Source organism: Oryzias latipes, chromosome 8 (assembly GCF_002234675.1).
Source record: "Oryzias latipes chromosome 8, ASM223467v1".
NCBI classification, from domain to species: Eukaryota; Metazoa; Chordata; class Actinopteri; order Beloniformes; family Adrianichthyidae; genus Oryzias; species Oryzias latipes.
In genome coordinates, this window is record NC_019866.2 from 15752895 (window position 1) to 15960358 (window position 207464).

At 39.5% G+C, this 207464-nt stretch overlaps 9 protein-coding genes, 3 long non-coding RNA genes and 1 other non-coding gene across 21 annotated transcripts; 6 read left to right on the forward strand and 7 right to left on the reverse strand.

The window, feature by feature from the left end:
- Positions 1-4691: 4691 nt before the first annotated feature.
- On the forward strand, positions 4692-7959 carry LOC101159827. Its single transcript, XR_909183.3, has 3 exons — positions 4692-5019; positions 6276-6596; positions 6679-7959. It is a non-coding gene; the product is annotated as an uncharacterized LOC101159827 (long non-coding RNA).
- Positions 7960-28904: 20945 nt separating this feature from the next.
- On the forward strand, positions 28905-30182 carry LOC101163576 (ras-related protein Rap-2a). Its single transcript, XM_004071542.4, has one exon. It carries the CDS (start codon positions 29126-29128, stop codon positions 29750-29752), a length of 627 nt encoding a protein of 208 aa, XP_004071590.1. The 5' UTR covers positions 28905-29125; the 3' UTR covers positions 29753-30182.
- A 1884-nt stretch (positions 30183-32066) lies between these two features.
- LOC101163819 (phosphoribosyl pyrophosphate synthase-associated protein 1) lies at positions 32067-41901 on the reverse strand. 2 transcript variants are annotated; one of them, XM_011478356.3, is made up of 11 exons: positions 41491-41901; positions 41166-41218; positions 40149-40215; positions 39889-40061; positions 39675-39790; positions 39540-39595; positions 39311-39456; positions 38276-38317; positions 35315-35385; positions 33615-33761; positions 32067-33183 (listed from the first exon to the last, which is right to left on the reverse strand). In XM_011478356.3, exons 1-11 carry the CDS (start codon positions 41571-41573, stop codon positions 33025-33027), a joined length of 1113 nt encoding a protein of 370 aa, XP_011476658.1. In that variant the 5' UTR covers positions 41574-41901; the 3' UTR covers positions 32067-33024. The 2 variants fall into 2 exon arrangements, with proteins under 2 accessions (XP_011476658.1, XP_004071591.1); XM_004071543.4 differs by lacking the exon at positions 38276-38317 and having other exon boundaries at positions 41491-41900.
- Positions 41902-51891: 9990 nt separating this feature from the next.
- Positions 51892-61748, forward strand: cygb1 (cytoglobin-1). 2 transcript variants are annotated; one of them, XM_011477869.3, is made up of 4 exons: positions 51892-52028; positions 52118-52254; positions 56441-56672; positions 61079-61748. In XM_011477869.3, exons 2-4 carry the CDS (start codon positions 52118-52120, stop codon positions 61241-61243), a joined length of 534 nt encoding a protein of 177 aa, XP_011476171.1. In that variant the 5' UTR covers positions 51892-52028; the 3' UTR covers positions 61244-61748.
- A 621-nt stretch (positions 61749-62369) lies between these two features.
- On the forward strand, positions 62370-69171 carry LOC105354594. 2 transcript variants are annotated; one of them, XR_002290704.2, is made up of 4 exons: positions 62370-62954; positions 63035-63069; positions 63589-63662; positions 67074-69171. It is a non-coding gene; the product is annotated as an uncharacterized LOC105354594 (long non-coding RNA). The 2 variants fall into 2 exon arrangements; XR_909184.3 differs by lacking the exon at positions 63035-63069 and having other exon boundaries at positions 62376-62954.
- A 336-nt stretch (positions 69172-69507) lies between these two features.
- On the forward strand, positions 69508-84136 carry fbf1 (Fas binding factor 1). Of its 4 annotated transcripts, none has more exons than XM_020705411.2 (30): positions 69508-69767; positions 69845-69969; positions 70626-70673; positions 71347-71392; positions 71473-71506; positions 72602-72652; positions 72730-72823; positions 72939-73010; positions 73103-73234; positions 73323-73446; positions 75508-75653; positions 75731-75812; positions 75885-76310; positions 76388-76450; positions 76523-76569; positions 77854-77903; positions 77974-78009; positions 78084-78197; positions 78283-78383; positions 78467-78673; positions 79377-79484; positions 79775-79914; positions 79991-80109; positions 82530-82652; positions 82882-83058; positions 83161-83337; positions 83409-83546; positions 83612-83693; positions 83775-83890; positions 84006-84136. In XM_020705411.2, the coding sequence occupies exons 2-30, from the start codon at positions 69936-69938 to the stop codon at positions 84081-84083; spliced, it is 3165 nt and encodes a 1054-aa protein (XP_020561070.1). In that variant the 5' UTR covers positions 69508-69767; positions 69845-69935; the 3' UTR covers positions 84084-84136. The 4 variants fall into 4 exon arrangements, with proteins under 4 accessions (XP_020561070.1, XP_020561072.1, XP_011476662.1 ...); XM_020705413.2 differs by having other exon boundaries at positions 69508-69762; XM_011478360.3 differs by lacking the exon at positions 69508-69767 and adding an exon at positions 70144-70192 and having other exon boundaries at positions 69782-69969.
- Positions 83902-85582, reverse strand: LOC105354595. Its single transcript, XR_002290706.2, has 5 exons — positions 85402-85582; positions 84818-84853; positions 84592-84639; positions 84365-84421; positions 83902-84192 (listed from the first exon to the last, which is right to left on the reverse strand). It is a non-coding gene; the product is annotated as an uncharacterized LOC105354595 (long non-coding RNA).
- LOC111947853 lies at positions 84262-84331 on the reverse strand. The gene has a single exon (XR_002873803.1). It is a non-coding gene; the product is annotated as a small nucleolar RNA R38 (small nucleolar RNA).
- Positions 85583-86082: 500 nt separating the features above from the next.
- LOC101160322 (sphingosine kinase 1-like) lies at positions 86083-119787 on the forward strand. Its single transcript, XM_004071742.4, has 5 exons — positions 86083-86658; positions 105640-105789; positions 113626-113720; positions 115150-115265; positions 118308-119787. Exons 1-5 carry the CDS (start codon positions 86232-86234, stop codon positions 119200-119202), a joined length of 1683 nt encoding a protein of 560 aa, XP_004071790.3. The 5' UTR covers positions 86083-86231; the 3' UTR covers positions 119203-119787.
- Positions 119788-135597: 15810 nt separating this feature from the next.
- Positions 135598-142398, reverse strand: LOC101160560. 2 transcript variants are annotated; one of them, XM_023957681.1, is made up of 3 exons: positions 139736-142398; positions 139239-139345; positions 135598-136758 (listed from the first exon to the last, which is right to left on the reverse strand). In XM_023957681.1, the coding sequence occupies exons 1-3, from the start codon at positions 142143-142145 to the stop codon at positions 136126-136128; spliced, it is 3150 nt and encodes a 1049-aa protein (XP_023813449.1). In that variant the 5' UTR covers positions 142146-142398; the 3' UTR covers positions 135598-136125. The 2 variants fall into 2 exon arrangements, with proteins under 2 accessions (XP_023813449.1, XP_023813448.1); XM_023957680.1 differs by having other exon boundaries at positions 139239-142398.
- Positions 142399-143639: 1241 nt separating this feature from the next.
- On the reverse strand, positions 143640-151440 carry LOC111947803 (protein FAM83G). Its single transcript, XM_023957943.1, has 2 exons — positions 150962-151440; positions 143640-143807 (listed from the first exon to the last, which is right to left on the reverse strand). Exons 1-2 carry the CDS (start codon positions 151112-151114, stop codon positions 143640-143642), a joined length of 321 nt encoding a protein of 106 aa, XP_023813711.1. The 5' UTR covers positions 151115-151440.
- A 1645-nt stretch (positions 151441-153085) lies between these two features.
- On the reverse strand, positions 153086-154008 carry LOC111947774 (protein FAM83G-like). Its single transcript, XM_023957682.1, has one exon. It carries the CDS (start codon positions 153602-153604, stop codon positions 153134-153136), a length of 471 nt encoding a protein of 156 aa, XP_023813450.1. The 5' UTR covers positions 153605-154008; the 3' UTR covers positions 153086-153133.
- A 7028-nt stretch (positions 154009-161036) lies between these two features.
- Positions 161037-199572, reverse strand: LOC101160815 (GRB2-related adapter protein). Of its 2 annotated transcripts, none has more exons than XM_004071744.3 (5): positions 199177-199562; positions 191216-191313; positions 189052-189171; positions 171878-172046; positions 161037-162223 (listed from the first exon to the last, which is right to left on the reverse strand). In XM_004071744.3, the coding sequence occupies exons 1-5, from the start codon at positions 199252-199254 to the stop codon at positions 162035-162037; spliced, it is 654 nt and encodes a 217-aa protein (XP_004071792.1). In that variant the 5' UTR covers positions 199255-199562; the 3' UTR covers positions 161037-162034. The 2 variants fall into 2 exon arrangements, with proteins under 2 accessions (XP_004071792.1, XP_020561073.1); XM_020705414.2 differs by lacking the exon at positions 161037-162223 and adding an exon at positions 170727-170987 and having other exon boundaries at positions 199177-199572.
- Between the last annotated feature and the right edge of the window lie 7892 nt (positions 199573-207464).

Below are 207464 nucleotides of genomic sequence, written 5' to 3' on the forward strand. Positions count from 1 at the left end.
TTCTTGTGCAACTGATGCAGGTTTCCATGTTTGAACAGAGATTTTGCATTGAAATGAATGCTCTAACATCCATTAGTGTGACTGATTTTGCAATCTTAGAGCTCCAACATTGTTGTTGATACCCTCCTAATTAAGCTGATATATCCAGCCTTACTAAAAATGATTGTGCAAGTTACACAGTATAAAGCATTTTTTATCTTGTAATTAAACATGGAGGTCTATATGCATGAATCATGGCTTGAGTGTTTCTTTTCCTAGTTTGTGTTGTGTAAATCCGTTGGCTGGAGCAAGAAATAAAATCCTTTCTTTTGTGCACAATGGACTTTTTTAAGACCTTGTATCATCCAGGGTTTTTTCAGCTTTGTTTTGTGTTTTTCTTTTTTAGTATGGAGGATTACTGGTGCAGTTGGGTCCATTTCAATGTGGAAGGCTCCTGCTTGTGTTTTACCACATCTAACCTTCACTTCTCTCCGCAGTCATTCAAATTTACCCACTTAACCTGTCATTGTTTGGAGAACATATAACTCTTACAATTTACAGTCTGATTTTAAAAGTCTTCCCAGTGGTCTTTTAACTATCATTATGCTGTTTAACCAAAACTTTAATACAATTTGGGACATAGTTTATGCAGAGCAGCAGTAGTATTTTAGAAATTCATCTCTGAGTTGTGGGTGGTACTGTTGCTGTAGAGTAAGCCCATCCCCACATCCTGTCACTCATCTGTTTACACACTCTCCTGCTAGCTGACAGCCCCAACTTTGCAGTACCGGTGAAGCAAAAATGTCAAGCCATACAGTTTTGAACCTGATGCCAGCTCAGACGAGGAAAACGAAGATGAACATGGGTCTAGTCGACTACAAATGGATACACGGAGCTTGTGACCAACTGTATTTTCTATGCCACCTCTACGTTTTTCTTTTCATACTGCATTTTTTTGTCTGCTCCTGATTCACAGCGAACAAAGAAATGCAATTTTGGGCTTACTTTTTTTTATACGTGTCCTCCATCATCAGAAAAATGCCTCAAGAACATGTTAAAAACACAATTTTCATTGGCGTGTGTGGTTAAGGATTCAACAATCTTTTTACTTAACTTGCACCAAATTTCTGTCATAAGTGACAAAAGTCCACCAAATGACCCCTAAGATAAAATGTAAATAACCAACATTCATTAACCCTATTTGGGTATTATTTTCTTCCATGTTCTAATTTTAATCTTGTTTTAGTAAAAGCACTGTACTGCTCTGTGATAAAGTTAACACAAATATAGACAGATTAAAAGTTGAAAAAAATCACTTACAGAGAAAAAGGCCCAACATGGAGTCTCCACAAGAAAGCACAGGCAAAAGCAAAAGGCATGTTGTGTGTTGCACCATGGTTTTACACATCAAAGAAAAATGTGATTTATGTTAGGAAAAGCTGATGCCAGTATAAATAAAAGGATCTGCTTCAGCAGGGGCGAGGTGGAATCACCTGGTGGAGGGACATGTGAGTAAGTGGTTTGAATAAATGCCAAAGGAAACCACAAAAAAAAACATGGAAGAAGATAGGAAAAATTGTGAAGTTGTTGGAAACATTACAGAGCTGATATTGATATTCTACAAGTGGCAAGTTACAACCCAGTCAGGGTGTTTTTGTGTAAAAAGGTTTGCGCTCTCGGCTTAGAGCAAGAAAGCCTTTCAGCGTCGAGTTGGCATGCTCTCTTTGTGCATATATGGGTCTTCTCTGGGCACATCTGCAAACTTTTCCAATGGCATTTTTTCATCTGCTCCTGATTAACAACAATTTGAATACAGAAATACTCAGAACTGCAGTTTCAAGCTTTTCTTTAAGTACATCCTCTGTTGTCAGAAAAATGCTACAAGAACATGTTAAAAAAACCAGAAACATAATTTTTTATTGAAGTGGGTCTTTAAGTTCTAACAGACATCACATCTGAGCGTAGTGAAAGTTTTGAGCATAAGGGGGGAGGGACGGAACTGGGCCACGGAAAGTCATTGTCATTCAGCCCCCAAGGCGAGACAAAGCTAGTTTATTGTGAAACACAATTCTTACATCATATGGTTGAAAGTGTTTTGCTGTAAAAATAAAAATAAAAAAAGAAGAAAAAAAACAATTAGATCTTTGGAATCTTTTGTTCTACTGCTCTCTGGTAGCCAGCCTCTGGTTGTCCTCACGTTGTCCCAAATGTTCTTCTTCTACTTGTTTGTGCCTTCTAAGTTCCACTTTTTGAGGGCTTAAGTCCGACTCCAATTAACTTCTCAGCTAAACTGCGTCTGCTCCTGATTCACAACGATTTGAATAAAGAAATACTCAGAGATGCAATTTGAGCTTCATTTTTTTCATATATGTCTTCCATCATCAGTAAAGTGCCACAAATATTAAAAACACCAAAAACACAGTTTTCCTCAGAGTGGGTCATTAGGTTTTCTAAACGACTGACCTCTGTTGTTAAGGAAAATCTGTCTTATACAGAAAGCATCTCACTTTTCTTGCCCATGCTGCTGATGGGACAAAGAAAATGTTGGAAATGTGCTCTTTTAGTTTGACTTTAACTTCTTTTCTTGTTAAAAAAAACAGTTTCTGTGCTTTGTGATTGGAATAATATTTTATTAGCTTCTGTTGTTCTGCTGCTATAGTGAATTTGCATTGCTGCTGTGTAATAAAAACATTGCAACATTTTCTTTTGACATACATGATGTTTTTTTCTGTTCTAACATGTACAAATATCAAGAAAAGAAAAGAATAATATCACCAAAACCGTCTTACAATCCTTGAGTACATCTGTGCATTAGTACACGTCTCTCAGACCTATTTGTCTTGATGGGACTCGCACAAATGCTGACTTGAGAATTTTCTTTAGTAGTCTTCCAGAGCATGTACGGGTTTGTTTTTTGGCAAAAATACCAAGTCAAGTTCAAACATCTTATCAACCATCAGACACATTAAAATAAAAGTTTGACCTCTTTCCTAAAGATTTCACAGATCATGCAGGACATGAATCCCTGAACAAGTTCCAACGGATCTCCTTTAATTGCTGCTGAGCTGAAGTTGCTGTTGACTTTGTCCCTGAATGGGATTTGTATTTGATAACATTCACTGTGATGAAGGATTTAGAGTTTCTGTGAGAAAATCTTTGGTTATTTGGCCTTTAATTTAGTTATAAATTGCTTATTTAAAAGATATTAAATTACAAATTAAAAAATGAGCTTTTAATTAAAATTAGGAAGGAACAAGAGGTTTTATTTAACAACTGACTGTTGTTTCCAATCCATGTTTCCCTTTCCAGTATTTATCTGAATCTTTGTGGTTTTCTTCGTACTGTGTGTTGACCTTTCAGATAAGATTACTTTTAAGACCCACTCTGATGAAAATTGTGTTTTTTAACATGTTCTAGTGGCCTTTTTCTCATGGTGGAGAACATATAGAAGGAAAATTTAGCATAAAAATTGCATTTTTGATTACTTCTTATGGAAATCATTGTGAAGCAGGAGCAGACAAAAAAAATGCAGTTTTAAAAAAGATCGTTTTCGCGTATTCAGATGTATTCACTTGTGGACGACTTGATCCAAATACGTCTTTGTTTTCCCGATGAAGTTTACACAAAAACCGTACAGCTGGATTCCTCTGAAATTGCTCGCCATTTTCGTTTCCCCGGTAATGTTAGGTTGGGGTTGTGAAGGGCTGTAAACTAGCGGGAGAGCTTGTAAGCAGATGGATGACGGGTTGCAGTGATGGGCTTACACTGCGCCAACAGTCTCGCCCACACTCAGAGGTGAAATTCTAATGAACTTCTGTTGCTCTGCAGAAACGATCTTCTAGAAAACAACACAAGTTTTTTTGAGTTTAACTAAGCATAATCATAATAGAAAGACCACTGGGAACGCTTTTACAAAAGCACAAAAGACCAAAATATTTTAAAACACAAGGCAACTACAACATTTTTCTAAGAAATGAAACTTGATTTATTGAAACTTGTGAATTAGCACTCCACATATGGTGTTAGCGTTCATGACAGTGTTTGGTTTACAGAGCCATTAAGTTTGAGGCAGTGAAACGTCTCATTGCATTGGTATTTCTCATACATGTATTTATAAATACCTATAACCAGGATACTGACGCCATTTGTTTAATGCTAATTCACAAGTAATCATTTACCATTTTTGTTATTTTAGCCGATAAAAAAGAGCAATTAAGTTTTATCTTAGTGTCAGTTCCTAAAATACATTTCTAGAGTTGATCTGTTTTTGTGACTAAGGGCAGTGCAAACTTTTACTCTGTTGGTTTTCTCTTCCTCACAATCTTTAACAAGTCTTCTCATGTTCAAGTGCAATCAACTCAACGCCTTAAGGCTTCTTTATGAAGAGAACAAAATACTGACACCCAGCAGGTTGACTATCAAGCATCTCCAACCCAGGTAATATTTTCACTGTTCAGTTAATCCATATATTTGTTAAAACTGCAATTATTGACATATGACAAAAAAGATTATCCTGAATTTTACATTTAGTGCTACAATAGCAAAAAAGTGATGATTTTTAAAGGACGATCAGACATGAAACAAATCCTAAAAATGGATACAAAGTGAAACAGTTTTGTCAAAATGAGTTGATGTTTCTCTAAGATTGAGACTGAGCCATTATTCGCTTGCCTTCAATTTCACATTCCTAAACAAGTCTGCTCATGTTCGTGTTGGGGTCTTTTGTGCAGAGTATGAAGTGCAAGTCCTTCATTCACTCACAGAGTTTTGTGAGAATCAAACCGTGTTAGAGAAAGTTTACACGAGTGCAGCCTGAGGAAGATTTCTTTAAATTTATTTTTTTGTGTGGGAGAAAACACTATTGTGAGTCCATACAAACATCCTGTTGTTTGTGTGCAACGAATCTCGTGCTCATATTTTTTGGGGGCTTTTTTGAAGTACGTCTTTTTCATTCAGGGGAAAACAGTGTCATGGGATTTCCAAAGAGAAACTTTGGCGGCGGCACAATCTTCTGTTTCATCTTCATGGTCGGTGTTGTTGGTAAGTATTTTCGCATGATTATGAAAACATGGGTTCAGACTGTTAAAAAGCAAAATGGGATTTTATGCATTTTTATAACATTATTTTCCAAATCTCAACAATGTGTTGGTAGAATTTCATTTAGATGGTAAAAAATTGAAATATAACGTTATTTTGTGAAAATGAAGTACAGGATGCTGATTTGTAACTATCTAGTAGGTGGTCTTTTGTTACTATTGTGATTCTCTAGAGACAAATGTCCAGACAAAAAAAAACGTATAAACTTTATGATGTATGATAAAATGTTTTCTTTTTTTTTTCTTACTCGTCCTAGAACTTATCTTAACAGATAAGAGCTTAAGCCTCTTGTGTTGGTCATCTTTTGCTGTTACAATAGGGGGTTATTGATCCCCAGACAGGCAGCCCACCACCCTGATCCCAGGCACTTAAGTCCCACCTCACTCCCTAGGCAGCCACCCACCCAACCAACGGGATGTTCAGTGGAGAGCAAGGCAGGGGCCACTCCCCTTCACCCAAGGGGAGGACGCCTAAGAAAAGTGGGGGTGCAAGCTCCCCCTTTATGGTATTTTTTAGAGGCCCAGCACTCAGAGGCAAGGAACCAGAATCAGCACCACAGGGATACACACACCCCTAAGACTCAGATATGAGGTGATCCCTGGCTCATGGCCTAGCCAGAGGACCGATGGAGACAGTAATGTCCAAGCACCCACCCACCAAGGGTTCCTACATGTCTAAGGTCGCAGTTAGGCCCAAAGTCTAACTGCTACCTTGGCCCTTTGGGGCCAAAATATGGGCCCCAAAGGGACCGAAGTCTCCCCGGGGACCACATTGCAAGGAGAGCCGACCCGTAAACCCCACCCTACCCACACAAAAAGTGAAGAGCCAAGAGGGAACCCACCCAGGGGTGAGCCCATGCCAACCACCCCAAAACCCCACCCCAGTGAGAGCTCTGGTCTGAGGCAGTTTACCAGTTAGAGCTGCCTATGATTGCCTTACTGACCACCCCAACCTGCCAAACATTTCGGGTTCTGTAATAAAAGTTTTCAATTTTCAAATGAAAAAAACAGTGATGTCAGAATTTGTATTAAAACAGGTTTTCAAGTTTTTTCTTTACAATTACATTAATTTAGCTTGACTTTTTTGGTTTATTGGTTTAAACATTTGTAAAAAAAAAAAAAAAGTCTTACAATATAACAAAAGAACAAAATTGTCTAATATGGAATACTGAAATTGTCATATTTTTTCCCCCTTTGCAGTCAGTGAATTACGACTACTGACCAATTCTTGGGTTCAAGCAGAATGTGGACAAACCTTGAATTTAACGTGTGAAGTCAATTCCACAAACCCGGCGGGCTTAATTATCAAAACCTTGGAATGGGTGCATAGAAAAGCAACTTGTGATTACAGCCCTGCAAAAACTGACCACGGACTTTACTGCCATCTCCAAAATGAAACTTCGCCAATCTTACTACTTGGAACGCTCACCAATATAACGCCAGATGACGGAGGAGAATACATCTGCAAGATGCATTCAAACCAAGGAATAGTGAATGAGAAAACTCTTGTTAAAGTAAACTGTAAGTTGGAGCTCAACCAAATATTCACATTCTGGTTTGATATGTACCTTTTCATTAATGCAAACTAATCTGATCTTTGCAGGCTGCCCTGGAAGTGGTAACATCAGGCGGAATGGGTCTCTCCTCACATGTCAGTTTGAAGGAGTTTACCCGAGCGCCAACATTCACTGGCTCCAAGGACAAAATAACTTAACAAATGCCAGCAATACAACGGAGATAAAGAATGAGAATGGCTTTTATGGTTACATAAGTACCATATCAATTGAGAAAGAAAACCAGGACCAAAATTATAGCTGCGTACTGTCTAGGCTTCCTCTGTGTGACAATATCTTAGAAATGAAAAGTGTGTCCAACAGAGGCACAGTCAAAGTCCAGCAGAATACTTTTGTGATAGAAATTGTGTTGATGATGATGACGATGACTTTTATGTGGTAAAGAGACAGACATTATGACTAATTTATTACTGTAAAAAGAAAAAAAAATGTTTAAAAACTTTTGGACATAATTCTCCATTTATTTCAGTGATCAAATGTGCCTTTTCTGATCAAGTCCAATCAGTCTAATTAAACAGAGTTGGACTTCAACAAAGAAGTACAACTATCTCGATGTGTATTACAATATGTTGTTTAATACTATGAAAATGGGCCACCCAGCTTACATTATTGAGAAATAAAATGAACATTTTTTTTGGCAAATGGCTACAATAAAGTAAAGATTTAATTTTAAAAAGTTGTAATTACTTTTACATTGCTTTAACTTTTTAAGTGCTGTTATTTTATTGTTTCGAAATTGTATGTAAAGAATGTAAAGTGGTACTTTCCGTACCTTCTGTTGTATCTATGCATAAAAAAACCACTGTTCTCCACTAGATGGCAGCAGATTTTTTTCCATTTTAGGAGAAACAACACCTAAAAGCTTGGAAGAGCCAGATTGTGTTTTCCACCAGCTGAACTTTTATTATGTCTCAATTTTTTCTGATGTTTTTTGACTTTTGTGTGATTTACTTGCAGTGTTGCAGTTGATAGGTAAGTCTCATCCTGTACCTGTTGTGCCTGTCCTCGAATCAGAACAGAAGGAAGCAGATCCAAAACCAATGAGGAAAATAAAGACTGGCTTCAGTTTTATTACAAAGCTGTGTAATGTTGTTATTTTTTTGCTAAATCAGAACAAATTCTCGAGATGATTTTGTGTTTTTGTATCAAGAGATCTTGTTGCTTTCTCTCTATTTAAAAATGGTTATTTTGTGCCTATTCTGTAATCTTGCGGAATGCATAAACATCCTCATGTCTGATACACGTCCTGTTTCTGTTTCTCAGTTATTGCATGTTTTACTGTTGTGAAATATATGGTTTGTTTTACAAGCTTAGTGGACTGTGGACTGTGTTTTTTTATACTTCCTAAGCAAAGTTTTACATGGAATAGGTGGAGCTCAGGTAAGATGAGACAAGATCAACAGTGGGATGAGTCAAGATAGTAAGAACACGTGCAGACATTAAGTAGCAGCAGTACAGACTGTTCTTCCAAGTGAGATGATCAAACAAATGGGAGAAGTGATTCCAGACTATGAGTAATGAACTGTTCATGCTGCATGTGCCACAAATGTCATTGAAATGGGACCCAGATGAGCTCAGATTCAAAAAGACGGTATCAATAATTTAATAAAAACAAAAACAGAGGCTGTAAGGTATGGACATGAAGATGGTTTACCCGGTAAAGCCCACTACATCAAAGAATTCAGAGAAACTTCTTTTTTTAATGTAATTATTTAAATATTTCTTAAATCCCTTTGATGAAATCCACAAAATCATTTTTTGCAATCTAATTTTTTTTAATATAAATTGGGTGATCTGGTAAGAGTTTGCTCACAACAATGTTAGCTTAAGATGCAAAAATATTGACATGAGTGTTCAGGAAATCTTCCTTGGCCGCCGGCTCAAATTTCAATCAACAAATTTTGTATTCTTTCGATACAACAAGTAGTTATCTTTTGTTTTTTTTTTAATAAGAGATTAGTCAGTCTCACCATAAAGCTTTGAAATGGGGGGGGGGGGGGTAATCCCTCTACTGCCCCCTAGTGTAAAGAGTATGAACTACATGGCAGAAATGTACAGTAAAACATTAAAAAAAACTCTAATAGTAGTAATGGTAGATAAATGTGTTATTAAATAGCATATGGTATATAATTCTATACTGATTGCCTTAGTTAAGGTCCAGGGCGCTCTACAGTCACATTCCCATTTACCCATCCACACACTGTTTATAATAGTGCTGGCATCCTGTGACCACCAGGACCAAAGTGGGGTTCACTTTGACACATGGGCAGGCAAGACAGGAACCAATCATGCAACTCTCTCATCATAGGTTGATCACTCTACCACTGCACAACAGCTGCCGTCATTTTTAAAATGTCTTCAACATTTTATTTCAGCACTAAACTAACACTCATGCATGCATTTTTTAGATGCTGTCTTAGAGGGGTAATTGATGATTTCCCATGCCCTGAAATTGTAGGATCTTTAGATTACTCAGCTCAAACTAATAATGTCATTCTTTATGAATTAATGTAGACATTTTTATTACGTGTCTTTATTTTCCATATAAATGTATTTTTTTTACTTTTTTTTTTTTTTCTTTTTTTTTTCTTCTCTTTTTTAACTTGTCCTTTCCAACAGCTGGGCAGACAGACGAGAGCTGAGGGCCTCTTGTGTTGGACATATTTTGCTTTAACAAGAGGGGTTATTAATCTTCTGACAAACCAAAGGTATGTCTGAATAAACCCCTTTTGTAATTGAGGCCAAACTTTATTAATTTCAATCATGTCTGAAAATCTTTGGTGTTGGACCGGACGGAAAAGGAAAGAGGGGAAGAAGAGAGAGGGACGCTAGAGAGAGGGGGGGGTAGGGGGTGATAATAGGAGGGGAAGGGGGATAAGACCATGAAGCAGCATAAAGCAACAAGTTTACTGGTTGTTAATCATTATGGTAAGGTTCAAATGCAGTACAAAAAGGGCGGGGCCCGTCCACACACACACTCAAATGTTATAAACACACCTGCTAGCTGCAAAAATGTCCACCTGTCGACATGTACACAAAACAGATAGTGTTCACACACGCATACTTATGCCTTAAAACCAACTAGTGTGAAACATTTCAGTCATTCAGTCATGCAAGCTATTAGTGCAAAGGTGAGCTAACACCTGTGCTCAGGTGAGCTTTTATGTTCTTCTAAAATGGATGGTGGAACGTGAAAAGAAGGAGGGAGAGTGCCCAGCCATCCCCACCCCAAGACCCCCACCGCAGCAGCAGCGGCAGCCGGAATCCCCCCAACGCCACACGGGAACCGGCAGGGAACAACCGCCGCCCGGGCGACCAAGCCCGCCACCCAGGCCAGGGCCAGCAGGGCCGCCGCAAGGCCCCCAGAGCCAGAGGCCAGGGAAGCACGGAGGGAAAGAGAGCGCCGCCCCAGCCCAACCAGGAGAGCAGCCCCCCCGCCGCGCCGGGAGAACCCAACGCAGAGCCCCACCGGAGAAGGACGCCCACAGCCCCAAACGAGCACCCCACCACCACCCAGGAGTTCCGGGCATCCCCCCGCCCCAACCCCAGGTACGAGCCAGGACCCCCCAAGGGAGACCCGCTCCGCACTCCAGGCAGCCATCCGCCCTGCCCACGGTTGGTCCAGGGAGGAGCGAGGCAGGGGGCCCGCCGCCCCCGCCCAGGAGGGGGGAACCCCGGGGAAAAAAAAAGAGGGCCCACAAGGGGTGTTATAAATATGGCCCGACCAGGCTCGGCCACAGTTGGAAATTTGGCGGGGCCCAGCACTCAGGAGCAAGGACCAGAACCCACCCCCCAGGGACCAGACACCCCCGGCTCAGATGTAATGTGAACTCCCCCACCGCGCGGAGATTTTTTTTACTTTTGCCTGTCCTCTAGTTGGTGTTAGCAACCTATTTGACATTAAGACAGCAGGTAATGCAGGCAGTAAACCAGCTGCATGCACTTTTTGAGATCATAAATAAATAATAGATAATTTCTTAATGAAAGCATTGAGGTTTTTGGAGGATTTTCACTTTTGGTGTTGCACAAAATTAGGAAAATTCTAAATATTCTTAGAGTAATACCAGTGATGAGTTGTATCGTTTAGTTTTTAATGTTTTATAAGACTTAAAAAAAAATCAAATCCCTCTGATACGTTTCACAAAGACACACACAGGAGATCACACACCAAGCATAAATGAGCTTATTGCTAAAAATTATGCCAGGAGTCCAGCTCTAACAAAATGGACAAAAGGGCAAAGAAAACGGAATGAATTGATTTTTTATTTCTTAATATTAATATATCCAGGCTTTCTTTGTTTTGTTCTGCAGTGTGTTTATATTTGTATAATTTTGACAGAATGTATTTTTATGGAGGGCAAAATATTATACGTTATTTAAGGTTTAACTTGATTTATTATGGATTAATATTCCTGTCTGTTTTCATTCATATTTATGTCCAAAATGTTAAGTTTTAAAGGTTTAAATGTTTTTAAAAGGTTTAAAAGTTTAGCTTTAGCGTGTTCAGTAAATGTTTATGTTGTTTGGCCCACAACCTAAAGCTTGTTTTGGATTTAGATCCACTAAGTTTGACACCCCTGCTATACGAGTTCATAAAATTCATGCATTTTTGTGTAAAATGGCCAAATAAAGATAGGGAACACAAGAAGATATCATCAAATTTGTATGTGTGCGGGGGGGTGGGGGGGGTGGGGGGTTACTCGCCCGAAGAGTAAGTTTAATTAGTGTAGAACCACCAGTGAATGGGAAGAACACAAAATCACAGGAGGGTGCCTGCCGCACACAATAAAAGATACAAAATGGAGTCAGGAGCTGCTGTGTGTGCATGTGTGCACAATAGTACTTGTGGCTGCGAAGCAGTCATTTATCAAGGTAGAAAACCAATATAAATAAATGCTATTCATCAGTACTGTGGCCAAATCATGCTTTTAACTGCTGCTTGGAGATTTTCACCTTTACACTTTGTTTGCTGTTAATTTAGAGGTGTATAATTTAACCCAATTGTGTTATTGCAGTACAAAACTTCCCAGACAATAGATTTTCAAGGTCATTGGAGATTAAGACAGAATTTTTTATTTTACTTGATTTTATTTAAAACTATATAAAAAAAATTGCAGAATACCTAATGAAAAAAAATCTAAAGTCCTTTTTGTTTTATGATCATTTTAAATCAAACTTTTACAAACCTCGTCTCTGATAGTCTCAATGGCAGATGTAACACTGTTACTATGGTGATTTAAAGATGTAAAAGGTGAGCAAAAAATGTGGAAAATTTGTTTTTTAAGTTGAACCCTGTAAAGGACATGAAAAAAAAGGATTTTTAAAACTTTCAAGGTACTTGAATGTATCATACAACATACAACCATATAAATCCTTGGAGTTTTGACCTAAGCTGAGTGTCATCCTCTAATAATTGCAGCTGTGTGGTTTAAGAGCTGGATTTCATACCTGCCAAAAAAAGAGCTTGCATGTTTATAACAGAATGTTGGTCTATTTAGATTCAGTCCCCCAAAAAGCTTTTCTGCAGTTTTTTTAACCACTGGACCGAATCTTCAAACATTAGTTTTTACTTTTTCACAGAAAGTAAGTAATTTTTCGCCAAAATGTTTTATTTTTATGTATATTCCAAGTAGTTAGGGGTATGTTTAACTATCAGGGGAAAAAAAGAAAATTTAATCTCAGGCATTAGTTTTCCTTTATTTTTTATCCTTATTTCCAGATGTGGTTACAGAAGGTTTTCAAAGCTGTTACATATTTTATAGAAGCGCTCTGAACATTATTTAATCATTTGTTTAAAATAATTTCAATGTTTTCACATTAATCTGATGTCCTCAGTTCTAATCAAATTATCTGTTGCTTTCTGGAGTCTATCTCAAAAACTAAGGGAAAAAAGGGTTGCAGTATGGCAAGAAAAAAAATTTTTTTTTTAAAAGCTTCAACGAAGGAAAAAAACTGTTTTTAAGAATTAAAAATATTCTATTCTTTGGTGAAAAGTCAGGGTAAAAATGTGTTAAAGTAAATGTAATTTATTAAAGACCCGCTCCCATGAAAATGATGTTTTTGGTGTTTTTAACATGTTCTCGTGGCATTTTTCTCATGATGAAAGAAATTTATCAAGAAAAAGCTTGAAGTTGCATTTCTGAGTATTTCTAGTTTCAAATTGTTGTGAATAAGGAGCAGACAAAACAGTGGTGTTTGAAAAAGCTTGTAGGTGTGACAGAGAAGCTATGATTGTCAACAAGGCTGGAAAATGACCAAAATGTATGCATAAAAGTTTTAAATAAGATTGGCTGAAAATGAAAAAACACATGGATTGGCAGCAGCACATAACGCAGGTCCTTGACGTTACTGAGAGGACAACTAAAACAAAAAGTGTGGGGGGGGGTCCTCCTCACTTAGTAACACCCTGGAAAAAGCCAGATGCTCCATTGTAGTCCATTTATCCTGTGATTCTAGGTTAGTTGGTCCAGCAGTTGCTGGTCACATTATTATCCATTATCTCGCTGCATTAGACAGTCAAACACAATTTCCTATCATGTGCCCTGCAACCCAAACAGACTGTAGCTTCTCAATGGCCTTCAGGATACTTGGAAGTTTTCACACTTTTTTTAGAGCAGACTGCAGTGTGAGTGTGTATGCATCTTAATATAAAGAAGCATTACAGACCCACTCCAATCATTTTTTGATCTATTGTAAAAGTATTCCCAGCTGTTTTTCATTTATAATTATGTAGTTTTTAGCCAAAATAAAAAACATGTGTCGTTTTCTTGGACATAGTTTCTGCAGAGTAACAAGAGCTTGCCTCTGAGGTGTGGGTGGGACTGTTGGCGAGTGTTTTGTGGCAGGGAGCTAATTCTTGAGCTGCAGTTTAAAGAAAAAAATATTTTTTCCTTTTCTTGTCGTTGCAAACAAATTTTTGACAAACTATTTATGCTTTTGATCTGTGTAAACCAGCTCAGTCGGATTTGAGCATCTCAAAATGATGTAGCACAATAACTTTTTAAAATTATGTGTTATATTCCATTCTTTGTGCTGATTTGATGCATATTAATATAAATAAATATGCAAGTCTGGTGAAATGTAACAAAATCTATGTTGTTTAAATGTTAAATGTTTAAATACCGGTGTAGATACAAATAAAAAGACAAGAAGATGAAAAACTGCAAATATTGTGATTTTTTGATGTTTAATAGAAGTATTATAATGATCTAATTATTATAATAGTTAATTGAGTACATATCTGATAGCTAAATCTTATCATTCCGTTATTTTTTATTTATACTTAATTTAAGTGATTTTTTTATTATTTTCATTGTTAATTAATTTATTATTGGAAGTAGTGTTTTATTTCTTTTCCCTTATCTTATTGTTATTATTTGTATCGATGTTCTTTTCTTTTTTGGGGACAGGCTAAGCCAAGCTTCTGCCTGCTCCATTTCAAACATGTTTTGCAATATTGTTACACTTTTGATGTTGTAGTTATTATTATTGTTATCATATTTAAGTTTGCATCACATTGATTGAATTATAATTTTTAAACCTGTTCGAAACAAATTAAAAGTAATAAATTAAAATTAAAATGGACCAAAAAAATAAATCAAAAGACAGTAGTGCTAAATAGCCTCACATTGCTCATTGTCATGTTTAGTGATCATGTAAATGCAGAATAGTTCTAAGTATGAAGCACTGGTTGTTTCAAAGACATTCACTTGGCCTTCTTTTTGCACCCTCTCTTACACTTAAATATTTTTTCCACGATGTGTCGATTTTCTAAAATTCATTCTAAAATACGGACCCTTCCTTCCTTCAATTGCGTTTGGCAACCAGCTAGCATTAGGACCGGTCCTCTGCAGCTGAGCTCAATGACTAAGTAAACATGTAATAAGAGATTACACAATGTCTTCAACAACAATACAAATATACAAGGCCAATGACTGGTATTAGCATAGCCTTCTTTCATGTCAATTTTACCAATACAAACTTTACCAAGGCTGCAAAGGACCTGCAGCTTTCTACAGCACTTGAAAATGGAGTTTACCTTGAGTGTGGATTTTTGGGGCCTTCAAAGCAACAGATGCTTTTCTAGCTTGGGGTGGAATGTGCTCAAAAACAGCAAACATGCACTCAGGCAGTTAGGCAGTAATTCAGGATGGACCGCCCATGAGACGTATTAGTCAACAGCTTGCAGCGTATGACAATGTACGGGTCATTCGTGTCACTTTATACGGGTAAGCACTGGGTTTGATAACAGCGTTAGTATTACACATAAAAAAAGCAGTAATGTGATTACTAAGATTGGATAACAAATCAGATATTACTGATCAGAGTAAAATCCAGAGGATCTAGTTTCTCAAGCTTTTAAAGACCCACTCCAATGAAAACTCTTGTAGCATTTTTCTCATGATGACCTAAATTAATTTTGTTTTGTCTCCTTTATCTGTTTCTGTTAAGATCAAAAATGAAACTGCATTCCGCTTTAGTGCCTCACATGTTCAAGAAGGATATTGTTGCATGTTGCAGTTCAGTCAGATGAAAAGTTGGCTCCTTTGCCACTTATGAAATACATCTTTAAAAAGAGATTTAAAAAAAAAAAAAAACAGATCGTCACTAAAATAAGACCCAGGTCATGGTGTAAATGTTTTTATACAAGATGGCATAGAGGAACGATATTTCAAGCTTTTCAATAGTTCTCCTGAGTCAGGCCACACTGCATGAGTGAATGGCGAGTGATGGACTGTGGTCCGAAGCCTCCTCTGGATCGCAAAGTGTAACAAAGCACCCTCCTATGCCCACGAACACGAAGCTATGACTGCAGCTGCTCTGCTCAGAGAAATGGTTCGCTCGCGTGGAGCAGCCAGCCGGTCCTGTTCACGCTCCGAAGCCTTCTCTGGGGCGCCACACTGTCTACGTCTGACGTAAAAGCCAGCGCAGTTCGGTATAAACTGTTTGCATGCACCACGATTGGATCAACAATCGGCATAACCTACCTATCTCAATTGGAAGGAAAATTTTGATCCGAATTAGTCTGATCGGGCAGAGTATTCTGAACGGTGTGTTTTCATGACGCATTTTTATTCTGATCAGGCATTTATACCGATTAGCTTTGTCCATGTTACCGCAGCTACTAATAAATGTGTTTGTGATATTGTAGCACACCAGTGAGCTGGCATCTCGACCTATCCAATATATTTTTTTGAATTTTGAATAAGGTTCGTAGTAAAAAACATGTAAAGATTGTTTTGAGTTTATAGATAAAGCATAAGAAAAGTTAAAAAGAAATGGTATGGGGAAATAAACCCTGCAATTTAATGATTAAAATTTTGAATTTTCTGATAAAACAATTGTACTATTTGTTCTTTGTTGGATTTGAGTATTTGAATTCCAGATTAAAAATCAATATTTCTGCCAATGGCAACAAACTGATTTATTCTGTCTGAGAAAGACTTTAGAGCTTTTAGTTTTTTATGACAGTCAATATTTGGGAATGTTTGCGACTTAATAAGGCTTCAATTATATTAAGGCATATCATGTTAAATTGACAATAGTGCAATTAAAAATATGCTCAGTGTAAAAACCAATATTGAATGAGACTTGTAATCCACAGCTGATGGTGCTAATGAACTTCACCACTGTTTGCTGAACTCGTACAAATCAGGAACCCAAACAAACCTCTTAATTAAACGAGCTTCCTCATCGCTGCATACTTAGCCACACACTAAACACATATTTATGATGATTAAAAAGTCAGACATACTTTAGACAATGCGCACAACATTCACATAAAACAACTTTAATTTCCTGTTTTAAATTATTGAGGCTGGGATCTGCTTTTACTGGAAAAGCAGCTCACATGCCTTTGCTGTTTCCCTCCAGGGCAGTAAGGTTCCAGGTGCTTACACGGCATTGTATCTTCTTTAGTGACACGTTTTGTTTTGTTTTCTTTATGAGGGAAAATTTGTCATGCTCCAGTATTTCTTGACTACCAATTACATCTCAGGTGTGTTCGCACCTTAAGGCGCATTCAGCAAGACAAAAGAGTCGGACATAGGTCAGTCAGTCAGACTTAATTAACTGCATTCACAGTAACTCCAGTTTGCTTGTAACACGCTAAATATTAGCCATGTTGGAGTAGTCACAATGCCTGTGACTCCCAACCTTGTTTGCAATATGTAAAAAAAAAAGACTGGTACCCTTAAAACAAACAGTACTGTGACTATGTTAACTTCCAACCTTGTTAGTCCATCCATCCATCCATCCATCCATCCATCCATCCATCCATCCATCCATCCATCCATCCATCCATCTTCCTCCGCTTATCCGGAACCGGGTCGCGGGGGCAGCAGTCTAAGCAGAGATGCCCAGACTTCCCTCGCCCCAGCCACTTCCTCCAGCTCCTCTGGGGGAACCCCGAGGCGTTCCCAGGCCAGCCGAGAGACGTAGTCTCTCCAGCGTGTCCTGGGTCTTCCCCGGGGCCTCCGTCCAGTGGGACATGCCCGGAACACCTCTCCAGGGAGGCGTCCAGGAGGCATCCGGACTAGATGCCCGAGCCACCTCAACTTGCTCCTTTCGATGTGATACTAACCTTGTTAGTAACACGAAGAAAAAAACCACACAGTTGACACTGCTACATATTAGCAGCGAGTATTCACAAATACATCTAACCCCCATTTTTGTTTGCACTACAAAAAAACAGACTGATACAGCTAAAACATATATTACTGTGAACTTCCAACCTTGTTAGAAAAAGAAAGAATAGTTCGACAACGCATGTCCCACATCACTACATGTTAACTGTGTTAGTGTAATCACAATGACACCCAACAAACATTTTTACAGAGCACCATGTGTGTCTCAAAATCACTTCAACAGCAGTAAGCGCAACCAGAATGTACCCGTCCCCGCAACTGTTGGGCGATTTGGTATATATGAATGAGACGGGCTCCAAATCGCGCTGCTGCCAGACCTTTGCGCTGCACCCATCGTTGAAATCGTGCCACAAGACCTCAGATCGTGTCTGATAAATTGACTTAACTGGCCGCCTCTGCCGCACAAATCCCCTTTGGTGTGAAAGCAGTTTAACCCTAATCCGTTATCCTAAACTTAAACCCCCCTCTGAGTCCATTGCGTATTTCGAAATTTACGTGCGAAACGTCACTTTCTTAGTGGCATTTCATTTTATTTGCTGTGCAAATGAGTACAACAATCTGCATGTGCTTGTATCAAATCAGTTCTGAGCTACAGCCAGTGCTACTTACAGTACATGGGGGAAATATTGCCTAAATTATAATGTCATTCAAAGCATTTTTCACGGGTCTATCAAAGTTCTTTTTCATGTGTAATCTTATTAACTAGCAGGGTCTGGTACACACATTTATTTTGTCATTGTTGAAAAAGTGTGGATTTGGAACCTAAAAGATGTCACTTTTTACAGTTTCTTTATGGCTGAAGATAAACTTTTGAGAATAGAGACTGTCAGTCCTCCCCCCATCATGGGGGGACTTTAAGACAGTGGCTGACTAAATGGGCTTTATAAGGTTGATGAACATTATTAATAAAGCAGCAAACATCTTTGGAGTCCCAGAAACAGTGTGACGGGGAGGGTTTTTTTTTTTACAGCCATCTTTGTTTTTTCTTTCGGCTGAGATCCTGTGACCTTTTTTGCCCAACTCATGAACTTCATACATAGTTGGGACACTGCCATCAATACATTTTTAAACTGTAAATTTAGATTTACACATATATGATGGCGCACACACACAAATAGTTGACAGACATTTGCAGTGAAACCACACACACACACACACACACACACACGAGTGGTTTTGGATGTTTTCTAAACGGTTAGATTGTGTGAAAATGTTTGAAAATTGTTCATGCAGCTTTAGATTATACTCAGAAAGATCAGGAGCAGAGAATCTAAAGTTAAATGGGAATTGCTAGCCTTAACTTTAGGGGGTTGTCTTGTTTTCTGAACAAATGAACAAATCCCTGCTGGCTCTTCTGAATTCAATAGCAATGCAGCATTGTTAAACACCAATGGACAGATGTCAACCCTTTTTTATTTAATCTATAAATTATATGACAGAAATAAAAGTGAACTAGCTAATAAACTGAATACGTCTGTAAAAAGGAATGTATACAAAACAGGTGTTCCCTGTTTGCAGACCTGAGGTGTGATTGGTTAAAGTCATGAGCATGTGAGGGCAGCATGAAGTCAACAAAGCTTTAGAAATATCTCACAATCCTGTAGGGAGAATTCACTTTCATCATTTGAGTGACAGCTACCCTTAAATTTAGGTAAAGACTGTTCCCGCTTACAGCCATTTAAATAAAAAAAATGTTTTTAATCTTTTGTATTCATGTCCTTTTGCTGAGTTGTAAAAGTTATAGTTAAATTATAACTATGGTTTTACTAAAAGCCTAAGAATTATAGTTATGTTTTTTCAATGATTTTTTTATTTTTATTTTATGTTATACAATGATTGACCTTTCAGAACAAATAAAGACAAATTAAGCAGCCAACAGAGCTTGGCTGCCCTCTTTGGGCTCTGTGCATGGGGGTTTAGGGTCTACACCTTCACCTCTAGTTTCCTTAACATTACATTCTGGTCAGCACACATTTACCTGAACACATCTGGCTGCTCACCTCAGCTAAACGCATGAATGTTTGTATGAACCGAATATAGAAAACATGTACAGTACAGACCAAAAGTTTGGACACACCTTCTCATTCATTTGAATGAAAAGGTGTGTCCAAACATTTGATCTGTACTGTATGTATGTGTGTTTGTGTGCATATATATATATGTTTGTGAGAGTTAGTTTTGTAGTACAGTATAAACAGCTTAGTTACACATCAAATTACAAACTAAGAGATATGCCGCATGTATGGAGTTATGACTTGGTCAGAACTGCCCTTAAGGGTGGATACAGGCTGTCTGCAAGTGAAAAATTGGCAAACCTGTTCGGGGCACACAGGTTGCCCACACAAAATATCAAGATCACAGACCGCTCTGTGAAACCATTGAATTAAATACATTTAATGGAAAAGAAATTTTACAAGCAGTTTGCGAATGAAAGGTTGTATCGAACACTTGTACAATGGGTAAGAAAGGGTGAAATGTCGTGTCATACAGATTTTGCTTTACTTTCACCCCTTCCAAAACATACAAACTGTACACGGAACCTGTTGGTGCTGTTCAAGTGAAAGTGATTGTTAGAAGTAAGGAAATGAAACGATCTGAGCATAGTTTGTGTGGACATCCAATGGCCATCCTACAGGCACTTACCTGCATGCCCCATGAGTGCAGCATTTGCATGGAGACAGTAATACATGCACAATATGCACACCTTACTAATGACTAGACTAGTGTAGCGTAAGGACACCGTACGACAGCATCAACAGTATGTCATAAGTTTGTGCAACTTACATTATCCTTACAAATATTACACAATACGCTTACCGGGCTCAACAATTCCATTTTCACTACGCCCGTTGAGGTGGCCGCACAAGCCTACAACCCTCCAAAGGCAGAGACAACCTAGAAACCCATGCGTGTCCACCCCTGTACAGGTGCATGTAACCTAGGCTTTAGGTTGTGTCTTCTAGTGTTCTGAAATCATTCATCTGAAGAGTTTGGCCCATGTAAGTCAGTGTATTTGGTGCCATGTGAGTGGTGGGTAAACCTGGATGAAGTTGTTTAGCCCTTGTGCTATCTTGTGGGGTCCCGATGACCCCACCCTTACATTGACGTGTTATCCCTACCATGACAAAGGTGGATAAAGGTGGAGAGGACTTCATGTAATCCATGGACGCCAGTGAAGATCACAAATCATTGAAAAAAAAAGGTTCAACGCACTGTCTTGTGGGGTCATCTGGACCCCACAAGGGTTAGGTATGTCAGTAAGTAATATCAATGATTTTAACTAGCAAGGAGCGACTGAAAGTAAATGTATACATGTAGAATTATGTCACAATTGTAGTTTAAGAAGATTATGAATAAAACCACAAAAAGTTTTATTGAGTTTTGTTTTGTTTGCTTTCTATCCTTTTAGACATGGACTTACTTTGATTCTGTTCTGTTAGAGATGCTCATGGAATTTTTTAGTCCATCCATTTTTGCCAACGTATCGTCTAAAAACTAATGTTTGCTGACTTTATCTGCTTTCTGGTGACTAATGGCTGCAATGACTGTTTTTTTTTCTCAAAGGATCTTGTGTGTATCTGTCAACTTCTTCTTACCTCACTGTTGAAGTTACGAACCTGCTTGTTCATCAACAGATGTTTCAGTTTTCCTTTCTACCGATATTTTTCTCTGTTCTGTCATTTCAGATCCCATTTATTTAAAAAAAATAACTTAAATTGAAATAAAAATGAAAAGAAAATCACAAGTTGGACTTAAAATGTCTTCAAGCCTTCCACCATCCCTTTTCCTCATTATGAAAGATGTATATGTGCTCATCAATTTTTAGGTGATAACAAGTTCAGTTTCTTTGACATTGTTTTTGTCCTTTTTGGAATTTATCAATAAATACATTTATTTTACTCTAATTTTACTGCAATAAACATTAATATTTAATCAGAGCTCTTAAAGTTGCAACTGTTTTCCTCTTCTCAGATCATAATCTCTGTAAAACGTTTTGTTTTAAACTCAGCGTTGCTTCATATGTAACATTGCAAGGTTTTCTTTTATTTTGCTTATTGCCCAATATGTTGTAAGTGATTTATGTTTTTATTACAGCATTTTGGATCAATCAATAAGTGTTTTTAAATAAACTATATCAAAATTAATATCATAATGAAGAAGAGCTTTCTGGTGCAGTGAGATGTACCACAAGACCCCTTTTATCCTCTTATTCCTCCATTTCTTTCAGTTTCAGTACACGCTGTTCCAGATGAGCGGTTGCCAGTTGTGGTGTCCTATCCCCTCTTTTGAAAGAGGGGGAAGAGACACCACACCATGCTGAGGTGCATCAAAATAAAAGCCCTGAATGAAAAGAGTGGATTAGGGGAATTAATGAAAATTTAGGAGGGTGGTGAGAGCAGGCTTGAATGTCTGTCTTTTGGTCAGTACATCTTGATGAAGATGATGACACTAATGAGCAAGAACATGTTGGTATAGTTTATCATCACATTTTTAATCAAAGAATCAACATGTTTGCGAAAAAAGAAGAAATTATGGGAAAAGAAATTAGCATTCTTGTATTCGTGTGGATAGGACCTTTTAACCCTTAGTAGTAGTTTTTTTTTGTTCTTCACAATTTGCTCTGTTAATTTATCTTTAAAACGCTTTTTTTGACAGTTGTCGACATCCGTCTTTTTGGAACTACCCCAGCTTCTGCCTTTTTTTAATTTTATTGCAGAATAATTCCATAGTAAACCTGAAACTGTCCGAAAAACTGGTCAGAGTAGAACATTTTGTCTGTTTTAACTGCAAAAAAAAAAAAATCATAAAAATTGAAGTTGTCAAGCATTCAGAGATAAAATGAAAATTTATACATCCATAAACAAAGTAAAGACAAAGTTTTGAAAAAAAATCTGAAAGGGTTTAATTTAAGGAGCATCAAAATTGTATGAAAAAAAAAATTTGATTCCTCCTTGCTGCTAAAATGTCATAAAACTTTGTGCCTACACCTGACAGATTTTACTAACAATTTTTTTTCCTTTTCATTTGTATGTATTTATTCACATTGTCAGTTGTTATCGCCATGACTTTATTAGAGAATCCATCCAAACCCATATTTAGGTCAATTGTTCGTGTGGGAGTGTCATTTTTGGCGCGACAGATGCAAAGACAGGCACCCGTGCTACATTTCTGTCCTAGAATGTCACGCTTTGTTTTTCATGAAACAGAAAGTAATAAAAGCATCCATCAATGTCAAGAGAAAATCTTTTTAAAAATTTAAAATTGGGAGTAATCCAGTATCTGTTTGTGCAATCCAACCAGATTAGGATAAATAAAATAAAAAATAAATAAATAAAGAGGAATAGGCTAATGATAAACGCAGTCATCGTTCGTTGCTGCTGAACAGGATTAAGAGCCAGGTGGTTAATCCGTGAGCAAACAAAGTTTTTTTAGATCCTGCATCTCTTCAGAGTTCATTATTTTCTGTTTAATCTGTCTTCAGCTGTCCCCTTTACAGTACGACAAGGGGTCTCAGGGTCAATTTACAGTTTCTTTTTTCGCATTCATTCTTCTTAGGCTAAATAACAACTAGGGAACCTACATTTTTGTTTAATTAAACTTCTGGTATCTATCCGTGATCAAGGTGCCAACCGTCGACAGCACACATTGAAATTTGACTGGGTCACATTTTTCGTCTTACCTACTCATCAGGTTCAGTGAAACGTGACGGGTCACGCTGAAGGGCAGAACAACACGCCCTGCTGAGTAAACAAGCGCAGCATCAGTCTACTGCATGCAGCCTTGTTATGCTTCATGTTAATATTAGCACTTCAACAACTAAATAAACAACCGCACCAGCCTAATTAAGCTTCAGTTCAACGACAGCAGGGCCGTCCGCCATCCTGCATCAGACGTTGATGACCTGGACAAATCAACTTTTATTTTTTTATTGCTGTCCTTTAAAAAAAAGACTCCAGAAAAGTCATTATCTCTCGGTGCACCTAACCCAGAGATTGCATATAAATCCCTGCATGATCAAATGAAAGACAAGTGGACTCAAAGAACAGCTTGTGCCTCCTCCACTCAGATCAACATTAATACTTGCATCACAGGCCCGGATAGAAGCGGCTACCGCAGACAGCTGGCCCCATATCTCTGCCTTTGCAGTGCAATAAAGAAGACAAACATACCATAAGATCAAAATTCCTCTGAATCATATGTGAGGTAGGTCTCTGCAAGAAAGAGAACAAATGTTCAAAAAAGTGGAAGGAAAAAAAAAAAGACATGATTATGGTTGGGTTTTATCACCCAAGGACATGCTGGTGAGTCAATATTTTTATGTAACAGCGAATCTTCACACTCAAAAAAAGGAGAAAAAAACATAGTTATTAAACTTTTTTTTTTATAAAATAAAGGTTCAAGTTTTCTTATTTTGTCATCTTTCTGTGGATTTTTATGAGATATATGTGCTTTAGACATGTTTAAAAATGTCTAATTATTACATTCCCACTATCTGTTCAGACTGATTTTAATGCCTGACTGTGTGGACAGAAACATGGACCGTCTATGTACCAGTAAGCATTTTATGAAAGCATTTACAGTAGGCTGTAGATTGTTACACTGAAAACAAAACTATAATTCTGAGCGTGTGTCAGTAGATCTGTGGAATTCATCTCTGCAACGTTTAAAAAGTCTAAAGTTAGGTTACCACCAGGCCTGTGACGCGCGTTCAAGAAGAATTTAGCCCATGGTGTTCACACTGGACTGTCGCCACTCGATACTAGCGCAAATCTCATGAAATGTTTCTGAACGTACCTTAAAATATAGTGGCAGCATTGTTCTGTAACATGTTAAAAATAATTAATCAAATAAGTCTACTAATAAAAGATAAAACGTTATATTTACCTGCTCTTTGGTTTGAGACACCCACAAAGGATTGATGCTACGTGTGTGGGTACTAAATGACAAGCAATCGATCAGGTTAAGGCCAAAAACAAAATTGTAATTCCCACTCCGATCATCTTTTGATCTACCGTAGCGTTTCAACTGGTCTTTTAATTATGATTATGCCATTTTTAGCCAAAGTCATTATCTAGGTCATAGTTTCTGCAGAGCGGCAGTAGTTCATTAGAAATTCACCACTGAGTGGTAGGGGAAGACTGCTGGCGTGGAGCAACCCCACCCCCTTTCCTGCTTTGAGCTCTTACAGCATTTCTCCCTGTGCCCCTTGATTTACGCAATTTAAATAAGGTGGCAGAGGCTCAGCCGACTGAGCAGGTCGTCCAATAATCGAAGGGTCAGCGGTTTGACCCCCCAGTCAACTGTCGTTGTGTCCTTGGGCAAGACATTTCACCCTCCCTGCCTGGCTCCACTGGTGTGTGAATGTGTCTGAAGGTACCAGTGATGGTCAGAGGGGCCGTCAGCGCGTACTAGCAGCGTACTAGCAGCGTACTAGCAGCCACACCTCTGTCAGTCTGCCTCAGGGCAGCTGTGGCTGCATCAGTAGCTTACCATCACCAAGAATGAATGAAGAGTTAACCAATATTGGACATGCATTGTGCTTTGAGCATCTGGAAAAGTGCAGATAAATCTAATCCATTATTGTATTTATTATTAATTAAAGAAATACTCAGAAATAACGTTTTAATCTTAATTTTTTTTTAGAAATGCTACCAGAACATGTTAAAAACACCCAAAACACAACTTTAATCTAAGTGGATATTTACGCTCCAGGGAAAATTTAATTCCAAATTACTAAAAGCAAAGTTTTTGTTGAAAATAAATAGATAAATAAAAGCAGGGTTCTTGTGAAAAGGTCTGCAGTGTGATTTCCAAAACGAATCCGATTCTGACAATAAACTTGATCATAAGTGAAAGATCTAAATCTACGGTTGAAACCAGAAGTTTAACTACATCCCATAAAAACACAGATATGCTTTTTTTTGTCCCCGTCAGATATGAAATAAAAATAAACTTTTCTTGTTTTAGGTCAATTACAATTAACAACATTATTTCAGTTTGCTAAATGTCAGAATAATAAGAATAGGGTTATTTTTATGACTTTTATCAAAGTCAAAAATTTACATCGCTAAGATCCCTATGCCTTTAAACAATTTGGGAAACCCCAGATGATGAGTCATAGGCATTTGAGTTCATTAGAAACACACCTGTGGATATATTAGGGCACATTTGAAACATCCTTGCTTGTTTGTAAAAAAAAATCATGGGACAGTCTAAAGAAATCAGTCAAGAGATTAAGAAGACAATTGTGGATTTACACAATTCTGGTTCATCTCTGGGTGCAATTTCCACATGCCTGAAGGTGCCACGTTCATCTGTTCAGACAATCGTACGCAAGTATAAACATAAAGGGAACGTCCAGCCATCGTATCGCTCAAGAAGGAGACAGGTTCAGTGTCCAAGAGATGAACGTACTTTGGCTAATAGGAAGGCAATAGATGTTGTGAAGATGCTGGCTGAAGATAGTAATAATGTGTCATTATTAACAGGGAAACAAGTACTGAACAGACATGGGCCAGGAAGAAGCCATTACTCCAAAAGAAATACAGAAAAGCCTGATTAAAGTGTGCTAACGCACACAAGGATAAAGACTTTCATTTTTGGAGACATGTCCTGTGGTCTAAAATTGAACTGTTTGGCCACAATGACAATCCTTATGTTTGGAGGAAAAAGGAGGAAGCCTGCAGGTCTCGGAACACCATCCCAACTGTAAAACATAGGGGTGGTAGCATCATGATGTGGGGTTGTTTTGCTGCTGGAGGGACTGGTGCACTTCACAAAGTAGGTGCCATCATGAGGAAGGAACAGTATGTGGAAAGATTGAAGTAACATCTGAAGACGTCAGCCAAAAGGTTGAAGCTTGGGCGCAAATGGATCTTCCAAATGGACAATGACCCAAGTCTACTGCCAAACTGGTTACAAAGTGGTTTAACCCTTGTGCTATCTTAGATGAACCCACCCTTACATTGACGTGTTCTCCCTACCATGATAAAAGTGGATAAAGGTGGAAAGATTTCATGTAATCATGGACATCAGTGAAGATCACAAATCATTGAAGAAAAAAGGTTCAGAGCACTGTCTAGTGGGTCTAGACGACCCAACTCCCAACGTTAAAGTGCCTAGGATAGCACAAGGGTTATGGATAATAAAGTCAATGTTTTGGAGTGGCCATCACAGAGCTCTATTGAATTATAGTCAGAGCCGAAAAGGTGTGTACATGCAAGGCAACCTACAAACTTGGCTCAGTAAAACCAGTTCTGTCAGGAGAAATGTTAAAACCGGCAGGACTATTAATGAGCCACATTAACTTTACTGATTCTGCTTCCTTCAACCACAGGCTATTGGCCTTTGTACCAGTAAGAACGTTATCCCTGCAGGATTTTCACTGACCGCCGACTGGGAGAAAAACATGATATATGGGGGAAACAGACAGGAACTAACTCGCTATTAGGTTTAGTCGGGTGAACACTTGGACACACAGACTGAGATGAATTGTGTGGGGACCTTGAGCTTTAGGAGTTTTCAACACAAGTTTTATCTTACAGGACGGGCTCAAAGCAGAGGTCAAAAAGTTGAGATTTAGGAGCCTTTATAAAAATAGTCACTGCCAGAAAATACGTTGCAGATCGACTGAAGCAGACGTTTATTATGAAAGATGTGACTACTACGCCAACACAATGAGGTTTTGTGATTTACACAGAGTTTTAACAGGAAAAACAACAGCGCACACACACATATATGTAAATGTGTCAACAGTTGTTATCCATTCAAAGATGAAGAGGCCAAGATATGAAAGTATGTTGTATCCAATAAAAAAAGTTGGTTTTTTTGCTCTAGTTTTTGTGTGTTTTCCAATCAAATTATTTTTTGTGCTAATTTTTTTAAAAACTATAAAAGCAGAGAACTGCAAACAGGCTGGGAACTAACCTCATCTGCACATGAAAACTACAAGATGACCTACAATTAAAGTTGAAAAGCCACAATGCGTCAATTTCACAGACATGATCCGGTAAATGTATTAACATTACACACCAAAATGTTGGGGAAACATTACATACTGACCAGTGTGAACTGTGTGAGTCAATCCTGACAACAACATTGGGCACAAAGCAGTGAAGTCTGTGGGTGACAAGAATGCTCAAGTTGTGGGTGTGGCCAACTTTGTGGCAACCAGTCTGTTTTTCACATTATTTTTCACGTAATTTTTATATAATTTCTTTGTTTTTCAAACTTTTTTTCTTATTTTTTGATCTTTAATTATAATTTTATTTCTTTCATGAAATTCTTAAAGTAAGAAGAAACAAAATTTTAGAACAAAGATCACCTGTTGGTTTTATTATTGAATGCAATACGCTTTCATGTTTTATGTAGGTAGTGCTACATTTCTCTCTAACATTTTTTACATGTTAAGAGTAGTCAGAAACTGCTTGTCTGAAATTTTATTTATTATTCATTTTACTTATATATTTAGTTGTTAGGTTTTTACTTTTTGATTTATTTTAACATATCTGAAAATGTTGTGACATTTCTTTAAAGTTTGCAGTTCTCTGACAACCCACTTTCTTACTCTTTTCTTTATATGCAGGAGCTTTTATTTGTTTCCGGTAAAGTGTGACTGATGTGATCTGCAGACATCTATAACAGTCTACTTTAGGCAACACCCAAGACACATTGTGGGAATTCAGTAGTAAAAAAATAAAATAAAGACTTCAGATAGGCAGCATATAGGCGTCAGTCATCACAGGTTCACATGCCAGCATTTCTGTTTTTTAGAAGATGTCCTCTGTCAAAAATAGTCATGTTTTATTTTGAAACTCCATGACCTGTTTAATTTAATATAACTGTTCACAGCATGTAGTAATTTGCATATAAATTTTAGGTATTCATGCACGATTAAAGAATGAAAATTTAAAATGATACTTTAAATAAAAAACATTATGAAAATGTGGGGGCTCAAATCTATTATAAATACTAATATGTTGAAATCTAAACTTACATTTTAGATATTTATGTTAAGTCTAGGGTTTATTTAAAAAATGTCCACAGACTTTGTCATCTTGATCCTCTGTGCGGCTCTGACACCTCACCATAGATTTTGTTCTTCTTTTGGAAACGGTTAACAACCCATACCTGCAGTACTGAGAGTACATATTTGACAATACTGCAAATATTTGGACATTAGGAAGCACATGTTCAATGGCTTTTGAAAATATAATTAAAAGGAGGATTTTGGTGCCAAAACTGATTTTGTTTTCTTCTAATCAATAAAACAAGGCTGATTTCTGATTTGTCTTATTTTATATTCCTTCCTCTTGATCATCTTGTTTTTGTAGCTATTTTTTACTTTTTTTGTTATCATTGTTGACGATCTGTAAACGGTCGTTGAGTTTTCTAAATGTTCTATAGGGAACAGGAAATTCAAGTTATCATGACCGGTTTTACAAACGTGACAGTATTAAATTAAGTTTTGGAAAATATAAATTTAAAGAATTTTTTTTGCTTAAACGTACTGAACATTAAGCATTTAAAAAAAAAAAGTTGGGTTGAATGATTTTTGTCTGCGCTGCAACACTTCAGAGCTTCTCTCTTACACACACTCCACTGTTTGGATTGCATGTGTCCTATTGGCTGCAGCATATTCAAGCTGGAATTGCAGCTCTCACCTGATTGGCTGAGGCAGCAGGTGATGCTAAATCTAGAGAGCAGCCTGATAAGCACACACTCACGTGCATCTGCTATCATCCTCCTCCAGCACTTCCAGCTCCATCAGTACTGCTGAGACTCTTCCAGGATTAGCAGCGACCCAAGTTTCAGGAGAAAGAACGGCAGCATGTCCATCGCGGTGAAGGAGAAGACAGATGTGCGCCTGGTGTTTCTAGGAGCAGGTGGAGTGGGTAAGACAGCCCTCATACACCGCTTCCTCCAAGACACCTTTGATCCAAAACATCGGCGGACGGTGGAGGAGATCCACAGGAAGGAATATGAGGTAGGAGACGTCAAAGTCACCATCAACATCATCGACACCAGCGGCAGCTACTCCTTCCCCGCCATGCGCAAGCTCTCCATCCAGACCGGCGACGCCTTTGCCCTGGTCTACTCCGTGGATGACCCTGATTCCCTGGAGACGGTCAAGAGGCTGCGAGATGAGATCATAGAGCTCAAAGAGGACAAGCACGCACCCATCGTGGTGATCGGAAACAAGATCGACCGCCACAATGAACGGTTGGTGTCCAGCAGGGACGTGCTGGCCATGGTGGAGCTGGACTGGGACCACATCTTTGTGGAATCCTCGGCTAAGGACAACATCAACGTTCTGGAGGCTTTCATGGAGCTGCTTCAGCAGACCGACCTCCCCAGTCAGCTGCGGCCAGCTCTGTGCCGGAGGCGGGAAACCCTCCCCGAGAAGGGCAGCAAACACCCTCCGATGAACAAGACCAACAGCTGCCTCATCTCATAGAGACTCAGAGACAAGAGAAGCAGCTGGAAAAAAAACAGAAAGGTGTTTTTCTGGCTGACACACACCCACAAAAAAAAAAAAAGAAACTTGGAAGGTGAGGATGGCAGTTGACCCAGAATGTAAACCAGGAAAATAAAAATTCAATGAAAGTAGGAATATTGACAGTCTAGATAATTTGTCACTGACAACCTGCATTTTAATGTTCAGTAGCTTACAAAAACGCAAAACTACACTAAGGAAGAAGTGAAGACGAACTTTTACAGTTGTCAAATGAAATAGTTGGAACTAACATCCAACAGTGAGATTGTGATCAAATGAAGTTGTTTAAAGACTTGTGCATCTCTGTATCTGTTACATACCCGCACTGTTTCCCTGTTACTCTCCTCTTAAAAACCCAGTTTGTCTTGAAATAAACCATAAATCATTTGTACTTTTTGCATGACGTAGTGCTTTTTTACTTCATTCCTTTCCAGAAAATATGCTAATAAAAAAAAACACTATTACAATTCTATTAAGAAAAAAAAAAAAACAATGCAAAAAGTAGGCATTTACTTTATTAATAATATTGACAGGGTTTTATTTGTTGAGCACAGTACTTGTCTAACTAGATGAGTAAGTTTATATTAGACCTGTAGCATCACCTCAGGAACTTGTGTCAAGTTTAAAAAGCCATGCTGGTTCTAATGTGCACACTCAGGTGGTTATTGTTTTGGCACACAAGCACCTCCATATTATCTGTTCAGCACTGCCCTCTGGTGGTGAGCCAGAATACATCTTTTTTAGCATTTTATTTCTCTAAACAATACCGTTTTAGATTGTTCCGGATTTTGACTCGTATAGTTGAAATACATTTTTGTTTTTGTCCTGAATTTTAGCAAATCTCACAACCATTTAAATGATAAGTCAGGGGTGTCAACGTCTATTGCACAGAAGGGCCTAAACCCAAAACACACTTGAGGTTGCTGGTCAAATGACAAACATTTATTGAACACACAAACTAAACTTTTAAAACTTAACTTTTTTTGAATGCATCTATGAATAAAATAGACAGGGATATTGTTCTGGAATAAATCTTATAAATCTTAAATAACCAAATAAAAACATATCCTGTCAAAATGATCCACATTTAAAATATGAACATGCTGCATAACAAATCAAAAACAGAACCTGGAAATATAAACGTTGTACTTTTTAGGAATAATGAATCAAATCATTCCATTTTCTTTGCTCTTGTGTCATTTAATACTAATTATAGTACTAATACATATTTTAGTACTTTTTTTTTTAGCAAACATAACAACAGAAGCTAAAACAACATAACTAGAAATTAAAAGTTTGTTCCAATGCAGGATTATTGACATTTCTACTTCCATTTACGAGCTTTCAGTGTGGAAGAGTTTTATGAGTTTCATTTTCTGCTTCAACCCTTGAGAGGGGGCATTAGTAATGGCCCAAAATGGCTCAGAGATATCCCAAAAATGACTTGAATTTAGGTCAGGATAGCAATGATTGCCCATCTCTGTCTCTGCTTGGCAGCATCAGGGTAGTTAGAGGTTTGTAAGGTGAGATCAGGAGGGAAATTGCCGCTGACATTTGAATCTTCTCTAAAAAGCCAGAAAAGGTGGCTTGTCCACTCGGAAGGCCCCTTCTGCTTCTCTTCCCTTTTGAAAACCACGAGTAAAAGGTGCATTGTTTCTAAAGGCAGACGAGGAAGCGATCTGTAACTATCAAATATTTGGTTCCTCTTTGTGCTATTAAAACACAGAAAGCAGTTGCAGCGATTCAATCGTGGTTCGCAGCATGGGACGGCGACAGAGGCAGGCCCCGCTCAGGTACAAGCTCAACTCATCCAGCAGGTTCTTAAAATCCAACCTTTGGCAAAGGATGCAGAAATGGAGGTCAAACTGACAGATTTCTGGAATCGTCTCTGCTCCTGGACTTGGTCCAAGCTCCTCAGTGATGTTTCCACACCTGAGAGGTTTAGAACAAGTACAGGATCTCTGACTTAAAACAACATTAAGATTTTTTAGTCGATGTTTGGAGGCAGTTTAAAGACCTTGTAAATATTTTTAGGAGCTTTTAAAAATCATTACAGAACGCTCTAATATGTTTTTTAGGCCTACCATGAGTAAATTTACGTAAGATAGTAAAATAACCTCTTAAAATGTTTTAAATTCAAATTTTCATTTTATAAATCAGGAATCATTTTTCTATTTCTTTGTCACAAACAAGCCTTTAATGTTAATAATTTAAAAAAAGCTGTGGTATAAGAATCAAATAATAACGATCATTTAGAGCAATATAGTCATTCTGATAGAGCTCAACAAGAGGAAAGTGTTTTTATTTGAATTCACACTGACAAACGGCTCAAACAGTCATGGAAACAGGGAAACGGGGGGGGGAATAAATAGACCAAACAAGTCAAATGCATCTTAGACAAATACTGATCTGAGCTGATGAAGAAGCGGCATCGGAGCATTTGCAGCTTTTAGACACGGACAAAGTTGCATTTCACACGAATCCAGGGCTCAGCGTGTGTTGCAGTGTTTTTGCACGGAAGACATTTGCAACGATTTCTCCCTGAGCAAAAGACTAAAGAAACTAGGTTTTCAAACAGAGAGTTAAGTCCAACATCTAAGCAAATCTTTCAAATTGACCAAGTTTTACAGTAACAGTGCGAAAATAAGACCCAAAAGAAACGCTTGGAAGAGGTTATGAACAGTTCAGGAAACGATGCAAAAAGAAAAGCTAAATAAAGATTTTGAGAAGCAAAGTTGGTCCGTTTTGTGGTCTGTGATGTGAAGCGGCGTGCCAGAGGATATGCGAAAGACGGAGCTTTAGTGTAAGAGTTGCTAAAGCATGTTTACGTTTAAAGAGGAATAAACACTATTCTTGAATTTGAGTGTTGTGTGCTTGTTTGCAGCCAAAATGCATTCCCCTTCAGCGTAAGAGTTTGTCCCAAGTCTTCTATTCCCCACACTTTGATAAATAACATTTACGTAGCAGGCCACACTCAAAAAACATGCCTGTTTATTGTAAATATGTTACGTGCTGAGATCTCTGCACGCCGTCCCTTCCTTCTGCTTCCTTTCAGCAGCTCAAGTCAGCGGGGAGGAGTCAACCTTTTTTTTTTTGGGGGGAATATTTTGTATGTTTTCTGTAAATTATTTGCGGCAAACCGAAGAATTTCTTTGAAACCGTCAAGGACACATGTGCGCCAAACAAGTAATCCTGGCATAAACTAAACCTTAGCCTTCCCTCTGGCGCTCTCTTTAGTCGTCCACTGTGATGTTGCGGAACAAGTAAGCCATGGATTCTCCGTTGTGGATGCGGCGGATCGCCTCGGCTAGGATCATGCTGACGTCAACCGTCTTGATTTTGGGACACTGGAGCTTCTGTACTTCATGGGGAACGGTGTTGGTCACAACCACCTAAAGAACAAAAAGAATGTAACTGATGAAACAGCTCCTGCTACAGAAAAAGAAAAACTGTTATTGCTTTCTACTGAGCATGCTCAGACTTTACAGTTCAAAAGAAAATAAAAAATAAAAAGCTTTATGGGGAAATGTGAAATATAAACTTCTCCTTAAAAAAAATGGCGTTTAGTCTGAAACCAAACTGTAAAAGCGGTTTTCCCAGCATCACATGGTTAGAAGGAACTGAAAAAGTGACACAGATGCATATTTTAAGTTTTTAATTAGCGCACAACAATGACATGTTAAACTAGGAGGAGGAACTGCTGTGTTCACTGGGTTCCTGCAGAACCCAGTGCAGATTTGCATTTTTATTTATATCAAAACAAAGTATTTTTAATTCAGAAATGTACGGCTGATATATATGATCGAGAGGAAGGCGCTCTCACCTCATCGATGGCCGACTCCTCTATGAGACGTGGAGCGTCTGCAGACAACAGACCATGCGTGGCCATGATATAAATCTTATAGGCCCCCCGCTCTTTCAAGATCTCTGCAGCCGCCACGAAGTCTCCCACATCATCTATAATATCATCCTGAAGGAGGACATCATTTCCATTAATGATATATTTTGGCTTAGAAACACATAAAATACTAAAAAAAATTGTCAAAGATTTGAGAGAATTAAACGTGTTACAGCCTCTTTATCAGATGAAAAAGTAGGTCTTTTTTCTTTTATTCAGGACATTTTCCTGCATAAAACTGCAGATGATAAATCCCCTTTTTTAATACTGCCGGTGCTCTTCTGCCCCCTGTCGGTCAGTCCACAAATCTGCACTAAGCCCTGCGCTTTGACTCACAGGTGTTTCTGTAGACTTCCTGATTTGCTGCCTTATCAAATGCATTAAATACAAATTAGTATTTTTTTTTTGTAAATCTTGCAGCTGTTGAGGTTTCTGAACAACATTATATAAGTACCAATAATTTACTTTTATTTTGAAATCAGTACCAATAATTTACTTTTATTTTGAAAACAAATACGGTACTTTAAGTATTTTTGAAAACGAAGCTGTCTGCTAAATTTGGATGTGTTGTAGGAGATGGACATAAAAATTAATTCTCACATCGCAGTGCCAATAGTGAGAACTTGTGAACAAATGTGCCACAGATGCTTGTAAAACACAGGTAGTTCATCCGACTTCCTCTATGAATCAGTTTTTTAACCTTTTATGAGCTAGCGTATACTTTTTCCTTGAAAAAAGAAAAATAATAATAACATTTTTAAAAATCACAAAGCAGACAAGCAACCGAAAACGTAAAAAGAAGAGAAACTGCAGCCTGCGTAGATGATGTAGCAGTCCCTACAGAGGGACTAAATTATTAATAATTTATTTTTATTTAAAAAGAAATAAAAATAATGGTCAACTAAAGGCTGTGGGGTCAAATTTAAAGCTTTTTTTTTCCCTCCAGCTTATTGAAATGCAATTGTATGTAACCTCACATAAACCCAAATAAAAACCATAATGACATTCATTTTTAACTATTGATCTGCTTTAAAATATTTTTTCATGTTCGCGCAACAGCAACTTTCAGTTCTGAAGAATTTCTTAAGCGAAGTATTTATCTTCTGAACACGATGGATTCAAACAGTCTTCGTGAAATATTTATTTATTAAGATTCTACTAAGTGAGGTCACTAAATAGTGTTTTAGTTGTTGGGAGGGATTTCGGACAGAGCCTGAGCGACTTTCTGAGCCATGACGGCATAAGGAAGTGAGGGCGTTAACCCTGTCAGGTTGGACAGACATATGATTAACCCTCCAAGAATGATTGGTGGAAACTGTTTAGGGGTGGAACTTTCCAAAATGAGAGCTGCAAAATCGCATTACAGTCATTCTTATCGAAGACAAATTAACACAAAGAAAAAAGTATTTTATGATCTTTCATGTTCTTAACTCTTCAGTGTGAAACCTGGTTCTGCTTGGATGAATCTAGAGATGTTGTCTTGGTAATGATAAATATTTTTTGACCAATTAGGTAAATTTGATGAATTTCCCACGGCACACTGATTGAAAAACACTACTGTAAACATCAGGAGAAGCACGTTCAAAGGAAACTCGGAAACAGAAAGGATTCCTCAAGCATCTCACCACGATGATGGCGATTCTTCCGCCCACGTCTCCAACCACCGTGATTGGAGGTTTCTCCTTGGCCATCATTACTGAAAAGCAAAGCACACCCCACTGTTGAAGTCCCTTTTCGACAAGACATTCACAGGATTTAATCAAAAGAAAATCTCAGCAGATGGGTAAAATGGTCCAAGAAAAAAAGATTTGACAATGTAAACAATCAGTGCTCCAAATTACTGCTTTTTCTTTTCTTTTAAAGACCCACTCTGAACATCTTCTGATCCATTTTAAAAGCATTCCCATTGGTCTCTTAATAATCATTATGACGTTTTCTAGGACATAGTCTCTGCAGAGCGGCGGTAGTTCATTAGAAATTTACCTCTGTGTTGTGGGAGCATCGTTGATGAGAGCTCTCTATTTACACTCTCTCACATTAGCTTACAGCCCGTCACACCCTCATCATTACCGGTGCAACATAAATGGCGAGCGATATTGGAGTTTTAAGCCAGACATCAGCTGAGATGAGGAAAATGAAGACATTCATGGATCTATTTGTCTGCAACTGTCTGGATGCATCAGAATGAAGCAGATGAGGGGGATTGTGACCCACCCAGTGTATCCTCTATGTAACAAATTATCAAACAGTTTTTTTTTTTATTATCTGCTCATGATTCACAACAATTTGAACAAAAAAATACTCAGAAATGGAACCGGCAAGGAGACGTTGGGTATGAAGGTTCACTGCCAAGTATTTATGACATATAGATTGAGGAGAAAAGAGTGAGAAACAATGTGGATCACGTTAAAAGTTGTTTCAACAAACTCTGGTTGACTTAAAGCCAACCAAACGTCTGAATACACCCTTAAAGTGAATTAAACACATTTGCTTTTTGTTTGTTCATTTAAGGAAGCAGCAATTAACAGCAGCCAAAAACCAAAAAAATAAAAAAATAGAAAAAACAAATTCAATTTGAAAAAAGATAGAAAAAAAATAAAAAGGGCCAAATTTGATCACCCAGGTTACATGTGTCCTCCATCATCAGAAAAATGTCACATGTTAAAAACATCAGAGTGGGTCTTTCAAAGCAGATGATTTGTGAGATTTAGAGACAACTAGTAGTACTTTTCCCTTTCATTCTACCCCTCTTTCATCTTCTTAAGGAGATGAATCATATTGGCTAAAACCTAATGCAAAGCATGCCATGCAAAAAAGCACATTATGCAAGAAGAAAGGAAGGGGGGGTGGGGGGTCCTTAGCTTGAGAAACCTGATAGAGGATGGACACACTGCCTGGACAGTCAGCAGTAGACCCAGACATCTGCACATGAACCCACTGTGCACTGAACACTAGAAATCACACAACAGTGGCAAGCACCCATGAGTTCTGTCATACATACTTGCCAATGTTCTGGGATCCAAACCTCAGTGGAATCTGGGCAATCAGCTGCCTGTACATGCACACCTAACTCAATCCCATGATGCCGTGCTTTGGGGGAGAATTTATTTTGACCAAATTCCCCAGTTTTGACTGAAAAATTAAACTTTTTTTCCCAACGTAATCCAAACTCTTGGTGTCTAATTACGTCTGACAAAGTTTTGACGGTGTGCGTGTAAAAGCAGCTGACAAAACACCCGGAAAAAAGACAATCAGCCGGCCACGCCGATTGCGAGGGGAACTGAGGAAGGAGGAGCATGCCTTGCAAAAGGCCACAGAGATCGTCTTTTATTGCTAATCTGCAACACCCACTGCCCTCTGTAGCGCGGACGCTTCTTGCTGGTGCTCAAACCTCGTGAAGCTGATGAAGGTGCGTTTAGCCCGGAGAAGAAATCTCCCCCCATGGAACCCGTAATCAAACTTACTACACTGATCCGTGTCAGCACTGAGGCAGCACAATGCTTGAATCCATTACTCTTGAGGTACGTTCACACCGCCCTTGGCAATGCGCGTTCAAGCGACCACTTCCACTGAAAACGCACATAAACACTCCTTTCAGGCTACCGGGTTCAAAACCCTCGCATGCTGCGACCAATTTTGAACTCTACGTACAAAATGCATCCTCATTGAATGCATGTTAAAAGAGAAACCAGATTGAACTTTAATCAGTCAGATACTCAGCTTTGGTAGTGAAGTATGGATGGCGTCCATTTAACTCACAGAAGTGAAGAATTGCGGTTTGTGCCTGACCGAAGTTCAAGGACACCCAGTCTTTCATATATCGGAATAGAGCTGAAAAAGATTCACTGGATTTGCACCGCCTTAACATTTTGCACCAAGCCTCTCCCAACTGTAGGTGGCGGACAGGTGCTAGTAAACAGAATAGAAGAAGAAGAAGAAGCCCCTCCCTGCTTATCCAATGTGAAAGGTATGGGCTATATGTGCACCCATGTTTAGCGTGTTCTCTAATGCACGTCACATGCCCGGTGTGAACGTAGCTGTACTCCAGATGCTAGGTCCTACGGCATGCTCCATTGGTTTCATCACATGCAATCATGGGTAAAAGTTAATCACGCTTTAAAGGATCAGTTTAAGATGGTTGCAACATGTGTTGATTGGCACCATGAGTCTAAATATTCAAAAAAAAAGAAGAAAAGAAAAAAAAAACAAATCTGACATGGTTCGGATTTGATTCATGGACTTCAAACTGCAGATCAGAGCATGACAAAACAAACAGGGTTTGGAACATCTTGTGGAACCAGCTGTCTGGAATCAAAGAAAGGTCAGAGCCGTTTGAGTCAAACACGCCGTCAGGCATGGAAATACTACGGCCAATTATCCGGGAACAACGTTTTCCTCGCTCAAGAAGCTAATGATGCTGATTTCCCACAATTCCTCCCCTCCGTTTTGAGTCCAGACCGTTTTTTTTTCTTTTCTTCTCACAAGATGCACACGCAAACCCCCTTTTTTTTCTCTACACATGCAGAAATCTAGGAACCATTTGAAGAGGAATCATTTCATAAAGGTGAATTAGTTTTAGGTCATACTTGGTAGCTCTATGCCAGGGAATGGAGCTTGTTGTTTGCCTGCTATTGTCAACAAATAAACACCACATTAACACAAATAAAAGACATTGTAAATACATAAAGCTAAACCTTAGGAAAACACTCCTCCTTAGGTTATGGTTACAAATATGAAATAATAAAAAAAGAAATGTGAGCAAAAGAGAAAAATAAATACGAGTCATTTGCCAAATAAAGACTAAAATTGTCCCCAAGGGAGTCGTGGATCATATTGTTCGCTCAATTCTTTCTTTCATTTTCCGAGCACTGGCAGCTACTCGCTTATGTGGGTGAGCGGCGGCGTGACGCACGAAGTAAAGGACGCTATTTTTCTATACCTGGAGGGCTAAATGGTGGGGTAGGGAGAAGCTGTAGGGGTAGCAGAAGAATTCGGATTAAGCCTAAGAGTGGCACTTTTCCTCCGTCGCATTTGTTCTTCCTTAAAGAAGCATTCACGTCAGTACAACTTTATGAGTTTGTCGTGTTTCACTTCACGGAAGTTAGGAAGTAAATGGTAAATGTGTTGAAAGTGCGTCTACAGCCAAATCATGCAGTAACGTCTGCTGAAAGAATGGCATGAAGAACACACAGAAGAGTCTTCAGCTCAAGAACAAAGTTGGAACAGAGAGAAAGAAATGGCGTGTGTGTGTGGGTGTGTGTGTGTGTGGGTGTGTGTGTGTGTGTAAGTGTATGAAAGTACTGCACAAAAGTGCTGCTTCTGCAGAGGTCAGGACGCTGAACACATCATTTGGGATTTCTGCCCAGCAGGCGCTGTTCTTTCTCCGACATGCACAAAACATTAGCTGTAAAAAGGATTAGCTCAATTCCAAAAACTCAACAGTTAATATATTTAAAAACTCATTATTGAACATGTTCAACTGCTTTGAACGAATTTGGGACAAAAATAGTTCAATCGAACCACAAAAAAACAACCACCACATAAACAGGAATGAAGCATTGGACTTTCACGCATGCTGAACCCAGAGAAACACTGTGTTAAACCAACATGGGCGTTCTTACAGGGCAGTTCCAGCCCCGTGTGGCCGGTGGTGTTGCGCACACAGGGCGGGGAGTGTCTCCCGTCAGCCATGTCTGACTCCGCACACTGCGCCTCGCCGTGAATTACCGCCAGGCCCAGGCGGAGCCGTTCTGCATAGGACTGAGCCCTGAGGAGACAGGAGAAGTGAGCTGGGGAAAGTCACCTCCAGGACTCCTATGACCCTGACCGTAGACTTCATTCATCACTTACCTTTTAGCTGCAGCAGGAGACTTTGCCACAATGATGGCATTTCTGTAATCAGGAATCTGCAAAAAGAAACAAAAACAGCTCTGTCAGGATAATTTAATCAACTTTTGAACATTTTTCAAAAACAGGGGTAAGCACCTCCTCTTGAATATACTGAATTAGGAATGGAGAGGCACGTAGGTTATCCACCGGAAAGCTGAAAAAGCCCTGGATCTCTTTTTGATGCAAATCCATGGTAATGATGTGCGTTAGTCCTTCAAAGGAAAACACAAACAGCAATGGAACTTCAATTAAGAAATTCAAAATAAAAAAACGATTTAGTTTGCTTTTATTTCTTTTGTTTGCTGTTTACCTGCTTTAGCCAACATCGACGCTAACAACTTGCACACTATTGAGCCCCTCTTCCTCATTTTGCACTGTTTGCTGTAGGGAAAGTAAGGGATGACTCCGATGATGTTCTTTGCACAGGACGTTTTGAGGGCATAAGCCATGATAAGAAGCTCCATGATGGCTGTGTTGACATCTCTGAAAGCCAAAATCAGTCAAGTAAATCATCAAAACCAATGTGCTCTGTGTTATTTTCACGAGCTCTGACAAAAAGAGCAAACTCACCTTGGTATAGTTTGGATAATAAAGATAGTCTGCCCTCGAACAGATTCTTTTACATCCACTCTTGTCTCTGGATTAAAAAAAAATGAAGTTAGGAGTGAAAAATGCCATTTGTAAAACAGTTCATTTAGCATCACGTTTTTCTGAGTTTTTAACAAGTTCTTGTAGCATTTTTAACATGATGGAGGACAAATGTGAAGAAAATTAAGCTCAAAATTGCATTTTGGAATGTAATTTATATTGTTGTGAACCAGGCAGCTGGTCTGGCACATGGGAAACCAGGGTTTGTTTCCCAGTTGGGGTCCTGGGCAAGACCACACTACTGCCTAACTATGTAGCCACAAGGGGACCCAGACTTGGGCCCCCTGTGCCGACTGGGGACCGGTTGTGCGTCAGGATGGGCATCCAGAGTCAGCCAAACCACTTGTGCGCAAAACAGTAAAGGGGTGGGTCTTTAAATTGGATTTTTATGTGCAATTTTGCATTATATGACCCCAAGAAAACGTTTTCCCTATTAAGAAAAAGTAAACATGAGTTAGCTGGTCACTAATGACATTCTATATATCTGTGTAGATCGTCAGTGATCCAGGTCCAGATTCTAGACTTGAAAAGATATAATCAGCGTTTCTCCGCTCATCCATTAAACTTCTAAGCTCAGAAGAACAGAATCATGCTATGTTTGCAGGTAAACAGAAAACAGTTAGATAATTTAGCTAAAATAATCCAAAACAAAGATCATAATACTTATATGCAAAGAATAAAACGTATGTTTAAATATGTTTTGTTTTATTGCACATGTGAGACAGGGAGTGTGTTTCAAGACTAAACAATGAACCGTGTCTTTGTTCAAGGTCCACATCTTATCAACACCTGCCATCCAAAGCTGTGTGTGGATCACACAATCGCACACATTTGGATGACTAAACCATAGTGCACCCACACTAGTAGTCTCAAAAATCCTGCTGTGGTGGCAGAAATGATGGAGATCTTTAACTTTACAGCAGCCTTATGTGACTATACCTCTGTTTGGCTCCTGAAAGACCACAGACTTTCCCAGTTCGACTCCCAGCCGCCTGTGAAACACAGAAACGCGTGGTTTCACTCACTGTAATCCCACGACTGACACGAGGCATCAGTCACGCTGCTCATTCATTCATTCATTAAGCCACGCACAACCTGATCCACATAATATGACATAAGGGCCACAAAACAGTGTAAACGTAAAAAATAAAAATCGCTGCAACTGGTTCCCAAACATGGTTCAACTCAGCCGTTACAAAGAGACATTTCCTCATTAGTAAAAAGTAAACATGAGTTAGCTGGTCACTAATGACGTAGTACTTACTCTGTTATCTTCTTGGCTAATTCTGTGCACGCTGCCGTGGAGTTAGCAGAAAAAACACGGTAGCCACTTTTGGCGACATTCATTCTAGAGCTGTGTCTTCTTGCGGCTAATAAACCCCGTCACACTTGCAGTTTCCCAACAAAACGACCACGCCAACTGAAGTGTTTTATGGCGCTAGGTAGCTAACGGCTGCCCCACTGCCTGCGCCGTCGCTTTAACTCAATGGCCGAATGATCGTGGCGAAAAATTATTTTTGTTTCAAAAATTATTTTACCTAAGTAATAGGTTTTAATTCGAATTTATGTAGACTTATATTATTTTATATGATAAATAATACAGTTGTTCGTAAAAGTGGAGAAAAAAACGACTACTACTTTCAGGGTAACTGAAGAGCTATGCTCCAAACTACGGCAAGCTTTTAGAGACAATCTTTTCGACTTTGCTTTGCTAAGTAGAAAACCGATTTTGCTTACCATAAGGGATCATTTTTGTGATAATACTTAAATTTTTAATTGGGAAAAAATCGGTGTTGTATTATAAGACTTTCTAAAGAAAAATTAAATGAATTAGTAGCATTGAAAAACCATTTTGAAAACCATTTTACACATCTTTTCTCTGGTCTTTCAGCAAAACTTTTCTTCAATTAAATCTTTTTTTAGGGTCAGACAACTGTAAGCGATACAAATATTCCACATTTTGGAGAGAAAATTTCTAAATAGGAAAAAAAACACTTTTTTAAAGTTGCAAATATTTTCTTGCATTCAGTGAACATTCCATGCAAATCACAACCTATAATGATTATCAAAAGTCCCTATAGGCTATACATTTTTAAACTGAGGTCAATCCTGTGAGTGCTAAAGTAATAAATTCAAAGAATATGTTGCAGAAATGATCATTAGAAAATGACTGACAAAGTCACATCTACAGTACAGTATGTGCAGTTATGTCAAGAAGTCAGTTTTCCCAATGAGTTATATCACTAGAGGAGACACCACGTGGTTCCCCATGGGAGGAGAGCACCGCCATCTTGGTGAGGTCAAGTTACTACTGCAGTACATGCATGTTAACACATTTCTTGCATAATGCCAGTTCATTGTGCGGGTTTCAACTGCCAAAATCAGATAAATGAGTCCATGAAGGAGGTAGGTGTATCATTTCACAGGTAAGTATTTTAATTTTTTTCTTTTAATGCTGCAGGGGCTTCATGAATAGAACACATGTTGACATGCATGATGCTGCAGGGCTGTTATCAACATGCTGCATGATGTACATTTATTTTGCTGTCAATATAAATGTACATTTTATTTTGCTAAACCTGTATACAGCATACTAGGCTATTATAGTAATACAGATTTATACATTTCTGACTCAGTGACTGAACTTTTCTTGCAGGTATCCAATGGATTCAGACTTAGGGAAAAAGTGGGCCTTAGCCATCAAAAGAGTTAACCCAGATGGATCACCGAGGTACCAACTAGTAATACAGTCTGGCTGTTTTGTGGAAACAGATTTTGATAAGAGGCCAGACTGTTTTTTTAGGGTAAATCTATTGTTCACTTTTGGACTTATTTTGAATATTATTATTATTATTAATAATAATAATAATAATAATAATAATAATAATAATAATAATAATAATAATAATAATAATAATAATAATAATAATTATTATTATTATCATTATTATTATTATTATTATTATTATTATTATTATTATTATTATTATATAATTATTTTTATTATTATTTATTGACTTATTATTTATTTATTGTTATTTATTGTTTGTATTGACTTACCATTGATTTATTATCATTATTATTATTATTATTATTATTACTATTGACGTAGTGTTGGGTTTTTCTAAATAATTTAAATAACATGTCAAAGAGGTCTAAAACTTCTAAATTTTTAGAAATTAATTTTAAAAATTCTTTCTAATAATTTTTTCATTTGTAAGAAGTCCTGCAACAATGCATTTTCATTCAAGTTTGAGCTTTTAAGGCTGACTGTTTATCTTCTTTAACAACAACAAATGATGTATATATATATATATATATATATATATATATATATATATACATAAAACATAATATATTTATATAAATGTATAAATATATTTAAATCTAAAAATATATACAGTTTATAAAAGCTACTTAGACACCACTAAAATCAATAGAAATCAATGTCATGTGGGCGTCGTCGACCTCACCAAGATGGCGTCGCGCTCCGCCTCCGTCGGCCAGGCTTCTAAAGCGGGCGTGTCTCCTCTAGTGATATAACTCATTGAGTTTTCCTTCTGATCCACAATATTCCATAGGGTGGCGCCAGAGAACTACTTACTACTACTTACTATTTACTACTACTAATGAAGAAGCAATGGCCTTTGAGCTCCATCCTTACCAAAACGTTGATGTGTTACGTTTTTTTTATCGTGCAGTATGCAGCACAATTGATACTTTTTTACAACTATCCCTCATCATATACATGTCGTGTTTTTAGTATATTCCTATTCCATTTATTCCTATAATGATAATAAACATGAAGATCCTTAAAAGTTCTCGTGTTCTGAGATGAGTGTGTTATCTTGGTTCCTCCATGACTTTTTGCAGTACAACTATAGAGATGAAAGACCACCGACAAACATGTTGCGGCTTTTGGTGAAGCTGACTTTATTGTCCCTGATGCAATTCGAACAGGACGGTTCAAATTTCCAAATGCCATCAAAAATACAAATAAAAAGGGTGCATGCTTTATATTTCTGTAACTCAGACAGAAACCGGTTAGTCCTGACATCCTTCAAAGAAATTTGAAACGTGTGATGCTGAAAACAAGACACTTCACCCTCCTTACCTCCAGTGTGGCTCCACTGGTGTGTGAATGCGTATGAATGTCCTGGTGATGGTCAGAGGGGTCGTAGGCTAGGTATACATGAGGAGTGAATGAATAATGGACACATTATTATTATTATTAAAGTGCATGCTCAAAGAATCATGTTTGCTTTTAACACTTGAAACTATTTTTCTAGAAGCAAATCCAGCCAGAAACACATGAAGACATAATCCAACTGTGAAGTTAGTGGGGAAATTTCTGATGAAACAAAGGAGTAAAAGCTTAAAAGTTGTGGGGAATCATTCTGCAGGTTTTAGAATAAATACATATTGTTAAAAGTATTTTTTTCTGAATCTAGAATGTGGAAAAATGTCTAACAAATGCTAGTCTATTCTATGCTAAATCAGTTTAGATCATTTTGGTGCAAAAATAAACCTGTTATAACTTTGTTTTTGCATTGAAACCAAGTCTTCTGGGACATTGTATTTTTTTTCTTTTGTGCAAAATATTCAAAAATAATGAAAATAATGTTTAATATTGGCAAAACAGATGATTGTAGATGAAACATTCCAACCACTTCTGACATGTATTGAAATATTTCACACCTCATTAGATTTACAAGTTTTGTTTTTAGCAGCTCTTAGGATGTGTTAGGAAGTGTAAACTGTAGTTGAAAGTATTTACAATTTTAGAGGCCTACATGCATCTCTCAAAGTTTATCTCAATTTTTTAATCCTATTCTCTAATGTGTTTTCTTGAGAAATGTTGCAACTGTAGTAGCTGTGCATTGCTGTATCTAGCATCACTTTTATTTGGGAAAATACTTTAAAACAATTCTTCTATACAGATGTGTTACCAGCCTAACAACTAGTTACATGGTTCTTCTCATGTTGATTTCATTAAAAAAATAATGTCAAACAATTTTTCACCAACTATTTTGTTTCTGCAAGTCTTATAACTCCCTCTCGGATCATCTTTTTATCTGTTGTAAAAGTGTTCAGTGGTTTCAATTATGATTATGCCATTTTTAGCCTAAGTCAAAATATTTGTGTTGTTTTAGGACATACTGCAGAGCTGCAGTAGATCATTAGAAATTCACCTACTTGTTGGTGGCTCTGTGGGTGCACAGCATCTCCGCCCCCCTTCCCATCACACATAACTGAGAACTCTCTGTTTACACTACATAAATGGCGAGCAATTTTGAAGCCATCCAGCCGTAGAGTTTGGAGTCAGATGCCCGTCTGGATGAGGAAAACAAGGACGTACATGGAGCTTGTGGCCCACCAAGCATCTTTTCTACATCACAAATACACTGTTTTTTCAAAAGGCATCTTTAAAATAATGATCAAAAAAAATTCTGAAAGCAATTTTAAGCTTAATTTTATTTTTAGAAAAAGTACACAAGCATTTTAATAATTCGCAATTTTCACATTTTTTAAGGAAACATTTTATTAATGTTACTACTTTCCCTTTTGCAGCCAATACTTCTGCTTCCTCCAGTTTCAGTTACTGATACATGACCAAATAATAAATCAAGTCTTGATTAATTTCTCGTTTTGTTATAAACACTTTCTGCAGCCATCAATTAACTGATGGCTTATTTGGACAACCTTAAGCGCTGCCCCTGCTTTATACTTTCCTCAATGTTCCCTGATTGCATAATAAGCCTTTTCCTATTTGAATGGAGTCCGTGTGAGTTACAGTAAAGGGAGTGCCTCCACACCCCTAATACCAAACAGCTGGCGATGTGTTTCTGTCAAAACTGTTAAGAAAGTTCATCTGGGTGATTTCACTGCCTTTGCTTATATGTAAAACATAACAAACTGATGACCTTCCAGCGTTCCTCTGACCTTTCAGACCTGCGTTTTACTCACAAAAATATTGTTTCAAGATACCTATGTTGTATTTATCAAGTTTTTATGAGTTTTTTATTGTATATTGATGTAATTTTTGTCTTTGAAAAAGTGGATGATAAAAAAAACAAAAAACTCTTTTCTGAGTAACTTCCAGCACCATTTAAAAGTCACAGTTACAAACATTTCTGGTTGTGTAAATAAACACAAACTAGTCACAGACATAAATCCATGAAATGTCCTGTGTTTGAACTAGTGTGTTTCACAAAAGTTGCAGTTTGTGTTTTTCAGGGATCATGAAAAAGCTTTTCTGAGAGAACCTGGTTTAGTTGTGATGCTCAAATAGATTTACTTTCATCTGAATGCACTGAACTCAACCAAATCCAAAAAATTGCAATTTATGAAAAAGAGTGTATAGTTTTACACAAATCACTAATTATGCGTCTTTTAGATTCCCAAAAAATGATTAGGATGACCCAAATGTATTTGTTTTTATCCATTTTCAAAAGCAAAAGCATGAGAATGTGTGGGAACAATAAGGTTATTTTGTGTTTTATGGTTTGGCTGCAGCTTCAAACGATTGCAAAAAAAGCGTTTTTTCATTCAGTCATAAGATCCAGACCCTCAGGCTGAACAAGTTCTTTGTTTCTAGAATAAAAGCACTCTTGATCAGAAAAATATTTTTTTATGATGTTTTTGTCATATGTCTTAAATATTTCCAATAAGTCAGCTTTTAGCTTCTTCTGTTGACACTGCAAGTGGAGAAAGATTCCCTTCTGTTTTCACAGCAGGGAAACACCATTGGACGTAAAGGTATGTCATAACAATGAAAGGAATTCCTCCCAAAAGGAAAATATTGACATTTTTGTTTTTTTTAATGTTTAATTATTAAATAATTGGTAACAAATTAACTTGAAAACAACTAATCACTTTAACTGAAAATATAAATTAGCAATTTACCAAAAAAAATTGGATCAATTGTCAATAAAATTGCCTATCTGTTGGCACGCTGTTAAAACACTTGGCAAAGTACTTCAATCCAATTATTGGATATTTATGTTGGAATATATTTTTTCTTTACTTATATACATGTCCCTCACAAGTTTCAGCGTTACTATTTTTTACAGACTTGTTTTCCCAATTTTTTGATAAAAAGACAGCTGACTCAACTTTGTAATCTGATTGTTGTATTAAACAAATAAAAAAACAAAATAAAATAAAGCAAGAAATAATTCATTTTTTAATTAAATGTATTGTGTTAAGACATGTTTTTGATCATTCAAGTGATTTTTTTTTTATTCATTCCAGAGGAATCTGGAACCTGTGTTGCATCATACAAATGTCAAAAAGGTATGTATGGGTATCTGGGATATGCAAGTTTGGTGTTTCTGAGTTTTTTTGGAATAATCAAGACTCTGGAAGAAATGCAAAAAAAGTGTTTATTAATCTCCAGCCTCCACAGGAATGATCAAGTAACATTCTTTGTGTCTCACCAAAGGTGCATGACTTTCTTCTAAAAACATTTGATTTGAATCATGAAGGCCCCACTGGAATTTTGTGCTAACCAAAACTTGTAAAAAGAAAAAAAGACCTCAGGAGCTGCATGCTTTATTGAGCGGAAAGCTCTGCAGCCCCACCTTGAGGTGTTTGAACATCCAGTTAAAGATTAGCCTTTTTCTTTTTTCACTTTTGCATTAAAGCTTTAGAGATCTGTCTGTTTAACCCTTGTGCTATCCTAGGCATTTTAACATTGGGAGTTGGGTCATCTAGACCCACTACACAGTGCTCTGAACCTTTTTTCTTCAACGATTTGTGAACCTCACTGGTGTCCATGGATTACATGAAATCTTTCCACCTTTATCCACCTTTGTCATGGTAGGGGGAACACGTCAATGTAAGGGTGGGGTCATCTAAGATAGCACAAGGGTTAAGCATTTCAGTGAAACATAAGAAAACATCAAACACCAATAAAGTGAATTATGCCAGCACAATAAACAATAATAGTTTTTTAAACTGCTGCAGTGAGATGGAAATTGTGTTTTTGGTTGTTTTGCTATTTGATCATGTATTGCAAGTTATAACGTCATAGCAATCTTAATCACTAATATCGCAAATCGCAACTTTTCCTCATATCGTGCAGCCCTAAAGTGATTTCGATGCAGGTTTTTGGTGTCTTTGCTAAAAAAAAAAAATTGGATAATCTGTTCAAATATAAACAGGAAAACCCAGAAAGATTTGCATTTAATTAACGATCACGTCATCACAAAACAACGAGCCTGATCTCATGAGCAAAACCAGGGGCCTCAATCTGAGGCTCCAGAGCCATATATTACTCTTTATTCCTCTGTTGTGGCTCTTTGGCTTTGAAGCACAATGCTGATGCTTTGAATAAATGATGTTATTGAAGTTTTTTTAGTTATGATTAGATTTTTAAATGGAGGTGATCTTAAATTATCTTTTTTTTTTTTTGCCACGGCTAACATTGCTCTAAAATCTAGAGGTCTTGAGTGCTTTACAGCTCCTCATGAATTCAAAGGTGTCAAATAAGTGAGCAAAAAGTTTGATCTATTGTCAGAGCTGCTCATAATTAGGAAAAAATTCAAGCAAATAATATCTTCTGCTGAACAACAGTGTCTAATTGATGTTCATAGGAAAGTTCTTAAGGTATTCAAATGCAAGTTTTTTTTAAATGGATTCTATATTACTGTCTTAATGTTTATATTCAATAGTAAAAGTAAAAAAAGGATGATGAAGCACCAAAGTCATAATGATGGAACGTTTGACTTTTATGCCTTTTTAATTCAAGAAAATCCCCTGCAACAGGAAGTTCTTATTTTGTCACATTTTATTTTGAAAGAAACTTATATGCACTCCCGTCTAAAGTAAAAAAAATCAATCTGTTTTATACAGTAAAGTATAAGACTGTTACAATTCGATCATTGTTAATATTTAATTGTTAAATTTTATTAATATATTAAATAAATGGTCACAAAACGCGAAATCAAGATTAAGTGGGATTTTGCAGCTCTGACTGGTCAGTAAAGAAAATGGTCTAAATGCCTCTTTTGGGGTTAAACTCAGTCAGCAACACCAAGTGGTTTAAAAGTGGGCAGAAAATGTGGTGTTTCTGTGATGGCCCCTTCTGTGTTTGCCCACGTTGGCTTGAGCCAGCCACCCAGTCGACTGCGTAGCTAGCTCTGCTGGCCAGGCTCATCTGCTCTGCTGGACCAGGTGGCTGGTTTTTGTAGTGAGCCATCCTACTGAGTGCCCACTTGTGCCGTCAATCCATCCATCCATCCATCCATCTATCCATCCATCCATCCATCCATCCATCTTCCTCCACTTATCCGGGACCGGGTCGCGGGGGCAGCAGTCAAAGCAGACATGCCCAGATTTCCCTCGCCCCAGCCATTTCCTCCAGCTCCTCTGGGGGGACCCCGAGGCGTTCCCAGGCCAGCCGACAGACATAGTCTCTCCAATGTGTCCTGGGTCTTTCCCTGGGCCTCGGCCCAGTGGGACATGCCCGGAACACCTCTCTAGGGAGGCGTCCAGGAGGCATCTGGACTAGATGCCTTTCGATGTGGTGGAGAAGCGGTTCTCCGCGGTGACCGAGCTTCTCACCCTGTCTCTAAGGGAGCGCCCAGCCACCCTACGGAGGAAGCTCATTTCAGCTCCTTTACAGCTCCCCTGTAAACCGCCATCCTTAACGTGGTGGGGGAGTTTGAGAGCTCGGGTGATCCCAGGAGCTAAGCTGTCTGGGGCTTAATCTGTCTGGGGCTTAAACCCCTGGTAGGGTCTCCCATGGTAGACAGGTCCTGGGTGACGAGCCAAAGAAAGAGTGGTTCAGAAGCCTCTGATGAAAAGAAAGATCAAGGACCCAATGATGTCACCCAGATTGGCGTCACCAGGGCCCCACTCTGGAGCCAGACCTGGGGTTGGGGCTCACAGGCGAGCGCCTGGTGACCGGGGCTCTTCCTTTCTGGCTCAACCCGAAGGAGCGACGTGGGACCACTCTCCCATGGACCCACCACCCGCTGGAGAACTCAAAAAGGGCCGTTGCATTGTGGTTTGGGTGGCAGTCGAAGGCGGGTGCCTTGGCGGCCCAAACCCCAGTCATGGAATTTGGCTTTTGGGACATGGAACGTCACCCAATTTAGCCAATGTGGGCAAACACAGGTGGGGCCACCATGGAAACTGCTGACAAACCCATTCGTGGCCCACATTTTCTGCCCACTTTTAAACCATATGGGGCTCACTTGGCCTTGATGGCTTGACCTCTGAGCTAATCATAGATAATCTGATTTAATAAAAATGTCAATGGGCTTTAATGACAATCGTCTCACTAAAATAGCTCTCTTATGTGAGAGGTGATTAGCTTTTTAAATGTCATGTTGCTAAGTTAGGTGAGATACAATGACATGGCAAAAACCTGATGGCCAGTTTTTGCCGCCAGTTTAATATGGCACGCTATCAGTAACTGTGTCAATGTTTAACACCACCCTGTTCGGTGCACCCACCCATGCAACGCTGTTAATATGTAAGTTCTTTGCACTTCTGATAACGTGTTTGCACCATTTGGGCTGTAAAACTCTGGAATTCTAGGTTGAGGAGTCCCTTTTCAGCTCAGACTATGATAAATATGGAGCATCTTTACAATTTCTTTTTGAATCTGTGACAGCAGAAGTGAGATATGCTTTCCCACTGATAACAACAAAGCAGGGAACTGTATGTATGTGTGGGTGTGTTGACAGTATGTGCATAGAATGTAAAACGGACTAAAATCAAGCTGTCACTTTCTGGTTCTTTGAAGACCCACTCCAATGAAAATCATGTTTTGGGTGTTTTTAACATGTTATTGTGGCTTTTTTCATGATGGAGGACATGTATAAGGATAGTTGAGTTTAAAACTGCATTTATGAGTATTTCTTTATTCAAATTGTTGTGAATCAGTAGCAGACAAAAACACATGTATGAAAAAGGATATAGCTGTGAGGTAAAAGCTAATCAGTTGGCCACAGACTCCCTGCCCACTGTTTTTGTTGCACCAGCAATGTTAGGTTGGAGTTGTGAGGGGCTGTAAGCTAGTGGTGAAAGTGCAAACAAATGGATGATGGGAAATCAGGGTAGGCTTACTCCCCATCAACAGTCCCGCCCAAAACTCAGTGGTGAATTTCTTATGAACTCCTGCCGCTCTGCAAAGACTATGTCCTAGAAAATGACACACGTTTTTGGATTTTGGCTAAAAATAGCATAATCATTATTAAAAGATCACTTGGAACGCTTTTAAAACTGATCAAAGGATGACTGGAATGGGCATTTACAAAAAAACATCAAAACAAAACTCAAATAGGTGTCTTTTTTAATGGGAATGTCATCCCCTTTTCCTTTTATCTCACTCTTTTATCTCGCTCTATCTTTATTTACCTATTTTCCCAAAGATTGATATAATTTATGTTACCAATTATAGGCCTTTGTGAAAAAATATAATGTAATCTGTAGGTTTTGGATTGCTCTCTAGGAAAAAAAACTTGTTTCAATAACACTATGATTTTACACTTTAGCTAGAAGCACACAACGCTTGGATTTGTCGATGATCTCATTACGTTTTCATCAAATTCAAATCCTCCTTACCTCCAAAAGGTAAGGTGGACCGAGTGAGAAGCAGGGAGGTGGGAGGGAGGGTGTAAAAACAGAGCGTCCGGAGGCTCCTCCTCATTTTCTGTGTGTGTTTCTTGTGATTTCTCAGCCAGCTCCTCATTCCCGCTCAGAGGTAGACAGCAGGGACCCTCACTGGCCAGGGAAGAAGCAATATTCTGCCCTGTTTTCAACAAGTAGAAGGTGCAAACGAGGAAAAAGGTAGGAATTGTGTTTACTCTGGGGGAGGGGTGGTGTCAACAGCCCCTGCCTGCTGCATGTGCTCATCTCGCTCCACACTGGGTTTCCAGATGGAGAGGAAGCAGGGAGAGGTGGACCACCTGGAGCGATCGAGACCCCTGACAGACAAGGAGAGGGTGATGATCCAGGACTCGTGGGCAAAAGTCTACCAGAACTGTGACGATGCTGGAGTTGCCATACTTGTGAGGTATTCCGTTATTATTTACTTCATTTGTAGCTTAAAAACTGGGATTTATTTTAAAAATCCACCATATTTGTGTTGACTTTTATATGAAATCATAAAGGTTTTGCATCCCACTAAAATGCTGCGCTTCCTTCTAACCTGCAACTAAATAAGCATCTTAACCGGGTCAGAGTCCAGATTGAAGGAATTCGACTCATTGAAATGAAGAAAAAGATGTATTTTTTGTTGTCTCACCTGTTCCTGTTTCCCTAATCTAGTTCATCAAATAGTAACACCAAACGATAAACGTAATCCATCACTCAGACATCTTTGGCGCTTGGAGGATTCCTCCCTGTGGAGCAAGTCATGTTTTGAATGCCTGTAAGAAGGACCAGGCAACCTCCAGCAGGCAGTGTGCCTCCATCACCGCCAGAAAGACCTTTAAAAGTCTTTTTCTCCCCCTCTGAAGACAAGGCTGCTTTTTCCGTTGCTGTTGGGGGATTTGTTTGCATATATCATTGTCTATTTCAGAAGCCTTGACGTTGGGATTTGGGGGAAGAAACTGTGGAAGAAGTCAAACATCTGCAGGGATGAATGAAGCCTTTGAGGGTTTTTAGTACGTGACGAGATTCCCTGCATGGCACGGCATGCCTTTGTAATCCATACTGATTGCTTGTGAAAAGGAGTGACGTATCATTAACAGTGAAAAAAGTGTTGTGTTTTTTGATGAGTTGAAGAAAAGAATTGTAGCATATTCAGAATAATTTGTTCCCTACTGATTGTCCTGTAAACATAGTCTAATTCTGCTGCCCGAATACCCAGACATTTTTCTACCTACAGTATATTCCATTGCTAATACCCTGTAGCCCTCTGGAATTTGAGGAATGAGGACTGATCGGAAAATGCGACTCTAGGCATTTAATTTAGCTTTTTCTCTGGCTGTGAGAATGAATCCTGCTGTTCATCTGAACTTCAATGTTGATCCTGCAACCCTCTAGGAAACCTATAATATCTACAAAAGCTGGGGGGGCAGACAGTTGAAATTGGAAGCTGCCTCTACCTTCAGTCTCTAAAACTGTTTTTGAAAAAATATAAGCAGGATTAGAAGTCTACTGACCATGAAAAATTCTAATTAGGCCATTTATATGCAAGCAAAGATCATGCAATTATAGGACAGGGAGATTAAACACGGTGGCTCCTCATTAGTTTGCAGTGAAACTAGGAATACACCAGTCCAGCACTTTCAGACACCATCTGCCTCGCAGAGCAACTCCAACTAGTTCTGTTCCTTTTTTGCACGCAAAGCTCAGATTGAACAGAAAGAGCCCGGAGTGATCCTGATTTGATAAGCAGCAAAGCAGATGCTTTGGCCATCTTCCCGGCATGTTGAAGGGGAGGAAGTGTGAGGGTCCCCCTTTGATCATTTACAGTGACCCTTCCGAGCTGGGCCAAAGTCAAAGTACACATCTTTGAAGAAGCCGTCTCATCTTCGAAAGATCCCTGCTTGAATTGAGTTCGACAAAAGGATCAAAATGTTCAGTTGAAAAAGGAACAAGATGCATTTTCCATGCAGGAGTTACGAAATGTAGTTCCAGGAATACAAGAAAGAATCCGTTCACAGTAGCTCCAACAAGCAGTGACAGTTTTTTGCTGTCAAGATTAACATAGTCCCATAAACCCTGACCCAACCCACTTTTCTTAGAAGCAGCAGAAGTTGAAAATCAATTGAGAAGTGCAGTTTAGAACAGCTGTAAGCAGTGGTTACTTTATGCCTTAGTCACATCTGCCCTGACAGGTGGATACAGCCTTTTGGCAGGTGAAAAATGGGCAAACCTGTACACTGGTGGCCCGCATACAATTTTAAGGTCGTATACCTCTCAGTGAACCCGTAGAGCAGGGATGCTCATTACGTCGCGATCGACCGGTTGATCTTCAAGGACATGAGGATAGACCGCAGGCCAAGAAAGATAAATAACCAAAAAAATAAAAATGTACCTCTAAAAAATCCATCAGCGAATCAAAATCCTCGCAGAGAGGTACAGGACTTGATTGATTATATATATATACACACACACACACAGGTAGATCTTCAAGATGTTGTCGTCTCAAAAGTAGCTCACATGCCAAAAAAGTATGAGCGCCCCTACCGTAGAGCAAAAGTGTTCATGCACGTTTTTCTATGGGCATGTCGTGGGGCGACAGGTTGAGATGCAGCAGCGGTGTATGGATTTTTCTTTTTTTCTACCCCTCCAAAAGCTGTGTACTGTGTAAGCAACCCGTTACTGCTGTTCACATTACATGTGCTCTGTGCATGCAGCCTGACTGTTACAAATGAGGTAATCACAGATTCAGATTGTAGTTTGTATGAGCACTTCCTACAGCCACTTACCATATTTTTCAAACTACAAGTTGCAGCAGCCAAAAAATGCACAATAAAGAATAAAAAAACATTTATAAGTCACATGTCTGGGAGAAAAGTGTAACACTTCTGAACAAATTCACTAAGACCGGCGTAATGCTGCTTCCACACTGAATGCAAATCATGTCTCTTTGTCAACATACGCCAAATTCGATGCTCAATGTTTGACCAAAAAGGTGTTGATAAACTAGATGCGCCTGTCGAGTGTGGGAGGAGCTTCAGTCAAGTTTTTAGCCTCATCGCTACATGGTAGCATTGACTGGATTTCTTGTTTACAATGCATAGAAGACACTGATAATTTTGAGAAATCACATTTATTTATTTTGAAGAGCTCTGCAAAAGCATTGCTAAACACGTCTCCATTTCTGGGTCCATGAGATCATTCAGTCTGTTTTTTTACGGCAATCACTGTAGAAAGAGCAGCATTTCCGTGAGATCAGAAAGGAGCCTGTACTTGCACCTTGCTAATGACTATTACGCTCAGGAGTGAATTTGCCTCAGGGTGAGCGTGACACTGACAACGACAACGAAGGAGAGACTGAGAGAGTGTGGCGAAGAATGTCTGGCGCTATTCCAATCCGACACTGAGGAGGAAGACTTCCATAGTTTCAGTGGACAGGAGGAAGATGAAGAAAGCTCTCAGTGACTTTTACGTTCATGTTTTTTAAACCAACCCTGTTAGTGCTGTGTTACGGTGTGTCACTGTTGTGGAAGAAGACTTCTGGCGCACGCAGAGGCGCATGCTGTTCGGACCGTCAGAGCCTCCAGAGTGGGTTTATAAAGAATCATTCATCATTCTTCTGGGGGAAACCTTCTTGTATCACCGTTGTCTTTCACTCTGTATAACAAACATAAACTCACACCCCCAACACACTTTCGCTGCTCTTGCTCTCACTCCATCTTGCGCTGCACGCATGCTCTCCCCTCCTTCCACTGTAGCTCCCTGCTCCTTCTTACACACGCCTGCGGTTTCATCACATACACATCCTCAATCTACAACACAGTCTGGCAACCTGGGGGTTAGCCCCGCCTTCAGTCCCTAAGACTAATGGGAGGTGGGGAATCGTGGGTGTAAAGTTCCTCACCATGAATGAGAGGGCTATAAGCAGAAGTAGCGTCCATGCTGTTTTGCTGATTGTAGGTATGTTCAACTAAATAGGCTTATAAGTTGGAGAGGAGATGTAAGCTGGGTCTTTGCTTGCTCCTCATCTGAAACTGATCGGAGTCGTGCAGTAAGCTACTGCGACATAACAGCTGGATTGTTATAAATAGTTTCAATGTGGACACATACTGCTCATGGATGAGTGCAGCTTGTGTATGTACAAAATGGTTAATCCTTAAAAATATAATGGGTGCGCCTTGTAATCAGGTGCTCTCTATAGCCCGGAACGTACGGTACATTATATTTACAGATACTTCATGATACAATACCACACGCACAAAAATGGTACTTTTCAGCTTCATGACGTCCCTTAGGATGGTTGTACAAGCCTCAAGGTAACTGCAAAACACACCTACACTCCCTTTAAGATGCAGCCGCTCCACACACCCAGACAACCCAAAAACCCACAGCATCCGTAAAGGTGCATGTGACCAAGGCATTAAATGGTTTTCAGTTCAGACATGAGAGGTAGTCTTTACTCTTTTTCCAGCTTAAAAAATGTTAATGAGTTTGCTAAATCAAGCTGGACCTCAGTAAAGACTGATCCTGTGAAACAAGAGTAGCTTTCCTCGAAATACCCACCCCTCTGTATGTCTGTTATTAACCTCTAAATGTCTTATTCCACACAGGCTTTTTGTGAATTTCCCCTCATCCAAGCAGTACTTCAGCCAGTTCAAGCACATCGAGGATGCAGAGGAGCTGGAAAAAAGTTCCCAGCTCAGGAAACACGCCCGCAGAGTAATGAACGCCATCAATACGCTGGTGGAGAGCCTGGACAACTCAGACAAGGTCTCCTCAGTGCTGAATGCAGTGGGTAAGGCTCACGCAATCAGACACAAGGTGGACCCAGTATACTTTAAGGTAAGAGACTTTCAGACACAACAAGAGTCCTTGTTTAAAAATAATACAACCTTTGGAAAATTGAAGGAATATGGAACTTGACATTTTAATTGGTAATATCAAAAGGTTTTGATGATCTTTCTCACAAAAAAATCATATTTTTGATTATATTTTTTAAGCAAACTTTAATTAAAGTGAGGTGTGTATGAATTTGTTTTTCTACAAGAGAAATAGTGCAATAAAGAGAGGAAGTACGTGCAGGTGAAACAAAGATTTCAAGTAAGCAACAGAAAAACAGCTCACAGTGCAATTTATGAAAATGATGGAAATGTATCTTTTGTTAAATGTGTTGTAAAGATCTGAAGGATATTATCATTACTTATATAGGATCAATTTTACACAAAATCTGTTTTTCGATTTGTTCCTTTTTTCTGTTCATGCCACCCTAATGAACACATGTTGCTACTGTATGGCAGGCATGTATTAAGTCCGGCCTATGGGCCAAATGTGGCTTCTTTCATAAAATTAATAATATGCAGCCTCTGGCATTTTCTAGAAACTAAGTGTTTGATTTCTTGATTGTGGTTAGCTAACCTCATTCATTATCTTCTAAACCCATTGTTGTCCCTTTTGGGGCTGACTGAGGGCTGCAGGGGCCTATGCTACACTTGTGGATGGAGGCAGGGGACATCCTGGACAGGTTGCCATATTGTTGCAGGGACACAAACCACACACCCTTGCACACTCACTTTCACAAGGGACAGTTTAGACAATTTAGGGACAATTTAGAGTAACCAATTGACCTATGACCCCCATTGATGATCTGTTTCTGGTCCCCAAGCTGGGACTTAAACAGTGGGCCTTCTTGTTGAGAGGCAAGAGCGCTAACCACTGTTTCACTATACAGCCTCTGGCTAACATTAAGCCATTGTAAACCTGTGGCAACACTGTAGTGGGACAGTGTTGCCGCTGTCTGTGACACTTTCTTGCTCATTTCTAAGATGTCAATTGTTGACAGTGAGTGCCGCTGCTTTAAGGACAAGTGGAAACTGCTTTATATTTTCAGTAATTTTTTCAAACAACTCTGTCAGCATATGTCAAGAGTCTGCTGTTTTTATGAAGTTCAATATGAAAAGTTCCTACCAGACGAGACACGCTAACTACGACAAGAAAGCTGGGAGTTAAAGTTGCTAAAAATTGATGAATTGACAGTACTTTTGGTAAAAAAAAATTTGGACATATTTGCTTTCTACAGTGGCGGACCATGCAAAACACACCTGGGCCTTCAGTAGTGCTATGTCTGAATCACTCAACCCCTCATTAACCATTTTACGATGCAGAAACGAGCTTTTCATTGCTTATTGAAAATTCCTGTAGCCACAATAAATGCCTTTAAATAAACTGAATAAACAAAATAGTTAACAAATCTCGTTTTGCAACTGAAGACAAAATCCATCCTCCTCTCTTTCCTTAAAAATAGTTTGATCACCCCGTCATGTAGGTTATCACGCTTTAGTTCCATCAAGAAGTCTTTTTCTATTGTCACCAGGGCCAGTGCTGAGAGCCGAGTCTGTCCAGTTGTGTTTTTGCGAAAGTTTTAATTCACTTGTGAGCCGAAAATGTCCGCTCGACAGACGCAGTGGACACGGGGATGGTCAGCGCCAAACACACAAATCTGTCGTGATCTCACTCAGATTTTTCTGATGAATGATGTCAAGGACATCAGCGGGAGATTTTCCTGCAAAATCGTCCATGCAGTACATTACAGTCAGCTCTGTTTTTAGCTCAGTTAAAAAAGTGCTTCGTCAAAATACTGTGATGTTGCCTGAGCCTGCTAGAAGGCCCTGCTGACACCAACTCAAAATCTGATTGGTTGAAAGAAATGAATGACTGACATTGATTTTGCAATACGGGATCTTCGGAATGTATAATGAAGGCCTCTTTAGCCTCAACCCTGCATGGCAACAAAGGACAGCGGAAATGCGATTGAATGAATGTCAGGGAAAATGGTTGTAACTCCAACATTTCCAACCAAATCTGGCTGTTTTTGCTAAAAGTTTAGATCCCTGCTGTACAAACCCATGCGGTACAGCATTTGCAGGAGATTTGGTCCAATCTTGAAAGTGCAGTGTGAAAAAGAAATCAAGCCAATCAAAAGCATGCAATGCAGTGTTGGGATCATTGACTGTAAATGAGAACAGAACTGAGTAACCCGTCCCTCCTCGCTTTCCAAATAGAAAGTACCCGCCGGTCCAAAAAAGCCATTATCCCATAGACTTCTATTGAGAAAAAAAACAGCTATTACATAGACATTCTATTTGTCAAAATAATCCTTTTTGCTCTGCTACCTTTTTTCTAACATGTTCTTGCTAATTCTATTTTTTTTAGGATTTTTGTCCTGTAGTGGAAATTATTTAAGTTATAAACGTTCAAAATGTTTGGTTGACAGATCTCGGACCAGCCAGTCACTGGTTCTGATGTTGTCTGGCTCCAATATGGCGACGTCCAACATTGTGAAAAAATAGCGACTGAATTAACTACAACCTCCCTCGGCCTACTTTTCATACAGTCCATGGGTGGAATGCTCCGTCCAATCAAGTTGGGTTTGCCAGACTACCCCAATGTGAACAATCTAAAGATATGCTACTCCAAGTTCTTAGATGATATATCGGAAAAATTTTTAAATACTCTGTTTGAGAACTGGAGCGTGACATCACCTATAGAAAATGGCTCACTTCAGGCTCCAACACAAATAAGTCAACTCAGTTACCACTTTTTTCAGGAGTGAGGCTGTTGGAAGTCTACATTCCAACCACTTTAAAGTGGGCAACAGGAAATCTGTCAATCAAACGCTCAATGTGAGACCACATACTTTTTTTGAGGCAACTCATTGGCCAGTTTATAACTTGAATAATTTCTATAGGATAAGGAATCTGTCAATATTCACAAAGACAAAGTTGTGCACAAATTAATAATTTTCACACATGGGTATTAAAGTTTATTTATTAAACTGACATAAAATAGAAATTTTAATGTTTGTATGTTATTGATCCCATAACAGGGAAATTATTATTTGTGCGCAACTTTGTCTTTATGAATACATTTATTATTGACAGTTTACTCACCCAGTAAATTTCCATTACAAAAGAAATATGAAAATATGAAACAAAAAATATTAGATTAGCAAGACAAATTAAAAAATGGTAGCAAAGTGAGAAGTGTAAATCTGAATGACTCAGCACTGGTAATAATGATGGTTACTCTATTTATCCCACTATGGGGAGATTGTCCTCTGTGTTTGGCCCATCCCCTGGGGGTGTTGGGGTGATTGCCCCAATGCCATTGCTTGCTTGCTTGTTCCCCCTGGGAATTGAACCCTTGTTTCCTGCATGGAAACCAGGACGGGTTGAAGGACGGGTTACTCAGTCAGACAAATGCTCAGGGTCTTGCTCTAGGACACTTAAACCCATGAAACAAACCGGCAATTCTCTAAACAGGGGCCAACCACTATACCTCTGCTCCACGGCTGCCCCGCTCCTGAATAATGACACATCAGTTTTGTTCTACTCACTACTGAGTGCTCTATATAGGGCGTTTACCATTTTGTCTGGGTATCTAAATCTATAATTCCAATTTCCAATTTCCAGTGCCATAGAAATTTCCCACAAGTCACTGTGAAAAAACAACGAGCATCGATGCTCACTAGATAGGCAAATAAAGACCACAATGGGTTTAAAAAAAGGTGAAAAAATATTCAAAAAAATTCGGATTTTCAAAAATTTATTTTACTTTACTTTCTCTAAACCATCTAAGTTTTCATCATCAGAGTTGTGAGAATGTTGTCCGAAATGCTTTTTAAAGGCCATCGCACTGCATAGTACCGTCCTATGTCTATATAGCTTTTATCCTCCATTAGCCTCTTAAATAAAGGTATGTAACTAAAGGCATCGCCCTCCACTGATGAGGGGTTAAAACCCAATTTTTAAAATTGTACTCTTATTTAAACTGGGCCCAATCACCACTCCTTTTTGCATGCTTGATTAGTTTAATTAAAAGTTGCTTTACCATTCCCTAATCTTTTATTAGCCAAGGCCGAGTCATACCAAAGACTTTAAAATTGGGACCCAATGCCTCCCTGCTTGACATTCAGCATTAAGGGGTTGGATTGGGGGGGGTTAAACCACCAAATGGTTCCCGAGCGCAGCTGTGTCTGCAGCTCACCACTCCCCCAGGGTATGGGTCAAAAGCGGAGAACAAATTTCGCACACCTAGGTGTGTGACAGATAGTGGGACTTTTTCTTATTCATACTTATACTAACTTTTCTTATTCATTTTTTGAAGATTAAAAATATGAGAGTGGAGAGAAAATCTGCATTATGGGATCCTTAGTAAATCCTCAGTAAATTCACGTTTGCATGTGTGTTCAGATTCTGAGCGGTGTAATTCTGGAAGTCCTGGGAGAAGCATATCCACAGGTGATGACGGCAGAAGTGGCTTCAGCATGGACCAACCTACTGGCTATACTTTGCTGCAGCATCAAGGCTGTCTATGAGGAACTGGGCTGGCCGCACCTCTCCAACTCAACCAGCTGAGGCATTTTTCAGGAAGCTTTTCAAAACTCCCTGTAAACTAGTCAGGAATCGACTGACTCTAATCTGGGAATCCAGTACAGTATAATCTATGATAATCATGGAAAAGTACACAGTATAGTCAACAGTAAGAACAAATACTGTGCCATTTTTAAGGCTAGCAGTGTGTTCATGAGGAGGGATCTTTAAATTTATACTGTTATAAATGCCTGACACTTTTAAAGGATTGAACAAAGAACATGCATGGACCCGATCATTTTTGAGAAGTCACATTTGACCTGAGTGTGCCTTCCACTGAATGTTTATATGTGGAGAAGAAAATGTAAACAGCTTTCTTTCTAAATATTCAAAAGTTTTTCAGGTGTACTTTGCCCATCCGTTCGAATTCACTCGTATCCAAACAATCAAACATTTATACCGTTTTTTTGTATCTGTTGTTTTTTTTTTGCATTTGTATTTACAATCAAGTATAGATTGGAATAAACGGGTAAAAATAACCCTGGATTTTGATGTACTTTTCTGTGTTTCTTCACACAATTACACCTTTCTTTTTCTCTTCGTTGGCCCACTGCTCTGTTATTTCAAAAGAGTCAGGAGTGCTAAGAATAAGTGGCTTAACTGCTGACATTCCTCCTGAGTCCCCATTTAGCACAATGATCTCGCTTTTAATCCTGTAAAGCCCACTACATCAAAAATTGACCGAAAATTTTATAAACTCTTTGATGAGATCTACAAAAAATATTTTCAATATCATTTTTCATGAGACATAGATGGTATCAATTGGGTGGTTTTGTAAGTGTTTGCTCCAAACAATGTTACTTTAAAAGGCAAAAACATTAACATGAGTCACGGGGCTGCAGGACGGGCGAAGGCAAGGGACACCTCGGACAGGGAGCCAGTATGTCACAGGGCCACAATCACACACCCATACAAACTCACATTCACACCTATGGACAATTTAGAGTAACCAATTAACCTGTGAAGCATGTTTTTGGACATACAAACTCCACACAGAAAGGTCCCCCCATTGATGTTCTGTTACAGGTCAGGCCCTTCTACTGCCCCTAGTGGAATGATGATGAAGTACAGAGCAGAAAACATGGGCCTGGTTTTTAAGGAAAGTATAAACAATGCTAATGAGACAGGGATCTCAGAAATGTGTATATCAAATTTTGACATGTCGTAAACAGAATTAAAAGAGTTTGTTGGAACCCTGTACAGAAAATCACAATTACAAAGTAGGGATGAGACCTTCCTGAACAGGACTTAAAAAGCCCACAGCAAATCTCAGATGTACCTTACCCAGTAATACTGTGATAAATAATCCTAAAATGTTGGGGGGAAATTATTTTGAAAGCTAATATAGATTTTAAACTAATGTGCTGACATCATGATGGCCTGAATTGATTTTCGAATAGCAAAGCAGTGTGCTCTGTTTACCTCCACCAGTAAAAATCCAACCTGGTCCTTGATCCTACCTAATCCTTTATGTTAATCTCTTCTATTATGTGAAAGCGCCGTGGCAGACTAGTCTGACTGTTACACCACGAATTTTGCCTTATGTCACCCTGGCCTTTCAATAGTGTTTGAGTTTTTGGATTAGTAGCAGTCTGAAAGCTGAAGATCCTCGGACTAGAACCATGTGCACAACTATGATGGTTCTCACCACAATCGCTCTTATCCTGAGGCAGATGTTCTCCAATAAAATCAAACCGTAAGTACCTACCACGAGCATCTTTCAGTATCAGTACAAGTATGTGAGGTGTTTTTACTATTATATTTTTTTTTCAAAAGCTCCCCCTTTTTGGATAAGACACCTTAGAGAAAAGGTAAACACATTACATAAATTATATAAAATGCTTCTATCCAAATCCATTCTGAGAACAATACACACATTCACCATGAAAAACAGAAAGGAAAACTACATTTCATGTGTGGGAGAGAGTGTGAGAGAAAAGAAAAGGACTTATCTGTATCAATAATTTGAAATATAATGAGCACTGTGTGGATTAAGTGGCTGGCTAACTAACAACCGTGAATTCCTGCACTTTCTAAAGGAGAAATGAATGGGGGAGAAAATAAATCAGCGCTCTTGAGTTCAGAACTACTAAGTGCCTCAAAGTGCAATCTCTTCGACCCTCTGGACCTACTCTCACTGCAATAGAACACAGTGACACGAGGGCATCGCGCTGTGGAGCGTGGCCACATCTGGCTGTTGTGATTAATTGCTGTTAAAGTGCAAAATGTTCATTTATAAAGTCCTCCATCATGCATTCAGCTCAGTGCTGAACATATTGGATCTAATAGAGAGTTTAGGTTTTACATGGAGTTTGTTTTTTCTTGTCCAGGCAAAAAGAGGATGACGATACAGGAATGCCGTACATGAAAAGTAATGGAGCGGTACACTGTGAAAAATGACAAGGTAAGAACGTTTAATATGGAGGGGCGGGAGGGGGCAAAAGACTTTGGATGGGTGGTTTTTGTTTAATTGTATAATTAATCTAAATTAAAAATACAGATGCAACAATGCAAGATACAATACAAGATTTCTTGAGGAAAACAACAACAAAAACAAATCATGGCACACACACTTTACAGAAGGATAAATCCCAGCTTTTTAGCCCTGTCCCTTCCGTTGGTTGATATGCCGGGTTAGGGCTAAAACGCCGTCTTGATTACTTTGTGTGGCCCGCAATCCTGGACTGCGAGGACCATTTTGTTTTCGTAGGTATTCTGTGCCTTGGAGCAAAACATTTCGCCCCTTAAAAAAACCCCAAAACTGACAAAACCTTGTGACAAAAATTTTGACATAGTAAACAACCCTCCAAGAAAAAAGCAAACTGGGCAAGGGTGAGGCAGAGTGAAGTCAAAACAGGCAACGGTCAAACTACACGAAGGTATAAACAGAAAGGTAACGCTCAGACTGTCAGCAAATGCAAAACAAGACTTCGCATAAAGCAAATCCAGGTGCCTGGTTAATGCAGAACAGCTGGCGTAAGGTCCAGGAACAGTCGGCTGGGGCTGATGGGAAATGTAGTAAAGATGTGAAACCAAGTTCAGGATATTGCTCTCTCTGGTGGTCGGAAAGGGGAGAAATAAGCTTGAGCCCTGACACATGGATATCCAAAGGAAGTTTTGAAATGATTATGGGATAGCCAAAGCACCAATGATTTACCGGTCATTTTGTGGCAAAATTTGATGATTTTCACATCTACCCACAATATAGGAAAAGGAAACTTTAGTTTGAGATACCTTCACAAAATGTCACGCATTCCACCAGCTTTATTTAACAACCACAATGACCATGAAATATTCGCCACCCCCAGGCAACTTTTCGATTGTAAAAGGAAGGCAAAAAACTCAACAATACACCTTCATTTGGTCTGGTTTGCTTTCACTCCACTGACCAAATCCCTGCAAAGTCTCCTAAGGAGAAATATCAATTGTTTTCTGAGTTTGGAGGAACTTTCACACTGTCCGGAGAATCCAATGAAATAGCTTCTGCTGAGGAGCAAACAGTAAAAGAGCTCTTTACACGGGGGTTTGCGTATGAAGAATTTCCTACTGTTCACTAAGAATTGTTTAAAAAGAAAGAAAACTATTATTTTATGTCACTTTAAGACAGACATTTTAAGTTTGATGGGTTTTAAAAAAACAAACATTTTTTGAAGACTATAAAATCTATCAATGATGACCTTATTGCCACTTTGTACACACTAAGACTGTGTAAATTCACCCTCCCAGCGTATTTTCTACATCACAAAAAGGCTTTTTTCTAGCATTTTTTCAACTGTTTTTAATTCACAATGATTTGAATAAAGAAATACACCGAAATGCAGTTTTAAGCTTAATTTTCTTTATATACCATATGTCGTCCATCATCAGAAAAATGGCACAAGAACTTGTTAAAAACACCAAAAACATACTTTTTATCAGGATGGGTAATTAAGACATAAGGGGAAAAGGTTAAGGAAAAGGATTAAAGTTAAGGGATGGAACTGAGATTCAGCATCAGTCTTTTGAAATTTAAACTGAGGGAGGTTTGCGTGTGCAAAAGTGGAGCAGTGAAGGGCTGCAGAAGCACAGATGCATGAAGAGCGAAGATGCCTGTCCCACATTTGCTTTTTAAGTTCCGCTCGCACTAAATGATTCAGAGGCAGAACAACAATCCCTCATTTCTTTGTGGGGTTAATGATGAACGCATTACCTTTTTTCTTGGTTTTTAGCCACACACAGGAGTGAGATATGATAGTAAAATATTTAGGTGTGTGTGTGTGTGTGTGTGGTCCACTGAGCTCAAAGATGTTCAATATGTTGCTCTTGACGGCTCAAATGGCTGAGTCACAGCAATTAGTCGTTGTTGGACTTGTATTTTTCCTAAAATAGCAACGCACTGCACTTAGAATGTTGCTGTCTGTCTAAAAAAGTGCAAATTTATGTTCAGGAGATTAAAAAAAACAACCCTTTTTTTTCAAAGTAGCTGGCATTTCATTCTTTTTTTTGGCAGAAAACAAAAGACGATTCAAAATGTCACTAAATGCTGAAAAGTACAAACGCAAAAGGATATATTTTTGTCCGTTAAATGTGGGTTTGCTGTTAAATGGTTTGCTGATAGCTGTTGATTTGGCTTCACCATTAACAATCTCTAAATATGTAAAGAGACGGGTTGTTTTGACACATTTTTGGAAAATTTCACCTCATCTGAAGAAAGATGGATGCACTCAAAAAATGTTAGGATTTTTAGAATAACAGGAACTTACAAATGAAATGTACGCCCACCCGCAGGGAAGTAGTTATAATGCAACAGATCTGTCGAAATGATTTATATTTTAAAAAAGCAGAGAAAGCAAACATCCATCCCCAATGATGCATAAATTCAACACCAGGAATCAAAATATTTGCGCTAATGTCTTAATGCCAGATGTTGAAACAGATTCTCCTTTTGTACCGCATGGTGATGGAGTCAGTAAAGGTCAGTTATTGAAAAAATTATCAGATTTATAACTTTTTGAAAGGATACAAAGTGTGGAAATGTTTGCCCCACATTTTGAGTATTCAGTGCTGCTCCAGTGCAAAATGATAAATGATTCAGAAGCAGAACAACAACTCCTCAACGCTTTCGAGGGTTGTTTTGAATACATTTCATCCTTGCAGCCACACTACACAGTAAAGAATCGCTACAGTTCTGTGCAGCCAAACAGACTGGGTTCCTATATTTTATTGTTAATCTTTGATTTGTTATCTGAAGCTTTTTGCAAAGTGTGTTAATGTCTGTGAAGACGCTCATTCATCCAGGTTGATTCCATCGCATTAGTAGGTTTAAAAATTGTCATCTGGACTTGGTTTTTTGTGTGTTGATGCTTTTTAGCCTGTTTTTTAGTCATTTTTCATGTGAATTTGTGCTCTGCTTTCTGAACAAATCCCCTTTTGTGCATCTTTAAACTCCTCTTAAGGATTTCGACCTATCCTCACCTAACTCCTTGAGCATTATTGGGAAGCTACTTGGGAAAAAATGTAGGTTTTAAAGATTGTCGATTTTTAACAGCATTAGCGTGGCGCGCTCACAAAAGTGGAATTTTTTCCGTATTGCATGCATATTTTTCCACTGGAATATTGTGAAAATTTAAAACATGAATCCTCGACTAAAGCTGAAGAAAATGATACAACATACGATATGAATATATTCGGAATATGAGAATGTTTAACAAAAAAACTAAACCAAAACTATGAATTTCAACCATTTTTCTGTGTTGCTCCTTTTACATTTTATACATTATATAATACTTTAAGAATGTTTTAAAAATTTTTTTACTTTTTCATTTGATCTTCACAGCACACCACCATCCAGAGGAAAAAGGTGACCCACAGGAAAACAAGAGGGCCTGTGCTGATCAGTTCTTTGCTGCATCTGCCTCATAACTCTGTCATGACTGGAGCAGGAAGCTGCAGCTGAGTCAGCGGGTCAAGCCAGCAGCACCTGACAAATTTTGAATTTATGACATTGCTGTAAGTTTCAGAAATGAATTGTGACTTACTTAAGGGGGGTTGACTTAAGGTCACAGACTAAATAGGATGCTTTATTACACTGATGTTGTCATTGATGGAAAGCAGCTCACACAAAGTTATTCTCCCACAAAAGCCCTTTCTTCTGCCCTGCCTGAAAGGCTTTGTTTGCTGGATTTACACACGCAACATCAAAGAAAAGTAAAAGCTTTTAATTTTTTTAAACATTGCATTTGAGCTTGCTTCTTCTTCTCCTGTGGGACTGAGAGTTTGTGTTCAAATCTGACCAAACAATGCAGAAAAATTAAAGAAAAAAAATGAATCCAGGAGATTAGATCCATGATATAGGTGTAGTTTAAAACCAGGGATACTCTCAGGTAAAAAAAATTTGACCTTTTGTCTACAATCTTTTTATGCAAAGTCATGCTGGCAGAGCTTGAAGCTGCTTTATGAACCTTTGACCGACATTCTGTCTTTGCTTGGTGTCTTTTTTTCCACACATGTTGCAACAACAGGCACCAAACAGTCTTTCCCAGCCCGATAGAAGGAATTAAAATGTAAACACACATTAAGTGGTCTCTTATAAGTGACAGAAATGTGCCTCAACATGTAAATTATTTTCTAGAAATCTTTGTTTTTTTTTACTCCAGTGATAAATATTTTCATGTTATTTAATTGGAATCCTCTTAGGAAATCCCAAGTGCCGAGATTTAACATAGTAGACATTTTAAAGTATTTGTTCTCTAACAGCGATGGAATTTCCTTCTTCTTCCTAGAGAGAATGTCAACATATGCACCAAAAATTATCAGCTGACATTGGTTTTAATAAATTCCAGAAGAATTTGATTACAAACCAACGTCAAAATACAAAATATGATCCCTAGGACATTTATTCTGGCAATACAATCAAATGATCTTATTTGTATAATCATAATTGTGGATAATTGAATTAACTGAAACTGAAATGCAATTTTCTTAAACTAGTAGTGACAGCCTAATCAACAACTGTTTAGGACTTTTTTATTTAATTTTTTTTGCTTAGAGCACAAATACTTGTTTTGCCACCAAAAGAAATCATCAACAGGAATATTTTCATGTTGGACTCCTTTGTGGGTTAATTCCAAATACTGAAAAAGTTTGTTTTGTCTTTGTTTTGATGCAGGGTGTTGTAGAGAATGTGTGACAGAAACATTCATTTGTCAAGTGGCCCTCGTGCATTTTTTTCAGTGACTTCATAGCCTGATTTCAGCCACAAGCCACATGGATGTGACTGAATTACATCTCCCTAGCAACACTACTCACAGAGGATGTTTATTCAGCTGTTTTATTTGTACCGGGGGTGGAAAAAACTACCAAAAAAGCTCCCAGCTAATTCATTTACCATCTTAATGATATGTCTTTGAACATGTAAATATTAAAAATAACATTATATCAATTATAAAAAAAATACATTTATCAAATGTATCAAAGCCAAACTCACCTTGAGTCCATAGTTTATAAGGCCAGTGTTTGCTGATTAAGATAATTTAGGAGAGTTTACCTTAAGGTCAAAGGACAAAAACTAACAGCTGCATTCCATTTTTTCACTTCAATGAACACAGTTTAGTTGCGGGGTTTTGCAGTGTAAAAATGTATTCCTTCTTGTTATCATTTAATTGCAGCATTCGTGTCATTTAATGTGTTTTTTTCATATTTTTTTGAAGGTTCGGCAGAACTGTTGCCATTTTATTTTGAAAAGCAAATGTACTGAACAATTCTCCCTGTTTTGCTTCAGTAAAGTTATATAAACATTGTAATGGAATAGAATAGAACAGGATAGAAATAGAAATAGAAAAAGAAATAGAAATAGAACAGAATTAGAATAGAATTGTATTATTCCCACAAAGGGGAAATTACTGCTTACTTATAAAATAAAACTTATAAACGAACCAACTCAGATGACCCTTTATTGAAACTTGACATCACCTTTTTTCTTTTCTTTTTTTTAATTTTATTATTTTAAGGTTCATACAAGGTTTAAATGTTTACTGGGTCTCTACGTGTTGATCCACCGGTAATCTGAGCTCTGATGCCACCTGGTGGTGAGTTGTTCCAGAAGCTTTTAGAAGAATTTGGTTTTTTATACCTCACGGTTATTTTTTCAATAACAAAGTGATTTGAAAAAAATATATATTTCAAACAAATAAAGTAATAAACATATTTTAATACTGATATTTTTGTGGAAATAACTACATTTCCCACAGTGCCTCTCGATTAGTAAACAGGAAGTTTTTTTTTTTTTTGCCGGTTCGTACGATGAGGTCCTGTTGTCTGTGTGAATGAACCAGGCGTTGTTAAACGCCCTGGCTTTCTCTCGTTGGATACTTTTTGAAAAATATAGTTTTTTAAAAAAAAGTAACTTGAACCAGAAGGTGCAATTAGAGTTTTCTAATACAGGAACCTGGTTCGTGTTTTTAACGTGTTACGTCGTGCTAGCCAAATTTAAATCCATCGAAAAACGTGAAATGCTAACCCTTAAGTTAAGGAAAGTTTGTCTGTTTAAATTTATATTTGTCATTTATAACTTTGGACAGTCGTTGCATTGTATTATTATAAAAACAGGTGCCAACTAAGGTCGGTAATGGTTACCAGGGGAGACGAGAGACGCCCTCTTATCTGTCGGTCACGAGCTAGCTAAGAAGCTAGCTAAAATATGGCTGCTACAAAAAAACTAAATAAACGAAATGGTAAGTAAGAAACGCTAAATTTTGTATTTACTTATTTATTTATTTATTTTACTTTTAGATGGAAACGTGTATTTTTTAACTAATATTTATTTGTTAAAACATATACTTTCTTTTAGGGTTATTACACGAAAGATTTCGTGTGTAATTAATGCTCATGCTGTTTTTAACAACTAGGCACACGTTTTGTTGCAAGCAACAAAAACGAAGAGTAAGGCATCTGAAAGTAAGTGTATAAGTCTTAGTCATATTATTCCAATATAGGAGACACACTTTGACTTTAAAACTCATTTTATTTTATAAATATAAACCAACAATGTTGTTTTAGTGATAAATTTAACTTTTATTAGGCAACTAAACTGTTGCAGCAATAATAATTTCCTAAATAGAAAATAGAAAATACTTACAGTAAATTAATATCATTATATTTTATGTTATATTTTATCTATATGAATAAATCTCAGCAGCTGTTTGGTAGGAGAAACATTTCTCACAAAAATGCAAATTTACCAAAAGGTATTCTGGGTAAGATGATAAACTGTCTTTTTTGTTTTCTCTTATTTTGTTTGTTCTATTTTTTTTCCCATAACTTCTGAAAATTGAACCAACTTATACCTTTGTGTTGGAAGCTGTTGGTTGATGTTTCCTGCTGCTTTCAGGTCTATTTGGAGATGAGGATTTGTTTGACAGCCTCTTCAAAGATATAAGTAAGTCCAGATCTTGAGCATTGTTTTTTTTTTCTGATGTTAGGATTTTGATTTGAAATGGTTTATTTAAAGCAATAAAGGACTAATGCACAAAGCAATACAATAATAATTCATGCATTCATTCAAAGACATATCAAACTTAGGATAATTAGACTTTAAATCAAAGATTACTGAAAGGGAGTGGAAGGAAGCAAATTTATATAATCCCACCCCTGTTCAACCGTAACCATTTTTATTACATGATTATCATTATCCGGTTCATAACTTTTTATCTGATATCAATGCCTTACCAACACAGTTTCAGGTCATTACTTATGCTTAAGTATCAATAAATCACATGACAATGATGAATTACTTCATACTTATTTTATAACTAGTTTGTTTAATAACATACCACATACAGATCAGTTATCTAAATATATTCAGATTTTTTTTTATTACAAAAATCATGTTAATGATTAAAAATAACACTATCAGAAAATAAACATAAAAAATCCTGACTTTTTGAAGAAAGTAATATAATTAGAAATCAATCATTTTAACCATCTTCAATAATTGATTAAGCATTTTTTTTATGACAAACTCATTTTATAATCACAAATTCAAACACATTATGATGGGGAAAGTGTTTGTAGTTTTTTGTGACTTTTATTTTTAACATTTTACTTATCAGAACAGCCAATCAGGACCAGAGGAGGTCTCAGTGAACCAGCAAACAAGTAGGTTGGAAGAATTCAGGATTTAAACTCCTTTTAAATTCTTAATTACTGGAGTTGAACTATTGTTTTTTGTTTTTCAGGTCACCATCTACAAAAGATGGTTTGGACTTTGAGGTATGAAGAAAAAAAAAACATCCCAAAGATGTCTCTTTCTGTAGCACCAGTTCTATTGACTCTTCATTATTCTGACCTACAGCCGTCCTGGACTCACAACTCTTCTTTCTTACTGTGCTTCTGAGCGTAGATTTTGCCCAGGCCACACGCTCAAAGACAAACAGAATTTGCATACACCCGGTACTTTGTCAAAAGGAATTTTGAGCATAGTGAACGACCCCGCCCCCAAAATAATGACATCACAGCAGGAGAAAATATTTAAAAAAAATCTCCAATCCACTTACAATTCACTAACAAAACCAAAACACTTGTGTGGAGATATGCAAAAGAAGTTTTAAAATTATTATGGGATGGCCACAGGACCCACAGCTTGGGGGTACTTTGTGCCTAAGTGTAAAATTTGTCATTTTCTCATTTACCCACAATATGGGAAATGAAAACGTGTTTTGAACGATCTTCGTGAAATTTCAGACATGCCACAGGGTTAACCCTACAAAGTTTTGTTGACCTTTGACCTTGGGAAGAGGCCTCCATATTGAATGAAAAAAAACACACATTTTGTACCAGCAACAATTTTAAACTCCTAGGGATGTCAATCTATGGCCTCCTTACTCCTCAACCATCATTGGGAAACTCCTTGTTGGTTCTTAACAGCATTAGCATGACCAGCTTGCATAAATGGCTTGCCCAGTTGCTCACACATTGTGTACTGAAGTTTTGTGAAAATAAAATACATGACTCGTTGGCTCCAGCTGAACAAAATGGTTTAACATACGATATGAACATATTAAGAATGTGGATGGGGTGTAAAAAAACCTCCTTTGCCAAGGAAATCCCAAAATGTACTTTTGCCAAGTCTTCTAAAAATGTCACAGACCTGTTCGTCACCCCCAGGCGACCAAAATGAAATGGTTGCTATGGATATAAAACCAACAGAAAAGGTCCATTTTGAAAAAAGAGTTTGTTTTTTCATGAATCTTTCGTGGAGCAGAAGCAGAGGGTAAAGTGCATGGAGCAGCCGCTCAGCCAGTGACTACATGACTACTACATGACGCTCGTGGCTTTAATATCATTAGAACTGTTATCTCTGTTTAGGATTCTGACGTCTCAGCAGCCGATCCCAACGACATCTTGAAGAACATGGAGGTAAAAAAGATTAACTTTGCAATATTGGACACAGCTAATGTTGTCACTTCATGGAGGTGAACATTTTCGGATCCCAGGAAAAACCCAGTGCCGTAAAAACAAAGCAGGCTGAAAATGAGAGTTTGAAGAAAGCCTCTGCTGTGTTAGACGGAGATGGAAACCATGGCACAGGTAATGGAGCCCTGAAAACCATCCCACTCAACAAGTATAATGGTTTTCTTTTCTAACTTGATATTATTAACTTCTTTGAATTAAAAAAAAAAACTGTGCCCCTTTTTTCACTAAGATAAATCCCCTGGTGGCGTAAAGAAGCCCACACCTTCATCCCCTCCTGTCTTGAAGAAGACCACGTTTTCTGGTAAGGAAACATCACCAGGGGGATAAATATTTGCACTGAAATAAATCTTCTTCTTCTTCTTCTTCAAAATAGTCATCTACTGTTCCCTGCAGATTTGGACGACTCCCTGTCCGATCCACTTGATAACCTTCTTCCAGATGAAACGAAGCCCAAAGCGAAGCCGAGGCAGGCCAAACCGGACAAGTCTTCTCCTTCTGCTTCTCCAAAGATGGAAGTTCAAACAAGTAACATGCTAATCCTCCAGAAATTGTGCTTTCGCTTTTAACCGCCACAGACTGAGTTTTTTAATCTTTTTAATCTTTTTTTTTATAGCAAGGACATCAAAAAAGGACTTGTTTCTTTTTGAGAATGATGACCTCACGGATTTACTTGGACTTGACAATGAGAAAAAAAATCCCCCCAAAAAAGAAAGTCCACTTTGGTCGGCCAAGGAGAGGTAGCAGCTTTGTTCTGGCTTTATTTGCTGTCCTTTCATAAAAGTGTAATCAATAATTAATCACAGTGTTTTGGCCCCTTTCAGCAGCTTTAATTACATACTGCCTTTGTTCCTTAAAGACTCACTCTGATAATCTTTTGATCTGTTATAAAAGCGTTCCCAGTGGTCTTTTAATTTTTAGCCAAAAACCTGCAGAAACTATGGGTGTATCAAACTGGGAAAACCGTTTGGTCCTGACCCGGTCTGTTTAATTTAGTCCGGATCAAGTCCTGAACCTCACGTTTGGTTTGTATTCACACTGCTGTTAAGGGGACTTTCCTGTTACAGAGTGAAGCTTGTAAACTAAATCATGTGACTAAAGATCTCTTCACTCATTGGTCAGGAATTACGAGGATGGAGCAATGCAACTATTGGCGGAAATAATGGAAGTCCTGCACTTTTAGTTCATTCAAACTTTATAACTTACTGGTCAATTTAAACGCATGCATCAACGTCAGGCTCAACACTTTTTACTAGCTATTTTGGTCCGGTGGAGGCACGCTGCAGGGCGTGATAAGACAGATAAATGTTTATGTCAAATAGATTGTGGGGAAAACAAAGAGAAGCAATGTGGATCACGTTAAAAGGTGTTTTGATGAGTCTGAATTGAATTCTGAATTGAATTCACATTTCAATGAGTTGCTGTGTCTCATCGTTGTGGTATTGTGGCATTATTTTGAGAGAATTCGTAAGGAACTACAGCGTAGCTTTTAGGATGACGTCACAGCAGGCACATGCCACGTAACGGGACATAGAAATACATGTAAGAAGCTTTTTTAGCTATGTCAAAATTAAAGTTCTAAAAAATAAACAGTTGGACCCTTTGTACTATTTGATAACACGACAACCGTTGCTTTGCATTCGTCCGCGGCTCATCTGTTGCTACATTCCTACTCTGTTTACATCGGCTACGGTGGGCTTTTGGTTCAGGATTGTATTCAGACTGAGGAATCTCAGAGCGAACCGAAGCTCAGTCTGTTTGGAAAAGGACCAAGACCATCTCGAAAGATGGGTCCGGAAGCGTTTCCTGGTCCCGGACCAGGGTCTGCTTGGGTGTATTCAAACTAGAAATGTGTTCCGGATTATCAGGGGAAACAAACTCTGGTTCACTTTAAGCAAACCAAATGTGTCCAGTCTGAATACACCCCAAGTCATTTTCTAGGACATAGTTTCTGCAGAGCGGCAGGAGTTCATCTGAAATTCAACTCTGAAGCTATGTACAAACCAGGCATAGGCAGAATGTGCTAAACATGTTCTTGATTATGCGTATAGCCCATGGTGTTCACACTGGACAGGCAGGGAGGGGCTTTTTCTTTTACCTGATCTACTGTTAACTAGCACACCTTTACCACCTATAGTTGGAAGAGTTTCATTGTGAAATGCAGACAAATCTAGCTCCAGTTCTTTCACAGCTCTGTTCTAATATATGAAAGACTTGGTGCCATTTTATTCCAGCCGGGCACAAGCCGCAATTATTCATTTTTCGTTTATGATCACTTTTTGAACGTTAGAATTCCCATGAAGTAGAAGGGACGTCATTCATACATCACTACCATATCCGAGTCCCTGATTGGTCAAAGTTCAACTTTGTTTAACCAGCAACGTGCATTCAATAGACGCACATTGAATTTGTAGATCTAAAAACGCATTTACACAGACCTTTCCTTTGAAGTAGCCACTTAAACGTGTGCATGGAGGCTGGTGTAGCCCGAGTTGTAGGTGAAACTTTTAGCATGGAGCAACCCCGCCCCCCTTCCCGTCCATGAGAGCTCGGAGAAAGGGGCTTGTGGCCCTCCTAGCTTTTTTTGGATGTCACAAATAAGCTCCTTTTGAAACAGTATTTTTTCATATTTACTATATTTTGAATAAAGAAATACTTAGGAATGCAGTTTTGAACTTCATTTTCTTAATATATGTACTCCATCTTCAGAAAAATTTCAAACAGCCAGTACAATTTTGATTGGGTCTTTAATTGCGTGCCTGTTTTTGTCTTTCTGTACCTCTTTTCATTGCTCCTTTCAGGTGGAACTCCCCTCAGAGGCCACACACAAAGATTGATGATATTCTAGAAGGTGTAACTTCACAGCGTCTTCCAGAGCGACCACCCACAGGCGAGAAGAAGGAGCAACTTCCGTCCTACGAAAAGCCGAAAACCTCCATTGTTAGGGGTAAGAACAAAGCCACAACTCTGTCCTTTGGAAAATGCTGTTTCAACCGTTACTCGTTTTGCTTTTCATCTTTTCAGAGGAAGATCTGACTTTTGGATCCTATCAGCCCACCTTAGGGTCCACTCCGGAAGGACGCCAATCCCGCAGACAGTCTGTCAGGTGTGTCCATCTTCCTGTTAGTGATTCAGAAATCAGAAATTTCTCTTTTTTGACTCTTCTCATACTCATTAGGTTTTCTACTGAGGATGTCAGCGCCTCGACTCCTGAGAGGAGACCTAAACCCTCTTCCAGTCGACATCGCAACTCGCTCGACTGGCTCGGCTTCGCGGCAAACGAGGAGCAGAATAACCTAGAAGATGACTCCAAAGAGACGAGGGTCTCAGCGGAATCCCAAAAGGCCTCCTCCTTGCCGTTTTTGGAGAGAAAATCCCCCTCGACTGGAATTCAAAACACATCTGTCACAAAAAGAACAGACACACAAAGTGATGCCAAACCTGAAGTTTCTAGAGACCAGAAGAAAAAGGAGGAGGAGGAGGAGGACTGGTTGACACAGAGGAAGAAGACGACTCCGTCAGCGTCCAATGAAGCTGCAAAACCTTCTAAGCAGGAGGACTTGTCAGGCTTTCAGGAAAGAGTAGACCTTGACTGGGATTTTAGGTAATCGAACTAGAAAAGAAGATAAAGAGAGAAAAATATGATTCCCAGTAAAAGAAAAAAGATTGTTTTGTTTTCAGCCTGGAAACATTGAAAACACCCAGAGGCATCAAAGACACAATTCCATCTGTCAGAGAAACTAGGTGAGATCTTTGTTTTGTCCAATCTTACATGTTTTGTTGAAGTTTTGCACACTAAGACTTTTCTTAACGCAGCCCTGCGGCTCATTCCACTCGACTCGAAGAGGAGAGGCCAAAGCAAGGTATTTGCTTCTGTCATACACCAGCTAATCAGTTCAATTAAGCAACAAAGTTAAGCTGGGATGCAGAAGTCCCGCCCTCATCACATCAGATCCAAATCTGTCCCCACTCCCTGTAGATTCCATTCGATCTTGCTCTCCAAGTTCAATGCATCTTCCTTATACTCAGTTTGCTCCCAGCAATACTTCCTCTCCACCCCACAAACTTTGCCTCTTAAAACCCAACTATATTCAAAGTAAGCGGTGTTTAAACCCACTTGGGTTTTTAGCCCCTTAGTCTCTTTATCTGGCAGTGGTCACCTACAGGGCAGGGCAGACCACTACAGCTTTCCATGCACCCATGGAACAGCCTGCCATAATGACACGGAGGTACCGGTAACCATAGAGAGTGACTTACATGGTGCACAAACAAGTAAAAGAAGTATTTGATCCCTTGCTGATTTTGTAGGTTTGTCCGCTTAAAAAAGAAATTGAAAGTCTGTCAACCTAATAGTAGGTTCAATTTAACCCTGAGACAGAAAATCACAAAGAGAATCAAGAAATCAACTTTAAAGAATTTATATACATTTATTTGCATTTCATTAAGGGAAATAAGTATTTGATCCCCTTTTAACCATTAAGAGTTCTGGTTCACACAGACCAGTTCGACTCTCTTAATCAACCTGTCACCTGAGCTGAAGACACCTGTTTGAACTAATCATGTGTAGAAAAGAAACCTGCCACAGAATCAGTCAGTCTCCATCTTGGGAAAGACTAAAGAGCTTTCTGTGGATTTAAGGGAGACAATCGTAGACCTGGACAAGAGCGGAATGAACTACAAAACCATCAGCAAGAAGCTGGAGGTTAAGGTGACAACTGTTGGTGCAATTGTCCTAAAATCCAAGAACATGACCATCGATCCACCTGTAGGTCTGGGGTTTCCATGACCATGAGAACAGTGAGAAATAGGCCTGAAACAGCTGAGACTCCAGCCATCAAGAAAAGCATTGGTAATACTTTGCACCACAATAGTTTATCTTGCAGAGCTCACAAAGTAGCCCTGCTTTAAGAAGACACGTGTGCAGCAGCCTCCACCAGGAGGCTAAAAAAGGGTCATGGATGGTTCTTCCAACAGGATAATGACCCTAAACCTAAAGCATATCAAGGTCCTGGAGTGACCCAGCCAGTCTCTGAACCTCAATCCGATAGAAAACCGATAGAGAGCTGATGCTGAGAGTTGCCAAGCAACAGCCACCAAATCTGCAGCAAATTATGATTATTACTTTTCCCTTTTTTTCTCCTTTTTAGTTTTTCCACAAAGCCAAATGCAGAGCACACCGGTTTCTGTCCAACAACAGGTATTATTGTAGTTTTAGAAATGTCAATTTCAGATTTACCGATCATGACGTGGCTTTTTGAACCCTCCAGGTGTTTTCTTCAGCAGGAACTCCGCAGCAGCAGCAGGTAACCTCCTCCTCCCCTCTGTGACTGTCAAAGTCTATCTATGCTTCTACCAGAACAATTTCTCATGGTTTCAGACACGATTGCGCAGCTTAGGTGTTGTTGATGGCGAGGCCCCACAGACGCTCAAAGACAAACAAGCTGGCGATTATCAGAGTCTAAAGGCCCGCATCACTGAGCTGGAAGGACAGGTTTGGCGTGCTAATGATTTAAAGAGTAACTTTGAGGTATTTTTGTACATTCTGCTGCTTCACTGCAGTGCTTTTTATAATGAAGCTCAAGATCCTGCAGTTGGAGCGAGGCCAAACCCAGATGATGTTAGAGAGCATCCAGCTGCGACACGCACAAGATGTGGAGTTCATGGAGAACGCACACAGGTGAAAAAATAACGCACACAAACTGTGCGGAGTCCTGTGTTCTGCTGGTGTCTTAGCAGGTTTGGGTTTTTGCACGTTCGCAGGGCCCGTGTGAAGCTGCTGGAGGAGGCAGCCGCTCAGAGGGAAACGCGATCGCGGCTCGAGTGTGAAGATCTGATAGAGCGGATGGCGGCGTTAACGCGAGCTGTGGAGCAGGAACGCTCGGAACTGCAGGCGCAGTACCACCGGAAGGTGGCCCAGGTGCAGCAGGACAGAGACCGGGAGGTGGAGAGGCTCCGAGATCTTCAGAGGTAAACCACAGTGGAGCGTATGAAGGCAAATGAGGATCAGCTGAAAGTCAATGGAAAACTAGACAAGACAGATGAAAAATCCACATTTCAAACTTGAAAGAAATATTAAACATTTTTAAAAATGTATGAATTTGAAACTTTAATTAAAAAAACTGTAAACATAAAACTTTTACCAAATGAGATCATTTTTATTCATAAAAGCTTCTGTTTTATCCTGTTTTTTTTTTGGTTGTTTCTCTTACTCTTCACTTTCATTCGTTTAGTTTCAATTCAGAATTTTGCTTTTGGTCGTGACCATTGACTGTATACGAGAACTGGACTGAGTGACCCCCCCCCCTCATGTTTCAAACAGGAAATACCCGCTGGCTCCAAGAAGGCAAAATAGACTTCCATTGACAAATAAACAACTCTCACTCAGTCATTCTATTTGTCAGAATAACCATTCTTGCCTTGCTACTTTTTTAAAACATGTTCTTTGCTAATTCTTTTTTTTTGACAAAATTATTTTTGTAATTGTAATATTTCTTTCAATTTAATTTTTCCTTTTATTTTGTAATATTCAATATTTCCTTTAAGTTTACAACCTGCACTTTTGATTAAAACACATCTTTCACATCTTCAATTCCAAATGTTTTTTTTTGTTTGTCCATTGGTTTAAAATTGCATTAAATCTATTTCAGATTTGTCTCTTTTTGCCTTCCAGACAGTCTATCCTAGAGATGAAAAAAGACCACGAGGATCAAATCCAGAGATTGAAGAGACTAAAGGAGGAAGAGATTGATGCCGTGACAAGCGCAACGTCTCAGACGAGGCAAGTCGGAACCACAGGATGAAAAACACCAAATGTTTTAAGCACAGATCTGTATATTTACCACCAGGCTTCAATTGGAATTTCCTTTTTTTCTTTCAAAAACACAAATAATTTCAAATTAAATCTTACAAAGTGCAACGTTTTTTTTACCAGAAACCTCTCAGTTTTAATTTAGTTTTGCTTTTCTGATTACATGTCTGCAAAGTTACTGGTATCTTTCTACTTATAAATACATTTTCAAAATGAGCAATGTTCCCACCCCTCCTTGTGAATCCGCCGTCTTCGTCCAGGTCTCTGACGGGGGTGATTGAGCAGATGGAGCAGTTCTCCTCTCGGCTTGAAGAGCTCTCCTCTCGGGTGGAGAGTGCACACGAGCAAAGCGCTCACGGCCTGGAACGGGGAGCGCGGCACAGAGAGGAGCAGCTCCGAGGTACTCCAGGTCCCACGCTTTGGACCAGTAGGTCTAAAAACAAATTGGGATCTCTCATCCCAATGTTGCTCCTCAGTTTTGGAGGACCGTCTGAGCCAGCAGCAGAAAGCCACGGCAGAGGAGCGGAGTTACTTAAAGGAGATCATTTCGAGGATGGATGCTCAGATAAATGAGCAGCAGAGGCAGCTTGAGAAGGTGAGAAGTTGTAACAATATACTCATCAGAAATGTTTGAAACCATAGAAGTTTGCAGATGAAATCAGGGCTACATGGGAGGCTACAGCAGTTCAAATATGACAGAAAAACTGTTTTTGGAACTTATAAATGTCACATCCTGATGATTTCTTTGTTTTTGCTTAAACAAATCAAATTGTGAGCTTGGTGCACCCGTCTTTAGCGTCCAGCAGTCATACATGTTTGTTTACATGGAAGACATATTGAAACACCATACCATTGGCCATACTACAGATAGGACAGTTAAGCAGTTTGTTCAGGTTTGTATAGCTCTTTGCTAAAGTCTCAATTAAACAAAGTCCTTTTTAGCGATGAAACCAAACAAAACGATCAAAGCGGCAGCGGCCACCCGCCATCCTCACTCACTGAGCAGCTGCGACACGCCTTTCACTCTCCCCTTCTGCCAACCTAGTCACAGTTTAATGTGGCAAACTTAAAACATACCCTTTTTTCAAAACAGCGGCTTTTCTATCGGCTTTATTTCTGTAGCAACCAAATCATTTTTTAGGTTGCCTGGGAGTGACGAACAGGTCTATGAAGTTAAAGTAAATTTTTGGATTTCCTTGGCAACTGAGGTGTTTTGTTAAGAACGCCTTACTTAGAAATGTGCCAGCAACAGGGGAACGCCACTTTTGTGAGCTTGCTACCCAAACGCCATTAAAAATCCACAAAATTCTATAACCAACATTTTTTCCCAAGTAGCTTCGCACTGATGCTCGAGGAGTTACGAGGAAATTAGACAAAATCCCTTTGGAGGAGTTTAAATTGTAGCTGGTACTAAACCTCTTTCTGAGGTCAAAGGTTAATGAAACTTTGGTTGTGAAAAATGTAAAATAAATGAATAATCTTTTTGTTGTCGTTGCTTTTCCCTTCAGGTGTCACCACAGCGAATCAGCTTCCTCCATCTAACCCTGTTTTTCCTCAGTGCATCTGTCTCCAGGCAGAACAACATGGCTGGTCTCGCCACCGTTTTCTGCACCTTTCCTTTCATTTGAGCTGAAACGCTTCTATCACACATCCCACTTTTCTCCACCCATCCCAACCTGCTTGCACTCGCTTCTCTTCCACACTCTCCATTACTCTGGACTGTTGTAACCTCACTCTTCCACTTGGGTCCCTCCCTTTACATACATGTACTCTGCCTCGCTGCAGCTAACCTTCCTTCCCCTCCTTTTTATGGCACCTGTTCCTGCTACAAATGACAATACATGTCCTGCACTTCTCTAACATGCTTCTCTGTCCTTCCAGACTTCCTCATATAATACTGCAGTTCCTCTCTGGGAACCCCGTCATAAGCTTTCTCCAGATCGACAAAGACAGTGTAGCTCTCTCTCTGACCTTCTCTATCAACATCCTCACAGCAAAGATGGCATCTGTAGTTCTCTTTCTTAGCATGAAACCATACTGCTGCTCACAAATGTTAACTTCTCCTCTTAGTCTCGGGTCAGCTACTCTTTCCCAGAACTTCATTGTCTGGCTCATCAGATTTATTCCTCTGTAGTTTCCACAGCTAAGGTCTTGTGGCCACCATAAACATTTCAAAACTTTCCTTGGATAAAGTTAGTTTGACATTTTTATTTATTGTTCATTTTGAGTAGTAAGCAATTAACAGCAGCCAAAAAAAGAAGAAAAAAAACCTATTTGACCCTTTGGGTTCTCCAGGGTTAAAAAAGTGTTTTCCTTGTAGCATAGTTGGGTCTTTGCATGTCTTTATGGGAAGTGTTCCAGAGTTTTAGCCTCTGAGAAGAAGCGGTCACCATCATTGAATCACCAATAGATTCTAATCAATAGAGCTCTGCTAGATTGCTTTGTGGTTTATAGTTCCATTACGTAAGAGGGTCCAAGACCATTGGTTGCAATGGAAAACCATTAAACACACTGGAAGCAAGTAAGGAGAATGCAGAAAAGGGATGTAGGAATTTCTCACTGTTGGTAACCCAGCAGCAGGATTCTGGATAGAAAGATTCTAAAGACAGATTGCGACAAATTCTTTACTTGGTAGTTAAAGACCCGTTCCGATGAAAATGGTTTTTAAAATGTTCTTGTAGCTTTTTTCCGATGGAGTACAAGTTTAAAGAAAATTCATCTTAGAATTGCGTTTTTGAGTGTTTCTTTATTCAAATTGTTGTAAATCATCAAAAATACTTTTTTCAAAAGAGCTCATTTGTGACAAAGAAAATAACCTGGGAGGGCCACAAGCTTCCTGCTTTTAGCAACGGGAAGGGGGGCGGGGTTGCTCCATGCCAACAGTTCTAACGAATCATAAATAAAAGGCCACTGCTTTTAAAATATTTTGAAAGGTGATCGGAGGGGGATCTGAATGAAAACTGTTTTTCCAAATGGAATTCAATCCACCACACTCGTTTTCTCGACTGACTTCAGGAACGCTGGAAGGTGGCATCAGAGCAAGCCAAGGTGGAGTCGCTCCAGAGGAGCCTGGAGGAAGAGCGTCGTGTCCTCAATATGCAGACCAGCATGGAGAGGGAGGAGTTGGAGAGAGCTAAGGTGAGGCTGGCAAACACCAATCTCCTCTAGGGTCAGCTGTGGTGCTGAGGTAGAGCGGGTGACCTCTCTTGCCCGTGTGTTGAAGTGTCCTGTCCAAGGACACCAAACCCCACATTGCTCCTGGTGGTCTGATGACAGCAGAGATTGGTGGCTGCAAAGTGATTTGGGCTTTGATAATGGTAGAAAAGTATAAGTATGCATCATTTATTGAGCTCCATGTCTCCTCCAGAGTGTGCTGCTGGAGGAGCAGAAGTCGGTGATGCAGCACTGTGCAGAAGAAAGGAGGAAGCTGGCAGCCGAGTGGGCCCACTTTCACGATCAGGATAAAAGGAGGCACGAGAGAGCTGAGCGGGAAGTTAGCAGCCTCTTGGATAAAAGAGAAGGCTCCATCATAACTCTGGCACAGGTACGACTCAGAATCAGTCACGGTGAAACCAATTCTCAAGGCAAACTGGTTTGTGGTTGTTTATCACAAAAGACAGTGTTGGATTTGTTGTTCCTTTTGCAGGAACAAGCTGACTTGAAGCTTCGCACAGCAGAGCTGAAACAGAAAGAGATGGCTGCAGCACAAGAGCGAGAGACTCTGGAAAGGCTAAGAGAAGAGCTAGAAAGAGAGAAAGAGAAAATAAGTAGTGCAGCCCTGAGGCTGGAAACTCGGGCTCTGGAGGTCGAGTCCTTCAGCAAGGTGATCTAGGATCAAACAGAACCTCGAAAGTCTGTTCAAATGAATCCTAACATAAAAAAAATTCTCTGCAGCTCGCCGCTAATAAGTATGAAGAGGGCGAAGAGGCGCTGAGGGAAGCGAAGCGTGTGGAGGCGGAGCACGAGGCCCGCCTAAAGAGCATTCACTCACAAATGGAAAGTCTGAGGATGCAGGAAAATCGCATTCTAAAGGTCTGCAGTTCTCAGAATTCCTCAGAAGATATTTTTATACTTAATTAACTGCTTTTATTTTTTAGGAGCGCACAAAGCTAAACTATCTGCAGGACAAAGCACAGCAAACACAAACCTCAAGCTTTAAAGCCCCACCTGTTTTACCAGGTAGTTGGAATCTGTTTCAAATATTTTGTGGCCAAACAGTAAGGATGGATTTTAGTTTGTTTTCCTTTTCTTTCACTTTAGTTTCAGTGTTACCCACTCCTGAGCTGACTGCAGACTTTATTCCCAACTTGTCTGCAAATCATCAGTCAATAGCTCGAGAAGCGTGCCTGGCCCTTTGGAAATACACTGCAGAAAAGGTAACTCTTGATGGTTTTCACTCGATCTTTATTTTAAATGTGGCTTTAGAATTGAAAAGTAATGTACAAGTATGAATTCATATTTCCATTAAAAAAACCATTTTCCTTCCCACAGGAGACTGAATTCCTCCAGGAGGAGCAGATTTATCTGGACAATTTGAGAAAAAAATCCTACAGATTAAACACAACCTGACAATGTTTTTTTTTCCCAAAACTATTTTTAATCTTAATAAAACAATGTTTAAGTTTAAATGGTTGTCTTTAATCCCACTGGAACTCTGTCTGCAGCTGCAGCTGCTAATCTGTAACAGAGAGAGAAGACAAATGTAATCCAAGTATTTTAGTTACTTCAGGATGTCATGTCTGCTCATTCAAGCCTCAGGTTACCGTGACTCCACAGCTAAATTCAGACAGGGATAACTTGTATCATCTTCGGCTTAACTTCCTCTTCCATGCAATTCTGGGAACACTTACTTTTTGTAATATCTTCAAGATCTGTACATCTTGTAGTCCAGCTTTACATCAACACATCTGTAACGCAGAAGAAGACAAACATTAGAAGAACTCCAACTATTCTTAACAGCAACAAGTGCTGCATGTCAATCTCATAACAGCTTTTTAGTTTTCGCATCAGGCAGCACTTCCTATGCAGTAATTTTCACTGAGACGTGTAACAAGAGTAAAAACTTAACACAACTCACCTTTGATGACTGTCCTCTCCTAAGCAGCTGAAGCGTTCCCTTTATGACCTGCAAGAAAACAATCCATCAGTAGCAGTTGGAGTTCTAGTAACATGTAACAGTACACAAATCTACAGCAGGTCAGATACCATTGATTTCCACATGTTTAATGTCAGACAGGGATAACAAACTCATCATATGCACTGCAGGAGGAAAATATAACTATTACAGATGTCTGAAAATGTACCTTTGGATAAGTTATCCTGAAAGATCCATTTGATGCCTGAAAGAAAAAAAAAGACTTATTATAGAAATATAACCACATTTAAAACTATACCATCAGTTTCAGACGCTCCAACAAAGTTTTAATCATTTATTTGGGGAAACACCACTAATACTAGCTCCACGTGGTTTTCATCCACGTGTTCGCTAGCTAAAAGAAAGCTAACGGCTAACACGTTAACTCCCCAATATACCTTTAAATTAGGCTTCTGTTTTTGTCAACTGATGTCCCTCGTTTCTTTTTCCTTTTTAAATCTTGTCATTGTTTTTACTTACTTATTTTTCTTACTTTATTATTTAGATTCTGACGTGTGCTGCTTGGTCTTTGTTTCAGTTTTGTGCTTTTTAGAGTTAGATTTGTAGTTTGTGATCTCTGACTATCTCTGTTCTGTTACCTTGGATTTCTGAATAAAGGATAAGAGGAAATAAATCTTTCAAACAATTAAAGAAAGCTAACACCAAAAAAAACCGTGTTATTAGCTAAAGCTTAAGCTAACAAGCTAAATGAAACCTAACAGACTAAACAAACCCAGCTCGTTTATTACGCACCTGTTCATGGTAAATTCGCTGCTGATAACTTTGAAAATAAACGCAGCTCCAATGCGAAAAACTTCATGTAAAAAGTCAGCATGTTCCAGACCTGTTCGGCTCAGCACAGCACAGCAGTAAGAAGAGCAAGCACAAGCTCTAACCCGGATGTCCCATCTGAAGCGCGCAGACGTAACAGGACACGTGTTTGGGTCTGGGCGTGGTTACCGTAAAAGCCTCCCTTTGCAAAAGGCATTGCTACCTTTTTAGATTTGAACTTTCAGTGAATTATAACTAAAACACTTTAAGATTAAGACTATTTTTAAATTATTGCGGGTGGCTTTTATAGCTATTTCCCTTAGTTTGATTGAAATTCTTGGTTTGATCACGTGATCATGCTCATAAGACCTAAACCTGTGTTTTATTTTGAAAAATCACTTAAAACTACTTACAAAAACTACATTCCTTTCTGATTTCTTTTGTAAATATTTGCTGAAAATTTTACCACTTGGAATAAAAAATAGAAAACAAAGTGGTATATAATTTAAATATATATATATACTTCATACGTTTAAGATCAATAGATGTTTGTATTGTTATATTTAAAGGTTGTTTTTGTGCGCCTTCATAGACTTGTCGGTTTTAGGTGGAGCGAAAGCACTTCGTCGTCCCTGAAGTGTGACACGGGGCAGGCGGCTGCTCCCTCCTTCTGCTCCATCACTGCCGTTCCTCTTCCAGTCACTAGGGAGAGACGGTGAATTGGGCGAGCCTCGCGCGCGCTTAAAGGGTCCCGTCGCAGGCTGCTCGGTTCAGAGTCTGCAGAGCACCGCCATCCACCACACCGGCCTGGGATGGAGAAAGCCGCCTCAGACGCGGACCCATCCCGACAGCGGAACGGGTTCGTGGGCGCGCTGTACGGAGAGTTCACGGACACGCTCGACGACAGGGTCCGATACTCTGTGAGCCTGACGGAGAGCGCGCTCACCATCCAGAAGATCTCGGCGCTACCTGGACAGACTAAGGTGGTGTTCAACTTGAGCGACTGTGTGGGCTGTCGCGCGCGCAGTGGGCCGGACAGCGCGGACGTCGGCGCCTACTTCACTGCTTATTTTTACCCGTTCAAGAGGCGCTGGATGAGCGCCGGGCTGACCCGCCAGAGAGTGGAGCAGTGCTTTCGGGTCGCGCTGGTCCAGGACCCGCTGGTCAACCTGCAGGAGGCTGAGAGGTGGGCTCGTGCCATCAGAGATGCTTCAGCGCTGCAAGCTCCACGGAGAGATGGTGAGCAGATTATATGGTAAAGTTTTTGGAATAAACTTAATGGAAAGCCACATTTCATTTTTTGCTAATTACTTATTTTGTGATAAAAGTTATGCACATTTTCCAGTTATACAACAAAACTCAATGAAATTGATTGCATCTTAATCTATAGTCACTGAAACAGGTTTGGCAGTAGGGAAACACATTCCATCCAGTGTCTGAACCTGTCTCACCTGCTGCGAAAGGTACAAGGTGAGGTTTACGTGCAAGCAGCCGTTAAACTGCTGCTTTTTAGTCATGGAGGCATGCAGATCATCTCATACACATGATCTTCATGGGAAATCACAGACACACAAATGGCCTTTCACATGAAAAAATGACCCTCTCTGAGGGAAATCATATGTTTCTTGTGTTTTTAACATGTTGATGTGGCATTTTTCTCATGATGGAGTACATATGTAAAGACAATTAATCTAAAAACGGCATTTCTGAGTATTTATTTATTCAAATTGTTGTGAAATAGAAATAAAAAATACAATTGGTGCGTTATACAAGCTCTTTGTTCAGCTCCATTCTGAATATATGTTCACATCACCTTCTGCAACTCATTCAAGCGCCGCTTCCACTAAAAGGTCAATGTAAATGCACGTAAAAGCACATTTTGAGCTTCCGTGTTCAAAACTTTTTCATCCATTTGTAGCTACGTAGGTTTCTGCAATCATTCTTGGACTTTACATGCAAAATGCCTGGCAAATGAACGTGCATCGAAAGTTAAACCAGGTAGAACTTTGACCAATCAGGGACCTCAATTTGGCATGTGTGGATGACGTCCCCTTAACCCTTGTGCTATCTTAGATGACCCCACCCTTACATTGACGTGTTCTCCTTACCATGACAGAGGTGGATAAAGGTGGAAAGATTTCATGTAATCCATGGACACCAGTGAGGTTTACAAATCATTGAAGAAAACAGGTTCAGCGCACTGACTAATGGGTCTAGATGACCCAACTCCCAATGTTAAAGTGCCTAGGATAGCACAAGGGTTAAATTGACTGAACTGTTTGAAAATTGATCACGAAGGAGAAATTCATAATTGCGGTTAGTTTCCGGACGAAATCATTTGACACATTCTACGTCTTTCATATATTGGAATAGAGCTATGAAAGAAAAAAACCTGAAGCAAGATTTATCAACATTTCATGCCAAGCCTCTTCCAACTGCAGATGGCGGACATGCGCTAGTTAACAGAGGGTGGAAGAAGAAGCCCCTCCATTCTTGTCCAGTGTGAACACCATGAGCTAAACGTGCATTCAAAAGCACACGTTCAGCGTGTTCTTGAACTTGTGTCAAATGCCCGGTGATTACGTAGCTTGATGCATAGACGACTAGATCCATGTAAATCTTCGTTTTCCTCGTCTGACCTTGTATCTGACTCAAAACTGTACATCTGGATAGCTCCAATATTGCTCGCCATTTTTGTTGCACCAGTAATATAGCTTGGGTTGTGAGAGGCTTTAAGCTAGAGAGACAGCGCGTAAACAGACGGATGATGGGAAGTAGGGGTGGGCTTACCTGGCACCAACAGTCCCTCCTACAAATCAGAAGCAAATTTATAATGAACTACTCCAGCTCTGCAGAAACTATGTCCTAGAAAAGCACACATGTTTTTTGATTTTGTCTAAAAACAGCATAATCATAATAAAAGACCACTGGGAACGGTTTGAAAATAACTCAAAAGATGATCGGAGTGGAACTTGAAGCAGTTGGAGTTTTAACCAAGCATTGCACAGGCGTCATTATTTCTGTCGGGCTAAATCCCCAATGAGAATTACCAGTTGATGGGTGGAAAGAAAATCATCAAAACAACTTTTGTTGTTGCTTGCTTTATTTTCTTCTCTTCCTTCTTTGCCTAATTAGGTGTCAAGTCTAGCCCCAGACTGTCCTGACGATCCTTTCTACCTCTTCATCTCATGCATTGGAGGCATAATTAGGACACAAGTTTACCCTACTAATTGCCCCCTCTTGGTTGTTTTTATCAACATTTATAGTGTAAATCCATATCTGCATGCTTTCTAAGCCATAAAGCTCAAATGTGAAGGCAGGCGAAATGAAGGTTGTAGGGAAGGAATGAGGTCGGCCCCCCTCCTCCCGCAGCCTCCAGGTGTGAACTGCAAACATACAGAGTGTGTGATGAGGAACATCCAGCCTCCCTCTTGTCTGCAGCCAGCAGGAGGTCGGGTCCAGGCCGGTGTGCCAGGACGGGCAGGCAGGCAGATGGTAACCTGAGAGGTAACTGGCCGCCCCTCCGTCGCTGGACTCATCAAAGAGAACCGCCTTGCAAGACTTTCAATCATGCATACTAATGTTTCAGTCTTCAACCGTCTCTTATTCCACCCTCTTCTGCCTCTTTGCATCCCAGCGATGATGCGCTCATATTATTAATTTATAGGCTTAATCTAGCTTTGCAGATCCAGGCTAGCCAATAATAAGAGTTTTTAATGTAAAGATTTCTGCTAATAGACACTGCAGAATTACCCCATTTACTTGTCAAAGAGGGGGACAGGAAGTTGGAGTGATTCACTAATCCTTCCCAGCGTTATTTATCCCCCTGGTTAATTGCATGTCATCCCATCAGGGATTGAAGATTGAAAGGTTGGACCATAAGTGCCACCGCCACACAAGACTGGTTTTTAGGCACAGTGTCTTTCACAGTAATGCGAATTTACAATTTTTTTTTATATATATAGTGATAATACGAAGCATTTATGTTCTGCTGCTGCTTGTAGAGAGCGCTTGTTACTCTGGCATTTCAGTGCTTGTGGAAAATGTATTCGGCAGGCGCTTGGAATTGTAGTCTTGCTGCCTCTGGAGTGAAAGACCTGTAAATAATGAAGTGCATATATTATGATACAGCCCCTTTACTACTCCAGCCTTTATGCAACTGCAGGCAAAGCAATTTGGTGACTATAGACTTGAAATTTTTCCACAAGAGAAAAGTTTTGTCCTGAAAATTTTCTGCAATAGGATCAGCAATCATTATCTTTGTATTAAATTTGGTGTGGATTTGTGTGCATAATTGGTATTGATCACTATCAAGATGTGTTTTTAAAGTACCACTCATCTTTTGAGCCACCGTATTTTTCGGAGTATAAGAGCATGTCTGAATTCCCACCCTAACCCCTACATAGTGCACTACATACAGTAGTGTGTTCGCCATTTTGTAGTGCTGTCCGAATCTACAATTCCCAAATCCAGTGCCCTGGAAATTCCCCAGAAGTTTCTGCGAAAAACCAGTGTGCATTGATGCTCAACAGATTAGCAAATGTAGCCCACATGCGCTGCGTCGAAACATTTTTTACCAAAAAAAATGTATTTAAATTTATTTTTTTGATAAACCATCAACGTTTTTATCTTCAGAAGATAGTGGACTCGTAAATTATCGTTGAAAAATGTTCATTTGAATTAGATTTTAACTTAGTGAAATCGATGACGTCATATCTACCGAAAAGAAGAAAAAAAATAGTGACCATGGTGTCCTTATTGCTTTTAAAATTTCCGGTACTACATAGTGCCGCACTATATAGTTTTTTAGTAGTTAGAGGTTAGCGTGGGAATTCGGAGACAACCTAAGTCAGATTTTTTTGCATAGTTTGGCCGGGGGTGCGATTCATATTCAGATACGGCTTTTATATGTAATTTAAGCAGATTGACAGAAAAAGTTATTTTTTCCTAATTCTGCCTCCAGTTGATTCATTTTTACATGAAATCATAAAATAAACAGCCTAAAAACATGATAATTCTTGCTATTGACAGTAAAGATACAGTGCTCTCATGAGGGCGGGGCTTTTTCAGCTCAACGCCAGCTCTGTAATGTTACAAAAGCACTTCTAAAAAAGTTCCATACAAAGTACCTCTTATTAGATTTATAAAATACAGTTTTTATAAATGTTCTATGAATTAATTTTGTTGTATTTATCCGCCACTTCTTAAAGTCCACTCCATGAAAATATAGTCTGACTTTCAACTGGATTTTTTGTTTGTTTTAAAATTTGTTTTACTTGCAGGCGGTACATGGAGCAGCTCATTACCATTTAGCATGATAACATTGTAGCATTTAGCATGATAGCATTATCATAGCATTAGTATCTAACAACACAGCTGTCTCCAAATCAACGCTTATAATTAAACTTTTTGTTGTCCAACAGGTTTGTCCTCCAGTTCTGTTTAGAACCCGGCGAAAATCGTCATGTTCCGCTGCTTCATCTGCTTTAACAAAAAGCTACACGTAGGCAACCAGCAATAGTTATTTGGGGGTGCTTCTCGCGGCGCGTGCATTAGTGTCATTTTTTCAGCCTCATTCTCTTCCGCATCTTTGCTTGCTTCTGTTCTCATATCTGTGTTTTGTGAGAGACTGGCAGAGTTACTTTACTCCGAACAACGGAAGTGCAAGAAACCAGAGAGCTGGGAAAATAAAATCTCGATTTTCCAAACAAGAAATCTACAACGGAGTTTTAGGTCCAGTTTACAAAAAAAAGAAAAAAATTTTAATCATGACTTTTAAGTCGTAAATTTACGAGAAAGAAAGTCATTACTGTTAAATTACGAGATTTTAAGTCGTAAATTTACAAGAAAAAAATCTCGTAAATTTACGAGAAAAAAACTCGTAAATTTAGGAATTAACTAATAAAATTAGGAAGAAACACAGAAGTTTTCCATTTATTGGAGCCTAGCTTGAAGATGAAATATGTGGATCATTTTGTGAAGCTTTATTTCCGGATAGGTTTAAAAAATAAAAAGATTCGGAACCTTTTGTCAACTCAAAATCAGATTATTTTCAGTGGAGCCGGCTTTCCGGGGTTCGGTGTCAGTAAAGCGGAGTTTCATGTGTAAAATAAGGAGCTCAGAGACACGTTTTGGTGTAGAGGACCGCTGTGTTCAATACACTGTTTACTTTCCTCCAGATGAAACGTTCCGTTTCAACATGAGGAATGAAAATAGTCTGTTCTAATAGCATTAGAAAGTTGAAAAAAACACCAAAAAATGCGCCTCCTCAGACGCAAGCGTCACACAAACGTAGAGATCTCGTCTTTAATGGAGGAAGAAAGGATTCAAGTGGACAGCAGCAGGGAAACCGATGGCTTCATCAACGGCTGCAGAGATCCTGCAAAACACCCATCATAAATAAAATACATTAATGAATCGTAAATCAAACATTTGGAACTTTATCAATAAACATTCAGCGTACCTGTAACATTGACTTTAGTCGGTCTGCTCTGCTGCTCTGCTACGTGCTGCGCGGCGTTCACTTGCTGCTTGGTATGCTCACTTCGACTTTAATCTCGTAAAATTACAAGTTTGCTTCTCATAAATCTTCAAGTTTTTTTCTCGTAAATCTACGACTTAAAATCTCATAATTTTCCTTTTTTTGAATTAATCAATTAATCGCCCAGCCCAAGCATCAATATTTGCTATAATTTTTTACTGTGCTCCTGAGTCACAGTGATTTGAATGAAAAAAAACACAAAGTAATGCAAGCTTTATTTTCTTTATATATGTCCTCCATCATCAGAAAAATGCCACAAGAACACATTGAAAACACAAAAAACACAATTTTAATCAGAGTCGGTTTTTATAGTGGAATCAGTTATTAAAATAATTGTGCTTTTTGTGGTACAAGCAGCGAATTTGGCATGGATTTACCTTAATTACCCTCTTTTAGAAAAAGTATGTTAGCCACGAGAAAATTCCAAGATTTGAAGATATTGTAACGATCCTGCATCCCTCTCTTTGTTGCTGGACCACAGCGTATGTGGGGCGGGGTCGACCTGTATGTGTGTGTGTGTGTGTGTGTGTGTGTGTGTGTGTGTGCATCAGGTAAATGTTCTTGCCCTGCTCAATAAAAGAGCTTGCCGCGCCATTCTGCTTGTGCTGTACCTGTCTACCAGTCTAATAAATAGCTGTTTGACTACCGCCCGACTGAGGAGCCTCTTTGTGGCCATTACAATAAATATATAATACATATAATAGTATTCTCTTGGTGCCCCTCATGTTTAAAGACTGCACTTTGTGCATGAAAAGCCCATATTGTGGAGACTGGGGCAAAAGACTTTGAATATATTTGTAACAATTGAGTGTATGATTACCATCTTTACAAATGGCAGCCATTTTGGATTTGTCTGTGGTTAACATGCTTTTTATGAAAGAAGTTACATCCATACTAAACTTGCTGCTTGTATTAGCAATTATTTAATTTGTGATTCTAACAGTTTTTAACCCTTGTGCTATCTTGTGGGGTCCAGATGACCACACTCCCAACGTAAACGTGCCTCCCTGGACCCCACAAGATAGCACAAGGGTTAAAATGATTACTTTGGGTAAGTGAGTTTTGATTTAAAAAAAGGAAATGAAAGAAAAACATTGTCAGTTCTTCTAAAAGTAAGTGTTTTCATCCGCCTTGGGGTCAGGTGTGCCTGTCACCGAGTGATCCCCCTAAGGGTACTCGCTGAAGCTGTTGCAGCTCCCCCCGGTGAAGGAGTCCGGCTTTAAATTCGTCACCAGACAACCTCTCACCCTGACCAGCGTCTAGATCCCTCCGGGCCTTTCGTCTCCTGCTTGGTGACACATGGATGTGATGGCCTGTCAGATTCCCCACCCGCCACATCCCCTCCTCTTTCTTTCCCCATGCCTTATGCTGCCTCAGTGGGCAGCGGTGTTTATACAAACGTCCTCCCTTCTTTCCAGCAAACGCTCACCCAACCTTGGAATGCGGCTTGTTTGCAGTCTGAATATAGTCCAGCTACCGAAGAAGAACGCTTTCATTGAATTTTTCTTTTTTTATCTCCAACAGTTTTCTTTTCTAAATAAACCTCATCTTTGGAGTTTTGTGGTCAATTTATATAATATCCATTTCCATAGGAGCACTCAGCGATGACACATTAGCCTCTCTATCTACCCACAGACCTTGTTGATACTGTCATATTGCATGTCAATAAGTTGTCATCCTATGGCGTGCATGTGTGTTTACCTGCTCGTAGCTGTGAAATACACACACTGCAGCTGAAAGCTGGCTCACCAGCGTGACAGGCAGGGATGCGCCCACGGGTATCTGATTTCCTGTCTGTCAGATTTCCCATCCTTAGACAAATTCTGCATCTTTTCCTGTTTAGTTACTGCAAGCACACATGAAACGACAGAGGGAGGGAGATGTTTGTCAGCCACAGTTTGGCTTCTGTGTGGCTTGATACAAGAAAGATCTGTTTGAATTTTTAAATAGGACAAGATGCTGCACAGAATCTATCCAGCTGAACAGTTCCTGGTTCCTAACTTTCTGCTGTTCAAAGTTTGTATGTTCAAACACACTTTAAAATCGTAGAAAACCATCTCAGAAAGGCAGACCTAAACATCTGTACTCCACCTTACACATAGTTTTAATATTTTAATTTTATTGTATATTTATAAGCTTGGTTATCCAGTAAAAGCCATGTAATTCCATCATTTACACACCAGTCACTTTTGTACTTAAAAACCCACTCAGAGGAAAGTGGGGTTATTAGTGTTTTAAGCAAGTCCTTGAGGTATTTTTCAGAGGTTTGAGGACATCTATAAAGAATATGGAGTTCCAATTTGCATTTCTAAGTATTTCTTTATTTAAATCCTTCTGAATCCAGAGTAGACGAAAAAATGCTGTTTGAAAAATACCTTATTTGTGGCTTCGTGATCCACTCCTCTCTGCAATTGGGAGGGGCGGGGTCGCTCACACTTACAGTCCAACTCACAGCTCAGAGATGAAATCCTATGGAACTACTACTGATCTTAGAAAACAACACAGGTTTTTTTCATATTTTCTGCACTATAGGGTGCACCATAATATGAGGCAATCCATCAATGAATGATCTATCTTCAAACTTATGTCATATATAAGGCACACTGAAAGATAAGGCACGTTAAGTAAGACCAAGGAATCAAATATAAGTCTGTCAGTCAGTCAGACTTTAACTGCGTTCACAGTAACACTTAACTTGTTTGTAGCACTCTACATGCTAGCCAAGTTAACATATTCACAATACTTGACTGATACCGCTTAAACAAATGTTACTGTGAGTACACTAACTCCCAACCTTGTTAGTAAAATATTAAAAAACAAAGCCTGACACCGCTAGGCATTAGCCGCTTTGGCGTATTCACGTGACCCGACAAAACCTCCAGATTATAAGAGGCACTGTCGTTTTTTGAAGAAAAAAAAAAGCTTTTGAATACGCCTTGTAGTGCAGAAAATATGGTGTTCTTAATTATGAGACCCCTGGGAAGACTTCAAAAATAGATTAACAATGATTGGAGTTTGTCTTTATACACCCACAGAGTCGTTCATGTGTGGTGATGGAAGGGGCTTAAAGGTCACAATAGGTGCTACACAAGTGTGATGAAGAAGGAGATCATGCGAAGTTCATGAGCCCAGCATTTAGATTTCACTATAGTGTTGTTTTTGTAATTCTAAAATGTTCTTTATTGGTTTCATTTAGCCACATAGAGGAGAGACAGCGTGGTGATAAAATGTATTTGCGCTGCTATGTTTCTCAAAAGGGCTTTACACACAAACACATGGAGTTTGTATTAACAGAAGGAATTATAAATAGCGATTTGGAAGTCCCCTGATCCCTGCGCAGCATTCAGGCTAGCATTTAGAGTGTTCTGGATGACCCTCTTTAACTGTTTTGAACACATTTCTCGTCAATTCTGGACAAATCTGAAGTACATCTTATTTAATCGCACACTATGCCCATTTCAACTGTAAAATTAATCTTGTTCTTTGATGCTTGAGGGTTGAATAATATTCTATAGGAAGTTTCTTGAGGGAATTGGGCGTCTCCAAACAAGGATTGTTGACTTCAAAGATGCTTATCTTTCTGAAGGTTTCTGAGATCATGTCTGACCTCGAGGCTTGTAGTGACAGTGGTATCAGGATTTAATTACTTCACCGTGTTCTCTTAATGAGCCAGTTTAGCTCGTGCTGGTTTGCAGCGCCTTCCGTCCGTGAAACCCGGGTTCGACTCCAGGCTGCTCCCTGTTCCCTTCTCTACCTCTGCCGGTTCCAAGCCCGGTTTGAGAAGGTTGCGTCAGGAAGGGCATCCGGCGTAAAACATTGCCAAAATTTACCATGCGACTTGTTCGCTGTGGCGACCCCTGATGGGAGAAGCCGAAAGTGGAAGAAGACCGTGTTCTCTTAATCTTCCAGTCCTGTGTGGGTGCTACAAAGCTAAGGAAAGTGGCTTTGGGTGCAGTCAATGTTAGTTTCTCTTGGGGTTTTTCTTTTTTTTAGCGTGTTGTTCTGCTCATCTCAGCCAGTGTTCCTCTGTCTCAGAAGTCGAGCCCCGCTCGTGGAAACCTGCTGTTCTTCTTGTAGTGATTGATCGTGGAGATCAAGCTCTCGTAGATCAAAAGTGTTGGGTTAATCCAGTTGGGTGTTGTTGTAACATCTGAGCCTTATAATGGGGATCACTCTTCACCCACAGCTAGGAAGCCTTCACCTTTAGTTGGATAGAAACTCTGTGTGGAAATTACGTAACCTTTTCATGGATTTTCTTTGAAGCACCAGCAGTCTTTGATACTAGAGCACTACAAAGGGTAAAAAAAATAGTTTTCATTGACGACCTTACCCTTTCTCTTAGAACTGATACTTGTAGATCTACACAACTTATGCAAATAGGTACACTTTTGTCACACATACTTTTCTCTTCTACTATCAGCAGGTGGTTTGTAACAGATAAGACTTGTTTCCTCGTAGATTGTTCTTTGAGATACCATCCATCGATTGGTGTTGATTCTTCAGATTTTTATCTTTATTTCCCATCTGTCACCAATTTAGTCTCCCAATCTCCACCGAGCCCCCTACCTTCTGTTTTACAAAGACCAAGTAGAATTTCTTTTTATGAACCAGAAATAAATTTTTTGTTTCAAAGGTTTAATGAGCATGTTTTTATGATACTTTGGAAACCACCTAACCCTCCATCAATCCATTTTCCAGACCTCCTTTTTCAGGGTCACGGGGTTGCTAGAGCCTGCCCAGCAACACCCTGGTAGGTTAGCAAGTCCGTTTTAGGGCCACACACCCTCATACCTAAGGGAGAATGTAGAATCATCAATTAATCTATGAATCATATTTTTTAGCTGTGGGACAAAGGAGAGGAAACCCACACGTGCACTGGGAGAACCAGCCAGTATTCGAGCCTCACCAAAAGTTGTCACAGCTTATCGCTTATGACTGCCTAAATGTGGGCCAGGATGAATTTATCTCATGTCTTTCGTTTGGATGCTCAAAGCTCCCTGCCTTACCAGCCACATAAATTCAACCTGCTCTAAGGTAGTGCCCTCCCTTGGATAGCCTTCAAAGTGATTTTTAGCTTTGTACACTTCAGTGCAAAACCTTCTCTGTTAAATCCTTGTTTCCACTCCATTCTTAAAGTGTATGTGTCTAAAAAGGCACATTGTGCTAGGACGTCGTAGGAAACAATAGTAACCCTGTGTTTGCGTGAATGGAGGCAGAGTTCTGACACATGGCTGTGTGTTTTTGCACTCTCACCTTAGACTTCCTGGTGCGTCTTTCTTTCCCTCAGATATTTTTGTAACCCCGCTGCGTTCTGTCATCGCAAGCTTAATGAAGTAGACGCCAGCCTCTGCTTATTACAGGAGGAGAGACCGAAACTGAGAAACGGCAAGGGGAAAACTAAGATCAGAGAGGTGTCAGCGAGACACAGTTTCGCATTCGTTGTAATAAAAAATGCATTTGTAGCTCAAACGACTTGATAAGTATGATTACATTTAAGGATTTCAGTGATGTGTCTGTTTGACTCCAAAGTCTGCATCATTTTTAGTCACCATTCAATGGTGGAAGCAGATACTGCTGGGTTTTAGTTTTGTTTTTTTTGCTCCCCAGGCCCTAGATATATTTTGTCGTTTCTGGCTCACTTGATACAGTCTCTGGTGAGTCTTTGTCTGCTGCTATGGTCAAGGGCATTTGCTGCAAAGTCAAACCTCGCCTTTTTTTCAAATGTACAAGGAAACAGCAACTCCCTTCATTTAGAACTGTTGTCTATGATTTTATTATCTTCCTTTAAGAAAATTAGTACCCAGATTTACCCTAAAAAATATTAATTTTTTTAGTCAAAGACATTTACAGGTTTAGGTCTGACATTAAGAGATAAGACAGTGATTTTATGTTCTCAGTTTTTTTTTTGGTAAAAATACATTTCATTCTTCTGTATTTATCTATTTACTTGTCCTGACCTGAACATTCAGATAAAAGCTGTAGGCCTCTTGTGTTGGACATTTTTAACTGTTACAACAGGGGGGTTATGAATCTTGAAAACAATGAATGAATATAATGTGCTCATTGTATTAAAAATAGAACAGATAGAAGCTCGTAACCATGAGAGCCTATCTTTCAAAAGTAATAATGAAGCATGTTGGAGTGATTTTATTCAAAAAAGCTGTGTCTAAGGGAAGAGAACAACCTACAATAAAAGTTTTTAAAATATTGATCACTTACCTGTAGGCCTGCACAATATACCGCAAATTTATCGTTATCGCAGTACCCAGCTCTGCAATATGCATATCGCGAAAGACGGTGAATATCGCAATAAATCGTAAACCCAAAATGTGTTAAAACAATCTTATGGCAGTTTGAAGCATTTAACGCATCAAATAAATCCCTTTATGCTTTGACCAATCAGATGGTTGCCTACCCATTGTTTACAAATCAGATGAAGGCCTATTATGTTAGACGATTGTCACCTATGTCGATGAGGGTCATTTGGAGTATAATTTTTAAACTGTTGCAAGGAAATGGGAATTATGTTTTTGGTTATTTTTCTATTTGTTTATATACCGCAAATTATATCGTTATCGCCATATTGATCACTTATATCGCATATCGCAAGTTTTCCTCATATCGTGCAGCCCTACTTACCTGTAACCTAAGACAAGATAAAAATCCTAACATTAAGCAGTTCAGCCTGCTAACCAGCAGTTATTAAGCTGTTTCGCTAGCTAGCGACATAAAGACTCACTCTGATGAAAATTGTGTTTTTGGTGTTTATAATATGTTCTTGTAGCATTTTTCTCATGATGGAAAACATATATAAAGAAGTTTTGAGCTTTTAAGTGTATTATAATGGTCATTCCTCACAAAAAAAAACAACTCCAAAGCAGCATGTTGCTCCATTCACTCATTTCTGAGTATTCCTTTAAAAACCTGCGTTCTAAGCACCAGACCTTCCCAATCCATAAAAGCGCGCAGGTTCTCACATTGTGATGTAGATAAGTGAGAACAGCCCCTTCCAGGAAGACTCTGAGCTGCCAGCACCGCCCCCAGGCTAACGCACACACCCACTTTTTCTGCTGAGCTAGCGGTGATCGTCAAAATGCTTTTATTTTATATGCACAACATGGACATCCATCTTTGCAAAATTTCAAATGTTTTTGTTTTCATGGGCCAGGTAGGAAACAATATGAACTGCAAAATAACTCATATTTCATAAAAAAAATATTTACCATGCTAAAGGTAATATATTATCATATATAGATATAGTTTACTCTGGAAGGCTGAAGAAATGCATGATATAAGCCCTTTGAGCTCAAAATTGCATTTTTGAGTATTTCTTTATTTAAATTAGTGTGAGTTAGTAGCAGACGAAACAAAAACGCCTTGGAAAAATCTTGTAGGTGTGACATAGTACTTACAACAGAAAGTCACAAGCTCCCTGCTGTGCCGCATTCTGAAGCAGGTTGGGGTTGTGAGGAGCTGTAAGCTAACGGGAGAAAGTGTAAATAAAAGGATGATGGGAAATGGGGGTAGGCTTACTCTGCGCCAAATGTGCCGCCCACAACCCAGAGGTGAATATCTAATGCATTGTTTTTCAACCTTTTTTGGGACAAGGTACAATTTCTCTGACAGAAATCCTGTGGCACACTAGCAAACAAAAATGGAAAAAAAGAGAAACTCGATAGTCTGTATTGATCTACGGTCTTTCCAAGATCTCACGTGGATTTTTCGTAATAATTGAGGAAGAAAAAATAGAAGTTGCAGCAAGTTTTCAATAACAACTTTCAACAAAATTAGTTAAAAAATTGCCCATGTAGTTTTTTCCCTCCAGTTTATCAAAATGCAATTTCATGTAAACCTCACAAAAACCACATAAAATGAAATACTTTCCAAACTTATTTATTTTGAAATATTTTTTTTGAACAAATATATAATCACAGCATGTTTGATGAATATCAGTCAAAAAAGACCAACATTATAGTCATGTTTATAAGTTCAGTTGTAACTAAACAAAATGTGAACATGCTGACGTTTTGTTAATTTTACTTTTGTCTAAATCAAAAATGTATCTTTAACAAAAATATTTAATTTTTTTTGGGTGATCAAATTGTTTCATTTTTGTTAAATGTGTTTGTTGGCCACTTCACCTTAATGCTGGCTCTTTCATTTTGCTATTAGTTATATTTAAACTTTACTTCAAGTTTCTCAAAAGTGTCTGAAATAGAATTTGCCCGTCAAACAGACGTTATTATAAACCAGGTTTTTTTTTTATAAAGCTGTCCTGGACCAAACACTGGAATCTCACAAACTGTATCACTAGCCTGAATAGATGTGTGCGGCGGAATGCTCTCCCCTCTCCACACGCTTCATTTAAATCAATTATCCAATCGCATTGAACATGATTTGTTTTTCAAACTCCTGTCCGGCTCCTTTGTTTTAAGATTATTTGTTTCCCCGTATTCGCTGGGGTTAGGGACCAGAGACACCTGCAAATATACGCGAATATGGAGAACCACCCCGAACTCCTCCTCCTTACTCATCAAAAACCCATTGGAAACATTTCTGATGCTTTGTAAAGTATTTATTAAAGAATGTTGGAATATTGCTAAACATAAACTTTTTTGTTTTGTTTTTGTTTTTTTCAGAGCAGCTGACTGTACCGTAGCATACTTTATAACAGACATTGGGAGTGTCATTCTGTCTTTCTTTGCCTTTAAACTAGAAGCCTGTGCTTCCTCCTTCATCAGCTTAGTGTGAGAGGGTTTCATTCTTTTTAAACACCTGCTCCGGATGATAATTATTCTGCACGATTATATTTTTCAGCGTATCAGGATTTTTTCCGACTGCCTCTGAGTCAGCTGATGTCATTTCACCATGCAGGGGGCACAAACTTTTGTTATAGTGATTCAGGTGCTGGTGGAAATAGCTGGTAAATATTCTTTAGGGAAGTCTGGGCATCTCTGCTTAGACTGCTGCCCCTGCGACCTGGTCCCGGATAAGCGGAGGAAGATGGATGGATGGATATTCTTTAGCAGCTCTTCATCTCTGCTCCCCTCCTCCCCCGCAGCACAGCCTTCAGATAGAAAAAGTGTCATACAAGCCTCTTGAGCTGAGTTTTTGCGATGAACCAGAAGAGCCACATGACTGGAAAAAAAATCTGCGAATACATAAAAACCGGGAAAAGTGAAACGCGAATATGTGGAGAACACTGTATTTATACTGAAGAGCTCCACAAAGCTGTTGGCAAATTACTCCGTGTGAAATCTGCGCCTATTTTGATGATGCTGATATTCTAATGACCATAAATCATCAGATCAGTGAAAATGAGGGATAACGTGCTGCTTACCTGACCATCTCTCATGGCATACTGGTTGAAAAACAGTGTTTTAATGAATCATTACCACTCTGGTTTTTTAGATAATGCCTAAAAACAGCGTACTCCTAATTAAAAGACCACATGGAATGCTATTAGAATAGATCAAAAGATGATCGGAGTGGGACTTTAAACCAAGGCACAATTATCAGGGCTTAAAAGGCTAGAAAATATATTTCAGAACTTTTAAGTGATCATATTTTTACATGTTTAGCTAAAATTGAACAGATGTGCTAAGCTGGTAAGCTGTCTCTAAAACTGAACCCACATCATAGAATGTTTTTCATTCCTTAGCAAAAAGTAGAACACTTGAAGTTTATTTTATCAAGTATACTTGAGTAGAAGTATTGCAAGTATACTATAGATTAGGCCTGCACAATATACCGCAAATTTATCGTTCTCGCGACATTAAGCTGTGCAATATGCATATCGCAAAAGACGGCAAAAATCGCAATAAATGATTACCTTAAATGTGCTAAAACAAACTCATGGCAGCTTGAAATATTGAACAAATGAAATAAATCCCTTTATGCATTTAACCAATCAAATCTAGCCACAGGGGTTGCAAGCCAGTAACTTCTGTGCCGGTCCCAAGCCCGGATAAATAGAGAGGGTTGCGTCAGGAAGGGCATCCGGCGTAAAAATGGCCAAAATAACCATGCGAATCATCCACGAGAAAGATTTAGACATACCGGATCGGTCGAGGCCCGGGTTAACAACGACCGCCACCGATGCTGTTAACCTACAGGGTGTCGGTGGAAATTTGACTACTGTTGGTGGAAGAAAGAGGGGAGGCAGAAGGGTCCGTGGCCAGAGAGAGAAGGGAAAAGGCAGGAACATAGGTTTGAGAATAGGGACTCTTAACGTTGGCACAATGACAGGGAAAGGCAGAGAGCTGGCAGACATGATGGAGAGAAGGAAGGTAGATGTACTGTGTGTGCAGGAGACAAGGTGGAAGGGCAGCAAGGCACGTAGTATTGGAGGAGGATACAAACTGTTCTATCATGGTGTTGATAGGAAGAGAAACGGGGTAGGAGTGATTCTGAAGGGGGAGTTTGTAAATAGTGTTCTAGAGGTGAAAAGAGTCTCAGACAGGATGATGAGCCTAAAGTTAGAAATTGAAGGGGTGATGGTGAATGTAGTCAGTGGGTATGCGCCACAGGTTGGCTGTGAGTTAGAAGTGAAGGAGAGATTCTGGAGTGAGTTAGATGAGGTCATAGAGAGTATCCCCAGAGGAGAGAGAGTTGTTATTGGAGCAGACTTTAATGGGCATGTTGGTGAGGGCAATAGAGGTGATGAGGAGGTGATGGGCAGGTTTGGTGTGAAGGAAAGGAATCTGGAGGGACAGATGGTGGTGGACTTTGCGAAGAGGATGGAAATGGCTGTAGTCAACACTTACTTCCAGAAGAGAGAGGAACATAGAGTGACATACAGAAGTGGAGGTAGGAGTACTCAGGTGGACTACATCCTATGCAGACGAGGTCATTTGAGAGAGGTTAATGACTGCAAAGTGGTGGTAGGAGAGAGTGTAGCCAGACAGCACCGCATGGTGGTGTGTAAGATGACTCTGGAGGTCAGGAAGAAGAAGAGAGGGAAAACAGAAAAGAAGACCTAGTGGTGGAAGCTACAGAATGAAGAAACTTGTGAGGAATTTAGGCAGAAGTTGAGGCAGGTCCTGGGTGGTCAGGATGAGCTTCCAGAGGACTGGGAAACCACAGCAGAGATTATCAGGGAAACAGGTAGGAAGGTGCTAGGTGTGTCATCTGGAAAGAGGAAAGACGGTAAAGAGACTTGGTGGTGGAATGAGGAAGTACAGGAATGCGTCCAGAGGAAGAGGTTGGCTAAAAGGAAGTGGGATGTAGAAAGGACTGAGGAAGGTTGACAGGAGTACAAGGAAGCGCAGCGTAGAGTGAAGAGAGAGGTGGCAAAGGCTAAACAGAAAGCTTACGATGAGCTATATGACAGGTTAGACACAAAGGAAGGAGAGAAGGACTTGTACAGGCTAGCCAGACAGAGAGACAGAGATGGGAAGGACGTGCAACAGATAAGGGTGATTAAGGACAGAGATGGAAAGGTGCTAACAACCCAGGAGAGTGTACAGAAAAGATGGAAGGAGTATTTTGAGGAGCTGATGAACGAGGAAAATGACAGGGAAAGAAGGGAGGAAGATGTGGTTGTTGTGGAGCAGGAAGTAGCAGAGATTGGAAAGGATGAGGTTAGGAAGGCTCTGAAAAGGATGAAGAGCGGAAAGGCCGTTGGTCCTGATGACGTACCTGTGGAGGTATGGAAGTGCCTAGGAGAGACAGCAGTGGAATTTCTAACAAGGTTGTTCAATAGGATTTTAGAGAGTGAGAAGATGCCTGAGGAATGGAGGAGAAGCGTTCTGGTCCCGATCTTTAAGAACAAGGGTGACACGCAGAACTGCAGCAACTATAGAGGAATAAAGTTGATGAGCCACACAATGAAGCTGTGGGAAAGAGTAGTGGAAGCCAGGCTTAGGAAGAAGGTGGAGATTTGTGAGCAGCAGTATGGTTTCATGCCCCGTAAGAGCACCACTGATGCCATTTTTGCTTTGAGAATGTTGATGGAAAAGTACAGAGAAGGTCAGAAGGAGCTGCATTGTGTGTTCGTAGATTTAGAGAAGGCGTATGACAGGGTGCCAAGGGAGGAGCTGTGGTACTGTATGAGGTCGTCTGGAGTGGCAGAGAAGTATGTCAGAGTAGTTCAGGACATGTATGAGAGAAGTATGACGGTGGTGAGATGTGCTGTAGGTCAGACAGAGGAGTTCAAGGTGGAGGTGGGACTACACCAAGGATCAGCTTTGAGTCCTTTTTTGTTTGCTATGATGATGGACAGGCTGACAGACGAGGTAAGACAGGAATCTCCCTGGACAATGATGTTTGCGGATGACATTGTAATTTGCAGTGAGAGTAGAGAGCAGGTGGAGGAACAGCTAGAGAGGTGGAGGTTTGCTCTGGAAAGAAGAGGCATGAAGGTCAGTCGTAGTAAGACAGAATACATGTGTCTGAACGAGAGGGATCAAGGTAGAAGCGTTAGGTTACAGGGGACTGAGGTGAAGAAGGTGCAGGAGTTTAAGTACTTGGGGTCAACAGTTCAGTGTGATGGGGATTGTGGAAAAGAGGTGAAGAGGCGAGTGCAGGCAGGTTGGAGCGGTTGGAGGAAAGTGTCAGGAGTGTTGTGTGACAGAAGAGTGCCAGCAAGACTCAAAGGAAAGGTGTACAAGACAGTGGTGAGACCAGCTCTGCTCTATGGGTTAGAGACGGTAGGAGTGAGACAGAGACAAGAGGCTGAGATGGAGGTAGCGGAGATGAAGATGTTGAGGTTCTCCTTAGGAGTGACCAGGTTAGACAGGATAAGGAACGAGTACATCAGAGGGACGGCTCATGTTGCCTGTGTTAGCGACAAAGTCAGAGAAGCCAGACTGAGATGGTTTGGACATGTTCAGAGGAGGGATAGTGGATATATTGGTAGAAGGATGTTGGAGATGGAGCTGCCTGGCAGGAGGGCAAGAGGACGGCCAAAGAGGAGATACATGGATGTCTTAACAGAGGACATGAAGTTGGCTAACGTTAGGGTAGAAGATGTTCATGATAGAGTGAGGTGGAAAAGGATGATTCGCTGTGGCGACCCCTGATGGGAAAAGCCGAAAGAGAAAGAAGATGCATTTAACCAATCAGAAGGACCCGTTTACGTTTTTGATCAATCAGATGAGCCCTTTTATGTTTGATGTTTGCCTCCTACATCGACAAGGGTCAGTTGGAGTACAATTTTTAAACTGTTGCAGTGAAATGGAAATGATGTTTTTGTTTTTTTTGCTATTTGTTTATATACCGCAATTTATATCGTTATCGCAACATTAATTACCAATATGGCATATCGCGAGTTTTCCTCATATCGTGCAGCCCTACTATAGATCATGTATGAGTAGTATAGAAAGTAAAATAACTGAATACTAGACTACTTTTTGCTAAGGGATTCCATCAAACTGTTTTATCTATAATGACAAAAACAACTCTAGTGCTTTTCTCTTAACAAGATGTGAACATTTTCCATTATTCTTGGCAATATTTCAACATAAATGATCAGTGGCGTTACAAAAAACTCTTGTCAGCTTGAATATTCTTGAATTTTGGTTGTTTTTCTTGTTTCTTGTTTGTGTTTTTGATGCTGCACTTCAGTGCCACACAGAAACCCCCAAAGGAAAAGGGCTTATACATGTTTTTAAATAGTCCTCTGATGTTCCTGTGCCATCCCGGATTCTCTCTATTCAACCGGTCTTTGTGTGTCTCAGGTGTGGTCTACACGGAGCTGCAAAGGCCTTGCAGAACCATGATCCTGGTGAACCCCCACAGCGGGCGGGGACAGGCGCTGCAGCTCTTCACTGGTCACGTACAGGGCATGCTCACAGAGGCATCTGTTCCCTACACACTTGTCATCACAGGTCAGTCAGAAATGTCTTTTCTACTTGCATTCATCTGGCACGCCTCCTCCGAGGGTCAACTTCATGTGAAGCAGGGGATTAAAACCTCAGACCATTTCACGATGGACATCCGCCGTAAAACTGGGTTATTTTGCTGCACATGAGCTGCACAAACTTTTAATCTCTACAGGAATTATGCATTGTGTGTTTTTTTTTTTTTTGTAATATTCACGAGCCACATGTTCACAGCACACGTGTGCACGCACAGCACCGGCACTCGCATGCGGCTGAGCACATGTACGCTGCTGCTCATTAAATTCTCATTTCAGACATGCAAGCTGCTCCACATTTGGGATGAGATGCTTGTGGCTTTTTGTGACCTTAAATAGTGTTGGTTGTTATGATGGGAGGCTGCATTAATCTGTGAGCTCTGTCTGAGTGCAAAGAAGCAGCAACAGCACCAAATGAAAAAAAAAATTGTATTTGATATTGCTTCAATTCATTTATATTATGCAGATATCAAGACTTGAATGGGTTTCTTTCTGTCTCCTCTTTTTCATCACTATGCCCTAACTAGCAAAGACAGGCAGTTCCTGTTTCTGATTTTGGTTCTGCAGGAGGTCTCTTGGCAGGAGGTTCCTCTGCTTCTCTGTTGTCTGCCACCATGCATGTTGAGGATGTGAGCCTAATGTTGCATTCACACAGCCCTTTTACTCAAGAATGTGCTACACGCGTGTTCTTGGACCCATGGTGTTCACACTGGGGTTTTTTTTTTTCTTTTTCTTTTGTTAACTACCGCATGTTGCAAATTTCACAGATCTTACTCCAGGCTTTTTCTTTCACAGCTCTATGACAGACTTGATGTCAGTTGTGAAGTTGTGAAGAACTACTGTAGTTATTATACAGAGGACGAATACAACAGAAATACACAAACTCCCATTCATACATTGTAACAGCAGAAGCTTATATGCATATCGCTAAGTTATTAAAGAATACTTGCACCAATTCAACAAAGCTTTCAAAATAATTGCAATATCAGAAACCTGGCTAAAACCAGAAAAGGCCTAACAGTTCCAGCTTGAGAACTATGCTTTTCACTATGTGAACAGGAAAAAGGCGGGGAGGCAGCTCTTTACATACACAGCAGTATTAAACACAAGGTTGTGGAGACAATGTCTGGCTGTATTGATGATGTCATGGAATACATATCTATAGAAACTAGTATGGAGAAACAGAGTAAGAGAAACAGTTCTCACATACACACACACTTACACACACTAGTAAATGGAATGCACACAACTATTTACAGGTTTGAAGTATATTCATACATAGAAGATGTATCACATAGGGCGCACCAACTGAAATTAACTCATGCACACAGACAGGTACATACAAGATTTGCATAGCCAACATTTTTGGAGAAGCCTAGATTTGTATAACAGGGAATAAACAGGTGAGCAGCAGAGACCGTCCGCCTGACGGGGGAGGGGGACACCAAGGGGACGGTGAGCCGGAGGATCAGGCTCCAGTTGCTGTGTGCAACAATAGATAAAATTGGGGTGCCCCAGTGTGCCCAGGTAAGGGGCCCTACCTGCTTCTCGTGGGGTACAGCCCCCCCAGCTCAGATGTTGTGATGTTGAAGACTCCCTCACCGCATGGAAAAGAGTGCAAGGTCAGGGGCGCAGGAACCCCCGGACGCCACCGATGCCCTGGCAGTAGCTGCCGACCTGCCCCACACAGTCTGAGGGGCGGGAGACTGAGAACAACATGACCATCCCTTTCCCGCTCTGTGTGTGTGTAGTAAAGGGGAGCAATTAAAATTGGTGGATCAGGGCAATAAAGACTCATCTGTTCTCCAACAGCAGAATGTGATCACCCAAACATGTCCACCACAGTACTTGATTGAGTTTTGTTTTTTTATCGTATGTATAGCCTTGGGTTCTAAAAAAGTTGGGAAACAAATACAATTGATTATTATTTATTATTGTTATTTCTGGTTTTAAATAATTGGATTGTATCTGAAAGCATTTCTTTTCTTTATACAAACTTTTGCTACACGTAAATCATGATTCTTTTATACTCGATCTGTATTGGCCCCAAACTGACCGTTGCTTTGTATTGTGCGTCACAAATCAGCTTAGTTGGACTGAATTGAGCGAACCCACTTCTAGCTGAGAGTTGGCAGTCTGAGTGTGTGCTGCAGCTAAAAGTGAGATGGATTACAGTTGCCAGGGCAGAGCAATAGTGCCTCTTTGAGACAGCGTGTGGGCTACTTTATACAGACTCTTGGGACTTAAGGGAAGGTGAGCAGCTGGGCAATTACCGATTTTGACAAAGAGGAATGTGGCTGAACCGATATAGAGATGAAACACATTGGTCACCATGGGCCTAGAGAGGTCAGAGACAGCAACCAGTGAGAGGTAAATATGAGTCAGTTTATTCACACACTTAAAGCTCTAGGACAGGGGTCTACCCCTTCTTTGTGACTCTCTGGTTGAAGAATATTACAATGTTTTTTCTGTATTTTTTGGAAAATATGGCACTTCAAGTAAAACAGTCAGATAAAGTGGGGCAAAAGAGTAGTCAGCCACCAATTGTGCAAGTTTTCCCACTTAAAAAGATGAGAGAGGCCTGTAAATTTTTATCGTAGGTGTAAACATCTGATTTTTAATGAATTTATTTACAAATGATGGTGGAAAATAAGTATTTGGTCACTTACATACAAGTATGATTTCTGGCTCTAGCAGACCTGTAACTTCTACTTTAAGAGGATCCCATGTCCTCCACTCATTTCCTGTATTAATGGCACCTGTTTGAACTCCTTATCTATATAAAAGACACCTGTCCACAAACACAAACAGTCACACTCCACACTCCACTATGGTCAAGACCAACGACCAGGCTGGGAAGACTGAATCTGCAATCGGTACACAGATTTGTGTGAAAAAATCAACGGTGGGAGCAATTATTAGAAAATGGAAGACATACAAGACCACTGATAATCTCCCTCCATCAAAATGATCACAAGAACGTAAGAAGCATTTCAAGGTCCTGGAGTAGCTTATCCAGTCTCCAGATCTCAACCCCATATAAAATCTTTAGAGGGAATTGAAAGTCCGGAGCCGGTTTAGCTCGTGCTGGTTTGCGGTGCCTTCCGTCCGTGAAACCAGGGATTGACTCCAGGCTGCTCCCTGTTCCCTTCTCTACTTCTGTGCCGGTCCCAAGCCTTGTTGCTTTGAGAGGGTTGCGTCAGGAAGGGCATCCGGCGTAAAACATTGCCAAGTTTACCATGCGACTCATTTGCCGTGGCGACCCCTGATGGGAAAAGCCGAAAGAGAAACAAGAGGGAATTGAAAGTCCATGTTGCCCAGCGACAGTCCCAAAACTTTAGTAGTAGTAGTAGTCATTTAAAAATACCAACAGTTTGTGAAGATTTACCGAAAACGTTTGAACGTGTCATTGCCAACAAATAACAAAGTAGGCCTGCACAATATACCGCAAATTTATCGTTATCGCGAAATCAAGCTGTACAATATGCATACCGCAAAAGACGGCAAAAATCGCAATAAATGATTACCTTAAATGTGCTAAAACAAACTCATGGCAGCTTGAAATATTGAACAAATGAAATAAAGCCCTTTAAGCATTTAACCAATCAGAAGGACCCGTTTACGTTTTTGATCAATCAGATGAGCCCTTTTATGTTTGATGTTTGCCTCCTACGTCGACAAGGGTCATTTGGAGTATAATTTTTAAACTGTTGCAGTGAAATGGAAATGATGTTTTTGTTTTTTTTGCTATTTGTTTATATACCGCAATTTATATCGTTATCGCAATATTAATTACCAATATCGCATATCGCGAGTTTTCCTCATATCGTGCAGCCCTATAACAAAGTATTATAGTAAACTTTTATTATTGACCAAATACTTATTTTCTACCATAATTCACCAAGAAGGGACCTGCGACAGACTGACGACCTGTCCAGGACGTCCCCTGCCTTCGCCCACGAAAGGCCAGGATAGGCTCTGGCAGCTCTGTGATCTCGAAAGGGACTAAACAGGTTTAGAAAATGAATGGATGAACTCAATTTTTTTTAATCAATCATACAATTTGATTTTCTGGATTTCCTTTACTCATTTTGTCTCTCATAGTTGAGGTATACCTATGATGAAAATTAAACAGCTCTCATTTTTTTAAGTGGGAGAACTCGCACAATTGATGGCTGACTAAATACTTCTTTGCCCCACTGTAAGTCAAACGTTTTTCAGCTCACAAACAAACAGTTGAAGCATAGTGCATATCACTCTGCCAGGCTCCTGACAACAGTATCCATAATACTCCAAACATCCATCACAATGCCCTGTCATAGCTTACCAAAGTCAGACATTTTGACAGAATTTTTAAAACTGCGGGGAAAAAATGTCATGTCAATAAGCACAAACAGAGATTATTACTCAAGGTGCACCGGATTATAAGGTGGACTGTCTAATATGGAACAAATTCAAAGATTTTACATATTTTTATGGTCTAAAAAAGGGTCACTTGGTTAGCTCTGATTTAATTTTTGTCTGTCAGATTTATACATTTCTGGCTGATATGCATAAAAAATGATAAAGTAAATTGTGTATAGTTGTTTGTTTTTTATCACATCACACTACTGTACCTACTGCTATATTTGCTGCATTGAGATGATCTTGTGTGACACAAGGTATCTTTTATTTTGAAAGGAAGTCATGTGTATCTCTGTCAAAAGTTATAAACTATTTAACCCTGTATGACTATTTGTATCATATTTGACACGTGCATTTCTTAGACTCTTATAGAGCTGGGCAAAAAATAAAATATGCAAAAAATTTTAATTCTAAATTAGATTTTTGATTTCAATTGATTTTTTTCTCGCTGGTTTTACTTTCTTTAACAAAAATTACAAATGATGGAATATATTTAACAAAAACTATTTTCTTTAAACATCTCCTTCAGAAATTGGCTCTAACACAAAGTTCAGCTAAATACAAGCTGTACAAATGTTTGCAGAACAATGCAGCAGATGTTTTTCAGCTGCCACTTGCTTGAGCATCTCATAAAGAGAAATACTAGAATATACTCGGCAGAGCCTTTTTGGTAGCAACAGCCTTGAAACGGATTTTGCTGCGGATGGTTTGATGCTCTAAGTTTGAAGTGGCCAGAGTCTAATTTTGACTCACCAACCAAGTTGACTGGTAGATTTAAAAAAAATCTACTGTTCAAATTATTCCATTATTGTACAAACAAAACTATAGCTGGAATTAAAAAAAATATATATTAAGTTAAATGCAAACAGAGAGGAAGTTACAACATAGTAAAAAAAAAAAACAGAAAAAAATAAGCTTTTTCAAGGAACTTCTGTCATAATTTCTAATCAATCTTTGCTTTTGCCGTTTTCCCACAAATGTTTTATTTTCTGTCACGATTGAGTACTGAGAAAACAAGAACAGATTCTCCTAATGGGAGCATGTGCTTTTTTTCCTAATTCTGCCTCCAGTTGATTCGTTTTTTTTTACATTAAATCACAGCCTAAAAACATTCATTCATCTTCTTTAAGGTTTATTCCCTTTCGGGGTCACGGGGTTGCCGGAGCCTATCCCGGCCACTTGGGCGTAGGCAAGGGATGCCCTGGACAGGTCACCAGTCTGTCGCAGGGTAGAATATCCTCAATCACACATCCATTCACTCTCACACTCACACCTATGGACAATTTAGAGTTGCCAATCAACCTAGGAAGCCAGAGATCCCGGAGAAAACCCACACATGCACGGGGAGAACATGCAAACTCCACACAGAAAGGTCCCCTGTTGATGTGTTTTTCAGGTCCCCCAGCTGGGACTTGAACTGGGGGCCTCCTTGCTGTGAGGCAAGAGCGCTAACCACTGCGCCACCGTGCAGCCGTGGCCTTTTTAAAAAAATAAATAAATAAAAAAAAAAAGCCTAAAAACATGATAATGTTTTGGATTCTTGCCATTGATAGTAAAGAGGCTACGCTCTCAGGAGCAGAAGGGGGGGGGGGGGGGGGGGTTCAGCTCAACGCCAGCTCTGTAATGTTACAAAGGCACTACTAAGAAGGATTTATAAAATACAGTTTTTATAAATGTTCTAAGAATAATTTTGTTGCATTTATCTTCTGTGAAAATGTAGTCTTTAAGCCGGTCCATCAATACAAGCAGACAACACACGGAACCGTTTGTTAGGATTGCATCGTAACATGATAGATAAGATGAGATAAGACTTTATTTATCCTACAATTGGGAAATTCTTTTGTCTGCAGTAGTAAAGTGACATTCAACAGTGCAACAGTATGTAAGAACAAAAGAACATGTTTAAATTAAGCTATATTAAAATGAAAATAAAAAATACACACCAAACAACCTTTGTAGAAACCAAACGATGGAAACAACAATAGCAACAACAAATGAAATACACTGTGTGGGTACATAGTGTGTCTCTGCAGTACTGTGTTGTATAGTCTCATGGCTATGAGGAGGAATGACCCGCGGTAGCTCCTTCTTGCATTGTGGGTGGAACAGTGTCGTGCTGAAGGAGGTGGTCAGCCCCTCTGTAGTTTGGTGCAGGGGGTGGGAGGGGTTATCCATGATTTCATCAAAGAGTTTCAAATCTTTAGGGCAAAAAATGTACATTTTCTCTCAATTCTTTAATGTAGTAGGCTCTTTTATATTAACTCCATTGGAGTTAATTGGGAAAAAAATCCGTGTCTTATTTCTTTAAAGGGAGAAGTAAGAGTTTGTCGCTCCTATAGGGTTGTGATCAGTAATAAATTTACCCAAATGGTTTTTTAATTGTTGAAGGTTGCAGACTCCTGCTCTACGATGATTGAAACTCACTGCATTTGCCTGAGAAAGAAGTACAGATAGAAGCACCTCTTTGTGTACCTTTTGCATACTCTATGAAGCATGAAGTGTTTATTTAATAGCAAAATAGTCTTAGTTTAACTTGAATTTGACAAGAATTTTTTTATATAGGAAGACTATTACTTTTACCCCATTGGCAGAAAACCTTTCAAATTTTTAAATCTTTTGAAATATTTTTGAACAGAAACGGGTTAAATATAAGTATTTTTAGCAGAGTAGCATGTGGCGTCCATCTTTTAAACTGATTTTTCTCTGACCCATTAAGTAAGAAAGTGTCTGGGAAGTACATCATCAATTCAGGGTGCTGAGTCAGCTCCTCCCTCTGCCTCTCTCTGTCAACACAGCACTGCATCACTGCTTCCGGACCACCAAACACAAAAAAAAAAAAAAAAAACAGCAACGGGAGCATCCTGGAGACAGGTGGAGTTGAAGCAAACAGAGTGGAGAGGTCAGCACATGAGCAAAACAGTTTCTGCTGTGAATCCAGCTCCTCATCTGCCTCCCTCCATTTCACTGCCTTTTTAAAGCTGCTTCCACAAACCCACACTGGGGAGTCTGGGATGGCAGACTTTAATGCTGGCAGGATGAGCCCACAGACCCTCAGCCGAGGGAGCCACTCAAGGAAGCTGCCAGGAAAAAGAGGCTAAACAAACAGCTTGCTCCTCAGCCAGCGTTTTATCCAGCACTCACACACCGCCCTCTGCAGATATTTGTCAGTCGCGGCTGTTTACATGCCGGCTAATCTGCCTTGGAGCTGTTGAGTAGCCTCTGGATGAGAAAATGTGATATGTCTGGTCCGATAAAGGAAAATTGATTCTCTCCTCCACCTAATCCCCTTGATCCCATCCCGGAGGCTGCTGATGAAGTGAGCGCTTGTCGCCTTTTTCTTTTATTGTTCATTTATATACTTGCATAAATGGTCATTTAATTCTCATCTCTTGTTCTTTGTTAGAGCACCAAAACCACGCGCGAGAGCTGGTGAAGAAGGCTGACCTGTCACAGTGGGACGCACTGGTGATCATGTCCGGGGATGGCCTGCTTTATGAGGTACCCAATCCAGTAGGGATGTTATGACTAATCAACTGACCCCGTATTTACACTGGTGCATCTGCGGTGCATCTGCGGTGCATCTCCGTTGCGTTGCAAAGGGGGTCAGTCTCACGACCGTCAGTTTACAATTTACAGACAATTTACATCATGTACGTTGCATCTCCGGTCCATCCCCCCTTCCTACTGGAGGTGTGGTTTGTCCTGCCACCACTATGTCAAGTAGTTTGTCCCACTCTCTTTGCTCATCCAAAACTTTGTTTTTTACCTTTATTTAACCAGGTGAAAACCCATTGAGATCTTTTTCAAGGGTGACCTGGCCAAGAGGTCCATAGCATATGTCACATGGATAAAGTTACAGTATAAAACAAATATAAAACAGAACGATGAACGATCCATGTTAGAAACACAGGCATTAAAATATGGACCCTTTTTCTTTGTGACTCAGTAAGAAGTGGAATAGTCTAAGTGAAGCAGGTTCACACCATTTCAGTTGAGATTGGAGAGAGATCCAGGCAGAGGCAACAAAAGAACTGAAAGCTTGTTTCCCAAATTCAGTCAAACACGGGGAACATACAGGTGCAAAACTTTACTACAGCTCAAGGCAGAGTGACTGGTGGTTCTTTGTAGAAGCAAACAGAGATATGAAGGGACCAAATCAAGCAATGGCTTATAGACTTATGTTTTATGTCATAAATTATATTATGTCTTTGGACTTGTCGTCCATGGCGAAAATGGACAACGGTGTTATTTGTGGTGTTAACATGCATTATTGCTTTATAAAATAACATTTTGTAACATTTAATTTTGGAAAGTAAAACAGAATTTTTATTTTTTAAAGCCAGACCTGTTTCCCATTTCTCTGACTTGCTGACACGTCTACGGACTGTAAAAAGAAATGCTGTGTAAAGCTTGGATTTTGTTGCAGAGGGACGGCGTGAGACACAGACAAGACAGAGGCGATTTAAAAATTGATTAATGAACATTCTATTTTTTGGGTCAACGCAACGAAGACGCACCGCAGACGTACTAGTGGAAATCAGCCTTTAATTGATAAATCGATTGAAAATGATTCTTTATGTCTGAGACACACTGGGTGAATTTTTAGCTAAACATGTCCTGGATCCAGTGAATCGGATCGGTCAAAATGAACCAAAATCGACTTTGAATCTTATCAGGAACCACAAACTATTACAACTGTTACAATCCAGCTAAAAAGGAATTACTGGTGGAAATTATATCAACCTCCACACCCCTGTGACTATTCCTGGCATCTTCTATAATAGGCAAATGAAAATTTAATTTGCTCTCAAACATGACATAGGAGCTTCAAAAATCTGCCGTCAGCGCAAAAATCTTTTTCCCTTAGCTATGGTTTTCTCTGGGCAACTTTTTGCAGCTTCCTCTGTTTCTGTGTTTGTTCACTCAGGTGATAAATGGTCTGATGGAGCGAGAGGACTGGCAGGAAGCCATCCAGACCCCTCTGGGCATCCTACCTGGCGGCTCCGGCAACGCTCTGGCTGCATCCGTCCACCACTATTCACAGTGAGTAGACCTGTTAATGAGTGATTTAAATGCATGGGCTGGGGGTGCAAAAGTTGAATAACTTTTAGTTTTCAAAAAAGGAAAAAAAAGGTAGAATTTATCCCTCTCCTGTATAATTATGCTGAAGGCTGACTGGGAACATCATTGCTGAGGAGGGTGAGGCGGGAAAGAAGGCAGGGGGCTGCTTCACTGTGCAGCAGGAGGTCATTTAAATTTGAAAGTCTTTGATTGACGTAATGGTTTTAGAAACTTAAGAGCGACTTCAGTGCAGCTGTGGTGACAGCACATTTTTGGGATCTCATCTCCACCTGCTGGCTGGCTATTAGAACACCAAACATAGCAGGTATGTCTGCAGATGCTGAGCCTAGAGCTCCAGGTCTGCAGTGACCCAACAAAAGCTCTAATTTTACATTTTGTTTTGGGTCATCAGAAAGTCCCTCCCTACCAACAGAGTGAGGATAGCAGTTAGTGTTGGTGAGAAGCATTGATTGTATAAGAGAACTGGACCGAGTGAGTGTGAAATCACCCACAGAAGATGGTCTACTTCCAGCTCCAACCACATTAAGTCAATTCACTCGCCACATTTTAGCAAGACGTCATTAGTAAGCAGTGATTAGTTAGAGTCGGTCAAGTCAACATTTCTATACAAAACCCTCTTCAGCCCTGCTGTAGGAGCTGCATCTGAATGACGGCCACTTTCAGCAGTATCCAGCTCTTTGTGACCCAGTTTGACGACTTGCTGTCCTGCAATAGTCAGAGGCCGAAAAAAATAAAAATAAAAATAAAATTGGATGATCTTATTATTGTTGTCTCACTGGTAAAAAGAAACAAATGATGAAGTTCAAGAGTAAAACCATAAGATTCTCCTCCATGTTGGTTTTGGACTTCACTCACTGATCACATTATCAACACGGCACAGACCAAAGCTGAGTCCCTGATTGGTTGACGCGGCACGTCGCCTTTGCCAAAGTTCCGATTATTGAACTCCCAATGCGCCCCGATGCCCAAGTCCCGCTGCAACACCCAAATTGGCACCAAGCTGACACATCACACCTGATGCTCAAATACAGGACATCTGTTCACGTCTGTACATTGTCTTAACAACAAAGCTATACAGCCCTGACCGCAAATTGTGTTTGATGTGAATGCAGCATAAGTCGCAGCAGCCAAAAATGCTGGAGATATTTATTTAACAAAATACGGGAACAAGAATGGACATTTCATCTTGAAAGGAAAATCATAATAAATGAACAAATAACAATAATTGTGCAGATTGTTTCTTCTGCGTTGCAGTCAGTAGCAAATACTGATACGTACATCCACATTACCCTTTCGTAGTTGTTGCTATTTTTTTTTATTTTCACATATAAGTCGCACCCTCAGCCAAACAAAAAATAACGCAATCTATACTCTGACAAATAATATAATAGCTGTTTTTTTTCCCTCATCTTTGGGATTTTGGCTTCTTGGAGCCAGAGGGTACATCCTATTTGGAACACGAGGGGGGAGGGTTACTCAGTCCAGTTGTCATATACAGTCAGTGGTTTGGACAGATATAGACTGATTTTAATTTTAACATTAAGTTGATTTGCTAGCTCTGAGTAAAGCTTTAAATTTGCTTCACACACGAGGTTCCCCCTAACTCCCATTTCTCATTTGCTGCACATTAAATGCACCTTGAAAAATGCATTGCTTCACCTAAAAGTAATGTTACTCTCAACAAAAAGAATGTCTGAAATCTTTCTTTAAATTTTATTTTTTTTCTTCTTCTTCTTCTAAGTTTAGACCAGAAATTGTCATTTTAAATTAGTTCCCTTTAAATTTCCATTATTTGCTCAAATGCAAAACTATTCATACTATTAAGGGTATCGAAAAAAGAAAAACCTATCAATTTTCCCCCTTTCTTTGAAAAAAAACAAAAAATGCAAATTTTGATACATTTTATTATGTAAAATTCAATCAATTCCAAATAAATCCCTTTTGTTATTTTTATCTCATAGGAGAATTTTTCTTTATCTTTTTTAAGAGCAGGTCACTGAATCTGCAGAATTTATCAATTAGTGTACTTACAATATCTATAACTCCCAACTTTGTTCTCAACATGTAAAAAAAAACAGACACACCACTAAAACAAACATTACTGTGACTCAATTAACTCCCAGCTTAGTTTGTAACACATAAAAAACCACAGTTCAACACTGATATGTTAGCATATTTACAATAAGACCCAAACTTGTAAAAGAAAAAAGATCACATTAGTGATTTTAGTATCTCATTAAAAAAAAACTGTCACTGCTACACGTAATTTGCATTAGCACATCAATATTAACACACAATGTTAATTGCAACTTGTAAAAAAACAGACTGACATTTTGAGAGTTTTCTCAAAATCGCTTTGAGATCAGTATATACAACCAGAATTAATTTATATATAAGGCATTCCAGATTATAAGCAGTGTGGTTGTTTTTTGAAAAAAATTAAGGCTTTTAAGTGCACCTTATAGTGCGGAAGATAGTCCTCCATTATCAGAATAAATGCCACAAGAGCGTGTGAAAAACACCTTACGCACAATTTTCACTGGAGTAGGTCTTTAACTGAATTTCCTCAGTTCATTACCATAACCAGTCAGATCACTCCAGGCCTGAAACCCCCCCTCTTACTCTCAGAAATCTGACCTAAACCATGTGGCATGTGTAACTCTAACAAGCTGGAATTCTGTTACAGGAAACATTTGAAGTCATGTGACTGTTAATTATGTATAACTGTAGTAGCTAAGAGTGGTGTTGTCATGGTGGGTTAAGTGAGCACTTAAAAATGACTCTCCAGTTAGCTCCAGCCAGCAAGTGTGTGAGTGATGTTACTGAATGCATCATGAAATCCCCACTTCAGAGCACAAGTGTGACCTTAACCTAAAATTCTGACACTAAAAACTAATCTTAGACTTGTTCAAAGGAATAAATGAACACATAAAACCCAAATAATCAGCTAATATTCCTATCTGCTATGTTTGCTAATTGTCCAGTTCTTCAATAATCCCATAGGTTGCCTCCTGCATGGAATGAGGAGCTGCTCCTGAGCTGTGGGTTCATGCTGTGCAAAGGTCTGGTTTGTTCTCTGGACCTAGTGTCGATCCACTTGACTTCCAGACAGCGCCTCTTCTCCTTCCTGTCCTTGGCTTGGGGCTTTGTGGCGGATGTCGACATCGAGAGTGAGAAGTACCGTCACGTGGGAGCTATCCGCTTTCTGATGGGCACCCTGGTGCGACTGGCCGCCCTCAGGGTATACCAGGGCCGGCTGGCCTATCTCCCTGCGAAGGACGCACCCAAAAAAGACAAAGCAAGCACAAAGGTGAATTGCTCAAACACACCTCAGCAGGGCTTGTTCTGCTCTTCCCTGTCCTGTTCACTCGTACCCAACACTTCGTCTAAGCAGAGTCAGAAATGCACAAACTCGAACTCCAACACCATCACTAACTCCTCCAACCAGGCTGCGAGTAAAAACAAATCTGAGGGGCAAAGCAATGCTCGAACTGAAACCCTGGTGGACTCCCTCCTTCCTGACCTTGATCAACCTGTCCCAGAAGCTTGGACTGTTGTAAAAGAACAAGACTTTGTGCTGGTGCTGGCTGTTTATCAGTCACACCTTGCTGAGGACCTGTGGGCGGCTCCTAGTGCCATGGTAAACGATGGATTGATTCATCTGATCTACGTGACCGCAGGAATATCCCGGCCAGCTCTCTTACGCCTCTTCCTCGCTATGGAGAAGGGCGCACACTTGGAGTGCGGCTGCCCTCACCTGGTCTACCAGAAGGTCAGGGCCCTGCGACTGGAGCCCATCTCTGCAGAGGGCGTGATTACCGTAGATGGAGAGACGGTGGAGTACGGACCTGTTCAGGCTCAAATCCAACCAGGACTAGCCAGACTCATAAGTGGATGACTCTTGCTCTACCTTTCTAGTTGGGCCTTCTTCACATGCGGTGTCAACCTCCTCGTGTGCTTTCTAAAGTGCCAAAGAATCCGCTCCTGAAATTCCTTTATTTTTCTACATAGTTGTCCTATTTTTATGACTCCCTGCTCCCCTAGATTAGCAATCAAGGTTAAAGCCATGGAGGGCTGTTCTTGCTTCAGTCTGATCCTGGCTTTGAGGAAACAGGAGTCGATTGTATGAATGTGCGATTTTGTGTATGAGGATCTCTGACAGTGCGGTGGCAGAGGAATGTATTCTGCACTCTGCTGTCAGACTTCAACAGCACGGCACATTTGAAGACAAGCACATGGTCCTGTCAGGGGACGCTCCTGGCAAAACCACACCCCCTTTGCCCAACTGTACGACTCCAGGCTGACAATCTACCCACCAGGCCAACACACAACATGATGTTACCTACTCATTGATTCAGAAAGAATGGAGTTTTCCTACTGAGGAGAGTAGATTTTTCATCATTAGATTTACCTTTAAAGACCCATTCTGATGAAAATTATGTTTTTGGTGTTTTTAACATGTTCTTGTCCCATTTTTTCGCGATAGAGGACATATATTTAGAAAATTAAGCTTGAAATTGCCTTTCTGAGTATTTTTTAATTAAAATTGTCTTGAATCAGGAGGAGATGAAAGAATGTAGTTTGAAAAAGAGTGTATAAAAGGCAGACGACACGCTCCCTGCTCCGCTTAATACTGATGCATCAACCTGTAGATGACTAGATCCATGTATGTCTGTTTTCCTCGTCAAAATTGTATGACGACATAGCTCTAATATTGGTCGCCATTTTTGTTGCACATAAATGTTAGGTGGAGGGGGGTGTGAGAGCTCTCAGCAACGAGGAGGGGAACGTGGGCATGGTGGCTTTACCCCAACGTTTCATTTGGACTCCTTCTCGCTCAGAAGTTCATTTCTGATAAACTTCTGCCGCTATGCAGAAACTATGTCCTAGAAAACGACAAACTTTTTGAGTTTGGCTAAAAACTACAACATCATAATTAAAAAAAACACTATTTTATAGTAGATCAATAGATGATCGAAGTGGGTCTTTAAATAGTTTATATAAAGTACTCCAAAAAAGTCAAATCTGACCATATTGAGTTTTCCCTTTCTCGCCCTACTCGCTTTTCCAAGGTGTGGAAACTATTCCAGATCTTAGCAGCTGGGGTTACACCTTTTCCGCTGTCCGCTCCATTTCCGGTGCTGCCCTGTTTCATCTGCAGCCATCATTAAACCGTACGAACTGCTTCCTCTTGCTTTGATTTTCCTACTCTTACACATGCACACACATACCCTTGCCTCTCTGTAGCACTTAGCGAGGGGGAGGGGCATGGTCTGCTAAGCGTGCATCTTATCTCCTCTTCTTCAGATTGTACTTCCCTCCTTTAGTTAAGGAGCCATCCTCATCTAATGTGTCCTTAACACCAAAGTTTACACCTCTGAAAGTGAGCTAAAGAGGTTTATTTATTTTTTTAAACATTAGACAGCTATTAAGTCGGTTCAGTCCAAGCCCACTGGAGTGGATCAAAGTGCAGCTTCACACTGAGTCTGTCAGAGGAGCATATTGAGGGAGGTGATTAGCATGAGCTGCAGGGAATCCGGGGTTATGCTCCTCTGTGTGGCCTCCCTTCTGGCTGGTGATGAACATGAGTGAGCTGGAGCGGGGGAAAGTGCAAATGTTAGCATTAACAACCCACACACACACACACACACACATACCTACATACCAACGCTCTCATGCACACTACTTCACTTCAGACTGTATCACAGCTCTGCATCTCTTGCAGCATTAGTACATTGTCAAAAACGTCAGGAAACTGAATGTGAATGAGATCCTTTCTGGTTCAAAACTGCTGCATTTGCTGGAAACAGAATTTTCTCCTTTTTTTGCAAAAAGTTTGGATGTCGGCGAGCTAATGGGGTTAAAGTAAATGTTGTTTTTGAGCTTTTTTAGGGTTTGATTAGTCCATTATTGTCATATTTGGTTCAGCACAGGCAAATCAGGAGCTCAGAGAAAAAAATGGAAGCAGTTTTATCAATAACAAGTGGAGTTTTTAGAGACTATATAAAAAGAGATTGTTGGTGAGGTCTTACATTTTTTAGACTCTGGATAGAACATTTAACACGGTGCATCAGTTGTGAACAAAATTGCTCTATTTAGTCATCACCAAACACTTCTGGCTCCATCATTTCTTCTAAATAACATACTGTATTTTTCGGACCATAGGTCGCTCTAGAGTATAAATCACGGCAGACCAAAAAAAGCATAAAGAAGAAAATATTATATATAGTTTACACTTTTGGGAGAAAGTGCAAAGTACAACGCTTCTGAACAAATCTGTCAAGCCCGGTGTAGTGCTGCTTTTTCACTGATATCACCTAAACTATGCAAAAACACGTGACTTACACTCCGAAAAATACGGTAAATTCATGTGTCACATAAAAAAAAATGATTAGCTTGTTCAGAGTTTCCAAATTTTGTTGGCCTAAGGATATACGGTAAATACATAAATCAGGATTATTGACTGTAAGGACCATGGACAGCTCAGCCCCTCCCTTCTCATGTTCCCAAATAGGAAGTATCATTGTTTCCTGATACAGGCGCCGCCATGTCAAAACCAGTCGACAGTGATTGGTCCGAATCGCACTGAGTCATCGTATCTATGGCAACTACTGTCGCCATTGCCATAGATATAATGACTCAGAGTGACTCGGACCAATCACTGTCAACTAGTTTCGACATGGCGGCGCCCGTATCAGGAAACAATGGTGAGGGATTTTGCCTTATTTCACAAGACAAGGCGTTTTCTATGGGTGACTTCACACCTCGATTTGTCCATTTGTTTTTACAGTCTATGATCAGGATTTGAAAAGCTCTATATGGTTGCATATTGGCGGGTTGTAACGAATTGTGATGGCGAATCAAGCTACTAATGATCATAGCTTTACTTTACTAATCAATTGAAGTGATTTCACGTTAAACACAATAATTTTTTTTCCCTATTTTTGTTGTGAGTGTTGTTTACTGAATTGCTTTGTTGGTGATTTTGCCGTCACTTCATAGTTTCGACACAATTTTCCATGAAGTTGGACTAAAAAAATGTATTTGCAAATATTTATTGTAAAAAAATATGGTTTATACTTTAACTATAGGCTCTATAAAAGAAAATCAAAATTACTCCAATTTAATGGGGAAAAGTGGTGGAGATCAAGGGCGGAGCTACAGGTGAAAGAGGGGGGGGGGGCAAGGGAGGCAAGTTCCCCTCTAGCAAAAAGCATCTCCTCCCCACTTGACCCTCATTTTTGAGTCAATATTAGTAACATTGTTGACAAATATAAATAAATCATCAATGCAAGCTTCTTTAAGCATAGAAAAAATAACTTCAAATAAATGTAACATAAAATGTAATTCAATTTTCACTAAATTTCCCCTTTCCAAAGTCTCCTGCCCTCCTCCCGTCCCCCCTATATAAAATGTTCTAGCTCCTCCACTGGTGTAGATTAAAGTTGCATTTTCAGCATGCATTCTATTTCATCAAAGGTTTTGCCTGAAACACATATGCAGACAATCGTTGCATTTTGTTAGAAATTTACTTAAATATGCCTCTTTTATGCACATTAAATTGAGAAATTAAAAAAATTTCATGTAAAACCTGGGTTGAATCAACTTAACTTAAATTAGCCACCACAATATATTTTGAAGTGTTTAATAAATAGGCTTATAAAAATGTATTGCCTGCCATGCAAAGGGTTTAAAGGAATTCCCACCAATCCCATTCACTCTGATTTTCTTCTTCACTACAGTGCCGACTTCCATCCTGACTTGATCTGTTTTCCATTTCTAAAGGGGCAGAGCTGCACTTCATGTCTGACATGCTGTACCTTTAACCATGACTCAGCAAAGTCACATTTCTGTGTCCTGCAGGCTGCACACCTGATCAGCCTGCAGGAGAAGCTGCAGCTTCTCTCAAACAGTATCTGCTGCATTTAGTGCATGGGATGGAGATGAGCTATGCAAATGTCATGGCAGCAGATGAATGAAGAGACGGGTCCCCCTGCTGGACAGTTAGTGGACAGGGCTTTGACTTGAACATTTATTGATAATTGCAGAGTTTTCCTGTACTGTATTTTTTCGTATGATATAATCTTAATGGTTCACAAGCAGCAGGCAATAGCCAACATCCAGCTTATTGTAAACCATCCTTAACGGGAAATGACTTGATTCTTTTAACGCTAAATTGACATTTTACTGTTAACTTATGGTACAAAACTGTTGAGTTTAAGGCTCCACAGGCTGCTTTACAGCATCAGCAACTTTTTAAAAACTCATGTGTTCATAGTTGTCAATCAGTAGTCATGCAAACCTCAAGATCTTTTATTTTTCTCCAAAGAATCTGAGAATGTTTTATTTACCTAGTACATGTGTTATGCCGGTATATCCACTGCTATAAAAAGCCAGAGATAACACCATGATTTACAGATGTTTATATGCTGATATAAAGCGGGCTTTTAGTGCAGTAAATCGATGTACTTACGCAGTTTTGTTGAGTCATTCTGTTTAATTTGCAAACAATCTTTATTTAATGGTACTGTTTGTGTATTCAGTGCCATTTTTGAGCTTTTTTTTTTACAATGTAAGAAGAGGAAATGAAAGATGTTTTAGTGCCTTAATCTTTACACAGGACGGTAATTAGAAGGTAAAAGAAATCATATTTTTCGAAGGGTGCTTTACAGTGGGAAATGTACAGCCAAGGTACTACATAATTTTTTTGTTTTGGCTTCTTATTTTGTAAAAAGAAAAATAAATATAATCCTATTGATGAAAAACTGTTGTCCTTTTGTTTTTTTTTTTTGTCTCCAAATGAAGATCTACTTTTTGGGAATCAAAACTGCTCCCGCCAAGAACAATTACAAACACCATAAAATGTGCATCCTCAATTATTCCCACAGCACAAGCTGTGTTTCAATAATTTAACTGTGAAGTCTGCTGCACACAACAGGAGCCAAAGTGAAGATGTCCGTCCACAAACTGAGGCTGACATTAGAGCCGACAAGCGGATAATTGTCGGCCACACCTCATCAAAAACCCCTCAGAGCCAACCCAAATGCAGAAAATGAAGACATTAGCAAATGAAGTCCAGATTGGAATGATGTTGAAATCTTCAGACCAGCTTGTAAAAACAATTTTCAGATTCATATTTCAGTAATTCTGTGGGACTTCTTGAAACAAAACTAAAATATGTGATCTAAATGGCACATTGTAAATGCTGTATTTTACCAAATTGTTTTTTTTAAATGTAATTTTTCTCTTTTTTTTATACCAGGAAGGAAAAAAATGACAGAATATAATATAGAATATAAAATTCCATTACAAGAAGTAATATTTGGCATCTTGCTTTTCTGTTTATTATCGCTCTCTATCCACATCTTTGCAGTATTGCTTATAAAAAATATAAATATAATATTATAAGTGTCAGAACACTTCCTGATTTTGTGGATAAAGATATATTATCTTTGTAAAAAAAGAAATAATAGATGGTGAGCATTTCTTCACTAGAGGGAGACAAAGACTATGTCATAATGGGGCATAAAGGGTAGAAAATATGTTTTTACCTTATGATGAATAAATCTGTGTCTAAACTAAATACAAACTCAAACGAATGTTTTTCCAATTGTGTTTTTTTTGAGAATTCTCTTTGCTTGGAGATACAACATCAGGTGAGATTATCCAATGGAGATAATAAGCATTTAATTCCTACTTGATTTTGTAGGTCTGCCCACCTAAAAAGAAATCAATAGTCTGTCATTCTAGTGGTAGGATCATTTGAACAGTGACAGATAGAAAATCACAAATACAATGTAAAACGTGAAATACATTTATTTGCATTCCATTTATAGAAATAAACCCTCCTGAAGGGACTTAGTACTTTGTGGTAAAACTCTTGTTAGCAGCATAGAGGTCAGACGTTTATTTGTAGTTCATAAGCAGGTTTCTGCATATATCAGGAGGAAATTTGTTCCACTCCTCTTTGTAAATCACTTCTAAAACATTCAGATTTGGTGGCTGTCGCTTAGAAATGCAGCTTCAGCACTCTAGGTTTTCTTTAGGTCTACAGGTTTGAACACTGGCTGGGCCACTCCATGAGCTTTATGCTTCTTCTTCTTCAGCCATTTCATGGTTGCCTTGGCTGAATGTTTTGGGTCATTATTCTGTTGGAAGATGCATTCATGACCCATTTTCAGGCGGAGGGAAGGACGTTCTTACTCAGGATTTGACGGTACATGGCTCTGCCCATCATCCCATGCACACTCACCGTGTGGAGATGGGATGATGCGCAGAAGAGAAAGCCCTGTGCAGAAACCCCCCCCCCCAAATATTATGTTTCCACTTCCATGATTGACAGTGGATGGTGCTCTTGGGGTCATAGGTGGCATTTCTCTTCCTTCAAACACGACAGGTTGAGTTGATGCCAAAGAGCTCAGTTTTGGTCTTGTCTGACTACAGCACCTTTTCCCAATCACTACATTTTTGAAGGTGTTTATTGGATAACTTCCGTTGGGTCAGCACGTGTCACCAATGCTTTTCTTGGTGACTGTGGTCTCAGCTGTTTTAGGCCTATTTCTCACTGTTCTCATGGTCATGGAAACCCCAGACCTACAGGTGGGTCGATGGTCATATTCTTGGATTTTGGCACAATTGCACCAACGGTTGTCACCTTAACCTCCAGCTGATGGTTTTGTAGTTCATTCCACTCTTGTTCAGGTCTACAATCATCTGAAAGCTCTCTAGTCTTTCCCAAGATGGAAAGTTTGTAGACTGACTGATTCTGTGGCAGGTTTCTTTTCTACACATGATTACTTCAAACAGGTGTCTTCAGCTCAGGTGACAGGTTGGTGAAGAGAGTCGAACTGGTCTGTGTGAACCAGAATTCGTAACCCTTGTGCTATCTTGGATGACCCCACCCTTGCATTGACGTGTTCTCCCTACCATGACAAAGGTGGATAAAGGTGGAAAGATTTCATGTAATCCACGGACACCAGTGAAGATCACAAATCATTGAAGAAAATAGGTTCAGCGCACTGTCTAGTGGGTCTAGATGACCCAACTCCCAACGTTAAAGTGTCTAGGATAGCACAAGGGTTTAATGGTTAATAGGGAAACAAATATTGATGTCCCTCAATAAAATGCAAATACATTTACATAAATCCTGCAAGCGATTTTTTTCTGTTTTCTTTGGGGTTCTTAGCATACAAATATTTTTGTATACATACGTGTGTAATTGACATTTTGAGGCCTGTAGGTGGCAGAATAGCCTGACTCTTTTGCATCTATGCACACAGAAGAGAAATTCTGAGTCAATCCAATGATACAACAGTCTTCAGCAGATGTTAGCAAGAGTGAGGAAACAATGTTCCACAGGAAGTGCCACTTTTGCCCCTGTGTGCAATTTTTGCTGTCAGTGACATCAGACCGCCACAAACCATACAGAAGCTTTGGAGTTAAATTAAATTCAAAGTAAATATTTATGCGCTCTGGGCTCTTCTACAAATAAGGTGCATTTTGTGTCCTATAACAAATTAACAGGAAAACAGTTTCAGTGATACAGCTGCAGGAATGCTAAAGACACTCCTATCAAGACTCCTTAATTGCTGTCATAAGTCCACAAGATATCAGAAAATAGTCGATTGGAGAGTATAACAGTGTTATGTCTATTTTACTGATATAGTGTTATTTCTTTAATCATATGCATGATTTTTATAATTAACATAATCTGCATATATTTTAGATAACTGATTCGCATTTGCCATGTTGATTTCTAAAATAGTTATTTTTGACATAATATTTTAAGTAATTCCTCTTTGTCATGTGCTTTATGGATACCTAAGGATTCTTAGTTCTGTCTGATAAAAGCTATGAACCGGATAAATAAAAATCATGTAATAAAATGGTTGCAGTAGAACAGGGGTGGGATTATATAAATTCGCTTCCTTCCATTCCCTTTCAAGCAATATTTAATTTTATGTCTAATTATGCCAAGTTTAGTACGTCATTGTATGGATGTAACTGATGATTGTAATGTTTTTTTGTTCTACTGATTTGATTGCTTGAAATAAACTATTTAAAAAAAAAAGTGTCTGCCATGGGTACCAGAAACAGGAGAATTTAATTGTATATGGATGTTGTTCTCTCCATATCTCAACCAAATCCATGTCCCTACATGTTTGCAAAAGTATTTTTTATAGTCTGGCCATAGGTTGAATCAAGCTTAGCCCTTGTGCTATCTTAGATGACCCCACACTTACATTAACGTGTTCTCCCTACCATGACAAAGGTGGTTAAAGGTGGAAAGATTTCATGTAATCCACGGACACCAGTGAAAATCACAAATCATGGAAGAAAAAAGGTTCAGAGCACTGTCTAGTGGGTTTAGATGACCCAACTCCCAACGTTAAAGTGCCTAGGATAGCACAAAACAGTTAACGGTGGCTCAGAGCCAATCACTCAGAAATCATCAACAAATATGCCAAAATTTGCTTAGGAAGCATGTAAAACAGCAGGGAAGCCTAATTTGGAGATGCAAACTCTGATGAATTGGCAGAGTCTTCGGAATTATTGTTTTAACGTTGTGTCAACATCTTCCTCTTCTCATGTCTTTATCTCCCCTATACCTGACATATTTAATTAAAATGTCACTCTTGACAATAAGCTGCACAAACAAAGTATCAAATATACCCTCCTTGGCAAATAAAAGTGAAAAATGTAAAAGATGTTGATTAGTTGGATCCAGGTGTTATTTTGTGAACCTAAAGAGCCCATGCATGAAGACAACTGTGCGCTACCACTCAGTCTGCCTGCCAACTCGCTGGATTGAAACAGTCAAAAAACATTACTTTTTTAATTTTTACAAAAATCTAAGTGACAGTTTTTTCAACCAAGTTCTTCTTTTTGGCTGAAAAAGGGAATATTTTAGTAAAGAATAGACACACTTATAGACCTTTGAGGAAATACAGTCGAGTGGATTGGACAAAAATGTTGTCTTGTAAAATAACTTCTCCTAGTAGAATAGCAAAAATCTTTCCAATATTCTGGTCTTTTTAACTTCTTGCAACTGGATTTATTTCCAGCTATGAAAAAAAATCTATTTAAATCTATTTGGTTTGCATCAAGACGTTAATGGAAAGACAAAACTGTTGTAAAAAAGTTGTTCCACAATTAATTTTTTTGGAATGGAGGATTTTGATTTTTACATCATTTTATGTTCCCCTAGACATGGGTGTAACATTACATATTTTTTAAGACAAAAATGTTGTTTTGGCAATCCTCTTTATGTTTAAAAAAGGCAAAATTATTATTTTTTTTTCTACTTTTAGATGTCTTTGTGCTTCTGAACCATAAAGCTTTAAGTCAAAAAGAAGTTGTATGAAATAGGTTCTTATATTTTTGAGGTCTCAGCAAAGGAGAGGAAAAAGGGGGCGGGGTTGCTCTCCACCAACAGTCCCACCCACAACTCAGAGGTGAATTTCGAATGAACTACTGCCATGATGTAGAGAATATATCTTTGATGTGTCCGCCACCTACATTTGGAGGAAGCTTGGTACAAACTGTCAAAGCAGTACAAATCTCAGTCAGTTTTGCTCCAGGCTTTTCTTTCACAGCTTTATTCTGATGTGTAAAAGACTTAGTAAATGGTTGGCACTTCCATGAATTAAAAAAATGATCCATACATCACTACCAAATCTGCATTCCTGATTGGTCCAAGTTCAACCTGGTTCAATTTTCTTAGAAAATGTGTGTAGAGTTTTGAACACAGGAGCCCTAAACTCACGTTAACATAGACTTTTCATTGAAGTATTCACTTGAACATGCAATTCCAAGGCAGTGGGATTGTCATAGTTAAAGTTTTTTGTTTTGTTTTGTTTTGTTTTGTGACTAAAAAAAGCGTAATCATAATTAAAGGACCACTGGGAAGGCTTTTACAATAGATAAAAAGATTTTTACATCAATCACTGGCGGGGGGATAGATCAAAACATTTTGCCAAGGTATTTACCTTAAAACAAGAATAGAATTATTTGTCTTTAAAAAAAACGTTAATATATTAAACTCATTATCAACATGTTCTAATATAAACTCTTCAATTATCTATCATCAAATATATTTCCTTGTGGTGGTGTTTTTTTTCCAGTTGACATGATTTTCCTAACAACAGGCAAAGGTGCACAAAAACTTACACTTTTCTAAATACACAGCATAATTTCTGCACATCCTAATAAACTGTGATGTGATTTAAGGCAGAGTTCTGGTTCCTTTATCGCTCACTGATGAGAGGAAAAAATTGAGTTGCTTGGGGAGCGGGGGATTGCGAACACTCTGTAGTTGTCATGCTGTCCCACTTAAAGCAATGAAATGATGTGTTCACTTAATCAAAGTCCAAATAGAGTGGCGGGGCCACTTCATCACACGAGGAGACGAATGAGCGCGGAAAAAGCTGCTATTTAAAGCCTCCCTCGTGTCACATCAATGAGAGGATGAGAAAACACTCCAACCACCTTTCAACAAGACAAATGATTGAAACAAATGATGCTTATATAGAAGTGTGGGTTCACGTATGTTTCGCTCACCTGATAAAGTCTGGCAAAGGTCATATAAAAAACAAAAAACAAAAAAACAGACTCTGGTAAAGGTTTGAGTCACTGCCTGAATCATCCATTCAGCTGAGGGATTTTGGGAGAGGGGTACCAGTCTGTGACCAGCTCATTCTGGTGTGTATAAAAACCCACTCCAATCATCTTTTAACCTATTGTAAAAAGAGTTCCAGGTGCTTTTTATTTTCTTTTTGTATTATGATTACGCCTTTTTTAGCCAAAAAAAAACCCTAGTTGTTTCAAGGACATAGTTTCTGCAGAGCTGCAGTAGGACTGTCAGTTCAAAGTAAGCCCCGCCCCTTTTCCTATCATCCATTTGTTTACACTTTCCCACTCGCTTACAGCCCATCACACCTCCATCCTAACATTACTGGAACAGCATTAATGGTAATCAAGTCTAATTTTCTTCATATATGTCCTTCATCATCAGAAAAATGCCATAAGAATATGTTAAAAATGTTGTTTTCATCATAGTCGATCTATAAAAGGCCTACAGATTAGTCAAATTTCTGTTTAAACTCTTCGACTGCAGTGGCAGTGGCTATTTTTAGTCTCATTTTATGCATCTTTAAGCGCATCAAAATTAAATTTTTGGAACGCCATTTTAATTAAAGCAGCACATTTCCTAACAGAACAGCTAGACAGGGTTGGTGTCATTTGCATGATGCAGAGTTCTTTCAGACCAGCAGAAAAAAATAAAGGTATCTGACAGGCATTAATTTGCATTCTAAGTGCCAGGGGTTAAAAGAGCCATTTACTGTGGTCAAGCTCTCCGGAGCAAGCTGCTCGCTGACTTCAGGGACCGCAACTGAGTCTACATTTAGAAATAATAATGACATCTAACAGGACAGAGATTATTAACCCTTTTGTGACTGTATTTTTGCATTTGAACCTCATTCCCATACATGCTGTCATGTTGTCATAGTTATAGAGATTAATGGACGAGCATTGTTGATTGATGCACCATTTTTCATGTGTGTGTTACCACTGAAAATGCTTGTTCTAATGCAAATATATCTATTTTTTGTTTTACTTATTAAGCTGCTTATTATAGAAGGTGGGTCAGGCTAACCATTTTTCTACTTCTCGTTTTCTTTCTGCTCAAAGCTCACTATGGAATTTACCACCACCAAACCAGCAGCTGCTACTGTCGAACATTTTCATCTGGGTAGGTTTGTCTACCTATTGTCAAGCCAAATCTACGTGTGAACGTTTTTTTCTCTCAAACAATTAAATCCGAGTCTGCACAGCTATCTCCCAGCCAATAACTGGAAACTTTGTAGTCATGTGACCCAGTGGTTTGAATGGGAAACTAATTTTTCAGTTAAGTAATTATTGGTCTATTGTGAAATAAATGAACCCATAATTTTCCAAAACACGACACATGTAGACAAAAGAAAAACCCCAGCCAGTTATTGGAATATGCCCAGTAATGTCGCAATGTGTTGAATGGTGTATAGCTCCTCTGTCCAACACTCATGCCAACTTAGACTTATATTGAGAAATAAAGAGCTATTGCTCAGTCACTCGTCAGAATAATCATACCTTTTTAGCATGTTCTTGACACCCCTACATTTTTTTAAGATACTATTTGTTATTTGCAAGTTATAATCTGACCAATCAGATGGCGCAATAAAAGTATGTGGTCTCGCATCAAATGTTTGAAACATGCGATTGACAAATTTTGTGCAGCCCACTTTCTAGTGGGAGGAGTGTGGCCATTTTTAAAAAAAACTTACCCTGTCCAACAGCTGAACAAACAGATAGGAGCTAAAGGCCTCTTGTGTTGGACATATTTTACTGTTACAACATCGGGTTATGAATCTTCTGATTCACAAGGTGTATATTTGCATAAACCCCTTTTGTAAATTAGGAAAACTTTTATTTATTTTAATATTGATCACATTTGTAATTGTTATCTGTTAGACTGGATGGAAAAGAAGAGGAGGGAAGAAGAGAGAGGGATGTTACAGAGGGGGGTAAGGGCACAAAAGAAAGGGGGAAAAAGGGGGTTAACGGACTAGAAAGATGATTATAAAAGACAGGGACTAGAATCATAAAGCAAAAAGCAACAAGTTGCTGGAAGTTTATAATCATCACTGTCTGGTGTCACTGTTCGTCTAAAAGGGGCCGGACCTTTCCACACACACTCAAATGTTACCAACATACCTGTTGCCTCCAAAAATCTTCAAAATGTCATCATGTACTCAATACAACTACAGTTCACACACACATACTTATGCACACGAACCAACACATGTAAAGCATTTCATTCAGTCAAGGATACTACTTGTGTCAAGGTGAGCCAACATCAGTGCTCGAGTGAGTGTTTATGTCCTGCATCACTGGAAGAGCCGACCCCCCAGCCCCTCCCCCCCCCCACCTCACACAAAGGGAGGTAAGCCAAGAAACAGCCAGTCCCAGGGGCAAGCCCAGGCCCCCGACCCCAAGCTCCTGGGAGAGCTCTGGTCAGGCACCAACGGAACCATGGTAGCCCGACTAGTTAGGGCAGCCACCAATTGACTCAGTGGAGACCCCAACCCACCAAACTACAGAGATGCTGTTTCAATAGTGGGAGTGTGGCCTTTAACAAGTTCCTTCCTGATTGGGGAAAGTGGTGGCCACAGAAATGCTGACTTGACAGATCTGAACCAATGACTGCTTACTGGTGTCATCTGGCTTTAACACGATGATTTCCCAAAAAAATGACGATTGAACTGACTTTATTTGGTTGGAGCCAGAAGTAAGTCATTTTCTAACGGTGACATCTCACTTACTTTGTCCAGTTCTCACATAATGGACAAAGTGAGTCAACTAGACCAATGCTTATATTTGAATCCAGCCTGTTTCAGCAGCTTGACCACAAATTCTAAACTTTCATTTATTGTTTATTTTATTGTATTTTTAATTTGAATAAAAAAATCGTATGCTTTTTTTGCTTTTAATAACCAAATCATAGTAGTTGTGTTTTGGTTTGGGTTCTGTTTTTCTTTGATTCAACTTCCTGTCTCTTTTGTCTTGACTGCAACTCCAATTTTTCTTTTAAGAAGGTGCATGTTTGTGTCCACACTGCCTGACTTCAACCAAACCGTTCTGTGTAAAGAACACATACTGCTTATGTTTGTGCTTATTTTGAAGGAGGTTACAACAGTAACAAATTAGGTGCCTCAGTCTGTGCTTTATTTAACGGAACCAGCTCTTGTCCTTGGTTTACAAAATCAGATTGATCCAAACCTTGAGGTTTCTCACCTCATCTCCAGCTCAATTTACAGAGACACTGCAAAGAAGATTAATGATGAAAGCTTCCCCAGACAGAACTTTTAGCCATAATGCAGATAAAATGACTTTTTTAAATTAAGTCTTCATGCACAGGTTTCAATTTTCAATATTTATCATGCAGATTTGAACAGGATTAGCAGAATTAGTCATCTAATTTCTATATTTCCTGACTGTAACAACTGCAAAGTACAGCTGTTAACGTTTTAACCACATATAGTGGCTAAACAGTCTTTTTCAAATAGCATTTTTTGTCCACTCCTGATTCACAAAAACTTAAAAGAAAAAGAAACATTCAGAAATGCTATTTTAGGCTTTTATATATATATATATATATACACATACAGTCAATTACATAAATATTTGGACAAATCTTTTCTAATTTTGTTTCTGTACATTACCACAGTGAATTTTAAATAAAACAACTCAGATGCCATTGAAGTGCATACTTTTATCTTTTATTCCAGGGGTTGAACAAAAGGATTGCATAAAAATGTGAAAAACTAAAGCATTTTTTCAACACAATCCTTTCATTTCATGGGCTCGTAAGTAATTGTAAAAATGAAATAACTGAAAACAAAATGGTTATTACTAATATTTGGTTGAAAACCATTGCTGGTAATGACAGCCTGAAGTCTTGAACTCATGGACATCACCAGATGCTGGGTTTTCTCCTTCTGAATGCTCTGCCAGGCCTTTACTGCAGTGGCTTTCAGTTGCTGTTTGTTTGTGGGCCTTTCTGTCTGAAGTTTAGTCTTCAACAAGTGAAATGCATGCTCAATTGCGTTAAGATCAGGTGACTGACTTGGCCATTCAAGAATATTCCACGTCTTTGCTTTAATAAACTCCTGAGTTGCTTTGGCTGTATGTTTTGGGTCATTGTCCATCTGTATTATGAAATGCCGCCCAATCAGTTTGGCTGCATTCACCTGGATCTGCGCTGACAGTATGTCTCTGAACACCTCAGAATTCATTGGGCTGCTTCTGTCCTGTGTCACGTCATCAATAAACATTAGTGCCACTAGAAGCCATGCACACCCATGCCATCACACTGCCTCCACAGTGTTTTACTGATGATCTAGTGTGCTTTGGATCATGAGCTTCTCCATGCCTTCTAGATACTTTTCTCTTGCCATCATTCTGGTAGAGGCTGATTTTGGTTTCATCTGTCCAAAGAATGTTTTTCCAGAACTGTGCTAGCTTTTTTAGATGCTTTTCAGCAAAGTCCAACCTAGCCTTCCTATTCTGAAGGCTTATGAGTGGCTTGCATCTTGCAGTTTACCCTCTGTATCTACTTTCATGCAGTCTTCTTTTTATGGTAGACTTGGATATTGATACGCCTACCTCCTGGAGAGTGTTGTTCACTTGGTTGGCTGTTGTGAACGGGTTCCTCTTCACCATGGAAATGATTCTGCGATCATCCACCACTGTTGTCTTCCGTGGACGTTTAGGTCTTTTTGCGTTGCTGAGTTCACCAGTGCTTTCTTTCTTTCTCAGTGTAAGCGTTAAGCTGTAGAGTCTTAACTTATAGTTGACGCGTCCTTCTTTAATGAACTTCCACAGTCCAAGTTCTTTGTTTTGAATGTTTAATTCCCAAAAAAGGTTGTTACAAAAATGTAAATACAAAAACATATAAACAAAGGAACTTTAAGTATGGTCAAAAACTGCGCTCTCTAGCTCTCCAGCTTCGCTAATGGACCGAAAGAAACCTCCTCACCTACGTCATACCTCTTTAGCCAATAGAACAGCTGGGCTCCAAAGTTGACCTACATATCAGTACCGACGTCTTAGAATGTTTAAAATGGCTCTAACACTCAGGATGTACCACACTGTTGATTTAGCCTCTCCTAATACTGTAGCAATTTATCTGTTTTCTCAGCTTAATGATGGCTCTTTTCACTTACATGGAGAGCTCCTTTGACCGCATGTTGTCTGTTCAAAATCTTCAAAACCCAAGCACGAATCCTCTAATCAACTCCAGGCCTTTTATCTGTTTATCTCATAATGACATAACAATGGAATTGCCCACACCTGCCCATACAATAGCATGGAAGTCAATTGACCAATTACTTACGAGCCCATGAAATGAAGGGATTGTGTTTTAAAACTGTTTTAGTTTTTCACATTTGTATGCAATCTTTTTGTTCAACCCATGGAATAAAAGCTGAAAGTCTGTACTTCAATGGCATCTGAGTTGTTTTATTTAAAATTCACTGTGGTAATGTACAGAAACAAAATTAGAAAGAATGTGTCTCTGTCCAAATATTTATGGTCCTGATTGTGTATATATATATATACATATGTTTATATATATATATTTATTTATTTATTGAAAAGCCTAAATACAATAGCTTTTCAATAAATATTACTCGAATCCTCACCATAAATGTCATAAAACTTGTAAAAGTTGTCTTAAATAACCAACCGATTACTGTTGAGTTTTGAAGTTTTTTTTATTTTTCAAGGTACAAATCCAAAAACAATGGCAACCAAAATTTTCTTAGTCATTTAATGTTTAACATGATCTCTTAATTTAGCATACAGCTACATAAACCTGGAACTAGAAAATGTTATCGGTGGTAAATCCAGGTTAAGAGGGCAAGAGAATAAACGTTTCATAATTTATAATAAAATAGAAAACTTTATTGATCCCACAAAAGGGAAAATAGAATTTGCAACTAACCTATAAGAACCTATGGTGACATCAGTGTAACAGAAAAATATCTGAAATGGATTCTGTGGTCCACTTGGTTTGTGGTAAAAAAAAAAAAAAAAATTTAAATGGACCTTCGCTCTAAAATAGAAAATGAAAAGACATATGCTGAGACTGAGGTGACAAGAAAGCTTAAAATTGTTGACTCTGATGACAAAATGTAAATAAACTAGGAAACATGTCATTTAGAGATTATTGCTGTAATTACAAACGCTTTAGAGTTGTTTGTTCATCCATTAAAATGAGTGATCAGTTCTCTGACGGAAGGACAGGGTGTGTACTTGAGCCTCCACGTGTCTTTACCGCGGAAATGGTGCTGCCCCTCTTGCTCTGTGCTGAAAGTTTGCTCATTTTATCCTTTAGGCCCTTCAGGCTGTCAAGCTGACTGAAAGCCACATCAGGTGGTCCCGTTTTTTCTTCCTGCTCGAGTTTTTTCTGTGCAGGAGAAGCCGGATGTTTGGATGACTGAGAGGGAACCTGCTTTTGTAGTTTCAAGTAGGTGTGGAGGAATGAGGTCTTGGGTTTGGGGTAGGGGGTGTGGCTTTGTGGTTGGGCAACTCTTCCCCTGGTCTGAGCTGCTGGAGGCTGTTGCATGGAGAGGCTGTGCTGGCTCAGCCTTGGACTGACTGATCTAACTGGACCTCTCCCTGGTCCTGGAGAGGGGGATCTTGATTGCGCTCTGCGATGGAATTGAGTATTATCAGTGATCTGGGCACTGTTAGGCAGCATCTTGAATTCAGTCTGGTTCAAACTTTTCGATGAATGAACTCCTAAAAGCTGGGAGGCCGTGAGGGGTTGTAGTGTCCTTCGTTGTCGGGAGGACGGAGAAGATCCTCTGTCCAACTGCTGAGGTCTCTGAGCTTTAGGAGGAGGGTGCCAAAACTACCCAAAAAAGAGAAGGACATGTCAGTTGATTTATTTTTCTATATTCAATTTTATTTTATTATTCTAAAGGACATTATTGAAAATAAAAATAAAAAAGGTGTGTTTGCAACAACCTTTTTGACAAATGTGTTTAACGTTTTATTATTTCCAACAATTTCTACTTTAAATCTCTGCACAGACAACATATGAAAAATCCTTTTTCATTGCACACTGGCATCTCCACTTTTGTGTTACAACAATACCATCCAGTTTCAGGTCTGACTCCTCCCCCATAAGCGCATATATACCAGCTCCTCGACCAGCTATTTCAGAATTGACAAAGCCTCTAGGATAAGAAGTGAAACGTCTTCTAACTTTAAAAACCAAGTCCAGATTACAGCCCAATGGAACCAACCTGGATGAATGAGAGTCTTCATAGACATTTATAGATTGGTACGTCTTTTATTTTTGGTCACACTACACAACCTGGGGGTGAGAATCTACTTGAAAATGGGTTTAGGAGGTACACTGATGCGACTGCTGAGTAAAAACGTTATGTTCAAGTTTGTCATCATCAATCGTGGAGTAAGTGTAAGACATACAAGGCAAGTAATAGGTCATTAAAGACCCACCCCAATCATCATTTGATCTCTTGTGAAAGCGTTCCAAGAGGTCTTTTAATTAAGATTATGCAGTTTATGGTCACAATAAAAACAAACTGTCATTTTCCAAGACACACCTTTGAAGAGTTCATTAGAACCTCCCCTCAGAGTTGTCGGCGGGACAATTGGCGCTGACCAATAAAAAATAAATACTTGGGAATACAAGAGCTTAAAGGGCCTATACCATGCAAAATCAATTTTTTGACCTTTAAAATGTATTATAATTTTCATTCCTTACTATAAATAACCCTAAAGTGGTATTTTATTCTATTTATCTAAAAACCTGTGCTCTGAGTACCAGCCTCTCTTAACCCACAGAAACGAGCAGGTACTCACGAGCTGAAGTAGACCAGCGTGAACAGCCCTTTCCAGGAAGAGTTTACACCGCCAGCACCGCCCAAGGCTAATACAAACACCCACTATGCACTATAAGCATATCTATCTTTGCAAAAATTTGGATCTTGTTTGTGTTTGTGGGTTAGACGCAGACACGCAGCCAAGGCCGACTCTAGGTCTACGTCATGAAATGGGCAGCACCCACAAAGAGCGAACTCGTCTTACTAACGGGTTAGAAAAGAACTCAGGAAATAACTAATATTTAATCAAAAATGTGTTTTTGTGTACCAAAGGTAATATATTATACATGACATTGTTCACTATAAAAAACTTAGGAATAGCATAGTATAGCCCCTTTAATTTTCTTTATATATGTCCCCCATCATCAGAAAAATGTTACAAAAACAAGTTAAATAAACAAAACCAGAAAAAAACGTTTTCTTTGGAGTAGGTCTTTAACTAAAGACCAAATGAGGTTGCTGTGTACTTGAGACATGCACAATGGCAATAAAGTTGAAATCTATTCTATTCTATTCTAAGTTGTGTTTAAGTGTAGAGGAATTAAAAATATTTGATCTCGCACAAACATTTGATGACGGAAACAGATGGAAGAGAGAAGTTTGGTCTACAACAGCGAGAATGTTGGTTATCAACCAAAAAACATGGAAATTGCATATTAAAATTTGCAACAAAAAGTGAAGAAGATGGATCATTATAAATCTGGTGACCAAGGACAGAACCTTCAGGAGCACCAGATGTGATGGGGAAGGCTGTGACTGAATTGTGAATGATTAGAAAGATACAGGGGGAAAGACTGAAGGGGAGTGTCAGTGATCCCAATGGGGGAGAGACGATAAAGGAGGACAGAATGAGAGACAATGGGTAGATCCGAGAACGGGTCGAGAAGAAAGAGAATCAATGCCAATGGATGGTGAGTTTTTTTCCAGGAAGACTGTTTTGGCACTGAGGAAGGAAGAGAGACCTGATTGGAATCTTTTACAGAAGTTGTTAACAGGTACGAGTGATGCTGAACAGCAATAGCTTTCTCAAGTATTTTTAAAAGAAATGAATGGTAACTAATATGCCATATGTTTTTAACATAGGAGGATCCAGAGTGGGACTTTTAGGTATAGGGAAGACATGAAAAAGGACAAAAACAAAAAAAGGGTATCAAATTATCTTTTATGGTCCATTTAAAAACAAAAATAGGTTAAATCACAAAGCATACGAATAGCTGAATTATCTGTGAAGAGGGATTGTCTTTTCTCCCTACTACACTTGATTTTGTTTGATATTTTTTCATTAAATGCAGGTACAAAGAAGTAGAGCGTGACCATAAGAAATGAAGAAAAATGTCACGAAATATCTGAATAGTCGGAAATCAATATTGGTGTATTAAAGATACAAAAAGGTTATCTAGTTTAAACTTCAGCAGTACAAAGGCATAAAGTACCAGTGATCTAAAAAAAAATGGAACATCTGCTTCCCTGATTTTCTTACCTTCTGCCGATCAGCCTCTGTGGATGGCTGAGTCCCTGCTCTCTCTGTGCTGCTGGTTCTTAATCCTTTCCCTCTCGCTGGGGAGGCTTTCTTTGGTTTCCTTTCCTCTGAGGAGATCACCTCAAGTTTTAGATCATCTGTTGGTAACTTTTTAAGAGCTGATTCCTGTTTGATCGGTTCTCCTTCAGCCCCATCTCCATCAATCAGACTATCAGACATAGTTTTTCCTGGCAGATGAGTTTCTTTGGGACCTTTGAATTCAGGGTCTTTGACTGTTAATTCAGATACATCAGACTGGATTGTTCCTTCGGGCTCATCACCATCGTGTTTAATCTCTTTAACGTCAAACATCTTCTCTTCTATAACCATTTCTTCATTAGTGTCCTTTCTTTCATTTGTTTGTCCTTTACTCAGGTCATCAGTGTCTGATGGCGCAAAACAAAGACCATGGCTAAGGAATGAAGGAGAAGAGACGTTAGATGTAGCGTCTGACATACCAGAGTCAGCAGTGGAGTCCTTTGTCTCCTGGGCGTCAGGAACGTTCTGGTCTACAGGATCATGCAAAGGAGAGCCACTGCATTCATAAAACTCTTCAGAGGTGGTGGATTGGGTGGAATCCCTTCTGGGTGAGACAGGTTCATCACTTAAGTCATATGTAAGTGTTTGAAAGTCGGACTTTGGGTCAGGGGGGAAGGTATGCAAAGGTAACTCATCGGAGATTCGTACAACTGAAGTGACAAACTGGGATTCTGCTTCAAGCAAGTCTGGTTGATGAGCATCAGAAAACTGGAGGGATTTTCTAAGATAATGTGTGTTTTCCTGTGTTTGAAACATGTAGAGTGTGTTAGCTTTTGCATCTTTTCCACGGTCAGTAGATTGCGCAGATGTTGAACATGCCCCTTCCTCTTGCTCTTCCACCATGTCTGCCGCAGATTTTTGCATTCTATTTTTAGTCGTAGTTGTGTTGTGGGAATTCATTCCTGCTTTTAGGATGTCAACATCTTGTGACGCACAGTTGTCCTTTGAAGTCCAAACACTGCATGATACCCTATGAAGTTTGTGGGATTTTGCTAAAGGATGACACTCTGTCACACCTTCTGTAGATTTGCCGTTTTTCAGGTTTACTTCTGATGTGCTGGCATCTGTATTTGTGACAGCTAAAGTCTTTGTCCCTGTCCTTGTTTTAGAGACTATTGGAATAGATTCTTGACTACCAACCATCCTTTCAGTACCAGTAACCAAACAATCTGATTTTGTTTGAAGTTCACTTTGAGGGATTTGTTGTTCTTTCACTAAGAACTGGTCTTTTGGGGGGTTATTTGGGCTTGTTGCGTCAGCTGATGTGTTTGAAATGTTATCCAGCATTACCAGGACAGTTTCTGTTTTCTTCAACAGAGATGTTTGCTGCCTTGTTTCTACAGCAGACTGAAGGGTTTGTGGCTCTAAACTAGTCTCAGGCCTTCTGAGACAGATCTCTGTCTGGTCATTTCTGTTGATGCTGTCTTTCATGACCAAATCAACAGTGTGACGTTTTGGGATGGAAGGACTTAAAGCTAAAAATGAAGGTGCAGAAGACGAAAATGTAGAACTTGGAGGGATTTTAGAGAGCGAGGTGGTGGAGGTGGTTGGAGAAACATTAGTGTGAAGACTAGAAGCTGGGCTTGAGTGCAGACTTGTAATGGCTACTGAGTTATTTTTGGAAACACATGTGGGGGTCTTGGACTGAATGTTAGAAGCAGAGGATGTGAAAATGGGATATCCGACATTTGTAGTCTGAGGGTTAGGAGTTATTTCAGATGAGACTTCAAGCTGCATGTTAACAGCCTGTACTTGTGACTGCAAAGCACTTTCCAATGTGTCCTTTGCTGTGTTTGAGTCAGGCAGTTGAGACCATTGCCCACTGTGTGACCCCACAGTGGGTGCTGTGCACATAACAGCACTTTGTGCAGTTAGGTTTGGTAAAGTTTTCTCTTCTTTCTTTATGTCTGCATCTGAAATTGAGGCAGAATTGGGTTCATTTGTCAAAATAAGATCTGCTTTGTGTAAAGGTCTCTGCTTGTTTAGCGTTGTTGATCCTCTGTTTGATTGTGGGATTGTGAGAACACTAAGATATGTTTTTTTAGGACCAGAGTTTGCATTTGAAATTACTTTATTTTCCCTTTTGGAAGTCTTACTTTCATCTTTGTCGTGCTCTAACACATTTGCTCTACTTTTAAGTCCATTTGGATCACTGTGCAGTTCTGCCTGGGCCTTGTCCACCACCAGCTCATTAGGTTTGTGGGCTTGTTCTTCTTCTTTACTTATCTTTTCTTGTTTACTGCTGAACTGTCTGGCAATCGTGATTTCTGCTACGTTTTCCTCAGGTGTGCTGAATGGACTACTAAACCTAATTGCTTGACTGGTTCCAAACATCTCTGAACGCTGCAAATGGACTTGTAGAGGTTTGTTCACATCCCGAATGTTAATAAATCCTATTACATCTCTTGGTGGGTCGGGTTCTGGCCAGGTGGGCAAGTATGCTATTAAACTGGCCTTCTCTAAATTAATTAGTCCGGGGTGAAGTGCAGGAGGATCTGCCCTAGCCTCCTCCTTTCGCCTCTTCTTCTTGTTTTTTGAGATCTCAGTTTCTTTGGGATTATCGTCGCCAGTGGACACTGTGACGCCGGGGTTCGTCAAAGCAACCAGGGCATATTTGGGGTTGTGCAGCTTTCTAAGAACAGCGGCAGAAGGGGGTACCACAGGGGCGAGGTGGGATCGGAAGTCTTGTTCGGGCTCCGGCTCTGTGGCAACTTGTCTGAGCTCAACGAAACTGGAGTTCACGTAAAGAGAGCAAAAGAGTTTGTCAAAGCCTTCCACTGCCTGGCCTGTAATCACAGTGATGAGATTTCTGTCCAGCCGGGAAGACATCCAGGTAAAACTGAACAAAGAAGGTTACAAAAAAATGCCATTAAATTACTGAAAAAAGTTTATTGTTCTTTACCGTGTTGTGTTCTGCTTCCTGATTGAATAACTCTTGTCATTCAATCTCCTCAGGGCCCTGCCTCCTGTTCAGAATGTGCTCAGTTTCAAAAGAACCTGGTGGCAGATATCAACGTCCAGAACTGGAAATCCTTGGCTATGTCCGAATTCCTTCACTACTTACTACATAGTGCACTATGTAGTAAATGTATTTTAATAAACCATCAACATTTTCATCTTCAGAACACAGTGGATTCATAAATGATTATCGCAAAACGCTCATTTCAATTAGATTTTCACTTCATGAAATCGATGACGTCTATTTCACTGTTTAAAAAAAAAAAAAAAATTGTGAGCATGGTGTCCGAATTGCTTTTAAAATCCAGGGCACTACATAGTGCCACACTATATAGTTTTTTTAGTAGTTAGGGAGTTCGGTGGGAATTCGGACAGAGCCATTGACCTGAACTGGAAGTACTCCCACATTGCTTGCAAAAACTTTATTTCAACTGCCGACGCTAACAGCGACAGTGACAGTGTTTCCCATTTTGAGCTTTAATAAAGGTTTTTTCTACAATTCTGAATTCTGGGTTAGGGTAAATTGTATAATTTCCGGCTGAGGATTTCAGACGCCATCTTGTCTTCGGCCAGATCCCTCTCCTCAGTTTACAGAGCCACTGTGTCTTCCTCAACTACGAAATCTTTGATTACATCAGATCTTTGTTTTCATTCTATAAAGCTGAACTTATTTTTCTACCAAAGTTTGAACTTCGAGAGTTTAAACAAGATAGAAAAGTGTGAAAATGTTCATGTCTGTATGAGAGCAAAGTATAAAGTGTGTAGTGAGGAGTTTTACAGCCATAACATATCTGTAATAATTCTAAAAAATAAAGATGACTTCTTTGCCTATAACATTTCACCTATTGCAAATTATTTTTAGAACGCAACTCCCACAATAAACCAAAAACTGCTGAATTGCCAAAAATGAATGTGATACCTAAAAAAGTGATTATAAATTAAATTTTAAAGCTAAATTAAAGTATTTTAACCATAAAGATACAAAAAAGACCTCATTCAATGTGCGTGCATATTCAGTTTAAAGACCCACTCCAGTCATTTTCTGATCTATTTTCAAAGGGCTCCCAGTAGTCTTTTTGAGATGAATATGCTGTTTTTAGTCCAAAAAAACCTGTCGTTTTCCAGAATTAAGTTTTTAGAGACATTCACCTCTGAGTTGAGAGCAAGACCGTTGGCGCGTAGCAAACCCTTCCCATTTCTGCGAGCTCTCTGTTTAAGCGGAGCAAGGAGCTTGTTTTGCACCAAGCATATTTTCTGTCACAAATTTTTTTTTTTCAAATAATAATTTTCTTTATATTTGTCCTCTATCATCAGAAAAATACCCCAAGAACATGCTAAAAACATAATTTTAATCAGAGTGGGTCTTTAAAATGTACTCACACCATTCATGAACAAAGCACACACTGACCTGTACGAGCCTGACACCGCTTTGTCGCCATCGATGAACATGAATCTGTGCCCCATTTGCCCTCTGACCTTCATGCAGTGTCGACTGAAGAACTCTGCACCCTGGGAGCAGCGCACGCGAAGATGCTGAGTCACACAAACATGCAAACAGAATCACATGAGAACAGAGTTCATTCCAAACCTGCTAACACCCAACAATCCCTACGAATCATGTTTGTCCTACATGGCTACGCATGCAGCACAACTCTGACATCATTTCCTTTTTTTAACAAGGCGATGGTTGACATTTTTCCGATGTTAACTCCATTTTAAACACATGCTGCTTCAGATTAATGTTTCATGAACCTTCCATATGTAAACACTTCAGGGCATCCAGTTTTGACTGTTTGTGCCAAGCCTGTCACAGAGATGCAGCCAAAACTTTGTTAATTGCTTGTCTTAAAGTAGCAGATTGTTACTGGTTTAGCTTGTTCTGCTCTTGTCACACCCTTACCTTTCTCCCTATCTTTATGCATTCCTTTGATAATATATAAAAAAAACTTCATTTCTATTTGTGCAAATGTTCTCAGCCTAAATCTGTGGATTATAAAACAGTTGAGGTGTCTGTAGTTGGTATAATAGTACAAAAACAGGAAAAGCTTAAATTAAAAAAGGAAAAATGAAATATTTTTCCTTTTTTGTCAGAACGGTAAAGTTGTCAGATTGAAGGCAGTTTTCAACATTTTTTGTCTTACAAAACTAAAAGCGAGGAATCTGTCACTTTTTTTTACAGTGCTTACCAGGGTGCAGCATTCTTTCTACTCTCACTCATATGTCAGCTCATCTGCTCCTCCTCTCATTCAATTCTGTTCACCCTCCTACAATTTCAGCTTGTCACTTTCAGCTCGCAAAAAATCTCAATCTGTCACACTTGCTATGCTTTTAGGTCCAACGGTTTTCTTCTTCAGTCGCTCTGTCAGAGCATCCCAAGTGGCTTTTTGTGTTTAGAAACATTGCTTTGGCTGGTCTTTCTGTCGAAACGTTTGTTACCCAGACACCTTTTTTAGGGTTGGTAAAAAAAAAGCGGTAAATATCAATAACAGCAATAACAACAAAAAAAGTGATGTGGTTTTCCATGAAAAGACTTCTGGAAGCTTCTCCCAAACAGATCAACGCAACAAATACTTTTTCAAAATGTCTATAAATTTAGGGAAGTTGAAAATTTAGATTTTGAATTTTAATTTTAGACATTAAAAGTCATATGCATTAATTTGAGAGCATATCTGTGAAGACAATGGACAGAACGTCCTGTGCAGCAAACATAAACCCCTGAATAGGACTGCAGGATATTAGGAAAACTTGCGATATGTGATATTAGTGATCAATATTGCGATGACAATATGACTTGTGACACATGAACCAATAGCAAAATAAAAAATAACGAATACATCATTTCCATTTCACTGCAACAGTTTTATTTGAATAAAAGTCAACATAAATAATACTGCAAGTTATCTCAATAGGAGACAGGTAAAAACTTGCATGTTGGGAAAACACACCTAAGAACAATTATCTATGTTTTCATACTTGTCAAGATTAATATAGTCAACAATTAAGAACAATGTAGGTAGTGTGCTTCTGGAATTTTAAAAAACCTAATGGTTTCTCTGTCTATGCATGAGTATAAACATTTAATGTAACTTTTTATCGTGGTTTTTGCCGTCTTTTACAATACGCGTTTTGCACTAGCTGATACTGCGTCCAAATCTTTTTGATCTATTGTGTACGCCAACTATTGACTGTATATGAGAACTGGACTGAGTGACCCCGCCCATCTTGTATTCCAAATAGGAAGTACCTGCAGGCTCCAAGAAGCCAAAATCCTGTAAAAAAAAAAGTAAAAAAAAGAGTAAGAATGGTGATTCTGACAAATAGAATGAATGAATAATAGCTATTACATTTGTCAGAACAACTGTTCTTGCTCTGCTGTGTTTTTTTTACATGTTCCTGATAATCTTAAAATGTTTCATATTTTTCCTATATATATTTCTCAATATTTTTATTGCAAGTTATTCAAGTTATAAACTGACCAGTCAGTAAAAGCTTGTGGCCTCACGCCTCACATTTAAAACGTTTGACAGAATTTGTGTGGCCAAATTAAAAGTGGTAGGGGTGTGGACTTCCAACAAGCTCACTCCTTTCTGGTGAGAGTGGTTGCCATAGAAATGTTGACTCAGACTGTCTTGGACCAATCACTGCTTACTGACGACATCTGGCTCTAAAATAGCACCATCCATAATCTGAAAACACTGGCGACTGAATTGACTTCATTTCGTTAGAACAGGAAGTAAGTAATTTCCTATGGGGGACATCACACACTCAAGTCCCATTTACCGTCAATGACATTCACAAATTTACCAACGTTATAATAAGTGTGCGAGCATGTACTGATGGTTTTTTTTGCTTAAATTACCAACAATTGTCCTTTTATTTTAACCTTTTAACACCCAAGCTTTAGCTCCAGCATTGAAATTGTTATGACTACAGTAACTGTACCGGCGTTTATGCAATTAACCTAATTCCCACGGATTTTGAAATGGAAAAAAGCAGCCCTACACTGATACCCAATCAACATCAATGACGTGACTGAGAAAAGTGGCTATGCAACGTTATGTAACACTTTAAGTTAGTATATCAATGCAAAGCCGATTTGAAAAGTCGCTTTTGGTAGAGTGTGTGTGTGGGTGTGTGTGTGTGTGTGTGGGGGGGGCTGTGGTTGCGTGGTGATCTCTGGGTTCCTTGGGTCGGGTGCCGGGGCTGGCTTGTGGAGACGTGGCTCCGGCTGGGTGGTGGGTGGCTCATGGGTCCTTGGGGCCCTGGCTTCGTCCTTGGCCCTCGTCTCGGTGTCCAGCTAAGCACGCCTGTCCTGTGGCCTGGGGGCCCAGACGCCGGGTTCGCATATGCCTCTTGGCGCCTCTGCGCCTGGCTGGGTGGGTAGGCGGTCCCCTCCTCCCCCCCTCCCGGGCTGCTTGGGTCCCGTCGCCTGGGGCGCTCCCGCCCTGGGGGTCTCTCCCACCCTCTGCTGGTCTGGCTGGTTGGGCTGGGTAGGATCTGGTTCCCCTCATGAACACACGGTTCACTTCGGCAGCATGCATGTATTTCCACCCCCAAGTGCACGTGCACACTACCAAAGAGCTCCCTGTCTGCTTCATCCCTCCTCCTCACTCACAGTGTATTGATGGACAAATATCTTCAGAATTTCACCTTTGGATGTAATATTTGTCTTTCCAGTAGATCTGGTATAATTGTTACACAGCTCAAAATAATAACTTATTCAAATCAGGGCTTGTATCCCCCACATTCTCCACCTCTTTTCCTTTTATACTTTTCTGCCCCCCCCCTCACATTCTTCCACTCTCCCTCCCCACACACACTAAAGGTAACAAATTTAAAAAATTTAATAAAAAAAACAAAAAGGGGTTTATACAAAATCACACTCTGGTTTTTCGAAGTTATATAACCTCTTTTTGTGATGGTAAAACCTGTCCAACACAAAAGGCCTTCGGCCCTTATCTGTTTGCTCAGTTGTTGGACAGAACCAGAAAAGTCACTTTTCTCCGTGTCAGAATCAGCTGATTAATCATGTAAACAGTCGAAGAGTTACAGTTTCACCGGCGACATCTTCTGTGTTAAAGGTTTAAGATATTTCCCATTCAATTCCAGTTTTCATTTTTCCAAGCACATTAACTTGTTAGCTAGCAGGAGAGAAATGATTTACGACAAGCTCCCAACCTTTTAACAACAAGACTGACCAGAGGTACCATGATGATCAAAATCAACACAAATGAAGCCCTATTTTCTCAGAATTATAGACATTTAAATCTTTTTTCACAGCCGTATTTTAGTCCAAACCTATTAAAGACATTTACGGAGTTTGTGATGATCTACTGTTCAATACATCAGGCAGCAGAGTCTTCTAGTACCCTCCGGGCAAAACCTGGGAGAAGTTGAGTGTAGAACTAGGAAAACAAATGCTACACAGTATGGCACAAAAACAGAGGCTGCACTCTAGTCTATAAATGAAGCACACATTGAATCTAGACAGCAGCTGTAGCACTTTATAATGTTCCCTCTTGGAGGGAGGGTTTCTTACATTATTGCACAGGACAATCTGGACATTATTCTATTCATTTAGAATGAGCAGGTGCATGCACAAGCTTGACAGATATTTTTACATGTGGACAAGAACATTACCTTATATAAGAAGGAGCCACAAGCATCTAATTGCTGCGAAGCACAAACCCAGCAGAGGGATCTGTGACACAGCCTGTAATCTCTTTACAGCGATTTGAGCTATCTAATGTCTGACTGTTTAAAAAGTGGGGCAACTTCAGGCAAATTGAGCACTGCGCAGATGTTTTACCGCAAGCGGAAGCACGCTCTGCAGAGGAGAAAGACAGTATGGAGAGGAAAAGAACAGAATGTAAAAGCCAGTTCTAACACAGGGAAGAATGTGATGACAACATGGCCAGTAAATTTTTTTCCCTTCACGTAACCTAAACAGTCACATTGGATCATTATGTCATGTGTAACACAGACATGTGTTTGTAAACTGCAGACACTTTGAGGTTTTCTGCACTTTTGCTCACAATCGAGACCCAGATGGTGCTCAAGCTGTTGCAGCTTTTGTGGATCACTTTCATTCACAAGACTGTGTCAGGATCTTAAGATGTTTAGAATTTATGACCACATAGCAATTAGAGCTGAGGTTCCCGTGGGGCCCCAACTTCGTTGTGCAGAAGGCCCCCCGAGATTCAGTTGCAGCAGATGTGAGGAGATGCACCGTGGCATGTTCTGTGACAGATGCTTGCAGCTACTGACATGACAGGGTGTTTCTGCTCATTTTTATGTTTCCTTTTCTTTTGCTGACCACAGGCTTTCTGTTTAGTCTTGTCCTGTTTTCAAGGTTCTCAATTTATTTTCAATCAGCATACCAGGTTTAAGTTTCAGAGCGCCTTCTTGTTTCAGCGGAGCTGCTGTTAAGGCCCGTACACACCGGGACGAATATTCGCCAGCCGTTTTTCGCCAGCGTTTTTCGCCACGTTTTTTGTGTTCACACCAAGGCGATTTTCGCTGACGATGAGCCGAGCGAACATGCAATTTCATTCCTTGACATTAGATGGCACTTAATGTAAAACAGAAATACCCCTGTACACAAGGTGGCGCTGCGCAACTTTACGCTTCTTAAAGTCGCTTTTCACTCAGAAGAAGAGAGCAAGTATTTACGCGATTGTCAGAATCAAACAAACAAAACATGAATATTTCAAGCACCAGTAGTTCTAACTTCAGTTCCAGCGATGAAGAAATTATTGTTCTGTTGAATGATGAAAGACGACGGAAAAGATGTCGATTTTGGGTACATCCCATAGTTACGAGAAGAGAAGAACATGGGGAGTTTTATCGACTAGTACAAGAGCTGAAAATGTATCATGAGCGTTTTCGGGGATATTTTAGAATGTCCGTCTTATTTCTTCGCGGCAGTGTAGACGCTACTTGGCGTATATCTTCTTCGCCGTGATGTATGTGTGCTCAGCAAGACAGTTTTGTGTTTGAGCGCCCCCAAGTTGTGTTTTACTGTAACTTCAGAAGCTCCTGACACGTGTGCAAAAGCGCCGTTCTCATTGGTCGTATAGTTTTTGACGCGGCGCGTCAAACCAAAAAAACGAACCCAAGGCTTTTTTTTTAAAATGACGCTTTTACGCGGTGTGCACACTCACATTGGTGCCCTTTGTTTAGTCACGAGGCGTTAAACATCGGCGAATATCGCGCGCGAAATTCGTCCCGGTGTGTACGGGCCTTTAGGTTAATATTTCAGGCGAATTGTGTATTTCGTGGTACCAACACCAAAGTTGGCATGAATGTACCTTTCGCGCTTTTGACTGTTTGTCATCAACAAGCCAAAATACAGTGGCCAAAACTTAAATCAAGACAGAGGGTGGCAGTTTGAATATTTTTGTTGCCTTAACTTCCACCCATAAATGAAAAGAAATAGAAGATACTGATGCTTATGACACCAGTAAACCAACTTAGTTTACTTTACAGTGTATTTTGCTGCATTTATTTGGCTATTTTATTCATTAAATTAATTTGTCCAAAGTTGAAACACCCTCTTAAGTGTGACATGTGCATAATGAAAAACACTTGTCAAACAAACCAGACTTTTTGGTTCAAACCTTCTTAAATTCAGTATGAACAGCCTAATGTTAGAAAGGCCTTAGAACTTAATACAACTAAATACGACATAAACTATGTAAAAAGCCCCATTTTATATGACACGTTTGAAAAGAGACCTTTTCTTGACAGTGCGTTTTATAATCCGGTGTATTCAATAATGTGGAAAACTATGGAGTCCTATACTGTTCATAATTAAATAAATATGACCTCATGCAAATAAACAATTAACCAAAAAATCTCTCATAAATACATAAAAAGATCATGAAATTGTGAAAAAACTGCACACTGATTTTAAATTAACCATTATTTTATTAAATATATTTCATTTTGCTTTAAAAACCTGTTCATGATCTTTTTATATATTTATGAGAGATTTATTGGTTGATTGTGTATTTGCATGAGGTCATATTTATATAATTAATTATGAACAGTATAGGACTCCATAGAAAACACAGTAACCAATAAAACTTGTTTCTGGACTGTGGATGGCACCCAGAAAAAAACCCACATGAGTAGAACAGGTAAACTCCACACAGAAAGGTTCCAGCCGGTCTTCTCACCATGAGGTGAGAGCTTCAACCATTACGCTGCATGCAGCCACAACCTTTGTCTTTCACTTTCTAATGGGCACTTCTACTGTAAGTTACACTGCCTTACATGGAAATAGCCAACCACGCGTGCCAGATCAGGTTGGATCATTCTAACATACTAATCATCAAAAAACAGAGACCATTAACTAAAAACAATCCATTATTGTTTTGTTGTTAAAGGTTACTGAACAAAATTATAATGTCCATAGCAAAATACAAACATTTCATGTCTTTTCTGTATGCAAGCGAACAGTTTCTAAGACTGCTCCAACCTCTCCCGGAGCTAGAACTTTTTTTAGGCTAATCTAGCAGATGTAGTACTGGTTCACTGAGCACTCGAAATGAGTGTTGAGAAACTGTTGAGCATGTGAGGGGAAAAGTATTACACTAACATTACAGTTTCTTTTCTTTGGATTCTAATGAAGACCACTGCTTTGTTGCATTTATTTTTTCTGGGCTGCGTAGTGAACGTCTTACTTTGAGATGTCCGGCATGCATGCCAGCCCTCTGACACATGGACAGGAAATGAGGTAGCGCCGTACGTTCCAGCAGGATGTAAACAGACACCTTCCTTTTGAAGCCAGCGTCCAGCAGATCCCTGAAGATGTCCGCATCAGTAAAGATGTCCATCACCACTGCTATGACCTTAAAAAAGAAAATCCCTTTCTTGGATCATCCTCTGGTTGTTCAAATATTCAAATATACAAACATGTCAATAGAACAATGCAACGCCTTTTTCGATTTATAGCCCCATCTAACAGGGAAATTATTGCACATTTGAGTTTTTCACTGGGACAAAAAGGCTTTTTTTAGAAAGTTATTTAAGAATTATCCGAAATAAAACTATCTGAAAAGACCTGCAGTACAATGATGCACGTGAAAGTAGGCAGGGTACTAACATAACCATGAAATTATAATGCACTGTACATGCTGGGACAGTTAAACCTTTGGTCATTTGAGTGCAACAGTGTCATTTTCATATTGGTGCCTGATAAAGTGAGATGAGATGACAAGTGCAGTTCAAACACAGAGCATTGAAAGTCCCATGGTAACATTTAAAAAGAAATATATGACTTGAAAAGGACTCATTTCTATTTCTATAGTTCTGACAGCTGTATTTTTTGTACTTTTTTATTCAAAATTAGGAAATTCTAACAAGTAGTTGTTGCTTCTCAAATTAGAGTTCAAATGTTCTTTTTTTTCTGTTTGTCATGCTTTGGAGCAATCAAGTAGCTAATGTTTTAGAGTTTTTTACGCCGCTTTGGTAAAAACAAAATTGCTGGTGGAAATTCGGGAAAAATGAAAAAGCTACCGGCAGGTTAACAAATGCGCAGTTATTTCGGTTTTGTCACTTTATTACTAACTTGTTTTAGTTCAAGCAAGACGTACAAAGGGATTGGGCCAAAAAGAGTAAAGCTACGTTCACACTGCTCTCTGCAATGCACGTTCAAACAGCCACTTCCAATGAAATGTCTAAATAAAGTCCTGTAAACGAGAGTTTCAGGCTCCTGCATTTTAAACTTTCATCTTCACGCATAGCTACGCAGGCAGAACCATTTTTGGGCTCTATGTACAAAATGTTCACTGAACGCATGTTCCAAGTTAAACCAGGTCAAAGTTTGACCAGTCAGGGACTTGGATTTGGTAGTGACGTATGGAATGGGTGTTCTGGTGAACCCAGGCACAGCGACGACCCTGAAGACATCTGCATTTGTTTTTTAAATAAAGATGAACCAGGTCACTTTCCTGACATGATGGTAATCCATATCCTGCATTGTAAGGACAAACTGAATGAACTGAACTGCTTAGTCCCCAAAAAACGAGATTTACAGACAAGCTCTAGTAAACAACAGAAAAACAAAAAGCCCCTCCCTGCTTGTCCAGTGTGAACACCAGGGGCTATAAACAAATTCAAGAATGTGCATTTAGCGCGTTTTGAAAACGCGAACGAATTTAAGTTTGACACATTTAAGTTTGTCACATTTACGTTTAAACAGCAGCTTAAAAATATAGCAAAAAAACTGCAGCAATTTGCCAGGTGAGGTCCTGAAAAATGCTAATGGTGGGGGATGTAGGATATAAGTACAATGAAAAAGCTTTGGGCGGCGCATGATTTAATTTTTGTGGTGACTAGAAAGGAGTATTGCTACAGTTGTATAAAATTTGCCCAATTAAAAACTATAAGAACTAACATTTTTACCAACAATTTGAGATGCTTTTTTAAAAAAAAAATTGAAATAGCATTCAACATATTTTGACTTGTTCTGAGTGCGTGTAATGTCTCAGCTAGATAAAATAGCTAAAAATTAAAAAACAAAAGTTATCTTGAAATAAATTTAAAAAAACTTAAGTTAGAAAATAATGGTTTAGCAAGGGTAGTTTTTTTTCTCGTTCACAATTTCTATGCAAGCTGATTGTGGGTGCAGACACTTTTTTTAAACAAAAATGTTAAATATTTCGTCACAATTATTTTGTTTCAGCCTTTGGGAAGAAAGAGGATTCAGATTCAAATGTGTGCAGTGGGGGCACCCAGTAGCTTCTTTTGTGGGGCTATGTCCACCCCTTAGGGGTGCCCCTGTACAAATGTTCTGGTTAAACATCAAACACTTTATGAAAATGTATTTTTTGTTATGAGTAATTATGTCTTACTTAAAATACTTCCAGTACCTTTTGGGCCTGTGCAATCATTTTTCGGACAACCTCTTTGATGTGCGCGTGCCCGTCCAGCGGCGGCTGCGTGTACACAGACGTGCGTGTCACCCCGCGGTACGAGTCACAGCTGGGCCAACCCAGGTCCATCTGCGGGACGGAGATGTCTGAAAGCTCGGGCCAGTAGTGCAGGGAAAGCGGAAGAGACTCCTCCTCCACGCTGCCCTGGACCAGCTCCGAACCCGGGTCAAAAGGTTCAGCCGCCCCGACAAGAGCGGTCATCTCCGGGTCTGACAGAAAACCCCGGACCCTGCGCGAGTCCAGGTACTTGAAGAACGCCTCGCGGCCATTCTGCAGGAGAGCTTCGAGCGCGAGACGTTGGTCCTCGCAGTATAAAAACTCCGGCTTGGACTCGCTCGTGCGCAGGTTCACGTGGTTGTCATCCAGACACTGGACCTGGGACAGAGCCATGATGACGAACCTCAATGAAATTTATTTTTAAACGTATAGAGAAATGTCCGCGAGCTCTATTATTGAGTCAATAGTGTCCCAAATTTGTGACAGCTTTATCCCCATATAGTCCAACGTCGGCCCAATGAAGAACCGGCAGAGGAGCAGGAGATAGTCCGGCAGCTGCATCGCCTGACAGGTGCGTCTGTCTGTGACAGGTAAAAAACACTCCCACACGAGACCGCGAGGCTTTTCAAGCTGGGGCCTATCTTAGGAAAATGAGTGTTGTGGACTCCTCCTTACTATCTTCGTCTAAACTACATTTTTAATCATTAGCTGTTGGTGTCATACCTAAAAAAGCAATCCAACCTGTACTGCTCTACCTGTTCTTTGCACTAATGCTGCTTTTGGATCACGTGATGCAAAAGTAGAATTGGACTTCCAGTGGAGAGTGAAAGTTATAAGATAAAGTTTGCAAGTTTTTTTTTGTTTTTTAATTAAACAATTTAACATAACAGAACGTGGCTTAACGTTCAGGGAATTAGCAGAACAATTACTAAATGCAGCCAGAAAGAACAAATTCACAACAACAGATAATGGTAATACCTAATAATGATAAGATAATATAGGATAACATTTTATCTTAAATAACTTTTAGTCAAACTGTTAACGAATTAAAAAAAAGAAGAAAAATGCAAGGAAAAATTGTTTTGATAGTTCAAGTTCTGTCAACTTATATATTTTTTGACACGAGTTTTGATATATTGTGTGCAAAACTCCACCCAATTAACAATACCAAAAAGTATGTGTATTTGCCCTACTTTTATTGTGAAACCTTTAATTTATAAAAACAAGTCTACATATGATTGCCATAGTTTTGAAAATACTTTTTTCTTTTTCGGTCAAACTCTGTTTATAGTTGGATATGATCAAAGTTTTCGATCAAAAACAAACCCCAAAATTTGCGACTAAGTTGAAGAAATTGACTTTTTTTAAATAGACTAAAATCTGTATAATGTTAGTTTCCCTTTTTAATGTATTTGCTTTTTATATCAGGGAGTCCATATGTTTCCTTTCTTTAAGGCACATGTTGTAGCTGATTTTATTATAAAAAAACATTTCTTCCCTGCTTGAAGATTATTTTTCTTCTTATTTTTTTCTTTAGACTATATAGTTTCTCCTTAAATGAGCTACGGTTGCAGATATTTAGCGTCTTGTGAGTAATGGCTCCAACCGACTATTCAAACATAATTAAAAAGTTAATAGCTTTTAGATTTATACAGCACTGTTGACACACAAGATAAAAGAACAGGTCTTTTCACCAAAAGCAGGGAAGACTAAAAAAACAGCCTCTGAGTTTTTGATGGGGATTTTCTATTTAAAACTTAAGACCGTAAACTTGGAAGCATTGATTCCTTAAACTTGATAATAATTTACAGTGCAGTCGGGTTTGATGACTGCTGTGCAAGCTTTTTCTTGCACCTTAAATTAGGTCACATTTTTTAATGGGTGCAGTTTTGCAAGAATGCAACTCTACCAGTCCCTGTCAGTCATTTATTCACCAAATCTCTATGAAATGAGTCCATCCAATTCCTGAACCTGCTGAGTCCCTTTCAGAGTCACAGGGTTGCTGGACCTTATCCCAGTTCCTGCTGGGTGAAGGTGGGCTACATCCTGGACAGGTTGCCGGTCTGTATTTTTGGACTGTGTCCAAAGAATATCCACAGATGCATGGGGAGAGCATGCAAACTCCACATAGAAAGGTCCCTGCTGGGATTTAAAGCATCCTGCGAAGTAGAGCTAGGCGATAGGGCCAAAAAAAAGGATCTCTTATTTTTTTCATTCCAAATTTGATTTTCAATTTTAATCATTTTTTTTCTCTCTCTTACTTTCTATAACAAAAACGACAAATGATGAAATGTATTTAACAAAAACTATTTTATTTTAACATCTCCTTTGAAAACTGGCATAAAGTTCGACTAAATACAAGCTGTAAAAATGTTTGCAGAACAATGCAGCAGACGTTTTGTGAGCTACAGCTAGCTTTGGCACCTTATAAAAGAGGAAAAAAAAATCTTATAAAGAGAAAAACTAGAAAACACTCGGCAGAACATTTTGGTTAGCATCAGCCGTGAAATGGATCTTGCTGCATGTGGTTTGATGCTCCACATTTGTAAAAACTCACAAAACCTCGGTGACCAAATTCCAATTTTTTGACTCACTAGCAAAGTTGGCTACTAAATTAAAAAAAAACTACCTGTCTTAAGAACAGGCAGATAGCTGGAGCCAAATGCAGCAGGTTCAGAGTCCACAAAACTAAATCAGGGTCAAGCAGGCAGTGATCGATAACAGGCCTGAGATCATCAGAGGAGAGACAGGGTAGTCAGGATTCAGGCGAGAGTCGGAGCAGGCGGCAGGCAAACAGAGCCAGGTCCAAGTATAACACTCGGTCACGAAGGCAGAGTGGCACAAACAATACTTTGCACTGAGCTTAAGTCAATGTAGTGCTCAGGTGTGCTGTGGCTGATGAATGACTGAGGCTACGTTCAACCTGCAGGGCTTAATGCTCAATTCCGATTTTTTGAAAAAATTCGATTTTTTTGCAAGGCTGTTCACATTTCCAATTAAATGCAAACTTTTGTGATCTCCTGTGTGACCGTGAAATGACCCAGAAGTGACCCGCATGTGCAGAAGAGTACTCAACGGTGAACGACGTCACTCGTTTGCGGAAGTAGCTAATGTTAACAATGGATGTCAACAACAGTGTTGTCAACAGCGGAGCTTTTTTTGCATTATTAAATTCATTTTCACAAGTAGCCAGCACAATTACAATCTTCTCATTTTAAGAAGGCAATGGAGCCAGGATCGTCTGTACCCACTGTTGTGGAATGGGGATGTGTATGTGCTGGGGCCGAGCGCGTGTGTGTAAGATAGAGGGGAGAGCGAGTGCAGTGCAGGAGGGAGTGAGAGGGGGCAGCGGAAGTGTGTTGGGGGCACACATTCATGTTGTTTGTTACTGAGGAAGAAGAACGGTAATAAAAGAAGGTTTCCCCCAGAATAAATGATATTGTCTCTTTATTAACCTGCCCTGGAGAATCTGAGGGTCCGAACGAGGAAGTGAACCCTGAAGGAGGATCCGCCTTTGGCCCTGGAGAAGGTCTCCACCGTGCTTGTGACCACGGTCGGAAAGGAAAATAAGTCATCCTGGGAAAGGTTCAACACCACGCTCGGCCATTTCGCTGGAAATTTTTTCAAAAACCGCCCGGTTGCGATAACATCCCTTGAGTTTGGCCTGAATAGAGAGCTGTCACCCCAAATATTAATCAAATCGGTGACCTTGCTTCCCTTCCACTGACTGGTCTCAGCAGCATTGTCCACGTACGGGTCGGATACATGTGGCCTCGCCATTCAGACGGAGGTCACATTTCAAAAGATAAATCCATTTCGGATTTAGGACCACATACCCAAGTGGCCTGGGTCACATTTAAAAAGATCCGATCTGTGTCGTTCAGACTGTCATGAAAAGATCTGATACAGGTCACATAGGGGCAAAAAAATCGGAATTGGGTCGTTTCCGCCTGCAGTGTGAACGTAGCCTGAGAGTCAGGTGTGTGGTAGAGGGCTGCATTGGGTTGGGTCCCGCCGGGTCCCGCGGGACCCAACCCAAATCTCGCGGGATTGGGCGGTTTGAATTGTGCTGCGGGCGGGAGCGGGCGGCAAAAAATAAACCCCGCGGGATCAGTGCTGCCATGAATATCTCATGAATATATATTAGCGGACTACGTTAGGCTGTGCGGCTGTTGGATTCTTAGGTACTGAAGCTCCGTGAAGGCATCAGGTAGAGACACCCAATGGCCTCTGTCATCTAACCTGTTGTTGGGGGTGCGCCCCGCCCCGCCTCTTACTAAGAGCGCGCTTCAGGCCGTCTGTCTGCGCGCGCACACACGCACACTTTTAACCGAACAGGATTTGTGAAAATATATTTAATAATTAAGTTGCACATTACACAAAAGAGGAATGCATCAAAAGATGAGGCTGGAGGAGGGACATGAATCTCTTTAGTAATAATATCAATACAAATACGTGTTTTTTTCCTGCGGGACGGGAGACGATACAAAATCAATGCATCTCTATTACTGTGCGGGACTAAATTCTATGAGTTTTGCGGGTGCGGGCGGGAGTGGACATACATATTGCGGGAGCGGGCGGGAGTGTAACGCATACGTTGCGGGAGCGGGCGGGATTGGTCAAAAATTCAGCGGGCGGGAGCGGGATGAAGAAAATAGTCCCGCGCAGGGCTCTAGTGTGTGGCATCCAGGAAGTGTGAGCTGGGGTTGCTGGGAGATGTAGTGTGGTTGAAACTCTGGAGATGGTTCCCGCCGGTGACCAAAGGGCGAGACAGAGCTCTGACTTGACAGGTGATATGGCGAAAAAATAAAATCTCTTTTTTTTAAATTCCAAATTCGATATTTTGATTTTAATTGTTTATTTTTACTTTCTCTAACAAAAATTACAAATAATGGAATATATTTAACACATATTATTTTATATTCAAAGTCTTCTTTGGAAATTGGCTCTAACACCAATAATTTTATATTTATTTTCTGCTGACATAAATTAAAACGTCAGATAGAACAAAAGCAGTTATTATTATTATTTTGAGGTGCCTTTACTTATTTAACTAACCCTTCAACACCGTAGCTTAAGCTCCAGTGTTTACATTCTTTCAAAGAGTGCGCAAAGCAGTAGTCAAATCAAAAGGTGGCTACTATGAAGAACCTAAAATATGACATATTTTCAGCTGTTTCACACTTTTTTATGTATATAATGCCACATGTTTTAATTCATAGTTTTGATGCCTTCAGTGTGACTCTACAATTGTCATAGTCATGAAAATAAAGAAATCTCTTTGAATGAGAAGGTGTGTCCAAACTTTTGGTCTTACTGTACATTCAAAGTCCCCAACACACCCAATGCTTCCCCATACAATTCAGACTTAGAAATAGACCACAAAAATGACAAATTTTCCACATGTACATAGACCAATAATCATATTTCTACAATTATTCTTAAATTATTTTCTACGGAGAAATGCTTTTGTGTTCAATTCCTGTTTAAATAAAGAATTGAAAAAAAAAAGGATTTGGATTCTATTGATTTATACAGATGCGAGGTTATGACTTGGGAACTTATATTATGACCTAAAAAGCCTTGTTACAGTGTGTTCAGGTGCTCCTCAGGCTCGTTCTTGTCTCACTTCAGTGAAATGCTCAAACCTGCCGTAGGCCTGCTGAGGAAACTGGTTTAGCCTTTTTGTTTTATCACACGTCTGTAAATAGAACAGCTCTTACACCTTCCCTCGCTATTCGCTTCTTTTACTGTTAGTCTCATTTGTGCACCAGACACACATTTCCTCTTTCATCCATTTATCAGTGTCCTGGTTCTTCTAGTTGTCTCGACTTGTTTATTTTATTGTTTGTTTTTCTCCTTTGATCCTCTAATAGCCACTTTTTAATTTGACTTTTTTAAATTCTGTCTTTATTTCTTTCTGTGACTCATATGTGACTTCTGTCAGTGGATTTTTCAAATTACAGCGTTTTTTGTTTTTTTTCCTCTTCCTTCGATTTACTCCGTGACATAAATATTTCTTACCATTCAGTGACTCAGCAGACTGAACAGATCAGAGGAAAACAGCAGCTATAAAACAGATCGTAAAGCAGGACAGTGTTTGGTTCTCCTTCCTTGTCACTGGAGAGCCACAGGGCCCTCTGTTGGGAGGCTCAAAGAAGTAGTTGTCAGAAGTCAGAACTCTGTTTCCCCCTCTCGTCATTCAATCAACCACAGCACAATTAAGCTCTGCACTGGGCTGAGCTCAGTGCAAAGTATTGTTTGTGTCATTCTGCCCTCCTTACTGAGCATTATATTTGAACCTGATCTTCTGTCTTCTGACCCTGACCATGTTTGCCTGCCGCCTGCCCCGACTCTCGTCTGGATTTTGACTATCCTGTCTTTCCTCTGATGATTTTATGCCTGTCATCCCTGCCTGCCTGACCCTGATTTAGCTTTGAAGACTTTTAGCTGAGCTAATAAACCTGCTGCATTTGGATCCAACCATCTGCCTGTTCTTATGACACGTGTAAACGTTCAAAGAGTTAAGGTAGTTCGAAGAGCGTGTGTTATTTCTTGTTGATGGTGACATCTCCAATATTAACACTCTACCACTAGAGATGTCACTGGCACCTCTTAGAACTGCCAAAACTCTTTGGCCGTTTATGCATCAATGTGAACACAGTGATTGGATGTGGAGAAATGTGGTTTTCAAATCTGTTGGTGCTGTTTCCCAGAGCACTTCAGGACTGCAAATGAAAATTTCAAATGCTGCAACGCTTCATTGTCGTTTCCATCGACGACATCCTGGTTTACTATGACGCGTTTGAGGAGCATGTTGCGCATGTCAGGCAGGTGTTACAGTGGCTGATCCAACATCATCTGTATGTCAAAGGGGAGAAATGCGAGTGGGGCATAATGCATTGTGGGTAGTAGTGTTTTGTTGTTTCCTTCTGTCAACGGTATTAGCTGTTTTCTGGTTGTTGACGTTTTTGTTGGTCTTGATTGTAGCTCTGTTTAGTGTTGTGGTTGCAATATTTGTTTGTTGTTGTAATTATCACCACAGATAAGTTGGTTCCTCACAGAAATGAGATCGCTGTCAGGAAAAAATAAGGTGTTTATGCATTATTTTTGGTACTTTCTACCAAAAATAATGGACTTTTCCAGTCCAAACAGAGGTCATGCAGCATTTGGGACATGGATCAACTGAAAACATGTTACTTGCAAGAGCCGCACTAACTAGTCAGTTGTGCTCTTCTCTAGCTCATATCGCATTTGACCAGCCTCTGCTGCCAGTAAAATAGTCTGATCCTGGTTCCTGAATCCAAAAGTTCGCTCCTGTGCTTCACTCATCGTCTGAACATCAGTTACTCTGATTACTTCCAGCCATCCTGTTGAATCCAAAATTGCATGGATCGTCACACTCTCGTCCTCATCCTGTCATTGCCTCATCTCAGGTTCCTCACCCTTCCAGATTCCAGTTCGCAAGCCCGCAACCCCCTATTGAAATTTAAGAGTGGAGATCGTCTCCCGGGTTTTCGGGTGGTTCCCGCTCAGCTTCATCATGACTTGCCCCTGCACCCCGCTCTCTGACTGCTGACGTCCTCTCTTGACTCGGCGGCAAAGCTACCAAGTCCTGCTCCCTCTGCTGGAAGGAGGTGTCATGTTTCTTCACATCTGCTGCTCCAAACCAAGATTTAGACATAATTGACTGTTCTCTTTCACTCTTGGTTTCGCTTCTCTTGGCCGTCCTCAACACACACTGACAAATCCAACTATTTATATAAGAACTTAGTAACTTTACTTCTGAGGATAAACTAATGCAAAATAGCAGTTATGTCCAAGATTCATGTTCAAAGAGGTAAATGTAGAACTTTATTGGAATGATTTGTCATTACAGGTAATGGAAGACCAATGAAGGTTAACTATAAATTACAATTTTTTTTCAGTTCTCAATATTTCTTGCAACAAAAAAATCTACTATAGTTTTATGTATATACTTGCAGTAAAAGTTTTTTCTTTATCTTACAAGAATTAGAATAACTCACACGAATTAGAATAAATACATGAAAAACATGTACAAAGGCTTCAGAAGTTCAGAAGTTCAGAAGAGTTAAGCGTCCCACTTTCCAGGCAGAGTTCTTTATTTTATTTTGAACACTCAACTCAGTGAGTGCTGCAGGACAGCCATATCCTTGAATAGTCCACAAAAAAGTATTCTGTAGCAAAGAAAAACACAGAAAATATTCACACTTGTAGTTATACCTTCACTCTTGAAGTAGCACGCATGTTTGTAAAGTTCACTACTGTACACTACATACAAACACCTTAAGTCACATGGCCAAACCAGCCAAAAAGGATGCTCTGCCACTGTCTTCTGTGTTTGACCTCATAACACATCCCACCCCTGTTGGGTCTGCTTGTGGGAAATTCTGGAGCATTGGGGACAGCTCTGCCCTGCTATGCCCTTCATCCAGAAAACGGCCATTAGCCACTTTTTTCCTTTTTTATCAAGTTGACGTTTGTGTTGGCTAGTTTTAGCCCGCTGGAGTGTTGATAAGCTGTAAAAACTATCATGGCTGCAAAAATGTGTTTGAACATATGATACTTCCACAGTGTAAAGGTCCTTGTGTGAATTTTTTACTTCTAAAAGGCTGCTTTAAAGGACCTGCTGTTGAAACTGTAAAAGCTGATTGGACTAGGTGTTTTCATTGGCGGGTCACAGAGAGATGGGAGGGGTCACTTCAGATGTGGCTTGTGTGCTCCAGAAGCAAACGGGCAAGTGCAGAGCAGGGGACAGATGCACGTTGATGTAAAAAGGGTCAGGATTATATATGGGCGAGGTTATTGGCCGGGTTGGAAAATGGTTTGAACATATTCCGGGGGGAAGTAGCCCACACGTCCGTGACATCGGCCCCTCCAGCGTACAGAATCCGAGTAGTCAATGAGTTCGATGACGTCACCACGCAGGAAGCGCAGCTGGGAGGGGTGGTGCGGGTTGAAGTCAAAGAGAGCGCGGGCATGATGTGGACGCTGAGGGAAAAAAGAAAGAAGATGGGGAGAGATGACGAAAGAGTTATTGACAAAAATAACATAATAGTTTCTTACTCATTTTTATGGGCAGCAGAACTCTTTTCAAAAGCGTTTTTAGGAAGGCCTAGCTTCAAAAGTATGTGATGACTTGTAAAAGCTGAATGTACAGAAGCCATAAAAGACATTACATTACGTGTAGATTTATCATGGTAAAAGTAAAGAATAAAAAACAAAGATATATTTCTTATGGGGCTGCCGTGGTGCAGTGGTAGGGCGGTCGACCCCTGATCGGAATATTGCAGGTTCAATTCCCACCTTGCCAGATCATGTGTCGAAGTGTCCTTGGGCAAGACACTGAACCCTACCTTGCCTGTGGTGGAAGGTTGCCAGCAGTGGCAGTGTGTGAATGTGTTAATGGGACTGTTACTGTAAAGCGCTTTTGGCCTTCTAGGAAGATAGAAAAGCGCTATATAAGTTTACACCATTTGCCATTTCGTTTAACGAGCGTTTCTTTCCAACATACACACAACAGAATACACAACAGACTTGTGTATTCAATTGTTTAACAACTATTTTGACTTATGGGGAGCTTGGTTTTGCCGCTATCATTTGGGCGAGTTAAAATCCGACTCTAATTATCTTTTGATCTATTCTAAAAGTGTTCCCAGTGGTCCATTAATTATGATTATGCCGTTTTTAGCCAAAAATCAAAAAAGTATATCCTAAAAAACGATGTCGTTTAATATGACATCTTTTCTGCAGAATGGCAGTAGTTCATTAGAAGTTAGCCTCTGAGTTGTGGGCAGGACCATTGCTGGTCACATGGTTTTGTTCACAAGCTTTGGTCTGTAACAGAATAGTCCATTTGATGCCAGTCTGAAAGCAGACCAAACCCAAGGGTCGGGACTCGACCCAGAACAAAGGATTTTTCCATACAGCCCCTCACACACCAAACCTAACATCAACGGTGCAACAAAAATGGCGAGAAATCCAGCTATGCAGTTTTAAGCCAGATATAAGCCTGGACAAGAAAAACAAAGGTATATGGATCTTGTCGTCTACAAGTAGATGCATCAGAATGTAGAGTAAGAGTGAGCTTTTTTTCTCATCTGCTCCTGATTCACAACGATTTGAATAAAGAAATACTTAGAAATGCAATTTTAAGTTTAATTTTTCTTTATCTGTCCACCATCATCAGAAAAATGCCACAAGAACTTGTTAAAAACACCAAAAACACCATTTCTATCGGAGTGAGTCTTTAAATTGAATACAGACGTTTATGCAAAAAAAAAAACGATTAAAGGCTCCAAGGAGGAGTTTACTTAACTTCGATAGTTACAGCAAAAACACATTTGAGTCTAAGCTGTTTTTCTGTTTTATATGATTTAAATGACAATATTAATGGTCATAATCATCATCGCGCTCACGTTCTATCCACAGATATGCCCTCACGTCACCTCCTCTGTAATTTTACTGCCAATAGTTTCAAAACATAGGGGAATTATTACCTTTTCATGTCTACGTGTTAACCTTAATTTTTTTTTCTGCGTTAATTTAAATCGCCCTTTCATGAAGGCTGACACGGAAAAGCGGCAGTATTTATATAGGTGGGCGGGGTCACAGTAACAGCGCTGCGTGATTGGTCTCTTTCCTCATTGTGAGGAAAAAATAAAAACAGACAACACATAAAGTTCTTATTGTTGTCACGCACCCGCTTACCGCTGTCTTTTCCCCTGATCTAAACTGTCTGTTGAATTCATTCCTTTTAAATGATGTTTCTAATCTGTCCCCCTTTGTTTTCTCCTGAGTTCAATGGTTTTCTTCTCTCCTAAGCCGGCTTCATCTGATCTGTGCTGACCGGCGTAGAAGAAGCAGTTTAAGACCGGCGGCGGGGGGGGGTCTATTTTAAGGGGCAGCGTCTTGAACCTATCCAACCCCTTAGCTTTCATCAGCCGTCCCGCAGAGGAAAGTGTGTGTGATGTGAGCAGCAGGCATGCTGGGACATAGAGATGCAAAAATGATTTTCATATCGTGCAATCTAAATATCCTACGCAAGGTTGAACCCCTCTAACAAGCCCTAATGCACAAGATGATGGCACACATTCTGGCATAGGGATACATGGAAAAACGTGCACACATAATCAGGAGAAGGATGAAGAGACACAGCTTTGCAGAGTCATAACATCCTCCCAGCATTCCACTCTATCGCACACAGATCTCATCTAGACTTTTAGATTCTACAACACGCAAGTTAATACTCCTTGGATGTGAGCAAGTGTGTTAGTTGGCATGCAAAGCCTTGTGTATTCATGCATTAGTAAGTGATTACGCTGGAAGGAACCATTCATTTTTTTGTGGGCAGAGAAACATTCATTTAAAAAAGGAGAAGTAGGGTCCATCTATTTTGGCATCCTCTCCAGCGCTCAGTCCAACTCAGAGAAGAATCTGTAACGTCAGTGGACTGCAAGATTTGTTTTAAATTTGCCCCCTCATGCAAACATCCTTTACAGTTGAGGAATAGTGCCTGCATGACGTGGTGCCATAGAGAGGTTCGAGTTCTGCACGGACAGAAGTTGAAGAGAAGACGGATTTGTGGCACAAGGACAGAGGGAAATTAGACATGTCTATGGGGAAGGACAGAGAAAAAAGAAGAACTGAATTATTTTCCTTTCTGCCGTGCAGAGATAAGAAGCCATCTAGAGGCGTGTAATGAGCTGAAGTGGAAAGCCAAAGCAACACAGGCGGAGCTTCACAAAAAAACATTGTTAAACCCTTCATAGATCCACGTTTGTGAAAGTAAGACACAAAGTAAACAAAAAGAAACATTTCCCCTTTATTCAAATGTCTACTGTATATTTTTCATTGATTAAAAATGACGTACTATAAGGTGCACTTAAAATCCTTAATTTTTTTCAACAAACAACAGATCGCCTTCTATTTGGATTAACTGTGGTTGTGGTTTCTGATGTTGAAGCCATGTTGAGAGGTGCACAGCGCTCTGTCAAATTGTCGGTCTGTTTTTTTGATGTTGCAAACAAGATTGTGTTATTGTAAATAAGCTTACATGGCTAACCCATGTTTCCCCAGGAATGTGTAGAGATGTTGGGCTATGTGTTTTAACGTGTGACTAACATTGTTGAGAGATAGCTTAGTCAAAATAAACCTTTAAGCGGGATCAGTCTGGTTTTTTTTACGTGTGTTATACAATTCAATTCAATTTTTCTTCATTTCAAACTAAAATAAAAATAGACACAAGAGTTTAAAACAGACAGATAAAACAAGACAGTGTGCTTGAAAAGGAGTGGGTTGAAAAATAATTTTGGATGATCCCTCCCCTTTTTTAAACCTGATGATCTTCGTATTTCTATTTACAGTTTTGTGCACGTTATACAATCACATTACATTCTGCATTGCACCTATGCAGAATTGACATTTTTGTATTTATTGATCATTTCTTGCCTTGTACAGTTCAATGAGTGACATATTGTGTTGTTTTTTTTAATGCATGTAAAGTTTTGGTTTGTTTTAAACCATCGTCCAATCCATTCCATTTAATCAAGGGGGCACTATACTGCGGGGAAAAAATGGTAATTAAACTCAATTTGATGGTTGACTTTTATTAAAGACCCACTGTGGTAAAAATTGTGTTTCTGGTGTTTTTAACATGTGTTTTTAGCTGTTTTTCTGATGAAAGACATACATTATGAAAATCAAGCTTAAAATTGCATTTCTAAGTATTTCTTTATTCAAATCATTGGGAATATGGAGCAGATAAAAAAAGGCTGTTCAAAAGAGAGCTTTTTTGAGATGTGGAAAATAAGCTGGATGGGCCACAAGCTCCCTGCTCTGCTCTACTTTGACACATTCACTTACAAACAAATGGATCCATGAACATCTTTGTTTCCGCGTCTGAACTGGTGTCTGGCTCCAAACTGTGCGGCTCCACTATTGCTCGCCTTTTTTTGTTGCACCAGTAATATTAGGTTAGTGGTAGATAGCGGAAGAGTGCGTAAACAGAAAGCTCTTAGCACTCTGCCCACAACTTAGATGCAGTATTTAATGAACTCCTGCCGCTCTGGAGAAACTATGTCCTAGGAAATGACACAGGGGTTTTTTGTTGACTAAAAACAGCTTAATCAGAATTAAAGACCAACGGGAACGCTTTTACAATAGATCAAAAGATGATCAGAGTGGGTCTTTAACTCACCCTAATGATATCAGCAGAACCAAGCTCCCCATAAGTCAAAATAATTATAAGTAAATCAGATGTCAGAACGGTCCACATTAGTTTTTATTAAGAAACAAATGATAGGGTTTCTAAACTCTTTTTGCTTTAAGTGCTGCTTGAAACAGTTAGAAAAACAAGTTATAATATACAATTATGTTTTAAATGTAGAAAAGAATGCTCCTAAAAGGAAGTTCATCTACGTCTTTTATACATTATTTGTAGTATGATAAGCCTACACCAAATGTAGTGGCTGTAATGCTTTCTGTACATTCAGATTTTACATGTCAGGGAAAAGCAGAAGCTCTGTTTATGTGGCTCCCATCAAACGGAATCTAGCCAACGCAGTATTTAGGCCAAACAGCAAATGTGGCTTTTCGCAACAGCTTTTCCTGTTGCCGCCATCGCTACACCCTGAAGCCAAACTCACAATGGGCACCTGTTCCAGGTACATCGGTTCGGAGAAAACAAGGGTGACATTTCCCCAGCGATTTGGAGCGGGTGAGGACTGTTCAGCAATGAGCCAGCCTCCCACTAAACTATAAGTACGCTTTGAAGTACGCAAAGGCCTATTTTAGCGTCTGAACCAATCAACATAAAATGCAAAAATAACAAAAAACAGCCCATCTGGTTTTCTATCAAACAAGCACATCCAAGGTGTAGGAGGAGAAATAGAAAAAGCAGATGGAAAGCTGTAGTCTAGTCCATCTCCACTTTTGGCCTTCACCAGATCAAATGTTTCCAATCAGAGCACAGAAAAACATCTAGTGTGGTTTGCAGATAAATTAGAAATGACCAGCATATATTTTTTCTTCTTTCCTCTACATTTGAGAAAAAGTACAGAACCTCTGACCTGACATGGGTAAAAAAAATTAAAAGAAAACTCGTTCCCACAAAATAATATTTCGTTCCCGTTAAGTAATAATTCGTTCCCACAAAATAATATTTCGTTCCCGTTAAGTAATAATTCGTTCCCACGAAATAATTAATTAGCTCCCACTTAATAATATTTTGTACCGGAGAGTGGCTGCGGTATGGGGTGTTGTACTTTGGTGTCGAACAGGAATAATAATATTCAGGAGGTGCTGAGGTGACTTATCTTTTATTAACATACTCGTTAGCAGTCACTTTACATCCGATGGCTACATGCTTCGTACGTATCCCATAATGCATCACACATATCCCATAATGCATTTCGACCAATCAACGTGTCACTGTAACTGAGGTGAATCCAAATACAATAGGATAAATGTATGTCAGAATATTATTATTTCGTGGGAACGAAATTTTATTTAATGGGAACGAAAACATTTTTTTTTACCCATTTCAGGTCACATGCTCGGTAAAAAAGTTTGCTGAACTTTTGTAAAAAAAAAATGTAAAATGCACTGCTTATCTGGGTTTCAGGTTATAAACAAGTAAGAGATGAGCTGCAGAAATAACAAGGCGCAAATCTCTTATGGCTAATGTGCAGTAATGTAGAGGGGATCAGACACATGCTCATCTACATAATCACCAGAAGCAGCTGTCCCTGTCATAATGTGGGAAATTAAAAAAATTCATAGACTTTGCCAATTAAATGTGGATTTTTTATTTTTATTTTTTATAATTCTTATTCCTCATGTGGGAGTGAGAATGAATAAAAAAAAATAAAAAGACTTAAAAAAAGTATGTGGGATAAATGAAAATGGATCAACATCAGTTTGTCCATTATTTTGTGCTCTAATGTCAACAAAATTAATACAATCAGTTGGAGTCGTGGGGTTTCTAATCATAGAGATGCATGATGGGGGGAAAGTGGTCTATTAATCCAAAGAACTGCAGTCAGAGACACTCAGAAGTGTCTTTGAAAAATCCACTCTGATCATCTTTTCATCTATTTTAAAAGCGTTCCCAGTAGATCTTTTATTTATGATTACGCTGTTTCTAGCCAAACTCGTTAAAAAACAATATGACATTTTGACAGAGCGCTGTGTACCTCTGAAAATCACTTCGACATCAGTAAACACAACCAGAATAAATATTGTATATGTATTAGTTCATGTGCAAAACAGTCGGGATTATAAGGTACATTGTTATTTTTTGAAAAAAAAATAATGAAGGCTTTTAGGTGTGTTATAGTGCAGAAAATACAGTAATTTTACAGAGGGCATTAGCTCATTGGAGATTCGCAGCTGAGTTGTGGGCGGGACCATTGGCAAGGAACAATGTCCCTCCATTCCTTTACTTGTTGTTGAGAGCTTTTTGTTTACAGCCACTCCTGCTGTCTTACAGCCCCTCGTACCCCCCACCACCATTACCATTGCAACAAAAATGGTGAGCAAAACTGGAGCTATCCAGTCGTACAGTTTTGAGCCAGATGGCAGCTCAGACAAGGAAAATGAAATAGTAGGAATGAAGAAGGGGACTTGTGGGCCGCACAGAATATTTTCTATGTTACAAATACAATTTTTCTTTAATGGCATTTTTTGGCGACTCCTGGTTCACAACGATTTGAATGAAAAATACTTTGAAATATAATTTTAAGTTTAATTTTCTTTATAAATTTTCATTAGGGAAAAAATGTCAAACACAACACAAATCTGGAAATGAATTAAAAGTCCAAATTTAGGCTTTAAAACCCCATTATTATTGTCAGTTCTAATAAAAGAAATACTTTTTTCTTCCATCAAGACACTGCTCATTTATGCATCTTTATGTATATCTGTTATTTATTCATAAATACATTTTAAAAAAAGATGAAAGATTTGCTGTGAGACAAACAGGACCACAGACAGAGGAGCCAGATGCGAATGTGACATTTTCACTGTAAAAACAGCCGCATTCTTCCTGATGAATGTCTGCTTCTTGACAGCGTATTCAAAGGTGCACAAAGAAATGTCTGCCTCAAGTGAAGCTCTGACAAACCAGCAAGAGTTTCAAATCCAAGCAGACAGCACAACTGGAGTCAAAGCCTTCTCTAATTTGGTTCAGTACACATTCATTAAAAAAAGAATTTAAAAAATAAGTGTTGCTCTTAAATAAACAAGGCTGAAACCCACAAACTGAAAAATATCGGAATAAAAAGGATTTTTGTGTTGCAGCAGTATGGAGAGAAATTAGACTCAGTCGGATTTGTGCGTGCGTAATTCTTGATTTGTGCGTAAATTAGGATTTGTGTATGCATATTCTTGCTTTGTGCGTGCGTAAATTAGGATTTGTGCATAAATTTGGATTTGTGCGTGATTTGTTACTCACATTATACGTTCTGTGTATGTTAAAAAAATACAAAAAATTAAAAAAATACAAAATGCAATTTACGTATGCACAAATTAAGATTACAACAGCTTGAAACTACTTACACACACACATCTTTAAAAAACACGCACGAATCCCTTGTTATGCACACACGAAGCCAAAGTTACGCACGGATCTACCGTGAGACTGTTTTCACGTCTCACAAAGTCGTCCGTAAGTGCTGCGTTTAAATACCAGTGGAATGCTTGGTCATCAGAATATTCCTATCAGCCTTCCCGTAACACGTATCCAGACAATGACTCAATCAATACATGAAGACAGTAGATGTTAGTGTTGAACATAGAGGCTACTTACTTCGGGGTGCTGACCACCAAGATGGGCCGCCATTCTTCCCGTGACTCTCTCAGTCTGACTGCCTTTGATTTTTCCGGAAGAAAAAAAACAGTGCCCCCTATTGGTCGTTCCTGATACGCATTTTGTATCAATTCGGTATCTCAGAGAATAATATACTTTTAATATATATATAAGCGTTTAAAAGTGAACGTCATATTCTCAGATAATAATTTTTATTTTCCTTTAAGGTTTTTTTAAGCCCTGCTACACCCACTGAAGGAAATACGTTTAGAAGGGAAGGCTGATTGGAAAATTCTATTGACCGAGCATTCCACTGGTATTTAAACGCAGCACTCACGGACGAATTTGTGAGATGTGAAAACAGTCTCACGGTAGATCCGTGCGTAACTTTGGCTTCGTGTGTGCGTAACAAGGGATTCGTGCGTGTTTTTTAAAGATGTGTGTGTGTAAGTAGTTTCAAGCTGTTGTAATCTTGATTTGTGCATACGTAAATTGCATTTTGTATTTTCTTAATTTTATATTTTTTTAACTTATACACAAAACGTATTTTGTGAGTAACAAATCACGCACAAATCCAAATATATGCACAAATCCTAATTTACGCACGCACAAAGCAAGAATATGCATACACAAATCTTAATTTATGCACAAATCAAGAATTACGCACGCACAAATCCGACTGAGTCTAATTTCTCTCCATACAGCAGACTCTCAGGTCATCCACCTCACTGTGTGATCACTACAACAGGGTCCCTCCACTAATAACTAGAGGTCTAATCTCTGGGTGAAAATGATAGGATAAGTATTAGCTCCCAGCTGGTGCTGCAGCAACTTGCCTTTCTTGTCGGGTTTGCTGTGGATCAAAACCCTCCACAGCGCTGGATAAGCCTGCGGGTGCAGCTTTCTGCCTCTCCCAGGAATAGCTGCCATGCAGTGTGATCTTGTCTTCTAATGCCAGAAAAAAAACTGCTCTTCCCACAGTCAAATAATAATGACAGCTACCTGCTTTTCCACAAAAGAATCTGTGACACCTATCCGTTTATGCAAAGAAGTTTTTTGGGGGGAGCTAAATTAACAATAAAAAAGATTAATGTTTAAATTTATAAAATAAAAGGTTTCTTTTTCTTTGGCTGTGTTGTGCTAAATCCCTGCAACATGTTGACTGAGATGACTCATTTTTCTGCTTTGGACCACTCCTGGCAACAGTCCTGTAATCTTACAGTGGAAGGTGCACCTTTACATCAATTTCTGCCCTGCAGCTTTTGCCCAGCGTGTGATTTGTCGAAATCATGTGCCCTTCTTGGGCATGTTTTTCTATTCTTCTTGTCACCAATAATTGCAGGTCCTTAATTTACATTATCTCCAAGATACGGCATATTTTCCTCACTAATACTTTTCAAAAAAACAACTGGGCCTTATAATCCTGAGTGCCCTATATATGGATTCATGCTGGTTGTGTTTACTGAAGTCAGAACGATTTTTAACGTTACATGGTGTTCTGTCCAAATGTTTGGTTGGGTATCATTGTAAATACACTATATCGGTCTGTTTTTTTTTACGTGTTACTAACACGATTGGGAGTTAGAGTAGTCACAGTAATGTTTCATCATAAGCTAAACGTGCATTCAAGAACCAGTGTTTAGCGCATTCTTGAATACCAATCAATTGGCCGGTGTGTAGCCTCAAGAAAAATACGAAAGTTTTTAAATTTAAGCCTAATTTTTGCTTATTTCTATGTATTGGTTGCTGCTGTAACAAACCAAAAGAGCCCATTGTTTGTCAACTAAACAAAGTTGACAAACTGCACAAAAAAGAAAAAATGAGTCATGTGTACTTACTCTGGCAAAGTGTTCTGGGTCTCTCAGAAAGACCATCCTCTCCTTAGCAATGCTGTTGCTATGGTAGAACTCCACAAGCTCGTTCAGTGAGGAGAAGGTCTCGTCCCAGATGTAGTACTGACCACAGCGATCCTGCAGCACCTTGAAGTGCTGGACATGGTCCCCATAACTGCAAAACAAATGAAGTGATTCTTTTTTTTTTATTCACAAAAGAAAAGAGAGGTTGTGATCTTAATTTTACGCAAACAATTGAATGTTTTTGAAAGATAGAAGTGTTTGTGAAAACACTCTTTTGAGAGGCGGCCGCGGTGCAGAGGTAGGGCGGTCGATCTCTGATTGGAGAATTACAGGTCCAATTAACGCACTGTGTTGACGTGTCCCTGGGCAAGGTACCAAACCCTACCTGCTTCCCTATGGGCTCCTCCCTATTGCTCGAATTGTAGGAGTATTAAAAGCTGTAGTGATGTCTGAAAGTTTTTTTTTAACAAGGAACTCTAGTAAGTTAGGGTTTGCTATCCCTCCGCCAGCATAAATAGCAATGAAATTGGAGGGATCATGTAGGGTTAAGGAGAAGCCTTAGGGGTAAGGAAGCAATTCAGATTCAGCCTAAGAAGCTGAAAAATGCTGTCACTGGTGTATGATTTTGAAGTGTTTATCCAACCTCATCCAAAGTTTTATTTGCCATTTAATTTAGCTATTCTTTTGGCAGTAGCTGCTAGCTGGGTTGGAATTACTGACTATATATGAGCTAAGTCACCCCTCCCTCGTGGCATTTCAAATAACAAGTACTTGCTGGCTCCAAGAAGCCAAAATCCCATAGACTACGTTCTTGATAATGTCATTTTTCATGATACTTAAACTGGCCAGTCGGATGCCTCAATAAAAGATAAAAGCATGTAGGGTTTGCATGCTGGCCCCCACCTCGAACGATCGGAACATTTTATTGACAGATTCTCCCGAGCCCGCTTTTCAGTGAAGGTGGTGTGGACTTCCAACAAGCCCACTCCTGGTTGGTGAGAATGGTTGCCATAGAAACGTTAATCAGATCAACTTGGATCACTGCTTACTACTGTCTGGCTCCAAATGGTGGTGCCTGTGTTACAGAAAAATGATGACTGAATTGACTTTCTTCATTTAGAGCTGGAAGTAACCCTCTTTCTATGGGTGATGTCACACTTGTTCTGTCCAATTCTCATATACAGTCAATTACTTGAATTTGTCACATGTTTGGACAATAGCAAGTGTCTTTAAAAGGTGTTTTTGTCCAACCTTGAGCTAATACCAAAACTAGCAACCTTTAGTCTGCAAAGCTTCTCCACTCAGCTGTTTCAGCTGAAATCTGTTTAAGTGCATTTATCTCCTAAAAAACAGAAAAGATGGGACAATTGTTTGATTAAATATTATCTTATTCCTTCTTTAAGTTTCATATTTAACTCATAGACTTATTTCTGCATAAAACAGATAAAAAGACATCCTGCCATGATGCAACATCTAACCTTGTGCCTCCAATGATGGCAATTACCAGTGCAGTCTTTGTTTTTAGTGCGTGACATTTAGGCTGTACTGCGGCTTTTGGGAATTCTATGTAAATCAGTTCATCTTGGGCAAATATTCACAGATTTGCATCACTTAAAAAAACCACACATCTCAACCTGCAGGGCAAACAGCAATGACTCAGTAGTGTGAGTCATTTATGGGCTTCTGTGCACAACAGATAGCGATCCAGATAACTGGCATCAATCGAGTTTTGTGGTAAGGACAATTTTAATTTTATGTGGCTTGAATAGAAAAGTCATAGTCAGTTGCCAAATAGGAATAGCCCCGGTGTTTGAATGTTCGCTGTTCAAAAAGTTTGGAAATTAGTCATTGGTAATTACCCGATCCCTTGTCCAACTGTGACGTGGTTGCTAAGTAACTTGCGGGCTTCTCTTTAGGAATCTGGAAATCTCCCTGTGATCGTATGGTTGCATAACTTCATCTAATATGCAGTGAAAATCCGTCCTACGCCCCCATATTTCTAAACCCATCGCAGAGTAGGTGTGTGTTAGTTTTGTGTTAATGATTCCTAAAGTGTCGTCTCTGTATAGAAAGCAGTATCCTTGTCACTGTTTCATCCATCATAAAAATATGGATTTCTTTCTCTAAACTCATCTATTCGTTTTTATATTGCTTTTTTATTGGAAATATAGTTCCTTTTTAGCAGTCAGACCATGAGCTCTATGAACAAACAAAACAGACTCCCAGTTGACTGGCTGGCATTCAGCTTCACCTCCACCCTGCCCTCCCTATTCCCTCTTTCCATCCTGCATATCTGCTCTGCTCTACTCACCATCGCTCAAAGCCCTTAACATTACGTAATAACAGGCGTGTTGATTGGTGAGATGTTCAAAGCACTGGATTTTTCTTGAAATATTTTCCCCTCCCGTGCTTGTTACAATGCTATCTGCTCAGTTTCATGAAGCATTGCCTTTGGCTTTAAAGCCCTGGCGTTATCTGCCCTCGGTTTTCTTTTTTCACAGTTCTGATGCTGTTATAGTGAGTCTACCACCCTGCTCGATTCAGCTTAATCCCCAAAACTCACTCATGCAACCACTCAAGGAGTTTGTGAATGATCAGTACAATTTTCCACAGTGCTCCCCAGCTGTTTTGTGCCCTCTGCTGCACCCTTCTGGTGGGGTTGGGGCACTGCTGTCAATTGTTTCATCACTGAGATGGGGCAAGACTGGTTGGTATAATTTACTGTATAGAATAACTGGACTGAGTGACCCCTTCCCCATTCATGTTCCAAATAGGGAGTACCTGCTGGCTCCAAGAAGCCAAAATTCTGTGAATCAACATCTATTACTCAGTCGTTATATTTGTCAGAATAACTATTTTTGCTCTGATTGCTTTTTTTAACATGTTCTTTCAAATCCTATGTTTTCATCATTTTTTTTTCCGTATTGGAGTTCTTCAGTTATAAACTGACCAATCAGATTCCACAATAACAGTATGTGGTCTTACGTTGAACGTTTGAAACCGATGAGCTTTTTAAAATAAATAAATCCAATCTCGAAGCATCCTCCGTGTCTTCCATGCAGTGTAATGAGATATACACAGACAGAAATTTGACTACTGTATCTGCTGTAAATCAGACATCCATGATTGATTTATTGCGTGAGTTGGTTTGTGTTTGTTCGCATAACTATGTTTTAGAGTCAACAATCGAACATTTGAATCTAACAGCGGAAATTTTGCATAATTAACCTTTCTTCTTATTTGTTTAGTTTTTTTTACTCCTGGTTCATCCGCATTGAGCTCAAAACACAGATAAAAAAATCTGTTTTTTTATTTAACACTTAAAAACGAATTGCAAAATTAGAAGGAAAAGACCTTTACAGATGGCATAGATGAAGTCTGCTGCCATTGGCTACCCAAAATCTGTCAATCAAACACCTCAGACGTCAGTTTGACATCAGGCCCACACGCTTTTACTGAGGCATCTGATTGGTCAGGTAATAACTAGAATAACTTGCGATAAAGAAAAAATATATTTAAAAAAAAATTAGGATTTAAAGAAGAAAAAGGTATCAGAGCAAGAATGGTTATTCTAATAAATAAAATGACTGAGTAATAACTGTCTGTTTTCAATAGAAGTCTACGGGTAAGGCGTCTTGAAACCAGCGGGTACTTCCTATTTGTGAACATGAGAAGGGAGGGGTGGTCCATTGTTTTTACAGTCTATGACTTAGACCTACACCGACCAATCACTGCTTACTGACATTGTCTGGTGGCGACTGAATTGACTTAATTTGAAGCTGGAAATAAGTCATTTTTGATTGGGTGACGTCACACGGTCTAGTTCTCTTATACAGTCAATTATAAGGTGCTATTAATGCTGCAGCACCTTTAAGAGATGAGTTTTATACTATTTAAGCAAAAAACCACTTAAAAATTCCCTTTGAATGTGTTTTAACATGTTATCAGGGCAAAAGTATGCTCAGGTTCTCTTTGCTGCTAACTTCTTTAAAAATAAATAGTGTCAGTCCTTCCGATTTCTTTTAGTGGTCTCTCAGTTTGGAAAAGCAGTTCTGACAGACAAGCCAAGATAACTTCAGCTAAATAAAAAATAATAAACAGGAAATGCAGATGTGTAAAAGTGTGCTGACAAAAAGAAACCTCAAAAAAGTTAATGTGGTTTAAGAGATGCTACAGAAAAAAAAACATATCACACTCTTTTTTTCTTTTTTGCTGAGAGAGAAGTGGCATCTTACATCTACCATTCACTTCAAATGAATAATAAATGTGTGACCCTACAGAACAGGAGTGCATTTAGAACAAAAAAGTCAAAACATGTGTAGTTTAGACAGTACATATATTGACTCTATCCCTATGAGTGTGTTTGTGTGTGTGCTGGCAATTCGATCTGCATGTGGAAAGATTTGTGACTCTGTTTGATCAGACGACACCAAAGATACTTGCAAAGTCTCTGCGTATCGTTGTTCAAAATGTCTTCAGTTAAAGCAATCATGTAAAAAATATTCTAAATGTCTCTCTTAGAATCTCGCTACTCTAAATGTGGATCATACATCACTAAATAATTCACATTCTAACACCCACTCTGCAAAAAAGATCGTTAGACAGACTTCGTGGGAGAAATATGAGACATGTTTTGTGTTAATTAGTTAGGGGAAAAAAGCTGAAATTTAAAATATTGGGAGTTTTTCTAATAGAAGAGCAATATATGACAGATAGTAGTGGCATTCTGAAACATCTGCCCAACACATATAATGTGTGCTCCTCAAGTGCCTTCTGATTTCTGATCCTGTGTAATTAAGGCCCACGACAGTGTATCTTCTCCCATAGAAAAGGAAACAGCAGAGCTAGTAGAAGCGTCAAAGCCTTTTCTAGGAGGGAAAGGAAATAGATGTGGTGAAAAAGCACAGTGACAGTTATTCTGCAGATGAGGGCGAGAGTTTTTTAGATTTCCACTCGGCACCAGCACAATCAGACATGAGTGAAGGTCACCGGTCTTTCTTTCTCTCTCAACTTCCTCCACCGATCTATTCTATTCTCACTTCCCTGCCTGTCTTGCTTCTTCTGCAAGCCCCCCCCCCCTCCCCCCCAATCTGCTGTTGTGTCCTAAACTGCTGCAGATGTCTGGGAGCCTTCGCACATTCACACTCTCCCCTGCGGATGTCAGGTTGACTCTGACCACGTGTGTTTGTGGCAACTCACTTCACAGTGTCTATGTGTGCTGCATTTCTCGCGCTGCAGGCCGACCGCTTTGGCCGACCGCTTTGGCCACGTGCATGTCAGAACCATACTTGTGTGTGAGTCATAAACTTTATGCTACATACACAAAGGGCCTATGATGCGCTATCAAGAATGCGCTGAAGGCAGGTTCTTGAACGCGCTTTCAGCATTCGTTGTTCACTCGGGTCTGTCACTACTTTATACTAGCACATGTGTATAATTGGAAGAGGCATGGTACAAAATGTGGAAGCAGTGCAAATCTCACCAATCTTGCTCAAGGCTTTATCTTTCACAGCTCATTTCTAATAAATCCTTGGTGTCATAATTCCGGCCGGGCACAAACCTCAATTATTCATTTCTCCTTCATGATCAATTTTCAAACAGTTGGTACTTCCATGAATGAAAAAGGACTCTATCCATATGTCACTATCAAATCCAAATGCCTGATTGGTTAAAGTTCAACTGGTTTAATTTTCAACGCGCATTCAGTGGCTGCGTGGTTTGTACGTAGAATCTAAAAATGGACCTAAAAATTTGTGTGAACGTGGAAGCCTGAAACGGACATATAAGTGCGTTTACATGGACTTTTCATTGAAAGTTGTCACTTGAACACGCATTGCTGACCCCGCTTGTGTTGGTGTGCTTGCATGTACACTGAGAGATGTGTGTATGCAGGGTGTGATTGGCATTGACGCAACTTGAAATTTGCACCAGCTTGGGCTGGCTCCTGCGCATACGGATCTTTGGATGGTGTTCACACATGCACACACACACACACACACACACACACACACACACACACACACACACACAAGCACTGATTACAGCTCCTCTACCAAATACGAATGCCAACCCATAACCACCAGGAGCAGTATGGGATTCAGACAGTGTTTCACCCAAAAAAAAAACCTTTGTCAAATAGGCGGGCAGGACGGAAACCAAACCTGTGATCATCCAACCATAAGTGAACCGCTTTACTTCTGCACTACCTAGTTGTGTTTCAAAAGTGAAATATTTTCTCAACGGGGTGTATAGTGTTTCCCCGCTTATTCCTGTTTGAATATTCCCTTTTTATTACCAGATTTTGTTCAGGAGGTACTGGGGGGGGGGGGGGGGGTGGAGATGAAGAACAGACTGGCCCGTCTGCTGCCTAAAGAATATTTCACAGCTATTTCCACCAGTTCCTGAATCGCTATCAACCGAAGTTTGTGCCCCTGCATGGAGAAATGGCATCCACTGACACAGAAGCAGCCGCAAAATATCGTGACACGCTAAAGAGATAATCTACCGGTAATTATCATCCAGAGCTGGTGTTTAAAAGGATACTTAACTCATGAAGGAGGAAGCACGGGCTCCTGGTTTTAAGGCACAGAGTGACACTCCAAATGTGCATCATATCCCCACAAATATAAGGGGAATACTGTAACCGTTTTTATTTTGCGTGAAATTTTGAAAACAATGCATGTGAAACCATCTTGAAGCAGACCGTACTAATGGCGCTTTTATTTGGCGATCCACGAGAGGAATTCTGATGGGAAAGTCACGCTATCATTAAAATGGGAGCCACTGAAGAGCTCATTTTTTCCCATTTCCTCATCTAGAACAAGTCGAAACATAACTCTTGTCTTCACGGTTCAAGAGAAGGCTAAATTTCAACCATTCACACCTCATTGCTTTTGCATTGAACTGTTATTTTTGAGTTAGTTTTGCAAACCGTAGAGCATCCTGCTGTGCTGAAGTGACAAAATGAGGCAACTTTATTTTATACTTTTTTTTTTAAACTGCAGCAGTGTCAAAAGCCCTTCAGTGCATCCCCACTTACGCAAACAGATTTTTGAGGTTTGAATGGTTTGTCAGGAACAATTGCTCCGGAATGACTCATTCAAGTAAAATTGACTTTGCTGAGTTGCAAAAAGTTCCGATTTGCAGTGCTATGCTGCATGATAAGATGGAATCTTAACAAAAAAAAAACAACTTTTTTACTTTTGAAAATATTTAATTTTAAAGGTTATAAAGTAAAAAAATGGGTTACACATTTCTGACTAAAATACATCCTCTTGTTAGCAAAAAATTTACAAGTCACCTTCTCTTTTTCAATGTCCTTCTTTTAAATGTTCTTTGGACACATCCTGCCTCAATGACATCATCTATTGAAAACATCTCTCATTAGTTTAACACGCCTTTTTTCAGCAGAAATACGTCTGGTCCGGACATCCAAAAAGATGACTTTGAGATGCATAAAAATTACATTTAATTTAGAGGTGAAAATGTCAAAGGGTGGCTTCACCTAACATCAATCAACTTATCACTTATTTTACGCATTTTCTCCATAATCCTTAATTTAGCTAACTTCTGCTTTTCATGAGGCTCATTAAGCTTGAAAATGCCCCTGAAGAGATGACATTCACAGGCTGATGAACATACTACTTAAAGCTCAGAGAAGATTTCAGTGTGCAGATGAAAAGCGTGCAGCACCCACAGGATCTGTTTTCATTGATTTTTCCCTCTTTGGAATAAAGTCCTGTGGGACTAATGATGACTAATGATAGATCAAATGATAAATCACATTTAGCAATATGAGGTGAGGACACATTATTATCATTATTGGTCTTATTTTTAGATTGTGTTTCAGCTACAGTGGGCATAAAGTTTCAAAATTATTCACAACGTTAATAAAATAGAAGGGCATTAAAAATGCTGCAGCTTTTGCCTATCTCCTTTTCAAAAATCATTCTTAAGTTTAGTCAAATAGTATGAAAGCAGTTGCGTTGCATAATTAAAAATACCGGAAAAAGAAATGCTTTTTCATTTTCACAATGAAGCTGCATTTGTTGACTCAAAATGAAAATAAAAACTCAATCCGACAAACTGCTTTTTCTTTTTCTTCTTCAACGCTGCTCATTCTGTCACTTAATTAAAATGATAAAGAAAAGGGTATTTGACATTTCATTTTCAAAGAGTTCTCTAGTAAACGTGTAGCAAAATTCAATTAGAAATATCTAATTTGACAATTAAAATGGATTAACAGAAATGCTTTTTCCTTTTCACAATGTAACTGGAATTGAATTATGCTACACTTTTTGCGGGGGGGATGTGAAAACTAAAATTCAATATGCATTTTGCATTATCGGTTTAAGTATGTCACAGAATGAGCGTTGTTGAAGTAGAAAGTGAGAAAGTTTTCACATCCCCCCCGCAAAAAGTGTAGCATAATTCAATTCCAGTCAGCATTTCCAGGAGGGAGGTGGGGTGATGACGTCAGTGTTCACTCGGTGTGGCTAGGTGCGCCGTGCGAGCCAAGCATGTCTCTGGGCAGAGCAGCCGGATCGTAGCTTTGTGTTCGCGGGCAGAGGAGGGTGCTTTGTTACGGTGTGCGCTCCGGAGGACACTTTGGCTCACGCAGAGCAGCCGGACTCAGGAGGACCGTGTCTCAGAGCAGAGGAGCAGCTTGAGGCGGGTTTTAAAGGCAAGAGTGCCGCTTCGTGCAGTCTTTAAAACTGGAAACACAAAATCAAGTGAATTTGTGTTTCCAGTCGTGTCCACACAAAATAAAGGCTGGTGTTACCCCCACATATTGACAGCCAAGATGCACATTGCACCATTGCCCGCACAGAGTTTAAATGCATCCGAAGCTAAATGTTGTTGGCACGTATTAGCCTAATCCTAACCCTTCTGCTGAAACTTATGTTATATTTTCTTATTGTCATCTAGACAATAGTTATAAATCAGGTCTCCTGGTTGTATTTCTTCCCTCTCGGGTTAACATGGGACAGCAAGCTTTCAAACTCGGTCATAGAGAGATGGAAACATCGCTGAAGCAGCCGTCATGAGGGAGCTGGAGCAGAGACTCTCTCTGGGAGAATCAATCAATTATTTTTGAGTCAACAAACGCAGCTTCATTTTGAAAATGAAAAAGGATTCCTGGTGTTGACTTTTGTGTTTGATTATGCAACAGAAACGCCTCCATAAAATAGAGGCTCTTTTTAATGACTAAAGACAATTGCTCTCTGCGATTGTATTTGTTTTTCTTGAATGAATAAACTAAACTGCACAAAACTATATAAATACAATTAAGCTTAAAACTGCCTTTCTGAATATTTATTTGTTGAAATTGTTGTGTTTCAGGATCAGACGAAAAAATGCTGTGATGTGGAAAAAACACTGGGCTCCCTGCTCTGAGCTCTCAGCTAAGAGAGAGCGGGGTTGCTCTGCACCAATAGTCCAGCCCACTATTAGAGGGAAATTTTGAATGAACCACTGCCGCTCTGCAGAAACTGTCCTAAAAACGATACAGGTTTTTAAATTTTGGTTAAAAAGGGCATAATCATGATTAAAAGAGAATGCTTTGAAAAGAGATCAGAAGATGATCTGTTGCCTCTTTTGTTTCTGGCGTGTCTCAAGTTTCCACTTTGGGTCCTGAGCTTTTTCTAGAGTTTTTGTGCATGCCTCTCTTAAACCTGATGAGCAAACAAGTTCTGTTTTAAGATTTTTTTTTTTATTTGTCATCAAAATCTAAACCAAACCTTTCATATATTGGTGGATTGCCAAAAGGGGCACAACTTATAACAATAGTGTAAATATTAAAAAAAAAGATTCTACTTGCTTTGTCAGCGTTCTGATTCCTTTCCAGTTTGGATCTTGTGCCAGAGAGCCAGGAGCTTGAGGGTTCTGTGCAGTATTTTAGCTGTTCCTAGGACTGTAATCTTTTGGACAAAGATCTCAGATTTTGTTCCTGGAATCTACTGGAGCCAATCTTCCAGTTTGGAGGTCACAGCTCCAAGAGTTCCAGTCAATCTTCTCGGTTTTTTTCTCTCTCCGATATTGCTATAATGGATAAATCTATCACTATAGCCTTTGTCTACTTCTGACCTAGAACCCTGTGTCTGGTCTGTTTTCTATCATTATTAAGGCCCACAGCAGTCCCTGACTGCAAGGCACAGATTATTTTTGCTGACACAAAAAATAATATGTGCCTTTGAGCAAAAATTTGAACCCCACCACTCAACAAAATTTAGCACACACATAGTACCCAGCGAAAATGAATTTGTGCACATTGAACAAACCCCAACCCCCCTGGACGATAGCATCATCTTGTGATTTTATTAGATGGAAGAGAGAATATGACAATTATTGATAGTTTTTGGACAAATTTCAGGACAAAATTTATCTTTTATTTTAGTAAATGAGGCAAAGGCTGAACGCCGATCAGACGGCTGCAGCACAGAGCAGAGGACCCACTGTGGGGGGCGGGGCAGAACCGAGCTGTCTGTCAGCTATCAGAAATCCAATAACGAGGAAGCTGATCATTTTATTTTGGATGGGGAAAGACAGGATTTTTTGAAAACAAGCACCAGCACTGTTTAAAAATTGCAGAAACTTTGCGTTGCACTGTGAAAGGCCCGGACTTGTAGCAGGAGGCAAGAAGTTTACCCTGAAAACAGAGGAGTCAGACATGCCTCCAGCTGTGAGCAGATTCCAGCAAAGCAGAACACCTGAGATCCAGCTGGATCAAACTGTTCTCTAAACTATCTTTTTCTTTTATTATTTGCTACTGACACAGTAAGGAATACTTTAAAAAAATACAAAAGCTACAAAACACAGAGTTACAGGAAACACGTCAAATGGACAACAGTGTACCCAAAAGAAAAAAAATCATTTTTGGGACTGCCTGGAAGCTGAACCCCGACAGGCAGGCTGTAATGCAGACACTGACTGTACGAAAACATCAGAAAGGTCACAGCATGGTCTGTAATGTGCTAAATGAACAGACACTGTTTATACATTTGGCACAAAGTAATCTGTGAATTTTATGTCTAGTGTGTGAATACAATGTGGAAAATGGCAAAATAAAGTTAGTGCTGATTAAAAAGATACCAGACAAGCAAGCAAATAGTCTTTCAAATGGAAAATAAAGAGGTAATTCTTAAGTAGACAAAAAGGGGATTAAGGCCCTAGACTCCAAATGGTTAAGGGGAAGGAAAAAGATCTTTTAAAATAGACTAATGTATCTAAAGCATGTGTGTTGGGGATATGCAAAGGATGTTATATACTGTGTATATCTATCGATTGATCGATCGATAGATCGATAGACAGACAGACAGACAGACAGACAGACAGACAGACAGACAGACAGACAGACAGACAGACAGACAGACAGACAGACAGATAGATAGATAGATAGATAGATTGTTTCAGGCGCCTCTTTGGGTGTAAGGTGCTGGCAGGTAAGGCATACATGGAGCGCCACAATCAAGTGGCTGGAATAATATACAGGAACATGTGTGCAGAATATGAACTGGAAACCCCAAAGTCAAAATGGGAAACACACCCGAAGGTCGTAGAGAATGAAAGGGCAAAAATCCTGTGGGACTTCCATATCCAGAATGATAGGATGGTAATAGTGAATCAACCAGACATTGTAGTGGTGGATAAAGAACAGAGGAAAGCCGTTGTGGTGGATGTGGCAGTACCAAGCGATGGGAACATCAGGAAGAAGGAACATGAGAAACATGAGAAATACCAGGGACTCAAAGAAGAACTGGAGAAAGCATGGAAAGTGAAGGTGACAGTGGTGCCTTTGGTTATTGGAGCACTCAGGGCAGTAACCCCCAAGCTGGAGGAGTGGCTACAACAGATACCTGCTTTTCTGACCTCTCAGTCCAGAAAAGCGCAGTGCTAGGAACAACTAAGATACTGCGCAGGACCCTCAAGCTCCCAGGCCTCTGGTAGAGGACCCGAGCTTGGAGGAAAAACCACCTGCGGAAGGGTGACAGGGGCAAGTTTTTTATGTGTGTGAGTGTGCAGTATACAGCTATATACCATAAATCTAAGTAGCAGCAGTGTTCAAAACTCTTAAACGGCCAAATACTTATTTCAGTGCATCTGCTTCTGAGTCAAAGAGAACCAGAAAAAAGCTTATATTGGCAACAGCACAAACTTATCAACTCTGCACTGAAGTTAAATTTGGCATTACTTCACTTCGCATTCTAAAATAAGCTATGAAGTAACCCAATGGGATGTTGTTTTTCACTGGCAATATCTGCAAGTCTCTGAGCAAGTATTGTGCCTTTTGGATTTGTCCTTTGGTCTGCCTAAAAGAACAAAAACAGAAAAACTATTAAGTTTAATTATCTATTTGTTGCATCTTTTCACTGATTTTTTGGGTCAGTTTTGCAGTAGGTCAAGTACCAATAATTGTATCAAATTTATGCAGTTTTAGGAACATGCCGGCGCACAGAGTTGCAGCCTGATGTTTGTGTGGTCTGTGTTATGTTTGGATGATTATCGTGTATTTTTTGTGCACACTCGGTCGGGCTGATCAAACCTACAGCTGACACGAGCTTCTTAAAATCAGATTACGTTTTGATGGACGTGTAACAAGCGAGTTTATCCGCTTGAACAAGATTCGGGTGGAGGTAGCCCCGGCCTTTCGCAGTTTCCTTCACCTACGCGTCAAGGGGGATGCGTAGGTGGCGCAGAAGGAGGAAGCAGGGCTGCAGAGCTGGCGCGTTAGCCAGGCTACGGATGCAACCGCTCAAACCACCGCTCCCCGGCTTATTCCTCTCAAACGCCAGATCCCTAACTAAACAAGTAGGGATGAACTGAGGCTGCAAAGCGCGACGAACAACTGAGTTAAGGATGTTTGTGTTCTGCTCATCACGGAGACCTGGCTGCAACATTCCGTTCCTGATTCAGCTATCGAGTTAGCAGGCTACACAACGCAGCGCTACGACCGAACAGCTGATTCCGGCAAGAGCAGAGGAGGAGGTCTCTGTGTACACATCAACAACGGCTAGTGTACCAACACAGTGACTGTAGACAGTCAATGTTCACCTGACATTGAATATCTGACTGTTAAATGTAGACCCTTCTACTTCCCAAGAGAGTTTACTGCAGTCGTGGTTACAGCTGTGTACATCCCACCTGATGCTAATGCAAACTCGGCTATTGAACTTCTTCATGCTAGCATTAGCAACCAGCACAGCAAATATCCTGATGCCGTGCAGATCATTACTGGGGATTTTAACCATGCAGACATGAAGATAGTTCTGCCTAAATTCCACCAGCATGTTAAATGTACCACAAGAGGAAACAACACCCTGAAAAAGGTCTGTTCCAACATCAAAATGGGCGGCAGGGCCAGGTCTCTACCTCACCTGGCCCAGTCTGACCATCTTTCCTTGCTTTTAATTCCTGCATACATCCCACTCAGGAAAAAAGGAAAGAAAAAAGGCCAGATGATGCCTCCCAGCGGCTACAGGACTGTTTTGAGAGGACAGACTGGGAGGTGTTTCAATACCATAACCTGGAGGTGTTCATGGACGGCGTGCTGTGTTAGGAAATGCGTAGACACAGTCTCGGTGGACAAACAGATCCAGGTCTACCCAACCAGAAGCCCTGGAGGACTCGGGAGGTTAAACAGCTTCTGAAGATCAGAAACGCCACCACAAGTCTGGAAACAAAGACCTATACAGCACAGCCCAAACCAACCTGAAGAGAGAAATCAGAAAAGCCAAAGAAGGCTACAGAAGGAAGATTGAACACCACATTGACAAAAGTGACAGCCGACGAGTGTGGCAGTCCAGCACCTCAGCAACTACAGAACCAACCTCAGAGCTGCAGAAGGTGACATCGCAATGGCAGAGGATTTGAACCTTTTCTTTGCTCACTTTGATGTCACTATACCACACACCCCCAGTTTCAGCACGCAGCCCACAGCAGCACCGTCCTCGTCCTGGATGAGCATGAGGTGAGATGGACCCTGCATGCAGTCAATCCGAAGAAGGCTGCCGGTCCCCATGGTGTACCTGGGTAAGTGCTAAGGGATTGTATGGACCAGCTGACTGAAGTCTTCACAAAGATCTTCAACCAATCCCTGGCACAGTCAACGGTCCCACTCTTCCTGAAGTCCTCCACCATAGTTCCCCTGCCCAAGAAGCCTCACATCTCCAGCTTCAATGACTACAGACCAGTGGCTCTCACTCCAACTGCCATGAATTGCTTTAAATAAGGTGCTCCGTAGTCAAATAGCACCAGCCCTCCCACCAGGACTGGACCCACACCAGTTTGCTTACAGGGCAAACCTATCCACAGCGGTCGCCATAACAACTGCTCTGCACGCTTCTCTCTCCCATCTGGAGCAGCAGGGAAGCTATGTGAAGATGCTCTTTGTGGATTACAGCTCGGCCTTCAACACCATCCTCCCACACAAGCTGGTGGTCAAGTTGGAGGACCTGGGACTGCCCCATTAAACCTGCCTGTGGATCAGCAGCTTCCTCTCCGGTCGCAGACGGAGAGTCAGAGTAGGACATCATACATCCTATGCACTAAGCCTCAGTAACGGCTCCCCCCAGGGTTGTGTACTGAGTCCTCTCCTCTACTGCCTGTACACATACGACTGCTCACCTGCCCATCATAGCAACACAATCGTAAAGTTTGCTGATGACACCACAGTGGTGGGGGTCATCTCTGACGGGGAAAAATCTGCCTACGGAGGTGAGGTGGAACGGCTGTCAATATGGTGTTCAACCAACAACCTCCTCCTCAACACACCAAACACCAAAAAAATGATAATTTACTACAGGAAGAAGAAGATGGACATCAGAGACTGTATTTTCTGAGGATCCTCAGGAGAAATAACATCACCCAAAGGTGATCTTTTACCATGCCACTGTAGAAAGTGTACTAACATACTGCATAAGCACTTGGTTCAGCAGCTGTACAGCAGCTCAAAGGAAGGCTCTCCAGCGTGTTCAACAACAGCGCCCAAAAGATTGTTGGCTGCCCCCTCCCCACTCTGGAAACCCTCTACAGCTCCCGCTGCCTCAAAAGAGCAAAAAACATAATCAGAGACTCTTCACACCCCGGACACTCCCTGTTTGACCTGTTGCCTTCAGGCAAATGCTACAGGTCAAGCAGAGTAAGAACAAGAAGATTTCAGAACGTTTTTTTTCCAACTGCCATAAACATGTTAAACCTGGATCTCGTCTTATAAATTATGTTAGTTTGTGAGATTTCTTATATTAATTATGTTTATTATTATTGATTCTCTGGTTTTAATTCTTTTAACACATTGAAGCACTTTTTATGTAGTTTTATGTATTATTTAATAATTTAGTAGTAAGTTGTTTACATTTTATGTAATTTAATGTATCTATCTATCTATCTATCTATCTATCTATCTATCTATCTATCTATCTATCTATCTATCTATCTATCTATCTATCTATCTATCTATCTATCTATCTATCTATCTATCTATCTATCTATCTATCTGATGCACAAAATATTCATTTTTATTTTAAAATGGTAATTCTAATAATAGGACCTGAATGTTTGATTGTGTACTATATTGTTTTCTGTGTAAGACTGCTGCTTTGTGATTGCCAGCTAGTTTTTTTTAATGGTGGCAAATAAAGTAAAATTCTTTGATAAAAGTACCTTTATATAGAATAAGAGCTTCACACTAAAGCAAATCAAAATAAACACTTAAAACAGAACAAAGAAAATAAAAACAATAACATTGACAGCTTTAATTCTATAAAATATTTAGTATTTGTCAGGTAATTACAAATATGACAAAATTGAGAAAATGCTTCTGTGAAGTATTTTCTAAGATGTCCAGCAGAGGAGCAGCTTTTAAAGGGCCTATACTACGCTATTCTTAATCTTTTTGGAGTAAACAATATCCATGTGTAGGATTATATATTACCTTTGGCACATAAAATAACGATTTTTATTTTATATTAGTTATTTTTCTGAGCTCTTTTCCAACCCAGAAGGAAGACGACTCAATCTCCAAGACTCTGCCTTTCAGTCCTTGTTGGTGCCGCCCATTTCATGACGTCAACCTAGAGTCCCCCTGGGTAGCGTGTCTGTCTTTCGCCCATGAATACAAACAACATCCAAACTTTTGCAAAGACGGATGTGCATATTGTGCATATAAAAGGAAACTGTTTTGCTGATCAACGCCTGCTCAGCGGAGAAAGTGTGTGTTAACCTGGGAACGGTGTAGGCAGTGCTGACTCTTCCTGGAAGGGGCTGTTCTCACTTATCTACATCAATCACCTCGTGAGAACACGATCATTTTCATGGGTTGGGAGGGGCTGGTGCTCAGAGTGCAGGTTTTCAAAAGGAATACATAGGAATGCATGAATGGATCAAAATACCACTTTTCTTATTATGAAGAATGAACATTATAACACACTTAAAATCTAAAAAAAATTTAAAAATTGATTTTTGCATTGTATAGGCCCTTTAATTTGAAGGGCGCCACAGAAGCAAAACGTTTCGTTTCTTGTCTTGCCCAATTAATTGATTTCTTTTGTTTCCTATTACTTCCATTTTTTCCATCCTGAAAAGCTACTCTGGGAGGTAAAACAAGAGCTGCCATGTCTGTACAATTTAGCAACCAACCAGAGAACAACGCTCTAATCCAGCTCTTTACCCCCAATCTGGGCCAGGTTGTCTCACAGCCACAATGGCCTGGAGAGGAATCAGCCTTTAATTCAAGTTCAAGCTTTTCCTGGCACCGGCACTCAGAATTTGGACCTCTGGCGTTCGCCGACTTTCCTCATCCAATATCCACCCAGCCCTTTGAGGCTTGGCGAAGCGACTAATCAGCCGTACCAGCAGCTCCAGATGCTTATCCTGCCAGGCAGAATTTCCTCATATTACACCAGAGGGGATGCAGATCTTCTACAGTGCCCCTCACACCATTATCTTTTACCTCCTACTCTGATCCTCACCTGCTCGGTCAACTCATAAACCATTGCACCTGCATGTCAGCAGATAAGATTAATAAGAAAATCATGAAGTAATGAGTGTTGCAGTGATTAGAGGGATTTGTCACATAAAAACACTACATGAACAAACAAACTCTATATGAACCTCATGGAGCTTATATAGGGAAACTATGTGTGAGTGTTTTTTTTTCCTACCTGACGGACATGGAAAACTCCCCAGGAGCGCTTTCACTTTCTCTGGCTAGAAAAGCTCCACATTCTCTGTGCCTGAGTCGACTTTCTGCCACGCCCCGAGATATGCGACCGGCGAACCAGCTGAAAACAGGAAGGAGGGAAAAGAAAACCAGAGGTCTGCACATCACAATTCTTTAGAATTCAGCAAATATTTTTGTACACTAGTGAGTGGAAGTAGTTTTTTTTTTTTTTTTAATCAAATACTTAATGGAACACATGGCAAATTTATGACACGGATTTAAAGACCCACTCTAAGAAAAATTATGTTTTTCGTGTTTTTAACATTTTTTATGGCATTTTTCTGATGGACATATATTAAGAAGATGTAGCTTAAAATTGCATTTCAAAGTGATTTTTATTTAAATTTTGGGGAATCTGGAGCAGACAAAAACATGAGATTGGAAAAATATTGCATTTGTGACAAGGAAAAACAATGGTTGGACGGTTATCTCCTTGTTTTGCTCCATTCAGATGTATCTTGTAGTAAACTAGATCCATGTACCTCTTTGTTTTCCTTGTCTGAGCTGGCATCTGGCTCAAAACCATGGCTAGAAAGCTAAAATATTGGGGATGTGAGGGGCTGTAAGCTAGCAGTAGAGCATCTAAGCAGATCTCAGTTATGGGCAATGGGAAAGGGGGGTGGGGTTTCTATGTGCCAGCAGTCCCATCCAGAACTCAGAGGTGAATTTCTAATGAACTACTACTGCTCTGCAGGAAACTATATCCTTGGAAACAACGCATGATTTTTGATTCACGGATTCAAACGGCCTAATCATAGTGTATTTTTGCACTATTAGATGCAATACTTCACTTTGTAATGGGGGGCACCGCATACATATATGGAATAATTCTGGTGGGGATATCAAAATGATTTTGAGAGGTACATGGCGCTCTGTCAAAATGTCAACCTTTTTTTTTACGAGTTGCAAACAATGTTGGGTGGTATTGTGAATATGCTAACGTAGCTAATGACTCGATATGGAACTGTTTTTTTTTAATGTTACTAACAAGGTTGGGAGTTAAATAGGCACACTAACATTTGTTTTAAAATTTTCAGTATGTTTTTTATATGTTGCAAACAACGTTGGAAGTTAGTTATTGTGAATACATTAACCTGGCTAACGCTTCTAATATAGCTAACATATAGCGTGTTACAAACAGGTTCTAGAGTTACTGTGAACGCATTTAGTAGAGTCTAACTGACTGATGAACTTGTCTCTAACTCTTTTGTCTCACTAATGCTGCTTACAGTTTCGTGGACCTTATATTTGAGTTCAAATATGGGACATTCATTGACAATGCACCTTATAATCCGATGCACCCCATAGTGCGTAGAATACAGTCATTAAAAGAGCACTGGGTTTGCTTACAAGATGATCGAAGTGGGTCTTTAACATGTGACACTAGTGCAAATCTACAGCAATATTGTTGTGTTTCATCCAATTTTCTTTGCTCATTAGATTTTTTTCCTGCCGGTACTGTATTCAAGCAGGAAAAAAAAAGAAATCTGCTTTCATAAACCTAGTGGCTCAAATTAGAGCTCATGCAAAGTTTGTCACAAACTGCAGCCTTGGTTCGAGCCATCGCTTCAAGGTTCTGCATATTTATTTTGGGCTTCAATGAAGGAATAACAGGGATGAAGACAGAGACACTAAGAGACAGAGCCCCCTAATGGGGACTCCTTGGGGTGTTTTGTGAACTTAACAAGGCAGCTCCAGCTGGACTGCACATTAGTGCTTATCAACAAGGCCGAGCTTGACGCAGCGGCCGTTCTGTCACTTCGGTGTTTGTCACAGCAAATGAAGAATCCAGCTGGTGTAAAACCATCTGATGGGGGGATGCAGTGAGTACCAGTAGATTTACTGTGTATTTGTACACATGCGCGCACTCGCCAATGCACGGCTGGATTGTGCGATTATGTAAGGCAGCAAGTGGAGCGCTTTCCCCTTCGGTTATGCTGCCTCATGCCAGAGTGCAGATGTCCAAAGCGGAGCAGAAACCGCCCGGAGCTGCACACATTCTCACTGATGAGCCAGTTGAGATAGGTCAATGCTGAAAGTGTGAAGCCAGTTTATCTGATTTCCAGACTAGCTTTAAGCTTGAGTGTGTGTGTGTGTGTACGTACGCGTGTGGCCGTAGGTTGATGTAGTTTTTTGGCACAAAGCCTTTTCTGTTGTGGAGCTCAGCTGTGTACCAGTTTGGATCGTCCTCCATGTTGGTGATCTAGGAGCAGAGACATGCACAGACACAGAGGAATGTCAATCGAGTGGCACAGGCTTTAACCCAGTTAAAGCACTTTGGGTTCCAAATACTCATCAGCATTGGGGTCAGGTTAGAAATCTTTCTAAATAACGTCCAAATATTTTATATCTAGATTCAACCCTTTAACACTGGAACTTTCAGTGTTCTTTGTATCACTAACTCTTCCACCGCAAATAACGTAATTCCAGCAGATTCTGAAACAGAGAAAAGCAGCTTTGGCTTGGACAATCGTATAGGAGGCAACATTGTCAGCAAATGCTACCATCTTTTATTTATTTGTTTTTTTTTTTTATTAATGAATTATGAGTCTTACTATCTTGGAGCAACAAACATACAAAATATACTATTTACGGGAGCTAATCTAATTCAAATTGCTTAACTGTTGCATTATAAATTTGAGGACAACATTTTTCCAAATCTTTTTGTTTGGAGGGATAAATGTAGGGGTAGGAGAAGCCTGAGGGGTTGAGGTACAATTCAAATTCGGCCAAAGTATGGCAAGTATACTAGTATAGACCATGTACGTGAAGTGTACAAAGTAAAATAACTGAATACTTCTTCAGACTAAACTGGAGCATTTTAAGTTTACAATATGTAGATAGTATATAAAAAATAAACTTTAAGCACACTGCCTCACTTTTAGTATAGACTAAGTGTCATGGTTTGGGTTTCCTTGTATTGTTTTTTGCTTTCCGTTTCTTGTCATGTTTGAGTTCTGTGTCCTGTTTTATTTTGAAAGGTTCCCTGCATGTCATGTTTTTGAGTTTTACTTCCCTGGTTGCAATCTCTCCTGATCGTTGTCACCTGTGTCTTGTCAGTGCTGTTTTTATTTAAGTCTTGTCTCTGCCTTCCTCTTGTGCTGCTCCATTATCGTCTCTTCCCTTCTGCCATGTATTCATGTTTTGCTCTCAGTAAGTTTCGTTTTGTTTCCCTGCTCTGCAGCGCTTTTTGTTACGTTAATAAACCCCTTGCCCTGGAACCGTGTGCCTCCCATCTCTGCATTTTGGGTCCTTCACGCTCACCAGCCCCGCCCAACCGACACTAAGTACACTTGTAGTAAAGTTAAATTGACTACTTTTGCTAGGGCTTGCTGACTCCCCCCTTACCAAAAAGTAGTATACCTGAAGTTTATTTTATTAGGTATACTTTACTATAAGAATAGCAATTATACTGTAGACCAGCGTTTTTCAACCTTTTCTGAGCCACGGCACACTTTAACCTTAAAAAAAATCCCGCGGCACACCAGCATCCAAAAATTAAAAAAAAAAAAGGAGAAACTCATAGTCTGTATTGATCTACAGCCCCTCCACAATCTCACATGCATTTTTGAGATAATTGTGTCAGAAAAAGCTGGAAACTGCAGCTGTTATTTTCTAAAAGATGCAATAAAAGTTAAGTTAGAAGATTTAAAAACAGTTTGATGTGTGTTCGTTGGTTTCAAGAAGTTTAACAACAGATCTCCTTATGCGCTGTCACTCTCACAACCCAATGCATCATGTAGTGCATAAAACGGCCGAAGATCGCTTTTCGGAGCTTCATTGTTTTGTTCACTTGTTCCACGGTCTTACACCGGATTCTGTGGAAAGCTACACCGCTAAAGACGAGCTTTAGCTGGTATTTTTGTTAGAACTGAGCGACTTTACGAGCTAAATCGGGACAAGGAAGTGAAGACTTTAAGCACTTCTGATTGGTCAGACCGATGACATGTGATTAAGCCCCTCAAAAATGATTGGTGGAGACAGTCAAAGGGACGGGACTTTTCCCAAATACAGCCGAAGGTGCAGCTGAATCGTGTCATTCTTATTAAAATGTCTTTAATAAAATAAAATAAACGCAAAGAAAAAGTATTTTCCGATCTTTTATATTCCTAACTCCTCAGTGTTTTATCAGGGCCTGTTTGGATGAACACAGAGCTGAAATCCTGGAGATGGGAAATGTTTTTAGATCAGATAATGAGGGCAATTTCCCACGGCACACTTGACCATCTCCCACGGCACACTGGTTGAAAAACACTGCTGTAGACCATGTATGTGTAATGTAGGAAGTATAGTAACTGAATACTTCTGAAGAAAAGATTGGAGCATTTTAAGTTTACAATATATAGACTGTATGTAAAATTCAAACTTCAAGTATATTGCCTCATATTTAGTATAAACTTGTAGTACACTTATATAGACTACTTTTTTCTAAGGGTTTCAAGGAACTGTTCCGAGCTAGAAGGCAGCATTTAGCTCCAGCTCAGCTTTGCTGTAATAACGGCTTCAAAGTATTTGTGGCTTGTAACGGTTTTATTGTTATCTGACAGTTTTCGACAGGTTTTGAAACAACAGCGTGACGAGGCCATTAAATGGCACTTCAACTCAGGATCAACTCCAGCTTTCATGTTTACCTGTTTTTATCTTTTCCCCATTTTGTGGCACAACACTCTGCTTCTGTCACTTCTTTACTCCGTGTGTTTTATTCGGTGCTGTGACACGGTTTGTCATTTTTGGTTTTGCATAGGAGCCGTTTGCTGCTATGCTTTGCTTGCAGCGACACATTTCAGAAATGCTATATTTTCCTCATCTCCCATGCAGAGCTGAGGGTCTTACTCTCTCAGCTTGTATCAGGCTGTCTCTTTGCTTCATCAGTGACAATCTGAAAAGTATACAAAGATGAAAAATATAGCTGTCAACCCTTAATCCTCTGCACCTTCCATACTGGAATAGCTTCCTTAAAATTGGTTGGTAACTCAGAAGCACCTTTGTTGGTCAGGATGAAAAGTAATAACTATAGTTTGAGTCCTTCCTGAGTGAAATACTTACAAAGAAGTGGCTTTTAAAGACTCTCCAATTAAAAAAAACACACATTGGGGATTTTTAACATGTTCTTGTGGAATTTTTCTATTGATGGAAGACATAAAGAAAATTAAGCTCATTGCATTTTTCTAAGTATGCATTCAAATCTTTGTCAATTAGCAGCCAACTCTTAAATAAGAGCTTTTTGTGACGTAGAAAATATGCTGGAAGGGCCATAATCTCCCTGCTCTGAAAAGGGGAGGGGAGGGGGAAGGGGGCGGTCCCGCCCACAACTCAGAGGCAAATTTCTAATGAACTCCTCCCGCTCTTTAGAAACTGTCCCTGAAAACGGCAAAGGTTTTTGATTTTAGCTCAAAACGGCACAATCATAATTAAAAGACCACTGGGGACGTTTTTACAATAAAAAAAGGTTTTCAGAGTGGGACTTTAAATGAAAAAAATTGTAAATAACATTGGCTTTCTGCATGTTTTATTAGTCCAAGGGAAGACAGAATGTATACCACGTTACAATTATATTTATCCAGATTTGGTCCAGCTTTGCCCACATCGAGTTTTAAACCTCCACTGGCTTTGGGATAACTTTAGTAAGACTGGTTTATACTGAATTTACATCGAATTAAGCTTCTGTATTATCAGTGTATCATTAGTATGGGTACTATACATATTTAACCAACTTTTATGAGGCACAATTTCATTTTTGGAAGTCTTCAAATTCTGCAGTTATTGATGTTTTTTTGGCTTATTTCACATATTTGATGCAACAGAAAATGATTATTCATTTTAGACATCATTACATGTGTAGTACCGCGCAAAAAAAAAAAAATGAAGAAAAGAAAGTCTCGTTTTTCAGTAACCTTGCTCCAGAATGAGGAACCAAAGTTATGAACTGTTTTCTGCCTGTGGGGACTTCAATACAGCTTTGATAGAAAACGCTCTGCCAAAAAGTTGCGGCCTAACTTTTACCTTTAGAGAGTTCATTTCACGCATCAACTATCTGTAATGGATACACTGCGCGCTCGTACATGCACTTTAAAATGTGAGCCCGCCTATGAGTGATTTACTGTTGAGAGCATCAATCACTGTTCGCTCACAGAACTCAGAGATTGCCCTTCTACTGAAGTGGTAGCTTCAGACTTGGCTGGAGACATGCTTGCACTCCAATTTAAAAAAAAAATCTTTTTCCACAACTTTTTGCTTTATTTTTGGACTAATTGTCACACCCTATAACTTTGGGTGTTTTTCTTTGAAGTCATTCAACAATCTGCACCGACTTCTTGGTTAATTTTATCACTGTATCTCTGTGATTGACTCATGCTTACTCCGGTAACCGTCTCCCTCTCATTATGCTTGCAGAGCCCACTGAGAAAACAGCTGGTTTAAGATTACCCAAAGACTACCTCTCTGCTTAAGCAGAAGGAGTCACACTTCACTTTTATCTGCAAAACTTAATGCTTTAATCAGGATTTTATCGAGCGCTCCTGCAAGTAATGAAGATCTTCTATTCTCAAGGTTTTTTAATGCATAAATGTACTGCATCTCTTTCAAATGACTATCAAAACTGAAACATCTAACCTAGTTTCTTTTAATCAAACAACATTTACAAAGACACATTTCTATTTAAAATAATATTTAATATATTTTTAGTGGAATAGCAAAGGCGTGCTTGGCTGATTGTGGTGGATTTCTTTGAAGCCTGCCAGAGAGGAAGTGCTTGTGTCGGACTACAAAAGAACCGTGTGTCTTTTGCGTCCCTCGCGTCAAACTTGGCCACACTGTCTTCCAGCTTTAAACAGAATGTCAAACCCGCTTCGTTTTTTTATTCATCTGTGAGGCTATTTTCATCCCTTTTTTATGCATCAACACTCTGCTTAGGCTGATGGACGCACTCGAACACCACGCTGCAGGACAAAAACGTTGCTCTGATTGGCACCAAGACTTCCTGTGCAGTCTTTGCGAGTGCAGAGTTTTGGTTGTGGTTCATCATGTGGTTGAAGTTAAGACCGTCTGCTGCTTAAAGGACAACAACTGTAAGGTATGACAGGATTATTTAAAAGCAGTTTAATCCAAGTCTGAAGTGAAGGCTGGAGGGATGAAAGATACCTGGTCATGTTGTGGAAGTGCCCAGTCATGTTAAAGCAAAAGTGTTCATAAAACACAAGTTTGCATAAAAGATGACTGTAATTACAGTCTTCAAAACTAAATGCCACCTCATATTTGTCAGATGAGGTAATGGCCTTGCAGACAAGAAATTGAAGTATCTTCATGAGTTTAATGGGAAGAGACTGTTGACGATAGATTAGAATTCTGACTTTTTTGCTACCTCTTCTCCAAGACTTGTGCACATTTTTCCTCATAGGGCCTTTTGAAAATGTAAATGAAATCAGCAATTTAAAGCATGACCTGCAGCTAACTGCAAATGAGGCGCAATCATTGATCCCACTGTCTTATCTGGGATGTCAGTGCTGAGCAGCCGGTTCCGCCATGTGAGGTCGGAGAGAAGCTCATTGCTCTTTTAATCCAGAGGTTAACATTAGACGTCTCACTGGGACAATTTTCTACCACAGTAATTTCCAGCTGTGCACTAACTCATTAGATCTTATCTCGGCTGTCCATCTAAGAGAGACACATTAGTAGCTATTATAACTTTGGGGGAAAAATATGGAATAAAAACTATTAGAAATTTACATTGGTTTACTAATTTAATGAATTAATTTTGTATTTAAAAATAAGGCATAGCCAGGAGGCAGATTTAGATCAGTGCAATTCCGAAAACAAGGACAAACTGTAATCTTAAGGTTTAAATTCAGGGGCATAACAATTAGTTGATTTATAATTATTGATTTATATTCCTACGATCCAACCAGATCAATCTGTCAGAGACAAATTGTTAATAGAATCGACCTATACCATTAGAAAAACGTCTTAAAATGAAATATATCTATTATAATCGATCTTCGAAAAAAAATCCATTTAGATTGAGGTACGGTATGGCTTATTTTACTATAACGTAAAATTGACCAAGTGTCATCACAGCGGACAACACATGTGATGTTCAAGACATTATTACAGTCCAATGTGTGGAAACACTTTAAATTCTGCAAAGACGTGACTAAACAATGTGGTAGAATCTTCTAATAATGTTCCCTTCATATTATTTTGATGTTGAAAAACAACAGGGAAACTAAAATGTGAATGGATTTACCATTAATTATTGTTTACTTTTTTGTACACATATTAAATTTAAACATGATTTTTTTTGGGGGGGGGGGGTTTGCAAGAAACACAAGGAATCTGGAAAAATTCACTATTAAGTACCAAGGTATTTATCTCTGAGTCACACTGGTTGAATTTTTGTGAATTGTATCAGCAACCATAAATTACGTGAAGTAAATCGTTGAAATGAATCGTTACACCCCTATTTAAATTTCTTTGCTTTTCATCTATATGAAGGAATATCTCTGCATACTTTTTAAAACTGACCATTTAACCACACAGCCATAAAAGACGAGACTTTATGGGCTTCTTTGCCTCCTGAAACCTGTTAGGTTGACCAAAATATGTCACACAAATACAGTGAAATCCCAAAAATATTTATGACCATTCAAAACTGTAGACGCGTTTCCATTGACGATGAAATTTTGCAAATTGGATTCGCAATACTAAATTTGCTAATGGAAGCATGTCAATTTGCATTTATCGAACGTGGAGGTGCTTTTTGAGGCGTATCGAAATTAACATAATGTGCAAAACTGCAATGGAAGCACTTTTTTCAAACTAAATGAGTCACATGACCAACAACTCTCCACAGGTAGCCAATTTGCATCGGTTTTCTTAACCCGCTGGGGCAACAGCGTTGCTGGAGACTGTTCCAGCTACTGTTGGGCGAAGGAGGGGTACACCCTGGACTGGTCGCCAACCAGTCGCAGGGCCCATGGGGCTGGAGCAATTGCGCTCGCTACACAGTGAGCTGCTGTGCCGGGATCCGGCGGAACTTATTTGGTTGCCATACCAGTACCTGGATGGCTAGCTAGCTGGCAGACAGAGAGACGCTTCGGGATGGGCAGGTAGCCACCTCAGCGCTCCTATATCTTATATTTTCTTAGTTTCATTGTACTGTTGTGGGTCACAGAGACACCGATGTAGCGACGGAAAGCGGGTTAGGTGCAGCGTGAGTAAAGCTCACTTTACCTGGAGAAACTGATTGATCTCATGAACCCAGACATAGAGACACAATTGCTGATGCTTATGTGGAGCTTTTTAAAAGAAATACATCTGATCTCTAAACATCCTCCGTGTCTCCCATGCATTGTAATGAGATACACACAGACAGAATTTTGAAGCTACTCTATCTGGGGTAAATCTAGGCATTGTTCACATCCGTGTTTTTGAATGACCTATTGGGTGAGTTGGTTTGTGTTTATTTCCATAATTATGATTTAATGGAAACAGTGTAATTGCGAAATTTTTGGTATTTTTGTCATTTCCAGAATTTCTATAAAGATTGTATATGTGTAATGAAAACACAGCTTGTGTTGCACTGAGATCTTTTACATCCATGCTGGATCATCTCCTATTAATTTACTTTTTATCTTCAAGAGAAAAAAATACTTAGCAGGAAAAGCTATTTCCATCTCCTTCTTCACATATGACAAAGTTAACAGCAAAAAAAAAAAACATTTTAGTTTTTGCTAACACTTAGCATTAGACCAGATTGGGACAGTGACATTTTTCAACGCGTGGCGATGCTACTTTGAGAAGCTGTTTATACTCCACTTTTATGGACTATAGTTCACCGCAGAAATGTACGGACACAGGATTGTGAACTCTGTAGATTCTCAAGATATTTATCCTCTTAAGACCTGCCATCCACATGCCTGCACATCATTTTTTTGGATGATATTACCACAAAAGTTAATTCTGACAATAAAGCCCAAATACCAAAGAGAAGTAAAAAATCGATATCAAGCAAGACCTCAGGTCTTCAGAGGTTAAACATAACAGCCGATGGGTTGATAGAAACTCTTACCTTGAGCATGTCTCCCTTGTTGAAACTGAGTTCATCTCCCTCTGTGGCACGGAACGTATAGAGTGCCACCGCTTCCATGTTGAACCCCCACAGTGCTCACTCACACATAAATACACATACACTTAAAAAGCAGACAGTGGTGCCCCCCCTCTGTACTTCTCCCCCAAGCAGAGGGGAAGGTGGAACACTGGGAGACGTCTGTGGAAAAAAAAGGGAAAGACGCCAGAATGAAGTGAAGACCGGGAAAAAGAGGAGAAGGAGAGCGGAGGTCTTGTCCGTCCTTTGAGCCACAGAGTGTATGAAAATGAGTGAGCACGGCGAGGGGAAAAACGCAACTGGCTGCTGCTCAGCAACACACTGCCATGAGTAACACTCTGAGAGAGGCATGGGGGGGTAGAGAGAGAGAAGCAGCTCTCAGGGGCAAGAGAGTGGGAGGCACTTCCTGTGTGTATATTTGTCTTATTCACTCAGTGCGGCTTTGTCGGACTGCGTGACTATTTCCTTAAATCAGTCTTGTGTAGGTGTTGCTGCGGGTCTTCATCCTTACACTTCTATCCTTTTGCAAAAATCAATAGCTTCTAGTGGTTCAGAATGAAATTGTACGCTCACGTTTTCTTTAAAAGGTCAAAGGAACAACACAACCACTTGATTACTTTTATTACTAATCCATTACTCTGATACCCCTTGTGGAGCAAATTATTTGGGCTCCAGCAAAAGATGGGGGCTCCAGCTCTGTGATCTTTGTTCACAGAAATTGGATATAAGGCTTTGGAATTTTATCTTTGTGGCCTAAAAAGAGTCTTGAGCTTCTGGGTGAGATTGAGAGGCAATAAAAAGATGTAGGTTGAGGTGTTGGACTTTAGTTCTTTCTGGAGTTTCCAGGATAACAAGTGGTATGCAAAGCTTACTAGCAGCCTCCAAACTATGAGCAAAGACTTTGCAGATATCTCCAGTAGACAAGAAAGGTCAATGTTGAATAAATGTAAAGTACTTTACTTCCTTCTCTTAAAGGCCCAAAGCACTTTACAGTCACAGTCCAATTCACCCCATGCAAACACATGTACACACGGATGGCAGCTCAGCTCCCATGCACTGACGCCAACCTATAACCAACAGGAGCAATGTGGGGTTCAGTGTCTTGTCCAATGACGCTTCAACACATGGTTGGGCTAGGCAGGAACTTAACTTGCAATCTATTGATCAGAGGTCGACCACTTTACCTCTGCACAACACCGTTTACACTTTTCTCGTCCTCACAGATACTGCAATGGTTTTCGACCGTCTGAGCTTATGTCCAACGGCGATTGAATCTGGGAGTCCTCCGTGCTGGATTGCCCTCCTATTGGGGAACTACTGTATACTGTCCACGTGTCTTCATAGACGATTTTAGTTTAAGAGCTAGGCCTACCTTAGTGCTGTGTTCACACCAAACGTGATTTGTGCATCAAATTTGCATTCATCATCTCTGTTTTGACGTGCATCAAATTCACCCAATGGATTGAGAGGCTACACCAGAAACTGAGGCAGACAGACAACTCCTTTACAGGGTTGCTGTGAAAAGGTTCCAGGACCAGACCTGCTTTGAGTTCCTTCAGGCTCCAGATGTTAAAGCCTGTCTTGTCTTAGACTCTAACAATGTACCCCAGTAATCTTAGTCCATCCTTGATGGACAATTTTGTTCCACTTTTTTAATAATCTTCTCTTTGTGTCAACAGGAGACACCCTTAGAGTTTATGTTGGGTTTGACAGAAAGGAAGTGACTAACAGACACTCTAAAAGTTGCCTTTGGGACTTTATTATCACGTTGTCTAAGGAATTTGGGACTAATTTGTAGGCTAAAGATTTGTGTGTGTTTCTTAAAAAGTTACAGTTGTGTCTGGCTTTTAGCTGCGAATGATGGACATCATAGGGGTTTTTCTTTGCTGAATCCACATGTTACTGTTTAAAAAATCTACAAAAGGGCCAACTTGGGTCACCATCAATGTGAAGCATCCACCAAAGAGATCAATCGGCTTTGTTGGTTGTTTGGTCCAATAGCAGAAAAACTGTAACCTTAGCTTCGAACAAGGACACTGCCTACCAAGCTTAATAGGTCTGCAGCCTTTAGGGGTCAACAGTGTTTGGAATACCATAGTTTAAAGTAATGCTGTCGTTGACATTGTATTTTTTCTTTAACAAAGTTATCTAACATATGGTAGCTTCATGTAAAATGTGGTTTGTTACTATTTGTTGTGCCATTAAGTGTCTTTCTGACCAGCTTGGACCAGTCACTGCTTACTGACAAAGTCTGGCTCCAACATGGTGGCGTTAATATTGTGAAAAAATGGTGACTGAATTCACATAATTTCGTTCGAACCAGAAGTAAACCATTTTCAATGGGTGACGTCACACTTGCTCGGTCCTCAGAAACACGCAAACACTCAAACCAAACAGGAGGAACTTGCAGAAACTCTGAGTCTGGAGCATCTCAATGGAGAGGATGCTCCAGACTTTGTCAACATCTGGGTTAGAAGTACAGATTTACCAGACCAGTTTCTGAGATTTTAAGGGGTGCATTCAGACTGGATACATTTGGTTCGGTTTAAGGCAAAGGTTCTCAAAGTTTTTGTAGTGGAGGGCCAAATTTGGTACTCAACATCAGACTGGGGGCCAATTTTGGTTAAAAAAAATGGATAAACAGAAAAGGTTGTTTTAATAACTTTAATGACCAACTGTCATTTGTACAGTTAACCGGGCCCTCCAGATGTTTTCCCAGTTGCTGTCAGAGGTTGCTGTCCAGATCTTCTACTCGTCTAGTAATTTTAGCATTTGACAGATTTATTTCTTCAAACTTTTTCTTTTGCTCTGGACAAATAATGTCAGTTACTTTAAACATATATTCTTTCACAAACTCCCCGTCACTTAAGGGCTTGCTACACCGGGCCATTTCCAAAGCCACAACGTAGCTAGCTTCTCTCACAGCTTCACTGGTTTTAGCCATTTTTGTAAACATCTGGTGTGCTGCATAGCCTCGTTGTAGTTGTTGGAGCTTATTGTTGCGCTCCTCGCTGGTAAATGTGTCATAGTTTTTATGATTTGTAACGTAGTGACAATTTTTATTGAATTCTTTGAGCATTGCATTTACCTGCTTGCAAATAAGGCTCATTACTTTATCCAGCCCATGAGGTACGACAAATGAGCATTTGTCCACTTAGCTTGAGATTGTGTTTCTTCTCGTCAACACAACGTTTTTCCTTAAAGGAACCTGCTCTGGCTCTCTTTCATTGAGGGCCACAAAAAATCTTACCGCGGGCCGCCATTGGCCCCCGGGCCGCACTTTGAGAACCCCTGGTATAAGGGAACCATGTTCTGTTTCCCCTAATAATCCAGGAACCAACTTTTGGTCTAAAAACCACAAGTAGACCCAAGGCCGAATACAATCCGTCCTCACGGGATTTAGACACGGTCACAATGTAGCAGCAGCTGAGCCGCAGACAAATATAAAGCAACAATTATCTGGCTATCAAAGAAGAATAAGGGGTCCAGCTCCTTACTTGCTGCAGCATTTATTTTACCCCAGCTGAAAACGCATTTTACATGCTTTTCTGTGTGTCGTTACGTGGCATGCACTGCTGTGTCATCATCCTAGAAGCTACCTTGTAGGTCCTTAACAGAATTCTCTCAAAACAGTGCCATAGCACCACAATGATGAGACACAGCAACTTATTGAAATGTGCTTGGAGGAATGCAGGTTTATCAAAACAACGTTTAACATTGCTTCTCACTGTTTTCCCCAAAATCTATATTTCACAGATCATAGATCAGTGTAACTTCTTATATGTCTTCCTGCCAGTGACCGACCAGCAGCGTGCCTCCACCGGACCAAAGAATTGGGTAAAAAGTGTTGAGTCTCACGTGGATACAGATGTTTTAAATTGGTCCCAAAATATAAAGTTTGAATGAACTACCCCGAGAAGGACTGCAAAGCGCAGGACTTCCATAATTTCTGTCTCCAGTTGCTTTGCCCCGCCCTGGTAATTTCTGACCAATGAGTGAAGAGATTTTCATTCACGTGGTTTGTTTAGTAGCTTTGGTTCAAATAAGGAAAGGCCGCTTAACGACAGTCTGAAAAAAGACCAAACGCAAGTTTCAAAGCTCGATCAAATGAAGTGGAATTGGTCAGGAACAATTGGTTTCCCAGTCTGAATACACTCTAAGTTTGATTTATCAAATTTTGGACTACATAATTAAAAATACTTTATGTTACTTACATGTTTACTTTTATTACAAACAAAAAAACTATCAACTAATAAATCCTGAGGTTTATGTACAAGAACATGTCTTTTACACTTATTTCAATGGACTTGTGAAAAATTATCAGAAAAATCTCAATTTTGACAAAAAAAGTACTTTTTTATAGTTAATATTCCTGGTAACTAGTTATGTTTACTATATAGAGTAGTTCAGATACTCTCAGTTACTTTTTGGATCAAGTAGTGAGTAACTATTTCCATTTTTAATAGAACGTTCCCAGCACTGTTGGTCACTTACATGTTTTTCTTGCCGAAGCAAATTTCCAGCAAAGGAAAAAAATAAAGATTTTATTATTGTTAAGGGGTGTTCAATGACATGGTTTCCTGTTCCTTTGCAAAGCGCTATATGCCACAATCAACAAAGGTGGAAAACCCCATTGATAGCAGACGTGTAGCAACCTGCATTTATCAAACACAAAAACTGAACTCTTTGAATGCTAAATATTTCAGAAAGTAAATGAGAAAGAAAGCAGAGCTAAGACAGCCAATGGCACATAGATGATGTTTTTACATGTTTAAACACACCAGGGGTTACTTTCCTATGTAAATTTGAAAGTTTTTATTTTGTCTTCCTTTAATGAGCTGATAGAAACACTCTAATATTTACCAACTAATGCAATATTTTAGTTTGCTGACTCCAGCTAATGTAGATGACATAACTACCTATCTATGAGGTCTGTGTGCAAATGTGATCATAACTTTTATAAAACAAGAGAAGAAAACATGCAGAGTAGAATGAGACAAAGCAGAAGTGCAGTACGTTCATGACTTCTTCAGCATGACCTGCCCAGGAAATTCCCCTTCTGCTGACCACTCGAAACAACTGCAGCAAGGAAGCTTTGCTGGAAGGAGAAGAGGAGGGCTGGACTGGGTTTTGTAGAACAGAAGAGGAAGAGAACTACAGATTGGAAAATCATGTGATGGCTTAAAGAAAACCACAGATCCATCACCATTTTTTATCCACTGCAATCCAGCTGTCTAACAGAGTGGCCATATGTTTTCAAATACTCTCAACTGACACTGTCAGTTTGTGGTTATTTTTAGTGTCTCAACCATACTGCTCTAATTCTCGTAGTTTGTTTCACTGATTCAGTCTTTGGATGTGCCTGTTCTGAAGGCTTTAGGACCTTTAAAGACCCACTCCGATTGTCTTTTGATCTATTTTCAAAGCATTCTGTCTTTTAATTGTAATTATGCTGTTTTTAGCCCAAATAAAATAACCTGTCATTTTCAACGACATAGTTTCTGCAGAGCGGCGGGAGATCATTAAAGATTTGCCTCTGAGTTGTGGGCGGGACATTGACATGGAGCAACCCTGCCCCCTTCCCATTCCCCTTACTGAGAGCTCTTTGTTTACACGCTCTCCTGCTTATACCATGTCAAAACCCCAACCTAACATTACCAGTGCAACTCGGACGAGGAAAAGGACATTGCACTTGGATCTAGTCGCCCATAAGTGGATGCATCAGAAAGAAGCAGGGAGCTCTTACTCCTGATTCTCAATGATTCCATTAAAAAAATACTCAAAAATGCAATTTTGTGCTTAATTTTCCTAATAGATGCCCCCATCATTAGAAAATATCAGAAAAACGATGTTAAAAACACCAAAAAAAAATTTTTGGAGGAGTGGAGTGGGTCTTCAAACTCTCCTTTAAAATATCTACAAAGAGGCTTATCAACATTTTTATTACTTATAACATTAACTGAAAGTATGTGCATGTCGTTGCAGGTTTTTATTAGCCACCACACACACACCATCTGTTCGCGCAACACTGAGGCATCATGGACACTGATGCAGGCAGAATGAAAGCAGTACGCAGGTCTGTGATTGCATTTAAAGCGGAAGTAAACCAGCAATAGTGGAAAAGCAGGTGGGCACAAAGACTTTCAACTTCCTTTTAAGAAAGAAAAGAACGTGGTACACCAACAACAGTTTCCTCGTTTTGTTCCTGCTTTTTTTTTTCTACTTTTATACACATTGAAATACTGTCAAGTTTGTGTTTGTCACTTTCTCGTTGACCCTCTTTTTAGTCTACTACCGCTGCCGGGGTTTTTTCTTTTCAAAATGTCTCTTCAAACTCTCCTCCACACACTAAAAAAACCACAAACAACAAGTTGCTCAAGAGAAAGTGAAGCTGATTTGTGAGAATATCATATTTGGACTTCAGCAGCATTTACTTAGACTAAAAATGATCTTTTTCCCTCTTAAAAAAAATGCCTTTATGATCGTTTTAAACAAAATCCATAGATACAAAAAAATAGAAAAGTACAAAATCAATGATATAATTTAGAATTTAGAGCCAAGAACATGTAAAATCTAAGCCTGACATTTTTTTTATTGATACTGGCTTTATTTTTTATAATGTCAAAAATATTAGACGCAATTTATGAAATGAAAAACTTTACATTGCAACTGTTAACATTTAATTTAATTTAAAAATTGTCTGTGTCATTCTGTCAAAATCCCGTCTCGCCTTTGACGGCACCAGCCGTAATCTTTTGATCCAACCAGCTCCTGCCTGGCGTCTGGCTCTTAGCTGTCAGGGGTGTCTTTTGTACTCTGAGTCTTGTCACTGTGTCCTCCTCATCCAGATTTCCAGCAAAGAATTTGTAGTCTAACTGGAGTGTGAGCCCTCGCTCTGCCTCCTGTTGGGCTCTCGTTGGTTTAAATTCTACTTTAACAAATTTCTTTACTCCTAGTGAAAAAAAATAAAAAAATAAAATATAAGCTACATCAGTCTCTAAACACAATAAAATTAGCATTAGATGAAAAAGCTAATAATGCAGCAGGACAGGCGAGTGTGATAACCATTTTTGTCTCACGGTCTGCCGTCTTCCTCTTTTTGTGGTTTTATATATATGTATATATTTAGCTGAGGTTGGCAACTTGTTAGCACCACGTGTGTTTGTCTGAAGGCCCAATCCCGAATCCATGTCAGACTTCAGAAAGCTCATCCACCAAATTACACACATTTGCAGGTTTCCCCCTTTACATGATCACACACATTCGAGAAGGATATGCAAAAGGCTCGAGACGAGTTGTTGCCTTTGGAATTAAAATTTGGAGCCTTTGTGACAAACACTGCTCGGTTATGCAAAAGTCAAGTTTCTGACACAAACTGAACACTGTAAACTTGTATTGATTTGAGGGTAAAGAAGAAGAAAAACCTCTTCACAATACATCCAGTCTGAAGGTGCTATAAGAGAAGATGACTGAGTCTTGTGATGATGTCATAAAACAAACTGTTTTTTTAAATTCCCGTTTATCAAAATTGTCTTTCCGAATTAGAGACTATCTATGCTAACTCCATAATATAACAATAAAGTACACACTTTGATGTAGGGTGCTTATATATAAACACCTCCTGAACTAGCTTGACTTCTGAAAACCAAAAAAGAACACTCCTGACCTCTGCTGGCAGCTGGAAGAATTGCAGTCCACTTTGCAGAAGGAGATCATCTTACTAATGTCATCTCACATTTTTAGGACAGTCTATTATGAAAAGACGCTAGCATAAAAAAATAGCTAATAATGCAACAGGTTTTGACTTCAAATGTACTATATGGATTGCATTAATATTTTTGGAAAGCATAATTTCTTTCTATTCACTTTTTATCATGTATCACATACACAATTGTTTGCAGTTTTTTTTTTTTTTTTGGGGGGGGGGGTCATATTTGACGGCACAGACACATCCTCTCATTACCCAGAAAAACTCCATTTTGGTATGTAATCCTCCTGTGAATGGATTCATACAGTCAAAAGTTAGGCTATGGCTTTTAATCTGGTAGCAGGAAGTATGGTGAGATGAGTCATCAGCCAACCCCCCCCAAAAGAGCAAATGTATTATTGAAAGAAAATGGCAGCTACTTAAGATGACATGTTGTGTTTTGTGAATCACTTCTTAAATCTAGTCAAACATATCTTTTGTGCCATTCCTTTTCACACTAAAGAGGTTGTTGGAGGGTTCAGAAGCATGTGAATCCCGAGTCTCT

Bases quoted from the DNA above. Each gene is read 5' to 3' on its own strand.
- LOC101163576 (XM_004071542.4), top strand. From the start codon at position 29,126: ATGTCCATCGCGGTGAAGGAGAAGACAGATGTGCGCCTGGTGTTTCTA.
- LOC101163819 (XM_011478356.3), bottom strand. From the start codon at position 41,573: ATGAATGTCGCCAAAAGTGGCTACCGTGTTTTTTCTGCTAACTCCACG. The intron at 39,457-39,539 runs GTAAGTGATGAA...CTGTCTCCTCAG, and splicing joins TCTCCTGCTGCAGCTAAAAG to GGCTCAGTCCTATGCAGAAC. The intron at 38,318-39,310 runs GTAAGAACGCCC...TGTTGACAATAG, and splicing joins CACGGGGCTGGAACTGCCCT to CAGGCAAACAACAAGCTCCA.
- cygb1 (XM_011477869.3), top strand. From the start codon at position 52,118: ATGGAGAGGAAGCAGGGAGAGGTGGACCACCTGGAGCGATCGAGACCC. The intron at 52,255-56,440 runs GTATTCCGTTAT...TATTCCACACAG, and splicing joins GGAGTTGCCATACTTGTGAG to GCTTTTTGTGAATTTCCCCT. The intron at 56,673-61,078 runs GTAAGAGACTTT...ATGTGTGTTCAG, and splicing joins TGGACCCAGTATACTTTAAG to ATTCTGAGCGGTGTAATTCT.
- fbf1 (XM_011478360.3), top strand. The intron at 76,451-76,522 runs GTGAGATCTTTG...TTCTTAACGCAG, and splicing joins CCATCTGTCAGAGAAACTAG to CCCTGCGGCTCATTCCACTC. The intron at 83,338-83,408 runs GTGATCTAGGAT...AATTCTCTGCAG, and splicing joins AGGTCGAGTCCTTCAGCAAG to CTCGCCGCTAATAAGTATGA.
- LOC101160322 (XM_004071742.4), top strand. From the start codon at position 86,232: ATGGAGAAAGCCGCCTCAGACGCGGACCCATCCCGACAGCGGAACGGG. The intron at 86,659-105,639 runs GTGAGCAGATTA...TGTGTGTCTCAG, and splicing joins GCAAGCTCCACGGAGAGATG to GTGTGGTCTACACGGAGCTG. The intron at 113,721-115,149 runs GTACCCAATCCA...TTGTTCACTCAG, and splicing joins GGGATGGCCTGCTTTATGAG to GTGATAAATGGTCTGATGGA.
- LOC101160560 (XM_023957680.1), bottom strand. From the start codon at position 142,145: ATGTCTTCCCGGCTGGACAGAAATCTCATCACTGTGATTACAGGCCAG. The intron at 136,759-139,238 runs GTAAGAAAATCA...TTTTTTGGGTAG, and splicing joins CAGAGGCTGATCGGCAGAAG to TTTTGGCACCCTCCTCCTAA.
- LOC111947803 (XM_023957943.1), bottom strand. From the start codon at position 151,114: ATGGACATCTTTACTGATGCGGACATCTTCAGGGATCTGCTGGACGCT. The intron at 143,808-150,961 runs GTAAGACGTTCA...TGTGTGACTCAG, and splicing joins TGCATGCCGGACATCTCAAA to CATCTTCGCGTGCGCTGCTC.
- LOC111947774 (XM_023957682.1), bottom strand. From the start codon at position 153,604: ATGGCTCTGTCCCAGGTCCAGTGTCTGGATGACAACCACGTGAACCTG.
- LOC101160815 (XM_004071744.3), bottom strand. From the start codon at position 199,254: ATGGAAGCGGTGGCACTCTATACGTTCCGTGCCACAGAGGGAGATGAA. The intron at 189,172-191,215 runs GTACGTACACAC...TCCTGTTTTCAG, and splicing joins ATCAACCTACGGCCACACGC to CTGGTTCGCCGGTCGCATAT. The intron at 162,224-171,877 runs GTAAGTACACAT...TTTTTCCCTCAG, and splicing joins ACCCAGAACACTTTGCCAGA to CGTCCACATCATGCCCGCGC.